The sequence below is a fragment of the Martes martes genome (genome assembly GCF_963455335.1).
Source record: "Martes martes genome assembly, chromosome: 8".
Lineage (NCBI taxonomy): Eukaryota > Metazoa > Chordata > Mammalia > Carnivora > Mustelidae > Martes > Martes martes.
Genome location: NC_137895.1, coordinates 107,583,958 through 107,860,953, shown reverse-complemented (window position 1 = coordinate 107,860,953; position 276,996 = coordinate 107,583,958). Strand labels below are relative to the sequence as shown.

The 276,996-nt window shown below is 41.2% G+C and overlaps 3 protein-coding genes and 1 pseudogene across 9 annotated transcripts; 1 reads left to right on the top strand and 3 right to left on the bottom strand.

The window, feature by feature from the left end:
- The first annotated feature begins 3,503 nt into the window (after nucleotides 1-3,503).
- On the top strand, nucleotides 3,504-42,067 carry ATP6V1E1 (ATPase H+ transporting V1 subunit E1). Its single transcript, XM_080812091.1, has 9 exons — nucleotides 3,504-3,675; nucleotides 10,536-10,601; nucleotides 16,712-16,821; nucleotides 17,249-17,315; nucleotides 33,583-33,672; nucleotides 34,721-34,789; nucleotides 36,938-37,032; nucleotides 40,072-40,159; nucleotides 41,472-42,067. Exons 1-9 carry the CDS (start codon nucleotides 3,643-3,645, stop codon nucleotides 41,532-41,534), a joined length of 681 nt encoding a protein of 226 aa, XP_080668217.1. The 5' UTR covers nucleotides 3,504-3,642; the 3' UTR covers nucleotides 41,535-42,067.
- A 937-nt stretch (nucleotides 42,068-43,004) lies between these two features.
- SLC25A18 (solute carrier family 25 member 18) lies at nucleotides 43,005-64,982 on the bottom strand. 4 transcript variants are annotated; one of them, XM_080812087.1, is made up of 11 exons: nucleotides 64,891-64,982; nucleotides 64,608-64,671; nucleotides 54,867-54,997; nucleotides 53,472-53,627; nucleotides 53,194-53,249; nucleotides 51,929-52,019; nucleotides 48,286-48,404; nucleotides 45,871-46,033; nucleotides 44,919-45,073; nucleotides 44,247-44,322; nucleotides 43,005-43,832 (listed from the first exon to the last, which is right to left on the bottom strand). In XM_080812087.1, the coding sequence occupies exons 3-11, from the start codon at nucleotides 54,884-54,886 to the stop codon at nucleotides 43,691-43,693; spliced, it is 978 nt and encodes a 325-aa protein (XP_080668213.1). In that variant the 5' UTR covers nucleotides 54,887-54,997; nucleotides 64,608-64,671; nucleotides 64,891-64,982; the 3' UTR covers nucleotides 43,005-43,690. The 4 variants fall into 4 exon arrangements, with proteins under 4 accessions (XP_080668213.1, XP_080668211.1, XP_080668210.1 ...); XM_080812085.1 differs by having other exon boundaries at nucleotides 45,871-46,036; nucleotides 64,891-64,981; XM_080812084.1 differs by having other exon boundaries at nucleotides 45,871-46,036; nucleotides 64,608-64,683; nucleotides 64,891-64,965.
- Nucleotides 64,983-77,404: 12,422 nt separating this feature from the next.
- Nucleotides 77,405-252,684, bottom strand: CECR2 (CECR2 histone acetyl-lysine reader). Of its 3 annotated transcripts, XM_080812081.1 has the most exons (19): nucleotides 252,187-252,684; nucleotides 142,367-142,461; nucleotides 118,510-118,693; nucleotides 117,130-117,269; nucleotides 116,285-116,389; nucleotides 114,003-114,052; nucleotides 113,116-113,285; nucleotides 107,781-107,864; nucleotides 99,120-99,273; nucleotides 95,073-95,202; nucleotides 94,483-94,520; nucleotides 94,304-94,395; nucleotides 93,954-94,080; nucleotides 92,389-92,777; nucleotides 91,704-91,832; nucleotides 90,671-91,517; nucleotides 80,421-81,843; nucleotides 78,715-78,826; nucleotides 77,405-77,951 (listed from the first exon to the last, which is right to left on the bottom strand). In XM_080812081.1, exons 1-19 carry the CDS (start codon nucleotides 252,310-252,312, stop codon nucleotides 77,946-77,948), a joined length of 4,401 nt encoding a protein of 1,466 aa, XP_080668207.1. In that variant the 5' UTR covers nucleotides 252,313-252,684; the 3' UTR covers nucleotides 77,405-77,945. The 3 variants fall into 3 exon arrangements, with proteins under 3 accessions (XP_080668207.1, XP_080668208.1, XP_080668209.1); XM_080812082.1 differs by lacking the exon at nucleotides 107,781-107,864; XM_080812083.1 differs by lacking the exon at nucleotides 107,781-107,864 and having other exon boundaries at nucleotides 90,836-91,517.
- LOC308348288 (small ribosomal subunit protein uS8-like) lies at nucleotides 135,826-136,207 on the bottom strand (annotated as a pseudogene). Its single transcript has one exon. The product of its transcript is annotated as a small ribosomal subunit protein uS8-like (transcript).
- Nucleotides 252,685-276,996: the final 24,312 nt, after the last annotated feature.

The following is a 276,996-nucleotide window of genomic DNA, read 5'->3' as shown; positions in this document are numbered from 1 at the left end:
CTGGTCTCATTTGTTTTTCTTCTTGAGATTAATTCTTCAAGGGGCGCCTGGTTGGCTCAGTCAGTAGAGCCTGCGACTCTTGGACTCAGCACTGTGAGTTGGAGCCCCACATTTGGTATAGAAATTACTTAAAATCTTAAACAAAAACAAAAACAACCCACCCAACTCTTCAGCATTCAAAGACACAGATGATTTACATTTTTTAAAATTTATTTTTAGTAAAGTAAAGCCCGAGGGCCTTGAACCTCCTGCCCTAAGATTGTTTAACTGACTGAGTCACCCAAGGAACCCCCACCCCCAGCTGCAACATCCCACCCCCAACCACAACCCACCCCCCACCTCACCCCACCTTACCCTCTTCAGGCAAAGAAGTTCAAGCCTTAGTTTATTCTGCTGATTCAATTTCTGAAGCCACAGACTGAAGTGTCAGCTTGGGAGCAGGTGAAGCAATCTACACAGAAAACATCTCTTTGTGACTAACCTGACAGGAATCTAGGACAGTGATTTTGTGAAGCCATAAGTAAATAGGCGTATCTAGGAGTGGGATTTTTGTAACTTATCTGGAAAACTGTTTTAATAAAGCTTCTTCACAAGACCTAAAATAATATAGGAGGAAGTTGGATTTGGAAAACTACTAACTAGTTAATCTTTTATTGTACTTGTAAGTCTTTCTCTCCAGAGACTGTCTCTATGAAATTTATCATATTCTTATCAGACAGGACCTGGCCCATTCCTTGGTGAATCAGCAAAATAACTGCAGAAACCAGTTGTAAAGAGCATTAACATAGGGGAGGGGACAGCTGCACAAAAGGCAATGTTAATTATATCTGTAACACCATTTACTTTGCTTTAGAAATGAAGTTTTAAGGGGTGCCTGGGTGGCTCAGTGGGTTAAAGCCTCTGCTTTTGGCTCGGGTCATGATCTCAGGGTCCTGGGATCGAGCCCTGCACTGGGCTCTCTGTTCAGCAGGGAGCCTGCTTCCCCCTCTCTGTCTGCCTGTCTCTCTGCCTGCTTGTGATCTCTGCCTGTCAAAATAAGTAAATAAAATATTTTTTAAAAAAATGAAGTCTTAAAGCAAATGTTGCAAATGTTAATTGTTAATTCTGGGTGTTGGTACATGGTACATGAATATTTAAATTATTCTTTGTACTTTTCTATATTTTTTATTCTCTCAAATTAATAATAAATAAATCATAAAAATCAGCACACTGTTTTCCAGAAACCAAAAGCGCATTGATCTGGACAGTGCTATGTCTCTTCCAGACATTAATTTCACAATGATTAGACATGTGGCATTAGATTGCTGCTCCTACTCCCCCAGTTATCTGCAGAACACTGTAAAAATAAATGGGAGGAAGAATTATAATCCAAATGAGTGACCTAGGGATGCTAGAAGGAGGCATCCTGGAACTCTGTCTTCTGGAACGGCAAAAAATGAAGTTATCAATGCAGAAACTAACAAGATGAGAGAAATAAGCCTATCAACTTGTTTAGCTCAGTCGATAAGAATATTGATCAAGGGGCACCTGGGTGGCTCAGTTGGTTGGGCATCTGTCTTCAGCTCTGGTCATGATCCCAGAGTTCTGGGATTGAGCTCCAAATTGGGCTTACTGGTCATTGGAGGGCCTGCTTCTACTTCTCCCTCTGCCCTTTTCCCTGCTTGTGCTTGTGCTCTCTCTCTCTCTCAAATAAATAAAATCTTTTTAAAATACTGATCAAGTTAAGGTCAACTGTGTGGATTTCCGTTGCTCTGTTATTTTATTGTCCTGTGACTGAATCCTTCCGTTATGCAACATGACCAGTTTTCTCAAATGTGTGCACCAATCTGTCACACACTACAAAGACCACTGTACACTAGTACAGCTGGAAAAAAAATTTGGCAGTCAGTATTAAGAGCCTTAAAAATGTATGGACAATTCTCATTAATGGACACACTGAAATGTACTTTTCTGATATGACGCACTGAGGATATAATATCACAGATGTAGTACTCCTTACAAAATGCATAACCAGAATCTAATTATGAGGAAACTATCAGACAAAACCAAATTGAGGAACTTCCAGAACTGTCCTCTTCAAATGTGTGGAACTCTTCAAAAATGTCACTGTCAGGAAAGACAAAGTCTGAGGAACCATCCTGTATTAAAGGAGACTAAAGGGGGCATCTGGATGGCACAGCTGATTAAGCATCAGACTTTTGGTGTTGGCTCAGGTCATTATCTCCTGGTTGTGGGATCAAGCGCCCGAGCTTTGCACTCAGCGAGGAGTCTGTTTAAGACTCTCTCTCCCTCCGCTTCTACCCCTGGCTCAAGCTCTCTCTCTCAAACAAATAAATCTTGGGGGAAAAAAAAGAGACTATAGAAAAGACATGACAATTATTACAACAGGTGACCTTGTACTGGGTTCAGGATGAGAAAAAAATTTCTACAAAGGTTATCAGTAGGGCATACGGCAAAATCTGATTATAAACTTGTTAAATTTCCTCAATTTGATTAATGAAAAGTGATACAGCCAAATAGCAAAATGTTAACAATTGGTGAATCTAGGTGAATGTAGTTTATTGCACTATTCTTACAGCTTATTATATTTGAAATTTCTTCAAAATAAAAAGTCGGTAATAAAAATATATGTACCCTGACGCCTGGGTTGCTCAGTCCATTAAGCGTCTGCCTTCAGCTCAGGTCATGATCCCAGAGTCCTGGGATCCAGTCTGGCTTGGGGCTCCTTGCTCAGCGCGGAGCCTGCTTCTCCCTGTGCCTGCTGCCTGCTCTGCTCTGCTGCTCCCCCTGCTTGTGGGCGCTCTGACAAATTAATTAACTAATTAATTTAAAAAAAAGGAAAGGTTGAGTAACTGTCACACCCAGGAAATTTAGGGGACATGACAATTAAATAAAACGCAGTATCCTAGATGGGATCCTGGAAAAGAAAATGAGCATTAGGTTAAAACTAAGGAAATTTGACTAATTATGGACTTGAGTCAATATTGTTTATTTAATTATCAATATTATTTAATTTTAACAACTGTGCCATATGAATATATTAATGATACGGGAATCTGTGTGTGCCAGGGAGAAAGATACATGAAAACTCTCTGCTCTATCTGCTTAATTTTTCTGTAAATCTGTAACTGTTCTAAAAATAAAATCTATTAATAAAATATTGGTGAATTTGTTTTCATTAAGGCCAGGAAAGCAAAAAAATAAATTCTGATTTGGGAGTAAATAAAGGGTTTACAGCAAGGGCTCTAAGGCTAGAAAAATACACAGAATTCGGCTAATTTCAGACGCTTGAATTCCCGAAATTCACTCCTACTGAGGAATACGGCGCTGTGGAAAACAACTCAGAAGTCACGAGCCAGCTGTGAAATGGATTGAGACTGCGCGGAGAAGAGGCTGCCAGGGCCGGGGCCCGGACACGGGGCGGGTCCAGGGCGGGACTTCCCCGGACTCGTTCTCTTCCCACTGGCTGAGAAAGCTCACATGGCTGGGCTGCGCGGTCACCTGACAGGAACCGGAAGCCGGAGTTATAAAGCGAAGGAAGCCGACAGCCCCACTGCATTTTTTTTCTTCCTCTTCGTTCCCCTGCCCTGTTCCAGTGTAAGCTAGAGGCAGTGGGGCCTCCGGCCTAGCCCAGCTTTCGTTATGGCCCTCAGCGATGCTGACGTGCAAAAGCAGGTGAGGACTTGCGGTTGGGTCTGGCGAACTCGTAGCGCGGGTCCCGGGGTGGCGAAGTGGAACCCGGCGGCTCAGGGAGGACGCAGGCCTAGCGCGGCCCAGATACCCGAGGAGGGTCCCCCAAGTCTCGGGGGCTTAGTGGGCTCTCTGCAGGAGAGGTGTTTGACCCACAGCTCCTCTGTCTTCACTGGGGTTTTGTGCGCCGCCGTCTTGAACGTGCTGGCTTTTTGGTTCGCACCTCGGCGTTCCCTATTTTCTCAGAGTACTAGCTGTGGTTGTTAGAGCTGAGAATTGAAAATAGGGTTGAAATGCGAAACGAGTGCAAGGATTGGGGACCTTGTTTTCACCTGTTTTTTTAACCTTGAGGGAAGGGTTTACAGTACGATAGAGAATGCTGACGGGAGAGAGTTGCTTTCAGTGTTGTTTTGAGGTCATTCATTGAATTGTTAATCTTCATTTTGGATTGAATTATAATGGTTGGTCTCGCACTAGTGTGTACGTTAATGTTTATTAATAATCAGAATATCTTTCTTACATTTATGAACCGCAGCGCGAGTGTTTGGCAAAAAGTCAAGGCTAATGGGAAAAATTACGGAAAGCGTAGACCTACATCATTTTTGCAAGTGTATCAGTCCTGGGAAGCTTTGGGGTTTTTGTTTGTTTGTTTTGTTTTGTTTAATGTGCCATACCTTCAAGCTGTTAATTAATAAAGTTAGAATTCAGAAGACTCCCAGGATAATATATTGGCATTGATAGGCCTGTAACAAACATGGGAAAAAGTGGTTTCCCTTTGCCCTGCCACAGATAACTCTGAAACTAGGGTCCTTGAATTTAGTAGTCATATTGCCAGTAGATTTTTCAGAGAAGGAATCTTTACGTAGTTTAGAGAACTAAGTCTATTTCTTTTTGAAGTACTAGGAAAATTCTCTGACTAAAGCTCTCTCACTGGCTTATGAATCTTAAATGAGCAATGAAATGTTTTTTTCCTTGGATATTTCTATTTCCTAGAAAATGAGTTGGCGGGGTGCCTGGGTGGCTCAGAGAGTTAAACCTCTGCCTTCGGCTCAGGTCATGATCTCAGGGTCCTGGGATTGAGCCCCACAGCGGGTTCTCTGTTCAGCAGGGAGCCTGCTTTCCCCTCTCTCTCTGCCTGCCTCTCTGCCTACTTGTGATCTCTCTCTCTGTCAAATAAATAAATTAAATATTTTAAAAAAATAAAATTTAAAAAAGAAAATGAGTTGGCATTTTATTCTTAATCTGATGTGCATAAGAAAAGTGGAGTCTTTGTTCATCCGTGGTCTTGTGCTAATAATCACAGAGGGGAAATCGTGTGACAAAAATAGCATCTATGGAGAAGATTAAGAAATCTTACAGTAGTCTTACAAAACAATGGGGCTTTTATGTTTATCACCGCTGCTTCTGATTTTTACCGTAGGAAAACTTGGTGCAGTGGAAAAAGTACAGTGTCCTCCACATCTTCTAGTAGTCACAGTTAAAATGCTGATTCTCTTTTTCGGCTTGTTCCTTCATCATCCTTCTTACCCCTTTGTTACAATATATTGAAGAATAAGGCTTCCCCAGGAAAAATATAAAGTGGTGTATTTCCTTGGAATGTAAACCAAAACCATTTTTTCTTTCTATAAAATTGAAAGATGAAGGAATCTGTGGTCTCTGCCAATGTGTAGTGTAGTCTCTACACTACACATAAGCTCTGTAAGGGCAGTGTGTTTTTGTTCTCTGTATACTCAGCAGTGAATGGACAAGGTACCAAGCACATAATAAGTGCTTATAAATTGTGGATTCCTTGACTTCTTCCCCATTGTATTAAAATATTTATGTATATTTCCCTTTTTGTCTGGGGAGTATGGTTATTTATTTTATCCAGTATTTGAAGGAATCTGACTTCAAAAAACTTAAAATCCAGTAGGGTTAGCAGGAAGATGAAAAGTATCTTTTAAAGGCCAGATTTTTCTGCCTTAGGGGTGGAGTTAAATGTCCTGAAGAGTTGACTATTTTTCTTGTTGGAACTCTTGAAGACGGAATATGATCATGTTGGCTGTAAACAGGCTACTCTGACCTGGGTTAAAATGACTGTTTTGCTCTAGGCTGTGCTGATCTAGTCAAATCCGGTAGTAGAGGGTCCAGCATGAGTGATAAAGGCAGATAATGCAGGTTTGAATCAGTGTTCACCTGTACAGGCCCAGTGTGCCTTGTAGCATTTTTAAACACCTGTTTTCATTACTGTATTTACTTTTAAAATTCCAAACTGAGTTCAGTAAGGCTTCACACTGAACTTGTGGAGATACCATTCCTTTTTTTTTTTTTAAGTTCCGAAGATATTTTTTTTAAAAAAATTTATTTATTAGAGAGAGAGAGAGAGAGAGAGAAAGAGCGCGTGCACGCATGAGAGAGGAGGTCAGAGGGAGAAGCAGACTCCCCATGGAGCTGGGAGGCTGATGGGGGACTTGATCTCCGGACTCCAGGATCATGACCTGAGCCGAAGGCGGTTGCTGCCAGGTGCTTCTGGAGATACCATTCTTTACCATGAACACACACACACAAATGGAGGGGGAGGGGCTAATCCTTTTAGCAAGGTCACAGTGATTTTCTATACAAGATGCCTCTGGATTAGGTACCCCAAATATTTCAAGGCCTGAGATTTAATAAGTATTGTATTACCTATGAAATAGATTTTGATTATCATAATTATTTTGGTTCCTCAAGCATAGGGTAGTTGCTAAGAATTTTGACAAAAAAGAAATCTTCTCTTTCAAACCATACTGTTTTTTTCTTTAAGACTTTGATGCCACGAGGTTTTATTATTAATGTTTTTTTTATTTTTAAAAATTATTTATTAGAGAGTGTATGCATGCGAGAGAGCACAAGTTGGGGTGGGGGCAGAGGGAGAAGTAGGCTCCCTGCTGAGCAGACACAAGGCTCCTCCCAAGGCCTTGGGATTATGACCTGAGTGGAAGCAGAACCAACTGAACCACCGAGGTGCCCCATCAATGCCCTTTTTATTTTATTTAAGATTTTATTTATTCATTTGACAGCACAAGCAAGGGGAGTGGAAGAGGGAGAAGCAGACTCCCTGCTGAGCAGGAAACCGCCCCCCCCCCCATGCAGGGTTGATCCCACCTGACCCAAAGGCTGACACTGAACTGACTGAGCCACCCAGGCACCCCTATCAATGCCCTTTTATTTTATTTATTTATTTAATATTTTATTTATTTATTTGACAGAGATCACAAGTAGGCAGAGAGGCAGGCAGAGACAGAGAGGAAGGGAAGCAGGCTCCCTGCTGAGCAGAGAGCCCGATGTGGGGCTCCATCCCAGAACCCTGGGGTTATGACCTGAGCCGAAGGCAGAGGCCTTAACCCACTGAGCCACCCAGGTGCCCCTTGAAATGCCCTTTTAAAGAAAAATGTGTAAAACACATAAAACTTACTCATCTTAACCATTTTTAACTGTACAGTTCAGTAGTGTTAAGTATTTTCACATTATTTTATTTATTTTTAAAAGATTTTATTTATTTATTTGACAGAGAGAGATCACAAGTAGGCAGAGAGGCAGGCAGAGAGAGAGAGAGAGAGAGAGGAAGAGGAGGACGCAGGCTCTCTGCTGAGCAGAGAGCCGGATGCGGGACTCGATCCCAGGACCCTGAGATCATGGCCTGAGCCAAAGGCAGAGGCTTAACCCACTGAGCAACCCAGGCACCCTGTTCACATTATTTTAAAACATCCTAACTCACTTTTGTACACCTATGTGTACATTAGATTTATGATATCTTTGTGGTGTGTGGAGAAGTGGGAATTGTTTCCAGATTGTTAAACTCTAGAAAGTACTTGGACTATCTCAGGAGGCTTAAAATACCAACAGGTTGTCATTCATTCACAAACGTTTATTGAACACCCCCTTTAGGGGCAGTCGTTCCATGTTCTGGTGTTATGGTGATGTAAAAAATAAGATGTCAGGGGCGCCTGGGTGGCTCAGTGAGTTAAGCCTCTCTGCCTTCGGCTCAGGTCATGATCTCAGGGTTCTGGGATTGAGTCCCGCATCGGGCTCTCTGCTCAGCAGGGAGCCTGTTTCCCCCTCTCTCTCTGCCTGCCTCTCTGCCTACTTGTGATCTCTCTGTCAAATAAATAAAATCTTAAAAAAAAAATAAGATCTCAGTACTCATGAAGCTTACCTTAAGTGGGAGAATTAATAAACACAGTGAATTAGGGACTCCTGGGTGGTTCAGTCAGTTAAGCATCTGACTCTTGATTTTGGCTCAAGTCATCATCTCAGGGTCGCGAGATAGAGCCCTGCTTAGGGCTCCAAGCTTAGCTCAGAGTCTGCTTGAGATTCTCTCTTTCCCTCTGCCCCCTACCCCTGCGTGTGCACTCTTCTCTCTCAAAGTCTTTTTTTTAAAAAATAAAATAAAAACAATGATGGTTTTTGGTTATTGGTATTTTTAAAAATCATCTTCCCTTTTTTTTATTCGTCATTTCTTTCAGATAGAGCCCTTATGAAATGAAAACAACCAGAGAGTTTGATTAGCTCTGGTATTTGTATATTCACATGGGTGTATTTTACATCTTCCACTAAAGGTCGTACTTCATTTGCGGGTCTAAAAACAAAAACAGAAAAAACCCACTTCATTTATGAGTCCAAATTGGATCAGTGTCCCTAGGCCCCAGAAGACTTCAGTGGACTTGATTCTCCGATTGTAGCCAGAGAAGCCTTTTAACAACCACCTTGCCTTATAGTCAAATAAAATAAATAAAATCTTAAAAAAAAAAAAAGTTTAGGAAGAGGAAGTGCAGGGTACCCTAGGTGCACATTGGTGAGAAGTTCAGAAGAGATTTTCCAAAGGAGGTGACGGTTAAGCAAGCTGAATCCCAAGAAGTTAGCCAGGTGAAGGGAGGGAGAAGAGTATTCCAAGTGAAAGGAGCAGCATATTTGAAATCTTGGAAGTGAGGAAGAGAGTGTTGAACTCAAGGAACAGAAAAACTGAAATAAGTTTACTAGGACAGGAACCAAGAGTCTGAAGAGTGGCAAATGGTGAAGGTGATGTTTCATATGATGTTGGCAAGGTGAGCATTGACCAGATCACGTACCTTCTAAAATCTTTGTGCTCTGTCATAAAGGGGGGGGGGAGTGTGATACATGATGAAACAAGCATTTTTATTTTTATTTTTTTGAATATTTTATTTATATGAGAGAGAGAGAATGCATGAGCAGCAGATAGGGGCAGACCCTGCTGAGAAGGAAGCCCAATGCAGGACTCCATGCGGGACTTTGGGATCATGACCTGGGCCAAAGGCAGATGCTTAACGGACTGAGGCCTCCCCCCTGCCCCAGACTCCTGAAACAGGCTTTTTTTTTTTTTTTTTAAAGATTTTATTTATTTTATTTACTTGACAGAGAGAGAGAGAAGGATCACAAGTAGAGAGGCAGGCAGAGAGAGAGGAGGAAGCAGGCTTCCTACCGAGCAGAGAGCCCCATGCGGCTCAATCCCAGGACCCAGGGATCATGACCTGAGCCGAAGGCAGAGGCTTTAACCCACTGAGCCACCCAGGCGCCCCTGAAACAGGCATTTTTAAAGAATCTTTCTGGTTGTAGTGTAGAGTTGATTAGAAAGGAAACAAGGCTGAGGGCAGGGAGACACAATTGGAAGCTGTTGTAATAATTTAGTTGAGAGATAGTGGTAGCAAAGACTAGGAGACTAGGATAATGGCTATGAAGGTGGGGAAATGTGGACAAATTAAAGAACTATCAGGAGAGAGAATTGATAGCACTTGGTGGTTGATTGGGTGGGAGGACTGAGGTACAAGGAAGGGTCAAAGTCAGATGTTGGTACTAATCCTCAAGCTAGAAATCAAAGTGGGCAGAAGGGAAGTGATTAGCAGTTCATTATTTATTTTTTTATAAAGATGTTATTTATTTGACAGAATGTGAGAAAGGGAACGCAAGCAGGGGGAGTTGGAGAGGGAGACACAGGCTTCCCGGGAGCTCGGTGTGGTGCTCTATCCCAGGACCCTAGGATCTTGACCTGAGCCCAAGGCAGACGCTTAACAACGGAGCCGCTAGCGGTTCATTACTGAGTGTGTTGGATTTAGGTTGCTGTGAGTAGGCTGTCTAAAAAAGAGCAGTCTAGGAGGCAGAGGAAGAAGAGGGTGGTCTAGAAGGAGGACAAGGAAGTCCTGGAAGCAAAGGGAAGAGATTGTTCTTGTTCAAGAAGGGAGGGTTGACCAGCATGTCAAGAGATGCTGAAAGATTGATTAAGGCCAAGATTTAAGGGCTAGGAGATTATTGCCATTTTATGAGAGTAATTCCAGTGGAGTGGAGGGGGTAGAAGTCAGATTGAAGTATGTTGAGAGTAGGAGGTAAGAAAGTTGAAAAGTGTGGAGCACCTGGCTGACTCAGTAGAGCGTGTGACTCTTGATCTTGGACTTGTGAGTTTGAGCTCCGTGTTGTGTGTAGAGATTACTTAAAAATAAAAACTTAAAAATCTTTAAATTTAAAAGGTAAATATAGATTCGTTTAATTATAGATGGAGAAGAGGAAAAGAAGATGCAGGCTGAAAGGAGTATGAGGTAAAGGAGGATATATATTCAGTCCTCCCTCCCCCATAGACTCCACATTCCTCGAGAGTAGGATAATGTTCTGTAATACTGAATATTGTGTCTGGTCCATTTGCTAGAGCGAATTAGTACTGTAAGATATTATCTTATATATCTCATTTGTCTTTGTACAGAATGCCTGGCACATAACATGCATTTAGTAAGCAACTGATTGTTAAATGAATCAGAAGAGATATATGTATATTTTTGTTATAGTTAGAAATAAAAATAACCTTTCTTTCTTCCTTCTAGATTAAGCATATGATGGCTTTTATTGAACAAGAAGCCAATGAGAAAGCAGAGGAAATTGATGCGAAGGTGAGATTCCATTTTCTAGGTTTAGGAAGTTCTCAAAATTTCATAGTGTGGCTTTGCTAAGCAGTAATTAGTAAAATTGCTTAACAACACATAGCATAGGACTGCTAAGAATGTGTCGTGTCTTTAATGTCAAAAATAAATTTTCCTGGGTAACCTTCTTGGGTCCCCTCCTTCTTTGGGAACTTTGTACTATTGCTCAATAAACTTAGAAAATAAATATATAAATTTTCTTTTCTAAACATTCTGATTGCCAATAAGTGTCCTGAAATTTTATGGTAAGGAGTAGAAAGTAATGGATAAATTTTCTCATGGAATGTGGAATCCAGACATTAGCATCTATGACTAATTATCGTAGTTGATTAGGGGAGGTTATAGTATTTTTATGTTGTTATTTTTCTTTTTAAGTAATTTGTGCTTGTTGCAAAAAAAAAAAAAGTTCGGAAGTGTATAAGGTATAAAATGAAAGCCCCTGTCCATTACAAAGGTGATACTTGGTCTGCATTTTGAAATTTTATAAATATTTCCAGTTGTACTTTGTTTATACACAGTATATCAAGTTGCTCTTTTCCATAGGTATAATCATAATGGGCCAGAATATATTGTGTAATGCATTGTTTTCATTATCTTTCTTTTTTAACTCAACTTTGTTTCTTTCTCCCTTTCTTCCTTCCTTCCTCTCTTTCTTTCTTTCTTTGTTTCTTTCGACATTTCTTTATTTGAGAGAGTGAGAGCAAGTGTGAGAAAGGGGAGAGGCAGATGGGGAGGGAGAAGCAGACTGCCTGCTGAGCAGGGAGCCTGCTGCAGGGCTCTATCGCAGGACCCTGAGATCATGACTTCAGCTGAATGCAGACTGACTAAGCCACCCAGGTGCCCCTTTGTTTTTTTATTTTAATTTTTTTTAAGATTTCATTTATTTGACCGAGACCGTGAGAGAGGGACCATAAGCAGGGGGAGTGGGAGAGGAAAAGCAGGCCTCCCGTGGAGCATGGAACCTGATGTGGGGCTTGATCCCAGGATCCTGGCATCATGACCTGAGCCGAAGGCAGACGCTTAATGACTGAGCTACCCAGGTGCCCCTAGGCGCCCCTTTATTATCTTTTTTATTCATTCTACTGTAGTTATATTTGTTATTTATCAGTACAGCCTTAAAATTGTGTGTGCTTTGTATTCTAGGACTAAAATTCTGTGAAATTTTGAACTGTTTAAGTAATTTATCATTTAAGGAGGTGCCTGGCTGGCTCAGTCGGTAAAAGTATGCAACTTTTGATCTCAGGGTTGGGAGTTTGAGCCCCATGTTGGGTGTAGAGATTTCCTCCCTCCCTAACCTCCCTCTCCTTCCTTCCTTTCTTCCTCTCTTTCTTTCAATAGACAAATACTTTTATTTTTAAAACAAACTACCTAAAGAACTGTGAAGCTAAATGACTGGCCTGGGATCACACAGCTGGTACTTGCAGAGATCCCTAGCCCAGCACTTCCTAGTTAGGCTGATACCTGAGTTATAATCTGTTAATGGCATCCAAAAGCCTTTGTAACTTAACTTTTTTTTTTTTTTTAGTAAAAATAAAGGCCATCAGGTGAGAGTATGGAAGCAAGAACTTCATAGTTCCCTCAGTGACCCCAGAAGACAAGGAGATGAGAAAAGTCATTTTTAAAAACCTACACTGAGAGAGGCACCTGGGTGGCTAAGTGTCTGCTTTTGGCTCGGGTTGTGGTCTCGGGGTCCTGGAATCGAGGCCCACATCAGCAGGTTCCCTGCTCAGAGGGGAGCCTGCTTCTTCCTCTCCCCCTGCTTGTGTGTGCTCACTCTCTCAAGTGAATAAAATCTTAAAAATATATATGTAAATTAAAAAAAAAAAAAACCAAACCTGTGCTGACAAGCCACGGTTGTCTTGAAGATGGTGCCCTGGGAAGCAAGTGGTGCTGCTGGTGCCAAGTGGGACAGAACGAGGTTGGCGTCTCATGAGGTGTGGGAGTAGGGTCCTGTGTCCTGGCAGGTGCTGCAGGAGGGACGTAGCTTTCAAGCTCCTCTCTTTGTGTTGTATCCAGAGGAGCCGTCGGACATACGGTGGTCCCCCAGGAGCAGGTCCCAGGCATTTTGGCAGCTCAGACAGAGGCTGCCGGGGTTGTGGAAATGAGCGCCATCGTCAGTACTATGAACATTTGCCCCCAAGAACTCTGAGAGCTCTGGCACGGCATCCCCCCATTCACAGTGCTCCTGAGCTCCAGCATAAAGATTATTTAAAAAGAAAATCTAAAAAAAAAAGTGTCATTTAAGGAAGAAAAGACTGTTTTGTCTACCACTACTATATAACAGCTGATAGAGTATTGTTTTATTTTGTTTGGTGGTCGTAGGAGCACTTCAGTTTCTTGTATGACCAGATCCCTCTTTCCCTCTGGGGCAAATGTAGAAATTCTATTTCAGTTGATAAATGCATTCCTGTTTGAAATATGTTATCTTGGGATACTTGAGTGGCTTAGTCAATTAAGCATCTGCTTTGGGCTCAGGTCATGATCCCAGCGTCCTGGAATTGAGCCCTGCATCAGGCTCCCTACTCAGGGGAGAGTCTTCTCCCTCTGTCTGCCACTCCCCCTGCTTGTGCTCTCTCTCATTCTCTCTCTCTCTTTCTGGTCACTAAGTAAATTAAAAAAAAAAAAAAAGTCTTATCTAGTATAACACAGTCATCTTTATTTCCCATGATAGGTATAGAAAAAGCTGTTAGGGGACGCCTGGGTGGCTCAGTTGGTTAAGCGGCTGCCTTCGGCTCAGTTCATGATCCCAGCATCCTGGGATCAAGTACCGCACCCGGCTCCTTGCTCGGCGGGGAGCCTGCTTCACCCTCTGCCTCTGCTTGCCACTCTGTCTGCCTGTGCGCTCGCTCGCTCTCTCTCTCTGACTAATAAATAAATAAAATCTTTAAAAAGAGAAAAGAAAAAGCTGTTAGGCATTTATTTTCATTTATTTATTTGAGAGAGAGAGCACCACAGGGGGAGATACAGAGGGAGAGGGAGAAGCAGACTCCCTGCCGAGCAGAGAGCCCAATGTGGGGCTTGATGCCAGGACCCTAAGATCATGACCTGAGCCGAAGTCAGTCAGACGTTTAACTGACTGAGCCACCCAGGCACCCCAGGCATTTCTTTTAGAACGTGAAATCTTGAGTACCAGTGCCAGCCATTAAACATTCAAGTGGACCACTCTAGCTAACTTTCCAAAATCATTTCATACTACTTAAAAACCATATACATCTCATACTGGTAAGATCACCTTTTTAAAAATATAACCACTCTTCCAGCAGTAGTCAACTGTCCAGATAGACCATTCCTGTGATGGTGTTACACTGCTGGCAGAGGGCTGTCCTGTTGTCTTCCTCCAGTGGCCTTTGGTCACTCTTCTGGTGGTGCCTGCTGCTGGTGCAAGGCAGAACTGTGCTTCCTTGAGAATGTGCTGAGTGTTCACTCTGGCTGTTTAGTTCTAGTCTGGGAGCAGACACAGTATGCTTTTCTCTGTGTCTTCTAGTTAAATGGCTTTTTCCTTCTCTTTGAGTATTTCCCTTTAATTCTACAATATTTCACACTTTGCTATCCTAAGTATATTTGCTATCCTAAGTATATTCTCCCTCCAAAAAACTTAGGGCACCTGGTGGCCCAGCTGGCTAAGTGACTGCCTTAGGTTCAGGTCATGATCCTGGAGTTCCGGGATCGAGTCCCACATCAGGCTCCCAGCTCCATGAGTCTGCTTCTCCCTCTGACCTTCTCCCTTCTCATGTTCTCTCTCTCTCACTCTCTCCCTCAGATAAATAAATAAAATCTTAAAAAAAAAAAAATCAGTTGTAGGGGTGCCTGGGTGGCTCAGTCGTTAAGTGTCTGCCTTCAGCTCGGGTCATGATCCCAGGGTCCTGGGGTCAAGCCCCACATTGAGCTCCTTGCTCTGTGGAAAGCCTGCTTCTCCCTCTCCCACTCCCCCTGCTTGTGTTCCCTCTCTGGCTGTCTCTCTCTCTCTATCAAATAAATAAAATCTTAAAAAAACAAAAAACAAACTTCGTTGTAAGCTAGTTTGTCTATTAAAATGGTGTTTTATTTAATGTAAACTTCTTTGTAAAGTATATTCTAGGTTGTCAAAGTCTATGTTTAGTATATTTATATTTAATAATATTTAATAAGAATTTAATAATATTTAATAAGAAGAATTTAATAATAAGAATTTTTCTCACTGAGTGCCCAAAAAATGTTGGATGTTTAACCTTCATTTATATTTATATAAAGTAAAAGCCATCCTTACTGAATTCTGGCAGAGTATTAAGGATTTTGAACATGGTGATTCGTCAGGGGGCACTTTGGGCTAATACTCTAGGTTTTCTGGCTTTTTTCTGTAGCACATTTGGTGCCATCATCGAGAAAACAAGAGTTGCAGAAGATGACTTTTTAACACAGTAACAGCTGGCACCGTGACAGGCATGTTGTATGTATGTGCAGGTGGTGTTCGAGGGGTAGCGTGAGGGGCTCTAGCAGGACTAATGCTTACTCGCTTCTGTGCACTGTATAACTGGGAGCACATGAAAGGCTCTTGCTCCAGCAGTCACTCTGAAGATTTTGACAACTTATGAATGGAGGACACTTTAGTAGCCATCCAGATCAATTTATAAGTCAGCCTGAGTTATTCTCTCTTCCTAGAATTAGTTTGAAAAATTGGAGATTCCAGTTTGCTGTGATGAAGATTCATGGATGGGGGTGCCTGGCTGGCTGGCTCAGTCAGTAGAGCGTGTGACTGTTGATCTCAGGGTCATGAGTTCCTGCCTCATGTTGAACATAGAGCTACTTTAAAAAAAAAGATTCATGGATGGTTGACCAGGACTGGCACTCCTTCCAGCCATTGAGTTAAAGCCCAAACCCCCTGGTAGCTGAGTAATGTGGTTCTCCCCTACCCTACCCTCAGAACTGGAAAACCGCTTACTCTCAGTATTCAGGTCAGTATTGTTGTCTTACTCTATCACCACATTTGTTTATTTAATGCACTGAAACTGTAATGTTGCTTTGTATTCCCAGTAAAATAGAAAAAAATTAAAAAATTAAAACAATTAAAGAGTAACCGTTCAATAATTTACACATAAAACAAACAACTTACATTTATATAACTTAAGTTTTTAAAAGGATTGTTAGATTTATCTTACTTATTTGTCCTATGAGGAAAGAATACTAATTTATGTATATATTTTTAAAGGGAGGTGGGGTGGGAGAGGCAGAAGGAGAGACAGAATCCCAAGCCAACTATACACCTAGCCTAGAGCCCAACATGGAACTCAGTCTTACAACCCTGAGATCATGACCTGAGCTGAAAGCAAGAGCGAGACACTAAGCCAGCCCAGGCACCTGAAGAATACTGTTGTAATTCTTTTACTTCATAAGGGCGCACTAAGACAGATTACTTGACCATATTTTTTAAGGCAGTAACCCAGATCTTCTAAACTCTAAATTCTGTAGTCAGATGGATTAAATTTAGAATACATAATGATTTTTTTCTTTTTTTTTAAAGATTTTATTTATTTGACAGAGACATGGCAAGAGAGGGAACACAAGCAGGGGGAGTGGGAGAGGGGGAAGCAGGCTCCCCACAGAGCAGGGAGCCCCACTGGGGCTCTATCCCAGGACCCTGGGATCATAACCTGAGCAGAAGGCAGAGGCTTAATGACTGAGCCACTCAGGCACCCCTAGGATTTGTAATGATTTTTTTCACATACAGAATCTTCTATTTGAATACATCCTTTGTAAGTCTGTGACTGGGGACTATTAGCTTTTTTATTTTTATTTTTTTTAAGTAAGCTCCACACCCAACTTGGGGCTTAAACTTATGACCCTGAGATCGAAAGTGGTATGTTCTACCAATTAAGCCAGCCAGGCGCCCCTGGGTACTATTATCCTAGGTCAGATTTTTGGTTTTCTTGTTCATCATTTATGATGAAAATCACTGGTTACCTCTTTGAGTAAATTAGAAATTTTGAAGGCAAGTCAAATAAGCTTACTATTTTTGATATGGAATACAGTGCTGCTGGTTACCAGCTGCTTAAAATAAAACTCAGAAATCTGGTGTAATGAATTAACAGTTGTGTCCTTGATAGGCCGAGGAAGAGTTCAACATTGAGAAAGGTCGTCTTGTGCAAACCCAAAGACTGAAGATTATGGAATACTACGAGAAGAAAGAAAAGCAGATTGAGCAGCAGAAGAAAATGTAAGTAGATCCTGGTCACAGTGTTAGGTAAGGAAGCTTTAAAAAGTCAGTGGGACAAGAGGATAGAGCAGGTGCTTTGGAGTTAGGCAGATATGGGCTCAAGTCTTAATTGGACCACTTAACATACTTGTATGACCTTGAGCAAGTTGAATAATTTCTTTTTCTTAATTTATGAAAATGGAAGCATCGCAGGATTATTGAAAGAAAGTTGCAATAACTGATACGAAAGTGCTTGCCACTTGGTAAGCTCTCAATAAATACTTCGAAAATAAGTTGGTAGAATCCACTACATGTATATCAGTGGGGTTCTCTAGGGTATATACGAAGAGAAGTATTTGTACATACAAAGGAAGCTGTATATTTCTTTCTCTGCAGTTTTTTTTTTTCTTATGCTCTACTGATAACTATTTTTCCATACCTTTTGCAGTCAGATGTCTAATTTGATGAATCAAGCAAGACTCAAAGTCCTCAGAGCAAGAGATGACCTTATTACAGTGAGTAATTTGCCTCTATTATAAGATTATAAAATGTTTATTCACTTACCTATTACAGAGAATTCACTAGTTAGCATGAGCTAATTAAGGAGTTGAATGATTTTTAGAGAGAAAACATTTGGTCGGCAAATCATTATACTAGGTATTGTAATAAATACAAAGTGAAGGGCACCTGGGTGGCTCAGTCGTTTGAGCGTCCAACTCTTGATTTTGGCTCACTCCATGATTTTCAGGGTCATGAGCTTGAGTCCTAAGTTGGGCTTTGCCCTTAGCAAGAAGTCTTGGAATTCTCTGTCTCTCCCTCTCCCCTACCACCATGCACATGCGCACGAGTGCTCTCTTGCTCTCTCTTTCTCTCTAATAAGTAATCTTTTTTAAGAAGGTTAAAAAAAAAAAAAAAAAAGAAGGCTCTTGGGTGCTCAGTCATTTAGCGTCTGCCTTCGGCTCAGGTCCTGATCCCGGGGTCCTGGGATCGAGCCCCACATAGGGCTCCTTGCTTGGCAAGAAGCCTACTTCTTCCTCTCCCACTCCCCTTGCCTGTGTTCCCTCTCTTGCTGTGTCTGCCTCTGTCAAATAAATAAATAAAATCTTAAAAAAAAAAAAAAAACAAAGTGAATAAGATATTGCCATGTCTTCAAGGACCCTCTGATCTAACAGAGCATATAAACTCTTCTAAGTCAAACAGCAAATGGTGGGTGGACAATGTAGTATGTGAGTGTTATAGGGACTAATAAAATTAGAAAGGTAGGATGGAATTAAGATAGGGCCATGAGTGCAAGGCTAAACAGCTTCACCTGTTTCCAGTAAAAACTATTGAAGTTTTTATTTTATAAGAATTACCATAAATAAGGTTCATGGTATGAGTATGTAGGCTGAATTTAAAAGGGAAGAGGTTAGACACAGAAGAACCATTTGGGAAGTGTTGTCTTCTAAGGAAGAAGACAGAAACCTACAGAAACGTACCATTTAGTTGAGAAAGTTTAAAGGTATTCACATTAGCCTGGCTGGCTTAGTGGATAGAACATGCAACTCTTGGTCTCAGGGTTGTGAGCTTGAGCCCCAATTGGGTGTGGAGCTTAGTTAAAAAAAGTTGTGTTCACATAAAGGCGTTTAAATTATATTTTAGGAACCGACCAGGATGCCTGCTGTTTTCACTGTTCTTCATTGTTAGAGTGGAGGCCCTAGATTCCTTTAAGATGGAGAAATAAGAATTATATACAAATTGTGAAGGAATAAAGAATTATTTTTTGATTTTTTGCATATATGATTTCCCACACATAAGATACAACATCTGAAAAACAGAACTAGTAATTAGTTCAAAATGGTGACTGGTGGGGTGCTTGCGTGGCTCAGTTAGTTAAATATCTGCCTTTGGTTCAGATCATGATCCCAGGATCCTGGGATTGAGCTCCACATTGGACTCCTTGCTCAGTGGGAAGCCTGCTTCTCCCTTTCCCTTGGCCTGCTGCTCCCCCTGCTTGTGCTCTCTCTCTGTCAAATACATAAATAAAATCTTTGAAAAAAAAACCAAAAAAACCCAAAATGGTGGACTGGCAACAAAGAGACTATACAGAAATTAAGTTTTTCTGGATACCAATAATAACCAATTAGCATGTAGAGTTAAAAATAGATTATTTTATAATGGTTACAAAACTGATTAAATTATTATGAATAAATGTTCGTAAATAAGACCTATATGAAAAAGCTATAAAATTAGAAGTATAAAACTAATAAATGGGAAGCATACCATTTCCTTAGAAGATTAAAGAAACACTAATATTATAAGCGGTCAATTCTTAAGAGATGAATCTGGCGTGGCAGCAGTGAGAATGGACTTGGTGTGTCAGTGTTGACACATTTTGCGGGGAAACTTTCCACACATTGACTAATGATTGACTTCTCCTCTTCCAAGTCCAGTGCTAAATACTGAATTTCGGACCTGACTAACTAGGAGAATGGTGGTTCTGTTAACGAAACGGGAAGTTAGGAGGACAGACTCCTAACTTGGACATCCTTTAAGAGGCCAAGAAGCCTCCAGTTGTAAATGTCTGTCAGGATGGAAAGTAAAGGCCTGAAATTCGGGACAACAGAGATCACTTATCATAATTCATAATACTTCATATTGGAACGCTTTGATCTCAGGATCCTGGAATCCAGCCCTGTTAGGTTCCTTGCTCAGTGGGGAGTCTGCTTCTCTCTCTACCCCTCCCCCGGTTTATGCATGCAGAGTCTCTCAAAAATCTTTTTTTTTTTTTTTAAGATATTTATTTATTTGTCAGAGAGAGAGAGTGCACACAAGCAGGGGGAGCGGCAGGCAGAGGGAAAAGCAGACTCCCTGCTTAACAGGGAGCCTGGTACGGGATCCCAGGACCCAGAGATCATGACCTGAGCAGAAGGCAGACGCTCAACCTACTGAGCCATCCAGGCGTCCTATAAATAAAAATCTTTAAAAAAAAAAAAAACGTTAAAAATATAAATTCTAGGAATGTGGGAAAATAGGAAATCTGTTGCTAAGTTATCTTCCCACATGGGAAGTTCATGAGTAAGTTCATCCTTTATGAAATACAAAAGGAGGACTGGACAGCTTTTTGTGGAAATGCTGACTACAAAATATCTCAGGACTGTTACCTAGGTCTTCCCTAAAATGTTGAGTTTTAGTAATCAGTGGTTGATTTCCTTCCACGGGATTCAGATTTCTTTAGCAACCTGATTGATTGACATAGTTTATAAGTTGCACTTAGAATAATAACCACCTTTCTGTAGAAGAACTTGGGCTTAAGAGTGTTTCAGCTTTGGAGTGCCTGGGTGGCTCAGTCAGTTAAGCATCTGACTCTTAATTTCAAGTCAGGTCATGATCTCAGGATTATGAAATCAAGCCCCATGTGGGGCTCTGCACTGGGCATGAAACCTGCTTGGGTTCCATGGGTTCCCCTTCCCCCTCCCTTTCTTGGGGGGGGGGAAAGTCTTTCAGCTTTGCCATGTTGGTTTGAGTAAATTATTGTTTCTGACCCTCAGTTTCCTCTTTGGTGTGTATTAATTATGATACTTGGTTCAGAGGGCTGGGTTTTTTGTTTCTTTTGTTTTTATAGTGTTATAATTATTTAAAAATCAAATTTATTTTTGGGCTCCATGCTGGGCATGGAGCCTACTTAAAAAAAATTATTTTTACACAAGTATTATATGCACAGTTTTAAGAATCAGATCCTTAAAGGTTCATGCCAACAAATGTCAGTTTCTTGGCCTAATTGAAACACAGCTCTTATGAGGATTGAATGCGAGAATGCATTTAATTCCTCTAGCTCAACACTGGCATATGGTGTTTATTTAAGAAGTGTTACTTCCCTTTCCCCACCTCATCTCCTCCAGGTGGTAACCCTTCTTTTAATAGGTCTCGATAGTTGAAATACTCTCCTGGCCTCTTGGTGCCTTTGCTCAGAAAGTCCCTGGATCGTAAGTTGCTACTGCTGTTTTGATAAATGCCCAGAGTCAAAAGTGACAACTTTGACAATTACTGGGTAGATGTTGTTGTTTGTACAATTCAAGAGTTTAGAGACCTATAACTTAAACATCTCAGCAGCATTTCTCAAGATAAACCTCACCGGTTATAGTACATATTGTTTAATGTTATCATTTGACCAGTTAATAGTTAATAGGTTTTGCATTTGCTTTATCTATTTTTATGCTGCCTTTTTTGAAGATTAGTGATTATTAAAAGTGGAAAAGATCCTGAGAAATGTCATCTCTAATATACTATAGAAATGCTTTTGATATTATATTTTCTAATGGTATACTTGTCTCAGATGGCAAAAGGTTTTTTTTTAAGATTTTCTTTATTTGAGAGAGAGAGTGAGAGAGAGCATGAGAGGGGAGAAGGTCAGAGGGAGAAGCAGACTCCCCATGGAGCTGGGAGGAGGATGTGGGACTTGATCCCGCAACTCTGGGATCATGACCTGAGCTGGAGGCAGTTGCTTAACCAACTGAGCCACCCAGGTGCCCGCAAACAGGTTTTATAACCCAAGGTAAGCAGCCCAATGTTTTAGTAGATCTGACTTCACTTCAAATTAAAATTATTATTTTTTTCTTGTCCTTATTATTTGTTTGACCTGATTTTTTCTTTTTCTTTTCTTTTTTTTTTTAAGATTAAAAAAATTTTTTTGTCAGAGCACAGGCAGAGGAGAGGGGCAGGGGGAGAGGGAGAAGCAGACTCCACACTGAGCAGGGAGACTATTGCAGGGCTCGATCCCAGGACCCCAAGATCATGACCTGAGCCGAAGGCAGGCAGACAACTGACTGAGCCAGCCACCCAAGCACCCCTGATTTTTTCTTTTAAAAAATTTTTTTTTAGATTTTATTTTTAGGGGCACCTGGGTGGCTCAGTTGCTTAAGCATCTGCCTTTGGCTTAAGTCATGATCCCAGGGTCCTGGATTGGGCTCCTTCCTCAGCAGTGACCCTGCTTCTCCCTCTCCCTCTTCTGCTTCCCCTGCTTGTGCTCTCTTGCTTTCTGTCAAATAAATAAATAAAATCTTTAAAAATGTTTTTTTGCTTTTGTTTTTGAATAATATCTATATCCAGTCTGGATGGGACTCAGACTTACAGCCCTGAGATCAAGTTGCATGCTCTACCAGCTGAGCCATTCAGGTGCCCTTGACCTGATTTTCACCTACATAGTTATATTTCATTTTATTATATTTTATGATTATTATTTTTAAAGATTTTATTTAAGAAAGAGAGCACGCACAAGCAGAGGAGAGGGGCAGAGAGAGAAGCAGGCTCCCCATGGAGCAGGGAGCCAGATGTGGGACTTGATCCCAAGCCCTTGGGATCATGACCTGAGCTGAAAGCAGATGCTTAACCAACTGACCCATCCAGGCGCCCCTATATTTTATTATTTTTCTAACATTTTTTTTAAGTAAGATTTATGCCCAATGTGGGACTTGAACTTTAGACACCAAGGTTTTAGTATATGTGCTGCCGAAGCGAGCACTAGACACCAAGATTAAGAGTCGCATACTCTACTGGCTGAGCCAGCCAGGCGCCCTATTTTTTTTTAGCTCTTAAAAAATTTAATTTAGGGGTGCCTGGGTGGCTCAGTGGGTTAAAGCCTCTCGTTCAGCTCAGGTCATGATCTCGGGGTCCTGGGATCGAGCCCTGCATCAGGCTCTCTGCTCTGCTCGGCGGGGAGCCTGCTTCCTCCTCTCTCTCTGCCTGCCTCTCTGCCTACTTGAGATTTCTGTCTGTCAAATAAATAAAATCTTTTTAAAAAATTTTAATTTAAAATTTTTATTGGGGGGATCTGTTTGGCTAGTCAGTTAAGCATCTGCCTTCAGTTCAGGTCATAATCCCGGGATCTGGGATCTAGCCCTGCCGTGGGACTCCCTGCTTAGCAGGGAATCTGCTTCTCCCTCTCCTTCTGCCCGTCCCCCAGCTTGTGCACACCCACACATGCACTCTCTCTCAAATAAATAAATAAAATCTTTTTTAAAAAACCCAAATTTTTATTAAATAAACTCTTGTAAGCTGCGTTATGTCCTTTTTTAAAAAACATTTTATTTATTTATTTGACAGCGATCACAAGTAGGCTGAGAGACAGGCAGAGAGAGAGGATGGGAAGCAGGCTGCCCGCTGAGCAGAGAGCCCGTCCCTGGGATCATGATCTGAGCTGAAGGCATAGGCTTTAACCCACTGAGCCACCCAGGCACCCCTGCTTTATATCCTTTTAAAAATCCTTTTTTTGGGATGGCTGGGTGGCTCAGTTGGTTAAGCATCTGCCTTCCGCTCAGGTCATGATCCCAGGGCCCTGGGATAGAGTCCTACATCGGGCTCCCTGCTTAGCAGGGAGCCTGCTTTTCCCTCTGCCTGCAGCTCTCCCTGCTTGTGGGCACGTACACTCTCTCTCTCTCTGAAAAATAAATAAAAATCTTTTTTAAATACATAAAGAATAAAATTTATTTTCTAAAAATTTTTCTTTTTAAAGACTTTATTTATATAATTTTGCAAGGGAGATAGAGGGAGGGAGAAAAGACAAGGGCAAGGATGGGGGAGACAGGCAGAGGGAGAAGCCGACTCCCTACAGACCAGGGAGCCACATAAGGAGCTCGATCCCAGAACTTTGGGATCATGACCTGAGCTGAAGGCAGATGCTTAACTGGCTGAGCCACGCAGGTGCCCTAAATCCTTTTAAATATAAAGAACTACAAATTTGGCTTTTAGAAGGGAATTTTAGGTGTCATGAATAGGAAACTTAATATCTAAAATTTAGATCAGTTATTTACTTAATGGCAAGTGTGATTCTAATTACTAGAGATATATTAAATGGAGTCCTTGCCTTTGTGGAACTTAATATCCTAGTAGGCTAAGTATGAGTTCTGGTTTAAAAAAAAAAACCCAAAATTTGGGTGTTTATTTTTTTTTTTCTACTTCTCTGTATTTTCCACTCTTCAGTACTAGTGCTTCCTAACTTTTTTTTGCCCTCTAGAATATTCACTTGATTATTTTATACTTGAATAACCTTATCATACACAGTGATTTTCAAATTTTGAGTGAGAGGATATAGAGAGAAAGCACAGTTGTATGGAATGAACACATTTTGTAATTGGAAAAGATCCAACTTCAAATCATTTTTCAAAATACAGTTGTAATACCAGGGGTTACCTGGATGGCTCAGTCAGTTAAGTGTCTCACTCTTCATTTCAGCTCAGGTCATGATCTCGGGATTGTGAGGTTGAGCCCCACGTTGGGCTCCCTCTCCTTCTCTCCCTCCCCACCCCCTCTCTCTCTCCCTCCCCCTCTCACAAAAAAAACCCCAAAACCCAAAACACAGTTATCCACTGTTTTCTTTAAGAGATGGGTTAGGGGAAGAGGTTTTACATTTTATAACTTTGAAACACAAAGCAGCAGTTTCAGGTCATATCACGCATATCTTCCCCCAATTTTGTAGACCCTTCAGTAGCCAGAGAGTTTGTCTGCTTATTTCTGAAATTGTCACAAAATTCTCTTTCAGCACTAGCATAATCTTTTAGTTTTCACTGTTCTATTTTCATTTTATAATTTTATAATTTATAATTTTATGATTTTATAATTTAGCTGGGTTGCCTTCGTAAGTTTTTGAACTTCAAATACACTTACACTTGGCTTATATCCTGCTGGGCTCCATAGCGTTCTGCGTCTAACTGGATGGAGACAAGAGGGTGTATCTGTGCTATAGCTTCTTGAGCGTGAACCTTAAAAAGAATATGGAACTTACCCTTTGGCTGGCTCTGTAATTTTAATGAGCATAAAAATTACCTGGAAGACCTTGTTAAAATGGAGATTCCCAACCCTATTTCCAGAGAATTTTACATTCCAGTCAGGAAATCAGCTTATATATGCAGCCCAGAGTAACTTTGATTTGGTGGTCTGAGAGCCACACTGTAAAATACTGCTTTAGGCTTAGATTTGTGTTGCAGAAGATGAACTGGTGACATCAGGCTTTTTGCTTAGCAGGGAACCTGCTTCTCCCTCTATCTGCTGTTCCCCCGCTTGTGCTTGCTCTCTCTCATACACACACAAATAAAGAAATAATCTTAAAAAAATTTATTTTTAAGTAATCTCTACATCCAGTGTGGCATTCAAATGCATAACCTTGAGATCAGGAGTCACATGCTCTACCAGCTGAGCCAGCCAAGTGCCCCAGAAAGGTTGGAACTTCTTATATGGACAGCACACAGGTCCCAGGTAGAGCTATGGGTATGGATGAGATCACCAAGGTTGTGGATGTCAGATTACAGGGCCAAGTAAACAAACTGAGAAGCATGTATGTCTGTATGTGTACACACACATACATAGGTATTATTTTTAAATTAAGTTTGCTGTACCCCCAGCATGGGGCTTGAACTCCCAACCCCACGATCAAGAGTTGCATGCTCTACCAGTGGAGCCAGCCAGGTGTCCCAAGAATGCAGTATATTTAATAGACAGGAAATAAGAAATTGCTAAGAAACATGAGGGAAAAGTAGTCATGTCAGAGGAGAAGCAGCAGCTAAGGGAACAAGGGAACAGAAAACTTGAACAAAATGATAATCTAAAATAGCATCTAAAGCTTCTAAGAATCAGTGTAGGAAGAGCAAAGAGATTCGGCAATCAGGTTGTCATTTCTGACTTTGCCAGAGCAATTTCATTGGATTAATGAAGGCAGAAACCCAGATTGTAAGGGCCTGAAAGATGAGAAATGTGGTGTGAGGAGCTGAAGGCAGGGTGCACGGCCTCTTAAGCAGTGGAGCCGTTGGCGTTCTGATCTCTTTCTGGAACACATGTGAAGTCCCAAGTCTTCTGGAGCATGCAGCTTGAGTTCAGTGTACAGCTGAGCTTTTATTTTTTTAATTTATAATGAGAATTGTGTGAAAATAAGTATTTGTGTGATCTCAGCATCCTAAAGATGCTTATTTCCTTAGGCCTTTGCCAAGTCTAACTCCTTGCTGTCAAGTACTTTACAGCGGAGCAGATACAGTAAGAGGTCTGGAGGGGTGGGGAAGCAGACTGACACAGCAGACAGGGTTATGTATACATCAGGGCCACACACATACTTTAAAGGGTTTTGCTTTTTTTTTTTAAAGATATTTTTTATTTATTTGACAGAGAGAGAGAGAGATCACAAGTAGGCAGAGAGGCAGGCAGGGAGAGAGGGGGAAGCAGGCTCCCTGCCGAGCAGAGAGCCCGATGAGGGGCTCGATCCCAGAACCCTGGGATCATGACCTGAGCCGAAGGCAGAGGCTTTAACCCACTGAGCCACCCAGGTGCCCCAAGGGTTTTGCTTTTTTAAAACATTTTATTTCTAGCTTTATCCACAGAGTAGGAAATTATGTTAGGGAAGTTGTCAAGCAGTTAGATAGAAAGGGATATTGACAAATGATGGAAGGGGAAAAAAGAAAACCGGGGTAAAAATGAAATTGGCAGGCTATTTTACTACCAAATTTAGTTCCTTTTTTCTGCTATTTATCTTTTTGCCTTGCCTTCCCTGATGTTTTCTAGGTTTAAGAGCACAAGCTTTGGAATCCCTGTGAAATTTGAATTTCTGTTTCCTGGTATCAGCTTTTGATGGGCAGATTTGTTTTTTAGCCCCTTCTAACCTTCTGTTTCCTATAAAATGGAAAAAACATATACCTGAATCTTATACAGAATGAGATAATCTAGGTAAAGTGACTAGTATAATGCCTAACACAGAACAGATCTTTATTAACACTTCCCTAAACTTCACAACTTATTTAAAAGTTACTAGAAGAAATAATACACTAACATTTAAATTCTGGTCCATCGATCCTGAAGTAGAGTTCTGGTGTTGTGGCTAAAGAGAGATGAAATATTTCTTGTCTTCGAGGGAGGCCAGCTGGCTCTTCAAATTAGGCAGGACTAGGGAGACAGGATTTTGATGTTGACATCTTTTTTTTTTTTTTTAATTTAATGCATTTCTGTTTGTTTGTTTTATTTATTTCTTTATTTGACAGAGAGAGACACAGTGAGAGAGGGAACACAAGCAGGGGGAGTCGGAGAAGGACAAGCAGGTTTCCCATGGAGCAGGGAGTTGATCCCAGGACTCTGGGATCATGACCTGAGCCGAAGGCAGACACTTAACGACTGAGCCACCCACGGGCCTGATGTTGACATCTTAATCAGGTTTCAGTTTACTACTTTCCAGGACCAGAATCCTAATATTTTCAGAATCCTTAGAGGCAGTTAGGTTGAAGTGGGCAGATAGGCCTTTCCAAAACCTGATACTGATAGGTGAGCTGACCCGAGAACTGCAGTAATACACACATCTCTCCCTGGGAAAGCGGCACGGGGAGCTGGATGGTAATCAGAGAGGTCGAATTTAGAATCTAAGATATTAGTGGTTTGTAACATTGTTGATTGTAATTTACCTTTTTTGCCTATCATGACTTACTAAGGGGATGGGAATACTTAAGGGACAGTACAATTTCTATCAGTTTTCAGCCTTCTTAGCTGGAGTTTGTTTTATTTCGACTTCCCTACATCCTTGATTGGAGTTGTAGGTGGTAGTAAAACTCCTCCTTTACCAGTTTCCACATTTTGACAGTGGGTTACCTTTACAGATGGCTAGTAATGCTCTTTACAAGTTGACTTTCTTTAGTTTCATTCTCTAAGAGCAGACCAGCCCCCATAGTCCACTCCTCTTTGCTTGACCATTGTTTTGATTAGTCCATTCCCCCATGAAGAGAAAAATGCTGGAGGGATTCCTTGGTGGGGAGGGGCTGAGATTTCTTTCAGCCAAATGTCTCATGCAGTATATGTCTTAAATCTTTGTGCCCATAAACTTCCCAGATTGTAAAGCCTTAAATGACTTCTTAACCAGGCTGTTAGGATTTAATTAATAACACTTCTAGGGGTTAGGTTGTTCTGATAGACACCTAAAATTAGAGGTTGATTTTTGAGCATCTTTTTTTTTTTTTTAAGATTTATTCATTTTTAGAGAGAGTGTGTGTGTGCAAGTGGGGGGTTGGCAGAAGGCAAGGGAGAGAGAATTTGCAGCAGACTTCCTGTCGAGTGGGGAGCCCAAGGGCTCAATCCCACGACCCTGGGCTCTCCACCCCAGCCGAAATCAAGAGTTGGGTGCTGAATCAGCGGAACCACCCAAACAACCCTAATTGGCTTTTAATAGTTCGCTATGTCCATACAGAAATTTTATTTTTTTTATTTTTTATTTTTTTAAAGATTTTTTTATTTGAGAGAGAGAGAAAGCATGAGTGAGGAGGGGGCAGAGGGAGAAACAGACTCCCTGCTGAGCAGGGAGCCAGATTCAGGACTCCTATCCCAGGACTCTGGGATCATGACCTGAACTGAAGGCAGACGCTTAACCAGTTGAGCCACCCAGGCGCCCCCATAAATTTTCTCCTTTCCTTCCATTCTTCTCTCCTTCCTCCCTCCCTCCCTCCCTCTCTCCTCTTCTTTTCTTTTCTTTCTTCTTTTCTTAACCCACTCTTTCTTTCTTTCAAATTTTATTAATTTATTTAACAGAGAGAGATACAGTGAGAGCAGGGGAATGGGAGAGGTAGAAGCAGGCTCCCCACTGAGCAGGGAGCTCCATGTGGGGCTTGATCCCAGGACCTGAACTGAAGGCAGTCGCTTAACAACTGAGCCACCCAGGCACCCCCCAGAAATTTTATTTCTAAAAATGCTCTGTTGGGGCCCCATTGTGGCTCAGTCTTTTAAGCATCGGACTCTTGGTTTCAGGTCAGGTCATGATCTCACAGTCCTGAGATCTAGCCCCCCCACCTTGGGCTCCATGCAGAGCGTGGAGCCTGTTTGAGATTCTCTCTCTTCCCTCCCTCTTCTATCCCTACCCCCTTGCCCACGTGCATGTGTGTGCACTCTCTGTCTCAATAAATAAATAAATCTCTCAGGGCATCATGTTCTTTTCTTTTCTTTTTTTTTTAAGACTCTATTTATTTGACAGAGAGCACAAGTAGGCAAAGCAGCAGGCAGAGGGAGAGGCAGAAGCGGGCTCTCAGCTGAGCAGGGAGCCCAACGAGGGGCTCCATGCCAGGACCCTGGAATCATGACCTGAGCCGAAGGCAGACACTTAACTGACTGAGTCACTCAGGGCATCATGTTCTACCCAGTTTCTTTTTAACACCCCAAAATAAATTTTCCCACTCTCCCCCCCGCTTTTTTTTTTAAGATTTCTTATTTAAAGTAACCTCTACACCAAATGTGGGGCTCAAACTCAATTGCAAAATAAAGAGTCCCATGCTATGCCGACTGAGCCAGCCACATGCCTCCCCATTTTTAAAAAATATATACTCTTGGGACGCCTGGGTGGCTCAGTTGGTTAAGCCACTGACTTTGGCTCAGGTCATGGTCCGGGAGTCCCGGGATCGGGTCCCGCATAGGGCTCCCAGCTCTGCAGGGAGTCTGTTTCTTCCTCTGACCTTCTCCCCTCTCATGCTCTCTCTCTCTCTCTCTCTCTCAAATAAATAAATAAAATCTTAAAACAAAAAATATATATATACTCTTCCTGGGGTGCCTTGGTGGGCCCACTCAGTTGGGTGCCTGACTCTTGGTTTCTGCTACGGCCTTGATTGCCAGGGTCTTGAGATTAAGCTCCACATGGAGCCCCCGAGTTGGGCTCTGCACTCAGCATGGAGTCTGCTTAAGACTGTCTCTCCCTCTGCCATTCCTCCCTATGCATACTCTCTCCCTCTGTTTCTCCCTGTGTCTCCTAAATAAATCTTAAAAATATGTGTGTGTGTGTGTACACACCTTTAAAGAATGGTTTTCACATTACTGTTAACATTTCTTTCATTGGGCTAACTCAGAATTATAACCCTGTCTCAGACTCTAGATCTTTGTGAGGAGATGAATTACTGTTTAAATATTTCTTGCTGTGGAACACCTGGGTGGCTCAGTCAGTTGACTGCCTTTGGCTCAGGTCATGATTCTTGGGTACTGCGATCGAGACCCAAATTGGGCTCCTTGCTCGTCAGGGAGTCTGCTTCTCCCTCTGCCTGCTACTCCCCCTGCTTGTGCTCTCTTTCTGTCTCTGACAAATAAATAGATAAAATCTTTGAAAAAAATGTATTTCTTACTTTGATGCTTTATGCTGCTTTGTGAAGAATATATTTGATTATGTCTGTTGCTGTCGGGGAGATTTTGAGGCCGCTACTTTCTCTTGAGCCCTCAGGGACTAGAAACATCTTAAAGCTAATCAAACTCAATTTAGTGGAAACAGTAATGGCCCTACAGTTTCTTTAGCAGATTCCTTTTTTAGGGGTTATCATAGGAATGCCTCTGTCAGCTAAGGGCTTTAAAGCAAAAGCTGACTGAGGATCAGTAAATGGAAATAAAGCCAACCTGAGATGACCCCACAATGGGAAAAATGTAAAAAAAAAAAAAAAGTGACCATCATCTAATAGTTACACATTTAGAAGAATAAAAATTATGTCTTTTTGGACATTGTGTTAACTTTTTTTTTTTTAAAGATTTTATTTTTAAGTAATCTCAACACCCAGTGTGGGGCTTAACTCATAACCCCAAGATCAAAAGTCGGAAGCTCTACCAACTGAGCCAGCCAGGTGTCTTTGTTGTTAAGTTTAAATGTATTTGGTTTTCGGGGCGCCTGGGTGGCTCAGTGGGTTAAAGCCTCTGCCTTCGGCTTGGGTCGTGGTCTCAGGGTCCTGGGATCGAGCCTCACATGGGGCTCTCTGCTCGGCGGGGAGCCTGCTTCCTCCTCTCTCTCTCTCTGCCTGCCTCTCTGCTTACTTGTGATCTCTGTCAAATAGATAAATAAATAAATATCTTTTTAAAAAAATGTATTTGGTTTTCATCGGTAAAACAAAATGGAAACCTGCTGAGTGTGAAGCCTGAGGGGGGGTGGGGCTCGACCTGAGCAGAAACTGAGAGCCCGGCACTGGGTGCTTAACCGACGGAGCCACGCAGGCTCCCCGTAAGGATTTTTTTTTTTGGACAGATGTTGAGTTCAGTGAAGATAATCTTAAGGTATATAACAATACATGAAGTAGAATATTTTTTAAGCCATTTGTTTGCTTTTAAAAAGCGTTTTAACTAGTTTCATTACAGTCTCTAATGACGTGGATTCTCAGAACACCTTCCTAAAATTCTTGGGGGTGGCCAGCTACAGATTAGAAATATATTACAGTAGAACATGATCATACTATTTAAAATTTTTCTTACCTTATTTGTTAGTATGTTAGAAACAGTTTTCGTGTGAAAGTATGTATGTGTTTGGACTTTTATTCGTTGTCTAATGTCAGAATTGACAGAAAGTCAGTCTGTAGGGGTGGAGGGCCAGCATTCTTACATACCTGCTGTTGTAGCCTTGGAATCTATTTCACTTTTTATTAAAATTTTTTTTGGGGGGGGGCACCTGGGTGGCTCAGTGGGTTAAGCCTCTGCCTTCGGCTCAGGTCATGATCTCAGGGTCCTGGGATCGAGCCCCATATCAGGCTCTCTGCTCGGCAGGAAGCCTCCTTTACCCCACCCCCCCACCCCCTGCTTGCCTCTATGTCTACTTGTGATTTCTCTTTCTCTCTTTCTCTCTCTCAAATAAATAAATAAATAAATAAATCTTTTTTTTTTTTTTTAATTGGTCCTAAAGTGAGTAATTCTGATTTTTTTAAAAAAAATCTTGGTCTAGGGCGCCTGGGTGGGTCAGTGGGTTAAAGCCTCTGCCTTCGGCTCAGGTCATGATCCCGGAGTCCTGGGATTGAGCCCCGCATCAGGCTCTCTGCTCTGCTCGGCAGGGAGCCTGCTTCCCTTCCTCTCTCTGCCTGCCTCTCTGCCTGCTTGTGATCTCTGTCTGTCAAATAAATAAAATCTTAAAAAAAAAAAAATCTTGGTCTGATTGCACTTAGTAGACATCAAATGGAATAAATGTTTGCTTGACATTAGATGCATGAGTGGGAGTCAGGGTGCCCTCCACCTCTGCACAGATTGTGAAATGAGAGCTCACTTCAGGTGTCTTGCAGGGCAGTGGGTTTCAGAGGGGCTAGGGATCAAGGGTAATTCTCAGAACCAAATAAAGGGCTTTTCAGCATAGAGGGCTACTTCTTCCTCTGCACCTTCTCTCCCCAAACTCTGACTGACCTCCAGGTGAGCATGTCTCTCTCCTTCCTCCTTAAAGTATCAAGAAACAGCTTTCAGAGATCATAATAAGCAGAATAGACCATGTAGAACAATTTGATTGAGGCATTTTCTTGCCTTTTTAAAGACTTGACTTCTCTTTTCACTGGTAAGCCAATAAATGCTTATTACTTAGTGAGTAATTTCCACTGTGTTCTCTCAACCATAAGTGATTTGTTTCCTGGTAATCCCTTTAAATTTTTGTTTTAGTTTTTTTTTTTTTCTTTTAAAGATTTTATTTATTTATTTGGCAGACAGAGATCACAAGTAGGCAAAGAGGCAGGCAGAAAGAGAGAGGGAAACAGGCTCCCTGCTGAGCAGAGAGCCCGATGTGGGGCTCGATCCAAGGACAGTGGGATCATGACCTGAGCCAAAGGCAGAGGTTTTAACCCACTGAGCCACCCAGGCGCCGCTAGTTATTTTTATTATAGAAGGTCAATATTTATTATAGACAAATTAGAAACTACAAACTAGCATAAAGAAAATTGAAATCAGGGGCACCTGGGTGGCTCAGTCAGTTAAGCATCTGCCTTCCTCTCTCTCTGCCTGCCTCTCTGCCTACTTGTGATCTCTGTATGTCAAATAAATAAAAAAAAATAAGAAAGAAAGTTGAAATCATTGATGGGTGGGGGGATGGGGTAAATAGGTTATGGAGATTAAGGGGTGCGCTTGTGATGAGCACCGGCTGATGTATGGAAGCATTGAGTCACCACATTGTGTGCCCAAAACTAATATACTACATGTTAACTAACTGGAATTTAAATAAAAATTTTAGGGGTACTTGGGTAGCTCAGTCAGTTAGGCATCTGATTCTTGTTTTCAGCTCAGGTCATGACTCAGGGATGTGGGCTTGAGCCCCATGTCGAGTTCCAAGCTCAGCAAGGAGGCTGCTGATCCGTCTCCCTCTTCTACTCCCCCTGCTCTCTCTCTCTCGAATAGTAAATAAATAGAATCTTTTAAAAAACTTAAAAGGAACGTTGAAATCATTGATAATCTAGCTGTGTATCTAGAAGATACAACCAGGTACCAAGTGCTGCTGGATTTTTTACATATTTTGCTCTCTATCCAGATATTGTTTTTTTCCTAATAAAAAAATGGAATCAACTTGCACAAGTCTTTGTTTTTAAATATTTTATTTATTTGAAAGAGAAATAATGAGTGAGGGGAAGGGCAGAGGGAGAAGCAGACTCTCCACTGAGCATGGAGCTGGACGTGGGGCTTGATCCCAGGACACTGAGATCATGACGTGAGCTAAGGCAGACGCTTAACCAGCTGAGCCATCCAGGTGTCTCGGCACAACAGTCTTAATATTTATAGCTTGCTTTTTAAATCTGTATCATGTTGCTTTTTCCATGTTAGTCCGTTTTGTAGTTTTCTGAACTGATTGATAATCTGGGCTACTCTGCTTGAGCATGAACTTCCTGGGAGCTGTGATGTTGCTTCCTGCTTCCTTGTATGAGGGTATAGTGATTAACACAGCATCTGGTTTATCATGTATCTTGGAATGTGTGTTGAATGAAAACAGTAATATAATGTGAAGCAAATGGGCATGGGCCAGGACCATCCTCACGGTGAGTTCTGAGCTGACTGCCCTGACTACCCGTGGATAACTTTTTTCTTTTCTGCTCTTTGTAGGACCTACTAAATGAAGCAAAACAGAGACTCAGCAAAGTGGTAAAAGATACAACCAGGTACCAAGTACTGCTGGATGGACTGGTCCTCCAGGTAATTTATAGGTTCGACCTACCACTAGTAGCCAGAGTTCTTACAAAATTGACAAGATGTATTAGAGACCAGCTCTGTTTTTTTGTTGTTGTTGTTTGTTTTGTTTTGTTTTCCTGTTTTGTCATCTTAACTTTCTTCCTTGCTCTCTTCCTTCTCATGCATGAGGGGACAGTAATACTGGCTGGATCAGACTTTCCCAACTTTCCTATCCTTTTATATAGTCTTATAAGTCCTTTAGAACTCAATGGTCAAATTTGCTTGCAACCTCCAGCTTTAAATTTCCCTAATTTGGGGTGCCTAGGCGGTTAGTCATTAAGCATCTGCCTTTGGCTCGGGTCATGATCCCAGGATCCTGGGATCAAGCCCTGCATCGGGCTCCCTGCTCAGAGGGAAGCCTGCTTCTCTCTCTCCTACTCTGCCTGCTTGTATTCCCTCTCTCACTGTATCTCTCTCTCTGTCAAATAAATAAATAAAATCTTAAAAAAAATAATAAATAAACTTCCCTAATTTGAGGGGTGCCTGGGTGGCTCAGTTGGTTAAGTGTCCGACTTTTCATTTTTGGCTCAGGTCATGATCTCAGGGTAGTGAGATCAAGCCCCGCATCAGTTTCTACACTGGGCATGGGACCTACTTAAGATTCTCTCTCTCCCTCCCTTCTCTGTCTCACTGTGTCCCTCTGTAAGAACAAAACTTCCCTAATTTGATTTCACCGTGAAAATACTTGCTTTAGATTTTGGGTTCAGACCAAAGACGATATACATTTTAAATGTTTGCAGCTTGCTTGTGAGTTCTTATTTTACTTAGGGTAATTACAATAACATTTGGCTTCCACTTAGTTGATGTGAGAGAAGATTCCCATATCAATTTTGTTTCTACCACTGGAGCCTTGGGTGTGTTTATCTGGTTTGTGATATTGAAAGCTTCTTTCCATGTTCTCATACTGTGTATTCTGTCTTTCTACAAACTACATGAAAGAATTATAAAAATATTTTATTTTGCTTCGGATTTTATAAATTGCATTTGACAATTGCATCTGATTGTCTTACAGGGTTTGTACCAATTGTTGGAGCCCCGAATGATTGTTCGTTGCAGGAAGCAGGATTTCCCTCTGGTAAAGGTAAAGAGCTTAAAGAAGAAACCCATTTTTTTTAAAAAATCAGAATATTAGGGATGAAATGTATGCTTTAATAGAGGATAGCTCAGCCATAGAAATTAGAGGTCTCTTAACACATTATAGATAGTAACTTAAGTGTACCTAAGCCCTCTAATTTCTTTTCGTAAAGAAGATCAAGTTGCCCCTTCTGAGTTAGTACCCTCCTGCCTTTCTGGGAGCTCTGTAACACCATAATCTTCTGAAGATTCAGCAATAAAAACAGCACACAGTATTGGAGCAAAGTTAAGCCATGCCATTTGAAAGTGATAGACTACTCCCAGAGTATGTATTCCTGTAGTTGGGAAAAGAATGGGGGTACAAGACAAAAGGGTTGCAGCAGTGAAAACAGAGCTGCAGTCCCAGAGGCAAATGCCGAGGTGTTCCTTCATGTCCTGGCTAAGGGAGAAGCTGTCCCCCTTCTGGGGGACGGCCTTGGCTCCCTGGAGAGTCCAGACAGGCTGTGGCATTAGACAGGTGCTCTAGAATGAAGGACCCAGGAATCTGAAAGAACTCCCCGGCTGATTCTGTGTCATCCAGTTGCTCTTCAGGTTAAAATTCTTCCTTGCAGGGCACCTGGCTGGCTCAGTCAGGAGAGCATGCAACTCTTGATCGTGGGGTTGTGAGTTTAAGCTTCATGTTGGCTGTAGAGAGTACTTAAATAAAAAAACTTTAAAAAAATATGGGCACCTGGGTGGCTCAGCGGGTTAAGCCTCTTCCTTTGGCTCAAGTCATGATCTCAGGGTCCTGGGATCAAGTCCCGCATTGGGCTCTCTGCTCAGCGGGGAGCCTGCTTCCCCCTCTCTCTCTGCCCGCCTCTCTGCCTACTTGTGATCTCTCTCTCTCTGTAAAACAAACAAAAAAAAAACTTAAAAAAAATAATAATGAAATAAAATTCTTCCTTGCATCTTGCTTTCGGAGAAGGATTGGGTGCTTAGTCCCTTAGCAATTACATTTCTTACTGTAAATTAATATGTTTAGAATACATAATGTATTTGTACTCTTACTATAATTTGTCTCCCAAGTAACTTGTCACGTAGGAAAGAAAACATGTCAGCTGGGAAATACAGATGCTCATTCCCTTCACCTTGCACTGGAAATTAATAAATTGTGATACTCGTTTATGAACCATTTCAGTAACCTGGATCCATGTGTGTGCTGACTGCCTCATTTATGAACCTATGAAACAGAGAGCTAGACATACTGGAGAGTTCCCCAAGGTGATCAGCATTCTATGGAGGCGGGTCTGAGTTGCCAACTAAAGTTCCTTCAAGAAAATGTTATTTACATGTGTACTCATGCATAGTATTATTTAGATAGGACTTTCCACTAATTATATTTTATCACATTAAGTATAGCATTTTTTTTCTAGTGTGCTCATTTGTTTTTAAAATTGTAAACTGAATATAGTAGAGTACAAACTTGACCATTTTAGGTGTAGAGTGGCATTAAGTAAATGCACATCGTGCAGTCATGACCCCATCCCTCTCCAGAACATGTTCACTTTCCTGGACTGAAATTCTGTCCCCATTAAATACTAACTCCCCATTCCCTCGACCCCTGGCAGCCACCACCCTACCTCCTCTCCCTCTGAATTTGCCTGCACTGGGTACTGCTAGAATCCTGCAACATCTGTCCTTCTGTGACTGGCTTATTTCACCTCGCTTGATGTCTTCAAGGTTCCTCATGTGGTAGCAGTGGTCCGAATTTCCTCCTTTTTAAGGCTGAATTGTATGCATATGAATTGAGTGCACATTTTTGCTGATCTGTTAGACACTTGGGTTGTTTCTACCTGCTTTTTGGCTGTTGTGAATGATGCTGCCGTGAACATGGTTGTCCTATTAGCCATTCAAGTCTCTGGTTTCACTTTTGGGCATATACCCAGAGGTTGAGTTGCTGGATCATAAAGTAATTCAGTGTTTAATTTTTTTTGAGGAACTGCCATACCACTTCCACAGTAGCTGCACCGTTTTACATTTCCATCAACAATGCATCTGTTCTTTTACTTGATAAATAGATAGGAATATGCCTTGCTTGTATAGTTGGCCGATTTTTTGTATACTTGCTCCACAGTTTTCTGCTAAAACCTTGCACTGTTTTCTGTTTTTTTTCCAGGCTGCAGTGCAGAAAGCGATTCCAATGTATAAAATTGCCACCAAAAAAGATGTTGATGTCCAAATTGATCAGGAGGCCTACCTGCCTGAGGAAATGTAAGGAGTGTCCCTGCCCTTAACGTCTAAGCTGCTTTCACTGTGAAAATGGCCTTTGTGCTGGGTCTTGTTCAAAGTGTTCTCTGAGGCACCCTTTACCCCAAGAGTAAAGGTGTGGCCGTGTGCCACTTGTGAGTCTTGCTGTTTTTTCTTTCAGTACTTTGTTGTTCTCTCTTATTAACCAATTAGACTTGCTCTAAAAGTCTAAAAGAAGCTAACTTCCTGTGGTCACTTAATTTATTCTGCAGAGAGGAAGCACTAATTCTCTGCCCAGGACTCAAAGCTGGGTCCAGATCTCTGTGTTAGATGCTGAGGGTGATAATTGCTACCTCTAAGTTTCTGAGAAATAAGACGGGGAGTCATGTAGGATAATGATTGCTATATAGACAGAACCCAATAGTTAGGTTCCTCAGGTACAGAATTGCAAATACCAGTGGTACTTGTGCTGTGCGGAAATGACAGGACATTTCTTCAGCATTCCTGATAAGCTTGGTGCAGCTGGGCCAGGCAATAGGAGCTCCTGATGAGGTCAGAGCCAATGTCCTTTTCTCAATTGTGCTTGTGGGTCTAATGCCACATAGGCACAAATTGACTAACATTGCAGAAAGTCCTTGGGATGTGCAAACCTAGAAGCACCAGACCTGGGTTTGAGTTCCGAGTTGGCCTTTTGTGAGCTATGGGATCTGGAGACTGAATTCCATCATTTGTTAAATGAAAATGGTACTTTTTTGTTTCATGAAGTGAGGAAAAGAGAGGAGATTGTACATGTTAAAATGTTTTATAGGGGGCCGGGGTGGGTCAGTCTTTAAGCAGCTGCCTTCGGCTCAGGTCATGGTCCCAGGGTCCTGGGATTGAGCCAGGCATCTTGCTCCCTGCTCAGTGGGAAGCCTGCTTCTCTCTCTCCCACTCCCCTTGCTTGTGTTCCCTCTCTCACTGTGTCTCTCTCTGTCAAATAAATAAAATCTTAAAAAAAAAATGCTTTATAAACTGAGACGTTATATAAGCTAGTGTAGAAAGCTTCAATATTAAATCTCATGGAACCTTGATTTCCAGGCCTCTAAATTGGGGTAATAGCACCTGCCTCACAGAATTCTTGGAAGCTTAAATGAGGTCCTGTCTATACAGCATTTAACACGGTGCCTCGTACCCGCAGTATACGGCTTTATTGAGCTGTCAGATAATCATTGTTGTGATGATCAGGCAGATGGGACAGAAAGCACTTAGTTCAGGGTCTGTCTGGTAACGAATGCGTTTCAGTCCTGAAATCTTTGGGGCCAGATGTTTTGAATCCCATTGTTTAGAAAAGCAATAAAGAACATACGCCACATGTGACATCATATCCCCAGCAAGGTCTGAGGCATCATCCCCCACACACCCTGTGATCAAATATACTAATATTTCTAAATGGGAACACTCACACTGCAAGGGATAAATACCTAAAGATTTGCTAGTCATTTGCTGCCAGATGACTAGAGGTCATCTAGCTTTTGGAGACACACGAATTAGACTTTAGTTCTGCTAGCTTATTGAATTTCAGAATTGTAGAGAAGGAATGGTGGGCTGATTCCAGTGCTCATTTAAAGTAGAATTTTAAATATTGTTTTATTCAATCAACTCGTTTTATTCAGTCTATTTAAATGTGTTTTCTTATTTGTCAAATAGCAAGGATACCGACCAAGACTTGTAGGGTTACTGAGAAGATAGAAGTCATGGGCAGCCCTGGGCTTTACACTCAGTGAGTGCCTGGCCCTCAGGCGACCTTCTCCCACAGTGGTGGTCTTTTCTGCCCTCGCTCCCTCCATGAGAACAAAGAATTGTGGCAAAAACAGTGGGGTCAGGATTCAGCAGAGCCAACAAAGTCCTTATGAAGGATATAGTCGTTTAGAGAAACGGAAGACAGATGAAACAAAGAAATGCCGGGGGAGGGAGTAGAGAGTAAGAAGCTAGTATTAACTTCATTGTCCTTTAAAGTTTTCCAAAGACAATTTGCCAAACCTTTTCCCAGTCTTTGTCACATAACCTGCTTATTTCAAGAAATATCTGGGGACACCTGGGTGGCACAGTCATTTGAACATCTGCCTTCCGCTCAGGAAGGAACCTGTTTCTCCCTCTCCCCTGCTTGTGCTCTCTCTGTCAAATAAACAAAATCTTAAAAAAAAAAAAAAAGATTTTATTTACTTAGTTGCTAGAGAGAGAGTACAAACAGGGGGAGTGGCAGGCAGAGGGAGAAGCGGGCTCCCTGTTCAGTGGGGCTCGATCCCAGGACTCTGGGATCATGACCTGAGCCAAAGACAGTGGGTTAGCTGACTGAGCCACCCAGGTACCCTAAATAAAATCTTTATTAAAAAAACAATGCCAAAGACAAAAAAACAACAAAAAAACCCCATGTCTTTTCTTTAAAAAAAAAAAAAAAAAGGAAGAAGAAGAAAAATATTTGACAAAATTCTAATGTACGAAAGAATTTCATTCCCTGGAGACTCCTTGTAATAGAATTTGACTTACCTGCCTTAAGCCTCGAAGTGCTAGAAACTTTGGAGAAAGGAACAACAGAAGTGAGGTGTGGCTAGAGGCAGGACTTCCCAAGGGCCAGTTTGGCGCAAGATTACAGTGGTACCTTTCATCTGATACACAGTACAGTTAGAATATGGCCTTATCAGTACCCCTGGTAATTAGCAGGATTGGGTCTTAGGAAATACTCAGATGAGGATGCGATTGATTTGCAAGCTGAGACAAAATCCTTCCCCATTTCATTTTGTTGGGGAGGGCTGTTAGAATTAACTTAGGTGGCCAGAACACAGAATCAGATTGGCACATAGCAGTCACTTGGTAAGTGACCGTTACTATCAACCTCCATACCTTAAATCCTCAGAAGCTTTCTGAATTAATTTTAAGCTCTTTGCATGTGTTTATTGGCCCCTTACAGTATTTAGACACACTCCATGCAACAAAACACCTTTCTTCTCAGGAAAGAAAGTAAATGTACCATGTGTCTGTTTTCCTCAAATCTATAAAAATTGTTACTTCCTGTGTTCTTTGTAGAGCTGGTGGAGTTGAGATCTATAATGGGGATCGTAAAATAAAAGTTTCCAATACCCTAGAAAGCCGGCTGGATCTCATAGCCCAGCAGGTGAGTGTGGGAATACATCTTATTAGTTGGTCTGTTGTTACTTTGAAGTGATGCAGAGAACATATGTGCGTTCAGTGGTATTTGGGGTTTGTCATTCTTTCTACATTTTGTGGCATTTTGTTGAATGGGCAGTAGGCAGGCGACATTTACTGAGGTGACACCATTTACGTGAGAGTGGATTTGGGGTTGAATGAGGGTTTTGTTTATTTAGGATTCTGATGTACACATTTGACTGCATGTAGAGATGCTGCCCGGGGTCCTTTCTCCAGTAAGAATGGCAGGAACTAAAGTAAATGTTGTTTAAAGGACTTGCCAGAGGGCTGCTAGCTCTTCAGGCATTTCCAGGTTGGTACAGATAACCTCTAGGGAGCAAGAATTCAGGTGTCTCAGAACGCTGGGCCTCTTTTCAGCGGTAGTCTGCTGCTGTGGCTGCTAGCTCGTCTTAGAGGAGAGCACTTTGACATTGAGTATCATCTTTTGATAACTTAAACCCTAAAGCTGTATTCACCACATTCATCCACCCATGAATGAAGTAAAATTAAGTAAAATTAAAAACTGAATCCCATGGTTGCACTAGGGACAATTCAGATGCACAGTAACCACATGTGGCTAGTGGTCTCTCTTTGGACCAGCACAGCCTGTGAAGTTTGAGATTAAATCCTAAGGATTTTTCAGTTGCTGTAATGAATGAGTGCCTCAGCACAAACTTGCATTATGTGTTTTCTGCCTGACACATACTAGGCAGTCAGTGACTGTTTGCTGAAAGAAAGAAAGTAGATGATCCAGAATGTTATGAGGTAATACTATTAAGGGATCATCTCTTCCCCCTGCAGCACAGCTAACAGAAGCCTTAAACAATAATGCCTTTAGTTTTTTTTCTTTGTCCCCTTTAAGCAGTCAGTTAGTCATAACCACAAATTTGTGACCGGGTAAGTTTCCCGCCAAGGGTTCTGAAGGAAAAGTACAGACTTGCTGCTTAGCTTTGTGGTCTCCTTCCCAGCCACGTAGGGGTTGCCGACTTGCCACTTGCAGTTAAGGTGTGCCTCTCTGGGGCACCTGGGTGGCTCAGTGGGTTAAGTGTCCGACTCGTGACTTCGGCTCAGGTCATGATCTCAGGGTGGTGGGATTCAGCTGCTCAGTGGGGAGTCTGCTTGAGATTCTCTCTCTCTCCTCTCTCTGCCCCTCCCCCCGCCCACATGCACACACTCTCTCTAAATAAGTAAAATCTTAAAAAAAAAAAAGGGGGGGTGCTGTGCTTTCCAAATTTTCCAGTTGACAGCACTTACTTACTAAAGATCTTCTTTCTTCACAGATGATGCCAGAAGTACGGGGCGCCTTATTTGGTGCAAATGCCAACAGGAAGTTTTTGGACTAAACCTTCAGGCAAGGTGGAGTTCATCCACTGCTTTCCTGTCATGTGGAAGTTTCTGATATTTGAAGAAACAAGATATCTGTGTGGCTTCCTCTTCACTGTTCTAATATTCTGTATTTATCAGTGGATCCTCTCTGTAGCTAATGCCCTTGGCCTAATTGTTAACATGAGAGAAAGTTCACTTACTATGATCAGGAAACCTCCTCCTTAGCTTATCTAAAAGCATGACTTTCATTTGCTTTCGTAGCATGAAGGTGAGGGTATCAGATGGTGGTTACTGGAGCTTCACCGAGTCTCTGCTCTTCTCTCGCCTTCTGCTGTCAGTTCTCGAGCCTAGAGGGTGAGGTGTGCGGTGTTCTCTGACATTCGGTCTCTGCTCTTTAGGCTGCAGATGCGTGGGGGGCATGCATTCCTGCCCGCAATAGTAGCTTCACTGTTAACCTGTTTGGGCCTAGAAGTGCTCCTCATCTGTAAATGTGATTTAAAATCTAAGCCATGGGTAGGTCTTATTTATTAAAACAAAATGTTTACATGGATTTCATTGTGACTCATTATGCAAGGTGCTACAAGTTTTATGATTTGCGAGGGAAAAGTTCCTCCGAAGTATCTGGAAAGGAAGCATTCTCCTAATCCCTATAGTCGCTGGTTGACAGCTGTCACTACTTGAAACCATTAACCCTCTCTGTCCTCTGGCACTTCCTGCTCATTTTTACCAGACTCTTATCCAGAAGCGTTCCTTCCAGCCATTTAAAATCTTTCAGACATACCACACACACAGGTGTTCACTATTACCTGTCCTCTGGAGGGTTTGACAGCTTTATTGAGGAAATCGTTTTATTAGCTTTGGCAAAGTCGGAAAAGCATCTGTGGGCTTACTGGGGGAGAAGGGTTACTGTGTGTCAGTCCTAAACTCTTTCACAAAGGTCCTTTTCTTTTTCTCCTCCTCCAGTTTCCCCCCATGACCACTAAGAACTGCCCGGGGCCTTGCAGTGGGGTAGAGGTGGGGGTCTAACTGGGGTCTGTCTCTACAGTCCGCACTCACACACGGTCCTCCCAGTAGAGAACTCGGCTACTGAGCCTGATCATTTTTCATTAATGTCAGTGATATTTGAGACGAGGTGGGGACTAACGTAAGTGCCAACTCCTGGCACAGGCATTGTTTACTGAGGACCTGAAGCCCCCGTGTTGCCAGCATCTCCCCGCAGCAGCCCTCTGGGGAAAGAATTCAGGCACATGGGGATTGTCACAGCGAACCCGTTCCGCAAGGCGATGCAGTTATGCAGTGTTGGAATCAAGACTGAAAACCCAGTGTGACCCAGCTGCTGTCCCCCAGCCTCCGAAGCAGTCATCTGAAGAGCCCATGGAGGGACTGCTGTGGTACTCATTGGGATGTAGCTCGCTTCTGAAGTGGACAGGGACAATAGAGGGCAAGCCATTCACTGCAGCCTGTCTGCTTCGCCCACTATCGACAAGTTGAGATCTGAATCCATTTTATTTAAAACCATGTTCCATGGACAGGGTGGGAAAGCTGTGCCCTGGAGGGAGGACCTGCCAGGATGGGGGTGAGGGTGGGGCAGCTGCCCTGCCTTGGCCCCTGTGGCTTGGTTAGTCAGCCTAATCCTGCAGCCATCACGATTTGAAAAGATCTGCTCGGTTTCCAACTCTGTGCTGACTTTAAGGGCTTTCATGGTCCCCTTGAACTTCTGATCCTTCCCTTTCCCAAAATCAGTGCTAGAACTAACCATAAGTTATTTAATTCAGAATTAACACTAAATCCTCAAACTGACTCAAGTGTATGGAGTTTGAGTGTGAAGTAGAAAAGTAAAATGTAGAAAGGACCCTCCTATCTTTATTATGTGTTAAGGGTCTGCAGTTAATCCAACCCACACATGCCCTGTTTTCTCTTGTTGAAAAGTAGGTGGTTAGGGGCTGCTGGAGCTCGCTGGTAGTTGTAGCCCCAAAGAAAAGGAGGCAGATGTGAAGGGAGAAGGGGACTGTACCCAGCTTGCTTATTAGAATAAGAGTGTTTCTTCGGAGATTGAGGTAGCACTACAAGTTAGAGGACAAAATACAATCTGGATGGGCCATCTTGCTCATCCCCTTCTAGCTGAAGTTAAATGGGCTAGAGAGATGGCAGGGGACTTGGGCTCCAGCTATCTCTACTCGAAACACTTTAAGATCCTCTCCCCAATACCAATGAAGTAGACCCCTTGGGCAATCCCAAAGAGAGGGGCTATGACAAGGGCCCGGCAGCCTGCTCCCTTCATGAGGGCAGATGGTCCCTCCTGAATCCAGAGTTTCCTGCAGAGAGAGAAGAGCCCCGTGAGCTGATTGGCAGGTGCGCACTGCGAATGGCCCCCCTCTGACGTTTGTACATCTTCCCCTGGAGAGTAGGTGTCATTTTCCATAGCGGGCTCCCCTGGGTGTAGCAGCCTGGTCCCAGCCACCATGTGAGCACGGTTGGGTTACTAAGCAGCTGGGTCTGGGCCATGGGAAATCGGCTGACTAGACTCTGGGAGAAATGTAGTGCGAAAGAGGAGAAAGCTCCCAGTATGTTCTATTTTGTTGAGAGGTGAAGGGAAGGAACACGTATCAAAGAAAGCCAGAGCTCAGCCTAGTACAGTGATGAAATTGTCCTCTAGGTGGGGTGTAGGTAGACCGCAAGGCAGGGGGACCATCCCAGCCCCAGCCTCTGCAGGGCTGCAGGCTTCTCACCTGGCGCAGTCAGTGATCCCGCTGTAGCTGTCCTCGCCCAGGCCTTTCTTGAGGGTTTGGATTCGCGTTTTCAAAACTAAAACAAAAGTGAAAATAAGTAGTGAATGTTTGGCTTTTGGCCCCCTCCCGCCAACATGAAGCGGTTTCCCATTTAGAGCCAGCATACACAAAACTGAATCCTAAGGCCAGTGCTGCCATTGTGTGATCTGTAGTAGAAGATCCTCCGCTCTTTGGGCCTCATTTATGAAATAAAAAGTAAAATGACACGATCCTTCAGGTTACTCATACTATAGAAAGGTCCACCTGTGTGTTAGAGCAGCCGGGAGTAGCCCTGAAGATAGGAGAAGCATGGTCTGACACTGTTAAACTCCTGTCTTTAGCCTCTGCTTTGAAAACTCGACTGGGGGATGAAAAGCTAATGAAATCGGCACCTAGAAGATGAGTGCGTTTGTCAGGGATAAGAAGGGAGTGAAGGTCTCCTTGGCTCCGCTTTATCTGGGGAGACCCTTGCTGAGTTTCTGCCGGCGGCCATAGGTTGTGATTCAAGAGTTCTCAGGTTGGAGCTGTTTCTATATGAAAAGTAGCTGACTACTTATCCTCTAGATGAATGTGCGGCTGTCTAACTTGTAAAGTGGGGCAGCCCTTGAAGACCCCCATCTCCAACACACTTACCGTCCAAAGGTGTTACTGTGACGGCGGCTACAGAACCTGCAACACAGCCTGACACGAAGGAATGCGCGAAGGAAGCCTTCCCCATGCTCTCGTTGAACCCGAGGTTGTTAAGGTTGGCGAACAGTGGAAAGTAGATGATGGAGAAGGGGATGTCTCTGCGGAAGAGCAAGAGCGGTGAGCTGCTTGCTGCTCAGGCAGGAAGCCTTTCCCTAAGCCCACGGCCCAGCTGACGGTCAGAGACAAGCCCGAAGTTACTTCTTTCTTCCCTGGCCCCCGTGATAATGTGGAGCGATAGAGGGTGGAAGGGGAACGATGGGTCAGCCTGCCTGCCCCATCCTCCCGGCACATCACTCTGCCCTCCCAGCACCTGCAGGGCTCCGCGAGAACCAGGCCATAGATGCAGGGACCGGGAGCGTGCTCTGGGAGAATGCGTGGACAGGCTGAGGTAAGCGTGAGCTCAGAGAGTGGTTGGTGAGGAGCTCTATAAGCTACGTGTTAAGGGGGTGGGGTGGGCAGGAAGGTGAAGTTCATTTATCTGTTGCCCAGTGGTAGGAGAAAACTAACCCTTTTTCCTGGCACACTTCTGATCAACTCCAAGGATTTTGGTCAACTAGCAAGGTAAAATGAGGGGTCTCTGCCCATTTACTTATTAACGATTCGAAGTCCTTTGTCCATAGGACATTCTTAGGTGCCTGTTGGCCACAGAACATCTCATACTCCTGTGGTCTGGTTACTGGAGAAGGGGCCTCAAACTAGTCTTCCAGGAGCCCATCCTGTGCAATTTTGCTCAGTTCTGCACCAAATAGGAAGCCTGGAGGTGGTTTGCTCTCTGGCTTTGAATTTCCAGGAAGAATGCAGCGACAGATTGGGGCCGCGGTCCCGCTGGCCTTCCTTGCCCTCTCCCTCCTCCCCGGGTCCCTTCTGGGTCCCAAGTTCAGGAAGAAAGCTTCACCTGAGGAGAGTGGCACCCAGACCCTTGTAGAGACCAGCCAGGCCCTGCGTGCGGAGTAGCTCCCAGGCGATAAGGGTAGCAGACGGGCGCTTGTGGGTGGAAGCCGAACCCGTACTGTAGGACCTGGAGGAGGAAGGTGCTGAGGCCGAGCCCTGACGATGAGCTGCTGAAAGGGAGAGGACAGACCCCATCACAAGCCAAGCCCCAGCAGGGAGCGTACCTCCTGCCTCCTCACCCTGGGACAGCTCAGAGGTGAGGCTCACATCCCTACTGGAGTTCTGAGGATAGTCCAAATTCTATTTTAAGATTTTATTTTTAATGAAAATATCTACATCTAACATGAGGCTCGAGCTCATGACCCCGAGGTCGAGAGTCGCACACTCCACCACCAAGACAGTCATGTGCCCTGGATTACCTTCATTTTAGAACATTCATTTTTTGGCTCCAAGGAAGTCCTTCTAAGATCAGTGTCATCTCATGTGTCATCCCTGCTGCACGGGGCACTTCCCAAGAGCCACGGCCCGCCCAGCCTCCTCCGTAGGGAGTCAGAGCAGCACCTGCTCCAGCCCCAATTCCTTATCCTCCTGCTAAAGCTGCTTTAGATCTGGCTTCCATTTCTAAACCATCTCTGAGCCTATTTACATAGTATCATCCTGCTGGCACTTTGGGACCTCAGAGTCCCACTTCCTTCTGCCTCATGTGTAAAGCAGCAAATTCTTTTTGTCCAAAATCTATCTCCCTCTGGCCTCCAGAGGTGCCTCCCCCCTCGAGTAGTCCAAGATTAGGTGAACATGGCCTTTACACCCTTCACCATTTTATAGAATTTGATTCTTCATTTTAGTTGAATAATTCAGAGCCCATAACTGGATGAGTTCAACATCTAAGAAATAGAAGGGAAATGGTTTTCTCCTGAGCATTGCAAGTACAGCATTTCAACCGTGGGTGAGTCCCACCTGTGACCACAGGATTCAATGCGCTGAAATTGTGTGACTGTTCGTTTTCTTAATTCTCCCGTTGGGGCAGCTTTGTCTAGACTCTGCGTCCTTGCTCCAAGGAAGCGGTTTCCGGCCCCAGTTTCGTCTGACAGACAGCAGGTGACACCTCACACTGAGGCACCACTGACTGCATATCTACTCCCGGGGCAGCGAGCCGGGCGCAGGCTCAGACAAGGAGCCTGAAGGAGGAAGTTCAGCGGTGAGCCTGATGTTCCCTGTTGTCCGTTCACTCCTAGCCTGTCCTTCCCTTCTCTTGAAGTGGTTTGGAAAACTGACACTCTCATCCAAGTTGAAAACTGAGAGTTTCAGAGCTTTTACTCTTTGTAGATCAAAACACGGGCTTTCCAGCGCCCAAACTTTATTCTTGCTGCAGTTTCATGAGCTTCAGACTAGTCTGCTCCAACCTAGAAAGCTGGTTGGATCTAGCACAGCATGTGCGCACAGTGGGTTTGAGGAGGGAACGGGCACCCACATTTATTGAGGACCTTACCAGGTGCTAGGCTGGGCAGCTCACGTGCCCCCTTCTTTAATGCAGGCACAGCGGTTCACCCTGAGGAGAAGCCCTCCATCCCGCCCCACTGTGGGTGGCCTTTCCTCCGCTGGACAGTGAACCCTGGTTCTTAATCTATGCTTTGGTACTTACTTACACCACTTGGTATTTTTGAGAGGACCAGGATCTTGGAAAGGGACAAAATTCACTTCCAAGAAAACCAAAGAATAGGAATGGTTCTCTTGTTCCTTATGATGCCTTCCCACTAAAGGCCAGCTTCTATAGCATAATATAATAGAGCAGAACATGAGGTCTACTGACTGAAGTGTTTGTGATCAGGCTGTTGTCCTTCTAAAAATCTTTAGGAAGTCAAGCCTAAAAGTCATGGTGATCTGATAAGAGGTATTAGGTTACCTTCTGAACCAAGTTTCTCAGTTCTGCTGTTTGTTTTAGAATTAGAAGTGTTGAGGGGCGCCTGGGTGGCTCAGTGGGTTGAGCCTCTGCCTTCGGCTCAGGTCATGATCTCAGGGTCCTGGGATCGAGTCCCGCATTGGGCTCTCTGCTCAGCAGGGAGCCTGCTTCCTCCTCTCTCTCTGCCTCTCTGCCTACTTGTGGTCTCTGTCAGATAAATAAATAAAATCTTTAGAATTAGAAGTGTTGAAATCTAGAATGGTAGCCATTAACTAAAGACTTCTAGAGGCACCTGGGCCGGTCAGTCAGTAGAGCACGCGACTCTTGATCTCAGTGTTATGAGTTTGAGCCCCACATTACTTAAAAAAATTTAAAAACCTTAAAAAAAAAAAAAAAGACCTCTACTGACCTGGAAAGCTGATTGAATCACACAGTCTAGCCAATGAGTGCAGAATGTAGGGAAATCTATTCTGATCACAGCCCTTTGCTAATCCCACGTGGAATTGGGATAAGCCTCACCCAAGCGCCCAGCATCCTGCAGCTGAATCTTGAGCATTTCCATGGGACAGGTAACCACCACCTGGCATATTCCAGCTCCGCATCCAGCTAGCATCTCCATCTTCAGATTCCGCTGCATCCTGTGGGACCGTGAGTCAGGCTCCTTCAGTGACAGGCCAGCCCGGCCACCCATCCTGGCCCGTCTGCCCAAGACCCTCAGTTGATGAGACTTTCCATGCGTGGTGCTCAGCCTTGTTCTGATCAGCTGCCACTCACCCAGCTGGGTAAATCATCACCTGGCCCTCGAACACAGTCTCCTTAAAACATGAAACTAAATTTAAAATGGGCTGCCAGGGAGGTAGCACCTGCACAGAGGTTGAAATGAGTGCACTGAAACTACCCATTGCACGGATATGATTGTCCCTAGTCCCTGAAGCAATATCACCAGGGCAGTGGGAGGCACAGATAGTACTAGAAAGTGTTTGGGGGTTCATTTTTAAAGATTTAAAAAAAATTTTTTTTAATTAATTCATTTGACGGACAGAGATCACAAGCAGGCTGAGAGGCAGGCAGAGAGAGAGAGGAGGAAGCAGGCTCCCCGCCGAGCAGAGAGCCCGACGCAGGGCTCGATCCCAGGACCGCGGGACCATGACCTGAGCTGAGGGCAGAGGCTTCAACCCACTGAGCCACCCAGGCCCCGGGGGTTCATTTTTAAAAATTCATCAGCATAACAACAGACACATAGATCAGTGGAACAGAACTGAAGACCCAGAAATACAGTCCTGCATATCCAGTGGCGAAGGGAGCCAAGAGTACTCCGCGGAGAAACAACATTCTTAATAGATTGTGCTGGCAAAAATCAGATATTCGCACGTGAAAGAATGAAACTGGACCTCTCTCTTACACCACTCACCAAAATTAACTCAAAATGAATTAAAGACTTAATGTAAGACCTGAAATCATAAAAATCCTAGAAGAAAACACAGGGGAAAGCTCATTAATGTGGGTCACCTAAAGCACAAGAACACGAACAAAAACAGACAAGCACAGCCACTTCAACCCTTGAAAGCTTGTGCAGAGTGAAGGAAACCATCAACAAAATGAAAAGGCAGCCTATGGAATGGGAAAAAAATACTTGTACATCACATATCCGACTGGGGGATAATATCCAAATATATAAAGAACTCATGCAACTCGATAATAAAAAAAATAATAAATAATCCAATTAAAAAATAGAAAAAGGTCTAGAAAAGCCATTTTCCAAAGAGGATATTCAAATGTCCAACAGGTATATAAAAAGATGCTCAACATCACCAATCGTCAGGGAAATGCACATCAAAACCACAATGAGGTATCACCTCACACCTCTTAGAATAGCTAACATCAAAAAGACAGATGATAAGGAGCACCTGGGTGGCGCAGTCAGTGAAGTACCTGATTCTTGATTTCGGCTCAGGTCATGATCTCAAGGTCACTTGGGAGTCTGCTGAAGAGTATCTCTTTCTCTCTGTCTCTCCCCTACACACTGCTGTGTCTCTCTCTCAAATAAATAAACACATCTTAAAAAAAAAAGTCAGGGGCGCCTGGGTGCCTCTGTGATCTTTTGCTTTCACTCTCTCAAATAAATAAAATCTAAAAAAAAATAAATGTCTGGTAGCATTCCCCTGGGAAGCCATCTGGCCCAGGAATTTTTTTTTTAAGGTTTTTATTCACTTGAGAGAGAGAGAGAGCGAGCGCACAAGCCAGGGGAAGGGGCAGAGGGAGAAGCAGATTCCCTGCCCAGCAGGAAGCCTGATGACTTGGGGCTCAATCCCAGAACCTGGGAATCATGACCTGAGCTGGAGGCAGACACTTAACTGAACCACCCAGGTACCCTGGGAGGGCCAGGACTGACTGACTGACCGACTGACTGACTTAACTAATTAGTTATTTTTAAGATTTTATTTATTCATTTGAGAGAGAGACAGAGACAGAAAGCACAAGCAGTGGAAGAGGCAGAGGGAGAGGGAGAAGCAGACTCTCTGCTGAGCAGGGAGGAAGCCCGATGAGGGGCTCGATCCCAGGATCTGGAGATCATGACCCGAGCCAAAGGCACACGTTTAACCATCTGAGCCACCCAGGCGCCCCGCTGCCTTTTTAAAAAAATACTGGACCAGGACTTGAAAGAAAAAAAAAAAAAGATGATAACTGCTGGCAAGGATATGGCATAGGGGGAAGCCTGTGCACTGTCAGTGGGAATGCAAGCTGGTAGAGCCACTATGGGAAACAGTATGGTGGTTCCTCAAAAAATTACAAACAGAATCGCTCAGTGATTCCATTTCTGGGTATATACCCGGCGGGTAGATGCATCGCTATGAATCACTGCGTTGGCGAGCTAGCTGCACTCCCACGTCCACTGCACTACCGTTCACAACAGCCAAGATTTGGAAAAAACCTGTGTGTTTGTGGACAGATGGATACAGAAAATGCAGTGTATATACAATACAGTATTATTCGGCCATAAAAAAGAAGGCAAAGCTGCCATTTGAGACATGGATGGACTTCAAGGGCATTATGCTAAATGAAATAAGTCAGACACAGAAAAACAAATACTGAGGGGTCTCACTGACGTACGGAATCTAAAAAAAAAGTTGGTTGAGCCTCTGACTTTGGCTCAGGTCATGTCCTCAGGGTCCTGGGATCAAGCCCCACATTGGGCTCCGCGCTCAGCAGGGAGGCTGCTTGTCCTCCCTCTGTCCCTCTCCCCACTTGTTCTCTCTCTCTCTTTCAAATAAATAAATACATTTTTAAAAATTCAAACTCAGAAAAAGAGATCCGATTTGTGGCTATCAGAGGACAGGAAGGTGAAGGCGCTCCATAGGCATAAACTTGCAGTTACGAGCTAAGAAGTACAGGGATTTGATGCAGCAAGACGACTATGGTTAACCCGCCCTACGGTGTGCTTGACAGTGGCTAAGGGACAGGTCCTAAAAATTCTCATCTTGAGGGAAAAAAACAACTTTTTTGGGTAACTATAGGAAGTAATGGATGTTAACCAAACTTACTGTAGTCAACATTTCACAGTATATGTCTATCAAATCATTATACAGTGTGTTTAATGTATATACATTATAATGTAGTGTATAATTATACAGTGTACAGAGTGCAAACTTACAGAGTTGTACTGCAGTTATAGCTCAATAAAAATGGAAAAAATGATCATCAACTATCTGATGAATATATGTATAGTCTATAATGGTCTGTCTATCATCTAGAACTTTCTAATTACACCAGCTGATTTTCTCCTTTCACTTTCCTTTTTTTTTTTTTTCCAAAGATTTTATTTATTTACTTGACAGAGAGAGAGAGAACACACACAGGGGGAACAGCAGGCAGAAGCAGAGGGATGGAGCAGGGAGTCCAATGTGGGGCTTGATCCCAGGACCCCGGGATCATGACCTGAGCTGAAGGCAGACGCTTCAGCTAACTGAACTGACTGAACCACCCAGGCAAGCCCTCCTTTGATTTTCCCACTTGCCAAAACATACACTAAACTTCCACCATTTGTGTGCACGTACTCGCATCATGCAGACAAATAACCGATATGTTCCTTTCCGATATGCCCCCCCAAACTATAAACATGCAGTGAAGGATTTCCAACCCACAGCCTCCCACCCGGCCATACCCATCCTCCATTAGCAGCTGCCGGAAGAAGTCATTGGCAGCCAGCTTGATGGCCTTCTCTGGAGTGACCAAGGTTAAGTTCACTGCAGCTCCTGGAAGTAAAAACAAGGACAAGTTACGGCCATCTCCAAGGGAAGACTTCTTGGGGCGCCCGGCTGGCGCAGTCAGTGGAGCATGCAGTGTTTGATCTCAGGGTTGTGAGTTCGAGACCCATGTTGGGTGTAGAGATTACTTAAAAATAAATTATTTAAAAAAAAAAAAGCCACAATCCTCTGAGTCTGTCACTCATATAGACAACCTACTATCATAGCTAGCCAGGCAGGTTTCTGGGAACAATTGGGGTTTTGTTGGGGAGGATGTTGAAGAGGGTTCCTCTGTCTATTTTATAGAAACATGAAAGTGTTTTTCATCTCCTGACTTTGACCCTCCTCCCTCCACATTTCCCTTTTGGATACATGTGTTTCCTTTATGGGCTCATTGGTGCAGTTATTAGAAAGTCGTTTTCATCCTTGAGAGTGCTGCCCATCTGGATGATAAATGAACAGCTCCCCAAATCAAGCCCCAGTAATAAAGTCCTAGGGGACAGGGGTCACTCTCCATAAAGTGTGCTTTACTAGCCCAGTCCCACTGGTAGTTTTGTTGAGTCACATCAGTTTTTATTTTATTTCTCAGGGGTACCACAATATCAGCTCTTTCTTAACACCAAATTTGTATCCATTTTCCAAGCCCTAATCATGGCGATGCGGCCCTGGGTAGGATCACTGCAGGGGACAGGGAAGCAAGGGCTTGTATCAGGGAAAAGGTACCCAGTAACACCCTATCAGGAGCTCAAAATCCTTTCCATCAGCCTTTTCCCCTTCTGCTTTCAGTAGCTGATGCCCTGACAGCCCTGAACGGGGGCGGAGGGGTCGGGGAGACCACTTGCTTCCAGCATCACACAGTGAGACGGCAGTGGTGCCTGGATGGAAACCGGGGCTCCTGGGCTCCTCAGTGTGCTCACTGGTACCCCCCCCACCCCCGCCCCAAACCTTACCATAACTGCCTCTGTCTCCACCAAGGAACATTTTTGAAAAGCAAATGTGGCTTAGGATCACCTGGCAGCCCAGGCCACGCCCACCCTACCACCCCCCCCCCCCCCCCCCCCCCGCCCGGAGCTCGCTGGGCAGAAATGTTCTCTAAAGCCACAGGGTCTGGTGCCTTGGGCTGCGTACTCTGTTCTCATTTGGCCCAAGCCAGGCCTCCCCCAGGGGTGCATGATAAGCCCACCTCGGTACATGCCCAAGAAGCCGTCTGCCCTGGCAGTTTTCATCAGGCAGTCTATCCTAGAAGCAGAAGCCAGAAAAGGAAGTCAGTGGCTGCTCCATCAGTCCCCCTTCCCCTAATAAGTTCCCCTAATCCTGCTGGGCACACCCCCCACTCCACTCCACTCCACCCCACAATGCACGCGACTCCCTAAATAAAGAGACTGGAAGGAATGAGTCCCCATATCCCTCCCCAGGGGTCCCCCTCTCCCTACTCACTCCATTCCCCTCACCAATACCTACATTCCTTTGTAGATGTCTTTTCCATGCTGGTTCTGTAGCCGAGTCTTGGCCAAGTCGATGGGGAACACACAGGTGACCCCAACAAGCCCTGCCACACCTCCATTGATGAGTTTTGCTGTGACACTAGGCCGTGAGGAGGAGGGAGGCACAGAATGACTGAAGGAGGCAGAGAGACACAGGAGCTCAGAGGGAGGCAAACAACCAGGACAGATTGGAGGGGGGGACAGGAAGGGGAGGACGGGAGAGCAGGAACAGAAGGGGAAAAGGGTAGAACAGCAGCTCCTCTGGGAGCCTCAGCTCCACACCAGAGACCCTTCTCCTCAGCCTCCCACCCAACAGCAGCACCTCCCACAGCCAACCTGGGGCTCCCTCCCCCAGGTCCAGTTACAGAGACAGGTGAGGGCCCAGGGGCCAGGAGTGTCTGGCGGCTCCCTCCAGGGGCACTCACCAGGGCTGAGGCATCTTGTCCTAACTCTCCCCCAGGGAAATGCTCCTCAAGCTGGGATGCTGCAAAGGCTTTTGGGAAGGAGGCCCAGAGTGCCAACTCTGCCCCCTAGGGCCCCACCAGGGTGCAGGAAGTCCTCAGCTCCTCTCAGAGCCAGCTCTCAGAGCTTCCACAAGAACCTGTTCTCCGGCTGGTCCCCCACCTTTAGAGCCACATGTGGAGAAGTTTTCCAACAGACTGCAATTTTATTTCAGGCTTCACTTCAGTTAGGACAGCATTTGAATCCCTGCTATGCTGTTTACTTAAACAAGTTACCTCGCTTCTCTGATCCTTTGTTTTTCCCTCTATAAAACTGGCCTCAAGGGATTTTGTGAGGATTAAGTAAGTTAATGCACCTGGTAAATGACAGCTATTATTTATAATAAGAGAAAACACGTTTTTGACAATGAGGACTTCTAGATAGCACAAAATCACCAGGGCTGAAGTATTGAGACTATCTGATTCTAGCCAAAAGTCAAGTCACACTTTACATAACGTGAGCCCCTCATCCTGGAATTTTGGAAGACAGAAGATAGAAAAGAAAGCTTCCTCGGTCTCCTTGAAACATAGTAATATTTTCTTATCTTTCAGGCCAGGGGTGGACTGTGAGCAAAATATTTGCAGGTAGATTATCTGGAAGCAGTAAGAAAAGATAATAGATTCTCTCACACCTGAACCCTGAGAAGCAAACAAACAACTTTGTGAAAACAAACAGAATCGTGACTGAAATTTTACAATCTGAGAAGATGCAGTTCAAACAATTACAAATTTTACATACTTATTTTGTATACTGTGGGAAAATGAGTCTCACTTGCTCCTCCCCTGGACTCAGGAACCAGGAAGAGAAGCTGAATGATGTCTTGTTACCACAGAAACCCAGCCCAGAGAGTCGGCTGGCTTGTCCAGTTTACCTCAAATCCTTTGTGGACATTCTGCTGGGGGCCAAGGACTGCGGGTGGGTCCCGGGACACAGGCAGTCGGCTCCTCTCGGGAGATGGCTGGCTGAAGCAGATGTGGGGTCTGTACCCTTGACTCTGGCCCACTGCAGCAGAATGGATAGAACACAGGTGTCAGTGGAGATGGGCCTTCACCACCTTCCTGGTAAGCCTCGGTACCGAGGCTGGCTTCCTCCTCTACAAGGTGGTCAGAACAACATTTGCCTCATGAATAAATGTCCCACATAAGTGCTGGGACTAAACATTATTGATATAATGATGCTGCCAACTTGCTCTGTTCCTTTTCCTTCCCAGACCTTTTGGACTTTGGGGATCCAGATCAGAAGAAAGGCGATGAGAGAGAAGGGCAGCCAGCCCAAACTAAGGCTCAGGGAGAGGAGTTCTGGGGCGTCCAAAAGAAGCCTGTGGGAGTGGTGGTGAGGGAAGCTGATGGGTACCAAAGAGGATTTTTTTTTAATTTAATTTTTTTTTTTTAGATTTTACTTATTTACTTGACAGAGATCACAAGTAGGCAGAGAGGCAGGCAGAGAGAGAGGTGGGGGAAGCAGGCTCCCCGCTGAGCAGAGAGCCCAATGCGGGGCTCCATCCCAGGACCCTGAGGCTTTAGGTAGAGGCTTTAACCCACTGAGCCACCCAGGCACCCCCCAAAGAGGATTTTAAGAAGAGTTGCTGTGGACTAGGAATCTCTCTCATGGTGTCCACGAACTATAATAAAACACTTGAAATGTTCTGAAGTTACATTTGGCTCTTAAAATGTGTTTTCTAAACTTAATATGATCCTGTTGAAAGACTAAGTAAGCTGCTTTAAGTCTCTGGACTTATTTGTAATTGATACACATGGAAAGCACCAGGGAGGATGTCATAAAGTCGAAGCTATAATCATAATAATAATGACAGCTTCTGGGGAGGGGTCCTGCTTGACCCCAAGGGGACAGGGTCAGGAAGAGTACTCCTGAGGCTCCAATGGAGCCAGGCTTGAGCTCTGAGATGCCTCTTTCTTCCAGGCTCCCTTCAAGCTGCTGTAGGGTTCCCTTCCTCTTCCAGGCTCCTCATAAATCCCTTAGGCTGCCAGCAATTTTCTGTTGTCTCCAAGTATTTTGTTTTAAGGAAGAGAGAGATCAGTCTTTCTCTTGGTGTATATTGATCCAATCAGAAAAAAATTATTGAGTGCCAGGCACTGACTGTTCTAGGTCTGAGGATGTAGTAGTGAACTAAAGGTCACAATCCTAGTTCTCAGGGGCTCTCTCTCTCTCTCTTTTTTTTTTTTAATTTTTTATTTATTCATTTGAGAGAGAGATTGAGAGAGAGAGAGAGAGTGAATAAGCAGAGGGGAGGGTCAGAGGGAGAGGGAGGAGCAGATTCCCCATTGAGCAAGAGGGGAGCGGAACTTGATCCCAGGACTCTGAGATCATGACCAGAGTGGAAGGCAGATGCTTAACTGACTGAGCCACTCAGGTGTCCCTCAGGGGCTTAAATTCTAAAGGAGGAAAGAGACAATAAATGAAATAAGAATAAGTAAATCCTAAGAAAACCAGATGTTTTTTTTTTTCTGGAGGAAAAAAAATTTAGAAGGGAAGGAAGATAGGAAATGTCAGTGGGGTGGGAGTTTGATGGCTTGACCAAAAAAGGATTCAGTGACTTGAAGATTCAAAGGAGGTGAGAGAATGAGCCACGCAGGTATCTGGGAAAGAACACTCAGGGCAGAGCAAGTGCAAAGGCCCTGAAATCCAGAGGGAGGCTGGTGACCGGAAGGAACAGCAGGGTGGCCAGTGAAGTGTGAATAAGGCGTGGGTAATGAAAACAAAGTAGTAGAGATAACGGGTGGAAGCATGACCCTGGAAGGCCTCAGAAGGCCTTTGGCTTTATTCTGAATGAAAAGAGAAACAACTGGAGTTTCTTTCTTTTTTTTTTTTTTTAAGATTTTATTTATTTATTTGACAGAGATCACAAGAAGGCAAAGAGGCAGGCGGGGGCGGTGGGGGGGAGTAGGCTCCCTGCCCAATGCTGGCTGCGGGGCTTGATCCCAGGACCCTGGGATCATGACCTGAGCCGAAGGCAGAGGCTTAACCCACTGAGCCACCCAGGCGCCCGCAACTGGGGAGTTTGGTTTTTTTTTTTTTTTTTTAAGATTTTATTTATTTATTTGACAGACAAGATCACAAGTAGGCAGAGAGAGGCAGGCAGAGAGAGGCAGGCAGAGAGAGAAGGGACGAAGCAGGCTCCCCGCTGAGCAGAGAGCCTGATGCGGGGCTCGATCCCAGGACGCTGGGATCATGACCTGAGCCGAAGGCAGAGGCTTTTAACCCACTGAGCCACCCAGGCGCCCCAACTGGGGAGTTTTGAGCAGAGAAATTACATGCTCTTGACAGGCCCATTTGGCGGGTGTGTTGAGAGTAGAGAGCAGAAGGTCCAAGATAAAAGCGGAAAGACCAATTAAATTACTGCAGGAATCTAGGCAAGAGGTCACGGCTGCTGGTCGGGGGTGGAGTGGGTGGGAGAGTGGTTTAATTATCATTGTATTTTGGGGCACCTGGGTGGCTCAGTCGGTTAAGTGGCTGCCTTAGGCTTAGGTCATGTCTCGGGGTTCTGGAATCGAGTCCTGCTTTGACTTCCCTGCTTGGCAGGGGTTGGGAGGTGTGGGGGCCTGCTTCTCCCTCTCCCTCTGCCCCTGCTCATTCTCGCTATCTTTCCTCAAACAAATAATGGATGTGTGCTGAAGGCCAGGCCCCCAGGATTGCCTGATGAACCAGCTGTGAGACACAAAAGTAGTTAAGTTGTTGGTCTGAGAAACTGGAAGAATGGGTTTATGACACAGTGTATGGACCTAGAATAGGTAAAACTTGGATCTGTTTGAGAAATAGGAAGCTGGTCTGCAGAGAAAGAAACAGAAAAGTGAAGCAAGCACATCTGGAAGAGAAAGAGAAGACGGAGATCATCCTAATGTTGTTTCAAGTCCCAGTTTCCAGTTCACCCCTGAAATATCGGTCACATGCCCATCTTTGGATTCTGTGACACACTCAACTGTCCTGTCAATCAATTAGGTCATTATTGCTTAACTTGCTAGAATGTGTATCTGATACACCCACCCAAAAGAGGTTTAATTATCCCCAAAACTAGCAAAGAGAGGGAAGATTTGCAAATTACAGTCTCTAAAGCATGGGCTCAGCTGAGAGAAAGCAGGGCCCAGGACTGAGGGGGCTGGCGGGTCTGGGGAGGAGCCCCCTCTTCATCTCTGGAGGCTCCAACCATGTCCTCCGAAAGCTGGAGCTTTGGGGTAATTAGGGGAAAATGTCAGGAAATTCGCATGTACTCACTGGTCTTTGAGACACTTAGTAAGTTGTTAGGAGAGAAAGAGATGTTATAATTCTAGGTAGCCACCTTAAAAATGAACAGGAAACAACAGGACAAGTATGAAACCCCGTCAGTCTGAAACCAGAAACTCAAATAATTGAGAATCTTACAGCCATATTCCCTGCGTTTTCTAGAACTAAATTACTAGTTTATAAATTGTGGTTTGCTGGCTTTTGGAGCAGGGGTATTTAAGAGAAGCCAGAGAAATTAGGGACACCCCAACCCCAGGGCCACTTGCCTTTCCATGTGGCAGGCGGGATAATGGGATGTGATAATGTCTCCAACCTCCCAACGTCTCCAACCTTCACGCCTATTGGTACGTGATGAGCGTGCGAGTAGTGGGGACCAGCCTCACCCCTCAGCATGACACTGGGCCAGGCCACTGGAAATCCCAGGCCCACAGTTCCTTAGAACAGACTTAGTATTCAAAGGCTAGGCCTTGACAAGATTTCTGGCACCAGTGAAAGCATTAGCAAACCAAGTCAACAAAGAGGAAACTGACAGTCAGCCAGCAAAGGTTTTAAAGGGGTCCTCACCACAAAAACCCCACACTTGGCAATAGGGTCCATGTTTGCTCAATCCCTAATGCAATCCATAGGCCCAAATATTAGTCATTTTACAAATACTTGTGGAGGGCCCACTGTGTGCCAGTCACAGTTCTAGGCAGCCGGGATATAGTTGAGAACAGTAACAAGGTTCCTGCTTCCTCGGAGTTTAGGGTTCTCCTGGTTCCAGCCCTGATGGGAATAGACTTGTGGAGTGATACAGTGCACCCTCCCACCAGTGCCCTCCTTGGCACTGTTCTTTTCATATGGGACCTGAAGGATCCTTGGGTTGTCAAGAGAAATTCTTCCAACAAGACAGACCCTGAGGCAGCCATGCGCCTGATCAAGGAGCTCCCTACATTGCCAAAGAATTTAGCAAACAAGTGGATATTCATTAAATTATCTAGCCTTTTTAAAAAATTGTATTTATTTTTTAGTAATCTCTCACCCAATGTGGGGCTCGAACTTGGGACCCCAAGGTCAAGAGTCACAGGCTCCTCTGAGCCAGCCAGGTGTCCCTAAATTAGTCTTATCACTTAAGGAGTGCTTTATGTATTAGACTATTGAACAATAGGTAGTATTTCTCCTCTTTTTTTTTTTTTTTTAAAGATTCTATTCATTTATTTGTCAGAGAGTGAGTAAGCAGGGGGACCAGCAGGCAGAGGGAGAAGCAGGCTCCCCCTGAGCAGGGAGCCCAAGGTGGCACTCGACCTCAGGACCCTGGGATTATGACCTGAGCCGAAGGCGGCCACTTAACTGACTGAGCCACTCAGGTGTCCCTCCTTTCTTTTAAAAATAGAATTTAGAAAAGTAGAGTATTTGGGGAGTGTTGGGGAAGTAATACTAATTATTTAAGCACTGGGACACAAAATTATAAGGATCTACATCTGTAACTCTCTGCGACCAAGGTGGGAAAGGACTGTAAAAAAAAGGAGGGGGCGCCTGGGTGGCTCAGTGGGTTGGGCCTCTGCCTTTGGCTCAGGTTGTGATCCCAGGGTCCTGGGATTGAGCCCCACGTGGGGCTCTCTGCTTGGCGGGGAGCCTGTTTTCCCCTCTATCTCTGCCTGCCTCTCTGTCTACTTGTGATCTCTCTTTCCGTGTCAAATAAATAAATAAATTAAAAAAAAAAAAAGTCTTTAACTGGGTAACAGAGGCTCCCTGTGGTTGCTTCTGGACGCAGTACCTGGTCATGACTTTGAGTTATCACATTGGGAAGATAAGTGCATTTATAATTTGACACATGATTATTGAACCCTATTAGAAGTACGAAATTTAGGGGTGCCTGGCTGACTCAGTTGGTAGAGCATGTGACTCTTGATCTTGGAGTTACGCGTTCAAGCCCCAAGTTGGGGATAGAGATTACATAAAAAAATAAAATCTTAAAAAAAAAGGCAGGAAATCTGGATAGATGGGAAATGATATGTGTTTGCATGTCCTTAGGCATCAGAGGATAGAATGTAGTGATACACATGTTGGATGTCTCCATTACCCCATTTCCAGGAACCCCCCCTTCTCCCTCACCAGTCACCTGGTGGGGACTGCCATAATTCTAAAATGTGACAATATCCTCCGGGAATTGTTGATTATCTGAGGATGGGCCCCTAAATAAAGCTAGGTTATTCAGTCTCCTCCACAGGTATTTTAGGAAAGAGAGAGATTGTATAGCCTCTTTCAAGTTTTTGTCTGTAACATACAACCCTTGGGACCTATTGGCAGTCATGTTTACTACTGTCATGTGGTTTGGGAAACAGGGAGATAATTTTGTAGCTAGAGGTGAATAAAGCAGAACCACAGGAGAGAGAGCAAGGGGTTCTGGTGGGTCTGAAACCCTGATGATTAGTGACCCACTTCCTTCCTGACCTTAGGAACCGAAGGGGTATTCTACTATACCTCTAATGAATTGTTGAACTTGTCTTTCTGTTGTTGTTTCGGGGATTTTTTATTTGTTTGTTATGAATTGACTTGTTGTCTCAAGCAAATTAGAATTTGTTTTTGTAATTTGGTAGCCAAAGAGTTCTCAGTAAATGAAACTTTTAAAGAACTCTCAAATTCCATTCCACTGCAATTGAGCTGCTTAGTCAGTGAATACTGTAAGCATTCAGAGATGCACAAGGTCATTTTGGGCTGGCTTGGAGAAGGATCTAGAAGTGGACTTAAAAAAAATAGGGCAAGTTTATAAGGAGAAGAGGAAGAGGAGGTGGCCTGGATGGGAACACTGTGTGAGCACAGGGGGCCAAGCAAAGGGCTGAGGGACAGTGACTGCCCTGGCTCATTCACCAGAACCGCAGAAAAGGGCTGCAAAAGTAGGTTAGGCCAGTTGTGGAGAGCCCTGGGCTTCCCGGATAGTTTGTGTCTCCCAAGTTAAGTATCTTTTTCACATATCTGATCCTATAGGCAGTTAGAAAACACTGAATGCTTTTAAGGGGGAAACTACCATGTCGGATGTTGTATGAGGAGAGTAATTCAGGAAGAGGGGCTTGAGAAAAGGAACCTTCTGTGAGAGACCAGTTAGGTGGCATCATGGCAAAGCAATGAAGTAGAGAGAAAAGGATTAGGGTGGTGGAGGGTGCAGAGGACAAGGGAGAGCTGGGAGAAGAATTTTTTTTTTAAGATTTTATTTATTTATTTGACATAGAGCGAGGGAGAGAGCAGGAGGAGGGGAGCAGAGAGAGAGGGAGAAGCAGACTCCCTGCTGAGCAGGGAGCCCGATTCTGGGCTCGATTCTGGACTCGATCCTAGGACCCCAGGATCATGACCTCAGCAGAAGGCAGAGGCTTGACTGAGCCACCCAGGCGTCCCTGGGAGAAAACTTTTTAAAGAAAAAGGGCCTAGATGGGGCAACTGTCCAGGGCTGAAGAACCATGGAGCTGGGGGAAGTCTGAGACCTGAGGTACTGAGGAACTGAAAGACAGGCTAGGAGAGGAAGCTGCCCAGAGGGAGGGAGAGGCACTTGGAGAGAAGCCAAGACTCTGGGAACTGTGTCCTCCTGCTCTGTGGGAAGTCGGTGAGAAGGCGCCCCTCACTTGGCAGGCAGACACCATTCTGCTAGTGAGTGGCACCAGATAGTCTTTGACCCCTTACATGCCCAATTCTGGGAGCATCTCTGCTCTGTGTGTGTGTGTGTGGGTGGGTGTGTGTACACAATGAGATGGTTGTCCCTTCCCCACTCCACTGCAGGCTCTGTTTTGCAAACAAGAAGCTGGCTAAGGATGGTCCTAGGCAACAGGTCCTATTGGGGCTGGGAGGGAGTCCTCGTGGCAGAGCCCAGCCCGCCTATCTTACCCTGTCTCATTTAGGGATCCTGCGCCTAACAGCATAACTGGGACCCATCCTGCGTGCTTCCCTAGGAGATAGCTAATTAACAGATGCTTAGGTGGTGATCAGTTCTTTTTTTTGTTTGTTAATAATGAACCATTATTCTATTTCTTAAAGAATTTATAGTACTAGAAAAGAATTAGAAAATTTGGAAAGCACAGAAAACTGTAAGGTAATTCTTTTTTTTTTTTTTTTTAAAGTAAGCTCTACTCCCTGAGCTTGAACTCAAGACCCTGAGATCAAGAATTGCATGCTCTACCGACTGAGCCAGCCAAGCGCCCCTAAAGTAATTATTACATTGTTTCCCAGGATCATGTTTTGAATGAGGCTGTCCAGAGACACAACTACTCAGAGGGATGATTCTAGATGGTGAGCTGCAGGGACCAGAGCAGGCCAGGGTTCTCTGAGCTCCTGATTACACCGCTTTTCATTCTTTCCACGTTAAAACATTCTATTACCTTGACTTCTGTGGACTCCTTGGTTCTCTCCAGTGGGTCCCCAGCCTCCCATGACCAGTGTCCTTGCTCACTGATGCCCACAGAGTCCTGCCAAGGTTCTCAACTCCTTCCGTTCCACACAGCTGTCCTGAAAGTCCATCTCCTCCTGGGCTTCGGTCATTGTCTACTTGCTCATGACTAACGGACTTTCAGCTCCGGGTCTCTGCCCCTCGCCCCTCGCCCCTCGCCATCATCATAATCAGCTCCTGGGCCATCCCCGTCTCATGCAGAATGGTAATACCTCTTTTGACTCATGTCCACCCATCTAAGCCTGCTGTTCCTCCTCCTGGTTCCCTAGCTCTGAACGCTGCACTGTCAGCCATTCAATTATTCAGGCCAAGAACATGCGCCATCTTTGATTCATCCCTTTCCTCTTATTCCCCTACCACTAATCAGTCACCGTGTTCTGGCAGTTTTTCTTCCTAAATTCGGTGCTACTCAAGGTGTTGATTCAGTGCTGGTCTGTGGCAAGTACAGAAATTGAGAGTAAAGGCTTGGAAATTTTTATGGTATCTTAAGGAATTCCATATTTTAGAATTTACTAAGAAATATGTGAGCTTATATTTTATCATTTTTAAAAATTCTATTTTTCTAGCAATTCATTTTTATTGCATTTTACAAAATTTTTTGTCCATAATGGACGGGGTAAACAGGCCCTTCATCGTGGGTAGAAAAAAGCTGTCGTAGGTCTCTTGTGGGCCCACCAGCCACTGCTTGATTACACGGGTGTCACCCACTTCCTGGAGCACCTCTCCATTCTGCCCCAGGCCTTTAGCCTTGCTACCCTCAAATCCAAGCTCTACAGATACAGCCAAGTAAGTGATGCCTGGGGGCTCAGTCCGTTGGGCGTCTGCCTTCAGCTCGGGTCATGGTCCCAAGGTCCTGGGATAGAGCCACACATGGGGCTCCCTGCTCAGTGGGGAGCCTGCTTTTCCCTCTCCCTCTGCCTGACACTCCCCCTGGTTGTGCTCTCTCTCTCTCCCTCTGTCAAATAAATAAAATGTTAAAAACAATGACAACAACAAAACACGGCCAAGTAAGCAAGCAAAGGTTCAAGTCTGGTCCCAATTGCCAGTCTGCCTTTTAAGCACTTCCCCGCCTAAAGGGCACTGCTAACTTCCCACCGCTCTTAGGACAGTTTCCCTACCCCTTTCCTTGACCTGGTCCCTACTTTCCTACTTGGCTGTGTCTTCCAACCCCCCACCCCCACCCCAATCAACTCTCCCTGCCAGCCATTGGGAACTCTCGCTTCTCAGAACATGTCACGGTCTCTTGCGTCTAAGCTTTGCACATATTGTCCTGGGGACTAGGACACTCTTTCCCCATCTCTACCTGGTGAATTACAAATTGTTTTTGGGCTTCAGCTTCTCCCACAAGCCCCTTTTAAGTCCCTCAAGTCTTGGCTAGGAGTCCTCTGCTATGATCCCATTTAATACCCAGTTACCGCATGTACCGCACTGCAGTATAGTGGTTTGTCTGCTGAACTCCACTTCTCATCAGAGTGGTAAGTTACTGGGAGAGGCAAGGTAGGTTTAGGGTTTTACCTAAGCGGAGAGGCATTCAACAGAGATGCTGGAATCAATGAACCACGAGGGGGACTGCCGCCTTTAACTTTGCAGTCAGTCTTGTCACAAGACAGTCAGTTCTGCTCTTCAGCTGCCCTCATTTCGTCACGCTGAGGAGACACTCAAGCAAGTGGACCATTCTCTATCTCCTCTCATTAGCAGGGCAAGTAAGAGCCCTTCAGGGCTGAGTTCCTTACACTAGCGGTGCCAAGGAAATGACTTGCCTCCAAACTTAGATGTTGCCTGGGCTGACCTATTGCCAGGGGGTGGCCACTTCCTTTTGCCCACCTCCTTCCTACTCTGTACAGCAAATGAAACAAGACCCTTTCCCACTGGCTGCTCTGACCTGTTTCCCAACTATTTGCTTGAAGTGGATCTTTCCCTACCAACTCTAAGCTTGATACAGATAAGACAAACACTTACCTCTTTCAGTGAGGAAACTTCTCCTTTTTCTGGATGCCAAGAAACAGGCACGATCACAGGTAAGCTGCAGGAAGGACTGGTTTACAATCCTCTTTTGTTAGTGGCTTGTCCTCCTCATGCCCACACAGTCCTTTCACCCGGGCAGGAGGGGAAGGCAGGTGGTCATGAAGCCATCCTCCTCTACTCCAGTCCCCAGCCCCTCTCCCTCCTCCCACACCTGCAGATTGGGTTTGAATGGAGCCCCAAAGAGGCCACCATGCAGCCGAGCCAAGCCCAGTCCTACCTTCCCAGGTGGCGAGCAGGTGGCTGTTTACTTGGTTGTAGAATGACTGGGACAAAACTTCAGGCTGGAAAGGGTGTAGTCAGGCAGTCTGGGACTGGGGGTGAGGGGACATTCCACCCACTCAGAGACCTGGACGTCCGGGAGGAGCACAAACAATGGAAAATCGATGCAATGCAAACAGTTCTGCCAGACTTTTGGGGCCAGAAGCTAACCTCTGCGTCTCAGACTCCCCCACTTTTGCAGTTGCAGGTGATGGCCTGCTCCAGTGCTTCTGTGTTTTCGGTGGTCTACCGTGCGCTCGGCTGGGGGCGCTGCAGTGTGGATGGGGCACACTCTCCGCCCTCACGTCTGTCACAGCTGAGCCGGGAACTCAGGCTGTAGCTGAGGAGTGCTTCTAGCTTAGAGAGCTGGAAAGGCTTCCAGAAGTAGGCACTGGTTAAAACTGAAACCCAGCTGCTCTTTAATGGCAAATTGTCTAATTTGGGGCAAGGGAGAATGAGACAGTTGCAGGGAAAATAAAGCTGGTAACATGTTGGGTCCCAAAGGTAGAGGACCTTGTTGTCTGGCCAAGGATTTGGGAGAGATGAAGAATCAGCATGGGACAGACTTTGATGTCACAGACCCAGGTTCAAATTCCAGCTTCCAAGTTAATAACTACCTCACTTTAGGCAAATTATTTAACTTAGTGCCTTTCTTCATCAAAGGGGAATTGAGACAGCCACTTCATAGGACTGCTACGAGGCAGTAAAGCATCGTGGTTAAGAATTGGCTTTGGAATAAGGTAGTCCAGACTACCTTTGGACTGGTTTGAATTCCAGTCTACCACTTACTTGCTGTGTGACCTTTAACAAATTACTTCTCTGTGCCTGCATCCTCATCTGTGAAATGAGACTCAGACTTAGATGTAGAGCAGTTAGTACATTTAGCACTTAACATTTGACACATAAAAGGTGTTCACTAGTGGGGGCTGGGTGGCTCAGTGGGTTAAATCTTTGTCTTTGGCTCAGGTCATGACTCCAGGGTTCTGGGATTGAGCCCCACATCGGGCTCTCTGCTCAGCAGGGAGCCTGCTTCTCCCTCTCTCTCTGCCTGCCTCTCTGCCTACTTGTGATCTCTGTCAAATAAATACATAAAATCTATTAAGAAAAAAAAGGTGTTCACTAAATGATAACTTTTTTCCCTCCTTTTTCCTGGTGGGCAATGGAAAGCTGATCTAGGACATGGAGGAGGGGCCCATTGGGCACGGTTCAGGTTTATGGCAGTGCCAAGGGGTTTGGACAGGCCAGATTACAATAATCCAGGCAAGAAATAAAATGAGAATCTGCCTGCAGGAAGGAAGAGATGTGAGTAATTCTTATGAGGAATTGAAAGGGCCTGGCAGTGGATTAAACATGCCAGGGACAAATAGTGTTTGAAACATGGATCAGCAGGAAAAGATATATATTGCCCCCACTAGGAACATCTGGAGTGGGTAGGTAAGAAGAGAGTGTAGAAGAAAAGGTTGGCTGGCTGTTGAGTTTAAAGTGGCAGCCACAAAGCAGGGGATGGCGACGTGTACAAAAAAGAGTGCTACCACCTTACACCTGCTAGGATGGGACTATCAAAACAAAGAAAACGTGGGGGCAAGGATGTGGAGAAATTCGAACTCTTGAGTGCTGCTGATGGGAATGTAAAATGGAACAGCAACTGCAGAAATTGGTAAGGCAGTTTCTCGGAGTTAAAAATAGAATTACTGTATGATCTAGCAATTCCATTTCTGGGCACCCACCCAGAATTGAAAGCAGTGCCTCCAACTCTTATCTGCACACTCAACAGCAACATTGTTCGCAATAGCCCAAAAGGGAAACAACGCAAATGTCCTTTGATGGACAAATGGATAAACAAAATGTGGTCTATACACACACACACACACACACACTAGAATGCTCTTTAGCTCAAAAAGGAATAAAATTCTGCTACATGCTACAACATGGATGAACCCTGAAAACATGCTAAGTGAAATAAGCCAGACAAAGAAGGACAATACCGTGTGATTCCACTTATCTCAGGTGCCTAAAATAGTTAAAATTCATAGACACAGAAAGAAAAGTGGTTCCTAGGGGTTTGGGGAGAAGGGAGATGGGAGTTAGTTTAATGGGAAAAAAATCTTCACTATGGGATAAAAAGGTTCTGGAGATGGACGGAAGTAATGGCTGCATAACAAGTGATGTACTTAATGCAATTGAAGTGTACCCTAAAAAATGGTTAAAATAGTGTATGTGTATTTTGTCATGATTAAAAGGAAAGAGAGAGATGAACCATGAAGCCAGGATATTATACTTAAACATAAATGGATGACTCTGGAGGGACAGGGAAAGATGTTAGTTTTAATGTTATTATAATAAAATGGTTAAGAAAGGATGTTAAAAATAAGCAGAGCATAGGAAATGAAACTGCCAGTCATTTGGGTAAAAAAATTTATAACAGTGGCAAATAAAAATCCCGGAACAATGGCGTCCATGTCCAATAGGAACTTGGAAAGGGCAGCCAGAGCATGGCAAAAAGTCTGACTTGAAGTTGGAAGTCGACTGCAGAGAGGGACAACTGAAGTTGCAGGTGATGATAGTAACCATCCAGACGAAGGCGCATGAAGAGGAGGAGAAAGGAGGCAAGTCTTAGGAAGAAGACACCTACACGAAGGGAGAAAAGGTAACTGGGAGGGCAGGCTGTGGAGACATGGGTGAACGTGGGTCATGGCCCCTGTAAGAACCATTTTCAGAGGGGCCGAAGCCATGCAGAGGATGTAAGGGCGGCAAAAGGGAGCTGGTGGAGGCTCCATGGCTAAGTCAGTAGTTCTAGAAAGGTGGGGAGGAAGCCACATTGCCATAGAGACAAAAATGTCAGGTTCTATTGGTAAAGAGTTTGGATGAAGGTATGGGGTGCCTGGCTGGCTCAGTCAGACCAGCATGCAACTCTTGATCTTGGGGTCCTGAGTTTGAGCCCCATGTTGGGTGTAGATGTTACTGAAAAAATAAACAAAGAAAAGTCTGTATGAAGGTAAAGAGAAATAATTAGGTGATATTTAAATAGAGAAAACTGGAACATTTATAGGGAGGGAAGAGAGGAGGAGAGACTGATGGCATGCGGATGTAGGCAGGAGGTTGGAATGCAAAGCACAAGGGAAAAGTCAGCTTTGGTGAGGGGACATGACTGGCAGGAAAGAAAAAAAGTGAAGATCTGGAAAAGCACAAAGTTAGAGGACCATGTGAGGTGGTCTAAGTAACAAGGTTAGTCAGGAGTGTTGGAAGGCAAGGATGGGTTTGAGGCCTTACTGCTCTCAAACAGCGGTGGGCTTGTTAAACATGCAGAATTGCAGGACCTAGTCCAGGGCCGGAAGCCAGAATCTGATCTTAACAAGATTCTCCATGTGTTAAAGTCTGCAAGCCACTGCTTTTATAGACTGCTTTGCAATGGTGGGTTTAAAATATATATTTTTTATTTTTTAAAAAAGATTTTATGTATTTATTTGAGGTAGAGAGCAAGCGAACGAGCGAGCATGTGCAGGGGTAGGAGCTGGACAGAGGAAGAAGCAGGTTCCCCAGTGAGAGGAAGCCCAATGTGGGATTTGATCATAGGACCCTGGGATCAAGACCTGAGCGGAAGGTAGATGCTTAACAGACTGAGCCACCCAGGAGCCCTGAGAATGACTTACAATGTTGACTATACCACAGAATTACCAGGAAAGCTTTGAAAAATTCTGATGCCCAGGCCGCACCCCAGACCAATGAAAAACTCTGAGGTAGTGTTTAAGCACCTGATTTCCCCCCCCTCCAGGTGTTTTATTTTGTCTCATTTTTTGAAAGATTTTAAGTAATCTCTATACTGAACATAGGGCTTGAACTCACAACTTGGAGATCAAGAGTTGCACGCTCCGCCGACTGAGCCAGCAGGGACCCCAAAGGCCCAGGATTTTAAATCCCTAAATGGGCAGCCTAGATTGGCGACCATTGGTTAAGAGCATTGCAAAGCCAAACATAAACTCACTAAAATTTGTTAAGGAAGTCAAAACAGCAGCTGAGGGAGAGGTGGCAGAGTACACAGGAGACTGTTTAACAGCAGGGAGGGTCTTGACATGAGTGCAGTGGTTGGATAGGTTTGGAGCCCCCCAACCACCCAACGCTGCAGATGAGCCAGAGGATGCAGACACTGGGAGTGAGGTCTGATGGGGAACAGAAGCCAGGGGTCATGGAGGGCAGGGCCAGGGTGAGCAAAGTGGGGGCAATGAGGGAATTTCTCCAGTTTGCAGCCATTCTTGTTCTGCAGTCCTTCCCCAGGGTCGGATTAGAGGAACATCCATAACCTTTATCTGAGTTCACCAGCAGGGTGTGGGATGAATGCGACAGCCTGCTGGGATGAGGTGTGGCTAAGGATGGAAGTGTAAACCCCAGGGCTGTTCCCATAGGTCAGTGTTATTAAACTTCAGTTTGCATCACACCCTCCAGAGGGCTGATTACAACAGACAGCCCAGACCCACCCTCAGTCAGCATAAGCCAGAACTTGCATTTCTAACAAATTCCCAGGTGAGGCTGGTGGTCCAGAGTCTAGCCTCAGAACCAGCACAATAGATTACATGCCCACAGGAAGATAGCGGAGACTCACTAAGGAAGGCTGAGGTAGTGGGGCCAGCCCCAAGCACGCTCATTTCCGCAGACCTATGCAGTCTGTAGGGAAGGTTCTCTTAGAACTACACCAGAGAGCAGGACTGGGGGTAGTCTGCCCTGTCTTCATCAGTGCAGTGTAGTCTAGTGGGAGCAGAACCAAGGCGAGAGGAAAGAGGGGAATTCTAGCTGCAGCAAGGATTCAGAGAAGACCATGGAGAGACTGCTGAATGGAAGGCCCCAGCCGACAAAATGCCGGCTCTGTGGGCCTGGCCTGTGCCACCAGGCCTGCCCAAATTATGGCTGACAGCACCCAGCCCTCCTGCAGTGACTGACTACCTTGCAAAAAGGGAAGAAAAATATCTTTCTACTACTTTAAGCAGTGTGTTCTTTTTAACCCTCTACTGTAGTCCAATTCTTCTGAATGGTTTTTCTCCTTTTACTATGAACTCTGAGCAGCAGCAGCAGCTATTTTTCCTCTTTTCCACTATTAGTAATTAGGCAAGGTAACTAGACACACAGCTGGTATTTAATACTTACTGAGAACTTGCGAACGAGTCAGTCAATCTTCATCTTAGTTCTTGGGGCACACACAGACCAGGCTTCACTTCAATGTCTCTGCCTTCCTACTGCAGACTCAATTCCTCCCCAAAGCGAAAACCTTGAATCCAATCCAAGGAACTGACTCCACCGCTATAAAAAATTCTATCTAGTGTTTAACTGGTAGAATAGAGCTACTCCTTCCTTGTCATTCGCTGTCCAGAATGAGGTTCAAATCCAAGATTCTAGGAGCAGGTAGTGCTTTTCCAAACCTGAGGACTTCTCAAAGGGATCTGAATTTATATGCAGGTCATGGAAGAAGAAAGGGGTTGGGATTTCAGCGCACAATTGCCAAATCTGGGGATTTTCCAGCTGCCTTGTTGGTGGGTAGTTCACACTGAAGGTTTTTGCTATAACTGCCCAAAGAACTAGAGGAGTGATGGGGCGCCTGGGTGGCTCAGTGGGTTAAAGCCACTGCCTTCGGCTCAGGTCATGATCTCAGCGTCCTGGGATAGAGCCCCACATCGGGCTCTCTGCTCAGCAGGGAGCCTGCTTCCTCCCTTCTCTCTGCCTGCCTCTCTGCCTACTTGTGATCTGTCAAATAAATAAATAAAATCTTAAAAAAAAAAAAAAAAAGAACTAGAGGAGTGAGCATTGGTAGCAGAAAGGGGACTAAAATAGATGTGCAGACGTTCTCCTTTAAAAAACCCAAGGGAAAACCATGAGGCCAGGGAAACAGCAGACCCATCTACAGAGTACCCAAACCTCATTCCCAGTTGGCCTAGAATCCAGCCCCCCAGGAGAAAAGGTCCAATGGCATTTCTTCCAAAGGCAAGCCTTGCATAACATCTAATGACACAGGCCATTCACCTCGCCAGGAAGATTACAGGGTGAAGGTCGACCTCCAGGAGTCCAACCCTGGGTTATTCACTCAGTTCTTTTAATACCACTCTCACAGGATGTAGATAATGGCAAAACTGAACCCCTAGAGGGGCTACTTGTTTATAAAATCAAGATCCCTTTCCTTCCTCAATGACAGGAATTGGTTGAGAGACAGAAGACATTAACGTTTAAGAAGAGAAGCACTACAGATGTTTCCAAATGTCAAAAAGGAAAGTTCCACAGTTTTGAAACTAATCCTCATTGACAATTTGTGACTTCCTTCCTTTTCCCTAAATCTTGCCCTACCAGCTTTCTTTTCATGTAGCAATTTGAAGCAAGTGGCTCACTTAGTAGGGGGATTGTTGTGTGAGCTGTTACCTGTGAGGTCTAACAAATGTTCCCGTCAAATGGTTCCAAAAAAGGAGCTGGGTTAACAGTGCCCGCTGTACCAAGTTTTGGAACAGAATTGACCTGTGAAAGATACTTTGTCCCAAGGAGATAAATCTGGGAATACCCTAAAGGGTGCTCAGCTAAGACCGAAGTTCCTACTACAAAATAAATCAAACCCTATCATTAGCTGAAACAGTCCCAAAATGCCGACCTTTGTTTAGTAAGGAATTCATGTCACAGCAGCTGTGGTTGCAGCTGGGAATCCAGAAGTCAGGAATCAATCTCTTCATGCATTTTAAGGATGTGATCCTAATACGCACAGTGGGCAGAGCTGATGCTGAACAGGCCGGTGTCACAACTGGCATGACAATGAAGGGAGCCAGGCCAGAACAGGTGCCCCGCGGCCCAGGGCCCACCAGTGCAGAAGGAGGCACTGAAACACCATCTCACCAGCAGCTGATCAAATCTGGGGTTTACTAATGATTTTCACTTGGAGTTGACTTTTTAATAAATATATTAGTCAATAATAATATATCAACAGGGACCTAGGCGCCTAGGTGGCTCAGTCACTGAAGCATCTGACTCTGATTTCGGCTCAGGTCATGATCTCATGGGTTGTGAGAGCGAGCTCCATGCTCAGTGGGGAGTCTGCTTGAGATTCTTTCTCTCCCTTTCCCTCTGCCCCGTTCCCTACTAGCCAGCTCTCCCTCTCAAATCAATAAATCTTAAAAAAAAAAAAAAAAAAATAGGGACAATCTAAAACCACACAACTGGAGGTCAAGAGGGATCTGTCACATTCCCACAAAGTGATAAACCTGCGTGAACAGAGATTTGGAAATTGGTACTATTTGTGGTAGAATTTTTACAGAAGGGGATTATTTTCATAAGGCCAATTAAGCATAAAAAGGCCTGAAATTTTGGTGTCTTAGAACTACAACCAACTGATAATAAGATAGCTATTTTCTTCTTTTTTTCAAGTAAGCCCTACCACCTGAAGTGGGGCTCAAACCCACCACCCCAAGATCAAGAGAGTCACATGTTCCATGACTGAGCCAGTCAGGTGCCCAAAGATGGCCACTTTATCCATTCTCTTTCTCCCCTGTAACAAAAACCTTCCTAGGAACTGGAAATAAAAACTAAATAAATGGGGCAGACAGAAAGCAGCTGCTTACGTAGCCTTGTAGCTCCCACTTCTGGCCACGTGTAATTCAAACAAGGCCCCAGGCTCCAGTTGCCTGGTGTCCCCTTATTATGAGCTGAATTTTTTACCTCCTGGACCCTAGTCCATCCGAGTTTTTGGAAGGAGAGCAAAAGTAGTGTACACAGTGTGTAAAGGTGTGTAACCAAGTGCTAGGGGTGTGTGGGTGGTACTGGGACGGGGCCAGCTGGGGAGTACTTCATCCTTGACATTTGTGGAGCTGCCAGCCAGTTTTAGTACTGCTCTGAGGTTCCCTGCAGAGCACAGCCCAGCCTCACCTGCACAGGGCCCACCCGCCTTGAGGGGAAAAGGGCTGGCATGTTTTAGGTGGTGGTGCTGGGGCCTAGTTCAAACCTTTGTCCCAAAGATAAAAGTGACACATGGACACACACAACTCACACATATCAGAGCCTTGCTATTTTAAGAATGTACTTTATACAAAATAACCAGTTCATATGGAAATAAATCTACAGACCTCTGAGGATCAAAAAGCTTTTTAAAAAGTTCTTTTAAAAAATTATCCAAACACACAATATTGAACTAACTATTGAGGTAAGTGTCGCTCTCAGTGAAACAGGGAATCAGCAGACCACGACAAAATATACACAATATAAAAATAAATAGCATTCCCCTTTCCAGTACTGGCCAGGAAAGTTCACACGGCTTTTGCAGCAGGAGCAAAGAATCCCTGACACTGTGTGCCACAGGCTGGTGGAGACTGGCCTGGGCTCCCAGGAGCTGTGTGCAAGGCAGGAGAGTGAGGTACCTGAGTCCCAGCTAGGGAAAAGGGGTCACACGAAGGATACCGAATGGGGTTCAGCATTTCAATAACTTACTCAACATCCACACCCCCTGTTCCCAACCCCATCCCACCCTTTCCAAAAACACATGCAGGACAATTAGTTGGGGTTATCAGGCGTTTCTACTTAAAAGTTCAGTCAGTCCCCTGGTACGCAGTGAGAGACAAAGACGAGCTGGGGAGACAGCCCCTCTAAATTTCTGGTTAGCAAAGACCTACAAAGCAGAGACAGGTAAACATCCAACCTGGAGACAAAGCTTGTGTCACAGCTTCATATAAGAGATGACATGCAGAAATGTTCACTCAAGTTCTGTTTTCCCAAATGAAAAGCAGGGCAAGGCTCGGTGTCCTAAGGCTCCATATTACAGAGAGTCCAACCCACCAAAAACGGAAAAAGGATTTCTTATCACGCAGCAAATCTCAATCACATTCTTAGTTCCTAGACAGTTATGTGAGCCCAGAAATAAAAGCCTCTGCCTGCTCAACCCAAATTCCCAGTACTCTCACTGGAGTGTTGAACAGAAAGCTATTAGCCGGGACTGCATTCCAGAAACCCCCGAGGTGGAACAATCATTAAACTCACACACACATGGAGCTGACTTCCTCACTGGAGGTCCATGCAGAAGCTGGCAGGGGACTGACAGACAGTCACAAGGAGGGGGCGGTAGCAATAATGCTCGAAAACTCTTAAGTCTTCATTTCTTTGAAAGCATGTCAGCATTATGACACTATGTAACTGTCCTTGTCTTGGGACTGCTCAGGTAAGATTTGCTGTGAAATTTCAGATTAGGTAGGTCTTAAGAGCAGTATATTATTTATAGGTTTGAATTTTCATTAAAGGAAAAAAGGGGAAGGAAAATTCAACCAAGTGGTATGGATCAAGAGCTTGTTTCTGACATCGGTGATGACTGCAACACTGGGATTTCGCATGTTTTGGACAGCACTTTGCATCCTCTTTGACTCCAGGAGTTACCATAAATGATAATACAGCAGACACATGCCATGGGGTAATGATACCTATTAGTAATGAGAAGCATTTCCAAGGTCTGAGCGCTAGGCTCCGGTGAATCGACACTGAAAGCTGCGGTCTGAGTGAACAAAGGTGCACACACCCCCTACAGATCTTCAGGTTTTCAATGAACATAAACATGAAGAGGAGCATGACAGAGTTTTGTCTTCTGAGAGCTTGGGCTCAGCAGGAATAAAAGAATCATGACTAAGAAGTTCATGTGCACTGCCTGAACCAAACCAGTGTGATTAAGGAGAGGAAGAGTGGCTTTAATTTTATTTTTAGAAGGTGGGACGGAAGAAGTTATATGGACAAGAATCTGCACATTTTGCCCTTACTCTTCACATGCATCTACTGTAATAAATTTCAGCCAACAACTACTTTTTAAAAGAACAGACTCTGAGGGAAAAATAAACAACCCTAAACCAGAAACCTTTCAAAAAGCTTTACTTTTCTTTCTGGGTTGTTTATTCCTCCTGGGTCTTAGGGAAAAAGATCCTAACTTATTAACAACGCTAATAAAGGCTAGCCAGGACTGTTCAATCAGACAGGTGGGCGAGTTTCCTCATTCCCCGTGGAGCCCAGCTCCCCGCTCCTGGGGACTCCCGAGAGCTGATCTGAGGACACCACGTGATAGTCCTCCTAGCCCGAGAGTGGGCCATTTTTGGGACCTCCTCACACACTATTTTCTAGTTATAACATATCACACACCACCACCCCCTCATGGAGAAGAGGGCAAATGGATCTGCATCTGTTTAAGACACTTGGGAAGAGAAGTGCCAGAGGAGAAAGATAGGAGAGAAGAAAAGGTCCTGCTTGGGGGGAGGAGTGCTCAGCAGGTCCCAGCAGCTCCATGGTCACATGTGCTCCTGCAGTCTTGCAGCTCCTGACTGCCTGAGGCAGATCTGCACCTCGAAGACCAGTCAAAGCTCAGGAGACAGCAGACAAGGGCTGAAGTGCTGGTACCTGTAATGCACGACCCAGCTCCCACATGGGGCACAACCAGGTTGGCAAGTCTGTTGTTGCCCTTGCTCCCAGTGTTATGATACAGTAGTTCAATTCTTGATATTTTTCTTCCTTAACATTTTCTCACCTCTCTATATATACTAAGAAGGAAGGCTCAGGATAAAAGAATTGACTGATTTCTTCCTATATTGTTCACAGCTTTTCTCTAGCAACAGGTAACAGGGTAAGGGGCTGGGAGAGGAGAAAAGGTTACCTCGAAGGGGGGGGGGGAGGAAAATGGGCACAGATCAGCCCAACTATTGTTATGGCCCACTCCTCCCCACACCCCAGGGTCCTTTAGCACAAAGCAACGCCTCCAACCTCAGCACCAGGGGAAGAGGCCCTGTGGCTACTGTGCTCCCCATCAGGCAGCAGCCAAAGGCCTCTCTCTCACACCAATGTTCATGTGAGAAGATGAAGGCTGTCGGCGGCAGAACGCTCCGGGTCTAGACCGACTCTAACTAGACCTGAGCCAGCTATCGAGACCAGTTGGTTTTTCTCTCCTCCCTGCTTCTACACAGACACAAAAACAGGAGGAGTAATGCATCGGCCATGTGAACTTATCCTAGGCTCAAGAGCTGAACCATGTTCTTCCTACAGGGACAACGCTGACCTCTTCATGCTTCCAAACCAGATCATGCCAGTGACAGCTTTCTAACCAGAATTAGGACCAAATGAGAACACAGCCTCAAAACTCATTCCACTTAAAAGCACACCAAATTTAAAACTGGAGTCTATTACAGAAAAAAAATCTGTATTTTTGCACATCACATCTTAAAGGCTCCTCCTGTGTTCCCTACGCAACTCTCAATCCTGCCTGAGCCATAAGCCACAGTGCCAGCTCAATAATCATTCCCTTATTTGTATGAGTTTCCTTTACACCGGAGCTGGTGTCTTGGGTTCCATCTGTATAACATGGATGTTTGCAATTTGTTTCTTTTCCTAAATAGCATAGCATAGCAAACTTTAAACGTGATAGTTCCATGTTTCATCAAGGATGCTAGAATTGGAGGGAAAGATTCTAATGGCCCCTCACAAGGCTGAATTTGTAAGAAACTAGGGCAGATTAATATTATATGGAAGCTTTTCTACTATCCCAAAGGCATGCTTAAAAATATGCTATTCTTTACAAAAACCTGTTAATTTCAGGGCATTTTTCCTTTTTTTTTTTTTTTTTCCTTTGTGGGATATTCGAAGTTTAAAACATAGGAGTCCTAACTTTGGTGGCATCTCAGCTAAAATCAAATACAGAATGCTAAACAAGAACAATCCAGTGTAATTCACTTCTAAAACCATAACAAAGTAATTTAATACTGTAGAATTGTTTCCTATCATAGATATGACAAATGATTTCCAAGAACTTGTTCCTGAAAGCTATTTTAAATCACCATGACTTATTTTACTATGATTCACTTAACATGAATTAAAACTATATATACTGAGATATTCCTAAATTCAAACTGTAAATCTATAGAATACATTTTTCCTATTCAAAACTGTGCAATTTCTTTATTGATACTAACATATACAAACCTGAGTAGTCACTTCCACAAAATGTGATTTGTGCCAGAAAGCTTTGTGTGATGTCTACCAGATCACAGGCCCAGCAGGTCTGTGAAGAGGATGATTCATTTTATATTCTAATAAGCAAAACACTCTAGTGATCCCAATTCCTGATACTGGTTTACAGCTATCCGGTAGGGCTGGTGGCAAATCAGGAAGGACACTGCTCTCTGAAATCCAGGCTCTGGGCCACTGGATGAGAGGCAGACTGTCTTCTAGGCTGACGCTTCTGGGAGGCCATGCGTGAGCACTCCACCTCCAAACAGAGACACTCAACAGTCAGGGGGCAGTGCAACGGTACCCTCTTGGGCTGATTGGAAAGAAGGCCTTTAACGAACAAAGGACGGCTAGCCACTGAAAAAACAGTGACGATTTACAAGAGTAAACTTTTCCTACCCTCTTCTCTAGCTCCCGAAAGTATTCAGTGTGACATGATTGTAAACAGATAAGGATCACTCTAGTGCTGCGTGCCCACCACAGTTAGGACTTCCATTTCTTCCACATCCCCACCCACCCTTCCCACTTATGTACAATACATTCACCACCAACAACAAAAATTATTTTTAAAAGGCAACATGAAAATTCTGTAAACTGGACCCAGCTCCAAACACATTAATACTACAAGTAGTCCCTTCCCCAAATATATACCTGAGTTTAGCTGCTCATGAAAGTTTAGAAGCACCACTCCATTCTTAAGTGTGACCCCATCCCCCAAGTTTAAGATGATTTTCCCTGAACCAGAGTCTCAGGACTTAGAACAGCCATCACTAATTTCAGTTCATTTGTTCTTGACCATCAGCCATACGAGAGATCCCCAACCAAGGACCTTTACAAGCTGGTGTTAGTCTAAGGAGTATGCTTCTAAGGCTCCAGGAAAGGCTCCAGCTCTTGGACGACGTGATGGGATGCACTGTGAAGGAGTGTGGCAGGGTAACAGGAATAGAGATGGGCAGGGATCGTTTCCCTAAATTCTCCATGTTCCAGTCTTCATATGCAGCTTTCTGTTTTCTTGGGGTTTATTTCCTCCGTGGACTAGCTCTGAGAGACAATTAAAGACAATTAAGCAAAATTAACAACTGTGTTGTTTAAAGTAATTCAATAAGCCAAAGAGCTGTACATGTTCCTCTCCATCAGGGAAAGTGGCTTGGTCTTGTTTTAGCCGTCACAGTTTACTTCCAGAGCGTGGGCTCTCAAGCTCCAGACCTCTGCAGGCAGACCCCCAACCTCAGCTCTCAGGAGCAGTAGGACTCCCCGCACACTAGGGGATGAAACTGATGTTGCTGATGACAATTACTTCACAGTGGTCAAGGAAGAGGGGGAAGTGAGACAGTGCGTGGAGAGAGCCGGAACGCAGTGATTGGTACACAAGAAGCACTTGAAGGGAGCTACTTTTAAAAACCTGAGTGCGTCATCTCTCTCAGATGAAATAGGTGGAAAGAGATAAAAAATACAAAGCTATCATATCAAAATAAATGCTAGTGGCCAATTTGGAAAAATGAGGCTTGAACAATCCCCAAACAGCTAGTTACCACAAGAAGAGAAACACATGGAAACAATACAGAAGCTACTTCCGAGGTCATCTTCTCTTGTTTTTTCCCCACTATGGAATCCACTGGGAGCACAGGGCCCGAGTGGCCCTTTCTCCTTGGCTGGCAGTAGGATATGATGCACTTTCCAGTTCAAGGTCCTCTATTAACAGGACACCTTAAAAGATTTTCTCAGAGTCACGATAAACTCACAATGAACATTTCCTGCTCCCTGGAACCACAACACAAGTTCTCTAAGTTTTGATAATTTTTACCTGATCGAGAGGAAGTGTGGGGGGCTTATGTGGTGGTAGCTCTTCCTGGGACACTGCTGGTGCTGGGGTCTTTGGGAACGAGGACTGTGACTGGCCTGGATGCATTTGCATTCTATAGCCACAAGAAAAGAGTAGTTAAGAATTAATGAAGACATACTAATTAGAAAGGAAAGAGATACTTCAATTATGAAAATCTCAGGCAGATACTGCCTTAATTATCTAGGAATCAATCATGGAATTGATATGAGAAGAAAGCGACATTTTGTGCCTCCAGGTGTGATGCAGTCAGTACACGATACCACCTAGGAGGGCTCTTGACATGGGTTTAACTGGACTCCAAAAAGGAGGGAACAATGAGAAGAATCCAAAATCTGGGACATCACACATGAGAACTAGCCTCGAATCTTTGAAAAACAAAATGGAACAAAACAAAGATAGAATCCACATTGTAAATTAAGAGACTAAACAGAGCAACCAAATATAAATACGTTAACCTTACATGGATCTTGGCGGAGGGGAGATAAAACAAACACAGCTATAAAAGACATTTTGGGGACAACTGGAGAAATTAAATAAGGACTCTACATTAAACCGCTATCAGTGCTATTTTCTACGAGTGGAATAACAGTTTGATATTGTGCTCTAGGAGAATGTCATTATCCCTAGCAAATGCATGCAGCCATGAAGTCTTCAACTTACTTCCCGATAGTTTAAAAGAAAAGACAAAGAAACAAAACAAACATATTTAGTGAGGTATAAAATTAATATGGCAGGGCGCCTGGGTAGCTCAATTGGTTAAGCCTCTGCCGTCGGCTCAGGTCATGATCTCAGGGTCCTGGGATCAAGCCCTGCCTTGGGCTCTCTGCTCGGCAGGGAGCCTGCTTCCCCCCCTCTCTCTGCTTGCTTCTCTGCCTACTCGTGATCTCCCTCTGTGTCAAATAAATAAATAAAATCTTAAAAAAAAATTAATATGGCAAAATGTTAAATGCAGAAGAGGTCTTGGAGGTAAGCTTAGGCTGGCACTGAAGAGGGGCACATTAGTGTTTAAGTTGGATGGTACTGGTTTTGAGATTAGGCTTCATAACCTTAATGTAAACAACTTCATTTAAACATCTTTTATGTATTACTAATTTGAAAATCTCCTGGATCACAGATCACCTCACTGAGTCTTAAACATCATTATTTGGAAAATTCTCAAGGAGACTGTATTTGACTTGTTTTAATTCTGGATAAACCTGTTTCTTTATTCAGTGTTAGGGGGAAAAGTGAGAGGTAAGGGATAAAACCCGAACATTACAGATGACCTCCCTCAACCTCAAGGTTTGAGAGAGACCTATTTTACATTGACCAGAGTATCTGAACTTAGCAGCAATGCTGACACCTCTGCCTATGGCTCTCCAACTGTGGCTACGACATTTCCAGTCTCAAAACTAACTGAATAGTCATTTACATGCCAGTTCACTTTCATGAGGGAAAAAAATGCCAAAGATAAAATCGGACTCTAAGGCAGCAACATTTCTATTAAGTTTCCAGTTATCAAGGATTCCCACACTTTCCTTGGACCCAGACCACTAAAGGTTATTACATTCATTTCTAAGGCCATTTTTCTTTCTAAAACTAACATCTATTCTTTTCTCAGGAAAAAACCAAAACAAAACAACCCAACAAAAAACAAAAACCAAGGAAACCATTTAATGTAATCTTACCCTGATGGTCTGTACATTTCCTGGAAAGGTCCCCTTATTCCACTTCCAGTGCTGATTTGTTCCATCATTACAGCTTGAAAGTGACCCAGGCCCTCTTCTTGGCAGCGATAGATGGGGCCTTCCTGAGAGAGGCCGTTGGGCTGGGCAGCCACTGGATGGTGAGACGGGTGAGCAGTCACGGGGGAAGAGTAAGCCCTGGGCTGGAAATGACTGGCGGGCCTCTGAGGTGTGTAAGGAGGCCCCGTCTGTAGCATCACGCCATGAGGCTGGAAAGTTGATGAACCAAATCCCATCCCTGAACTCAGAGGTGGAGGAGGAGTTCCATAAAGATACTCGCTTGCTGACAATGAGCTCTGCCGCTTGGTAGCTGCATTATGGTTGTCCAGGTCTAAAAACTCTTTGGGACTCTCTGGCCTCTCCATAGATTCATCCAGCTTGTCTTCCTCTGGACCAGGATTCTGCCCATCAGTTGAGACTACTTTAGCAGCCACCGCATCCATTTGGGCTGGAGAAGTTAAGGCAGCATTCAGTGTCTCACAGCCTTGCAGATTAGCCAAGGTGCTCTTATCTGAGAAGAGGGGCCTTGCCGGGGGTGCTGGATTAGGTGGGAGCCCACTTGGACTTCCCGGGGGATGAAGATGTCTCTGCCAGTCAGAAAAGCCCTGTGGACACGGATAATAAGGAGTTCGCTGATAGTGATGGTAGGAAGGCTGAGGTGGTGACTGGTAGGAATACCTCATTCCTTGGTGGGGGCGATACCGGGGAAAGACTCCAGAATGAGGGTTGTTAGACTGAAAGCCCCTAGGGGGGAAATGCTGAGGATGGGACACTGAGGGTTTACTTCCCATCACAGGGCCCAAACCTTGCAGGCCTGGACTGATGTGGTAATGTGTAGCTGAATTTGGGTATTCCAGGCCAGGCATGTACAAGGGGGAAAACTGGCTTACGGTGCCTCCCATCAGATTGGGGTCTGTGTTGGGAGGTGTGGCTGGGTTCTGCCTTGTACATGGCATGGTTTCCGGTAGCGTTTTGCCTCTGGGGCAGAGTGGCTTTTCTGAACCACTACCACCAAGGCCTTTCCCTTCTGAGCCACAAGGGGATGCTTCAACAATCAGTCCATTTTCAGGGAGAGCCCCTCTCTCTGCCAGAGTGGAGAGGTCTCGCATACACCCCTGGGCGGCTGGGCTAGTAGAGCCACTCTCCGTGGGCCATGTGTTCTTGCTCTTTGTTGCCTTCCAGTTGTCGCCAGATTCTGAGGAGTCGCTTTTGAGCTCTGGGCCCTCAGTTTCCCTTTCTTGTGGTGAGCTCTGCCTGGTACAGTCGGTCTGCAAGGGAGGTGTAGGGTGAGGTAGCTGTTTGAGGTACACCCCCTCTGAAGCACCCATGTTTGGTGGTTTCTCCTCAAGCCCAGGCAAGGGATCTGCTGTAAGAAAAATGTAGAAAAAAATAGTAATTCAGTAGCTGATGGTAGTGAAAAGAACATGAAGGCAGTCAGACAGGGACAGGTGGCGCTGAGGTGGATATATGGCAATTCAAGCATCAGCTAAAAATTTTGAGAGTCCCTGAAAGGATTCATGATGTTGAGGCCTTTGTAAACTCCCCCTTATAGACCAAGAAGTAAGACCTAGCACCTCTATCGCTACTCATAAAGTCTGCCAAAGAATGGAGATGTCCCTGCCTCTCTCTTGCTGAGCTGTGTGAGCGTGAGGTAATTCAGGTACATGCATGTCCTTTATGGAGATACAATAAGAACCAGAACACGATGGATCTATATCAAGAGGGCTGCATCCTGACGTCTGCCCCATCAGAACGTATGTTACACAGCAGCATGGACTGTTTCCTTCCCCACGACTCTTAGTACTTGTACACAACAGAAATTTACTATGCACAAATAAATTAATTTACTAGACTCAAATGCTTAATTACAAATTCAGGATTTGTTACATTGCTATTGTGTCAGACCAGAAATATGGTCTTATTTTAAAATTTTTCAAGTAGAACAGAGTTGTTGCTCAGGTGTGATCTAAATACAATTCTAAAAACGGATGTAAAAACAGATCGTAAAGACAAGACTGAAGATTCATACATTACAACTTTTAAAGACCCACTAAAATCTCAGTCAACTAACGAACTAGTGCCGGTTAAAAAATCAAAGGTAAAAGTTATACAACGAAATTTAAATCTATACTTCTCATTATTTTGTCAACATAAAACATGGAAATTAACAAATAGACTCACAGTTTCATCAGAGGGTGAATTCCAGACCCCATTTGAAATCAGTATTAGACTGATTAGCTAGAGCTGGTGGTCACGAAAAGAGGCCTTCCCTCAAAATGAACACTTTTAAAAAGTAAGTCTGAGGGGTGCTAGGTGGCTCAGCTGGTGAAGCATCTGCCCTTGGCTCAGGTTCTGATCCCAGGGTCCTGGGATTGAGTCCCAAATCGGGTTCCCTGCTCTGTGGGGAGCCTGCTTCTCATTCTCTCTCTCAAATGAATAAATTAAAAAAAAAGAAAAAGAAAAAAAAAGGAAGTCTAGGTTGGGGAAGATGGCAGGGTAGGAGGATCCTAAGTTCACCTCCTCTCACGGATACAACCAGATAACTAGGTAACACCCATATCAGTATAAATAACCCAGAAAAAGACTTGAAAACTGTCAAAATGGACTCTCCATCGCTAAATGTAGAGCAGAGGCCACATCACAGAGGGTGTGAAGGACAGAGATGTTGTCAGGAGCCAAGTGGATCCTTCGGATCTTCTCTGTGCACTAGCACAAAGAGGGCAGAGGAGATCTCAAGCCAGGAACCCTAGGCATGGGGGACCTGAATGGGTAAAATCAATCCCTGTAACATTCGGCTTTGAAAACCAGAGGGGCCCAAGAATCTGGGGGCTTATTAACACCTCATTAAAACTCAGTGGGGAGGGCGCGTGGGTGGCTCAGTGGGTTAAAGCCTCTGCCTTCGGCTCGGGTCATGATCTCAGGGTCCTGGGATCAAATCCCGCATTGGGCTCTCTGCCCGGCAGGGAGCCTGCTTCCTCCTCTCTCTCTGCCTGCCTCTCTGCTTACTTGTGATCTTTGTCTGTCAAATAAATAAATAAAATCTTAAAAAAAAAACCCCACAAAACCAAAAAACTCAGGGGGCTCAGCTCTGCGAGAGACAGGATGGTAAAGTCCCTGCCCTTAAAGAGACAGTACAACAGTGCCACTGAGATTGAGCATAGAAGCAGCAGTGTGAAAAATACCTGACATATGTGGAAAGATTTATTTACTAATGAGTGTATATTGGAGGGGCAGGGACCTTTGGGAGACCTAAGAACAAAAGAGCTGGCCAACACCATTTTCCTCCTCTGCTCCCAGCCTACCTAGATAGATGGACACCTGCAGGAACCAGTGCAGGGCCAACACTGGTTACATAGTGAACAGTTTGCCCCTCCCCAACGTTCTCCTACAGAAATACCCCCTCCATCCAAGCCTGGGCAGCTGCAGTGCTCTTCTGCAGTGGACTGATGCAGAGCTTCCGGGCACTCCATGGGCTTGTTCCCACATATTCCTGTTGACCTGGCACCTCCAAAATGCCCTTGGCTGGAGCCCACCCAAAGCGGTGCAGCAAGCCTGGAGAGGTGCAAGCAGCCAGGACAAGGACCAGCACCCCTCCAGAGAGATTCCTTCCCTGGAGAGAGGGGAAGATAACCACACATAACAGTGCCACTGAGGCTCCCCGCACTGGGTAGGGGGCAGACAGCTATTTTGACTGAAAGCCATGCCCACCAATGAAAGCTTCTTGGAGGACAACACAGGGAAAGCACCCAGCAGTTTGGTGCTACCTCACCTCTTGCAAATGCTTGGTCTGACTCAACTCAAGCCCAGGGTGGCGCCAGGCTGGCCCCACTAACAACACAGGGATCAAACCCTGCCCACAAAAGGCAAACAGAGCCACTGCACATGACTGGACTGAAGGCAAATGTGGCTCAGTCACAACAGCAAGGGTGCACACCACACACACAGGAGAAACCCCTTAAGTGCCAGGTTCTGAACAGGGGATTGCACTGCAGTACACTATAGGACCTCTTCTGCACAAGGCCATTACTTCCAAGAGCAGAGGACACAGCTGATTTTCCTAACACACAGAAAGAGAGAGAGTCAGATAAAATGAAGAGATGAGGAGTATGTCCCAAATCATAAGATCAGGACAAAAATCACAGCAAGAGAATGAAATGAAATGGAAGTAAGTAATAAGCCTGATAGAGAATTTAAAGTAATGGCCACAGAGATCTTCACTGGACCTGAGAAAGGAGTGGAGGACCTCAATGAGACCCTCAGGAAAGATAGAAAACAAAAAAGAACAAATCAGAGATAAAGAACATAATAATTAAAATTAAAAATACACTACAGTGGATTAATAATACACTAGAGGAAGAAGAAAGAATCAGAAACTTGCAAGACAGAATAAGATTATATTGAATAGGTGAAAAAGAAAAAGAAAACAGACTTAGAGAACAAAGTGACAACCATCACATGTAATAATAATTACATTATATGAATCCCAGGAGAGAAGAGGGGGAGGAAAATTATTTTGAAGAAATAATAGCTGAAAACTTCCCGAATCTGGGAAGGAAACAGAAACCCAGGTCCAGGAGGCACAGAGATGTCCCAACAAAATCAACTCAAGGAGGTCAATATGAAAACACACAGGAATTAAAAAGACAAAAATGTAGTGAGAAAGAATTTTTAAAGTAAGAAAGACAAAAAGAAAATAGTTACATAAAAGAGAAAGACCATAAGCTGTAAGACCATAAGACCTGCAAGACCATAAGCTCATTTTTCAGCAGAAACTTTACAGGCTAGAAGGGAATGAGAGGTGAAAAGTGCTGAAAGAAAAAAACACCAGCAGCTAAGAATTCTTTATCCAGCAAGGGTATCATTCAGACTAGGAGAGTTTCCCTGACAAACAAAAGTTAAAAGAATTCAACACCATTACACCAAACCTATCAGAAATGTTAAAGGGAACTCTGAGTGGAAAGGAAAGACCATAAGCAGGAATAAGAAAAGCAGGAAGCACAAAAGCAGTAAAATTATCTACAAAAATCAGTCAAGTGATTCATAAAATAAAAGGATATGAAGTATGACTCCATATGCCTAAAACCTGGGGGAGTTGCAGAGGCATGGTGGCAATAAAGAACAGCTTCAAACTTAAGTGACCATCAGCTTAATACAGACTGCTATATGCAGAAGATGGTATATATACACCTAATAGTAACCACAGATCAAAAACCAGTAATTGATATGCAAAAAATACAGAGAAAGGAATCCAAGTATATCACTACAGAACACCAGCAAACCATGACAGAAGATAGCAAGAGAAGAAAGGAACAGAGAACTACAAATATATCCACAGAACAAGTAATAATATCAGTATGTACACACCTATCAATAACTACTCTGAATGTAAATGGATTAAATGTTCCAATCAAAAGATAAAGGGTGATGGAATGGATTAAAAAAAAAAGACCCTTCTATATGCTGTCTATGAGAGACTCATTTCAGAGTTAAAAATATATGCAGACTGAAAGAAAAGGAATGGAGAATTTATCATGCAAATGGATGTCAAAAGAAACCTGAGATAGCAATATTTAAATCAGACAAGATATATTTTATTGTTTTTTAAGATTTTTATTTATTTATCTGACAGAGAGACAGCAAGAGAGGGAATACAAGCAGGGGGAGGGGGAGAGGGAGAAGCAGGCTTCCCGCTGAGCAGAGAGCCTAATGTGGGGCTTGATCCCAGGACCCTGGGATCATGACCTGAGCCTAAGGCAGCTGCTTAATGACTGAGCCACCCAGGCACCCTGACAAAAAAAACTTTAAACAAAGACTGTAAAAAGAAAAAAAGAAGGACACTACAAAATCATAAAAGGAAGAGTCAACAAAAAGATGTAGCAATTGTAAATATTTATGTACCAAACATGGGAGCACCCAAATACATAAAGTAGCTAACAGCAAACATACAGGAAGTAATTGATAAGAATATAGTAATAGCAGGGGAATTTCACACCCCACTTATATCAATGGACAGATCATCCAAACAGAAAATCACCAAGGAAGGAGTAGCTTTTTTATTTTGTTTTTTAGAGTTGGGGAGAGGCAGAGGGACAAAGAATCTTGGGTGGGTTTTTTTTTTTTTTTAAAGATTTTATTTATTTGAGAGAAAAAAAACAGAAACGAGTGGGGACAGAGGCTGAAGGACAGGGAGAAGCAGACTCCTTGATGAGCACAGAGCCTGATGCTGGGCTTGATCCCAGGAACCTGCAATCATGACATGAGTCAAGAGGCTTAACTGACTGACCTACCAGGTGCTCCTTGACAGAGAGAATCTTAAGAAGGCTCCATACCCAGCAATGAGCCTGACACCAGGCTCAATCTCACTACCTGAGCTGAAATCAAGAATCAGATGCTTAATTGACTTAGTCACCCAGGTGTCCGGCCAGTGGCTTTTTGAATGACATACCATCCAGATCTAACAGATACATTCTAAACATTCCATCCTAAAACATCAAAATACATACTCCTTTCAAGTGCATATGGAACATTCTCCAGAAGAGATCAAATGGTAGGTCACAAAACAAATCTCAACAAATTTGAAAAGACTAAAGTCATACCATACATCTTTTCTGATCATAACGTTATCAAACTAGAAATCTACCACAAGAAGAAATCTGGAAAGAACAAAAGTACACGGAGGTTGGGACACCTGGGTGGCTCAGTTGGTTAAGGGTCTGCCTTCAGCTCAGGTCATGATCCCAGGGTTCTGGGATCAAGTCCCACACTGGGCTCCCTGCTCAGCTGGGAGCCTGCCTCTCCCCCTGTCCCTCCCCCCACTCATCCTCTCTCTCTCTCTCTCAAATAAACAAATAAAATCTTGAAAAAAAAAAAAAAGAACAGATATTAAGATGTCCATGTCACCCAAAGCAATCTATAAATTCAATACAATCTCTATTAAAACACCAACAGCATTTTTCACAGAACTAGAACAAATGATCCTAAAATTTGTATGGAACCACAAAGACCCCAAATAGGCAAAGCAGTCAGGACAAAGAAAAACAAAGGTGGAGCTGTCCCAATCCCAGATATCAAGCTATACTACAAAGTGGTCATAACCAAAACAGAATCATAGTGGCACAAAAAAAGACACATAGATCAAGGGAACAAAACAGCCCAGAAATGAACCCACAATTATACAGTCAATTAATCCTTCACAAAGGAGGCAAGGATATGCAATGTGAAAAAGACAGTCTCTTCAATAAATGGTGCTCAGAGAACTGAACAACCACTTGCAAAAGAGGATAGACAGGTCTCCAGAGGCAATGGAAACAAAAGCAAAAATTAAGTACTGGGGGGCACCTGGGTGGCTCAGTGGGTTAAAGCATCTGCCTTTGGCTCGGGTCATGATCCCAGGGTCCTGGGATCAAGCCCCACATCGGGCTCTCTGCTCACCAGGGAGCCTGCTTCCTCCTCTCTCTCTGCCTGCCTCTCTGCCTACTTGTGATCTCTGTCTGTCAAATAAATAAATAAAATCTTAAAAAAAAATTAAGTACTGGGACTACCTGAAAATAAAAAAATTCTGCAGAGCAAAGAAAATAATCAATAAAAATAAAAGGAAATAGGAGAAGACATTTGCAAATGACATATCTGATAAAGGGTTAGTATCCAAAATATATAAAGGACTGGTAGAACTCAACACCCAAAACCCAAATAATCCAATTAAAAATGGGCAGAAGACATGAACATGCATTTCTTCAAATAAGACATTTAGATAGCCAAAGGACACATGAAAAGATGCTCAACATCACTTATCATAAAGGAAATGCAAATCGAAACCACAATGAGATATCACTTCATACCCATCAGAATGGCTAAAATAAAAAAACCGTAAGAAACTAAAAATGTTGGTGAGGATGTAGAGAAAAATGAACCCTTGGACACTGTTGGTGGGAATGCAAACTGGTGCAGCCACTCTAGAAAACAGTATGGATGTAACTCAAAAAAATAAAAATAGAATTACCATACGATCCATTAATTCCACTACTGGGTATTTATCCAAAGAATATGAAACACTAATTTGAAAAGGTTTATATGCATCCCCTATGTTTACTGTAGCACTATCTACAATAGTCAAGATATGGAAGCCTGTGTCTACTGAAAAATGGATGGATAAAGAGGTAGTATGTATACACAATGGAATATTACTCAGCCACAAAAATAATCAATATTGCTATTTGCATCAATGTGGATGAAGGGTATAGGCTAAGTGAAATAAATCAGTCAGAGAAAGACAAATACCATGATTTCACTCATATATGAAATTTAAAAAACAAAACAAATGAACAAAGAAAAAGAGAGACAAACCAAAAAACAGACTCTTAACTACAGAGAACTGATGGTTACCAGAGGGGAGGCAGTGGGAAGATGGGTGAAATAGGTGATGGAGATTAAGAGCACTCACGAGGAGTACTGAGTAATGTACTGAAGTACTGAACCATAGTAACTCTGTATGTTAACAACAGTGGAATTATAGTTTTAAAAAAAAGTATTAGGACACAGCTAAATAAATAAAAACAAAAACTAATTCTGAGTTCTAGGCCTACCATCTATTTTAGGTGGACTATTCATATCTGATAAAAGATCAGTCTTCATTTTTCTAAATGATTTTATTTACTGAGAGAGAGTATGAGTGCAAATGGGGGGAGGGGCAGGTGGAGAGATTCTAAAGCAGAGTCCATGCTGGGCACACAGCCTGACGCAGGGCTTGACCTCATAACCCTGAGATCATGACCCAACCCTAAATCACGAGTCAGATGCTTAAGTGACTGAGCCACCCACATGCCCCTCTCCAGTCATATATTGAAAAAAATAATATACATGGTGGACATCTATCCTAGAAACAAGCACTAATTACAAATAGTATTCTTTTCATCTTCTCAATTTTCAGGTTAATCTCTCACCCTTTTTAAAGATTTTATTTACTTATTTGAGAGACAGCAAGTGAGTGAGTGAGAGAGAGAGCACGAGCAGCGGGGAGGGTCAAAGGGAGAAGCAGACTCCCAATGAGCAGGAAGTACGACATGGGGCTCGATCCCAGGACCTGGGGATCATGACCTGAGCCTAAGATATTTCTAAGAAATCCCTTCAAGCTTTGCTTCTTAGTAGCTATAAACATGTTTCCCAGGAATAGAAGAATGGAAATAATTAGACTTTAAGTACTGAAAATGTATCCTATAATGGTAATGTTTAAGACGGTCATTTTTTAAATTAATTTTTTATAAACATATAATGTACTTTTATCCCCAGGGGTACAGGTCTGTGAACTGCCAGGTTTACACATTTCACAGCACTCACCATAGCACATACGCTCCCCAATGTCCATAACCCCACCACCCTCTCCCGACCCTCCTCCAAGAGGGTCATTTTTAAAGGCACTTTGATGATGTAGTGGTTGAGAGCATGGATGCTGGATTGAGTGGGTCTGGATACAAATCTCAGCTCCATCACTTACTAGCGAGTTGAAGGCAAATAGCTTTGTGCCTCGGATTTTTCATCTGTGTAAACAAGTGTAATATAACAGCAGCAAGGGGTGCCTGGGTGGCTCAGTGGGTTAAGCCTCTGCCTTTGGCTCGGGTCATGGTCTCAGAGTCCTCAGATCGAGCCCCGCACTGGGCTCTGCTCAGCGGGGAGCCTGCCTCCCCCCACCCCGTCTGCCTTTCTGCCTACTTGCAATCTCTCTCTGTTAAAGAAAAAATGCAGTTGGGACGCCCGGGTGGCTCAGTTGGTTAAGCAGCTGCCTTTGGCTCAGGTCATGATCCTAGCGTCCTGGGATCGAGTCTCACATCGGGCTCCTTGCTCGGCAGGCAGCCTGCTTCTCTCTCTGTCTCTGCCTGCCACTCTGTCTGCCCGTGCTCACTCTCACTCTTTCTCTGACAAATAAATAAAGTCTTTAAAAAAAAATGCAGCAAACTCAAAGCACGTTCTGAGAACTGATTTACTCTATCTACAAGTCTCAAGAAGACTGCACAGTACAGTAAAGACTACATCACCACCAGAAATCCTTTCAGATCTCTGGACCAATACTATGATTCGCTCAACCCTGAATGAGTAGTTCAAGAAGCTAGAAAGAAGTCTGACAGTCTTGGTAAAAAAGATTCCTCATGAATTAATGGTTTAAATGTTAGACATCAGACAAAAATGATGGTGTAAATTACCTCGGTCATTCTCAGGCTCTTGTGTTTCACAGCTATCCTGTGTCCTCCCAGGGTTCCCTAAGGTAGGCTTGGGGGCTGACACACTTACTGATGTCGAGTGAGATACCTGTGTAAAAGGGCCAGGTAAATGGGGGGGTGTAGGCTGTCGGGGGTGGTAAGGCACACCTGGTGGGCAAACTCGGGAAGAGAGCTGCTGCATGGCAATCATCTCTGGGCTGTCCATCATGGAGTCCCCTCCTTGCACCCCCCGCAGAGCATGGGAGGGTGCTCCAAAAAGAGAACTTGGTGTTGGGGCCGGAGGTGGCTGTAACCGATGTCCACCAGATTTACAGGGTGGTCGCATATACCCTGAAGAAGCAACTCCATGAGGTAGAAAACTTGATTGTTCAGTCCACTGGTTTGGGGGAAGAGCAGGTCTCATTACTCGGGAATCCATCATATGACCAAGAGCTCGAGGCTGGTGAGAGGGTCCTGGCCCCATGGGGGGCTTCTCATCTGTGCCCAAGGGTCCTGTGTTTGTAGCACCATGGTTTCCATTCCAGACAGCGGTGTGTACTCGATTCAGGTACTTGTACGATCGGTACATGTGGCTGGGAGGAATTTCTGAGCTTTCAGGAAAGTCTGGGGGTCGGACTGGAGCCCCACCATGCCTGGGAGGAATAAATCCTGACTGGAACTGAGTCGGGGGATAAATATTTCCATCCTGACTAGTGCCACCCATCTGTCTAAGCTGCAAGGATCCAGAATGTGATCCCACATTACTAAGGTGTGTCAGCCCCCCACACACTTGCTTCTCTTCTGGAGTGCCTAGCCTGGGTCCTCGGTGGTTGTTAATTCCAACTGGAGGCTGGCAACAAGAAAACAGAAGGAAGCAGAGATTAGTAGTAGATCCACAGAATAAAGTGCTTAATCTACAATAACAGACTGTAAATAACGGAAGATAATGAATTAAATTTAATCTGGTAAGAGACTGTATTTCTGAAGTGTATCTGTGAAGCCCTCTGCATTTGTGTATTCTGAGTAGGCTGCTTACCTGCACGGCAAAAGGCTGATGCTGCTGCATAGGTTCTCCAGGGTGTGGTTCTGGGACCCTAGAGGAGACATATAAATTGGCAGGATCTGATCCTCGAAGAGGGCCAAATGTTCCTGGTACTGCTGGCCTCTGGAGAGCGTTGAGTAAAGGCAGGAGGAGAGGGAAAAAAAGAGAAAGCACAGGAGACATTAGGTAGAAAACAAGGCCGTTCCTGCAGAATGCTAGCATATAGGCTCACCCAGATCAGGGCTAGTTCTGGGGTCCAAAGCTCTCTCTCACGGCAGGACAGAAAAAAACCCTGGTGTTTCTTAATCTCTTTTTCCTCAGTGCCTCTTCCCCAAGAGTCTTGTAAGCCAATTTTCCCCAACTGCCCCCTCCACATGAAATTTTAATTGCACAGATATGCTGTATATTTTATGTACTATGTGTATTTCTGTGCTTTGTACAGAAAAAGAGTTCTTTAAAATCCCCACTTCTGCCTACCTTGAGAGTGCATCAGACTGACTAAAAGAAAGAAGATTTAAAATAAGAGGAAGAATGAATAAAGAAAGGACAGGTGAGGAGAGACAAAATCATCCATATATGGAAAAATTACTCTGGAAAAGAAACTAATTAACAAGGCTTCACTTCTGCTTGAATTCATGAACTAGGGGAAACTACTGTTGAATTTTAAGCTATTCCTTACCATCTGGTTTAAAAGGGGTGCCTGGTTAGGCATCCCACCATAATGTAGGGGACGAGAAAAGCCTCGGCCATTTGAGGTGCCCACCTCCCGAGGGAGTTGTGTGGAACTGCTGCTTTGATTATCCCCAGAAGAGGAAGTTCTGCGGGCAGGTGGCAAGGACTTTCCTCCATTCTCCACGGGCTGCTGTTTCTTGCTGGGCCCTTCAGAGTCCCTGGAGCGGGTCCAAACATGGCTTCCACTGCTTCGCCCAGCCCGGCTCCGCCTCTTCTCTCGCTTTTCATCCTCTCTGATCCAAAACTCTTCATCTGTGTCTCCATCTTCACCAGGAAAATGCTTCATCATTGCCCGATGGAAACACCTCTCTAAATTATCAGACATCTTGGTATATTCTATGGGAAGATACAAGGATTGACTTCCAGATAGAGCTTTTATAGGACATAAAAGACAATTCTCTTACCAACAAACAATAAAAGATGCCTTTTGGGTAAACTCTGGAGCTTAATTCAACTCAAGTGATATTAGGTTGTGCAGTTACGGACACAAGATGAAGATACTGTTTTTGCCCTAATAGGCTCTAGGCTGTATGGCTGGAATCAGATTCTTAACTTAAACCAAGACAGATTTAATTCTTCAAGGCTAAATCACAGCATTATTAAACACAGTCACTGAAGCTACTAAGTTTTGTCTTTTTTTTTTTAAAGACTTATTTATTTGAGAGGCAGAGTGAAACTAGGGGAGGGAGCCTGAGAGAGAGAATCTTAAGCCGACTCTGCTGCATGCGGGGCTTGATCTCATGACCCTTTAGATGATAACACTAACCCTGACCCAGAATCAAGACTCAGGTCCTTAACTGACAGGGACACCCATGTGTCCCAAAGCTGCTTAATTTTTTTAAAAAAATATTTTGTTTATTTATTTGACAGACAGATCACAAGTAGGCAGAGAGGCAGGCAGAGAGAGAGAGAGGAGGAAGCAGGCTCCCTGCCCAGCAGAGAGCCCGACGCGGGGCTCGATCCCAGGTCCCTGGGATCATGACCCGAGCCGAAGGCAGAGGCTTTAACCCACTGAGCCACCCAGGCGCCCCCAAAGCTGCTTAATTTTTAAGCTAAAGCATTTGAGCTACTGTATAAATGAATACACATTTCTACACTTGGAGCCGTACATTCTTTGTAATTGGAGATCTACTCTGTGGACTTCTCAAGATGATTTAAGAATCTAGGGTCAGTCTGGTCAGTAGTTAGCGGTCTCTGTTTAAGGAAGCGTAGTACAATCTAAATCCAGCCTGGTCTCTACGATAATGAAAAATAACCTGAGCCCAGTTAGCCACTAGATACATTCTTTTGTCACATAGGACAGACATGGTTCTGGCACATGTTGTGTAAGTAGTGAGAGTGGCCAATCCCATGGCTTTAAATGTACATTTTGTTTACAGTCTCAGTGAAAGGTCTGAATCATTTCTAGAAGAGATGCACTTCTGTTTTTGTGTATTTCTAAAAAAGAAGGTATTCTGTTCTTGGTTGAAATGGTATATAAGTGTATCCACTGCAGACTCCTTCCCCACTTACCACTACTTTCCCCATTATATTTTCGACAATTCCTGAACATAGTCTTCATGTCATTTACAAATTCCTCCTTGGTACAGTATAAACCTCCATTCAGTTTCTTCTCCATGCTTGAGATATCCATGGGGACCTAAGATAAGACACATTAAATTACAACATGTTGGAGAAAAAAACACCTCCCAGTCCTTATGAGGCAAGGGAATCACACCACTATGAGATGCTTAGGAGCCCAGCATATACCCAGCAACCCTGATTCTCAAGGAACAACAGGTGAACTTTAAACAAAACCAGCAACAAAAATCAAGAAAGAAACAAACACCATGGTAAAGTATAACTGCAAAGGCAGCCTCTACCTTAATAATCTGGTAATAGTTTGGGGCATACGATTCATCCACAGGTTCTAAAAAAGGCCAGGAATCCTTGTGAGCCTTTACCACATCTAGAACTGAAAGCCAAAGAAGAGAACTTAATTAACACACTCACACAGGAGTACTTCTATCAGAGATAATAATAGTTGAGAATGGGAACTGACCTTTATACATGGCAGTGAAATCATCATCCAACTCAAAGCTGTGAATCACAAAATAAGAAATAATAACTTTGACCACCTTCTCCTTAGCTCTCTTAATTCAATCACAGACACATAGGTGATTATACCAAGGTTTGGAACAGTTTCAATAAACTGTCTTTAATGTAAGTCGGTAACACTGATAATCTCTAGAAAATAATTATGATGATGAAGGTTAGCAAGCCTAATGGGAGAAGCATTTTCATCATCTGTAAAATGATGGAACTGACTTAGATGATCCACAACTTAATTTATGATTCTATAATGTTGGTTATTTAGGAGCACATTATTTCCAGGGTTTTATTTTACCCTAATGAATATTTTTGTAATCTAAAGAATAATAATAATTATATATATATATATTTTTAAGAATAATAATATAGGCATAGAGAATAATAATATAGGCATAGAGAAGAACAAGAAGCTCATGAACACTGAATATTACCTGCCACACAGGGTTGTTTTAAGAATTAAATGAGAGAAGTGCTTAGCACGATGCCACAGTGCTTCACCAATGCTCCTGGTTACTACTGTTAGTATCATTAAATACTCACAGGTCTTTAGTCTTTTTTTCTTCTCTCATGGGGGAACTAGGGTCCAGATGGGAAAGTTCTGGGGGGAGCTCCTTCCCTTGGGCCAGCAGCCATGCCCTTTCTTCCCTGAGCTTTCTCCTCTTTGCTCGATCTACAATGAACACAGTGCATTATGGTACAAGTGAGGTTAAGCACTCTTTAGATGATTACATGTTTGTTAACCATTTTGAGAGAAGAAATAAAGATCACCTGTATCATAAGATTATTTTTGCTTCTTTTGCCACCCTCTTGGTAATAAGGATGATTCTATAGATGGAATATATTATGAAAAAATATAAATTTGTGGGGAGCCTGGGTGGCTCAGTCATTAAGAATCTGCCTTCAGCTCAGGTCATGATCCCAGGGTCCTGGGATCGAGCCCCACGTCATGCTCCCTGCTCAGTGGGAAGCCTGTGTCTCCCTCTCTCACTCCCCCTGCTTATGTTCACTTTCTCACTGTCTCTCTCTCTGTTAAATAAATAAATTAAATCTTTAAAAAAAAAAAATATATATATATACACACATACTTGTGGAACCCATTTCCTTTATGCATAAAGGGATGAGGGTGGTAGGGGAGGCACTGGGATGGAGAGGGAGGAAAGAGCAAGTCTGAAGAAAAATAGAATTAGAAGAAAAAGGAAAAAAAAATACAAGACTGAATGAAGATATCCTTCTCTGAATACCTGAGGCCCTTCCAATCTTTCTCTCAGAAAAACAACATCTGCTTTTTTTAAGGACCAGACTCTCAATCCTAACATACACAGGATTTTATATGCATATCTAAGCTCACAAGGTTTGGTATTTACAAAGGCATCCTTGCACACCAATTGTCTTTGCTCTTCAATCCACCCCTACCACTGGCAGCTGGCCCTTACCAAGCAAGGGGCAGTCATAAATTTGGCTGGGAACAAGGGAAAGATGCCAGCTGGAATTGGCAAGGAGCTGGAAGACAGGGATGATTTTTTTCTGGCTCACAGCCATAGCCATGAGAAACACACTTGGCATTCCACTACTAGCCTGATGGGACACTCAGTGCCAGCAGGGAACCGGAAGGTCAGGAGTAAAGAAAAGAGGCTGGGAGATAAAGAGCACTGTCAGACAGAAAGACATAAAAATGGAAGGGAGAAGCCAGGACACCTCTTCTATTTTCTTCCCTGAGGGACAGGCTCCACATATGTCCCCTGCTAGGAGCATGACATGACCCTGCTAACTATTCTCTGTCTAGTTCTGTTTGACTTGTGTTTTTGTTTTTACATTATTCACTTATAAACTTAAATCTATATCTACTTTAATTAGTCAAATGCTATCAATGACTTACAATATTGTTTTTTTAAAAAATGATTTCAGGATTAAAGAAAAGTGTAACTAAATTAATGAATATCCATGAACCTAACAAACTGGCAGATTTTAACATTTTTGCTTTAGTAACTTTAGTATAGTAGTTCTGTCCAGTTGGTTGCAATTTTTTGCATCTTGTAAATAGTATTATAGTACAATTCTTTTGACATGCCTTCTCGTGCACATGTGTGAGTTCTCTGGGATGCACACCCAGCAGTGGAACTGCCACAGTGCTTTCCAAAGGGGTACAGCTATTCTTTCACTAGTGGTGTGAGTTACACTCGCTTGGTATGATAAAACTAGCAATTCTGCCAAACTGGGAAGTACTGATAAAGAATTTTGATGCTTTCATTTGCATTTTCCTGACTGGAGTGATACTGAACATATTTCCATGTTTACTGACCATTTAGCATCCTCTTGTGTGAATTTCTTGCTTATATACTTTGCCCTTTTCCTTTGGATTGTTCCATTTCTAATGGATTTAGAGAAGTGCTTTAAAGAATCTGGAGAATATGTCTTTGTTAGTTATGTGTTAAAATTATCTTCTACTTTGACTCGTCTTTCCACTTTGATAACGGTGTTTATGTTATATGTAAGTTTTAAACAATTCATGTACTCAAACATATCAAACTCCCTCCCTTTGTAGCTTGTGCCTTTTGTACTTAATACATTCTCAGCGCAGAGTATGCTCAAATTTCTATCTTCCTCTCCCTCTGCTCCTCCCACCCAATAAATACAAATCCTAGGGGAAAAAAAATCCATTATTGCTTCCACCTTTTTTACTTAGCTTCCAAGAATTCAGAAAAAATTTATTGTTGTAACTATTTTACAGTCTGTAAAAACTCTCTCTACGTTTTCCCCATGATAACTATCATTTGTGAGCTTGCTGTGTGCTAGGGACTACCTGTTTTTATTTAATCTTTCTAACAAGGTCTGCATAGCCCTAAGTGATCTGACCCCTGGTTACCTCTATGAACTCATTTCCTGCCCGTTTTCCCCTTACTTTGCTTACTTTGGTCCATACTGGCCTCCTCCTGCATAATCCTTCCTCAGGGCCTGTGCACCATCTATTTCCTCTCCACTCCCCCATCAGATGTTCATATGGCACCTTCATTCACTTCATTATGAAACGTCACATATTCAGAAAGGGCTTTCTTGACAAGCTTATCTAAACGCCACCTACATCAAGTCACTCTTTATCTCTAAACCTGTTTTATTTTTCTTTACATCTTTCACCACCAGCTACCATTCTACAGTATTTGTTTCTTCTGTCTTCCCACCACTGGAATTTAAGCCCCATGAAAGGATTAGTTTCTTTTGTTTAATATCTATATTCCTAGAACAAAGCCTGGCACAGAATGGGTGCTCAAAAAGTATTTGTTGACTTAAAGAACAATCTATAACACAGGTATTATTAATCTCCAAGGTAGGGAAACTAAACCATAAAAATAAGTTTTGAATCTGTGTAAAAGTCAAATGAGAACAGTGTAGCAAATAAAAACCAGACTGAGAATACAGAATCTCCTTAAAAACTACAAAAATTAGGGGCGCCTGGGTGGCTCAGTGGGTTAAGCCTCTGCCTTCGGCTCAGGTCATGATCTCAGGGTCCTGGGATCGAGCCCCACATTGGGTTCTCTGCTCAGCAGGGAACCTGTTTCCTCCTCTCTGTCTCTGCCTGCCTCTCTGCATACTTGTGATCTCTGTCTGTCAAATAAATAAATAAAATATTAAAAAAAAAAAAACTACAAAAATTAAAGCCATTGTTACTGTCCTGAGGATTTAAATCTAGCATTGGAAATGAAAGCCATGAAACCTTTTACAAGTAGGATATACTACATATTGTCACACAGGCTAATTTGTAGATTAAATGCACTAAGGGTTTTATAATGAAGAAGTGATCACAGTAGGAATGGGTTACCCTACAGAAAGCATCACTTAGGAATGGGAGGCAAAAAAGCACTTAATAAGGCAGAATCCTTTAAGTTTTACAGTCAAAATTTATTTAAATTTTGCACTGAGACACTGCATTAAAAAGTCAAACCCAAGTTATGTGGTTTTATTCAAAAATTTAAAACTTCAGTAAATTTACTTAAATACTGGTCTGTATTCAACTAAGCCGATGATCTGTTACCATATGATTTATCAGGTTTAGCTTCTAAACACAACTGCTATCTGATACATCTAAGGACAGTTATTATCCTTTGTATTAACTGCAAAGGAAAGAAAAATCTCATTACACCAAGACCAAAACCTAGACCCAAGTCTGAGAAAAATGATTTGCCCTAATAAAATTAATGGTAGTACTCTAGATATGGATAGTGCCATACTGAAAAAATTTTTTAAGATTTTTCTTTAGCACATTTCAATTGTGGTTAACATTATTTCTATGAAACATGTCATTAATACCTCAATATTTTTTTCCATTTCACATGCAGGATGTACACAGATGAGGGCAATAAGTAGTAAGACTGAAAGGAACACCAAGAATAACAAATACAGGTGCTGTAGAAGGACTGCATATACAATGAGATTGGATCCAGCAAAATACACAAGAAAGAGTGCAATTAACAAGTTATTTAAATAGAAATTGCCAATAGCAGCTTAGATGTCGGAGAGAACCTAGTCTGATTTGGCTTTGGCCAGAGGAGGGCTATTCTTGTACCACATGTACTACGCAGAGAGCCCACATACCTTCTACGGCCTTGACCTTTTCCTCCAGCTCTCGTTTTCTCTCTTCCTTTAACATCTGCTCCTGCTCCTTCTTCTGCACTGCGAGAAGAATTTGACGTTCTTCTTCCTCCTCTTTGCGCTTCTGTTTTTCTATTCTGGTAAGCACAGGGGTATCCTGTAAAGAGCCAATTAAGTGTATAGAGTCAATACACAATAATGTAAGACCAGTTTTTTGCTCTAAGATCCAATCTTTACTGAATTCAACCTATTCAACAAATAGTATTGGATAGGTAGGGAGTTTATATCATAACCTCAAGTCGATTTTACCATCTACAGAATAAACATGGGGATATATAATTAACATTAAAACACAATCGTGATTTGAAATAAGCTAAGAAGTTTTGGTCCCTACGATTTACATAATTTGTAGTCTTTGGGAGGTGATCCTATGAATATGTTGGACCAGAGAAGAGAAACTGAGGAAGTTGAGACACCACTATTACAGATTTAATATTTAATAAAAGTGACATCTTAAAAAGTACTCTCATCTCAACAAACTTTAAAGATGATACAAGAACACAGGGTCATGATTTCAATGTGCAAGACTTTGAAACCTTAACATCTATACTTTACAAATAAAACAATGAAGAAAACTGGGAGTTTAGTGGGAGGGGCTGCCGTTTTGCCTTAAGATACAGAAAAGAAAAAGGCAACTGCATAGAAATTTGTAAAATTACTCAAGACTGGCTAGCATTTTCCCTTGTTTTTCCACACAAATGACATTAACATAAAGATTTCAGTTGGTCACTGGGAAAGTGATTGCCTAAGAAATCTAACCAAAGATAAAGGACAATAGGACCATTACTATCATAACCTATTATTTTACTCTGCATACTTTCCAATATAACTGGTTCTGAGCCATTCTGTAAACCAGAATAGTGAAGCTAGGGCTGAAATGACTTATTTTCATTTCTTCCCTTGACTTTTGTGCTGATGTGAAAGCCACCTGACCTTTCAAATTCTATGAGCCCGAGTTTAAGAGTTTGTTACAAGGTAAAAACCTGAAATGAGTAAGAAATGAGATGAAAATGAAAAACAAACAAAAAACACAAACGCAAAACACCCAAATAAACCAAAAGACAACCATTATCACACACTTAACACTGTAAAACTAAAGAAAATTCCCTAAAATCTTTATCCTATAAGCAGGGCAAGCAGTTTAGATATGCTAGATACTGTTTCTAAAATGGGGAGGCTATTGACATTAAGGAAAATTCTTCTAAAGAATGTATCTCTAGATTTGCCTCCTAAATACTAGTCAAGTATCTTCTCTCCATCACACAAGTAACCCCAACCCACAAATCCTTCATTATTCCAACTTTTTGGCAGCACCTTTACTCAGGTCACAAGTTATGATAGAACTATGTAATAAACCAAAACAAATTGCCTTAGCCCCTTTCAGTTGTATAGTGACTCCAAGCAGGGTACGGGGAAGAGACAGAGGAAAGGTAGGCCTGGTCAAAGGAATTATTTCATCTGAATAAAATCGGAGTGCTTTCTATATATACGTCAGATGCAATAAAAAAAGAGAAAAACAAAACAGGTGTATAGGCCATAAGTCATTTACATATACATAAGATAATGTATGTATATTTTGCCCCTCCCTCCAAAGGATAGCAGGTAAGAACATGTGAAATATTCTTCTTTCAACCAGTATAAGGGGATATTAAATATTGAGTCAACATTTTAATAAGGACTAAAGAAATTCAAGCTAATAACTTATAAATGGAAGTATTAAGTCACCAGAGTCATCTGTAAAAATAAACATGGGAGGTGTTTCATGTTTGAAGTCAATGGAAGGGGGGAAAGGAAAAAAAAAGATAAATAAATCTTAAGAATATCTATATATTATTACTGCAACAAATATGACAATTATTCTTTTTTTTTAAAAGATTTATTAAAAAAAGGGGCGCCTGGGTGGCTCAGTGGGTTAAGCCGCTGCCTTCGGCTCAGGTCATGATCTCAGGGTCCTGGGATCGAGTCCCATATCGGGCTCTCTGCTCAGCAGGAAGCCTGCTTCCCTCCCTCTCTCTCTTTGCCTGCCTCTCTGCTTACTTGTGATCTCTCTCTGTCAAATAAATAAAATAAATCTTTAAAAAAAAAAAAAAAAGATTTATTAAAAAAAAAGATTTTATTTATTTATTTGACACACAGAGAGAGATCACAAGTAGGTAGAGAGGCAGGCAGAGGCAGACGGGGAAGCAGGCTCCCTGCTGAGCAGAGAGCCCCATGCAGGGCTTGATCCCAGGACCCTGAGACCATGACTCGAGCCGAAGGCAGAGGCTTAACCTCAGGTTAAGCCACTCAGGTGCAGGGACAATTTATTCTTCTTCTTTTTTTTTTTTTTTAAAGATTTTATTTATTTATTTGACAGCCAGAAATCACAAGCAGGCAGAGAGGCAGGCAGATAGAGAGAGGAAGGGAAGCAGACTCCCTGCTGAGCAGAGAGCCCGATGCGGGGCTCAATCCCAGGACCCTGGGATCATGACCTGAGCCGAAGGCAGAGGCTTTAACCCACTGAGCCACCCAGGCGCCTCACAATTTATTATTCTTAATATATAAAGATATCTTACAAATCAATTAACAATAGGAGCTCCTGGGTGGCTCAGTTAAGTGTCAGCTTAGGTCTTGATCTCAAGGTTGTGCTTCTGTGTTGGGCTCCCTGCTGAGCGTGAAGCCTGCATATGATTCTCCCTTACCTTCTGTTCCCACCCTGCCATTTACACATGCTCACTCTCTCAAAACAAACAAACAAACAAACAAAACCAAAAAACAAAACCAACACAAATCAGTTAACAGCAGCCACCCACAAAAGATTGAACGTGAATACAAAATTCACAGAAGATAAAAACCACTGTTAATGAAACAGATGGGATCGGGAGGGAGACAAACCGTAACAGACTCTTAATCTTATAAAACAAACTGAAGGTTGCTGGGGGTGGGTGGGGGTGGGTGGGCGTGGGGGGGGGGTAGGGGTGGGTGGGGGGGTAGGGAGAGGGTGGAGGGGTTATGGACACTGGGGAAGGTATGTGCTACGGTGAGTGCTGTGAAGTGTGTAAACCTGGCGATTCACAGACTCGTACCTATGGGGCTAATAATACATTATATGTTTACAAAAAAATTAAAAAATATTAAAACAAAAACAAAACCACTGTTAATGATCAAAAAGAAAAGTAAAATACCCTTTTCACTTACAAACTAGAGAAAGATACGAAGTGATACATTTGTAAAGATGTGGTAAAATGAATGCTATCAATGAATGCTATCAATTTGTTGCAGCACAGGTCCCCTGGAGGACAGAGAGAGAGAGAAAAAGAGTGAGAGTGAGAGCGAGAGGCATCAAGCAAGTGAGTGAGTATAATATATATATAACCCTAAACAGAGTAATTACACTTTTATGATTTTATTGTAAAAATGAAATAGAAAGGAAAAGATACTTCTCTAAGTAGGTTCAAGTAAACATTATTTAAAATGGTGAAAATTTACAAATATACTAAATGTTTAATAGGTAAAATTATATAGTCATCATTATAAAACCAATAGAAGTCATTATTTTTTTAAAAGATTTATTTATTTTAGAAATACGGTGGTGGGGGACAGAGCGTGAGTGTGCACGCAAGTAGGAGGCGTAGGAGGCGCAGATGGAGAGGGAGACAGAATCTCAGACCCCTGCTGAGCAGGGAGCCTGACCACAAAGAGATGGCGACCTGAGCCAAAACCAAGACCTGGATGCTCAACCAAATGATCCACCCAGGGGTCCCAACAGAAGCTGTAGTTCTGAGGAATTTTAATGAAATATGAAAATGCTCACAATGTTAAATGAAAAACACAGGTGAAAAAATAATATTCAATAAGATGCCAGTTTAATGTAGGAGTAATGATTTGTGAGTTGGGAGATTACTATGTCTTCCACTGTATTCTAATATAGTCCCCCAAGTTTTCTATAAGAGCACATAAATTCTTTGGGACTTAGAACAATTTCTTCCCAAGTTAAACTGGAGAAATGAACTAATATGGCATATTCTAAAATGATCTAGTTGTTTCTTTTTTTTTAAAGATTTTATTTATTTACTTGACAGAGATCACAAGTAGGCAGAGAGGCAGGCAGAGAGAGAGAGGGAGGAAGCAGGCTTTCTGCTGAGCAGAGAGGCCTATGCGGGGCTCAATCCCAGGACTCTGAGATCATGACCTGAGCCGAATGCAGAGGCCTTAATCCACTGAGCCACCCAGGCGCCCCTAAAGTGATCTAGTTTTTATTAACTTTTTACATCCTCTGCTGTATGTTCCCTGTTAAAAGTCTAAAATTAAAATATGATGTGTGAGCCTGGTGGTGGGTATTAAGGAGGGCACAAGCTGCATGGAGCACTGGGTGTAGTACATACACAATGAATCTTGGAAAACTGAAAAATAAAATAAAATAAAATAAAATAAAACAAAAAAAGAAATGTTAAAGTACCCAAAGGTTAGAATTTGTTGATTTTTAGGATGAAGTACTAAAAATTGATTACGAATAGTTTATCTTAGTAACAATGAAGCAGGAATCTTAAAGTTTAAGATAACTATAGATGTAAAAATTGCTGTAAAATCAGAGGCCCTACATCATTTAAAAATATGTAAAACTTACTCTCATATAGTTTTTTGTTAAAACTTCACGTGAGATTCAAATAAAACTAACGACTTTGAAGTGTGTAACTTAGTGGCATTTAATACATTCACGGTGTTGTGTAACCACCACCTACACTAGGTTGCAAAACATTTTTAGCACTCCAAAAGAAATCGCTGAACCCATTAACCAGCCAGTCCTTACTCCCCACTCCTCTAGTTCCTGGCAACCACTAATCTCCTCTCTGTGTGGACTTACTTGCTCTGGATACTTCACATAAATGGAGTCATATAATGTCTATTCAGTTGCTTTTTTCTCCCCCCAATACATTAATATTAACACTAAGATACAGTAATTGACTAACTTAAATTTATAGCATCTTAAAAAACCTAATCAATAGCAAAAAACCAATCAAGTTTAAAAAAAAATAGGCAGAGGACCAGAATAGACATTTTTCCAAAGACACAGAGACGGTCAACAGGTACATGAAATGGCGCTCCACATTTCTAATCATCAGGGAAATGTAAACCAAAACTACAGTGAGATGATATTGCTTCACACCAGTTAGATTGGGTATCATTAAAAAGACAAGAAATAACAAGTGTTGGCAAGGATGTGGACAAAAGGAAAACTTCATGCACTGTTGGTGGGAATGTAAATTGGTGTGTGGTTCTCTTTCATCATGTGTTATAATTTCAGCTGATTTTATCTGATGTGAATTCTCTAAATTGCATCAGATACATCTGAAAAGAAAAAGTCCATGTAGTGCATCAAGAGAGTGTCTTAAGTTACTATTCTCATTTCCAGCAAGACAACACCTTAGGTAAAGCCAGTGTCAAAGAACATATCACTAAAAGACAGGATTCACTGCCTAAGACACTTTTGGTAGCGTGTTAAACTTTAATAGTTTAAAGAACAAGTACAACCAAATGAACAAAAACAAAACAAAAAACTGAACAGATAAAAAAAATTCTTACACTGTTTGGCACTGCAATTTTTTTTTCTTGCTGTAAAACGGGTGATATCTAAATCTTTTAGATTAAGAAAGAGACCTTCTAGAATCAAGGAGGGATTTTAATGAGAAGCTAATTAGAAACACTACTTTAGAAATCCTCTGAACTATTATAAATAGAATCTGGTTCAAGCGGTGCCCAGGACTCCCCTTCCATGCTCCTTCCTCACCCAGGGCAGGTCACCAGACACCCTGGCACTCCTGCCAATGTTAGTAGCACACTTGAGACTATACAACCACAAAGAGCTCCCTAGCAACAGTAATGTCCAGAGTCTCCTGACAAAAATAGCCAATGCAGCCCTAATCCCGAAGTTCAAAAAAATACCCCCCTTCCCTTGTATTTTCTCCAGGAGTCACAATTAAAAGACTTTTTGAGGCAAAAAGGCTGGACCCCTGGGTGACCAATATAGGTCAGGCACCCTGCCTATAAGGCTTTAACAGCCTGAAGATTTTCTGCTGCTTAAACAAATGCACAAAGCTCGTGCTGCATCTAAATTTTCTCTGGGATAACTGGGTATTGGGAGTAGATACTCAGGATCTCTGCAATACCATGGTTAGTTCTATCTAAAACTAAAGACAACAGAAAAAAAAAAAAAAGAGAAACGCTGTTAAGAATAATGAAAAGGAGAAATTCTGGTGTCTGCAGCTAAGCTCTGCTTAAAACCATGAAGAACCTTTTGGTCTGTATTCAGATTACTACGCAGTTGAAATGTACACTAGGACATTAACGACTCAGTCCAGGGGAATGAACAGAAAACAGGAAAGAGAACTTTAAAGGAGGTGTTAACTGTCAAGGTACTGAAGAAAAGTGGAGAGGACACAACCAAACAAAAGGAACTAGAAAACCATTTGAGAACTATGGCTGGATACCAATTACCAATGACTGTTACAGGAAACAAGAGACTGGGGAGATTGAAGTCAGTCATTACAGAACTGTCAATCCAAAGGTAATTAAAATTACCTGGGCAAATTTATCTACTGGTAAGAACACACCTATAGGCTGAAAAAGAGAAATAAAGGATAAATGCAAATGTATTGAAGTAAATAAGAACCTATAAACTAATTTTTTCTTTTCTTCAGGCTCAAGGTAGAATACACTGAACAGTAAGATCCCTGTAATAAAGGGCCATGCTGTCACTTCAATTTTAGAGTCATGAAAACATCACTCCAAGGCACTAAGAAGGCACCATACTTCCTAAGATCACTAAACTATGTAATAGTCAATGAAACATGAGGCTAAAAGGATTAAAAGGTTGAAAAGTATAGAGAATATGAGAGCTGACCAGCACGGAGTCTGGACGTGAGAGGGAGAAAAGCAGCAACAAAGAAAACCTCTGGCAAAGGAGGAGTCAGGAAATGGAGGTCTTTGACGACAGAGGGCCCTGAGCACAAGGTGTCTTCTAGAATCTTCACAGAATGGGAAGAGGGATCTGGAGAGATCGCTAGTGAGGCACTTCCACTGTCATCACCTCTCGCTTCTTCCTGGCTCCTTCCTTCAGTTTCCTCTCCTACCTGACTTCCAGCATCCAATATGGTACCACCTGCAATCCAGTTCCATAGGCCTCATTCCATTACAATCTTGCCAATTTTTCCAATCTCAGTAAATATAAGTATCAATTCTGCCCCTTCCTCCAAGTGTGTTGCTAAAGTCATTTAACTACTCTAAACTAGTTACAAAATGAAAACACCCAAAATGAAAATATAAAATGAGAATGCCGGAAAACCCATTTTATAATACATTAGTTGTTGACCCAAATATGGTGTCTTCATTAGATCTCCACTCCCACCTGATGCCCTATTTACCTTAAGAGGACAGAGGAGCATCCCAGGTGAACACCTAATATTTTCCTGTCCCATCAAAAGTTTGTGTCTTTAACTTTGGAGGAATGGGAGCAACTCCACTCCCTAGCAAGGCCCTGCCTCTTAGGCACATCATCTTACCAGACTCAGCTACATGCATTCCCTTTCTCATTCATGGACAATGCTCATGTCTATGTTACACTTCCAACTATAAAAAAAAGAAACTGCCACAAGCTCTCCTTGATCCTGCTTCCTCTTTACTTTTTCATAATTTGCTTTCTTTCATTGTCATATTTCTCAAAACCACAACAGGATAATCTATGAGAACTTTTATTCACTACTCATCCTCCTGCAACCTGACCCTCACACCAACCATTCTCTAATGACCTCTCCTGCCATATCCCTGCCCTATCCTCTCTTCCATTATAGACCCACATTTCCAACAGCAGGGACTCTACTACTCTTTCTTGCTGCAAGTATACTGCTCACTAACTGATTTCTTACTTTCCAGTTTTCCCTTAAAAATCATTTATCATCGTATAACCAGAGAGATACCTTCCTAAAACAAAGATCTAATGACATAAACTCACCCCCTACTGCCTGTTTATTGAAGATAAGCTTGATAGTCAGGGGAACTCCAAAATCTGATTATTTCAGCATCTTCTTCCACTATATATTGCAACGTATCTTATATACCAGACACAAATCCAAATATACACTGTTCTTTGACCATATGATATATTAACCTGCCTCTGTGCTTTGTTTATATTACTCTTGTATATTACTCTTCCACCACCAAAATCTTAGCTATCCTGCAAGGTTCAGGAGAAATATAGCTCTGCTTGTACCAACTCCCCTTTCTTTGCAAACCACTAATATCTTCCATCTTTGCACTCATGAAGGCCTACTACATATACATCTTATTATAGTGTTTATCCTTTTCATTTATACTAGATTTAACATGGATATGCTTATCGTCCCAGGAGATTAACGGTAAGATCCAAAAGAGCAAAACCTCATGTCATACTTTTTAATCCTTTCCCTTTCTAAAAATGCATCTTACATATAAGAATGCTCCATAAAGGTCTGGGATTTAAAAATTGAGGCAGAGTTAAATTAAAAAGTAGGAATAGAAGGAATAACTGAAATAAAATGGAGCAATCCTTTTGAACAATGAAAACTCCTCTCTACACTCACACACACTCACCTCTCTCTTGATGGATTTGACGGACAGGTGGTCAGACATCCACCTAGGTTGCAACTCTGCCTTTGTGCGCTGTGGACGCTTTCCCTATAGTTAGAAGTGAGGAAAAGAAAGGAAAAGACAGATTAGGGTGTTCTCAGCTACTGCTGCTGCTGCCGCCAGGAGAAAAGTGGCCTTTAAGGCACACAGGTGATGGCTTTACCTAAGATGAGAGCCAAAGGCATCCTCTGGTCAGTCAGTAAAAATGACTATTTCACTCCACAAGGTAACAAGCCAGTTTATTCTCTTAAAAAAAAACAAAACAAAAAACCCCTGATAGACACGAAGGGTCTCCTCTGTCAATCTTAAACACTGGCAGGAAACTCCCTTAACTGTTTAAACATTTAAAAAAAAATGTTTTGTTTCAAATTATTAAGGGAAAGCCATGTTTTACCACCTTCTGCTGAAGGGAAGGGTTCTGAGAGCATTATGAGCAGCTGGAGGTAGAACTCCCTTTAAAAGGCAGTTCAGTGGCAGTAGTGAGAAGTAAGAGGAGCTGCCCAGGCTGAGAACCAAATAGCAAGACAGAAGTGGGGAGAAAGACTCAGTGACTAGAAATCAGAGAGTTTGCCTGAGAAAATGAGAGCCTTGAGAAAATTTAAGAGCTTGAAGGCAATCACTAGAGTACACTTCAAGAAAGGGTTTTTTCTGTTTTTGTTTTTTCCCCCAAGAAAGTAGTTTTGCAAATTATCCAAGAGCAATTATCTAAGGTCAGTGTAAGTTCTGGAATTTTTGTGGAATAAGCCCCACAGCTTCACCACTGTGACCTGTATGGAGGTGGTCAGCAAAGGCTTTGCAGTTGAGTAATTCTGTGCCTTCAGTACCAGTATCAGCAATACCCAGGCTTGGTTTTGGCACCACTCAATCCAAAGTCTTGAGACTTGAAGAATCAGTGAGGTAAAGGCACAAAGCACAGAACAAAAAAAATAAAATTTAAAATAAAAAAGGTAACAACAAAATGGTGTGGCTTATACAACATAAAAACACTGCAAATCAACTGTGGTAGATTTAAAGAGAAGCTTTAGAAAGCACTCATGTTAGATTGACTAGGCCTCCGTACAAATGCAAGCAATCCAACTGTCACAGTCTTTTTCACAAAAGCTACCACAGGAATTTCCTCAAATACGTCTATAAGCAACTCCTTTATGAGCTTCAAGACCCCAAGAGGAAGAGCTCTTCAATTTTAAACAAATGTGAAAATTTACCATGGAACTCTCCAAAGTATTGTGGTAATTTACCGTATGAGCAGTGACAAAGGCCACTACCAACTTGACCCCAAACTTTGCCAAATCAGACAAAAGTTACTAATGTGCAAAGTGGTATTCTTGCTATAAAGGGTGAATTTGTTTCCCTACAACTTTATTAAATACTCTTGTGCGAATTATCTGTACTCTTAGTCAATTCATTTGTTAAAGATCTAGTATTTGTAAGCCATCTAAATATTACAGCTTATAACATTAGCAACAAATACTTTTACTAGGTTACATCCTCGTTTGAACCTTACCATAAAAGCTTAACTTTTATATAGTCAGAGCAGGCTTTCTGATTCTTTTATTATTTCAATGTTTAGGGGACTATTGCTACCTCTCAAGACTTACTTTATCTGTTTTAACTTTCTTTGGACTTGCATTTACTTTGGTGAGAAATATGGATGTAGTTTTCTACTGAAGTTATCAATTATCTACAGCCATAAACAGTGTGAAGGACCAAGTACCTATTGGTAACTAAGTACTATGCCAGGTACACTGACATGGTTTCTTTCGTTTAATTCCCATAAAAACTTCTGTGAAGTTAGAGCTTTCATTTTACTAATAAAAAGAAATTCAGAAAGGCACCTGGGTGACTCAGCCGGTTGAGTGTCCGATTCCTGATTTCAGCTCAGGTCATGATCTCAGAGTTGGGAGATTGAGTCCCCAGTCGGGCTCCCCCTGCTTAGCGAGAGTCTGCTTGTGTCTCTCCTTCTGCCCCTCCCCCAACACACTCTCTTGCTCTAAACAAGTAAATCTTTCTCTTTTTAAAGAAGTATTTATGCTCGTATTTTATTGGTTTCATAATATTTAATTCTGTAATTACTGTAACAAGTAAAACAGACACAAACAGGTTTGTAAAAACATTACAACTTACTATTGATGAACATGTACCTGAAATGTTCTATGCCAAGTTCAGCAAAGACTGTGAAGAGCTAATAAGTTTGTACTGCCTTAAGCACATCATTTATGATAAGCTGGTCTATTAAAATGAAGGTCCTGTCAAAATGCTTCCAATATACTGACTTAAGAAATAATACACAGGGCTAGTCCTCCAACTGCTCCTACCACTTCTACCTTATAATACTTGTAATTATACCTGTAATTTTGGAGGGAAAATTTTATTATCTTGGGATTTGGCTAAGGTTTCAATAAATCTCAATTTATCCTGATGAGTACTGATGTCTAAACTTACTCTTTCCTTGCAGGAACAGAGAGATCTTAACATATTTACATGACAAATAAAAATATGTATCTACTAACAGTTTTTTGCTTTTTCTTTCTTATCTACTCTGCACAACTCGAGTTAGTTTTACAGAATGGAAAATTTGTTTTGTTACTACTGTAAATGGGATTATTTTCAGTGATCTTTAAATGTCAGTATGCAGAAGAATCACCTGAAGAGTTTCTGCAGCCACATATTAACAGGTAAGACTTCTAACAATTCTGACAGAGTTTGGGAGTGGTACACTGGCAAGAATCTGAGCTTTTACAGTAAGTGTGCAAAGTGATTCTGATGTAGGCAGTCTAGTTACACAGCACTATTACTGACTTCTAACTGTTAGACTTCTAAGCAGATTCATCATATTCTTCCAGGTAAAATATCAGAGTATTTGAAGTATTAGAAAATATTCTAGTATCTTGCCTCTTACTCTTTTTGGCTGCATCTTTACATTGGATAAAACTTCCAAGACAATGTTATCAGTAGTATGAGCTTAGGTTTAACTGTGATGGGTTATGAATTATTCTTTTGGCTTTTACTTGTTAGGATTAAGGACTTGACATTTACTTTACCAAATGAAGACAGTATGTTTGTTTATGTGAGAACAGGAAGCTAAGATACCTGTATCTGAATGAGAAAGGGGAGCTACCTGTTTCTTTCTTCATTTTGGATACGTTTGGAAGTTATCTCTTCTTAAAGAATCAGAAAATTTACCTACGAATAAATCCAAATGATTCTGAAGCTCTTGATGGGATCCTTTTGTGACAACTCTTTCCCCCTAATTACTGGTCTGTTAAGATTTCTACTGCACAATTTAGATTATCTTATTTTTGTAATCAATACCTCATTTCAATGAGGTCTGCAAATTTAGAGCACTATACACCTTTGAAAATACCAAATCTGGGGCATCTGGGTGGCTCAGGTGGTTAAGTGACTGCCTTTGGCTCAGGTCATGGTCCTAGGGTCTTAGGGATCAAGCCCCATGTTGGGCTCCCTACTCATGAGGGGAGTCTGCTTCTCCCACTCCCTCTGCCCCTGCTCCTGTGCGTACTTTCTCTGTCTCTCTCACTTTCAAATAAATAAGTAACATTTAAAAAACAACAAAACAAAATACCAAATCTTCTATAATTATTATTATTTGGCTTGTAATTTCATTTTCTTCAGAATTATGCTTAAGGTGTACCTTATTTTTAAATTTATTCTTGTGCAAAGAATCAACCCTTGAATTTTTTTTGCATCAAAACCATCAGTTTTATGCTAATAAGCGCCCCCCCACCCCAGTTCACCTATTCAAAAAAACCTTAGGTTGCATACCACAGTAAAAAAGTAGGGGCACCTGGGTGGCTCAGTTGGTTAAGCATTGAACTCTTGATTTCAGCTCAGGTCATGATCTCAGGGTCCTGGGATGGAGCCTACATCAGGCTCCACACTCAGTGGGGAGCCTGCTTGGGATTTTTTCTCCCTGTCCCTTTGCCCTCTCCCCACACTTGGGCACAGTCTCTCTCTAAAATAAATAAATCAATCTTTAGGTTTAAGCGGATTGCGCATATGTCTTATAGATGATTTAATGTACCATATTAGTTTTATCAATAAAGTCATATACCATGTTATGCAAGTTAATTATAAAAACCGTCTCTATAAAATAGTTCCTTTAAGAAAATCAGACTATGTGTTTTGTTTCCTAGAAAAACTGGCATGGTGGGTTGCAGATCACAAAAACTTAAGTATAATTATAGTATATGGATTACATCTGCTAATGGGGAAATGCAGATTTTTTTTTTTTTTTGCTCACCCATGAAAATGTAATTCTTGAAGCACTATTTATGAGTCTACTATTAGAGTATTAGAGCATGGTGACTTTCTACAATTTGTCCATTCAAAGCATCAACCTACTTAAAAGTTGTAAGTATCACTGGATTCACAACAAATCAATAAAGCTCTTATTTTGTTTTTCCCTGGAACTGCAGCAATTAATTGATACTTTCTCTATAGATCTCATTGACAGGTGGTCAAATTTTTCTGTTTCTACTAACATGTGCATCAGAAGTATTAGAATTATTGAAATGAAATAAGTAAGTGAATGAAAATTGAGCATCCATCATAGAAAAGGCATTATATCAGGTGTTGTGGGGTTTCAAATGGTAAGACATGGTGCCTAATCCAAAAAGGCTTAAGCAACTCAAAATGGAATTAAGTAATGAGAAAACATGTTAAGGAAGAAAATCTTAAAATTGGGAGAAACAGGGGATAGCTTCTGGAGAGCAGTATTCAAATGGGTAAGGAAGTAGAGGGGGAAAGATGCTCAAAGAAGGCATGCACAAGTGTGTATACAGGTAAATATAGAACATGTAGTTTATGAAACTATCACGAGCTGAAGCTGGAGAAAGCAGCACACAGAGCTCACATGTGGAGCTGGCACTGGGACTAGAGAGACAAACAGTCTTCAGAGCTTGCTGTTTAGCGTGAGAGAGGACCTCCCCCCCCCGCCCCGCCCCACTCCCAAAGGCTGCATATATAGAGAAGTATGCACAGGCTGATAGAAGACATACCTGGGGGGTCCCGGACCATTTCCTGGGGAATGCTATGGGAGAAGGAAGGCTGGTTCCAGACTATGAAAAGCCTAAGTGCTAGAGAGTGGGGGAGACAGAGGATTTCATGGGTAAGGAGAATATCCACAGTGAAGGAGAGTGCGTAGCGTGAGGTCCCATTTTAACACTCTAGATGAGAGTGAAGGCTTGTACCACTTCCAGGAGACAGCAGAAATACACTCAAAAACTCTAATGAATCATCCTTAAATAATGCAGAGGAGAGGGATCAACCGTTTGCATACCTTCTGGGCAATCATATTGCAGATCTCAGGCAGGAAGTCCTCACTGAGGAGCTTATAGAGCTGCCGTTCTCGAAGGGAGGTCCTCTCCCGAAAACTCTCAGTGACCTGTCTCCATTCTTCTTCTGTTTGGCACAGGAGCCACCAAGTGCCTTGACCTGGCCCTTGGGACCCTAGTAATGAAAAGGATGGGTTCGTTAGATAAATCTCACTAGAACCTTTTTTCTTACTTACTCTCAATTTCAATTCTACCCTGGTTCATGATGAAAACGAAGGAATCCAAAAAAAGGATTTTAAGGTTCATAATATATAATTTTTGTTTTCCTGTTACTAACATCATTTATACCTAAAAATTAAGAATGCCTAATAGCAATACAACTATAACTACTGTGACCTTTGTAATTACAGATTTTAATATCCTAGAAATGCTTAAATACACTTACTTTTCAAATGGTTTTGATTTGTACTTCTGTGGAGTCTTCCTTGTCTCATTTCTGTTGACATACTGTAATGTGATACTACCTCCCTCCCAGTTTTATGCAATTTGGATTACAGAACTGAAATCTAGGTTAAGAAACCAATACACTCCCTTGTACAGCACTTTACATTAGAAAGATAACTCTTTGAGAAGCTGCTCATTCATCCAAGAGTTTGGTGCCCATTCCACTGTGCCAAGGTCAGAGGGCACAAGGGAAGATCTCCAGTTATCAATGAGACGGAGAGAGGGGTACAGGTGAAGTGTGACCAAGAAAGAACTGAACAAGGCTAACAAGAAGGCAATACTGCATTCATCGTAACTGCTTTGCAGGATTCTGGAAAGTGAACTGCCATCATGATATAAATTGATCATGTTTACTTAATCTTTTCTGAACTCTAACGGAAGTCATTACCATTTCTTGTCTGTGGTTCAGATGCCAAGGAGTTTTCTTCCTGCTTTTCACTGAAACACAGGAAAAGGAGACACCAATTAAAACAAAGACATGTTCAAAATAGTTCCGTGCTCTCCCGGCCAACCAAGTTAGACCCAATTAATGTAATACATGGAGGGTGTTTGTTTCAAGGGGATGATGTTTGGAGGAGGAATGACTCTACTGAGTAAAGCAAAATCAGGAGGTAGGTGTGTTGGTATAGAGAAGGAACCTAATTAAATGCTAACATCCTATGTAACAGGAAAATACTAGGTTTCATAACAGCTTTTTGGAAATCAAATAGAGGAGTTAAGTATTAACAGTTAAATAACCCCACTTCCCCCCAACTATGGGATTCTAATGTCCTCCTCCCTGATAAGGGCTATAATGAATTTAAGCCATACTTAATTTAACCTCCTATAAGGTAGCAGCTAAGAACACAGACTCTAATGTCAGACTGCCCCTACTGACACCTGCCTCTTACCATGTGACCTTGGAAAGTTAATTAACTTCCCTGTAAATGGGCTATAAATAATGCCTACCTACAGGGATGTTGAAGATTAAATTATTAAGTACAAAAGTGTTCAGCACACTAGTGTTAAGCATCATTGCTGTTTGTATCCCTGAATCATGTAGGTGATCTGGACTTCTGTTTGTTTTCAATGATCTATAGCAGTACTGTTCCACAGAATGTTCTGTGAGAATGAAAATGTCCTGACTGTCACTGTCCAACATGGCAGCTATGAACCACAGGTGGCTACTAAGTACTTGAAATGTGGTTGGTATGGCTGAGGAACTGAATGTTAAGTTTTATTTAATTAAAAAATATATAAATACTATACTGGATACAGAGCTCTACAGAATAAAATCACCAGTAGAGGGTAGTACAAGTCCACATATGCTGAAAATGATTCTATATTCCAATGCTAAGGCACCTTAATTGTTAGTACTTAACAGGGAAGTGGAGATGGGTCTAATAAAACAGCTTTCTAAACCTGTAAGAAAATGGAGATTGCTAACAAAATCCTGCAACAGATGTCAAGTGCACAGAACATGATTATAGGACACTTCTCACAAAATGGATAAGGAGGAAAGCCATACTCTGTCGTCAAATTTCTGGAAAGTTAAGTGAACACTGATTCTTAGATTTAAAAGGAAAAAAAAAAAATCAAATCCTGACTCATGTATTTATAATCTGATTCCTAGAAACCAATACTTCTTAGTAGTTAATAAGCAACAATAAGAAATCTGGCCTGCTTCTAGCATTTAGATTTAGTAGTTCTACAATTTAGAGGGAAGAAGTGGTTTGTGCTCTGTTACTAGAAATTTTAATATGACCTAACTTCCAGAAAGTATATTTACACACTATAGGCCATATCTTCAAAATTCCTTTTTTTTTTTTTTAAAAGATTTTATTTATTTGACAGAGACACACAGTGAGAGAGGGAAAACAAGTAGGGGGAGTGGGAGAGGGAGAAGCAGGCTTCCCACTGAGCAGGAAGCCCAATGCGGGGCTCCATCCCAGGACCCTGGGACCATGACCTGAGACAAAGGCAGATGCTTAACAACCCAGGCGCCCCTCAAAATTCTTGTATTAAGATTCATGTAGTGGAATTTCCTAAAAGATCATGCATAATGTATAAAATAAAATTTCCCAAATGTAACAGAATCTTTTTCATTGCTAAAGTTAAATATAAAATAGAGTATAAAATGTTTAAGATATTACCTATTCTTTACCATAGGAAATTTTACACTAAATTCTAAATACAATAAAGCAAATGTGCTACTAAATTCTGCTCATAGGGAAAGAATTAACTCTTAAACTTATATGTGATATATAATCCGATTAAAATGGTGATTATTAGTGAGGGTTAATCAGAATTAACTTGCTCTGTACTCCTATGAAAAAAATGTGTGATGCAACCAATTTTGGAAGTTAAAACATACTGAGCACTTTCTGTGGGTCATCACAGTTTTCAGTCTGTTACACTGACATATTCATTATCCTGTTCAATCTAATCCTTATTATTAGTAGTATCCCTATTGTCCCATAAAAGAATAGGCTTAGAGTAGGTCATGCAGATAGGGATTCCTGAGTGCACATTTAGTAATTTCATGAGGATTCAGACTCCAGTCTCTATCATCTAAGTCCCATATCCTTCCCATGGCACAAGGGAAAACCAGGGATGAAAGAACAAGTGAAATTAAGGTGCCCTGTAAGCATGCAGGTTTATGAGTGGCACAGACCAACATGAATGTCTTACTTCACTATAATTTCCTCCTGTAGTTTCTTCCGTTTTGGGGGTCTTCCTCTTCTTTTTCCTGTTTTCCCAGGAACAGCAGAGACATTTTTTTGTCCTTCACTTTCCCTAAGAAATAGTGTATTAAATCAAAATGTTTTGTAATAGAATTTATGCATTACATATGCTTTTTAAATTAGTAACTACAGTTTTTCTGGCCATGAGTTCATTATAAAGGATTAAATGCAGTGGTTACAGGGAAAGAGCAGAATGATTTCCTGTCTTCTCTTATTAGCATAAGAAAAACCGACATTTTACAATATTAAAATCTGAGTATAAACTAACACACTTCCCTAATAGTTAACGGCGCTCCCAGCAATAATGAAGCCAAAATAAAATAAGACAGCAGCATCATCCTGGGACACTGTGGAAACAAGGTCTCCTCAGTTAGGAAGGCTCACATTTCAGGCATTCTTTAAGGGCCTTCTAGTCCTATACTGATGCAGCAGATCATTAATTCCAGTAGAAAAAAAGGAGTCTTCAAGAACTTACTACAAAAGGACAACTGCCACCGTGAGTGACTACACAGCTGGTGACTTACTGTAGACAGTGGTCCGTGCTAAGGGCAAAAAGAACTCCTCAGGTACCTCAAATCAAGCACCTAATTTCCAAACAACAGGATCTTTCACCACTCTGATAGCAGAGCCTGCGTTATGAATTTTTTTATTTTTGTATGAAATAACTCCTTGCCAACTCTTGACAGGCATGCTGTTGTATCTAATTCCTTCGTAAGAAAAAAAATTTGTGCTGCAAAATTCTGGTATATTTTTGTACAGTAACTATCACAACCCTGACCTCAAAGATTGTACCTGCTCAACGAGAGTTCTCCATTGGATTTTCCTTGCACCGGGTCCTCCTTATACATTCGTGTTCCATAGAAATACCAATAGAGTGCCCCTGAATTGTCTTCGCCCAATGGTTCCACACGGAGACTGTCTGCATCCAAACCCTTGGTAGAAGAATAGGGAAAAAAGGTTTGGGGAAACAGGAAACAAAACAAAACAGGAGAAAACTAAAATGAGGATCCAAAATTTATAGTCATATGTACCTCATATTTTAAAATGCCTAAGCATCTTAGGCAGCGTTCAATCAGGGCACATGAAACAGAGAAAATGGGAAGATGGTACCTTCCTTGAAGAGCAGGATATGGAAATATTTCAAATACTTCCCATCCCCATCATTGCCCGCATTTCACCAACAAAACAAAACAAGAAACAAAAAGGAATTTTGAGGAACATATTATATATTTGGTTTGGACTTATGTGTGCATCAACAAAAGGAAAGACAATTACAATGGAGTAGAATCCAATGTTGTAAAAGCTTTGCCCCACGAGAATCTCTATTATAGCACCACTGTAACCTACAGTAACCTCTTATTCTAGCTGAGATCCAGCAATATAGCTCCCAAATTTACTGCAGGGTCTGACCTATTTTGGCCTTTCCACTGCTATTCAAGAACTTGAATTCTCAGCAAAGACTGTGCTTAAATTGCACAATGATTTTATACCTTGTCCATGAGAGGGCTGAACTGAGAAATCATCAACACGTTTCATCATTTCTGACTGAACAGGATTAGACACTGACCTCCTTATGAGTAAAAAGCAACAGTCCACACCCTCCCTCTGAGACAGACTTCTAAAAGACACAACAGTAGAATCAGAGGGAAGATATCTACATTTTCCTTCTCCAACACATATTTTGTAATGCATGAGTATGTACGTATGTATATACAGGGATGTATATATACATGTCGGATGAAGTCATTATAGTTTTCAATATATGTATATATATACATATATATGTGTGTATATATAATATATATATACACACACACACACATATATGTATAAATCACATGTTGGATGAATTCATAGACCTTAGGAAATAAAATTCGGTGGCTAATTTAGTTGCAATTTTGGCCCATGACAGGGAGAATAAATAGGTGCCTCTGACTGTTCCTTTGTCAGCTGGAACTCAGCCATGTAAAGAAAGAAAACCAAACTAGAAATTAAACCAAGATAACACACAATCATCTATCTAAATGTATGGCTTGGAATCCTCTGGCTACAGTGGTCATTGTATACATTTTTATTGTCAATGAATTCTGGCTTTTCTTGTTATCTTCAGATTTTATATCCTGATTGCTGGCCTTCTTTTTGCTCTAGGAAAAGGGCTTATTAGTTAAGCACCTTGAGAAGATCGAAGACATCATCTGCATCTAGCCGATAATCACAGAGGCGGTGCAGGATTTCCACACGAGTACGAAGGGGCAGGTCTTGGAAACTGGCTTCTCTCAAAGGGTTAGGCTTCCCTTCTTCAAGCTCCCAGCGGTAGTTAATGATGTCCTCTAGGTAGCTGTGGAATGTCTGAGGCCTAAACAAATGGCCCCAAACACAAAAATACATTAATATAAAATACAGAGGATGAGTGGGAAAAGTGGAAAGAACTGGTAGTTTAACAGCTGACAAATCTTAAACACAAAGCAGGAAATAAAAAAGCAATAATAGAAAGGGTCTGAAAGCCCCTACTGAAGTTCAATGCTACTGTACTATCTACTTGGATGAAATGCTGTCAAATTCCAAAGATGATAAATATGTTAAGAGAGTTTCTTACAGAATAGATTGCTTTACTTTAAACCACAAACAGCATATTCTGGTCATATATAAAAGTTTTAATAACCAATGGTATAGATTGTGAAACTAAGGCAAGTCTTACCTTTGCCTATGCAATTAGAGACTATACGGTTTGAATGGATAGCAGTTCAAAACTAGGTCCACAATGTTTGCTCAGCCTAATTAATTATATTTCAGGTTAAGAATTAAAGGTCAAAAAAAGTTGTCTAGATTACAAGCAGCTACTTCAATATGAAACTATAATCTAAATTCTGTTACATAATCTTTAAGATTTGTTAAAAAAAATACTGTATTCTTGGGGCGCCTGGGTGGCTCAGTGGGTTAAGCCTCTGCCTTTGGCTAAGGTCATGGTCTCAGGGTCTTGGGATCGAGCCCCGAGTCGGGCTCTTTGCTCAGCGGGGAGCCTGCTTCCCCCCTCTCTCTGCCTGCCTCTCTGCCTATTTGTGCTCTCTCTGTCAAAAACAAACAAAAAAAAAACTGTATTCTAAATTTTGAAGATTTTTTTCTACAGGGAACATTTTTTTTTTAAAAGATTTTATCTATTTACCTGACAGAGATCACAAGTAGGCAGAGAGGCAGGCAGAGAGAGAGGAGGAAGCGTGCTTCCCGCTGAGCAGAGAGCCCGATGTGGGGCTCGATTCCAGGACCCTGGGACCACGACCTGAGCCGAAGGCAGAGGCCCAACCCACTGCCACCCAGGCGCCCCACTACAGGGAACATTTAAGACAGTATGACTGTAACCTAAATTTTTCTTAATTAGTTTGACAGGCAATTTTATAACTTCATTTTGAATAGTACCCAAATGTGCCTTGTATACAATATAATAAAAAGCTGTTTAGTTGTTAGATACTCTCTCAACTTTTTTTTTTTTTGAAGTTTTTATTTGTTTATTTGAGAGAGTGAGCAATTAATTGAGAGAGAGAGCACGAGCAGGGGAGGAGCAGAGGGAGAGGGAGAAGCAGACTCCCCACTGAGCAGGAAGCCCAATGTGGGGGCTTGATCCCGGGACTCCAGAAACATGACCTGAGCCAAAGGCAGACAGTTAACTGACTGAGCCACTCAGGTGCCCCCCCCCCAATTAATGAATCTGGGTATAATCTCACCTATTTGTGACTTAAAATTTTTTTTCCTCACTAAGCAAGGAGCTCTAAAGAAGCTACATGTTAATGTAATTTTAAAAAGAGGCATGTACCATGCTGAATGACAATCTGTGGTAGTTATATTTGCAGAAGTCAGAAGAAATATTCATGGAAAAAAATCAAAGAGCCTTATGCAAACAATAAATTAAACATTTTGATTTTCAAAGAGAGAAGAAACTACTTCCTTCCTACTGATCCTTCAACTGGGGGAAATGTGAACATGCTCGCTTACCAAGACGCAGCATAATGTCTCTAACATCAAGGCTCTCAGGAACCTGATTTGACTGCAGCATCTACATTCAAAGTCTGAACACCGGCATGTTAATACTTGGCTTGAACCTTACTGGGTATGCACCGGCTTCCTCTCTCTACTGCCTATGAAGCTGGGAAGCTGGTGCTGCCCCTTCAGGAGGGAGGAGCTGGGCAAAGAACATGTCAAACTGGGAGTCAAAAGCAGTGTGACAATGGTGAATTTGAAAATAAAATGGGGTGTATTTTTTAAATTGCTTTTTAGTAGCAAGGAGTATGAAGACAATCCCTCTTTGGTAAAATATCCCTTTACCAAATGCTTGCTACACTTTGCTACACTTTCTAAAGCACACCAAATACCCCAAGTAACAATGCATGTTTTTCCTGCAGTAAAATAAAATACGGAATCTATGATATTGAGACAATTTTCAGAATGGCAGCTTCACTGGGGGATGTGGCAGGAGGCAGGCTAGGTCAGGCTAGGAATAGGGAAAGTTCTAATTCCAGTGTGAGGCAAAGGAAGCACCAGCATACCAGTCCTGCAAACACTGAATGTGTATAAACAGTGTTGTTCTTTGTGCCTACAATCTGTCTGAAAGCCTCTACTTGTCTCAGAGAAGTGCATGTTTGAGATTCCTTTCCAATAGCCCTATTATCCTACTCAGTTTCAATTACACGGCTTTTGCTAAAGGTTTTCTTAAGACATCTCCATACTACCTTACCAAGAGATACTTGAGGGCTTAGAATTCAAGATAATTCATTTTCCTTGTATAAAGATAAACCTCCTCATATAAATCTACATCCCTTTCTTTAAACATCAGAAATTCAAAGAGGCGAAAAAACTTCTAAGAGCATTTGAAACAAAAAGGCTGCAGGAAGCCAAAAATCAGGCTAACACTTTCTACTTGGTGGTTCTTAATCTTCTACATGACATAAAACTCTTGGAATATTATGCCTCCATCGGAAAGGATGAATACCCAACTTTTCTATCAATATGAAGGAAACTGGAGGAGATTATGCTGAATGAAATAAGTCAAGCAGGGAGAGTCAATTATCATATGGTTTCACTTACTTGTGGAACATAAGGAATAACACGCAGGACATTAGGAGAAGGAAAGGAAAGTGAATGGGGCAAACTGGAGGGGGGGACGAACCATGAGAGACTGGACTCTGAGAAACAAACTTAGGGTTTTGGAGGGGAGGGGTGTGGGGGGGTTAGCTGAGACCGGTGGAGGGTATTAAGGAGGGCACGTACTACATGGGGCACTGGGTATGGTACACAAACAGTGAATCTTAGAACACTGGAAAAAAAAAAAAAAAAGAATCTGATGGGGACCATAAACTCTCTCACCCTGAAAAATGAGCACACACACAATTCTGTATGCACTTTCAGATTCTGCTACTCAAAGGAAGCAAAGGGCACCATGCGGCTGAAGACTGCTGGAACATTCCTGACTTACTCATCTATACAGCTCAGTGCAATTCTCTCTTAATGACTAAAATACCTCTCATCTTTCTGAAATTATTCTGAATTATAATAAAATGTCTCAATAGAATATAATTAACAGAAAGATCAAACTAACCAAAGGTTCTGAACACATCCAGTTTCACTTTGTTTCTTGTCTGAAAAAGTTCCAAATGCTTTAAAATTTAAAATTAAATGATATTTTCCTTATCGTAACTTGTGCGGGAGAGAGAGAGAATATGTGATTATTACCTTTCAAACTCCCAAAGTTAGCTATTTCTTAGAACCCAAGCACTATGCTTCTGAGAGTACATGCTTCTGCAGGTGGGACAAATGTTGACAAGGGTGGCAGGACCTCAGTAAAGTACGTAACACAAGTCTCAGCTGGCTGGAGCTGGCAGAACTCTTGACGATGTAACTTGTATTAACTGATGTGCAACCTATACTAAATGATCACAGATGAAAGGAGGACTCTTGGGGCACCTGGGTGGCTCAGTCATTAATGGTCTGCCTTGGGCTCAAGTCATGATCCCAGAATCCTGGGATCGAGTCCCACGTTGGGCTCCCTGCTTGGCAGGAAGCCTGCTTCCCCCTCTCCCACTCTTCCTGCTTGTGTTTCTTCTCTGTCTCTCTCTGTCAAATAAATAAATAAAATCTCTTTTAAAAATTCTTTTTAAAAATTTTTTTAAAAAAAATTCTTTTTAAAAAGAATTTTTAAAAGAGATTTTATTTATTTGACAGAGAGAGCACAAGTAGGCAGAGCTGCAGGCAGAGGGAGAGGGAGAAGCAGGCTCCCCGCTGAGCAGAGAGCCCGATGTGGGGCTCGATCCCAGGACCCTGGGATCATGACCTGAGCCAAAGGCAGCCCCTTAACCAACTGAGCCACCCAGGCAAACAAGAAATAAAATCTTAGAAAGGAGGGGGGAAAAAAAAAGAAAGAAAGAAAAGAAAAAGAAGAAAGAAAAGAGGACTCGAGTTCTTTGAGGCATGTGTTGGTTCTTTGAGACATGAAAGGCTATCTGTAGTCTACATGCAGGGGAACAATTTAGACAGTCATCATGGGTAGCACAATGGAGACCTAAATGAAAAAAAAAAAAAAACAACAACATTCCTTCCACTGGCTACAACTCTCTGTGAAGTAGATAAAATATGTGTGAACAGTTAAGCTACATGAGTACATGAGCACTGAAGTGAGAGAAAGATTTTGGTTCCAAGTGAAGCAAGAACTAAAAGGCTTTATAAGAGTATTTGATAAAGTCTTTATTCTTAAAGATCATAAAAAGACCCAGAGCAAAAAAATTTAAATAACAACTCTTCTCTAGGGCCATGTAATGGCTGCTGTACTCAATACATCCTAAAATCATATTGAAAGCTGCGATCAGTTAAAAATCAGGGTGATATTAAATTAAAGGAAAATAGGACTAAAATACAAAATGTATTTTTAGAAGAGAAACATACATATAATATAGATTTTATAAGATGTTTATGAATGCTTATTTTGGGTAACAGAAAAGCACTAAAAGTCAACCTGAAATCAAAATGTAACCATCCTTAAAAAAGATGAAATACTTTTTTGAATGGAAGCCACATGGGAACCTAAATACTATTGGTATTAATTGGGAAAACTGAAGTGTCACGTTTAAGTTGTGAAAAGGTACAAGAAGAATTCTGCATAGCTAGGGCACCTGAATGGCTTTACTGGTTGAGCAGCCAACTCTTGATTTCAGCTCAGGGAATGAGCTCAGGGTTGTGAGATCGAGACCTGTGTGGGGCTCAGTGCTCAGCAGGGATCTGTTGGGAGATTCTCTCCCTTTCCCTCTGACCCTACCCGGCTAGTGCACACATGTTTTCTCTCTCTCAAATAAATATATCTTTAAAAAAATCTGAACAGCTTCTGATAATTTAAGGATTAAAATCTGCTAGTTCTAGAGCCACTAAAATATACACAAACACAAAACCAACAAAGGAAATGAAAAGTACTAACAAAAATAATCAAAAAAGGAAGCACTTTAAGGGCCAAAAGAGGAACAAAAATCAGAACAAGATGCTCAACATCATCAAGTCACTTGAAAATACAAACGAAACCCACAATGAGATATCACCTCACACCCACAAGGACAGCAAAAATTAAAAGACAGATAATAATAAGCCTATGATGTGGAGAAATTGGAACCCCCATACACTGTTGGTGGGAAAGGGAAATGCTGTAGCTACCTTGGAAAAGTACGGCGAGCTACTCAAATTAACAGAACTACTATATGACTCAACCATTCCACTTCTAGGTATACACTTAAGAGAAATGAAAACAGATATCCATGCAAAAATATGTATACAAATGTGCATATATAGCAGCATAATTTACATGAGCCAAAAAGCTGAAACAATGCAAATGTCTATAAACTGATGGATAAAATATTTTTCAGCCATAAAAAGGAATGAAGTACTTGATTCATGCTACAACATAGACAGCCCTGAAAACATTATGCTAAGTCAAAGCCAGACACAAAAAAGCAAATAGTGTATGACTACCCTTATAACAGATACCTAAAACAGGAAAAAAATCTGCCTAGTATTAGAGGTTGGAGGAGATGGGGAGTGACAACCAACAGGTATTAGGCATCATTTGGGAGTGTTAAAAATGCTCTGGAATTAGTGGTGATGATTACAGAGTTTTGTGAATATACTAAAAACCAATAAATTGTACACTTAAAAAAAAAAAAAAGCCCAGAAGAAGTTAGAAACCAATTGTACCAACTGCATTGACTGGATGGATGGATGGATGAAATGGATGAAATGGATGGATGAAATGGATGAAATGTCCCAACTAAAAGTCATAAATTCTCAGACTGAGTGAAAAAAAGCAAGACCAACTATAGGATATCATCTGTAAGATACTATTTAACCATGAAAATACAAACAATAGAAGGAGAGAAAATTAGGCAGAATGATAGGTATTAGGGAGAATGAACATTAGTAACTACTTTGTTATTAATGGAGACAATTAATGAAGACAAAAGGCCAATTCACCACGAATACATAACAAGGCTACATGTATGTATCTTACAACAGTACCTCAAAATTCACGGAACAAAAAATGACAGAAGTAAAGGGAGAACAGACAAATCCACAAGTATAGGCAGACAAAAGAACAATTGAGGACACAGATCTCAAAAATACTACAACATGGCCTAACTGACATTTACAGAATACTATACATAAAACTGCAATATATTCTTCTAAAGTGCTTATGAAATGCTCACTATGATAAACCAGATGCTGGGACATACAATAAGTTTCAATAATCTTAAACGACTGAAATCTCATAGAGTAGATTATCAGAACATATGTAAATTAGGAATAAAAACACTAAGATACCCAGAAATTAAATAACACTCACTTTTATAACCCAAGGATCATGGAAGAAATATAAAAATAAAGTAGAACATGTTTCAAATGATAATGAAACTACAGTATATCAAAGCAGCCAAATACTGCTTAGAAGGAAAGTTACAGTTTTAAATACCTGAACTGAAAAGGTAAAAAGTCTCAAAAATAGTACTGTGACTAAAGAAAAGAAGAGCAAACTATAAAGTAAACAGAACAAAATAATAAAAACAAGAAATCAATAAAGTAGAAAACAAGTGAACAGTAGGTCAAGTAAAAAGTTGATTCCTTAACAAATGTTTGAAAAGTTGATAGATGGGCAGAAAGAATAAAGAGGGAGAAACAACAAATTACATATCAGGAATGAGTAGTGGAGCTATTGCTGCAAATCACACACATTAAAAGGAGAAGAAGAACATTATGAACAGCATTATGGGAAACATTTTACAACTTAGATAGAGTAGACAAATTCCTTGAAAAATGCCAAATAACTTACAAAAAAGGACTTAAGAAATAGAATACTTGGACAGACTTCATCTATTCAAGAAAGTGAATCAATAATAATCAAAAGCTGGCACAAAGAAAACTACAAACTCAAAGGTTTTCAGTGGCCAATTCTTCCAAATATTCGAAGAAACGCTTTTATTTTAATTTTACTTGTCAGAGAGAGAGTGAGACAGAGAGAGTGAGCACAAACAGGGGGCATGGCAGGTAGAGAGAGAAGCAGGCAGGGAGTCTGATGCAGGACTGGATCCCAGAACCCTGAGAACATGACATGAGCTGAAGGCAGATGTTTAACTGACTGAGCCACCCAGGCGTCCCTCAAGGAAGTATTTGAAAGAAATCACACAAACTGTTTCAGAAAACAGGAGAGAACACATCTCAATCCCTGCACCAAAATCTGACAGATATAGAACATAAAACTAGACCATTATTCCTCATGAACATACATGCAAAAATCCTCAACAAATTATCAAGCAAATCACATTCAGCAATATACAAAGGAAACAACACTTCTTATTTAATGGTGAAAGACTGAACACTTTCCCTCTATGATTAAAAGAATATATATTGAGGTGGTGGCTCAGTCAGTTAGGCATCTGCCTTTGGCTCAATGTCATGATCCCATGGCCTTGGACTGAGCCCCATCTCTGGCTCCCTGCTCAGCATGGGGGGGGGGGGAGTTGCTTCTTTCTCTCCCTCTGCTTCTCCCTCAGCTTGTGTTCTCTCTCTCACTCACTGTTTCAAGTAACTAAATAAAATCTTTTTTTTTTTTTTAAATTTTTTTTTTTTTAGTTATTTATTGGACAGACAGAGATCACAAGAGGCAGAGAGACAGGCAGAGAGAGAGAGAGGAGGAAACAGGCTCCCCGCTGAGCAGAGAGCCCGATGCGGGGCTCGATCCCAGGACCCTGGGATCATGACCTGAGCTGAAGGCAGAGGCTTTAACCCACTGAGCCACCCAGGCGCCCCAACTAAATAAAATCTTAAAAAAAAATTTTTTTTACTTATTTATTTGAGAGAGAGTGCACAAGAGTGGGGTGAGGGCCAGAGGGAGAAGGAGACTCCCTGCTCAGCAGGGAGCCCGAAGCTGAGCTTGATCCTGACATTCCAGGATCATGACCTGAGCCAAAGGCAGACACTTAACCAACTGAGCCATTCAGGTGCCCCAATAAAGAAAATATTGGGCGGGGAAAAAATAATATATACTGAGTCTTTGCCAGTAGAGTAAGACAAATACAAGGGACACAGAATGGAGTGGAGGAAGCAAAGTTGTTTTTAACTGTAGACTACATAAAAATCATCAGGAAGCTACAACAAAACCAGTAAAACTAAACAGTGAATTCAGGAAGATTGTAAAAACATGGTTGGGGCACCTGGGTGGTGAGCCAGTTAGGTGTCCAACCCTTGGTTTCGGCTCAGGTCATTATCTCATGGGTGGTGATGGGCACCTGAGTGGCTCCATAGGTTAACCATCTACCTCTGGCTCAGTTTGTGATGCTAGGGTCCTGGGATCAAGCCCCACGTCAGGCTCTCTGCTCAGCAGGAGTCTGCCTCTCCCTCTCCCGCTCCTCCCTACTCATGTTCTCTCTCTGTTTCAAATAAACAAATAAAATATTCTTTAAAAGATTTTATTTATTTATTTGACAGACAGAGATCACAAGTAGGTAGAGAGGCAAGCAGAGAGAGAGGTGGGGAAGCAGGCTCTCCGCTGAACAGAGAGCCCAATGTGGAGCTTGATCCCAGGACCCTAAGACCATGACCTGAGCCAAAGGCAGAGGCTTTAACCCACTGAGCCACCCAGGCACCTCATCAAATAAATAAATAAAATCTTAAAAAAAAAAAAAAAATCTCATGGGTGGTGAGATCAAGCCCTGCAGCGGACTCCATGTTTAGCAGAAAGTCTGCCGGAGATTCTCTCTCTGCCTCTCTCCCCAGACTCTTTCTAAAATAAGTAAATCTTATAAAAACATGGTCAATATACAAAAATCAACAGCATTTCATGCATACTAGAAAAAATAAATAGAAAATAAAAATTTGGGGGGCACTGGATGGCTTAGTTGGTTAAGCGACCAATTATTTGTTTTGGCTCAGGTCATGATCTCTTGGGTGGAGACATGAGCGCCACGTTGGGCTCTGCACTGAATGCAAAGTATGCTTTAAGTTTCTCCTCCTCTGCCCCTTCCAACTCAAATACCATGCACATGTGTGCCCAGGCACACTTGCTCTCAATAAATAAATGCACACAAAAGATAAAAATTTTAATGTAATTCCACTTACAGTATCATCAAAAATATCAACTACTTAGAAGCAAATGGAAAGCTGCTTCAAAGTTTTCACTGTGAAAACTAAAAAAATATTATTGAAATTAAAGAAAATAAACAAATGATGAAACGCATATATCATGTTTAAGGACAGGGAAATTCAATGTTGCTCAAAATGTCTACTGTCCTAGCAGGATGCTTCCTCCCCTCCCCGCCACCAAAATGTTGTTTTAAAAATTTATATGGAAATGCACACAAACTTAGAATAGTAAAAACAATGGAAAAAAAAAAAAACATTTCTGCCCAAAGTTGGAAAACTTACTAATATCAGACAATATGGTATTTGTGTAAATATAAGACATACAGATCAATGGAATAGGGGAGAGTCCAGAAAAGTACCGAATATATACGATATCCATATGGAAAAAATAAAGAACACTGACCTTCTACTTCACACCCAGTATAAACATTAATTCAAAATGCATCATAAGGCCAACTGCTAAAAGGCTAAAACTGAAACAACACCTAGAAGAAAACTTTCTTGACATTATGGTAGGTCCTGATGTTGTTAGTAGGATTATCAATGATTCACAACCACTCAGAAAATAGTCTGGCAGTTTCTTTACTCTTAAAATTCCCAAGAAAAGTGAAAACACATGCCCGCAAAAACATTTGTATGCAAATGTTCACAGCTGCTTTACTCATGATAGAAGCAAACTGGAAGCAACATGTAAGTACATCAACTAGTGGACAGATGAATTGTGACATATTTCTCCAGTGGAATACAATTCAGATTTCCTCTCCCCATAATGGAACAAACTACTGATACAAACAGCAGTATCAATGACTATCACACATTATGCTGACTGAAAGAAACAGGACACCAGAGTACATACTGTATGATCCCACCCATATAAAATTCCCAAATAAGGCAAAACTTACAGTGATAAAAATCAGATCACTGACTGCCTGGGGTGCAATGTGGAGGGGTGGGGGTATGTTTAATGGCAAAGTGCACCTTCTGCAGAGATGGAAATGTCCTATTATCTTGAATAGGATGGTGACAACATGGTGTACTCTCTGTCCAAAAAAAAAGCCTGTACCCTTGAATTGTGCAAGTTTTATTGTATCTATATCTAAATTGCATCTTAATAAAGATGAGTTTACATGGACTCATTTCACAGAAGTATTGTAATTTTCAAAAAGATAAATAATATTTCTATAGAGGGCAGATGGGACCCCCAAGCACTAAATGGTTAAGAGTCTTCAGACAATCTATTATAGAATCTTAGGTATATAATTAATCCTGAGAAGTAAAGTTTATGATTGTTATGGGTTTCTATTTTGAATATTTTATTTATTTATTTGACAGAGATCACAAGTAGGCAGAGAGGCAGGCAGAGAGAGAGGAGGAAGCAGGCTCCCTGCTGAGCAGAGAGCCCAATGTGGGGCTCGATCCAAGGATGCTGGGATCATGACCTGAGCCGAGGGCAGAGGCTTTAACCCACTGAGCCACCAGGCACCCCATGAGTTTCTATTTTGAGTGGGAGCCACAAGACAGCGAAACAAAGACCACACTGAAGCACAGATCAGGTAATCAAAAGAGCACTCTAGTAAAAGCGGTAATAGGGAAAAAAGATCTTTTGGTGTCAACTATCATTTTAATGAGCATTTAATGGAGGATGTTTTTATAAGGCTTAAACCATTGCTCAAGACATTATTTGATGCAATCCTATCTTCTACTTTGACAGCTAAGAGCAAACCAGAAGTTCCTGATTTCCAATCCCAGACTCAATTAGGTTAGGGTACTTCTCAATGAAGAAAAAGAAGTGCTACAGAGAGCAACCAGCTGATGAATTCCATTTGAGTGCCTACAGGATTTTTATTGATATAGGTCCATAAAACCAACTTCTAGAATTGTAATTCCAGGGAGAATAACAGGAGGAAAAGTACGGAGTGTTTCAACAGCAATAAAAAGTATGTTGCCAACACAAAGTCTGTTACTCTCCTTTTTTTTTTTTTTAAGATTTCATTTATTTATTTGACATACAGAGATCACAAGCAGGCAGAGAGACAGAGAGAGAGGAGGAAGCAGGCTCCCTGCTGAGCAGAGAGGCCGATGTGGGGCTTGATCCCAGAACCCTGGGATCATGACCTGAGTCGAAGGCAGAGGCTTAACCCACTGAGCCACCCAGGCGTCCCTGTTACTCTCCTTTTAAGTTTATATACTGAGGGGGGTAAATCAGCAAAGAAACTGCAAAGACAAAACAAAATAAACAAGAACCCACGTGTCTGCCATCAAGCTTAAAAAACAGAAAATTAGTTATTCCCTAGGTTAGTGGAACTTTAAGGATGGTACTGGACCAGTACATCAGCATCATCTAGAACCTATAATGAATGCAAATTCTCAGCCCCATCTCAACCTATGGAATTAGATAGAATTAGACAGCAGTAAGACCAGCAATCTGTCTTTAAACAAGCCGACTGGTTGATTCTGATATTCCCTAAGGTTTGAGAATCACTACCTTAGATGTTATCATTTAAACACTTAGCCCTAACTACAGTAGTCTCCCTTCCTAACAGGTAGAATCACTTTCTTGAACTGTGTTAATTATTGCTTTGATTTTCTTTCTTTCTTTCTTTTTTTAAATGAGAGAGAACACGCTAGCACAAGTTGGGGGGAGAGAGGGTCAGAGAGAGAGGGAGAAGCAGACTCCCTTTTGAGCAAAGAGCCTGACACAGGGCTGGATCTCAGGACCCTGAGACCATGAGCTGAGCCAAAACCAAGAGTTGGCTCCTTAACCCACTGAGCCACCCGGGCACCATTCCCTTGATTTTCTTTATAAATTTCCCACATATATTTATCCTCATTTAATTTCCTTGTTTTACGTTTACAGAAACATATCACTGGTCCATATGCTTCTGTGAATTGCTTTATCTGCTCAACAATTTTTTCTGGCCTGATTTATCCATGTTTATGTAGATAGCTGTGATACGGCTGACCCTTAGCTCCTAGAGGCCACTGCAGTCCCCAGCCAAGGGAGCTTTCACAACATGGCTGCTTACTTCATGAAAGCAATTCTACAGCATCTGAAAACGAGACGGAGTCCTATACAGTATAAAAGAATCAGGGGAGTGATACCCCATCAGTGTTCCCAAATTCTACTGGTTAGGAGCAGATCCTACCCACACTTAAGGGGAAGGGATTACACAAAGGCACAGAGGATCCCACAGAATTCCGGGGACCCTCCCCAGAGCCCAACTGCTGCACCTACCCCCCACTCAGATGCAGCAGTCCTGTCCTTATTTGTGGTTTCACATCCCACAGTTTCAGTTAGCACAGGTCCGAGCAGAAGGCCCCCTTCTGACTTAACAACAGTAGCCCAATGCTACATCACTCACCTCATTTCATCATGTAGGCATCTCATCACCTCACATCATCCTAAGAAAGGTGCATACGGTACAGTGAGACATTCTGCATCGTGTTGTGTGTGCATATTCATGTAACTTTCATCACAGCAGACTGTTAAAATTGTTCTATTTTATTGTTACTAGGATCAGTCTTTTACTGTGCTTATTTAAGTATTTATTTAAATTTCAGTTTTTTCTGTGCCTAATTTATAAATTAAACTTTGTCATATACATGGTTCAATAGGTTCAATACTATCAACAGTTTCAGGCATCCACTGGGGGTCTTGGAACATATCCCCTGCAGATGAGGAAGGATGACATGACCACTCTTCCTTGGTAATAAAACAAACAAATTCCTGAAAAACTTGAACTGCTATTTTATTCTAAACATATCCCAGGCACAACAAATTCCTAAACAATATAAATAATACCAAGCCAAACCAAAGATTTGCACTGAATCCCACCTTGCTACCCAGAGACTGTTTAGACATATATGAGAGCAAATATCACAACAGCATACAATGGGACATGTGTGGAAAAGAGGCTCCCGTGACTTCGATACAGTTTTGCTGCTTAAGTTTCCTCGCAAGTTAAAAAAAACAAATTGTACAAATGATAAAGTTCCTTTTACTTCAAAGACATTGATTCTGCATTGCAGATTAGTTTGAGATTTGAGCCCACAGATGTAAGTCAGGTGGTTGTGGACCTGGCTGAGAAAATATTAACTTTTAACTAACCTCTACCTGAAATTTTACATTCTGTTCAATTATGAAGGTAGGGGGAAAACAGTAGCATATGTATTTTTGTGTGTGTGTGAAAAGAAAATATTTTCACATCACATGATAGGTACCATAAATATCTCAAGATAACCATTTAGAATCACGAATACTTAAAAGATTAAGATACTAATCTTTTTTTTTGGATTTTGTTTATTTATTTGACAGAGAGAGAGAGATCACAAGTAGGTAGACAGGCAGGCAGAGAGAGGAGGGGAAGCAGGATGCAGGGCTCGATCCCAGGACCCTGAGACCATGACCTGATCCGAAGGCAGAGGCTTAACTCACTGAGCCTCCCAGGCACCCCAAGATTAAGATACTAATGTTAAGAAACAAAGTCTGTTGCTAGACCATGTTAATGAATTAATAAAAAACACATTACTGTATCAAAAATTTGTTTTATTAAAACTTTACTAACCATATTTCAATATAATTGGTCAAGCTGTAATCCTATGTATTTTGCAGGTTTCAAATCATATTCTTAGATGAGGTCAGGTCCACAGACTTTATTAGAATGCCAAAGAAGCATACAGCTCAAAAATAGTTAAAACTCCTTATTTTAGATGAAAACCTCTTTCTTTAACATTTTTCTTTTAAATCATTTATAGCATGGGGCTGTGGGTAAGAGCTGGAGGTCTAGGATTACACTGCTAAGGACAAATCTGTGCTATATCAATTACCACCTGTGTAACCTTAGACAAGTTATTTAACCTCTCTGTGCCTCAAATTCCTCATCCTTATTAGATGAATGAGAAAGGAATTTATATTAGACATTATAAGGATTAAATAAGAGTTACTGGAAAACATTTACAGCAGTGCCTAGGATAGTAAGGTTAAGCAGACAAGTATTCTTTCCTATATATAAGGGGACAAAAACCTCAGTTTGGAGAGCACAATTAAGAACAAGTTGGCGGGGGTGTGGGAGGTTGCGCTGCGGTGTGCCTGGTTGGCTCAGTCGGTTAAGTGGCTGCCTTTGGCTCCGGTCTTCATCTCAGGATCCTGGGATCCAGCCCCACATTGGGCTCCCTGTTCAGCAGGGAGCTTGCTTCCCTCCCTCTCCCTCTGCCTGCCACTCCCTCTGCTAGTACACTCTCTGTCAAATAAATAACTAAAATCTTTTTAAAAAGAACAAATGGGGTTTTATGTGCCATTTAAAGGTTAGACTGAGTGAGCGCAAACTAGAATAGTAACTCTTTTTTAAAAAGTGTTCTAAAAACAGGGGCTGGCAAACTACGAATTGTGGCCCTGAATGTCTTTTTTGTTGTTGTTTTTTAAACAGCCTGTAAACTAAAAATGTAAAAAAAAAATTCTTTTTTCTTTAAATGACTGGGGGGTGGGGAGAAAGTCCAAACAACACTATTTTATGACACGTGAAAATGTTATTAAATACAAATTTCAATGTACATAAAGTTCTAAAATATAATCCACAGGCATGATCAGCCACTGAAGTATTTATTGCTTTTGCACTAAGATGATAGAGTAGTTCTAACAGATCATATCATTTACACAAAGCCTAAAATACTTATTCTCTAGGCTTTTATAAAAAAAGTTTGCTGACCCCAGTTTCAAAATGTGCAGACCAAAGTAGGTAAGAGATGGAAAGCTGCTTGAATCAAAGTCTACCTTCTACTCAGCATATTTAGAAACTATGAGAATGTTTTTACATACACTGATATAATAAATTGATATTTATTAGTGGCTCCAGACTATTCTAAGGCTTCTCATAGATTATTTCATTTACTCTTCATAACTTTAGTGGGTACTTTTATCATCCTGAGATGTGGCAAGTTATGCACAAATAAATTAAATAGCTGTCTTAGCTCTCTACAATAGGTAAATCTCAGAACCAGAAAAGGCAAGCATTCACTGGTCCAAATTTCTCTCTTTTTATAGGATGAGATGATTCAGAAAGCATGCATCCACTTTAGCTCCAAGTGGATACCACTTGTGGGACAAAAGGACTACCACCTTGGACAATTCCTTTCAATGGAAAAAGTAAAATCCATTATAGTGGTCTTTCCTGTCTGGGTGCTCATCATACAGATATGTTCAGAATGGGATTATTCAGTGAGCTGTCTAACTAGAGAACATAAAATTTTCTGTGTGTCTATTGTATACCAATAATAACAAGCTTTCTTAAAATTTTTTTAAATTTAATAGAGACAGAAAGAGAGAGCCTGAACAGGTGGGAAGAGCAGAGGGAGGGGAAGAGGTAGACTCCTCATTGAGCAGCGAGCCTGATGCGGAGCTCCATTCCAGACACTGGGATCATGTCCTGAGCAGAAAGCAGACACCCAACTGACTGAGCCACCCACGGACCTCAATAACAACAAGTTTTTAAAAGTCTGAAGTGAGAGCGACACTCCAGAACAATTAATTCTGAATCTCGGGGCTGCCAGTTCCCAAATTTATTTGGCCATCCAGAAATATTTTTATTTCACCTGTATTTTAAAAATAAACAAACAAAAAATTACTGATTATGGTTTCCACAATACTCCACCATCTTAAGGTAAGTTTAGCAGAATGTGGTTTGAAAAATGCTGGAAAACTGCTTGCCTCGCTGCCCCAGTGCACAATATAGCAGGTTCTGCTTTTTAAGGAATAACTCTTCATCACTACTGGTAGGACCTGTACTGCCACACCCTGTACCAAAGTGAGAACACTAAGCTCCCTGGGCTCTTTTTCCTTCTATCCACCTGAGACTCTCTTTCATATTTTCCTTCAATAGCAGAAAAGTCAAAGAAGTAGTTGCTGGCAATAGGGAAGGGGAAAAACTGCTTTCTTGCTCATTACAACAAGTATTTGAAATTTTATGATATTCAAAAGGGGTCTATTTTTTTTTAAAGAAATTAATCCCTCACTTCAAAATAAATCAGGTAGGAGTAACCGACACAATGTTGTGATGAGGAGGAAATTTATTTATAAAAGCTGCTGTAATTCAGCACTGTGGAAGGGAAGCATGCAATGCTGTACTTGTCCCAAATACTGGCCTCTGTGCAGTCTATAAAGGTTGAAATTGTGGACAGGACGCAGAAGGAATAGATGACAGAAAGAAACTGTACATTTGCATGTGACTGCTGAGCCAACACAACTTTGATGAGAAAAATACGTCTGAAATACATAAATGCTACTTTTGCCTCTAGGTATACTTATGTGGAAAATAAGACCTAGTCTGTACAGCTCAGCCTGTATGCCATCTTTCAGAAGGGGGTGGGGATGACCAATCAATACTGTATTTTATCATTTAAAAAAAAAACAACTTGTATTTTTGAAACTTTATTGTTTTTAATTTTAATTCCAGTATAGTTAACATATAGTATAATAGTTTCACGTGTACAATATAGAGATTCAACAATTCTATACATGACTGAGGATTCACCAATATAAATGTACTCCCAATACCCTTTACCTATTTCACCCACTCCTAACCTACCTCCCAGCTCTAGAAACCATCAGTTTGTTCTCTATAGTTAAGTGTGCTTCTTGGTTTGTTTCTAAATTTTCTGTTTGTTTATTTTGTTTCTTAAATTCCACAGATAAGTGAGATCAAATGGTATCTGTCCTTCTCTGACGGACTTACTTAACATTATACTCTGGATTCATCCATGTCATTGCAAATGGCAAGACTTCATTCTTTTCTCCCCCCACTGAGGCATTTTACTTGCACGTTTGTTATTATATCCCTAGAAAAAGAAAACCAGGATTTTCCCTCTTGTGTGTTTTCATCTTGCTTCTGCATGGTCCATGATGGCAGCTGAGGTTGTCAGTACAGTGAAACCAAACTGGGGTGGAGGGGTGAGAGGGGTGGGAGCAGGTTATTCTGCCGTTTTTCTAGGGCTTGCAGTTGTACGTTAAATCTGGGGCTGATCACTCCACACGTGTTTAATGTGCCTGTGACGTTCACAACAATTTCCCCAGCTCTGTGATCATTAATGATTTCAAATTCGCCAACATAACATGCTTCATCATCATCATGAGAAACTGGATGATGACTTTGGAGCATGGACTCTTTCCAGCATTGTTAAGGCTCTTGAAAGCATCTGCCAGGACATTCATGCGCACCATTATGGTGGCATAGGAAGATGGCAGAAAGAAGGGTTTCATTCCTTTTTTATGGCTGAGTAATATTCCATTGCAGGTATATACACATCTCCTCTATCCATTCACCTATCGAGGAACACTTGGGCTGCTTCCGACATTTGGCTATTGTAGTGTATATATCCTTTCCCATTAGTGTTTTTGTATTCTTTGGGTAAATACCCACTAGTGTGATTATTACATCATAGGATAGTTCTAATCTAATTTTTTGAGGAACCTCCATACTGTTTTCCAGAGTGGCTGCATCAGTCTTCATTCCCACCAACAGTGCATGAAGGTTCCTTTTTCGCTACATCCTCACTAACACTGGATTACTGAAAAAATCCTTTTTATACTGCAAAAATTCCATAATTTCATATTAAGAAGAAAAACACAAAAGGGTCTGGGTTACAGGCCTAAAATTCAGATTCTAATACTCAATCTCCTGTTCCTTCGATTCTTTGTACTTAATCTTGCTCATGTGGGAATTTTTCACCTTCTAACTAGCTACATGACCTAGTAAGTAAATTGGTATGTTTCCTTCCCTATAAAACGGCACCTTATTAATCTAGATGACCTCATACCATCTCTTCTTTACCTCACAAGGAAAAAAAATGAAATGAACACAAGTGAAAATATAATGAATGATGGGAAAAGTTGGCATCTATTTTAAAAATATTCTGCAGAATATGCATTATTTTCATACTAATTACTTTTATAGGAAAGGTTATCAAAGTACATACTTTTTCTGTAATTTATGGTTGAAATGAATGGTAAATATGAGAGGAGTAAAATTAAATGAGGAACAAGGTGGTTATAGCCATTTACCCCCATTTACAATGGGGAAAATCAAAACGTCTCATTGATAATATGACTCATATTTTTATATAATTCATATATATATCATTCAAATACACACATATATTTATAGGATCCATTAAAACCAAATTATGATTATCCAAAAATGAATTAATTGTTCTGGTCCACAAGAAAAAAATCTATCAAAACACCTGCACAATTTATGAAATATTAATAAATAAATGTTATTAAATGCAAGCATAAATCTTACCATTATTATTTAGTTCTGTTCTGGGAGACACAGTCAATACAATGAAAGCATGTATAGCAGGCAGTCTTTAAGAAGCCCAACATGATTTCTGGGGGCATCTGGGTGGCTCAGTGGGTTAAAGCCTCTGCCTTTGGCTCAGGTCATGATCCCAGGGTCCTGGGATCGAGCCCCGCGTCAGGCTCTCTGCTTAGCGGGAAGCCTGCTTCTCTTTCTCTCTCTCTCTGCCTGCTTGTGATCTCTGTCAAATAAATTAAAAAAAAAAAAAAAAAAAAAAAGAAGAAGCCCAACATGATTTCTGCCTCCTGGTATTCATACCCTTGTACAATCCCCTCCTTTAAGTATGACAGATGGTCTATACCTTGCTTTTAATCAAAAGAATATGGCAAAGGATCTCATTCCCATGATTATATCATATAAGATCCTCTCCCGGCAGACAAGAGCTATTTTCCTGCCGGCCTTGAAGACACAAACAGCTAAGCAGTAAGAGGCCATGTGGCTAGAAAAGGAACTGTGGGTGACCTGGGGGAGCAGACAGCAGCTCCCAGTCAACAGCCAGAAAGAAAATTAGGACCTCAGTCCTACAACCACAGAGAGATGACTCTGCCATCAACCTGAATGAACTTGGGCTGCTCCCCAGTTAAGTCTCCAGATTAGAACACAGCTTGGATGACAGCCTGATTACAGACCTGCAAGAAACTGAGCAAAGGATCCAGATGAGCCACATGTACACTCCTGACCTATAAAACTGTGAGATAATAAATGGATTTTTTTTAGCTACTAAGTTTGGAGAAATTTGTTATGCATCAACAGAAAACAAATGAATGGATACTTGCCCCAGTCAAGCCTTGAGAGGACTATAGTCCTTAGTCGAGGTCCTGGGTACCCTGATTGCAGTCTCTAAGTAAAACTGTTAGACAGACGCAGCTAAGCTGTAGCCAGATTCTTTTTTTTTTTTTTTAAGGTTTTACTTATTATTTGTCGGGGTGGGGGGGTGTGTGTGCACAAGCAGAGGGCAGCAGCAAGCAGAGGGAGAAGCAGGCTTCCCGCTGAGCAAGGAGTCTGATGCAGAACTTGATCCCAGGACCCCAGGATCATGACCTGAGCTGAAGGCCCATACTTAACCAACTGAGCCACCCAGGCGCCCCGCTGAAGCCAGATTCTTTAAAAAGAAAAAAAAAAAAAAAAAAAAGATTTTTTTTTTTTTTTTAAATTTACAGACAGAGATGACAAGTAGGCAGAGAGGCAGGCGGTGGGTGGGGAGCAGGCTCCCCGCTGAGCAGAGAGCCCGATAGGGGGCTCGATCCCAAGACCCTGAGATCATGACCTGAGCCGAAGGCAGAGGCTTTAACCCACTGAGCCACCCAGGCGCCCCTGAAGCCAGATTCTTAACAGAAATTATAATATAATAATTTTTTGTTGTTTTAAGTTGTTAAGTTTTAGAGTATTGTTACATAGCCGTGGATAACTAGTACAGCATGAAACAGACAAGAATACAAATACCAAAAGGAAAGAGGGATGATAATCCCAGAAAATGAGAAGAATATCAAATTAAAAAATAATCAAGATCAATAAACTGTGTAGACTCAAGATCTATACAATCTACACAGAAGAATATATTTCCAAAGTACTTATTAGTGGGATTCAACTCCTAATAGTGACAAAAATTAAAATAGCCAAGAATGTATCTGACCTAAATGAATCAAACTATACATTTTTATTGAGTAATAAAAAGAGCTTGAATAAAAAAACAATCTCAATATTGTGAAGAGGTCAACTCTGCCTAAATTTATCCACAGGTTCATTTGACTCTAATCAGAATAAGGGAATATCTTAACAATGTGATGCAATAACACAATTATTTTCTGGAAGAGTGAGGAAGGAAGATTAAGACAAATTTTAAATAGAAGGATTAATGAGCAGGACTATCCTTAAAACCTTAAAATACAATATAAAGGAATAATCACTCAAATATTATTAGTTGTTGTATTCCAGGCAATATCCCTACTGTTTCGTATACACAATGTTACTTCAACCTTATGATAATCCAACAAGTAGAGATACTAACAATAAACATATTTTATAGGTGAAAAACCTCAGGCACAGTGTCACAAAGCTAATGAATGTATTAGGGAGACACAGTGTGGTATCAGAGCCAAAAGTGACTGACAGGTACAATCCAAACCAAGTAGTTTCCAGCATAAATAAAAAATTAGGAAAAGAGCAAAAAGATGTATCACATGCCAACAGGAATGGGAAGATTTATTCCATAAATGATACAACTTTAGCTATTTAAATCTTCGACCACAGACTGTCCCCTCTATATCCACTGTCACACACTAAAGACTGTAGATCCACAAGAGACAGGAGACTGTTTCATCCTACCAACACCCAGGGAGGGGAAGGCAGGTTATGGGCAATGTTCAAGGCTGACAAAGGTAAAGGAGCACTCTTGTACAAGAGTGAAAGAGAAGAACCTGGAGGAAGTCAGCCTTAAAATTTTAAATGGACATTTCTTTTCCCTGATCTTCAACATACCAGTAAAATGATCCAAGTATATTAACAAGAAGGTCACATATACAAAGATTACCAATGTGCCCAATAAACCGAAGATATTGAACATGTGAAGAACGATCAATGAAACTGCAAGTTAAAACAGCTTTATACCTTCAGACTGGTCAAGATTAGAGACACCAAGTCCCGTTACTTGAACCATCATAACAGCCCTTCACTCTGTCTATACCTCTCCTTTCTGATTAATTTATTAGCCCCTAGTTTGTCTTCCTACTTTCCCTCTTGCCCAGGATGCTTACTTAAATATACAATCTGAGGACTCCCCTCCTCTCCTGGCTTTTATGTTGATATCCCCCAATTCTTACAGCCTACAAACCTTATTAGGCTCCCAAGTCCTATTGTGTTTACTGAATTCCTTGAACTGAAATGTGTGCTGGAGACAGGTTAAAAAAAAAAAAAAAAGACAGGTAAGGTAGGCTATGTGAACATGACTGATGATGAGTGACAATCAGTCTCTGCAAGGGAGAGTAATCAGGAATGCTAAGTACTGAGGGAGACCAGACCCTACATGCCCTCCAGCCGATGGTTGTCTTCATGGGTAGTAGCACACCAGTAGATATTTTCTAAAAGCTATAAATTGGGATTTGAAGTGTGAAATCTCATTTTAGGTGCTGGCAACAAATTAAAATCTAACCTTCAGGGAACAAGACTGTGCCACTCAGACAAATCATTTTTCTGAACAACATGGGACCTTCTACTCTATAATCTCTAGGCTCAGCTCTAAGGTTATCACTCCTTATACATGCAAATCTTTGGTGGTTTCCCTTATTCATTCACTCATTCACTTATTTATTGTGCTTTATAAAATATAAGCACTGGCCCAAGGAAGGCCAAAAACGAATGCTCAGTTCACATTTTCTCATCTAAGGTTATATGCTCTGTTGACACTCTATATTTTTACTTTAGAACACTTATCACAGTAAGCGGTAAGTAATATCATATTAAAGTGATAAGATATGTAATTCTTAGTGGGCCTTCCTCACCCCCACCTAGTACCTGTAAATGCCATGAAGGTCTTGAGAGTGTCTGACTGTTCCACCAGTACCTGCTACCCAGCAGATAGTGGGCAATGTCCAGATAGAAGTTCAGGCAGATACCCTCAGGCTGTGAAGACTCAGGGCTCAAATGAAGCAACCTCTGTGGTGGGCAGCCTGGCAAATTTATTTAAAAAATCTTAAATGGACATTTCTTCTAAGTGATCACCATTCCAGAAATTTAAACTAAGGAGATTATTCACTAGGTGTACAAATTTTTATGTCTAAGGCAATGCATTATAGCCTGTTTACAACAGTTAAAAGCTAGACACAAATGTCCAGCTACCAAATTGGATTCTTTGACAATTACGTTTAAAGGAAAGACGGTTTAAGAAAAATAATGCAAGATATGAAAATATAAGTTTGTATCACAGTGTGACTACAACTGTGCTTAAAAACCATATCCCAGTAAACGAATGGAAGAACTTAATTATCATGTTCAAGCAGTAAAACAATAGATGGATTTTCCACCTTTCGTCTATTCTTTGTCTAGTATAACCATCTGGATATTCTCGGAGAAAAAGTCATTATATTAACACAGTGAGTCCAGGAGCAATAACTCTCCCCTAAGGGATTCAAACTTCTACCCCGAAGAAAATGGTGTCTCATCAATCTCTTACTCATCTTCTAACGGCAAGTTTATTGCACATTACTATTGGGCCTAGCTTCCCAGCCCTAACAGATACTAAGAGTAGATTTAACAGAGCAGAAGTATTTGGGATAGCATCTTTAACTGTATGAAAAATACAAACCTTCACACCCCAAACCCCTGCCCTGCCTGGCACTGGAGGGCTGAAAACTGGAAAACCATTTGTCTCAGCTTTTTAAGAGCTGGCTCTATACAGTTCCGCCCTGTATAGAAATGTAGTAGCAAAGAAAATGTATTATCAAGTTAGGGTCTAAACAAGGAATGAGGCCCTATCAGGAAGATCCTTTATTTGTCTACACAGATAAAATTCTGCTCCAAACGTCTATACATGTCAAATGTACCAGAGAGCTGTTTACTTGGCAGTTATGGTGTGAGTGAGCCTAGAAGCTGCATATTAAAAATTATGTTACTGGTTATGTGAATAGAAGGTACTCAACTGGTAGAAATGTAGTAAAATCTAGCTATAATTTGTTAGGCAACATTTTACCAATACTGCAAGAGGCTGTAATTTCTGTAAAAATCAGCAAGAAAGGTGATTTTCTTCTCATTCCTAATTTTCTGAGAAGAAATTCTACACTTGATTATGTTAACTGGAGGATCCAGGAGTAAGGGATATAGATTTGTCAGAGTGAAATAAACTCAGGGATTATAATAAAATTAAAACTGAACTGCAGAACGAGCCAAACACAGAGCTGGGGAATCCATATGTAAATACCACTGGCAAATGATCAGTGCTGGTTTGTTACAGAAGACAGGAAAACTCAGTGCACCTGTTTAATTAGTTCTTTCTACATGAAATGCGTAGTAAAATCAGGATTACTCACGTGATATCCCTTCGTTGATAGCAGCCCTGAAGAAGGCAGGCGATCAGGTCACTGATAAACTCTACATCATCTCTGTGAAGAGCTGCTTCTAACTCCTACAGAGCAGGAAGAGGAGAGAGAGACTGAGATCAAACACAGATTTCTTAAAATCCACCTTTCCCAGCTTCCTATCACCCACACCACCAACATTACTCTCCGAGCCACCACATGGTCAGTGTAGCCAAACTGCTTGCAATGGATAAACTCTGCCTTCCCAATCCCAGTTACTGCTAGAAGAGCAACCGGTTCGACTTCTTGTTTTTCCAAGAAAAACTTTTGTTTTCCCCACTGCTCTATTCCATTTTTCTGCACACAAGAAGAAACACACATGTATCTCTTTTTATAAGTCACTGCTAGCTACATAATTATCAAAGAGCTTAACTTATATAAATATGTTATAATGCCTTCTACTTTAATGGCAGGAGAATAAAGTAGCAAATAACATGATTGATTAGAAAGCATTCTTCATTCCTCTACAGTTTTAACAGGTAAACCACCCGCAACTGCTTTAAAGAACCACTCTATTTATTGAAAAAAGCCTGGTAGTGAGCAATATAGCTAGCAATTCTTATTTTGAGGATGCTAGTGACTAATGATAGGAGATTGCTAGAACTGAGATTAGTCTTACATCATCTAGAGAGAAGTGAGGTAATGGCTATGTTAATGGTTTAATCCTAGGTGAGATGTATTTGCTCTCCTTGGGATTCAAGCAGACAATGCCAAAGATTTAGCTCGAATTTAGCTCAGTATTCTGTAAAAAGCCAAGTTGAGAAGGAGCTACTGGGACAAAAAGTGACAGTGGGAAATTTTAGGAGATCCTATTTCTCTTTTCAATCTCCCATTCTAAACCAGTATTTTCTAAGATGATGGAATCTGTTACAAGTCATCAACTCTTGAGATACAAAGTCTGCCCACACTGTTTCAACCAGGATGCTATCCTTCTGCATGTAAGCCATTTTCCAAGGGTCTGCTCTGCTTATCGTCTGAGTGGCTCATAACTGGATCTATAAACACAGAAAAACCAAACTTTGAAAGCTCATATTAATGGTTCTGAAAGCATAAGGTGTGCATAAGAAACTATTTCTGACCTAAACACCAATGACATAGCAGTGCATCCTTAACAGAGGAACCTGCTGCTACTATAAAAATATTAAAGTTTTTCTAATGATAGTAAAAAACTAATTCTGTAAAATAATTTTGTAAGTTACTTTATTTTTTTTAAAGATTTTATTTATTTATTTGACAGACAGAGATTACAAGTAGGCAGAGAGGCAGGCAGAGAGAGAGGAGGAAGCAGGCTCCCTGCCGAACAGAGAGCCCGATGTGGGGCTTGATCCCAGGACCCCGGGATCATGACCTGAGCATGAGAAGGCAGAGAGGCTTTAACCCACTGAGCCACCCAGGTGCCCCTGTAAGTTATTTTAATGGTTCCATTTGTTATTTTATTTTTTAAAACTCCAGAGTTGGTAAGCACTCACTCTAAAACCTGTTCAAAGATAGAGGCGCCTTGGCGGCGTGATCGGTGAGGTGTCAGATTCTTGGTTTGGACTCCCGATAGGGATCTCAGGGTCCTGAGATGGTGGTGTGGCAGTGGGCTCCGTGCTCAGCAGGCAGTCTGCTTGTATTTCTCTCCCTCTGTCCGCTCCCCACCCCCCGCCCGCCCAACCTTGCACACTCTCTCTCTAAAATAAATAAATCTTAGGGGCGCCTGGGTGGCTCAGTCATTAAGCGTCTTGCCTTCGGCTCAGAGCCCTGCACTGGGCTGCCGACTCAGCAGGAAGCCTGCTTCTCCCTCTCCCACTCCCCCTTGCCTGTGTTCCCTCTCTCACTGTGTCTGTCCAATAAATAAATGAAATCTTAAAATCAATCAATCTTAAAAGAATAACAATAAAACCTTCATAGGACAAAATACTGCTAAGCATACTAACTGACACAAATGAGCAAAATACAAACTACCCTCAGGTAGTTCACCTGAAAAGGTTCATACTGCCTTAAAAGCCCAGGTGAATGAAGCTCAAAATCCAAAGGGTAGGCTGAGGCTTGCAAACATTCTGCCTACCTTAACTACAAACTTGGGAATTAGAACACATCTTAGCAATGGTTCTTATTCTTCTATTAGTTTATTAATTCCTTTTGGCAGACTTCTTTTCTACATTTTAGTTAGTGATTATCCAGAAAAAACAAGAAACTCTACCAACCAGAGAAAACAAGGACCTGAACTATAATTAGCCAGAATTCATTCATTCAACCAATATTTACTGGGTACCCACCCTACCTAAGATAATATAGTAGTTCCTAAGGGCTGAGAAGCTTAGTTTAGTTTGGAGAGATAAGAGTACAAAAAAAGATAGCCAAACCAACTAATTAGCACTATTAGGTACAGAAAAGGTGCTATGGGGCAACGGGGATTGAGAAGAAAAGGACTCCTCCTGGCTGTGGGAAGTCTAAGAGACTGCGTGAAGACGGTGGCACCCGAGATGGGAAAATTGTGGCAATGGGGGGAAGAACCAGGGCATAACAAGGTGCAGGGAACAATGGGAGCAAGTGCACGGAGAGGATAGGAGCTTCAGTTTAACTCTTCCGTGGATACTATGAGGGGAGTAATGTGAGCTAAGATCGATAGCTGATATGAATACTGACCTCATGAGTTTGTCTCTGGAAGACAATGGAGATTCATTATAATTATTTTTATTGAGGAGAGGCAAAGGTACCAACCTAGCTGCTGTGGAGGAATTCTGGTGGTAGAGGGTGTGAGGTGGGGTTAAACACAAGCAAGACCGGGGGAGAAAGATTCTGAAGAAGGACTCACCAGAGGAGAGAAATAGCGGCAATGGGGAAACATAAATTCCAGATGGGACGGAAGTAAATGTGATGCAAAGTAAGGGAAGATTTGAATGGTTCATATTTTAAGCTTGGTCAGTGGCAAGACTCCAAAGCAAACTCCAATTATAACAGAAGCCGAACCCCGAGCACAAAGTCCCAGACCATCCTGTTTGATAGAGGAGCCACACTTAGTGAATGGTGGAACTGGAAGGTATATTACAGATTGCAGTATTTCAGCGCTCTCAATTTAAGGATAAATAAACTAGGCCCAGGAAGGTTAACTGACTTCTGTTATACTCAGCAAAACAATGCCAGGACCAAGTGAAACTTAGACCATCCTGTCCAGGGTCCTTCCCACAGAGTAAGCTGCTTCCTACTGGCCCTTCCCACATACTGGCCCATGTGTTCTAGGCTAGAAAGACTGATGGCTTTAACAGCTATAAAAACCCACCTCCATCACTCCCAACCAAGCCCTCCAATGTACCATTCTCCCAAACAGAAAGAAATTCCTTCCCTTCTCCCAAGCCGTATTTATTGTAGGTCCTTTACATGAAAAACTTTCATCTATAACATCTTCCTAGCTGATGGCTAGGAAGCTGATGCCCCCCCCCCCGCCCCCCGGTGGCTCAGCCAGGTTAAGCATCTGCCTTTGGCTCAGGTCATGATCCCAGGGTTCTGGGATGGAGTCCCACATTAGGTTCCCTGCTCAGCAGGGAGCCTGCTTCTCCCTGCTTCTGCTCTTTCTCTGACAAATAAATAATAAAATCTTCAAAAAAATAAAATAAAATTTTCCTCACTTCTATTTTGCTCGTTCCTCCAGCAACTCCTTCAACACTGTGTATGTCCACATTCTGTTACACACTCCTACTGGGGTTCTGTCCTCCTCACAAGTGTAAATTAAAGAGCACCATGTGACTCTTGATTAAAGGTACTAGAGCCAGATGCTTCCTAGTGTTTTTAGAGGACAGAAGTGCCAAATTAAACTACAAAAAGGCCACAAGTGAAGAGATAAGAACTGGGAAGGCTTTACCAAGGACAAAGAGGAGTTTACCACAGATCTCTGTGGAGGTATGCCAGGATTCCTAGAAGCCCCACGATACATGTGGATCACTTTTATTCCGTAGTAATTAATTTAAAACATTAATTTTATAAAGCAGTCATATTACAAAGTGTAAAATCTGCATTAATTTTTACGCTGAGACTCCCCCCGCCCCGCCAAAAAAAAGAAAAGTAAAAGAAAAAAAAATGGCACTCACACAGGAACAGTTAAAGCTCTACTATGAATACCCTTTCTTTTGCATCTCCTGATTCCCACCCACAGACATTCCCTTGTGGCTTAGGTGGAAATGCTTGAAAACGAATGTCTCCCTTTCTATCAGGGTAACTTTCACTAAAGTAAGGTTCTAGTTGTCCAGTTTAAACCTATGATCTTATCTTCTGAAGAGGCAACAATAAAACAGCAGTATTTAGCTGGCAGATGCACAGGCAGGCACAGCATATGAAAGTTCATGGCATGTGTAGAGTACGAAGGCCTCTCCCCAAAACGGAGAGGATGGTTAGAGAATTGAAGACTGGACAGGTCTGTTCCTTAAGGATCTTCACACAAAAGACCGTGGATTTTACTTCCATATGCAATCAAGTCTGGAGAAGGAGAGTGGAATGATCAGATCTCCATCTCAGAAAAACAGTTCTGAGAGCGGAATGCAGAATGACTGGGAGGGGTAGCAGAGGTGGGGACCAGGGAGGCAGTGTCAGCATCACCTGGAAGCTTGCACCTCAGGAACCAGGACAGATTTACAGACACCAGAATCTGCATTTTAACAAGAGCCCCATGATTCATATGCTTATACAGTCCTACAGACCGGGAGGTGCTCTGGAAGATAAAAGGTCAGAGTCTGAGGTAAATAAAACAGCAGCTGTGGGAATAGAGAAAGGGAGGATTTGTGAACATGTGAAAAATGAATAAATGCTGGTTTAATGAACGAAAGACAGAAATGTAACTACCAAATGAAATAATGCCATATACCTAAAATGCTCTAAAACATAAAAGAAACATCAAAAATGAATTTCTGACATAAGGATGGAATTAAATCCTTATACTATAACCCCAAACACACTCAAATGATTTATCTCAAGAACAGCTAAAGCCCCTTATTTACCTAAAAACCCTAGCATTAATGAATCATCATAATCAAATCATGCAGATAAAGTGTAGTTATCAGTATCTATGGAATTTACAGTTCCTTCCTCAAGCTCTGAAACCCAAAACTCTGAAGAATTAAATGTAGTCCAGATATCCAGGTAAACCACTAAACAAACTACTCTAAATACAAGATTAGTCTTCACTGGTGGGAAGAGTGGGTTATTTGGTCCTTAGAGAAGAATGTCATTTCTGTCAATAAATCTATTTAGAATGTGAGGACATAACATGAAATTTCTAGTTAAAGTGTTCTCCAAACAATATCAACTGCCGACATCTTTTTATTACTGCTCCCAGAGAGTCATGGAGTAGAATTACAAATTAGAGTAAAGCAAGACGTTCAAGGACAAAATAAAAACAGACCTACAAAAGTTAAGACTGATGTGGCCAAAAGATTAAGATGTCCTTCAACCTACATTCCACTTACATTAGATTATGAGTTTCCAAATTTGAAGTTACTAACATCTTGCTAACCAGTTGGCAGTTAGCAGAAATCAAAATTAGGAAGTCAACCTACAACTAGTAAGTTTAAGAACTGTTTACCTTAAAATACATGCCCAATAGTTGAATTATTAACTTGTACAACAAATATATATATTCTTTAGTAAGTCTAAGGTAAGTTTTTATTCCCTAACTGCATTTTAAAAATTCCCATAGGTGTTGGGAGGCAGAAGACTGGATGGGAGAGCGATATCAATAATGATGTTCTATTTCTGACAGATGCTATTTTCAGAGGTGGTATCATTTTTAAATGAATAAAGTGAAACATTCAGAGACCAATGATAAGAATGTCATGAACTAAAAACAATTATTAATAAAATCTGTGACTCTGAAATTTAAAAAAGAAAAAGAAGGATAAAACTGTTTCACTGTATTTTCTGCCTGCCTCAGTAACCAGGCTTCATTGGTGATTCAACCATAGTTTTCTTACCATTATCAGCAGAAACCAGGGAATTATTTTAATTTGAAAAAAAATATTAAATGCTCTTGTTCAATACTCAACTGTGACAGACAGGCTAAAGAGGACTGGTAAAAAACTTCTCCCCAGTGAACCTAAGTTGCTTTTCCTCGCACAACCATGATCTAATGAGTTAGCAACTGGGGAAGTGGTTACATAGAAAGGTACAATATCAGGGATATTGGATCAGCTCTTTCAAAGAGAACTGAGCAGGCCTGAATTGCTCCTCAAATGACACAAGTATTGAAAGGAACTCTATTATTTCCAAATAAAATTCAACACCTTACGCTTGCCTACCATTGTACCCCTGGCATATAGTAAATTTGTACATCAGTAAGAAAATGGGCCTCAAAATATAAAATTGCTTTTCAAATGTATTTCTATGACATCATGCTTCATAAATCAGCGGCTATCTAGATAACCCATCAAAAAATAGGGCCATGGTAACTTGTAAATTGATAAAATTATCAGTTAACTTTTCCCCTCTAGCTCAGAACTTAAAAATTCAGAATCAGTAAAGATTAGGATGAAGAATAGGTGATAATCCCCCTGGAGAGCAAAGCTCTCCCGCCCCCATTCCTTTAGTTACTGCTGACCCCAGCAGTGGGTACCAGCTACAAACCAAGGCACACGAATACAGCCCTCAGTTTTCACCCCATGGTGAAATAAAGATTAAGAATGTTGTAGAAAGATAGCAAAGAGGAAAGGTAACAGGAAAGCAGTTTTAACCCTGCTGAAGAGAAGAACTGGCTTATCAGTTAAAGAATTTTCACTTTAATGGGTATAGTTTCACATTTGCAGGAAGAAAAAGTTCTGGAGCTCTGTTTCACAACAATGTGAACATACTTAACACTACTGAACTGTGCACTTAAAAATGGTTAAGATGGGCACCTGGGTGGCTCAGTGGGTTAAAGCCTCTGCCTTCGGCTCAGGTCATGATCCCAGCCAGGATTCTGGGATGGAGCCCCGCATGGGGAATCTCTGCTCAGCAGGGAGCCTGCTTCCTCCTCTCTCTCTCTGCCTGCCTCTCTGCCTACTTGTGATCTCTGTCTGTCAAATAAATAAATAAGTAAATAAATCTTTTTTTAAAAAAAGGTTAAGATGATGAATTTTATGTTACATACCACAGTTTAGGAAAAAATTGTCCTATTAAAAGTATCTACCATCAAGGATTTTGTAATGATTACACGAGGCAATACTTAAAAAAGCCAGTGGAGCCTGGTGCACGGTCAATATTCTACAATATGCTAATTACAATGGTTTCATCTTCCTTACAATGAAAGTATATGGAAAAAAGCAAAGACTGAAGAGATAGAAAGTGGCCTTTTCAAAATTCAGAGGTTTCTGAACAATAGAAATTAAAATCCTTTTAATACATGGCCTACCGTATTCATAAGCCAATAAAAGCTAATAGTTCTCCAGGGAACTATTTGGAAACCCAGGTTATTCAAAGCTTTACTACTTCAAACCCAGAGCTTAGAGTAAGTCTTAGAAGTAAGGCAATAAGTAATACCCTTCTAAAATCCCCCCTCCCCACCCCACCCCTGCATTTTCTCTCCTCCCCTTTTGTATTTCCTTTTCACTGTGGGCACTGAGCTGTGAGCATAGAAATCTGAACTTTGCCAAGATGCTCTGGGACAGAAGAGGAAGGGGTGGGTGGGGTGGGGGTGGGGGAGGAGAAAACTCGGCAAATCAGCATAGAGAAGGGAGACCCAGTCCTACTGGTCCTCTGTAGCTTCAGAGAGTAGCTGGAGGGAGTAACGGGATTTGTCCTCTTTGCAGCTGGCGTCACAGCTCATTAGGGACAAGTCTGTTTAACATCTTTCCACCTCCTCCACTCTCAACAACAGGCAGTGGCTGTTCGGAAAAGAACTCAGGACCTAGCAAGGGGAACAGTTCCAAATTCTGACTGGCAATGAGAGAGACACGGGGCCTTTAGCATACATCATGGGAAAACATTTATTTACAATTCTTTAGTTTACAAAGTCCCACCTGCCTGGTAAACAAAGATAATTTCCAGACTGGAGACAGTCAAATGACACAGAAAGAATATTACTAATTCCTCTGTTGTGCAACACCACCTTTTCTTAAATAACACTGGAGGTAGCTTTTTATTGTTTGACATGCTTCTAATCTCCAGGAATTTTCTTTAATCTTTTGCTAAAAAAGGTGGTATAGAGAGACAAACTTTCTTTTCTTCAACTTCCAAGTAAGGATCAAGACCACAGATTTGTACTACTGCCGTTCAGGCATAATAATTCCTTTGAGTTTACGTTAAGCAGGGGAAAAAAGGCCTCAAGATAAAAGAATCATATATGCTGTATTTAATTTTGGAAGGTTACAAATCTTCCTGATTTGCACAAGGACTAAACTAACTGCAATGTAGTGTCTCAGTAAAAGATCGGGGCTTCTGTATAGGACCCAGAACCTCGCTAGCACAAAGGAGATACAAAGCAGGCCTTCCTGAAGGACTATCCCAGCTGCTTTCCAAGAGAGAATGCCTGGAGTATGAGCTTAGAATACATGAAGAAATAAGCACACCAGCCTCCAGAAGGCACCCCTGACTTTGGCAGCTGATGCTTTCTAACTTGGTATAAATTAATTTAATCCCAAAGGCCTGCCCCCATGCCAATTTAGACGGTAAAGTATAAATCAGCTCGAGTGGGTATAATGGTGAGGGACCTGAAACTGGCTATTATAACACTTTCAGTTGGCCAAGCGATTTATCCCAGGAGTCCCCAAAGGCCAGCAGGTCTGTATTGCTGCTTTGCTGCAACCACACCATTCCTCTCAACCATCCGAGAAACAGCTGTGTCGCTGGCAATGCCGCTGGGCAAGAGAAAGGAAATCAAAACAGCTTCTCCCCTCAAATGACTGCTACCTAAAATATTAGGCTAACTAGAAAATACTAATTATACCAATAAATGTGTACCTCTAGAAGAACATGATTTTCTGAAAACACATAAATTATCAAAACTGGCTCCAGCAGCTTAAAGAAAAGGCTCAGAAGTTTCACGGATATTCACCCCCAACAAAACGCCCATTATTATATAAACAATTCCTGAGCACTGAAAAAGTTGGAAAGCTTCTCGGTATGGTCTGGAATACTGGAATACTGGACAAGCATAGCCAAGCAGACAAGAAATCTGGAAAAGCAGGTTCCTGACAGACCACAGACAACCTAAGATATCAGGTCAAGTAGTCTAGACTTCATCACTTAGAACAAGGCTTTCCAACTAGGGTATGTGTGTTCCTGAGGCTCCACAGCATGTGGCCAGAATAAAGGAAACTATCAGTTTAAAAATGGCACAGCTTCTAGAAAGTCAGTTTTACTCTTATTTCTTTGTTTGTTTTCATTGTTGTTGAGAAGATATTTTTAACATAAACATTTGCATGAACTTAAGATGGGACTTCATCGGAGAATTTATGCTTAGAGTAACTTACGACTACAGCTCTATGTCTGTGAAATTAAACAGTCCTCCTTCTCTGTCATTAGAAGCTCACTACTGGATTAGTTCAGAGTTATTTTAGGGGAGCCATTAAAGAACAGGGAATGCTTTTGACGGGGGATGGAGTGTGGGGATCAAACTTGGAAGGTTATCTAGATGTGGTTTGTTAGTAAGAGAGATTAGCGGGTGAAAAGCTTCCTGATCTAGTCCAGGGAAGAAGTGATGGGGTCAACACTAGAAAGATGTACAGGAGGTGACAGGAGAGGATTTCAGAAGCAGAGTGAGTAAGATTTTGCAACCAAATGTATGCGGCTAAAAAAAAAGACAGAAATTTCAGGTAACAAGTTCTAATACTCCCCCACCCCTGAAAAAACATTATGGTATTTTAAATTGGTAAACAGAATTAAGGGCAATAAAGACTGAAGAGTGCCTGAAGAATGGGGGCAGTGGGGAGAAACAGTGAAGACTTAATATTCAAAATAAGGTCCTAAAAGCTTTAAAGTGGGCAATAACTTTGTAATATCCTAAATCTTGTTATTCATATCTGATTGTATCCTAGTCTCCTATGTGAGAGTGGCAAAAAAGTACATACACAGAAAAATTTATAACTTTAATGTGTGCAGGGAAGTAGGGGTCCCTCTGAATTCAATCAGTTCAACATATTATGGACATATGACAGTGGGATGTCACATACTGGAAAGGCATCCCTAGCATCTGAAGACATACTACGTGCCAGGCTCTATGTTAAGTGCTGGGGATGCAAAGAGGAAAGTAAGAACCCCACCTTCAAGTAGCATAAAATCTAGAAGCAACTTTGGGGGAGTGGGGTGTGATGACTGGCAGAGCAGAGTGCTGTGGAGATAAGCAAGCAAAATGCTGCTGCAGAGATTAATTAGCGAAGACTGAAAGATGAGCAGGACGCAGCCAGTTCACACGAGGGTAGGAGGAACAGTGAAGTTCTCTGTAAAATGCAGGTTACCTCTAAGAATGAAATGCTAAAAATGAAAACTTAATAAAGACCTGTGCCCAAACCACTGATACTGCCTAGTGCCTCCACAGAGTGAGCAGTCACAGAATGGTCACAGAGATAACGGAAAGAAATTAGTTACTGGGAGCAACTAGTCTAGAACACGAATATGTGTGGGATGCCTGGGTGGCTCAGTTGGTTAAGTATCTGCCTTCGGCTAAGGTCATGATCCCGGGGTCTCCTGCCTGGGGCTCCTTGCTCAGCGGGAAGCCTGCTTCTGCCTCTGCTTGCTGCACTCTCTCTCTGACAAATATAGAAATAAAATCTAAAAAAAAAAAAAATGAACATGTGACCTGAAGAGTTTCAGAAACACCTGAAAACCAATCAAGAAATCTGGAAAGGCAGGACAAAACTAGGAAGGACCAGGGTGTGATTAAAACTAAGAAAATACAAATAATATATTATATGTTAATAAAAACAAAAACAAAAAAACCCTAAGAAAACAGTGTTGAAATCCCGTAGGGAAAAAAAAAAGGGATGTTACAACCAAAAGGCGATATGTTATCTATAATGGAAAAGATGTCCCAAGGTAAAGAATTTGGCGGTGTTTATCCAGCTCAATCCTGAGGGACAGACACTGATGATACTTGTTTGTGGGGCAGGTCTATTTCATCAGGTGTCTAAGAAATTATTCCCTCAAGACTAACTCATTCTCAGGGGGACCTGGATGGCTCAGTCATAAAGCATCTGCCTTCGGCTCAGGTCATGGTCCCAGGGTCCTGGGCTGGAGCTCTGCACAGGCTCCCTGCTCAGGGGGAGCCTGCTTCTCCCACTACCCCTTCTTGCATTGCCTCTCTTGCTGTGTCTCTCTCTGTTAAATAAATAAATAAAGTCTTATTAAAAAAAAAAAGACTAGGGGCGCCTGGGTGGCTCAGTGGGTTAAAGCCTCTGCCTTTAGCTCAAGTCATGATCCCAGGGTCCTGGGATGGAGCCCTGCACAGCATAGGGCTCTGCTCAGCAGGGAGCCTGCTTCCTCCTCTCTACCTGCTTCTCTGCCTACTTCTGGTCTCTGCTGTCAAATAAATAAATAAAATCTTTAAAAAAAAAAAAAGACTAATTCATTCTCTTTTGATTCTCAGCTCCTTGATTAGCAACAGCAAGTGGGTTTTGGTATTAGGAAGGCGGTGTATGTCTGATGGAAGGTGTAAATGTAATGACCATGGTAAGATACCTACAGAATTTTAAATAAACAAAATGCCATTCTGCAACTGGGGGCCTACGGAAATTGTTAAATTTTTGAACCTACAAAACTGAGGATCAGAACTGGTCATGTGAAAGCACTTACAATAGATCAAGATATAGATTACACAGGAATGAGTGCACAGATTATGTTTAGAAAGGGAATACCTTAGAAGTCAAGTTGGCTAACAGTATGATTTTGCTGGGATGAGGCAAAGACTTTTCAGCAAAATTATCTCCAAAAAAAAAAAATTATCTTGAATGTAAATACTAACCAAGTTTCTTCTATAAAAGACACTCATGGGGCGCCTGGGTGGCTCAGTGGGTTAAGCCGCTGCCTTCGGCTCAGGTCATGATCTCAGGGTCCTGGGATCGAGTTCCACATCGGGCTCTCTGCTCAGCAGGGAGCCTGCTTCCCTCTCTCTCTCTCTGCCTGCCTCTGTCTACTGTGATCTCTCTGTGTCAAATAAATAAATAAATCTTTAAAAAAAATATTTAAAAAAAAGACACTCATTTTACTTTTGGGTAATAGAAATTAGGGAAGAGACAGGAGCCTGAAACAACCTCAATCAATGGCAGTTTCGATACTTACAGAGGTCATTTGATTGAATGTATTTTATAGAGGCAGAAAACCTTTACAATAATTCAGTAATGCTCTGGGGGCATGCTCTCAATTGCAAGTGTTAAGTGTAATTATAAAAATCACTTTAAATAGAAATACATGTGTTTATGTTATAATCATCATGAGCAACTACAGAGCAACTGAAAAACCAAACTTTCTTACTATTAAGTGAATACCTAGTGTGACTTGGGATAAAATTTTCAGAAAACATATCAAAAGCCGATTCAGAAACATTAAGATAGAAGCAAGGCTAAATATTGTACTTTTGAGTTCTTCAAAAGTGGTTCTTATTATCCCAATGAGCAGGGAGCCGGCCTTGGGGATTGATCCCAGAACCCTGAGATCATGATCTGAGCAGACACTTAACCAACTGAGCCACTCAGGTGCCCCTCAAAAGTGTTTCAAATGATGATGAAGTAATTATTTCTGGAAATAACAATGGAAAAGGCCATTATTTCTAAATTTAAAGATTCACATGTTTATGTAAAATCCGTAAGACAGATTTTCCAAATAGAATTTTGACTGTTTCACTGCTGTTATTAAAAGTTTTATACAATATGATTATGGTAAGTCAATACCCAAAGTTTCACTGAATCATCACTGGGAAATGGGGTACTGCTTAGGTTGAAACACCTATGGCAAGTTATACATGTTAATACTACTATGAAAGTGACTGAACCAGAATCATTACTCATGCTCTTTCCATCCATCTGTACCAAAGGGAATCACATCTCTTATAAAGGAAGAGACCGTGAAAGTCTAGAAAGGGGAACAGGCATGGAAAATAATATTTTACAATGACCTATTTTTTCTAAAACATTGCCTAACTGGTTCATTATATTACTTATTCAACTTCTAAACAGATAAGAATCACTACCTACACCCCACCCTATTAGCCACCTCCTAACCAATATCCCATTACAACCAAATATGTATACATATCCTTCTAGTTCATTGGGCCCCAATCTAAAAGGCATCTTTATAACTTCCAGATCTATCCTCCTCATCCTCCACAGAAGAACTATTGTCTTGTAAGTGATCAAGCTGCATAATAAAACAAACAATCCAATGTTTTCCAATTAGGTTTTATCAACGTCTATAGTAGGAAATGTGAACTTTATGGCAGGAAGGAGTTGAAAGGTAACAAGAAAAAACTGCTAAGTGTCCTTGAGTATTAGGTAGAAGAGTCTGGATTTCATTAAAGAATTTGATACAAACAATTTGGAGGATAGAGGAATAATACAGGTAGATTACAGATATAAAAAGGAAAGGACAAAACAAAAAAACAGGATTACCAAGTGGTTCTAACAAGAATATTAAATACACTGCGGAATATTACAAATGCTGATGGCATTTATATGGACAAGAGACTGGTAGGTCCAGGACAGACCAGGACATTAAAAAACAGAGTAAGACAAAAAACTATTGGGAAGCACTGGTTCACACATTGACATAACACTTTTATTCCTCAAAAGTGTAATGAGCCTAAAATACATGTGATTACTGCCAAAATTAACTAAAATTGGACTATGGTAAAAAGGAGTCACAGAGTGAAGATACTCTCCATCAAAACTCTACTTTTCAAGTACACTGCAGCAGAGAGTTAACCAACTGCAGTACATTCACTTCTCTGACAACTTAAGACTTGGGAATTTTAAGGGACACCTGGGTGGCTCAGTTGGATAAGCATCCAACTCTTGATTTCAGCTCAGGTTGTGATCTCAGGGTGGTGAAACTGAGCCCCAAAAATCTCTATGTAAAATATTATCGCCAACATTTGTGGTGCAAACAAATCTTCATTCCCAACGTTCTACTGTAACCAAATCAAATCTAATGAATGGATTCTCAGCCCTCATTATACTGGATCTAAAAGCAGCATTTAAATTCACTGATTATTTCCTCCATCTTATTAAAACTTTTTTCTTGTCTTCAAAACACTCACTTCACTAGTATTCTTCCTTTTCACATCTTCTTTGCTGATTTCCCCCTTTCTTGTCATACTCTAAATGTTGGCGAATCCATTTGGGGCTCTCGGCCTGTGAACCTCTTCTCTTCACGGTCATTTTGGCCTACATCCACTGCCTTCAAGAGTTCATCCAGCCATGACTTTAAGTACCACCTATTATGTTAATCACTGTCATTTGTACTTCCATTCCTCTCTCCTCAGAATCCCCAAATTGGCTTATCCAACTGGGTACCTGTACCTAACCTCACCACTGAGAAGCAAACAGCCATAAGGAGCTTAACATAAAAACGGAATCTTTGTTTCACCTCCTTAAATCTGCTTCTACTGACATTCCCAACCTCAGTAAATGGAGTAGTCTTCTAGTTGTTCCAGTTTTGGAAACTTTGTCATCCTTGACTCTTCTCTTTTCTCCCATTTCACATCCAATCCATTAACAAAATTTGTTGACTCTGCCTTCAATTCAGATTTAGAAACTGCCCTCTCTTCTCACTACCTTCTCCAGCTACCCTCTAAGCATCAACTATTTAACAGCCTACAGGCTCAACTACCAGCTTCTTTCCTTATGTGTTCATACTAATAGCCAGTGAGTTCACTAAACTTGAGTTGGAACATGTCACTTCTGTGCAAAAGCCTTTTTCAGAATAAAATCCAAAGTTCATACTAAGGCCTTCACGACTTTCCCTAGTAATACCTTCCTCCTGACCCTCTATCATTTCTTCCTGCTCTCATTCTTGCTCCCTCCCCTCAGAACACCAGCCTCTTATCAGCTCCTCATAGATCCTCAGAATGCTTCTGCCTCAGGCCTTTGCACTTGGCTCCCCCTCTGACTGTACGACTGCTACTGCTAGTATCTACATGGTTTACCCTCTTCCTTCCTGCACATTCTCAGCATTCTCTAGACCATTTATTATGCTGTATTTTTCTAATTCACTTACCACCTATTATATGCATTTATTATCTTTCTTCCACTGCTACTACGTAAGTCCCTTGAGGAACTTTGTGCCCATTTCCCCAAAACCGTTACCAGCCCGTAATACTCAGAAATATTTTTTGGAAGATGTTACCAGTATCCACAAGCTGAGATTCTAAACTTAAGGCTATAACCCAGTAAAAGAAGCCCTAAATTCTAGCTTTTATAAGGGATAATAACTAAAGATATGAATATTGAGAAGCATGTTATGAAAATAAGGCATCTGAACATTTTACAATTACTCTGAAGTTTGATCTGAAGTCATTTAACAATTACCTAGCTCTGTCAAAACTATTACTCCAAAAATCAAATCTGTAAGTATTCACTAGTCTCCCTCTTCCAACACAGACTGATCTACCATGCTGCTATGTATTAAATTTGCTCCAACTCAATTACTGTCATATCACTTGTTTAGAAGCCTCCTGACAATTCACCAAATTGAGCATGCACTCAAAGTCCCAAGCTTATCATTCAAAAAGATTCTGAAAGGATCTCAATAATACACATTTTAAAAAAAAAGATTTTATTTATTTATTTATTTATTTATTTGAGAGGAAGCAGGCGCACGTAATGGGAGAGGGAGTGGGAGAAGCAGACTCACTGCCAAACAGAGAGCTTGACACAGGGCTTGATGCTAGGACCCTGAGATCACGACCCGAGCCGAAAGCAGACGCTTACCTGACTTGGCCACCCAGGCGCCCCAATATACCTTTCAATATTCTCCCATTAAGCTAGATAAGTTTTGGAGAACTAGTTAAGTGTTTCAGAACACTTCTTACTTACCAGATGTATCCAGAAGTTACTTGGATGGTGCATTAAGTACAGTCCTGTTTCAGGCAGTTAAGCACAAGGCCATTTATTTCTTTGTGCTAAATAAATACCTGTTATATTTCAGAAATGACAGGCACTTCCCCATCTTTACTTCTGTCGTTTTTTGTATGTTAGAGTAAATGTCCTTCCTTTGGGGCTACCCAATCCAGTCACAGGGGACAAACATAGCAAACATCTGGAAGGAAGGTTGCTTTTCTGCAGATTCTGGTGCACAGAGGCTTGCCTGTGAGAAAGTCTGGCCTGAGTTATAAGTCTGCCCGAGTCCCTAACAGATTTCTGCTGATTGGAGATTGCTAATTGCTTTCACCTGGACAAACTGGTCTACTGATAAGGAAAGGCCCCAAACTCCTGTACAAAGGAGTTTCAAGATAGAGAGGCTATCTCTCTCAAAAATATGGTAAGTTAAAATGAGACCTCTGACCCAAAACAGAAAGTATGGAAGTATGGGAGAGGTGGAGAGTACAGGAAGTATGCTATATTTATTTTTCTGCTATGAGTGCTTAAAAAGGAAAGGGGATTAAAAAATACTATCTCAACACAGAATATTTAAAAGACGAGCAAGGAAATCATGTTTTTTAAAAAACTCAACATTGTTTTAGATTGGTGAGAATCAAAAGTAATGTCAGGAAGTTACCTGGCAAAATAAGTTGCTTTGGAAAAAAAGAATAAACTCTGAATCAACATAGAAAAGCTTTCCTCACTCATGCAGGATTAACTAAGACCTGCACGAACACAATTTTCTGCTTCTGCAGATAAGCTACAAAGGGTATAGTGCAGCAGCTCCATTACTGAAACCACTGGGGAAAGTCCATCATTGTTAATAGGTGTTTCTCTGATGTCGGGAATTAGGGAAGCAACAAACAGGTCTCCAGAATGTGGCAAAAATATTTAGAATGTGAAAAAATATTTAGCTAAGACTAAACCTAACCTGTTAACCAGATCCTGCTAGTTTTTGTAGAGATCAAAGAATGCTAACACCAGAAAAGACTTAGAAATGATGACATACTAGACAGGAATATTTGGTGCAAATGTGAGAGGCTTTTTCCCCAAAATGAAGTTACGGTTTCGGGGAGAGAAACAAGGGATGTGAAATATAGGTGTAGCAATGCAGACAGTGTTTAAGACAGTGATTCAACTATCAGGCCATAGATTAAGATACTAGAAGTGGTGGGCATATGACTAGAGACCAAGAGACGCTCCATAAAATCTTAGACTATCTCTGTCCAGACTTGTCAACCTAAAGCTTTAAAGTTAAATGAAAGGGGGCAAAAACTCACTGGGCAAGAAACCGAAGCCCCAAAATCAAAACACCTGATTGGGGAATACATGAATCATGCATGAACAACCTTCACTCCCTCTCAAGGGTCCAAAATGAGGGAAGAAGAAACATCAGAGGAGACTCTATGTTACAAGTATAAACAGGTCAGTGTTATAAATGAGGGGCTACTGAGGACACTAGATTGCTTTCTGTGCTGGGGAAGCGGGAGTGTCTAAAACATAAATGAGTCTATAAAATAAATGCATGCTGACCTAAGTGACTTTGGAAATGAGTGGGATCTGTAAGATTAAAAGGCAAAAGACACTGCATGGAAGCACTGTATTCTAGCTGATAAAGCTGTTTCCCATGAGGCTATGGGTTAACAATTCTTACGGTGCTACATATGTATACTGGGCTCGATCCCAGAACCCTGAGATCATGACCTGAGCCAAAGGCAGAGAGGCTTAACTCACTGAACCACCCAGGCGCCCCTCAAATCTTGATTTCTAATACCATTTTCTAAGAAAAGAAATCACAGTTCCCTGGATAAATGACAGGTTTTAGAACTGGGGTAGGAAATATACACAATGAGCCTAAACCAAACCAAACCAAACCAAACCAAAACCACCTCTAGCCAACGGAAAGAGCTTCCAGTGGCTACTGCCACAATTTGAACAGCAAATTAATGAATCATAATAGTATAAAAATACATAAAATATATAAAAGTATAAAACAAAATATTTGGGGGTTCACACTGATATAAATTTTAAAAATAATAAATGAACCAAATAAAAACCTGTATTGCTAGGGTATAATCTGTGGTTTAATGGAGTATAACATAGAGGAGTAAAAGTTATTCCCTTCTTTCCCCACTTGAGTGTATGAGAAGGCTGAATTAGAAAAGAGAAGTGAGCAAGCAGAGTAATAGGGGTGGGGTGAGAACACAGCTTATAGAAAGAACATCTAAGGAGCAGTTCTTAGCAAGGCATGGGATACTGGGTATATAGCATGCAGACTATCCCAATAGGCAAGAACAATCTGGGGCGAAAGAGGGAGTAATTTACCTGTGAACTGGTCCATGCACCTTCCTTTTATTAAATACGGAAATTATAAAGATACTGGGTCCTAGTGGCACAGGGTTTTCTTTCTTTGGGGGAAATCTCTTTCCTCATTCGTTTGTATTTGTGCCCCCAGATAAATACAGCCTGAGAAACAACTGAATAGCACACACTAAGTTGTTATTAGTGTAAATACAGATGATCCTTCATAAAGGCAACTTCAACAAATTCACATGCTCCGCTTAATGAAAGTGCGAGATGCTTCTCAAGAATTCACTTCAAGAAGAGTTCATTAGGTTGCATGTTTGGAAAACCCATATGAGAAGTTAGGTTTCCTACACTGAAGACTAAAAAGTGTGGAGGGTGCACATAGGACTTTAGTCCTGAAGATTATTAAGAGACTGAATAGTCACTCTCAAGGGGCAGCTAGCTACAGAACTCCCCTCTACTGCCACACTGGATGCTGCTTGATTAAGGAGTAGTTTAATTAAGCCAATTAGATGTTAATAAAAAAGGGGGTGGGGGAGAGGCAGCTATCTTTTTTTTTTTTTTTTAAGTAGGCTCCATACCCACTGTGGAGCCCAACACAGGGCTCAAACTCATGACCCTGAGATCAAGACTTGGGCCTAGATCAAGGGTCGGACATGTGAACCACCCAGGCACTCCAGCAACTATAATTATTGTGACTTTATGCGGTTTCCTTTTTTCTTTTCCCTAACTCCTCCATTTTTCCCTGAATTTTTGGTAAGAAACTGCACTCTTGCTCTGAATCATTTTTCTAAAATATAAGCTCTAGATTGACGATGACCCTGGGGATTTTTAGGGGTCTAAAATCCACTCTTAAGATCCACTCTGCTGGATCTTACCAATATTGGCAATATCCAACAGAGAAGTAAAATGAAAACTATACTTTTTAGAATCTGTGCTTAATTACTGTAAATTCTACCCTGTCATGAGACAAGGTTTAATGTAAAAACATCATCAGACCACACTCCTTAGTGTAGGGAAACATGTTTTTTTTTTTTTTTAAGCAATAAGCAATTATATTTTTAATAAAGATTATACATTTATTTGAGATAGAGAGTGAGCATGCACAAGCGTGAGCCCTCCCACATGAGCAGGGGGAGGGGCCGAGGGAGAAGCACATTCCCTGCTGAGCAGGGAGCTGTAGTGGGCTTTGATCCAGCACCCTGGGTTCCTGAACTGAACTGGAGGCAGATGCTTAACTGAGCCACCCAGGGGCCCCAGGGAAACTTGTTTCTAAGACAGATAAAATGGTTAAGTCTAGTTAGCAACCCTGGTCAGATGATTCACCTTGTATACTAGATAACTAGATATATCTTGTATACTAGATAACAGAGAAGTAATCATGCCGTATGGTGAGAGAGGCTTGTTCTCTTTCTACTTTTTTCATGTTTACATTGGTTTCTTTAAAGATTGATGGATGGTAATACATAATTTATGACATTTTCACAAAGCTCCAGGTCACTATTATTCAAATATACTAGCTTTATCCAAAATTAAGAGCTTCTGAGAAGTGAGATGTTTTGTTCCTTAGAAAGGTGTTTTAAAACTAAGTACCAAAACTGGATTAGTCAGATAAAGAACAATATACCATAAACATAAGAAATCTGCTCCTTAATAAAAGAACATATGCAAACTACTGTATCTTTTAAACGGTGCTTTCAATGAGTATCTGGGGTAATAATAACCCTGTAGCTTTAATTCTGTGCATGATCAGAATGTGCCTAAGCACTAAGTAGGCTTTTCCGTTTTTCATAAGCTTCTTACTCTGAAATAATTATAGATCTATAGAAAGTTGCAAACAAACTATAAAGGGAGATCCTGTGTATTCCTTCCTCACCTAGTTTCTTCCAATGGTAACATCTTGCATAACTATGTAAGATCAATCCAAACCAGGAAATAGACATTGGTACTTCAGGCACTACATTCAGTTCTTCAGTTTTATATGCATTCATTTGTATATACAAATGTCCACACATAGTTCATGCCTTTTTCTCACTGCACAGTATTCCACAGTATTAGCTGACTTAACCACTTGACTGCTGAAGGACACTGGGATTACTTCCAGATAGAAGACTATAATAAAACTGATCCATATGTTCATGTATGAATTTTCTCTGGAATAAATGTCCAAGAGTGCAATAACTGCATCACATGGCAAATACATGTTTATATTCATTTTAAGGAAGTGTTTACTGAGCACTCATGTGCAAACCACTTTTCTAGCTGATGAGGACAGAGGGAACAAAATCCCTGCCCTCATGGAACTTATGCTTCAGTGACTATGTCCTGGCCAAAAACAGGCTGCAGATTAAACACAAAAAAATTACAAAACTACAGAATTTTACAAATGAAATGGGATTACAAATGAATTACCCAAATATCACATGTAAGGAAAGAAAACTGGGGTAGATTCCAAGACCCAACAAGTATAGAAAGGGCTGGACAAAGCAAACAAGATCAAACTAAAAAAAAAATTTTTTTTAAAGACTTTATTTTTGAGAGAGAGCGAGTGCGAGCAAGCGAGCACCTGAGCACAAGTAAGCAGGAGGGGCAGAGGGAGAAGCAGACTCCCCACTGAGCAGGGAGCCCAATGCAGGGCTTGATCCCAACCAAACCAAAAGCAGACACAAAACCGACTGTGCCACCTAGGTGGCCCAAGATCAAACCAAAAATCAGTAATTATAAATTCTAATTAAATAACTCAATCAGATAGGGAGCAAATGGTATTACAATAAACACATAAACTTATATGAACTGTTATATTACTCTCATCCCAACATTACGTTAGAAAAATTCTTGCTTATTTGTTTTTTACGTGGAAAAGTACCATTTAAAATCTGCTTTCCATATTGTGGTAACAGCATGGGTCTCAGATGTAGAAGAGTAAAATGTTATCTGTATTACAGCGGTATTTTTCTTAGTATTTATTCTAAGAGAAGAATTTCATTCAGCTCATATCCATATTGCTGTTATTAATAAATGGACTTCTACCCCACAGTTAAGACAGAACAAGTTAGTTATCATTAGCTGAAGATAGTACTTTGGAAAGTTGTTATTTTGGTTTTAACATGGGACATTTCAAAAACTTTGCTAAGGAAAACAGGAATTTCTCTATACTTTTTGATGCACAAGTGCCGTATTTTCTGGAACTATAAAAGAGAAATTTGTAGTTTTCACTGGGAACAACCAATTATGAACACAACTGACTTGAAGGGCTCCTTGCGGATCAAAACTCAATCTGCACTACTTTACCTTAAGTTTTAAATATCAAAATATTAGGATATTGAAAAAATAAAACACTTTAAAAAAAGCAAATTGATTCCAATGAATTTAATGTTCTATATTGCCATGGCTCACCACTAAGGAGAATTTGAAAAAGAGAAGAGTAACTAGAATGGTCAGATAATACAGCATATTATAAAACCGTAATAAAAGTGTGATTTTAAAAAGTATCCCATTGGCATTAGATAAAATGGAAGAGAGTGGAAAATCTAAAAGCAAATTCAGCTATACGTATGAATTTAGAGTTAAAGTGGTATTTTTAGGGATGCTAAATGGTAGACAACTCAATGCAGTGTCATAACTGGTTAAAAATTTAGGGGGGAGGGTTTTGATTTCTACCATATATCATGGGGATTAAAGAGTTAAATACTTAAAATACCAACCATGAAAACTAGAAGAAAATATGGGTAATCACATGCATCATAAGGTAATGTGGGGAAATGCAATAAGATCGCTGAGTGATACTAACATCTCACCCAAATTAGTGGTGGCAAATTAAAGCAAGACCAGTTAAGTATGGTTAAATATAAATGTATATATATTTTTGTTGTTCAGTCACATTCAGTTTTGCAGCAAATCGAGACATATACGGAGTAAGAAGAGTTGGTTTTAACCAAGACTGGACAGAAGTGTCAGAGAAAGAAACAAACAAAAAAAAACCTGTGGCATGCTGATTTTTTTTTAAATTTTATTTATTTATTTGACAGACAGAGATCACAGATAGGCAGAGAGGCAGGTGATAGAGAGAGAGGTGGAAGCAGGCTCCCTGCTGAGCAGAGAGCCCGATGCAGAGCTCAATCCCAGGACCCTGGGATCATGACCTGAGCCAAAGGCAGAGGCTTTAACAACTGAGCCACCCAGGCGCCCCTGGCATGCTCATTCTAACATGCACCCATTCCTCCCAAATTACCCCTGCCTCCTGGTACTTCAAGCCCTGTATCATACTCTACTTGAATGTGAACAGCACTTGTGACTTGCTCCTAATCAACAAAGCAATGGTCACAAAATGACACTTCTGTGACTACATTCACATTGTTCTGTCTGTCTTGTTGAGTGACTCTCTCTAGACAACCTGGATAAAGCAAGCAGCCATGCTGGAAGGCTCATGAGGTGAGGAACTGAGGGGCAGCTTCCAGCTAGCAAAAAACCAAGGCCTTCAGGGAGCTTGGCTGGCTCAGGTGGTGGAACGTCCAACTCTTGCTCTTGGGGTTGTAAGTTCGAGCCCCATGTTGGGCACAGAGTTAACCTAAAAAGGTGAAAAATCAGTGCACGTAAATCCTGGGGAGATGAAGATTGACAGGGTAAGCTGGTAATGGTCAGAGCTGGAGATTTTACCATTGCTGGCAAATGACCAGGTCAAGGCTTTTTCTCATTGTGTCCTACTTAGAAGTACTAATACATACTTGTACAGCCTTCTCAGGGACTACAGACATTTTTTCCTGCTGACTCAGGCCTACCCAGGTGTGTGGTGCTGGAGGGTCCATTTCTAAGTCCAACTGTTCATTCACGAGATCCCATATGATAAGCTCTGGCCTGGGGGATGAACATGTAAATGAATGGCTAAAGCAAAAAAAAGTTCAATGGAAGAGGGGAGGGCTAGGAACGGAGAGTCTAGAGTATTACAGGTAGTATGACATAACCAAGATTTAGATCAGGAGTATTAGAGCATGACCATGAACTAAAACTTTAAGTAACAAGCAGGTTTATAACAAGGAAGGTATATAGAGGACTGTGACAAGAAAAATAAGCAGTGATCATGAGGGGCACCTGGGTGGCTCAGTCGGTTAAGTGGCTGACTCATGTTTTTGGCTCAGGTCAACAATCTCGGGGTTGTGAGATTGAGCCCTGTGTCAGGCTCTGCACTGGGCATGGAGCCTGCTTGGGACTCTCTCCCCCCACCTCCTTCTGCCCTCCCCCCAACTCTTTCCCTCTCTTTAAAAAAAAACAAAAAACCTTTGTTTAAAAAAAAAAAAAAGCAGTGATCATGGAATTAAAAACTTGGGGGGGGGTTTAAGGAGAAAGAAGGTAGAAAGGTCTGGAAGTGGCAACTGAGGAACATTCAAGTAGGATACCAACCCTAGTTCTAGGCCTAGGGGTAAGAGGGCTAGAGTAGTGAAAACAGCCACCACTGTGACCTACAAGGAAGCAGTGTCCTCCTGAGAGAACTAGTTTCAGAACAGAAAGTGTTGGAAACATTCAAAAGAAACTAATAATACAAGAAATTTTGTTTATGACTGATTATGAATTATGGAGGGCACTATGGATGTTTCAGCACTTAGGAAGGATGTAAATCCTATTTCTTCACTGAAAAAGTTACTATGGAAAATTGCTGAACTAAAGCATATACTTAGTGACATAGCTGGTTTATATTCCAGTACGAGCTCCTTATCTTGCTCTAGACAGGGACCATGCTTTGAGCAGTATTAGCCTAGGAGATGAGGGATGGCCTAGGAGTCTTACAGTGCCTGACACAAACATGAATAAAGGGTCAAACAGACCAGTTCAAATAAGCCAAGTGAACAGAGAACAAGAGAGTTTTAATGAAAAGTGTGGAAGTAGGTCTTGCCCAGAACATGGTAGAGTTCTGGGAACTTGCTCCTTTCTCCTCCCAGTGTAGTAGAGAAGACAGGAAAAAAGAGAGGACTATTCAGCATCCTCGGCTCTCTAAATGTTAGTAGCACTCACCAGTTAAAACCAAATCATGTTCCCCAAGGGATAGCAGTACCACATGCTTTTGAGAACCACTACCCTAGACGCCAAGGGTGTGGGGATCATCTTTCCTCTGCATTTAAGGATATACAGGTGAGTATAAAAATTTAAACATCAGTAGAAAAGATCACCTTTAGCATGGAGATATTATAGAACTATAAACAACGAGGGGAATGGATAATATAATTAATTTTATTAAAGATAAATCATTAACATAGAGCTACAGGTTACAACGTATTTTTTTATTTTTTCAAAGATTTTATTAATGTATATGAGAGAGGAAGAGAGAGAAAGAGATGAACAGGCAGAGGGGGAGGGAGAAGCAGGCTCCCCACTGAGCAGGGAACTGATGTGGGGCTCAATCTCAGGACATCTTGACCTGATATGACCCAGGACATCATGACCCTGACACCATGACCTGAACCAAAGACAGACGTTTAACTGAATGAGCCACTCAGGCACCCCAGGTTACCACTTTTTAAAAATTTGATATTTTTGGGTCACCCGGGTGGCTCAGTTGGTTAAACATATGGTGTTGGCTCAGGTCATGATCCCAGGGTCCTGGGATCAAGCCCCATGTAGTTGGGTTACCTACTCAGTGGGGAACCTGCTTCTCTCTCTCCTGCTCTTTCAGCCACTCATGCACTCTCTCAAATAAATAAAATCTTTTTTTTTTTTTTTTTTAAGATTTCATTCATTCATTTGAGAGAGAGAGCGAGCATGAAAAGGGGAGAAAGGCAGAGGGGAAAGCAGACTCCCGCTGAGAAGGGAGCTGGATGCAGGGCTCAATCCCAGGACCCTGGGATCATGACCTGAGCTGAAGGCAGGCGCTTAACCATCTGAGCCACCCAGACACCCCTCAAATAAATAAAATCTTTAAAAATTTTTTTGATTATTTTCCAAAATTTAAAAACCAATCATAAATCATTCTGGACCAGCTATCTATTGCAGTTTAACACATTACCATAAAACTTAGTAGCTTAATGTAACAAGAAACATAAATTATCTCACACTGTTCTAAGGGATCAGGAATTTGGGGCAGTCTCGCATGGACTGTTCTAGCTTAGCGTCCTTCGTAAGCTTGTCATCAGCTGTTGGCTAGGGTTTCAGTCATCTGAAGGACTGACTGGGGCTAGGGAAACTGCATTTCCGAGGTGGCCGGTAGGTTGATGGCAGGTGCTGGCTACAGTCAGGAGTCTTCTCAGTCTTCACAGGAGTCTCTCCACAAAGCTGCTTGAGCATCCTCATACTACGTGATCATCACTCACACCACATGACACCAGAAACCAAGGAATAAGTCATAATGTCCTTTATGTCCTAGCCTCAGAAGTCCTTCCGCAGAATTTTATACGTTAGACAGATGGTCTTGATTTGGAATGGGCGGGGACAAGGACCACTGGGGAACATCTTGGAGCCTGGCTATTATGTATTTTTCTAAACAGAAGCTATTAAAAGTCACTAATAGTAATTTTGTCTCTCAAATCCAGCAGCAACAATGAATTTTCTGCCTCCCTGCTGAAATCACAGCTTAGCTCTGCTCAGATGGCTTGCAAACAAAGGGGAGGAAAGGGTCAATTTTTAGAAATTTCATAAGTTGCAGGTGTCAACACTTTTCTCGTAGTTGATAAAAGTAGCCCTAGCCCCCCAACAAAAACAAGTAAAAAAAAAAATTATGCAAGTATATTACCTGTTGACCATATTTTCAGCATTCTTATTCTTCAAACTAAAAAGAAGCTAGGAATTCACTGAAATTCTTATTAACCTAGCAATAAGAAAACACAACAGAATTTGGCCTTTTCTTAGAGTATAAATTTAAGTATAAACGTCCTATTTTTTCCATTTAAAAAGTGCTTCACATATTGGTACAAAATACCAAAAGTATAGTGTTTCAATTGATGACAGTATTAGCAAACTCATATTGTGCTCTTACTATAGAGCAAACACTGTGCTCCACTCTACATGCATTATCTCAACTTGTCCACTTCAGAAATAAGATAAAAGAGAGATATCCTCCTGAGGTCACAGTGTTATTAAGTAGCAAAGTCAGAACTTAACAAGCCTGATACCTGGTACCTACATGGGTGTACGTAATGCCAACCCCTTATTAGTCAGATTAGAGAACACCAGATAGATTTCTTAGATAGGCTCAGCTTCCACAATTCTGAGGATATAAAATTTCATGTAGACCAAAAAAGTTACCAAAATTGAGATTCATATCAAGCAAATGTTTCTAAAACCAAAATACAGTTCTTAAGCCAGCCATATTGTTATCCTTTCTAGGAAGGAGAATGTAGAGTTGATATATCTGGGTTTTTTATAATTTTTTAAAAAGATTTTATTTATTTCTTTGACAGAGACAGATCACAAGTAGGCAGAGAGGCAAGCAAAGAGAGGAGGAAGCAGGCTCCCTGCTGAGCAGAGAGCCTGATGCGGGACTCAATCCCAGGACCCTGAGATCATGACCTGAGCTGAAGGCAGAGGCTTTAACCCACTGAGCCACCCAGGCACCCACTGTATCTTTTTTTTTTATACAATAAACTATTCTAAATGAAAATCTGGATAAGAGTACTTTTATGTAACAAGCATTCTCCCAAATAGTTACAACTCTTTTTAAGATAAACTGGCAACATTTATTAAATTTTCATATGTACGTATCACTTTCATAAATATGTTCATACATATTTTTAGAATTTGCATGAAAAGACCTAAATATGCACCAAGAGCAAAATAATGGTATATCCATACAATGTATATATAATGTATTGTATGGAAATATTGGGAAGATTTCTGTATTTAGTCTTTCTTTTTTTTTTTTTTTATTTTTTTTTTTTAAAGATTTTATTTATTTATTTGACAGGCAGAGATCACAAGTAGGCAGAGAGGTGGGCAGAGAGAGAGAGAGAGAGGAAGGGAAGCAGGCTCCCTGCTGAGCAGAGAGCCCGATGTGGGGCTCGATCCCAGGACCCTGGGATCATGACCCGAGCCGAAGGCAGAGGCTTTAACCCACTGAGCCACCCAGGCGCCCCGTGTATTTAGTCTTTCGATAAACACTTGTGTCTACTCCATTTCATATATAGGAAACTGACATGGTGGCAAATGGGAGAGACTCCTCTGCTTTCATAAAACTAATGAACAACTGGAGTTTAAGACCAAAGATATAATTTTAGGAACCTTCAGAGAATAAGGGGTTTTTTAAGCTCTGAGAAAGGATGATCACTTAGGGAGGGAGTGAAACACAAAAGAGATCCCTCACCACACCCTTGTAAATTCTTTTAAAAACTTAAGACTTTATATTCAACTTCCTATACAACAACCAATGTCTAATAAACATCTCAAATTTTATGTTACCCAAAACAATACAGATAGCATCCGTCCCACAAGTATTCCTCCTCGAGTCTTGCTCATCTCAGTAAAGGCTACTTTAATCTCCATTCTCTCAGATGCTCAGGACAAAATCTTCTTAAGTATCATCCTCAACCCTTCTCTCTCACATCCCACATCCAAACCACCAGGAATTTGTTGTCTTTACCTTTGAAAGATCAAACACCTCATCGATTCTCACTACCTCTATCTACACCACCTAGTTTTCTTCTTCCCCTCCCTCTTAGGCCTGAGATTTATACAAAGATCCTTGTACCAGAGAGATATCCTGGTACAGGCCAACCTGTATCCTTAAACTGAGCATGTCTCTCTGGTGTAAGGGATCCATTTAAATGACGGCCATCATGGTCAGAATAAAATTCAAACTTACGTCCAAAAGAACCTCAGAAGATTGGGGTCCTCCCACAATTTCAGGTCTTAACTCCAACTATTACTATTACACCCCTTGGCTTACATCAGGCCCACCGGACTCACTTTCTGTTCACTAACATTCCAAGCTTGCACCTGGCCTTACGGCCTTCGCGCTTGTTTCCTCATCCCCAAACCCTCCATTTTCTCCAGGTGTTTGCATTAACAACTCTCCTTCTTCCAGAACTATTCAAAAGAGAGGAATGGACTGCCACACTGTTATATACATGAAGGTTAGAACTCAACTTCATTGCTGTATCCCTACTACATATTTTTATGGAAATAAACAGGGCAACATGAGAATAACTGAAAAAGTAAGTCTCGATGAGATGACATTTAGTCTGAAACCTAAGGCATATGAAGCAGCCGGCATTAAAAAAAAGTATTACAAAGAGCTTTCCAGGCAAATGAAACCATAGCTGAAAAGCTCTTTTTTTTTTTAACAGTCTGAGGGAGTCCTGTGAGGAAGGAGTGAAGTCCAATGAAATGCAGTTTTGATGAAACAGGCAGGCGAGAGATCATGTAGGGCCTTATAAACTGAGACAGGAAGTCTCTGTCTTCTCTGACAAGAAATGGTAAAGCTTTTAAGCCGAAAAATGACAGGTTCTGAATGTGTTTTAAAACCACCAAGGCTGCTGGGGGTACATGGATTAGATGGCACAAAGAAAAGCAAGGAGATCTGTTAGAAGAATTACCATAACCCAGCTATGGTATGACAGTTTGGACTAAAGTCATAGCAGGGGAAGGGATGAACAGAAGTGGACAGATTCCAGGTTTTTTTTTTTTTTTTAAAGATGTATTTATCTGAGAAAGAGAGCGCAAGCAAGGGTTGCGGAGGGGCAAAGGGAGAGGGAAAGAGAGAGTCCCAAGCAGCCTGCATGATGAGCACGGAGCGTGATGCAGGGCTCGATCTCATGACCCTGAAATCATGACCTGAGCCGATACAATGAATCAGATGCTTAACTGATTGTGCCACCCAGGTGACCTCAGACTCCCGATTTACACTGACAGCAAAATCAGAAGAACTACTGTTAGGTAGAAAGGTCTGAAGCAAAGGAAAAGCAAGAAGTGAAAAAGACTCAGGATTGTGGTGTGAGCAATCCAGTGAATAATGGTGCAATTTATTACAATAGATCAAATTGAATTAGAGGTTGGGGAAATCAAGCTGACATCGGTAATTTACTAGAGAGAAGGAAATACATGCACACAGATGATAGTTATATACGCACAAAGTATTTTTGGAAAGATACATACGACCATGGGGCGCCTGGGTGGCTCAGTTGGTTAAGCGGCTGCCTTCAGCTCGGGCCATGATCCCAGCGCCCTGGGATCGAGTCCCACATCGGGCTCCTTGCTCAGCAGGGAGCCTGCTTCTCCCTCTGCCTCTGCCTGCCACTCTGTCTGCCTGAGCTCGCTCTCTCGCTCTCGCTCTCTCTCTCTGACAAATAAATAAATAAAATCTTAAAAAAAAAAAAGATACATATGACCAGTGGTTTAATGAGGAAATTTCTCACTGTATAGGCTTTTGTACTGTTTCAATGTTTTAAGATAGTCATTACTGTAATGCTTTTTATTAAAAACTCACTTTTTCAGCTTTGAGGTATAACTGACAGAACTCTAAGATATTTAAAGTAGACGATGTAATGATTTAATACACATATACACTGCAAAAGGATTTCCCCCACTGAGTCAATGAACACACCCATTCCTGCATTTGGGGGTGAGAACATTTAAGTTCTACTCTTGACAAATTTCAATTATACAACATAGTGTTATCAACTATAGTCACTATGTTACACATCATATCCTCAGAACTTACTTATCTTATAACTAAACATGTATGCCCTTTTAACCCTCCTTATTCTCCCCATCTCTCAGCAGCTGCTTTTTTACTGTGTTTTGGTGAGTTCAAGTTTTTTTTTTTTTTTTTTTAAGATTCCACATATAAGTGATACCATGCAGTATTTGTCTTTTTCTGTCTGGCTTATTTCATAATGCCCTCCAGGTTCATTCACTTGGTTCCAAATGACAGGATTTTCTTTTTCTTAAAGGCTGAACTGTATTACAGTGTGTGTGTGTGTGTGTGTGTGTGTGTGAGAGAGAGAGAGAGAGAGAGAGAGAGAGAAATCCATTTTCTTGATCCATTCATCCACTGACAGATACTTGGGTTGTTTTCTACCTTGGCTATTGTAATAACGCAAGAAACATGGGAACACAGGCATTCCTTTGAGATAATGCTTTTGTTTCCTCTAGATATATCTAGACACTCAGGAGTGGGACTCCTGGATCACATGGTAGCTCTATTTTTAATTTCTTAAGGAATTTCTACAGTTTCCCATAGAGGCTGAATCAGTTTACATTCCCATCAATAGTGCACGGCGGGGGGTGGGTGGGGGGTGGGCGCCGCCTGGGTGGCTCAGTGGGTTAAAGCCTCTGCCTTCAGCTCAGGTCATGATCCTATGGTCCTGGGATTGAACCCCACATCTTCCCCCCCACCTCTCTGTCTGTCTCTCTGCCCACTTATGATCTCTGTCAAATAAATAAATAAAATAAAAAAAAAATAGTGCACCAGGGTTCTCTTTCCACTACAACCTCCCCGGCACCTGTTATTCCTTGTCTCTTTGATAACAGCCATCCTAACAGGGGTGAGGTCATTCCTCACCGTGTTTTACATTTACCTGATGATTAGTGACACTGAGCATGTTTTCATGTATCATGAAAATGGCCATTTTTAAATGTTTTTTAAAAAAGATTTTATTTATTTGAGAGAGAGTGAGAGCAAGAAAGAGGGAGCATAGAGGCGGAAGCAGACTCCTCAGTGAGCAGAGTGCTTGACCAGGGACTTAACCCCAGGACCCTGAGATCCTGACCTGAGCCGAAGGCAAACATTTAACTGACTAAGCCACCCAGGTGCCACCCACCTATTTTTAAAGATTTATTTATGTGAGAGAAAGAGTGTGCATGCCGGGGGTGGGGGGGGGGCAGACTCCTGGCTCAACACAGAGCCCATGCTCATGGGACCTTGATCCCATGTCCCATGATCACGACCTGAGCCAAAACCAAGAGTCAGACACCTAACCAACTGAGCCACCTAGGCACCCCATCCATTTTTATGTGTTTGGAAAAATGTCTATTCAGGTCTGTTGCCCATTTTTTAAAATTACTTAGGATTTTTTACTATTGAGTTGTACTAGTCCTTTATATATTCTATACATTAACCCCTCACCAAATAATGAAGTTTATATTTTCTCCCATTCAATAGGCTACCTTCTCATTTTGTTAATCATTTCCTTTGCTGAGCAGAGCTTTTTAGTGTGATATAGTCCCACATATATATTTTTGCTTTTGCTGTCTTTCCAAATCCAAAAGAGCACTGCCAAGGCTGACATCAAGGAACCTGCCTCTTCCATTTTCTTTTTAGGAGTTTTATAGCCTTAGGTCTTATGTTTATGAAAGATTGTTATGAAAGATTGGTGTCCAGTTTCATTCTTTTCTTCCTTATGCCAATACAGTTTTCCCAAAATAATTTACTGAAGAAACTGTCCTATCTCCTATGGTACATGCTAAGCTCCTTTTGTGAAAATAAATTAACCATATATGTGTGGACTTATTTTGGGGCTCTATAGTCTGTTCCATTGATCTATGTGTCTATTTTTATGCCAATTCCATACTATTTTGACTACCATAGCTTTATAATATAGTTCGAATTCAGTCAGTATGATGCCTTCAGCTTTGTTCTTTCTCAAAATTGCTTTGGCTATTTTGTGGTTCCATACAACTTTAAGGACTATTTGTTCAATTCCTGTGAAAAATGCCATTCCATTGGAATTTTGACAGGGATTGTACTGAATTTGTATTTCCCTTTGGCTGGTATGGACATTTTAACAAAATTAAATCCATGGGCATGGACTATCTTCCCATTTATGTGTCTTCTTTAGTTTCTTCTATCAGTGGCTTGTATTTTTAGTGTATACATCTTTCACTTCCTTGGTTAAATTTATTCTGATGTATCTTTTTTTTTTTTTTAATGCTACTCTAAGTGGGATTGTTTTCCTAATTCTTCTTCCCGATAATTCACTGTTAATGTACAGAAATGCAGGGGCACCTGAGTGGCTCAGTTGGTTAAGTGTTTGTCTTCAGCTCAAGCCATTATCTCAGGATCCTGGGATCAAGCCCCTTGTCAGGCTCTCTGCTTCTTCCTCTCCCGCTTACTCCCTCTGGCGAGCCCCGCCACCCACCCCTCATGCTGTCTCTCCCTCTCTCTCTTAGATAAATGAATAAAATCTTAAAAAAAAAAAAAAAAAGAAAAGAAAGAAATGCAACTGATTTTTGTATATGGATTTTGTATCCTGAACATTACTCAATTCATTTATTAGTTCTAACAGTTTTTTGGAGGAGGCCTTGGGGTTTTCTATTATTTGGTATCATGTTGTCTAAATACAGAGATAATTACTTCTTCCTTTCCGATTTGGATAGCTTTTCTTTTTCTTGCCTAACTGCTCTGGCTAGGACTTCTATTACTATGTTGAATTTTTTTTTCAAAACTGAATTTAAATATATATACATATTTTAAGATTTTATTTACTTGAGAGAGAGCATGCACAAGTAAGGGTGGGGAGCAGACTCCTAGTGAGTCGGGAACCCCAGGTGGGGCTCCATCCCAGGGTCCCTGAGATCTGGACCTCAGCCAAAGGAAGCCTCTTAACTAAGGATCGTGCTTAGACACGATCCTTGTCTTCAAGGAACTTTGTCTAATAGCAATGTGGCTGTGTACATGAAATGAAGTACCACTGAGAGCACCGTGGTGACTGCTGTCACCGTTCAGTCACTAGAGTGACTGATCCTGCAGGGAAGGAAAACCTACCATGACTACTGCAATTGTCCAGGCAAAAGATGCTTACGTCCTGAACAAGGAAAAGATCAAATGTTAGAAAGTAAGAACGGGTTACTAACTAAATGTGGGAGACTGTGAAAAATGGAAAACTAAGGGAAATTCCTAACATTCTGTCTTAACTAGATAGATGGTGGTGCCAGTTCATTGCAGGGGAACAGATAGAACAGTAGGTTTCAGAGTTTTAGGGAAAATGAATTCACTGGTTCAAGTCTGAAGTATCTGAAGAACCAACAGGTAAGGGCAGCTGTAAGGAGTGTAGAGCACAGGAGAGGAGTTTGTCTTCAAACAGTAGTCTTTTGTTACAGTTTCAGAGATTTTACCTCCGAGGACAGGAAAGAGAATGTATTAACATTTAAATGCTGAGTGAAAGAAAAGAATTTGAAAGGGAGAAAAGGCAGGCTGAAGTGATGTTAGCAGAAGAAGCCAGCCAGGATGGATGGACTGAAAGTTTTACAGAGTTCAAAACCAGGAAGAAGAACTGATTTGGCATGAGGAGTCAAGGGTCTGAGGAAAGAGTTGCCTCATACTGCAGAAAGGAAGATAGCAATGGATGTGGGCAAATCATCAACATTAGAATTACTCAGTTCCAAAGTATAAATATAGTATTAATAACGTCAAGTGTCCCTTATTGAAAACCTACTATGTACAAGGCACTTGTTTGGACCTTTACACTATCTCATTTAATCCTCAGCAAGACTATGAGATAGGTAACCTTATTAACTATATTTTAGAGTTGCAAAATAGACATTCATCAGGACAAACCAAAGGTCACACAGCTAGCAAACGGAGAAACTGACCACTGTTTGACAACAAAGTTACCTTCCATTATACCACTTACTTAAATGCATCATACACAATTATACTAATTACATTTATAAAAATTTAATAAGAATTAAAACAAAGTTGGATATTGCATTAACTAGTTATATAATCTAACTTGATTTTTGATACTAGTACACCTCAAGTGTTTACTCACCAAAAGTAGTCATGTCTAACAAGTTTTCGTAGTCATGAATATGTACTATCTCGTCTTTTGACCAGATTACATAAAGCAAAAGTGTAATAATGAACTTTTTTAATATGAAAAGAATGTTTCAACCAAAATATAAATGTTTTCGCACAACCTACTCATTGCCTCGTCTTTGAATGCCAGGAAATAATTTATAAGAATAGTATAAATCAACTCCCTAAAATTAAAACTCTCAGAAAATAAGTGATCCAGAATGCCCTTAAAGTGTTAAGATATAATTTTTCTGATAATGGATCTGTATCTGTTCTCTTTTTGCACACGTGACTAATCACTTGAAATGTGGCTACTGTAATGGAGGCACTAATTTTAAAATTGTATTTGATTTTAAGTAATGTAAATTTACATAGCCACATGTGGCTAGTGGCTACTATACTGAACAGTATAGCTCTGGAACAATGGTTCTCACTCTTGCCTGTGCAATAAAACCACACAGGAGAATATTCTAAAATCGAATGCTTATCATTAGCCCATTTTTTCCTTAAGGTCTCCAGAAATGAGATCCAAATAAAAAAAATTTTTTTTAACTTGGGTAATTTTTATTTTTTACTTATTTTTTTTAAAAGATTTTATTTATTTATTTGACAGACAGAGATCACAAGCAGGCAGAGAGGCAGGCAGAGAGAGAGGACGGAAGCAAGTTCCCTGCTGAGCAGAGAGCCTGATGCAGGGCTCTATCCCAGGACCCTGGGATCATGACCTGAGCCAAAGGCAGAGGCTTTAACCCACTGAGCCACCCAGGTGCACCATATTTTTTTATTTATAATATTATGTATTATTTGTCCCAGGCGTACAGGTCTGTGAATCATCAGAATTACACATTTCATAGCACTCACCATAGTACATACCCACCCCAATGTCCATAACCCAGCCACCCTATCCCTAACCCCCCACTGCCCAGCAACCCTCAGTTTGTTTTGTGAGATTAAGAGTCTCTTATAGTTTGTCTCCCTCCCAATCCCATCTTGTTTCATTTTTTCCCTCCCTACTCCCTATAACCCCCTGTCCTGCCTCTCAAATTCCTCATATCAGAGAGATCATACGATTATTGTCTTTCTCTGACTGACTTATTTTGCTCAGGGTAATACCCTCTAGTTCCATCCACGTTGTTGCAAATGGCAAGTTTTTTGATGGCTGCATAGTATTCCATTGTATATATACACCACATCTTTATCCATTCATCTGTTGATGGACATCTAGGTTCTTTCCACAGTTTGGCTATTGTGGACATTGCTGCTATAAATATTTGGGTGCATGAGCCCCTTCAGATCACTACATTTGTACCTTTAGGGTAAATATAAACTTGGGCAATTTTTAAATGTAGCCAAAGTAGGGAACCTGGGTAGCTTAGTTGTTAAGCCTCTGCCTTTGGCTCAGGTCATGATACCAGGGTCCTGAGACTGAGTTCAACATCGGGCTTCCTGCTCTGTGGGAAGCCTGCTTTTCCCTCTCCCACTCCCCCTGCTTATGTTCCCTCTCTCACTGTGTCTCTGTCAAATAAATAAATAAAATCTTAAAAAAAAAAACAAAAACAGCTAAAGTAGAAACCCACTGCTCTAAAAGTTCTTATTGAGTCCACACAGAAATTACTGGCAAACTTCTTAAAATGCAGATTGTGCAGTATCTGGGTGGCTCAGTCGGTTAAGTGTGCCGTTTCTGATTTTGGCTCAGGTCGTGAGATCGAACCCTCCCCCCCACCCCCACCCACTCCCACCACCGAGTTGGCTCCCCTGCTTGGGATTCTCTCTGCCCCTCCTCTCTCACTCTCTCTAAAATAAATAAATTTAAAGAAATCACTTTTTCAACAAGAATCCTGACATAATCTTTTTCATTTTAGTAAGGATAATTAGGTATATTTACTGAATATTCTTTTAGTGTAGCTATCAGGTTACTATCTGTATCATCTTCCTAGGAAGTACTGCTACTGACATTATTAATACAGTAAATTCAAGTGCCTTCTTACTCGAAGTTTTCACTAACTCTCTAATTTTGTGTAGAAGGATAATTTCTCTTCCTAGTTAGACTACTTCAGAGAGTAGTTCTAAGCAGGGTTTAGAGGACATTATTACTATTTCTCATGTTATATAGCTTCTCTGGGAAATCTTACGGTAGTGATGATGGTAGTTCAAAGCTATTTTTAGGTACTCCTTACCAGCCTGACAACCTGAAAGACTTGCTTGTTCGTGTATCACCTGGTACTTTATTTTTTTTTTTTAAGATTTTATTTATTTATTTGACAGACAGAGATCACAAGTAGGCAGAGAGACAGGAGAAAGCAGGCTCTCCATGGAGTGGAGAGCCCGATGTGGGGCTTGATCCCAGGACCCTGAGATCATGACCTGAGCCGAAGGCAGAGGCTTAACCCACTGAGCCACTCAGGCGCCCCTATCACCTGGTACTTTAGATGCCAGCTAAGAAATTAACACTATTTGTATTAGCCAGCAACAATTTCACTGCCCACAACCAACTATGGAAGTCAACTGAGGAGAAACCACCACTAGGGCCTGAAGGAGAGAATGGTAACAGAGGAATGGACTGGACTAAGTTCTATGGGAGAGGATCTCTTCAAAGGCAGGGATGGTGCACTGTCGGTCCTTACAAGAACACCAGGAAAGTGTGTGTATGTGTGCTTATATGTGCAAGCCAATGTTTTAGTAGATCATAAGAGAAGCAGGTGAATTACCTAAACCACCTTACCTTTAGTCATCAAATCTTACTTCTTTACATTATGGTTTTTTGTTCTCTTTTATTCCACATTTCAAAATGCTTTTCTAGTCTGTATCTTTGTGCCTCAATGGACTTAAGCATTTACTTCTGAAGTCAGCTTGTCAGCGAAGAGCCTCTTATTTTAGGGGTTATGCACATAAATGGCACCAGGGGATGAGCAGGAACCCTAAAAAGGTGAAGCAGGCTAAACTAGGAAGACAATGGGATAAATGGGAAGTCAAGCAGAATCTCTGAAGAGAACAGAGGTGCAGAGATCTGCTAGGTAGAGCTGTGGCCCTGGGAGAAGACCTCCTTCACTGCTAAGCTAGGAAATGGAGTTGCTGAAAAGTCACTTCACCTATGATTTTTCCCCTTCTCTTCTTCTGGGGCATAATTAGAAATACAGAACACCTGGGTTTTAATATGATCTTTCCTTCCCACTGGTGCCTCTCCACCATCTGGACTAAGGCTCTCAGGGAATCTTTGTAAGATTCCTGTTGGTTGAAGGGACTTTTCCCTTTCTTTCTTTCTGAATCTTCCAAGATTAATTTCAGAAATAATAAACCATTTAAAATAGGATTACAGGAGCATCAGGATTGGTCAGTCAGTAAGCATTCAACTCTTGATCTCAGGGTTGTGAGTTTGAGCCCCACAGTGGGTGCAGAGACTACTTTAAAATAAAATCTTTTCAAATAAATAAATAAATAGGATAACAACTGTTAACAAGTTACAGCCAAGCAGAAATTTTTTAAAAGATTTTATTTATTTGAGGTAGAGAGAGAGCAAGAGAGAGTGCTGGAGCGGGATGAAAGGCAGAGGGAGAAGCAGGCTTCCTGCTGAGCAGGGAGGCAGATTGGGGCTCAATCCAGACAGCCTGGGATTCTGACCTGAGAGGAAGGCAGACACTTAAGGGACTGAGCCACCCAGTGCCCCAAGCAGAATTTTAAAAGGAAATTACCCAGTGAAACACTAACAAATGGTAAAACTAAGCGTGTAAAACTAACCTAAAAGCATACCAATTCTACCTTAATGTCCAACTTTCTACCTGTTCTTTTTTTCACGTATTACAGATACCAGGATTCATAGAATGGCTGATGGGAGGCTTTGTTTTTTAGAAAAGCAAGCTAGAGTAGAGCTCAGAGGCAGAGAGTAATAAAAAAAATACACAGCACTAAGCAAGATTGGACAGCAATTAAATGGAGCCCAATTAAGGAATGCAAAAGAGGTTCTTTAATGAGAAAAAAGGAATTTCTCAAGTTAAAACACACACACACACCCCCCTGAAGAAAATATCAGCAAAATCCTATAAGCAACTATGATACATTAAGTCATTAAGCAAAAATGTTAATGATTCTATGGAATCATGTAAATTGCTGTTATTATTAATATTTTAAACACACTGTTTCTAACTTCTATAAGCAAATTCATATATGAAGACATGACTATCTTATGGAAAGACTAATATCAGGTAATTACCACATGATATTAAAATCTCTTATCTAAAGTTTTACAATCAATATAGTACCAGCCCAAGAACAGACATAGATCAATGGAATTAATAGATATGTATGTACATCATGGTAGTATTTCAAATCAGTAGAAAAAGATTAATAAATGATCTGGCACAACTGGTTAACTGTCTGGAAAATGTTACGTTCCTATTTTATTTTTAAAATATTTTATTTATTTATTTGACAGAGATCACAAGTAGGCAGAGAGGCAGGCAGAGAGAGAGGAGGAAGCAGGCTCCCCATGGAGCAGAGAGCCCGATGTGGGGCTCGATCCCAGAACCCCAGGATCACGACCTGAGCCGAAGGCAGAGGCTTTAACCCACTGAGCCACCAGGTGCCCCTAGGTTCCTATTTGATACCACATATCAGAGCAAAATTCTTATGGATTAAAGAAATTAAATAAAATAAAAACTAGTAACATTGAAATGAAAAAGGTCTTTTTCTAAGCCTTCCATCCAAAGAAATCTTGAAATGCCTGCTGCTAAACTGTAAGTCAAAAAACCACTAAATAAAACATTACATGAGAGGACAAACGGTTATCTGATATATATAAAGGAGCTCTTTAAACCCAATATGAAAAAAATCTCATACCCAAAAGAAAAATACCTAGGACAGTCATAAAAAAGGTGCTATGGGGGGCACTTGGGTGGCTCAGATGGTTATGTGTCTGCCTGCGGCTTAGGTCAGGATCCCAGGGTCCTGGGATCAAGCCCTGGATTGGGCTCCCTGCTCTGAGGAGAGCCTGCTTCCTTCTCTCCCTCTTCTGCTACCCCTACTTGTGCTCTCACTCTATCAAATAAATAAATAAAATATCTAAGAAAAAAAGATGCTATGATAAACATTGTTGCTACTCATCATTACAAGTATTAATTTCAGACAAAAAGTAGTTGTTTTTCTTTATTAAATGGCAAGATAGCAGCTATTATTTAGTTTCCCCTACATTTCTGAAATAAGAAAATGTTACTTTTATGAACAAAAATTATTAACATGAATACTGAGGTAGATTGCCTTAATATACTGAAAAGAAGCCTGGAAGTATTATCAAAAAGTTTGGGTTTATCACCAAGTACTGTAGCGACAAGTGCTGTGACTTTATTAAGTCACTTTTTCCTTTCTCATATATGTTATCATCCAAAGTCATGTCATTTAATTATCACTCTTCTTTTTAGAATGCTCATGAAACCCATAAAGACATCAATTAAACAACGTTTTAGAGAAATGTATGTCAATTTGTGGCCTACGGACCTGATTCACCTTACATGCGGTGCTTATTAAAATTGCAAATTGAAAAAAATGCAATAAAGATAAAAAAGAAGAAATGCAAACTGAAAGTGTCCTACTGGATAGCTCATGTGAGGCCCAGTGACAAGTACTTTTAACAAACTTCCCTCACCAGTATTCACAAGAACAAAGTAGACAGCACTAAAGAGGGACCAAGTTCTGAAATTTTACATAGAACTCATTCAACTATAACATACTCTGGGGGGTTCTTTTTCCAACAGTCTTCCCTCCTGTGTACAGTTTTAAAGAGATCAGAGGAGTTTGATTCTAGGAGAAGATGCTCACTGAAAGTAAGGCCAAAAGACCCGTCATCCTCTGTCTGCAGAAAAATAGGTTTAGAGCATCTAAAGTTTTCCTTTCCTTTTACTAGACAAAGCATAACATGTTTAATCACAACAGATGGCCTAGTGTGATATCCTTTTAGAACTTTTATTTTATACTCAAATATATTCTATAAAGTTCTTACCTCAAGGTGAAATGCCAGTCACACCTCTGTAGTTTTGTTTCCTAAACCACTGTAATCAAACAATTATCCATCATCTATCCTCATCTTTTTTCCATGTACAATTAATTCTTCAACCTAGAAACAGATCATCTATTATGACTGAAAAATAACCCATTCACAGAGCAGGGATTGAGCAATCTATCTAGCTTATCCTTTGGCAACATCCTCAAAAACAAGAACATTCACTCATTCAGAAAAGAGGGGGCGGTCACAGACTAAGACATAGGGACACCTTTAACCCTGGATGAATCTCCCCAGGCAAATCTTCAAAAGAAAGATTTCATCAGGTTTCAAGAAATGATGTATTTTCTACTACAAATAGTGGTAATTGGTTTAAAATAACCATACCACAGCACAATCATTATTTAATGAATTAAAATAAAATTCAGTGGCTTTGTGTATCAGGATTATATCTAAGTACACTATCATACTTGTGCTTACCACCATATTCCCCATTTTTTGCCAGCAGGAAATACCTAACTCATTGAGACTCCCAACAACAGCCAATACTTGCTCTCTCAATGCACACAACTTTCATGTTTTGACCTGATAACCTTCTGAATAACAATGGAAATAGAAACAGAATTATCAACAGATATGAGATATTAATTTCTTGGACACAGACTTGATGAATAAATATGTCAGAAAACCAAGGGAATGCCTACAATAATCATGTAATTGTCATGTTGGGTGGGGTTATTTTTTCAAGGCTTATAGCAGAGCGTGGCCAAAGAAGACAAGAAATGCATGAAAACCTACCCACTAAATCTTCTAACCGCCGAAATTAATGTTTGAGGAATAAGAGAGGCTACAGCCACCCCTGGCTTCTTAATCCCAGACTCAGAGGGGAGTGGTAAAGATGATAAAGAGATGTTATTATTCCACTCCTTTAAATCTGTTGAGAGAGACAGCTGAAATAAAACTTTTCTTATTTTTCTTACAAATCTGCTATATAACGTTTCCTTTCACTGATCTTAAGTTACATTCTGTATAGGATCAGGTACCAAGTGAATAATCAACAAAGAAGGTCAAAGGAATCAGGAGACAAAGATTATCAGCATAGTATATAATGCAAAGTATAAGGACAGATCTGGATTGAATTCAAATGTCAGCTCCATCAATTGCTAGCTGTATAACCTAGAGTCTTCATTTCTCTAAAGCACTTTCAGTCTTTTACTTGAAGTTTTTGTACAATAAAAACGGTGGGGGGGCGGGGGGGGAGACTTCAATTTTTTAGCCAAGAGAGAAAATAGGACAAGAAATCAAAGATGCACAATAAAGGTGAGAATACCTTAGGACATCAAGTTTGGGAGCTAGCAAGCCCATTGACAAACTGCTAGAGTTGTAAAGCCTGAATAACAGTGTCTGTTTTTCCTTAAAAAGCAAATGTTGTAGAGACGCCTGGGTGGCTCAGTTGGTTAAGTGTCTGACTTTGGCCATGAACTCGGGGTCCTGCAATGAAGCCCCTTGGGGGGACTCTATGCTGCTTCTCCCTCTCTTAAATAAAATCTTTAAAAAACTAAATTTAGGGGCGTCTGGGTGGCTTAGTGGGTTAAAGCCGCTGCCTTCGGCTCAGGTCATGATCCCAGTGTCCTGGGATCGAGCCCCGCATCGGGCTCTCTGCTCAGCAGGGAGCCTGCTTCCTCCCTTCTCTCTCTGCCTACTTGTGATCTGTCTGTCAAATAAATAAATAAAATCTTTAAAAAAAAAAAAACAAAAACCTAAATTTAAAGATGTTGTAAATAAATATACCCATTTATAGACATAAAAACACAGTTTACATAAATTCAAAAAGCAATCATACTACTCATTCTGGGAACTTTTCCCTTTTTTCTCTATCTTCTACATCAATAACTGATGTGTCCATGTTAACTATCAAGTACATATTCCTTTTTGTTTTTCTCAATGCACATATAATCACATACATGATTTATACATATGCATGGAGATATACACATAAATATGAGGATTAGTTTTATTTTAATAGATTGACATTACCCATATTTCTCTGCATATTGCTTTTTTCATTATCTTGTGAAAATCCTCCCCCAAGTCAAGCGATATTGCTACAATTCATTCTTTCCCCCCCCCCCAATTTATTCTTTTAAAGGCTACCTAATAGTCCATGGTGTGGAGATAACATATTCTATTCATCTACTCCCTGAGGGGCTCTTGTTTTGTTTTCCATTTTTTGCCACTTAAAACCATGCAAACTGAGCTTCCATGTGCACAGGCCCTTGGTGTTGTTTGCATTTATGACCTAAAATTCCAGGAGTGGAAAAGACGAAGTTTCCCTTTAAGATTAAGAACAAGGCAAGGATGTCTACTTTCCCCACTTCTATTCAACACAGTACAGGAAGGTCTAGCCATAGCGATTAGACAAAAACAAACAAACAAACAAAAGGCATTCATTCAGATTGTAAAGGAAGAAAGAAATTATTTGTTTACAGATACATGAACTTCTAGGTAGAAAACTCTAAACACTGGGGTGCCTGGGTGGCTCAGTTGATTAGGCATCTGCCTTGGGCTCAGGTCATGATCCCAGGGTCCTGGGAAAGAGCCCCATGTTGGGCTCATCGCTTAGCAAGATGTATGCTTGTCCCTCTCCCTCCTCCCAACTAGGGTATGGTTTCTCTCTCTCTCTCAAACAAATACATAACTAAAAATAAATGTTTTTTTAAAAATCCCCATTATGTTTTTCTGCTGAAAGAGGAAACCCCTAAATTAATCCTAAAAATCTTAAAGTTCATATGGAATCTCAGGGGATCCCAAAGAGACAAAACAATCTTGAAAAAGAACAAACCTGGAGGACTCGAACTTCCTTATATCAAAATTTACTACAAAGCTACAGGAATCAAAAACACTGTAGTACTAGTCTAAAGAAAGACATTGTATGATTATCTGAATAGATGCAGAAAAAGCATCTGACAAACTACAACATCCATTTATGACTTAAAAACTCTCAAAATGTAGGTATTAGAAGAACTATACCTCAAAAACATAATAAAAGCCGTACCTCAAAAACATAATAAAAGCCATATATGAAAAACCCACAGCTAACATCAGACCTTCATGAAAAACAGAACTTTTCCTCTAAGATCAGGAACAGGACAAGGATATCCACCACTCTCACCGCTTTTATTCATCCTAGTACTAGAAATCCTAGTCCCAGCAGTCCCAGCAGTCAGATGAGAAAGGCATCAGAATTGGTAAGAAGAAGTAACATTTTCACTATTTGCAGAGTTCACGATACTACATACAGAAAACATGAGACTCCACCCCAAAACTGCCAAAACTAATTTACAGCTTCAGTAAAGTCTCAAAATACATAATTAATATACAGAAATCTGTTAATTTCTATACACTAATAATGAAGCAGCAGAAAAAGAAATTAAGAAAAAAAATCCCATCTACAATTACACAAAAATAATAAAGTACCTTGGAATAAATTTAACCAAGGAGGTGAAAGACCTATACCCTGAAAACTATTAAACATGTGATAAAAGAAAATGAGGATGATACAAACAAATAAAAAGATATCCCATGTTCACTAACTGGAGAACCAATAATGTTAACATTTTCATACCACCCAAAGCAATCTATAGATTTAATACAATTCCTATCAAAACACTAATATTTTTCACAGAACCAGAACAAATAATAACAACATTTGTATGGAAACACAAAAGATCCTGAACAGTCAATCATCTTGACAACGAAGAACAAAACTGGAAGTATCACAATCTCGGATTTCGAGATAGACTGCAAAGCTGTAGTAACCAAAACAGTATGGTACTGGCACAAAAGCAGACACATAGATCAATGGGACAAAAGAGAGAGCCCACAAATAAACCCACGTTGACATGGTCAATTAATCTATGACAAAAGGGCAAGAATATACAATGGGAAAAAGGCAGTCTCTGCTGGGAAAACTAGATAGCTACATGCAAAAAAGAATGAACCTAGACCACTTCTGATACCCTACACAAAAATAAACTCAAAACAGACTGAAGATCTAAATGTGAGCTCTGCAACCATAAAAATCCTGGAAGAAAACACAGGCAGTGTTTTCTTTAACATCTGTCATAGAAATATTTTTCTAGCTAGGTCTCCTCAGACAAGGAAAACAAAAGAACAATTAAACTACTGGGACTGCACCAAAATTAAAAGCTTTTGCAGCGCAAAGGAAACCATTAACAAAACCAAAAAGTCAACCTACCGGATGGGAGAAGATATTAGCAAATGACAACATCCAATAAGAGGTTAATATCCAAAATATATAAAAAGAGCTTATACAAATCAACACCAAAAAAACCAAATAAATCCATTTGAAAAATGGGTAGGGGATCTGAGCAAACATTTTTCCAAAGAAGACATCCAGAGAGCCAACAGACACATGACAAGATGCTCAACATCACTTATCATCAGGGAAATGCAAATCAAAACCACAGTGAGATATCACCTCACACCTGTCAGAATGGCTAAAATCAAAAACACAAGAAATAACAAGTGTTGGTAGAGATGCAAATTGGTACAGCAACCGTGGACAGCAGTAAGAAGGTTCCTCAAAAAATTATGAATAGAATTACTCATATAATCCAGTAATTCCATTACAGGATATCTACCCAAAGAAAATAAAGATATGTTTATTATGTTTATTGCAACATTATCCTCAATAGCCAAGATATGGAAGTAACCTAAGTGTCCATCCATAGATGAATGTTTAAAGCTGTAGTATGTATATACATGGAATGCTACTTAACCATAAAAAACAATGGACCTAGAAGATACAATGTTGCTAAGTGAAGTGAGACAAATACCTTATGATGTCACTCTTATGTAGAATTTAAGAAGAAAAAAAAAGATAAACAACAACAAAAAGAGTCTTCAATACAGAGAACTAGTGGTTGCCAAAGGAGAGGTGGGGGGGGAATGGTGGAATAAAGGGGATTAAGACTACACTTAATGTGATGATGTATGAGTAACGTATAGAACTGATTAATTATTTGTACACCTGAATCCAATATAACACTGTATGTTAATTACACTTAAAAAAAAAAAAAGGATGGATATATAGACCAAAGGGATAGAACCAAGAATCCAGAAATAAATCTTTGCATTCAGTCAAGGGGGCCAAGACCACTCAATAAGAAAAGGGCAGTCAGGGGCACCTGGGTGGCTCAGTGGGTTAAGCCTCTGCCTTCAACTCAGGTCATGATCTCAGGGTCCTGGGATTGAGGATCCCCCCACCCCGCCCTTTCTGCCTGCCTCTCGGCCTACTTGTGATCTCTGTGTCAAATGAATAAAATCTTTAAAAAATAATAATAAAAATAAAAGAAAAGGACAGTCTTTTCAATCAATGGTGCTGGGAAAACCGGATAACCACATGTAAAACAATGAACTTGAACCCTTACTTCACACCATTTAAAAATTAACTAAAAATGGATCAAAGATCTAAATGTAAAACCTAAAAGTATAAAACTCTTAAAGGTAAATAGGGCAAAAATCTTCATAACAATGGTTTCTTGCATATAACATAAGGTACGGGTAACAAAAGAAAAAATAGACAACATGGACTTCATGAAAACTTAAAACTTTTATGGATCAAAGACACTGATCAACAGAGTAAAAAAAGTCAACCCACAAATGGGAGAAATTATCTGTAAATCATATATCTGACAAGGGGTTAGTATCCAGAATATATATAGAACTCCTACAACTCAACCAACAAAAACCCAAGAATCTATTTTCAAAATGGGCAAAAATAAGAGTGCCTGGCAGAGTCCAGAGCATGTGACTCTGGATCTTGGGGTTGTGAGTCTGAGCCCGCTTTGGGTGTAGAGATTCCCTAAAAATAAAATCTTTATAAATAAATAAATAAACAGGCAAAAGGCTTGAATAGACATTTCTTCAAAAAAGATATACAAATAGTCAATAAGCACATGAAAAACTGCCTAAAAGCACTAATCATTAGAAAAATGCAAATCAAAACTACAATGAGATATCACCTCACAACCATTAAGATAACTCCTGCTAAAAAGAAAAAGAAAAAGAAAAAAGAAAAGAACGAACACATCGGTAAAGATATGAAGAAAACAGAACCCTTGTACATCCTTGATCGGAATATCATATGAAAGAGACACCGAGAAATACAATGCGGCACGTCCTCAAAAAGTTAGAAACAGAATCACCATATGATCCAACAATTCCACTTCTGGGTATATACTGCAAAGAACTGAAAGCAGGGTCTTGATAAGATAGTTGTACACCCACATTCGTAGCAGCATTATTCACAATAGCTAAAATGAGGAAGTAACCCAAGTTGCCATTAATGGATGAGTGGATAAGCAAAATGTGAAATATACATACAACAGAATGTTATTGAGCCTTAAAAGGGAAGGAAATAATGACATATGCTACAACATGGATGAAACATGAGATCACTGTGCTAAGTGAAATAAGCCAGTCACAGAAAGACAAAGACTGTATGATTCCACTTATAGGAGGTACTTACCAGAGTCAAAATCTTAAAAGCAGAATGATAGTTCTCAGGGGCTGGGGGCTGGGGGCGAGGGGAGGATGGAAAGTTACTGTTTAAAAGGTAAAGAGTTTCAAAATTACAAGATAAAAAGTGTTCTTGAGATGGATATGGTAGTGATGACTGCACACTATTATGAATGTATCTAATACCAATGCTATATAGTATATATCCTATAGTACATACCAGGTAGTCAATACTTTTAATACCAATGAACTGTATTGGTAATACCAATGAACTATATAGTATATATACTAAAAAATGGTTAAGATGATACACTTTATGGGTGCTCAGTTGGTTAAGGCATCTGCTTTCAGTTCAGGTCATGGTCCCAGGGTCCTGGGCTCCCTGCTCAGCGGAGGTCTGCTTCCACCTCTCCCTCTGCCCCTCACCCTGCTCATTCTCTCTCTCTCTCTCACTTGTGCTTCAACAATAAAATTTTTTGGATAAATTTTATGTTGTATCTTTCCACAATAATAAAAGTAAAAAAAATAAAATAAAACCACATTGAAAAAGCACCACACACACATACACACCATCCTAAGAGCTGCGTTTCTGGAACAAAGAAAGTATCATATTTATGTAGTTTTAATATTAGTAGATGTCAGTATATTTTTCAAAAAGGCAGCATCAATCTCATTTTCCATTGGCAATGTATAAGATTCAATGCTAATCTTCCAATACAGTACTTTCCCCTTACTTAAGGGGTATACATTTCAAGCTCCCCAGTGGATACCTAAAACCAGAGTACTGAACCCTATATATACTATATTTTCCCTATACAAACAGGCCTATAATGTTTAATTTAGAAATGAGGCACAGTAAACAACTGATAAAAAATAAAATGGAGGGGCGCCTAGGTGGCTCAGTGGGTTAAGCCTTTGCCTTCCGCTCAGGTCATGATCTCAGGGTCCTGGGATCGAGCCCCACATCGGGCTTTCTGCTCAGCAGGAAGCCTGCTTCCCCCTCCCCCTCTGCCTGCCTCTCTGCCTACTTGTGATCTCTCTCTCTCTCTCTGTGTCAAATAAATAAAATAAAATAAAGCTGCTTGGATTAAATAAATGAATGAATGAATGAATGAATGAATGAATGAATATGGAAAAAAATGGAAAGATTTTAACAATATACTGTAGTTAAGTTACCTGAATGTGGTCTCTTGTTCTCTCTTAAAATATTGTACTCTGCTGTACTCACCCTTCTTGTGATGATGTGAAATGATAAAATGCCTACGTGATGACATGGAGAGAAGTGAATTATGTAGGCATTGAGACACAGCATTAGGCTACAACCACACTCCTTTAAAAAAAAAAACAAAAACTATTTATTTACTTAAGTAATCCCTACACCCAACATGGGGCTTGAACTCATGACCCCAAGATCAAGAGTTGCATGCTCTTCTGACTGAGCCAGTGGGGCACCAACCTTCTGAAGGAGGATCATCCACTTCCAGACATCTGATTTGACTGTGTGTAACTGAAACCACAGAAGGTTAAAGTACAGATAAGGGAAGGCTACTTTAATAGATATTACCATCCTTCTAAGTTTTGCCAGTCAGATGAGCATCTTTTTAAGATATCTCTTGCCCATTTAAATTTGTTCTTCTATGACTTGTCTCTTCATATCCTTTGCTCCTTATTCCCTTGGGATGTATGTGTATTAAAAGTATTGACTCCCTGGGGTGCCTAGGTGGCTCAGTTGGTTAAGCCACCTGCCTTCGGCTCAGGTCATGATCCCAGGGTCTTGGGGTTGAGCCCCATATCAGGCTCCCTGCTCAGCAGGCAGCTCTGCCTGCTGCTCTGCCTGCTTGTGCACTCTCTCTTTCTGTCAAAAAAATGAATAAAATCCTTTAAAAATTGTTTAAAAAAAAAAGTATTGATTCCTTGTCATCTACTTTGTCCATTTTTTCCCCTTAAATCTCATGAAATATATTTAAAAATTTTTTTATGATGGGGGCACCTGTGTGGCTCAGTCAGTTGAGCATCCTGCTCTTGGTCTTGGCTCAGGTCATGACCGCATGGGTCCTGGGATCACCTTGCTGCAGGCTCGCTTACTGAGGAGAGTCTGCTCAGAGATTCTCTCCCTCTGCCCCTGCCACACACACCTGCATGTGTGTGTGTGCTCTCTCAAGTAAATGGATTAATCTTTTTATTAAGAAGTCTTTCTTGGGGCGCCTGGGTGGCTCAGTGGGTTAAAGCCTCTGCCTTCAGCTCAGGTCATGGAGTCCCGCATCGGGCTCTCTGCTCAGCAGGGAACCTGCTTCCTCCTCTGCCTGCTTGTGATCTCTGTCAAATAAATAAATAAAATCTTTAAAAAAAAAAAAGTCTTTCTTAACAATCTACTCTTTGTCCTTTTATAGCTTGGAATGGAGGATGGCAAACTATGGTCTGCTCCTTGTTACTGTAAATAAAAACTTACTGAAACACAGCCTTACACAACCACACAAAGTCAAGTAATTGTAACAAAAAGTGGCCCTTTACAGACCAAAACTCACTAACGCTTGCCATTGAATGAAGAGAAGAAAATGAAGTGCCTATATCTCCCTCCATAGAATATAAGCTCCAAGAGGATCTTTTGTGTTTTATTTACTGCTATACTATACTGTCTAGAACAGTATTTGGCAAATAGTACATATTAAATTTTCAGAATATAAGGTCTCTATGCTTTCATATTCTTAACTTGAAATATAGCTAAATATTACTGATATTTGAATAGTACTATTACATATAAAAACTTTTTATCAGTAATGTATAATTTTATAGTTTTATTGTGGAAATCAATGAGAAATAATACACTACAGTTTTATAGCTGAAAATATTCTAATAAGAATAACTCTTAGGGGAAATCATTTGGACTCACTTTGATGTTAAAAGTCATAGTACTCAAGACAATTTACTGTTCGTTATAAACTATTTTTCAGATGACAAGTCTAACCAAAGTGACTACATTTTCAACATAAAATACCTAAAGAGAAGAGGCAACATTTCTCCTACTAAACTCGATGATTATAGTGTATAGTGACACTATACAACTTTGGGTTCTAGCCTCGGCTTGTCTACAGCAAACAGGCTCATTGCAGAATTCACGCTTTTTAAAGCATGTCATCTGGGGTATTTTTTCTCATTATTCTGTTCCAGAAGTAACTTTACAATGCATTGTGAGACTATTACATGTTTTATTCAGCTTGGTAAAGAAGAGAAAAAAATTTAAATCCAAAATATAACATATAATCCTTTCAACATTTCTGTTCATGTATAAGTTTATAGTAAAGTGCTGAGAGGAAATATTCCAGAATCACTAAAAAAAATTCTTATAAGCCTCATAACATTACAGTCTGACTACTATTACCCACAAATTAAACACTGTTCTTTTAAACTCTTAAGTTACAGTAAGCAACATCCATCTTTCAAATTCATGGTAACTGGTTAACATTCACACTACATCCATACGTCTATTATTTTTCCTTTTACTTTTTTAGATACTTTTGATAACCTGCATAACTCCTAGTAACAAGCATCACCTTGCATTAAAGTTTGACAAACTTTAAAATCTTATTCCTACACTTTTTAGACATTTCTAATGATAGTGAAGTGTGATGTCAGAAAAAAGGACACCTTGATAAGTTACAGCATTTCCATAAAGGTGTCTTATAAAAACAGGAACTCCACTTACTAAATCTATCTCTAGTAATCTACCACTTGGAAAGAAGCAGTGTAGTAATGAAGGAAGAACAGAAAATGGACAAGGAACAACAAAGAAAAGAAGAGAAACTAAAAATCTATTTCCATAGCTTCAATGACTGGGATAAAAAAATAAAAAAAGTGGGAGAAAAAAAGCCTCTCAGGATTACATACATGTCCAGAAAGTGTATGTGTGCGATTACAGTTGCAATAAGCTGGACTTTAAAATAAAAGATTGAAGTGGCTGCAAGTAGATGAAAGGGGGCCCCTTTAACATTTGCTCCTGGAGTCCAGCAACTCTCAGCAGTTGGCTGGAGACTAAGCTGGACGATCCTGTGGAGCTCCAACAAAGGGACGAAACAAACTCGAGTCCCCAGGGCCCCCCTCCCGACAACGCGTGAAACAACTTGATAAATGATTGCTGTGTCAGGGGACGAAGAGATGGAGACGTCTGGGAGCAGAAGGGGGAATGTATCTAATTTAGAAGGCCAAGGGAGACAGAATGGCAAGACGGGAACAAGACCACCTTATAACACAAACATCCAACCAGAGAACCTAGAAGCAAATATCACAAAACCCAACAGAATCTCTAAGAACTGAAGTCACAAGCGTCTAAGAGACTGTTCACAATCTAAACCCTCCCAAGTCACTAGGATTGTAAGGGGACAGTTTTCACCTTCATATAGCCCATTTTCTACCCTCAAGTCCAAGCTTAAAAAAGCACTGCTCTCATGTTACTTCATTCATTCTGGGATGACACGAAATACAAACTCCACTTCCCCCACCCCCAGTCTATGCCTAAAGGATACAGACTCCGACGTGAAAGCCAGAAGCCGAAGTGCCCAAAGTTTAGCTCAATCTAAGGAAACATTAATTACCCTAAAACAAAAACAGGAGGAGTTCACATCTGGGGCCCAACACTTAAATTCTCCTCCTTCCCCTCCTCTGGAGTGTGCGCACAGCTATTTACACAACCTCTTCCTGACCGAGGACTGATATTGGTCCCACAGGACATCCCTGTTTGGGGAAAACTCAGTGGTGACAAACTCAGTCAACAATGAGTAGGCATAGAAGGCATCTCAATTTGAAAAAAGGATTGTCAGAATCAGTAGCAATACAAATATAGGTTTTTCAAAATCAGTTACCCAAAGAGTAATTAATTAACTCAAAAGGGACATTAATTATTCAAAAGGCACATAGCTTACACATTTGATGAAAGACCATTAAACACGTTTACTAAAACACATGTCAAAGGTAGGAACAAACAAGCAGCATGTAATGAATTCTTAATTGACTCAAGTCTTAAGCCACTCCAACTTTTTATGTGATAAAGTAGAAATAGGTTACGTTGGTATAATCAAAGTACTGCACATTACATCACTGTATATAAAGCCTTACCTAAAGCCTGAAATCAGCTCTGATTGTAATTAAGCATAATTAAAATTAACAGCAAACTGTATTCCAAGAAAGTGAAGAAGTTGGGGAATTCAACTTTTCTAATGCCCTTGGAGGATTCATATTCTATGGCCCAAAACAGAGTATTTTAGAACATCCGACATAATAATTAATGGCCAGAGAGACACTGTATAATCTACGGGGATAGGACAACCATGAGAAAATAATCATTGAAGTGGGTTAAGCCGGAGGGTCTTGCTCCTATTAGTTTAATTTTTCTTGGGGGGTAGGGCAGGTAAAAGGAGCTCCAGTGAGCCTATTCTAGGCTAAATGTATTTACTGCCTGTTCAGAATTTTCACTGGATTAAACAAAAATGGATGTTCTGTGATCAATCCCACTTGTTAATTCCTCCAAAACCTGCCTGTGTCAGGATGCCTAACTCTAATTGGGGTCCTTGGGCTTCCTAAATTTAGAGGAGAAGAGAAGGTACTGCACCATGAATCTCACTCTGTGATAAACCAATTTTAACGAACAACTTACAGAACTATGCTCTTGAAGTTACACAGCCCTCTCCAAATTCTACCTTGCTTTACAATCTTACTGCCAAGATCTGGGTCTGGGTCTTATAAACAAGTAAATCCCCATTTGGGGCTATCTTAATCTTTATCACAGAATTTGAAAAGATTTATGGGTCAAAATTCATCTGATATATGAGACTGCAAACTCATAGCATGCAGAAATGTTTGTTCTGGCCTGTAGTTTTGTTTTTATTCATTTGACTGTGTAATGTTAAAAAAAAAAAATTCAGGAGAGTTTACCTAAAAGTCTGGATACCTCACTTCTGTTGAAAAATGAGATGTGGTTCTGATAAATAGCCCTTCATGACAAGATTCAGCTGGAGCTAATAATACCCTCAGTTCATCAACTGTAACGTCAAGCTGACCCCCTCACTGAATACCTGTCTGGCCCTGTAGGTATCTGTGTTTTGACGTCCAGTTCTACAATTTCAATAAATGACAATTTAGTCTATACGTGGACAACGCCTTGTATGTGTTCTTTTCCAGGCTAAACATTCATAGTTCTTTTATTCCCATCAGTTCCAGATAATGCTCATCTCCTCTCCTCTTTAAGTCCCCCGTGACTTGACACTATCCTTTCACCTACAGCACCCAGGACTTAAGAAATATTCTTCTAGGGGTGCCTGGGTGGCTCAGTAGGTTAAAGCCTCTGCCTTCGGCTCAGGTCATGATCCCAGGGTCCTGGGATCGAGCCCCGCATCGGGCTCTCTGCTCAGCGGGGAGCCTGCTTCCCTCTCTCTGCCTGCCTCTCTGCCTCCTTGTGATCTCTGTCAAGTAAATAAATAAAATCTTTAAAAAAAAAATATTCTTCTAGTTAAGAAAAGAGGACTAACATTGTCTTTATTCTGAAGAGCGGTAGGTAAAGGATCCCATCACCCTAAATGGCTACAAAAGATACTGATAATATATAAACAAGTAAAACATGAACAAGCCAGGAAAACAAGAAACAGTGACAGCTTAGCCAGGGGAAAAAAACGTTCTAATCTATGGTTAGGAAATATTTATTTTCATGCTGTTGGAATAGGTGATTGTTCATAAAACAAAGTTAGACCAGTATTTGCCCCTGAAAATCTTCTACCACCACCATTTAATGCAGTGTCCTATGCTACCAGCCCAACCCCGGGGGTGGGGGGTGGGGGAGGCAGGGGTGCCTTAGGCTACTTGGATCACAATCTCTAGGACCCAACCCCAAATCATATTATCAGGGGTGGGGCTTCAGAAGCTCCTTTTGTTTTCTTTTTTTTTTTTTAAGATTTTATTCATTCAAGAGAGGAGAGACAGAACACAAGCAGGGGGAGAGGGAGAAGGAGAAGCAGGCTCCTTGCTGAGCAGGGAAGCCCAACGTAGGGCTATATCCCAGGACCCTGGGATCATGAACTGAGCCCGAGGCAGACAAACTGACTGAGCCACCCAGGCACCCCAGAAGCTGCATTTTAAACAAGCAATCTAGTAGTTGCTAAACACACTCAAGTTTAAAAAATAAATTCTAGGGGCGCCTGGGTGGCTCAGTGGATTAAAGCCTCTGCCTTCGGCTCAGGTCATGATCTCAGGGTCCTGGAATCGAGCCCCACCTAGGGCTCTTTGCTCCGCGGGGAGCCTGCTTCCTCCTCTCTCTCTGCCTGCCTCTCTGCCTACTTGTGATCTCTGTCTGTCAAATAAATAAATAAAATCTTAAAAAAATAAAAAAATAAAAAAAATAAATTCTACTATAGCAGCCTAGAAAGGGGCGTCAGGCTGAGTTTACATACCATTATCATTCTGGACCCTTCCCTATCTCTGACTTACATGGCTCTTCCTCTGTGCTCTCCCACTCACCTTGAATATACCTCCTTGAACTAAAACAATAATCACTCCATGTGTATTAATATATAAGACTTCCTCCAAGAAAAGCAAAAAGTCTTTTCACTTTTGTCCTCCTGGAGAGCAGAATGCCTAGCACATAGTAGGCACTCATTTTATTCAAGGAAGAAAGTTGTTCCACTTCAGTGCCTTATTCAAACACTGTACAGTGTGGTCCAACTAAATGATCTCTAATGATCAAATAGTCTAGCATATATTTTAAGCAGTAGGAAAGTGTTTCTCAACCTGTTCTTCATTACCACCCCCTTACATAAGAAACACTTAGGTAGTATTTTCCTAGTCATCCAAATCATAAAATTTTAGTTTCATAGATCTACTATGTATCAGTTTTTGTACTGTGGTCCATTGGAGGGTCACACTATAACCACTGTAATAGCTAAGTTCTTTTTTTCACTCCATACCCAAAAGAAACAATTTTCAAAGCCTTGGGGAAAATATCACCCCCTTGATAATGATTTAATAGTGTCTGGATATTAACAGTGACAAAGCAGGGCGCCTGGGTGGCTCAGTGGGAGGAACATGTGACTCTCAATCTCAGGGTCGATCTTAGGGTCGTGAGTTCAAGTCCCACATTTAGAGATTGCTTAAACAAACAAACAAACTTTTAAAAATTACAGTGCAATTGCAAGGGGAGAGTATCAGTCTAATGCTTAAAACAGCTAATTTTAACTTCTCTGACCAAATCACTGCATGATTCGAATTGATAGGGGTTACTGACAAAGTTTAAAATACCTTCATGAATTCCAAATATAAACTTCCCTCAAATATAAATATAAAATATAAATTTTTCTGAGGAAAATACTAATAGCATTCCTATTAGAATCCATTGACTGTTACTGAAATAAACTACTTAGGAAAAGTGTCTCTAAAGATTTTTAAGATACAGCAATACTGGGCCTTTGCACACATACTTACTTTAACCGGTAGTGATATCATTCGTATGAGGTCAAAAAATTAACCCGCCAGTTTGCCAATGACCTAAGTGTTCCACTCCAAAGTCAGCGCAGCACTCTGGCAATCAGAAGTACCAGAAAAACACTATGCAGTGTGTGTCACATTTACAGACATCACTAAGGGATCTATCATTGAGGCCAATTTGAAAAGGTCTATGAAAGATGTAACAAAAATATTTTTAAAAAAATCAAGTGTTGGTGAGGATATGGACAGCCTGGAACCCTCATACACTGTTGGTAGGAATATTAAATGTGCAGCCACTTCGGAAAAGTCTGGCAGTTCTTCAAAATGAAATGAAATGAAAACCAATGTTTATACAAAACATAGGTTTATATGTTATATATACCTTATATATGAATTATAAGGTAAGCAGCATTACTCCGAACAGCCAAAAGTGGTAACAACCTAAATGTCTATCAACTGATGAATGGACATACAAAATGTCATTAAGTCCACACAACGGAATATACCTGGAAATCAAGGAATGAAGTACGAATACCTGTACAACATGGACAAATCTTAAAAACATTATACTACGTGAAAGAAGTCAGTTATAGAAGGTTGTATTTTGAATGATTCCACTTATAGAAAATGTCCAGACCAGGCAAACTCTGAGACAGAAGGTAGATTCCTGGTTTCCAGATAATGGGGTGGGGAGGAGAGAAAAGTAGTAACTACCAAAGGTCTGGGCTTTTTTTAAGGAGTGACGAAAAATGTTCTAAAATTAATTGTGGTGATTAATGGTTGCAAATCTCTGAGAATATACTAAAACCACTGAATCGTATACCTTCAATGGGTAATTGCACAGGGTGTGAATATCTCAGTGAACTGTTACAGAGCAGGAGGAGTAGTGAGGAGGGCTGTCTTTGAAAAAATATCAGGAAATGGGTTGTGGTTGTGTCTGTGGTTGTTTTTCACTTTGAAGTAACGCTCCAATGATACCATTCAAATGGATATGTGGTTTTTAATGCTCATATTTCAATTTATTGAGTTCAAGTTGAACAGTAGTATATAAAAGCAAAGCACTGATGGCAGTTATTCAAAATCTATATACAAATAATTTCATGAACTACCTTTAGAGATGAACAAATTCAAACAAAGGCTAGGATGTTTTAAAAGGTGTTCTTGACTGTAAATTTACCTGAGAACAGGAAACATGTCTGTATTAGGCACTACGTTTGATACTTTAAATATACACTATTTGCAATCTTCCCAACAAACCTTGCAAGTTAGGTATTAGTCTTCATTTAAAGTAGCTTAAGAAACCAAATATCCTCAAGATCAGAACAGTTCAATTAATTAACAAACTAAGCTTTAGTTTCCTGATCTGTGAAAGAAATAACAATGCTATCTACATCAGAGTTGCTATAAAAACTGAAATAAGGTATATTAAGAGCCTGACATTAAACAGTCACTCAAATTTCTGTTTCTTTTACCCCAACTTCACACAAAAAAAAGAGATCTAGCATTCAGAAAGCTAGCAACATGTGTAATAATGATCAGGGTTATGATCAATACTTGAACATCATCAATACTGTCATGTTTAGCAGGGTTCTTTTTAAGTTGCTATAAGCACTTAACTGTGCAACATTAGCAACAAACCATGCAAGCAAAGCATTTACAAATAAAGGTCACTGTATTAGTCAAATAAATTAAGAGGCAATATGGCATATATTTAATGACATTTGTGATCATAATTCTGCTAAATAATAATTACACAGTGGGTAGTAATGGTGTATTAACTATTACAACTTATACAGGCCAAGTAATTGTTTCCAGGGTCATTTGAGAGTCAAGCAGTGAGCTGTTTTTAAAACCTGCAAAAGACCCTGTAGCCACAAGCCATAGGAATGATGCAAGCTTGCTCTTCTCCCCACTGGATGTTTTCAAAGAAGCCTTGGCTGGATGTTGAGAAACAAGTCAGGCTGCACAAAGTACAATTTAGGCTTAGGGCGGAACACTTCTTTCTCTAGCATCAAAATCTGACAGGCAGCCTAGACTAGAGAGGAAGCTGGCAGGAGAGGAAATCCATCACAGCCTGAGAGACAGAAGAATTGGGTGGGGGGAACAGGGGGAGCAGGTTAGAGATAACGGAGTGTGATGAACTACAAAAGCTGATGGAAGATAAACTGGCTGAGAGAACATTGTAGAGAATCAGGGGGCAAAATAAGAGGGACACACAGAATGATGGCCAAAGGACACGGGGAAAGCAGGGATAAGGGTCCAGGAAGGTTAGTCCACTCCTGCAGACGCACAACTGCAATGTTTATCAGGAACCCGTGTTCACCATTTTGCTAAACAAATAGAAGCACAGATTATGTAGTTTATCATGTACCACCAAACTGGGAAGTTTCAGAAGTTTAATAGAGCAGAACTATGAAAGTTAAAAATGCAGATAAAATGTCAAGAACCATAGCAGTATCTAGTCTGACATGAAGTGAAGAGCCAGAAGCAATCTTTTAAAAAGCTAACACAGAACCCCCAACACCCTAACCTAAGTGTGGAGCTACATAAGGAAGCAAAGACACACACAGCTCAACAGAAATGAGATTAATCATGGTACTACACTGCAGCCCAGGCATTAGGATGCACAATTACTGGGACTGGATAAAATATATCCCCATACACTATATGAGGCTGGAAGTACATAGAAGAATACATACTGTATGATTCTATTTATTCTAAGACAGACAAATCTCATCTGTAGTGACAGAAATCAGATCAGTGATTGCATAGGGCAGGGTATGAGCATGAGTGTATAGGGGCAAATATGACTCAAAGGAGCATGAATGGGGACAAATATGACTCAAAGGAGCATGAATGATTCTGGAGGAATGAAAATGATCTCTATTTTCTTTGAGGTGGTGGTTACACAGGTATATACTGTTGCTGAAACTCAACTGTATACTTAAAATCTGTGTAATATATGTAAATTATACTTCACTAAAGTTTTTTTTTTAGGGCTGGGAAGTATAACACTATCAAAATTTCTTCTCAAAATGCATAAACTAAAACTTAAGGCCATAACGTGATAAACTGGAGTGAACTCTGCAACATACAGAAATCTCAGCTACCCCAAAGCTCTGCTTCCATGGAAATACCAGAGAGCCACAATTTTACCTTTCACTCCAAGCAAAGAGTATAACAAACACACTCTGAATCTTTACTTTTTGCAAGACTTGACCAGCGAATTCATCAATAATACTACTTTCACTAATTACAACTTACTAAGTTACTATAAAAATTTTCCTTCCATAGAAATAAAAAAGGTTACTGCCTCTCTAAGAAGCAAGTAAATTACAGAAAACGTCCCATTTTATTTATTTTTTTTGAGATTTTTTAAAAAGACTTTATTTATTTTGGGGTGCCTGGGTGGCTCAGTAGGTTAAAGCCTCTGCCTTCGGCTCAGGTCATGATCTCAGGGTCCTGCGATCGAGCCCCACATCGGGCTCTCTGCTCAGTGGGGAGCCTGCTTCCCTTCCTCTCTCTCTGCCTGCCTCTCTGCCTACTTGTGATCTCTCTGTCAAATAAATAAAATATTTAAAAAAAAAGACTTTATTTATTTATTTGACACACAGAGATCACAAGTAAGCAGAGAGGCAGGCAGAGAGAGAGGGGGAAGCAGGCTCCCTGCTGAGCAGAGAGCCCGATGTGGGTCTCAACCCCAGGACCCTGGGATCATGACCTGAGCTGAAGGCAAAGGCTTAACCCACAGAGCTACCCAGGCACCCAGAAAATGTCCCATTTTATAAAATAAAACTGAATTATCAAGAGATGACCTCTGGGCACCTGGCTGGCTCAGTCAGTAGAACATGCGGATCTTGACCTCTGGGTTGTGAGTTCAAGCCTCATGTTGGGTGTAGAGATCACTTAAAAAAATAAAATTTTAAGGGCACCTGGGTGGCTCAGTCAGGTAAGCATGTGCCTTCAGCTCAAGTCATGATCCTGGGATCCTGGGATGGAGCCCTACATCGGGCTCCCTGCTTGGCAGGGAGCCTGCTTATCCTTCTCCCACTCCCCCTGCTTGTGTTCCTTCTCTCGCTGTCTCTCTCTCTCTCAAATAAATAAATAAAATCTTAAAAAAAAAAAAAGGAGGTGACCCTCAAAGAAAATACAACGCCAGTCAGTGGCTGTTGTTAGGTCTATATTTAATTTTACCTAAATACTATTTCTACTAAAACTCATGCAACACAAACTTGTTGAATGCATTTAATAAAGCACATCAAAAATTAAGTCTCTTCTCAATAATTAGCAAGAGGAAAACACTCACCGAACTGCTAGCTCTGTGATAAAGTTATTTTAAATTCTTAAAGAATGTTATTCTGTCGTGAGAGAACACATCTGACAGCTATGCAAATGTGACATATGTATTTTAAAACTTTAAAAAGATTCATACCTTTCATACTTTTAGGAAATTTATTAATATGGAAATCATAAATGTGCACATAATATACATTGGTACTTTAGTTTTCAGAGAAAGGCATTGAAACAACCTAATGATGCAAACTGTAGAGCAGTAACTGGATAAGTCACAGTCCATTCACAGGATGACCAAAATTGGAATCCAAGCAGCACATGCTCTTAACTAACATACTATAGTGGCTTTACTCATTTTATCATTCAGAGCATTAATAGAGAGGGGAATTTATCAATATTTAAAAGCCAAAGAACAAAAAATGGCAAGGGACAATAAAGGTCTAGAAGAGAAAACAATTAAAAGGATACGTAGGTATTATACTTCCTGATTCAAAATTTTTAAAAATCCTAAATTCAGTATCAGTAATCATTTTGAAGCAGCACTAAAATAAAAATCACTACTCCTTTTTCTGTATCTCTTTTATTTGACTCCACACATATACTTAGGTGCCTAGATGCAAGTGGGTTTTGTTTTGGTTTGGGGCTTTTTTTTTTTTTTTTTTTTAAGATTTTATTTACTTGAGAGAGAGAGAGAGAGAACACAAGAGAGCACAAGTGGAGGTTCGGACAGAAAAGGGGAGAAGCAGACTCCTTGCCGAGCAGGGAGCCCCATCTGGGGCTCCATCCCATGATGCTGGGATCATGACCTGAGCCAAAGATAGACGCTTAACTGACTGAGCCACCCAGATGCCCCTGCAAGTGTTTTCCTATGAAATTAATTACTATTAAGGGAGCCATATTCCAAGCTATTTCAGTAAATATGGGAGCCAACTCCCTAGCACTAACTGTTGGCTTTATAACATCACCATTTCAACTTCTCCAACACAGAATGGGAAGCATCCAGAACATTAAAGGCAAACGTAAAAACAGCCCCCCCCCCACCAAATCATCAATATATTGGAAAACTTGGACCTCTGGAAGTAAGTGATGAGGCCTCAAATCTCCAGTGAGTCCTACACATGAGATGGATGGTAGATGGTGAATGATTCTGGTTGAAAGATTAAAAGCTTCACATTAATTGCAGAATAAAGCAAAGAACAATTAGATAAACTGAAATAGCGAAGACTAACATTCTCAAATTCCAAGTTCTGACTCACTTAGAAACACAGCCTTCCATCTCCTAAAAATATGCTGCCAGGTATATTTACTTCCCAAGAATAACGAAGGCCTAAAGCAAAAAGTCAGAGTAAGTGCTAATCCACTACAGCCTAGCCTCAGATTTTTCAGACTGCTGGAAGCTATTCCACATTACCTTAAGAAAATGTGGTGTGTATTATTTAGAAAGAGAAAAAGAAAGAAAGAAAGAGTGGTATGTACACAAACACACAAAGCAGTATTATCCAGTCATGAAAAAAAAAATGAAACCTTGTCATTTGCAATGACATGGATGGAGCTAGTAAAAATGCTAAGCAAAATAAGTCAGACAGAAAAATACCATATGATTTCAGTTATATGTGGAATTTAAGTATCAGAACAAGGGCGCCTGGGTGGCTCAGTTGGTTAAGCATCTACCTTCAGCTCAGGTCACGATCTCAGTGTGCTGGGATCAACCATGCATCAGCAAAGTCTGCTTCTCTCTCTCCCTCGTGATCTCTCTCACTTTTGCTCTCTCAAATAAAATAAAAATCTTAAAAAAAAAAACAAAAACAAAGAAAAAGAGGAACAAACTAAAAAACAGACCCTTAACTTTAGAGAACAAACTGATGGTGACCAAAGGAGAGGTGGGCAGGGGAATGGGCTAGAGAGATGATGGTAGTATGGAGGGCACTCACTGTGATGAGCACCAGGTGACATATGAAGTATGGAATGACTACACTGTACACCTGAAACTAATGTAACACTGCACGGTAACTAACTCAAAAACTGAACAGAACGGAAGGAAGGAAGGAAGGAAGGAAGGATGGCAGGCCCACAGATAGGCAGAAGTAGGAATTCTTCAATGCTGCAGGAATGATTGGTAGAAAAGAATTTACTAAGCAAATTATGGAAGTCGTGCTGCATTCTAACAGCGACTGAAGACACTGAAAGGGATCTAGCAAATCTGAAATGTTTCTTTTCCTGTTTAAAGTAAATAAACTTTAGCTTTTCGTATAAAAATTAGTATTAGGCAATGCAGATGACCTATCCTGAAATTCTGAGTGGTCATATTTCTGTTTTCATCTTGTTCAAGTCACTTTATTTGCACTATTTTCTGGTGGTATCACTAAAATTAACCCATACCACCATTATTACATCTTTGCTATTGTTTTGAGACCATCATAAATTATATACAAAATAAAAAGTGAAACTACTTTAAGATAATCACAACCAAATATAGTATTTGACTTTCAAACTGCATTGGGTAAAATGGTAAATGTATCAAGAATGGTAAGAAATACTCTCTCATTCAGTTAAGATGTACTATAACTTGGGGCACCTGGCTGGCTCAGTGGTACAGTATGCAACTCTTGATCTCAGGGGTGTGAGTTCAAGCTCCACAATGCGCACAGAGCTTACTTTGGGGGGAAAAAAAGAAATAAATAAATAAATAAAGATGTACCACAGCTGGTTAGCATGATCAGCAAGCCAAACACCTCTAATAAATGCACTCTACCAATCCACAAATGTAGTATAATAAAATCTCTTTGTATGGCCTGTTAGCACATAGATGTCATACCACCAGGAGTTTCTGGAATACAAAATGTTCAATTTCCAGATTTTTTTACATTTGGATATATTATAAATCACATTGTTACCAAGAGTTCAGATACATTTGGCCACTAAATTATCTCATTTCAACTACAGCCCCAGATATTTCACACATGGTACTAAATGGTAATACTCCTGTATACCACCACATTTTAAGGAGAAGACAAGACAATCTGACCCATCTTCTCTAATGTACAAACACTTCACCTTCTCTTCTCTCTAGAACTGACTACAGATATTGTATAGGACTTTACATCTTTTTATATGGACTTATTTCCTAGGGTGAATTAAAATCTTATGTTGAGTGCCTTGAGTTTCACAGCAGTGAACAAGAGAAACTAGGATTTTATAAAACTGGGAACTATAAATTACTACACTGGAGTCATCCAGAAAACGTTGTTGGTCTATCAGCATTTCTCTGGAGGAACATATAAAATATATTTCTTAAAACTTTTATTTATTTGAAAGAGAAACCACATGCACACAAGCGGGGGGGGGGGGTACAGAGGGAGGGAGAAGTAGATTCCTGCTCAGTGGGGAGCCAGAGTGGGGAAGGCTCAATCCCAGGACCTCAAGACTATGATAAGCCAAAGTCAGACCCTTAACCAACTCAGCCACCCAGGTGCCCCAACACATAAAATATTAAAGAAACTGCTCTAATGAATTATATCCAAAATAAAAGTTATGTACCAATTTACATCTGAGTAACTGTTAATTATAAAAATCTTTTTTTTTTAAAGACTTTATTTGACAGAGAGAGAGCACAAGCAGGGGGAAACGGCAGAGGGAAAAGGAAAAGCAGACACCCCCTGCTAAGCAGGGAGCTAGCCCAATGCAGGGCTCGATCCCAGCACCCTGGGATCATGACCTGAGCCAAAGGCAGATAGATGCGTAACCAACTGAGCCACCCAAGCACCACAGTTATAAAAGTCCTTATTTAAAATATGTAGCAGGGCGCCTGGCTGGCTCAGTGGGTTAAAGCCTCTGCCTTCAGCTCAGGTCATGATCCCAGGGTTCTGGGATCGAGCCCTGCATCAGGCTCTCTGCTCAGCAGGGAGTCTGCTTCTCTGTCTCTCTCTGCCTGCCTCTCTGCCTACTTGTGATCTCTGTCTGTCAAATAAATAAATAAAATCTTAAAAAAAAAAAATATGTAGCAGAAAGCAATTCACCCAATGTTCCTAAATTTAGTAGCATACTGAATGAAAAAAAAATGGGCCAAAAGGGCAGGGCAGGGCAGAATGCTGAATAAAGAAGGGAAGAAAACAATACTAAAGCCAGAAACTTGGACTAAAAGCCAAATAAATGTCTGTTAATAAGATTCCATAGTAAAAAGAAAATAATTCTCACTTATTCAAATACTTAGGGTGCCCACTGCTAGGCACTGTAGACACCAACACAAATGGCTTCTAAGTCAACTAAGTCATTGTCTTAAACACATTTCCAACCTCCAAATAAGACAATTAAAAAAAAAAATTTAACACTGCGTAGAGGCAATGCTTACTTTGTAAACCACAGCTCAGGAATTAACTGTTGGTTAGAAATAGATGCCTTAAACATGGAAGCACTTCCCGCTAGGTATGTTAACTAAGAAAGGTGAAAGGTACATTATATTCAGACTCTGGTCCACACTAGCTATAATCCATGCCAACAATTTTTCTCCCATCCTAGAAAGCTTGTGAAAGTAGCCCAAGAATAACCTTTCTTCTACTCAAATTAATTTTTTAGATGTATCATTTGTCAATTATGGTAATTCACAATCAGTACAAATTACTTTTAGTACACTTCAAAATTCTGTCATCACTGAGAACCTCTGTCTCCCTAGAGATCTAGAATGATTCTAGAATCCATCTTCCAAATCCACATGAAATCTGGACTAGGTTTAAACCATACATCTAGCTTACAGAACTACTTGGATGTCCAAAATGGCAGACTGACAACCAAATGAAAAGCTGGACTTAAGGTCCTGCAACAAAGAAGATCCTCTGACACCAAATATTTTGCTTTTCTTGATGCTCAGAGCCATGGATGTGAAAAATGCTAAAGGAGTAAACATGCTTAGCAAGTACAGGAGTAGCAAGCTTGACTAAATGGGGCAATCACAACCAAGATAGGCCAATATATTAAGAACAATAATAAGCAAAAATAGATACCATGGCCTTGAAAGTGTGACTAGATCTTAAAGGGTATTTGCCTGGAAACAAAGAAATCTTGCAAAAGAATAACTCATCTCCTCTGCTGCTATGTGTATACAACTTATCACCATTTTCCTTCACACTCTAGCTCCCAAGGTCAAAACTATAAATTTGCTTCTTTGTTTTTCCCACAAGAATAATTTTCTGATTCTGATCCCTTTACAGGAGTTCCACAATCATCACAGATATCCCTCATCTTAAACCAGCCTTAAAACTAACTAGGAAGTCTGCAAAAGATCTAAGGCTCAGCAAAAGGTGTATTTTCAACAAGGTCAAAGGAAGGTCTGTGTGCCCCAAGAGAAGGTGTGGAGGCTGAGACAGACATCTCCACCTCAGAGCAGTTGTTAAGGGCTATCCAGCACTTCCCAAAGAAACTCTAACAGTGGTAATCGCAAGTCAAACTGGAGCCTATCTGCAAAAAGAAAATATTCTCCTCAAAATAAAGACTGTAAATGCACACATAAATAGTTTGGCAATCCATAATGCTACGAGAAAGGGAGGCAGCTCTCGATGGGGTCTCCTGAGAGGGTGGATATGGCTCTACCATCTCTGGTACCAAGGAAGCCCACTGACTGTCTCCTCATAAAGACACAACATACCAGAAATGGAGATTCAAATCATGTTTGATCTTCATGAGTCACTTCAAAGAGCTTTAATAGTGAGGGACTCTCCAACACAATTTTCCAGTCTCATAAGTCCTAATTTACCTTAAGCAGAACCTCCAGAAAAAAGGATTTCCCACCTTTTCTCTGACTCCACAACTCTATCAGTTACTTTTGCTGGAAAGAATTGAAATACCCTCATATCCCTCCACCGATGTGAAAATTAGTAAATGCTACAGGATTTTGAACTGGACGCCAAAGATTTCTTCAGTGCTAAGAATGGGAGTTAAGCCAAACCCAACCCTGCTTTAGGCACATGTGTGCATATGCACACACAAAAAAACAGAAGTAGCTGAAGAGTGTGAAGGGTGGAGTGGAAATGGAAAGGAAAGCTAGAAAGAGAGAATGAAGTATAGCTCTGAGAAATACTGGAATGACTTTATTAATTGCACTTAATCACATTACTAAGACTCAATCAATGGAGGGGTGCCTGGGTTGCTCAGTTAGTTAAGCATCTGCCTTTGGCTCAGTTCATGATCCCAGGGTCCTGGAATGGAGCCCCGCACTAGGCTCCCTGCTCAACAGAGGGGTCTCTGCTTTTCCCTCTACCTCTGCCCCTCCTCCTGCTCATGCACTTGCACGCTCTCTAATAAATAAACAAAATCTTAAAAAAAAAAATTCAGGGGCGCCTGGGTGGCTCAGTGGGTTAAAGCCTCTGCCTTCGGCTCAGGTCATGATCTCAGGGTCCTGGGATCGAGCCACGCATCGGGCTCTCTGCTCAATGGGGAGCCTGCTTTCCCCCTCTCTCTCTCTGCCTGCCTCTCTGCCTACTTGTGATCTCTGTCTCTGTCAAATAAATAAATAAAATTAAAAAAAAAATTCAATGGTAACAAATGCCTATTACCTAATTTGGGGAAGCAAACTGAATAAAAAGATTATACTTCTCCAATCATAGCTAGTTATAATAAACAGATAAGAATATCAGAAATGGGGGGGCGCCTAGGTGGCTCAGAGGGTTGAGCCTCTGCCTTTGGCTCAGGTCATGATCTTGGGGTCCTAGGATCAAGCCCCACATTGGGCTCTCTGCTCAGCAGGGAGCCTGCTTCCTCCTCTCTTTCTGCCTACTTGTGATCTCTGTCAAATAAATAAATAAAATCTTTAAAAAAAAAAAATACCAGAAATGGGGTACCTGGGTAGCTCAGTCGGTTAAGTGTCTGACTCTTGGTTTCCGCTACGGTGATGATCTCATGGTCATGACACTGAACCCCATTCAGGCTCCTTGCTCAGCACTGAATCTACTGGAGATTCTCTCTCCCTCTAGCTCTCCCAGCTTATGCAGGCATGTGTATTCGCACACACTCTCTCTCTAAAATAAATTTAAAAATTTAAAAAAGTGGCAGAACTACAACCACAGTTATAGATCATTTATCTGACATGCAGGTCAAGTTATCAGAATATTAGCCATGACAACCAAAAACATCACTTTAAGGGTGGGGGGGATAACACAACTGTACATAACCTTGAGCACAGAAATTCCACTATAAATTTTATCCTAAGGAAAAGTCATATACACACATATACAAAGATGTCATCGTAGCACTGCTTAAAACTGGGAAAAACCTAGACACCCAACATTAGGGGGGTGATTAAATAAATGATGGCATAACCACATCTGATTATGACAGTATTACAAATCTACATGTAACATAAAGAATGGTCTTATATATCACTTTTATTTACTCATTTTTAAATTGAAGTACAGATGACACACAATGTTATGTTAGTTTCGGGTGCACAATACACTGATTCAACAACTCTATTGTTATGCTGTGCTCACAAGTATAGCTATGACCTGTCACCATACAAAGCTACTACAATACCAGTTACATCATCATCATCATACATTACTTTTAAAAGGACATAGAACAGGGCGCCTGGGTGGCTCAGTCAGTTAAGCAGCTGCCTTCCGCTCAGGTCACACAATCCCAGTGTCCTGGGATCGAGTCCCACATCGGGCTCCTTGTTTGCAGGGGGCCTGCTTCTCCCTCTGCCTCTGCCTGCCTGTACTCTCTCTGACAAATAAATAAATAAAATCTTTAAAAAAAAAAGGGACATAGAACATTATCTCATATATAATGTTATATTTAAAAACTTATGTGTCTACATATATAGAAACCTACATAGGCCCAAAAGAACTATAATTTTTCTTCTTCTTTTTGCTAATCTCAATTTTCTAAAATTCTAAAATTTTTACAATAAACTTTTTGGCTAAAAAAGGTACTATTTTAAAGTCTGACATTTACTTAAGTTTTCTTTTTGATAAAAATTTAAAATAGGAACCAAGGTGCCAATGGTCTGGCTTTTACTAGATGAATGGAAAGAGAACACCTCTATCAGGACCTGTGTAATCCAAGTCTTCAATTCTTCGTATCTTGTCTCTGTAGCTAACATTTCCAAGTCTATTCAACCTGACAATTACTTTCAACAAAACCCAGATTTTACATCGTAAGTCCATTACATCACATTCTTGTACTCAAGGGAGGCCCAGATGGATCTTTCACACTGGATTGGGCAGCAGGGACTGATGGCCTCGTTCCAAAGTGCGAAGCCACCATCTGTAGCCTTCTGTTAATCCTCTCCATCTCATCTGTCCCATCCCCTATTCTTGTTATATACCCATTGCACAAGTAATCAAGATCTGCCCTCCAGGTGTCTCTTTACGTAAGTCTGGTAGAAATATAATATTAAATTAACTCTCAAAGCAATACCTTCACATTATTCCCTTAATCCAAAGATATTTTTCTCTGCCTAGTCCTAAAAACTATGGAAGATACTAAGAATATAATACAAATAACCTGAGAGTTCAACTGATAAAACAGAACTCATAAATACAAAACAATGTGAAAGTGTTTAAGTTTTGCCCTATTATTAAGTGCTAGGCTTGGCTATCTTGGTTCTAACCCCAACTCAACCCACTACCTCATTGTATGACCTCTGAAAATGTCCTCATCTGTAAAACTATGAGTTTAAATGATCTCTCACATTCTTTCTAGCTCTTATCTTCTGTAGCTGTAGAAACAATAGATCGAGAAAAAGAAAGATAAATGTGGGCTTCCAGAATGTGTTACAAATTACCTATAAGCAGACAAGGAAGATTAAAAACCAAGTGATTCTGGCACGGAAAAAAAAATCTCCAATCAATAAGAAACCTGTTCTCATTACATAAGCAGGGTGATCAGAAAGTAAACAAAGTATACTCTTCCCCTTCCATCCCAGAAATCCTGAAGGCTATTGTTAGAAAAGGGGGAACAACAGCTTAGAAAAACATTAAAATATTTACTCAACGTCTACTATGTGTTAAGAAGCTCTTTACCAGGCCCAGTTAAAAATACAAAGATGCATAAAACAGTCCCTACTTTTAGGGAGTTTATTTCATTAATTCATTCAGTAAACATTTACTGTGCACCTACTATATACACAGACAATTCCAGGTACCAGGGATTCAAGGGTAAAGAGGAAAGATAAGATCCTTGTCCAAATGAACTCACAATTTTAGGAGAGAAACAGTCAATAAAGTACACAAAAAAACATTAACTGCATGCAGAAAAAGAAAACTGAAAAAAGCAGTATGACAGAAAGTGACAGGAGGAGATACAGGGGTACTACTTTAAATCAGTGATCACAAACAACAGAATGTTACAGTTACTGAAGCTCGGTGATGAGAATTATTCTCTCTACAATATTTACTTTCAATTTCTAAAACGAGCCATAGATAGGCATGGTGACCATGAAAGGTCTCACTGAGATGACACCTGAGCTAAGATTTGGAAATGCCTTCTGGAGAGAGAAAACAGCTGGTGCAAAGGGCCTAAGAATCTCAAAGCCCTATGAGGAAAAAAAAGCTGATGTGACTAGAGCATGCACTAGAGGGAGAATGGCTCAAGGCAAGGCTGTGAAAGCAGAAAGACGTGGGGAACCTCCTAAGCAATGGTAAGGAAGCTACCGGAGGATTCTACACAGGAATGAGAATACAGGATATACCTGACTTTGGTTCTAAGTTCGGTGCTAAATCAGGTAACCCAAAACATATTTGTTCAATAATTGAATCAACTTAAATTTGAGGCCTCTTTACCTCTCTAATCACCTTATTTAAAGCTGAAACTGAAATTAGTTTCTAATTTCAAGCACGTCAATCCAGGGACACTTAATTCAGTACCTGGAAAAGGTGGCTCAGAAGCATCCTGGATGAGAAAGAAATTAGTGGAGGACTGAAAATTCTGTTACTGATGTCCAACAAAAATTCTGATCAAACAAAATGTGGGCTAGAATTTCAGACTTTAAAGATCTCATTTAGGGATGCCTGGGTGGCTATTGGTTAAGTGGCTGCCTTTGGCTCGGATCATGATTCTGGGGTCCAGGGATCGAGCCCCACATCAGGCTCCCTGCACAGCAGAGGCCTGTTTCTTTCTCGCCCTCTGCCTGCTGCTCTGCTTACTTGTGCGTTCTGTCAAATAAATATATAAACTCTTTAAAAATATATATTTAAATACCTCATTTAAAGAAGAATGGCATTCTGGCTACTTTGACAGCTGTCACATAAAGAGGAAACTGAGGCTTACAACAGATGAACGACTTGCCCAAATCACACACATAAAAGGAAAAACAGGGAAGATGGAATATGAAGTCCACTTCTTGATTTCTTGTCCAATGTTCTTTCCAAAGCACCATAAAAAAGCAAACATAAAAGTAACTTAGAACCTATAAAGACAAAATAAAGTAGTGGTGGCTACCAGAGGCTGGGGGCAGAAAGAAACAAAGAGTGACTTTTTAATGGGTATAAGATTTCCTTTCAGAGTGACAAAAATGCCTTGGAACTAGACAGAGGTAATAGATGCACAACATATTAAATTTACTAAATGCCATTTACTTGTACACTTTAAAACGATTAATGGTTAATTTTATGTTAATTTTACCTTGCAATGTAATTATTTATAAGCAATACGTATTTGGCTACTCAAATAACCAAAATATATTTTCCAGATGTAATTGTTCTTCATCCACAGTTCCTGAAAAGCTTCAGAACCATTAAGGTGGCATGGGTGTCTTGTTACTAATTAAGGTGACTTTTAGACCTCACCCAAGGTCAGGAACTCCTTGCCAGGAGGCCAACCATGTGATTAAGGGCTTGGAACTTTCAGAACCACCACCCCCACCTCCAGGGAGGGGAGAGGGGCTCAGACTGAATCAAACAATGGCCCATGACTTAGTCAATCAGGACCATGCAATGAAGCTGCCATTTAAAATACCAAAGGAGAGGCACCTGGGCAGCTCAGCCAGTCAAGCGCCTGCCTTAGGCTCAGGTCATAGTCCCAGGGTTTGGGGATGGATCCTCAGCATGGTGCTTCTCCCTTTCCCTCTGCTGCTTCCCCCGCTTGTGCACTCTCTCTCGCTCTCTCAGATAAATAAAAAAAAATATTTAAAAAAATAATACAATAATAAAATCCAAAAGAACTGGATAGAGGGATACCTGGGTGGCTTAGTAGGTTAAGTGTCTAACTCTTGATTTCAGCTCAGGTCATGATCTCAGGGTCGTGAGATCTAGCCTCATGTCTAGTCTATTTGGGATTCTCTCTCTCCCTTCCACCCCTGACTCACTTGCTTGTGGTCTCTAAAAAATAAAATAAACAAAACAAACAAAAAACTCCAAAATGACTGGGTTCAGAGAGGTTCCAGGTTGGTGAACACCTGGAGATGTGGGGAGCATAGCCTGACTGGAGAAAGCTTGGAAGATCCGTGTCCTTTTCCTTATACCCTACCCTATGTATCTCTTCAACTGTAATTGATCTGTACCCTTTATCATATGCTTTAATAGACTGGTAAATGTGTTTCCCTGAATTCTATGAGCTGCTCTAACAAATGAAAAGAACCTAAGGAAAAGGTCCTGGGAACCTTCAATGTACAGCCAGTAGGTCAGAAGTACATGTAACGGGGTGCCTGGGTGGCTCAGTGGGTTAAAGCCTCTGCCTTTGGCTCGGGTCGTGATCCCAGGGTCCTAGGATCTAGCTGGGCGTCGGGCTCTCTGCTCGGCAGGGAGCCTGCTTCCTCCTCCCTCTCTCTGCCTGCCTCTCTGCCTACTTGTGATCTCTGTCAGATAAATGAGTAAAATCCTTAAAAAAAAAAAAAAAAGAAGTGCATGTAACAACATGGACTTGCAACTAGCATCTGAAGTCCAGGGTGAAAGTTGCTGGAAACTCCAACCTGTAGCCAGTGGGTCAGAAGCACATGTAAACAGCCTCAAGCTCACAAATGGCACCTGAAGTAGAGGATGGGGAGCAGTTATTGTAGGACTGAGCTCTTGACCTGTGATCTGATGCTATCTCCAGGTAGACAGTGTCAGAATTGGGTTGAATTCTCAGACAACCCCATCCCCACATTGGAATTGGATCTGGGAACTCAAAAAATTGAGCTGGTGACAGGAGGGGATACCTCATTTTAAAAAATGAACTTGAAGGGGCACCTGGGTGGCTCAGCTGGTTAAGCATCTGCCTTCAGCTCAGGTCTTGATCCCAGGGTCCTGGGATTGAGCCCCACACTGGGCTTCCTCCTCATCGGGGAGCTTGCATCTCCCCCTTCTCCCCCTTCTCCCCACTTGTGCTGTCACTATCTCCGTCTCTCTCTCAAATAAGTAAGTAAAATAAAAATGAACTTGGAAAGAACAAACATGACTTGTTAACAAAAAGAGGTGATTACCAACAGCTGGTGCCAAGACTGTGTAGTCATTAGAGTTTTGGAGACCCATGTTCTAATCAAAACTCAAAATAAGGTGGATTAAACCAGGGTTTCTTAAGCTTGGCAGTACTGACACTTTGAGCCACATGATTGTTTTGTTCTGGGGCGCTGTCCTGTGCATTGTAGGGTATCTGGCAATATCCCTGGGCTCTACCACTGGACACCAGTGGCCACCCTGCCCCAAGTTGTGACACCCAAAAATGTCTCCAGATACTGCCCTAGTCCTCTAAGGGGTACAAGACCCTCTGCTGAGAGCACTGTTAGACAAGTGCTTAGCTTTTCTGTATCTTAACCTCCCCAAATATCAGTTTGCCCATCTGCAAAGACAGAAGTAGTCAATATCTTATTCAAGGTTTCTCCCAATTCTGAAATTCTAGTCCACATTTTAAAAAATTTTTTTGAAAAGATTCTTATTTATTTGACACAGAGACACAGCAAGGGAGGGAACAGAAGCAGGGAAAGTGAGAGAGGGAGAGGCAGGCTTCCTGCTGAGCAGGGAGCCTGATGTGGGGGCTGGTTCCAGGACCCTGGGATCACGATCCGAGCTGAAGGCAGACGCTTATGACTCAGCCACCCAGGCACCCCTCTAGTCCACATTTTGTTCATCATCTATGATTTATAATCCAGTGTAGCCTTCTCTTTTACCAACCTTATTCTGTTTTACCAGACTGTTGCAAAGATATGAAATGACCAAGGAAATGCCTTTACACTGAAATTTCCTCAAAGACAGTAAACCTGGCTTTGAAGAGGGTTCATCCCAAATTTCTACCCCAAAGAAGTACTGGTATAAAAGCTTTTCCATTAAGACCCAAGAACACTGTTAATAAATGAATACTCGAGTTTTCAGAGGACTATAGTTTCTGAACCTATATTTTTGTTCATTTGTACTTGATATGCCTCTTAAATAAGTTACTCCCCTCCCCTTTTTAAAAAAGATTTAGGGGCGCCTGGGTGGCTCAGTGGGTTAAGCCTCTGCGTTCGGCTCAGGTCATGGGATCGAGGGTCCTGGGATTGAGCCCCGCATAGGGCTCTCTGCTCAACAGGGAACCTGCTTCCTCCTCTCTCTCTCTGCCTGCCTCTCTGCCTACCTGTGATCTCTGTCTGTCAAATAAATAAAATCTTCAAAAAAAAAAAAAAGATTTATTTACTTGAAAGAGAGGTAAGAGAGAGTGAGAATGTAGGAACAGGGGAGGGACAGAGAGAGATGGAGGAGACTCCCGGCTGAGCAGGGAGCCCAGTGTGGGGCTCGATCCCGGGACTCCAGTATCATGACCTGAGCTGTAGGACAATATCTAACGGACCAAGCCACACAGGTGCCCCTAAGTTACTTCTCTTGAACTTGACTGAAACATCTACTTCTTCTTCCTACCAGAGTTTTCAAGGATTTTAGGTTTCTTCATTTTCATAGACTACTCCAGACTTACTGGGCAATAAAGGGTTAATTTAATTGGTTCTGTATATGCTCAAAGAATTACAAACAACATCATTTAATTATTGAGCAGCCAATTGGGTAATCTCTGTGGCTGATTAGTGCACTAACAAAATAATGTCTTCCAGTTCAAAGCTGTCATTCCAATGAGGAAAGGGCTCTGCAGCTAGACGGGGCTGACAGAATTTCCAAGGGCTTATGCTATGAACTTGGGGAAAGGGAAATGAGCCCACTTCATATTTCACTCCTTTTGTATTAAAAGATTTTAAAAGTTCCTGTACTGACATTATAGAACACTCCAATCAACAGCAGAATACACATTCTTCTTAAGTGCACATAGAACATTTAGTAAGAGAAACCACATTCTGGGTCATAAAACAAGTCTCCATAAATATAAAGGATGCTAGTCATAGAAACCCAAACTGGAGTTAAACCAGACATCAATAGAAAGCACTGAAAAAAATCTCAAATATCTGAAACTAAATAACATACTTCTAAATAAACCATTCAGGAAGAAATCAAAATGGAAACAATGAAAGCCAGAATGTCTTTCCCTAAAATGAGGAACAAGACCAAGGTGTCTGCTCTGGCCACTTCTATTACATTTTATAGGAGGTTCCAGACAGTGCAATAAGGCAAGAAAAAGAAATGGGAGGTATTCAGATCAGAAAAAAGAAGAAGACTTATCTTATTCACAGGTAAAATGATTAGCTATATAAAAAATCCCAAGTGGGATCTACAAAAAAGCTGCTAAAAGAGGTGAGTTTAGAAAGGCTATAGGATGTTAGGAGTGCCTGACTGGCCCAGTTGCTGGAGTGTGCATCTAATCACCTTGGGGCTTGGGATACAGAGATTAGTTACAACACTGGGTATGGAGATTACTTAAAAATTACTTAAAGATAAAAATTTTTAAAGAGGGGCGCCTGGGTGGCTTAGTCGTTAAGCGTCTGCCTTAGGCTCAGGTGATTCCAGGGTCCTGGGACCCAGCCCCCATCAGGCTCCCTGCTCCGCAGGAATTCTCCCTCTCCCACTGTCTCTGCTTGTGTTCCTCTCTCCCTCTCTCCATGTCAAATAAATAAATAATCTTTTTAAAAAATTTTTTTAAAAGAAAGTTTACAGAATATAAAACCAATATACAAAACTCAGTAGTATTTTTATATACTAGCAAAGAACAATATAAAAATATACAAAAGCATAAAAAGGTATGACATGTTTCAAGACAAATTGACCAAAGATGAAATCTACCAAAAGATGAAAGAGACCTAATAATGAAAAATACTGTTTTTCTTTGAGAAATTAAAGAAAACCTAAACAAATGGAGATACATTTCATGAGCCAGAAGACTAAATAAATACTATTACTGCTTCCACTTTCCACAAACTGATGCATACATTCAACACAATTCCAGTCAAAACTGAGGCAGGCTTTTTTAACAGAAACTGATTAACTAATTCTCAAATTCATATGTAAATGAAAAGGATATAAAATAGCCAAAACAACTGAAAATGAATAGCAGAGTCAAAGCTACTAATGTTACTTAACACTACAACTTATTACAAAGCTACAGTTACTACACCTTATTACAAAGCTATAGACAATGTTATACTGGTCTACAAACTGAATGATAACATAGAGAGTCCAAAAATGAGCTCACATGTATACATGCAACTGCTTTTTGAGAAAAGTACAAAGAAAATTCAGTGGGTAAAGCATAGCCTTTTCAACAGTGCTAGAATACATGGAAAAAACAAAAACAAAAAAACAAAAAAATTTTTAAAACTCCCTCCAAAAACAAAAATCTCACACCATATGTAAAAAATCAATTCAAAATCGGTCACAGACCTAAATATAAAATTTAAAACAATAAAACTTCTAAAAGGAAACAAGAGAAAACCTTCTGACCCCGAATAAGGATGATTTCTTGCAGGGGCACCTGGGTGGCTCATATGGTTAAGCATCTGCCTGTGGCTCAGGTCACCATCTCCAGATCCTGGGATCGAGCCCCCACGTAGGGCTCTCAGCTCAATGGGGAGTCACTTCTCCCTTTCCCTCTGCCTCTGCCTCTCCCTTGCTTGTGCTCCCTCTCCTTCTCAAATGAATAAATAAAATCTTTTAAAAGATAAATAAAAATGAAAGCACAACTATAAAAGAATAAGTTGATCAATCAGAATTCATCAAAATTTTAAATTCTGAAAAGAAAACCTACAGATGGAGAAAATGTATATAAAAATCATATTTCTGATGGACTTATATCCACAATATATAAATAACTTAAAAAACTACTGAGTTTTTTAAATGGGCAAGAGATCTTAAAAGTTTCATAAAAATATGTGAAGCTATTTTAATGTAAAAAGTTGCTGGACATCATTAGCATTAGAGAGATATAAATCAAAGCCACAATGAAATACAACTTCACACCTACTAGTTTGTGTAAAATCAAAATGACAGACAATAACAAGTATTGATGATAACATGGAGAAACTGGAACTCATACATTGTTGAGAATATAAATTGGTGCAGCCACTTCAGTAAACAAGTTTGGCAGTTTATTAAAAAGTTACACATAACCCTAAAGAAAAGAAAATATATGACCACACAAACACCTATTAGCAAATATGCACAGCTATTATTCATAACAGCCAAAAAGTGGAAATAACCAAATGCCCACCATCAGATAAACGGATCCATACAATGGAATCCTACCCAGCCAGAAAGTAAGTATTCAAAAATGAAAAAATGAGGACTTATTTAAAGGACACAGGAATCAACCTAAAAAAACTTCCAATGGCCAAAGGAAGAACAATTTGATCAAGAAAAAGAAATAGTATTAGATTAAAATCCACAGAATAAAACAAATACCCATGAGTCTATACTGATGACAAGAACGGACTAAGCAGACATAATAACTAAATGTAATGTGGTATGCAGGACCTAAACGTGAAACAAAAAGACACTTGGGGAAAACCACTGGTGTCATAATAAGTAGTTAATAATATTGTAACAAGTTAGTATCTTAGTTTTGACAAATATGTACCATGGCTGTATAGGATTAAACACCAGGGAAATTGGGTAAAGAGGGTCAGGGGTCAGCAAGCTACAGCCTATAGGCCAACTTCAATCTGCCAACTGTTTTTATAAATAACGTTTTATTGGAACACAGCCATGCTCATTTACTTACTGTCTATGGCTATCCTGGAGAAGTGGAATACTTCCAAGAAAGATTGCCTGATCCACAAAGCCTAAACTATTTATAATCTGGTTCTTTACAGGAAAAGTTTGCTGACCCCTAATTCATATGAACTCTCTGAACTGTCATGACAACTTTTCTGTAAATCTAAAACAATTCTAAAGTTAAGGTTTTTTTTTTTTTAAGATTATTTATTTGTTTATTTCAGAAAGAGAGACACAGCAAGAGAAGGAACACAAGTGGGGGGAGTGGGAGAGGGAAAAGCAGGCTTCCCACTAAGCAGGGAGCCCAACACAGGACCCTAGGATCATGACCTAAGCCGAAGGCAGTCGCTTAACGACTGAGCAGGTACCCCAAGTTTTGTTTTGTTTTGTTTTGCCTTTTTAGGTTAAAAGTTCACCTACCACATTATCTAGCCATTCTACTTCTAGGCATTTATCCAAGAAAAATGAAAGCACTTATCCAAAAAATGGCACACAAATGTTAGTCAATAGGTGAACTGGATAAACAAATCATGGTACATCCACAAAGTCTACAATACTCAGCAATAAAAATAAGCTGTTGACACGTTCTACAGCATGGATGACTCTAACGAGTCACGCTGAGTGGATGAAGACCAACCCTAAACATACTGTATGATTCCAAGTATATCAAACACTGGGAAATTCAAACTAATGTCCAGTGACAGGAAACAGATCTAGTGCTACCTGGGAAGAGGGCAGTAGAGAGGCACTGTAAGTAAGGATTACAAAGGATCACAAGGAAACTCTTGGAGATCATGGGTATGTTCACTACTTTCATTGTGATGATGACATACAAGTGTCTACATGTCAAAACTTATCAAACTATACATATGTATATACATGCAACTTACTAGATGTCAATTATATATCGATAAAGTGGTATTGTTCATAAATTTAATAAATTAAACTAATAAAATATTCTTTTGGTCTTCCGATCTCAAGCAGTGGTTAAGGAGAAACAGACTAATCCATCAACAAAATCTCTTTAGCTGCCAAATTCTATAATATTTAATATCTAATAAATAGCATATATAAAGAAAAGGGGGGTTTTGTTTTTATTTTTTCTTAAAGATTCGTTTATTTATTTGAGAGACACAGAGAGAGCACACAAGCAGGCTCTATGACAAGTATGAAGCACGACAGGGGACTCGTTCCTGGGAGCCTGACGTCATGACCTCAGCCAAAACCAAGAGTTGGAATACTTAACCAACTGAGCCACCCAGGCACCCCTGGTGAAGAGGAGGGTTTTTAATCACAGTCACACTTGTTCTAGAAGACTAAAGATAATCTTGCAAGGACAAGACATTCCTGGGGTTTTGCCAACAAATGCTGCATAGGCAAATGAGATTATAATTACACAGATAAGCATGTCACCAAGAGAACAAACATCCTCCCCCATCATGTGCCTTTAGAACACAACTGTTTTGTTTTTTTAAGATTTTATTTATTTGACAGAGAGAGACACAGCAAGAGTGGGAAAGCAAGCCAGGGGAACACAGGCAGGGGGAATGGGAGAGGGAGCAGCAGGCTTCCCGCTGAGCGGGGAGCCTGATGAGGGGCTCTACCCCAGGACCCTGGGATCATGATATGATCTAAGTTGAAGGCAGACGCTTAACAACTGAGCCACCCAGGCGCCCCAACGACCACTTTTCTATCTCTGGCCTTCTCAGACTCGCTGTCTAAACCCAGGAGAAAAGAAAATGGCAGCCAGCATAGTGTCAGAATGCAACTAGTTTTTGTTTATTGTTTTTTAAGATTTTATTTATTTATATGACAGAGATGGAGAAAGAGAGGACAAGCAGGGGGAGTAGGAGAGGGAGAAGCAGACTCCCCGCTGAGCAGGGAGCTCAGATGCAGGGTTCCATGCCAGGACTCTGGGATGATGACCTGAGCCAAAGTGGCTTAACCAACTGAGCCACTCAGGTGCTCCCACAACTAGCTTTTATCCCAGAGAATAAAAAGAAAGAAGAGTTGGGAGTTGGTACAGGCATACCTCAGAGACAGCAGGTTCAATCCCAGGCCCTCACAATTAAAGCATATACCGCAATTAGGTGAGTCAGATGAATTTTTTGACTTCCGGTATATAAAAAAGTTATGTTTACACCATATCTGAGTCTATTAAGTATACAATAACATTATGTCCTTAAAAAACAACGTACACACTGTAATTTTAAAATATTTTATTGCTAAAAGATGTTAACTATCATCTGAGATTTCAGCAAGTTGTCACCTTTTCACTGGTGGAGGGTCTTGTCTTCATGATGGCTGCTGACTGATCAGGGTGGTAGATGAAGGCTGGGACAGCTGTGGCAATTTCTTAAAATAAGACAATAGTGAGGTCTGCCATATCGACGGACTCTCCCTTTCACAAGCTTGTTTCTCTGTAGCTTAAGATGCTGTATGATAGCATTTTACCCACAGAACTTCTTTCGAATTAGATCCTGCTGCTTTATCAAATAAGTTTATGAAATATTCTAAATCCTTGGTTGTCATTTCAACAATCTTCATGGCATCTTCACCAGTAGATTCCATCTTAAGAAATCACTTTCTTGGGGCGCCTGGGTGGCTCAGTCATTAGCGTCTGCCTTCAGCTCAGGTCATGATCCAGGATCCTGGGACTGAGCCCCGCATCGGGCTCCCTGCTCAGCGGAAAGCCTGCTTCTCCCTCTCCCACTCCCACTGCTTGTGTTCCCTTTCTCACTGTCTTTCTCTGTCAAATAAATAAAAACTTAAAAAAGAAAGAAAGAAACCATTTTCTTTATTCAACTATAAGAAGCAACTTCTTATCGATTCCAGTTTATCATGCAGCAATTCAGTCCCATCTTCAGGCTCCACCTCTAATTCTAGTTCTCCTGCTATTCCTACCACACCTGCAGCTCTTCCTCCACTTAAGTCTTGAAACCCTCAAAGTCATCCATCCATGAGAGTTGGGGTCAACTTTTTCCAAACTCCTGTTCATGTTGATATTCTGACCTCTTCCCATGAATCACAGATGTTCTTAATGGCATCTAGAACGGTGAATCCTTTCCAGAAGGTTTTTAAATTATTTTGGCTAGGCACGTGAGAGGAACCCCTGTGTAGGGCAGCTACAGCCTTATGAAATATATTTCTTGGGGCACGTGGGTGGCTCAGTTGGTTAAGCGACTGCCTTCGGCTCAGGTCATGATCCCAGAGCCCTGAGATCAAGTCCCACATCCGGCTGCCCTGGCTCTGCGAGGAGCCCACTTTCCCCTCTCCCTCTGCCTGCCACTCCCCATGCTTGTACTCTGTCAAATAAAATCTTAAAAAAAGAAAAGAAAATAAACATATTTCTTGAATAAGAAGACTTAAAAGCTGAATTACTCCTTCATCCTCAGGCTGCAGAATGGATGTTGTATTAGCAGGCAAGAAAACAACACACCATCAGAGCTCTTAGATCAGTGAGCAGCCCTATTTTGAAAGGACTCTTTTTCCTGAGCAATGTATCTCAATAGTGGTTTTCAAATACTTAGTAGACCACGTTGTACACAGGTGTGCTCTCATCCAGGGTTTGTTGTTCCATTTATAGAGCACAGGTAGAAAAGATATAGCATAATCTTAAGGGCCCTGGAACCTTGGGGATGGTAAATGAGCACTGGCTTCAAAACTTAAAGTCACCAGCTTCATTAGCCCCTAACAAGAGTCAACCTGTCCTTTGAAGCTTTGAGGCCAGGCACTGACTCCTCCTCTCCAGCTCTCAAAGTCCTCCATGGCATCTTCCCAGAGAAGGCAATTTTGTCTGCACTGAGAAGCCACGCTTGTTAATGATCTCAGCTAGATAAGATTCTGCTGCTTTATCCTGCTGCTCTACGTTACCCTTTCTCCTTTACCTTGCATTTTTATATAATGGAGATGGCTTCTTTCCATAAACCTTATAAACTAACCTCTGCAGCCTTCAAACTCTTCTCCAGCTTCCTCAACTCAGCCTTCACACGGAACTGAAAGGTTAGGGCCGTGACCAGGATGAGGCCTTGGCTTGAGGGAATGTTGTGGCTGGTCTGATCCTCCAGCCAGACACGAAAATGTTCTCCCCATCACCAACAGGACTATTCTGCTTTCTTATCATTCATGTGTTCCCTGGAGTAAGCACTTTAAATTTCTCTCAAGAACATTTCCTTTGCATTCAGAAACTGACTGGTACAAGAAGAGGCCTCGTTTTCACCCTATCTTGGCTTCAATTTCAATAGCCTTTCCTCACTAAGCTTTACCATTTCTAGCTTTTAATTTTAATTTTATTTTTTTAAAAGATTTATTTATTTATTTATTTGACAGAGAGAGAGAGAGAGAGATCACAGTAGACAGAGGCAGGCAGAGAGAGAGAGGGAAGCAGGCTCCCTGCTGAGCAGAGAGCCCGATGCGGGACTCGATCCCAGGACCCCGAGATCATGACCTGAGCCGAAGGCAGCGGCTTAACCCACTGAGCCACCCAGGCGCCCCTGATTTTATTTTTTTAAATATTTTATTTATCTGAGAGAACAAGAATGCATACAAGAGAGCACAAGCAGGGGGGTGGGGCAGAGGGAGAAGCAGTTTGCCACCAAGCAGGGAGGGAGCCCAATGCTGAGCTCCGTCCCAGGACCCTAGGATCATGACCTGAGCAGAAGCAGACCATAACCCACTGAGCCACCAAGGTGTTCTAGCTTTTGATTTTAAGTGAGAGACATAAGATTCTTCCTTTTGCTTGAAACCTTAGAGTCCACGGTAGGGTTAGTAATTGGCCTAACTTCAATATTGTGTCTCAGGAACAGGGAGGCCTGAGGAGAGGTAGAGATGAGGCAACAACCAGTCAGTGGAGCAGTCAGAACACACAACAATATTTATCCATTAAGTTTGCCGTCTTACATGGGCACAGTTCACAGAACCTCAAAACAATTACAAAAGAAACATCTAAGATCACTGACTACAGATCACCCTAACAAATAAAGTAATGAAAAAGTTTGAGGGGCACCTGGGTGGCTCAGTGGGTTAAGGCCTCTGCCTTCAGCTCAGGTCATGATCCCAGGGTCCTGGGATCGAGCCCCGCATCGGGCTCTCTGCTCAGCGGGGAGCCTGCTTCCTTCTCTCTCTGCCTGCCTCTCTGCCTACTTGTGATCTCTGTCTGTCAAATAAATAAATAGAATATTTTAAAAAAAACAATGAAAAAGTGTGAAATATTGCAAAAATTACCAAAATATGACAGAGACACAAAGTGAGCGAACAGTTTTGGGAAAATGGAGCTGCCCTGCTTAACCCATGACTACCATAAACCTTAAATTTTATAAAACACAGGATCTGCAAAGTGCAATAAAACAAGGTATGCCTGAAAAAAAACCCAAAACAAGGTATGCCTGTAGTCTCTAGCTTCTTTAACCTCAATCAGCTCCTCACAAGCACCTATGCCACTAAGTCACTCTCCATGTTACTGTCCATCAGACACCACTCCTTACCCACTCCACCACACCTCAATAATGGTTACCTGTCATGAAGTTCTCTACTTCCCACATAACTTTCTTTACTTTTTTTTATATACAAACCCACCCTTTCTCAGTCACTCAATCTGAGTTTGACAGAAAAATTAAGGATAATCCTAAAGATTACTTTGAAATTATGTTCAAGGGGGAAAGATCTGGATTTTTCCATCTCCAAAGAGAGTAACACTTTTATGAAAAACTATATAAATCAAACATTATCTGATACCCAAGTCATACTATAACATATTTATTTATTTTAGACATCATCCCTGCATGTACTATGAAATCGCAAATATTGTTAATGCCTTCAGGAAGTTTAAAGGAAAATGAGGAAGTTCAGACAAATGTGCAAACCAAATCTGAATTTTATATTTTAAAAAAAATAGTATGTTACAACTTAATATAAAATGTATCCAACTATGACCTGTTAACTTGAGAATTACAATAAACCTAATAATGAAAAATTACCACATGAACATTTGCATGCCAGCATTAAATGTGAGGCCCCAAATTTGAAGACATGCTGGAAGAATGTATTTCTTAAATTTTAAATTCAGAGAGGATGAAATTATACGAAAAGTCATTTATTTCAGTAAAATCCATTAATTTTCCACTCATCGTATACTCATTCTTAAGTGTACTTAGGCTGATCCTCCTACCCCAAATCACCACTTACCTCCTCCACCATGCAAACTTAAGCATCCTTCAGCAACCCCTTCCTAATAGAAGACCTGGGCCTTAGAACCACAGAATGTTAGAGCTAAGTGACAACTTGCCTCACCTGAAGATGAGAAAACTGAGTTCCATATCAAAAAAGAGAGCTGCCAAGGTCACAAAGCTAAAACTGAGAGGCCCAGGATCCAAATCTGGTTTTCTACCTCCTGAGCCTCTTTAAGGCCTCCATGTTTTCTGAACTTGACCAGCTCAGATCTCTGGGCCCTGCGGTCATACTTTAATGTGCACAGAAATCACCTGGAAACTTCATTAAATGCAGAGTTTGATTCAGCACATGACAGGTGAGGTCCGAGATTGTGCATTTCTAACAAGTTCCCAGATGATGTGGAAGCTGCTGGTCTGGGGATCACAGATGGGGAATGGTCTGATAGCATTTGATTCAATCCTATCCGATTGAGGCTTATTATTTACTATGTAATTTATGACTCCCAAATCTCTTTAAATCTCCCTAAGCCCCACTTTTCTCATTAAAATATTGCTTGATGAGGACCAAATGAGATAAATCACATATTAATCCGTAAGTCTTGACACTTACTCAATGTTTGGGTAAATAATGGCTAATTTGAGTACAACTTTTAAGTCAGCACTATATGGGTATTTTACATGTTTTACATTTAATTCTCACATTAACTCAATGGTAGCTACTCTCATCCCCAGTTTTAAAGATAAGGAAACTGGGTGTGAGAGCATTTAAGTAGCTTGTAAAATATACAAGTACTGAGTTTGGTTACAGGAAACAAACCCAGTCAGCTTCCACACTGTGTATTCTTCACATCATTTACTGAAAAATTTATTTATTGAAAATAAATGTTAAGCATCCTCAATGTTAACCATCACTTTTCCCCCACCAAGAACTCTCTCCTTAACTCCAAATTCCCACTCATAATGTGTCCTGTCCCACATAAACCTCAAACCAGTATGTCCCACCCTTACTACGTTCACCCCAGACTCAATCCTCTTTCCATTCCCCCCATCTCAATGAAGAGTTAACAACACATAGCCAGTCACCAAGCCAGAACCCTGGGACTCACACCAGAGAAAGGATTCATTAATTTTGACAGACCAAATGTTCCCTTCTTTATAATATAAATTCTGTAACACCCCCCTCTTGTTATCCTGATGTGAAATTCATAGGTAATAAAACCTTCCAACATCCATACATATAAACAATATATTACCCAACTGTAATCAAAGGGAGACATAAGATGAAATACATAATAAAACATATTTCAAAATGTAAATGTTTGACATGACCTCACTAGAAGCAATAACAGATGTTCCTTCTCTTTTTCTTTTTTTTTAAAGTAAGCTCTATGCTCAATTGGGGCTCAAAATCATGACCCCAAGATCAAGAACCTCATGCTCTACCAACAGAACCAGCCAGGTGCCCCAGATGTCTGTTCTTTAACAGAAACCTAAAAGTACAAATGCAGACCCAGACCAACAGGGTGTTCTAGTATAAGCAACTCAAAGATGGCCAGTGATCAACAAAATGATGCGGATATATAATCTTCCAAAATGGCAAAAAAAATCTAAGCAGTGTTTCAAACCAAACAGTAGAATCTCTTGATTCACACAACAGTCACATTCTTAAAACTTTCAGTATATGTTAAAATACTGCAAAAACTACTTTGTGTTTATACATAAAACAGGAATTTGGATTTAGATTCAAATGCAACATCTTTCCCCACTTACATGATAGTTCTTAAGATGGGATGAATTCTTCATTATTGGCAATGTCTTGTGTTAACATCCAGCATGCCTGCCCCCATCCACTAAATGCCAGCACCGTCTTCCAATCTCTGTGACCAAAAATGGCTCCATAAATTCTCTCAAAACACTCCTGAGGGATGATACGGCCCTGTGGATGGTACAACTGAGCTAGACTATTCCTCCCTTATAAGCCACTGCCAACCACGTCTAGTGAATTGTCTCCTATTCTTACATTCGGACTCTCTTCAATCTGTTATCCTTTCTCTAGTTCAGGTCCTGTCATTTCTCACCCAGGCTATTATAACAGCCTTCGAACTTGTCTTTCTGGTTCTGGTCCGCTCTACTAACAGTGAACTGAACTTCCTACTCTCTGAAGATTATTTATCCATTCAATCAACAAATATTTATTGCACACTGACCCGTACTAAATACTCAATCACATCACTCTCCCCTGCCCATACCTTTACAGCCCATCACCTACACAGATTTTCAAATATTGCTTCACTTTTATCTGTTTCATATATTGAGTTTCTGCATAAAGGAAATCTTATGCAGAATCTTTGTTAAATCTTTGTTAAAAGGAAATCTGATTCAGAGCTTTGACAAAGCGATTCATAGCTTTAAAAGAAGTCTGAAGCCTCCAACCTTCAGGATAAAATCTAATCAAATACTCTTCATAGCTAATCATCACCTCATTACTGACATAGTCTCATCTCTAGCTACGCCTTACAAATACACTCCTGCAACACCTGATATTCCCTAGTCTTTCTGGTACACTCACTCCCTTCCATGTTCCCACAGATGCTATTATCTCTGCCAAGTGACCTTTTCTTTCCACCTATCCAACTGCTGATTCATATTTAGCCCTCCAGCCTATGTTCAAGCCATGAAACCTTCCCCATTCCCCTAGACAGGCCTCACTGTATCTCCCACTGTAGTTTGCACACGTCCTTTAAAAAAAAAATCTTTTGTACTACTACCACCACCATTTAAACATCTATCTCTATAATTTTTTTTCATCGATCTCCTAAAGTTTACAGGCAGTGACCATGTCTTTTCACCACATTTCTAGCGCTGGTTAGTACATAAAACTATCCTTTCGGGGATAACCTTACTGAGGAGAAGAGAAACCTATTAATGTCATTCACCCAAAAAGATAAATTTCCTGGGGCACCTGGGTGGCTCAATGAGTTAAGTATCTGCCTTCGGCTTGGGTCATGATCCTAGGGTCCTAGGATCGAGCCCTGCATCGGGTTCCCCTCTCTCTCTCACTCCCCCTGCTCATGCTCTGTCAAATTAATAAATATTTTAAGGATGAATATGCTTAAACAAGTAGTCAAAATAAGCATCACTCACAGTAAACCACTTGAAATTATAGAGCTTCCCATGCAAAAAGTAAGTAACAACCACCACCTACAAAGTAGTTTTACCAAAAATGTTTAACTTGAATCTATTTAATCTTGAGGACACAGAAAAATCCAAAATGTGTAATATTCTATAAGACAACTGACCCAGACTCTTCAAGGAATTATAAAAAGCCAAGACTATTCTAGATGAAAAAAAATTAAGTAACATCAAAGTGCAAAACATAAAACCTCGATCAGATCCTTGACCAAAAACCAACATAACGATGAAGATTATTTTTGTGATGTGGTATTAGATAATACTACAAAAGTCATATGAAAGGGGCACCTGGGTGCCTCAGTCGTTAAGCAGCTGCCTTCAGTTCAGATCATGATCCCAGTATCCTGGGACAGAGCCTCCGCGTCAGTGTTAGTGAAACGTCATGATGCGTGAAGGACAAAAAATGAGTATCTGTGTTTATATACAAATGTATATATACACACGCGCACACACACATATACAAAGAAAGAGAAGATAAACAGGGGGCACCTGGCTGGCTCGGTGGGTTAAAGCCTCTACCTTCAGCTCAGGTCACAATCCCAGAGTCCTAGGATTGAGCCCCTGCTTCCCTTCTTCTCTCTGTGCCTGCCTCTCTGCCTATCTGTGATCTCTGTCTGTCAAATGAATAAATAAAATCTTTAAAATAAAAAAAAAGAAGATAAACAGATGTGGTAAAATGACAACTACTAAATCTAAATGAAGAGTATGTGGTGGTTGTACCATGCTTTCAAATTTTCTGTAGGTTTGAAATCTGTAAGTAAAATAAAAACTAAGTGAAAAAAAATTCATATAATCAAATGATCTGTCTATGAAGTATCAAAGTAACTGATCTATTAGTTCCTCTTCTCCACTTAACAGATTTTTTAATATCATTCAGGCACACTGTAAACAGTTTTAGATCAAGTGGTCAATCCATATACTGCAAAAAACCAGTCACCCAATGAATAAAGGCTGTAAAGGCTGTAAAGCCAGGGAAAGTCTGCAGCTTACTACTCTCCATATCCAGAGCTCTCTAGGGCTGCAAGGCCTCTGCCTGCTAATTACTATTTGTCTGCTTCAAGCTTCTGCTTCTCTTCTATATTATGTTCATGTGGTTACAAGAAGGCAGAACATAAACAACCTGGACAGTCAGAAAGACTAGTCCTTTCATCTAGTTCTGCCATTAACTAGCCAAGTAATCTTGGGCAAGTTATTTAGAATAAATTTGCTTGGCCTGCATAATTTAGATGAGGAATGATCACCAAAGTGCCTTCTAGCTCTGAAATTTTCTTTTTTTAAAGATTTTATTTATTCTTTTATCTCAGAGAGAGTACAAACAAGGGAAGAGGGAAAAACAGGTCCCCACTGAGCAGAGAGGCTGAAGTGCGACTCAATCCTAGGACCCCTAGATCATGGCCTGAGCCAAAGGCAGATGCTTCACTGACTTAACCACCCAGGCGCCCCTAAAATCTTTTGAGTTTATGAATCCAGTCTTATTTTCTTAATTGAATTTTTCATTAATTATAGTTTCATATGCAGGTCTAAGAAATAAGAGAGGTATTTGTGGGGTTTTTTAAAGATTTTTTTAAAGTAATCTCTACACCTCATGTGGGGGTTCAAACCTACAACTCCAATATCAAAAGTCCTATTCTTGGGGTACCTGGGTGGCTCAGTGGGTTAAAGCCTCTGCCTTCAGCTCAGGTCATGATCCCGGGATCCTGGGATCGAGCCCCACATCGGGCTCTCTCTGCTCAGCAGGGAGCCTGCTTCCCCCTCTCTCTATCTCTGCCTGCCTCTCTATTTGTGGTCTCTGTCTGTCAAATAAATAAATAAAATCTTAAAAAAAAAAAAAAAAGTCCTATTCTCCATTGACTGAAGCAACCAGGTGCTCCCAGAAAGATATGTGTATAATTTGCTCAGTGGGTTAAAGCCTCTGCCTTCGGCTCTGGTCATGATCCCAGGGTCCTGGGATCGGGCCCCTCATCGGGCTCTCTGCTCAGCAGGGAGCCTGCTTCCTCCTCTCTCTCTGCCTGCCTCTCTGCCTACTTGTGATCTCTGTCTGTCCAATCAATCAATCAATCAATCAATCAATAAATAACATCTTTTTTTAAAAAAAGCATCTGCCTTCAGCTCAGGTCATGATCGCTGGGTCTTCGGATAGAGTCCCATTTCTGCTCCCTGCTCAGCAGGAAGCCTGCTTCTCCCTCTCCCTCTCTCCCACTCCTCCTGCTTGTGTTCCCTCTCTCTCGCTGGGTCTCTGTCAAACAAGTAAATAAGATATTTTTTAAATAAATAAATAAATGAATGAATAAAATAAAATTTCCTGTTCTTCAAAAGACACTGTTAAGGGAATGAAAAGAAAAGCCACAAACTGGGAGAAAATATTTGCTCAGTATATCCATCTGATAAAGAACTTAATACTGCTAGAGGGGTTGGGAGATGAGCAAAATAGGTGAAAGGGATAAGGATGAAAAGTACAGCACAGTGGATATAGTTAAAATACTGTAATAACGTTTTATGGTGACCACACTTAGAGTGGAGAGCACTGACTAATGTACAGAACTGTCAAATCAGTATGTTGTACACCTGAAGTTATTATAACATTGCAGGCCAACTATATTCCAACAATAAAAATAATTTTTAAAAAGAACATACTGAAAATAAATGAAAAACTCGCAAAACTCACTATTAAGAGAACCCAATTTTTTTTTTTTTTTTTTTTTTTATATTTTATTTATTTTTTCGACAGAGAGAGATCACAAGCAGGCAGAGAGGCAGGCAGAGAGAGAGAAAGAGAAGAGGAAGCAGGCTTCCCGCCAAGGAGAGAGCCCGATGTGGGGGCTCGATCCCAGGACCATGGGATCATGACCTGAGCCGAAGGCAGAGGCTTTAACCCTCTGAGCCACCCAGGGGCCCCAACCCAATTTTTTAATTGGGCGTAAGATTTTAAGATATTTCTCTAAGTCTATGCATGGCAAATAAGCATATGAAAAGATACGCAGTATAATTAGTCATTAGGTAAATGTAAAATCAAACCACAATGAAACACCATCACACCTATTAGGACAGATTAAAAAACAATACTGACAGTAACAAACACTGGATACAGAGGTACTGAAATAGTGCTGGTGGGAATACCAGAACTACAAAAGTGTTTTCAGAAGGTAAACATACACTTACCATATGACTCAATAATCCTATTTCTACCTATTCACACAAATATCTGTATGTGAATTCTTAAGCAACTTTATTCATGACCACCAAAACTAGAATCAATTCAAATATTCTTCCACTGGTGAGTGAATAAACAAATCAGATTATCTCCCCAAAATGGAACATTATTTGGCAACAAAAAATAATTAAGTGCTGGTAACATACAACAATGTGAATTAATCTTACACACATTATGCCAAGTAAAAGACACCAGACTCAAAAGACTCTATACTGTAGGATGCCACTCATGCCACACCCAAAATTATAGGGACAGAAAACAATATGTGATCACCAATGGCTAGAGGAAAGTGAGCTTAAGGAAAATTTCCTGGGTGATGTAGCTATTCCATACCTTGATTGTGGCAGTGGTTATACAACTATGAAAAGTCATAGAAATGCATGCAAAGGGGAAAGGGGGAGGATTTTAATATACCTAAATTATACATCAATTAAAAAATTAAAAAAGTAATTTGTTCGGAAAATAATTTGGTTTTTGGGGGGGCGCCTGGGTGGCTCAGTGGGTTAAGCCTCTGCCTTCAGCTCAGGTCATGATCTTGGGGTCCTGGGATCAAACCCCACAACGGGCTCTCTGCTCAGCAGGGAGCTGGCTTCCCCCTCCCCCTCTGCCTGCCTCTGCCTACTTGTGATCTCTGTCAAATAAATAAAATCTTTAAAAAAAGAAAAGAAAAGAATTTGGTGTTTTGAATAAAGTTAAACATACACTTACGTATGCTCTATCAATTCTATTGCTAGGTATTTACTCAAGAGAATTAAAAACATGTCCACACAAAGACATGTATGTGAATATACTTAATGCTTTCACTCATGAATTGCCAAAACCTGCAAACAACCTAAACGTCCATCAGTAGGATCTGAATTGGATCTGAATTGATATTTCTCCAAGAAAGATATCTAAATGGCCAATAAGCAAATAAAAGGATGCTCAACAGCATCAGTCATCAGGAAATGCGAAACAAGACCACACTGAGATACTACATCACACCAACTAGATGGTAGACTAGAGTCCGATAACAAGATAATGAGTGTTGGCAAGGATGTGGAGCAACTGGAACCTTCACACACTGCTGGTAGGAACAGAAAATGATGCATCCTCTTTGATAGACAGTTTCTCAAATGATCAAATACATGTACCACATGACTCAGCAATTCCAGTCCTGGGTATATACCTCCTCCCCAAATGAAGACATATGATCACACAAAAACTTATATACCACTGTTCATAGCAGCATATTTATATCTGCCAAAATGTAGAAGTAACATAAATACCCATTAAGTAAATAGAATATAATATCTCCATACAATGGAATATTATTATTCAGCTATAAAAAGAAAAGAAGTACTGATACTTGCTACAGCACTGATGAGACTTGAAAAAATTTGCTAAATGGAAAAAACTGGTAACATTAGACCACATACCATATGATTCCATTCATCATGAAAACTACGAAAAAGGGTGTCTATAGAAATCTACTGATTAGTGGTTGCTCAAGGCTGAGGAAGGGGGTAGACAGGAAGGTAGAAGTGGGATAGCAAAGGGGGGTTCTTTTTGAGGTTAAGAAAATGTTCTAAAATTGACTGGGATGATAACAGCACCCATCTGTAAACATAGTGAAAACCACTATATTTTACACTTCAAATGGGTAAATTATGTGGTATTAATTATATCTTAATAAAGCTATTCAACTGTATGTTCAGTAATCACATAAGCACAATACATTGATTTTTTTTTATTAACAATTTTACTACCTTATAATTTGACTTCAAAATAAATACGGAAGGGGCACCTGGGTGGCTCAGTCACTTAAGCGCCTGACTCTTGATTTTGGCTCAGGTCATGATCTCAGGGTTATGAGATCCACCCAGCGTCTGACTCTGCACTGGGCATAGAGCCTGCTTAAGATTCTTTCTCCCTCTGTCCCTCCCCATCACCCCCCCACATTCATACTCTCTCTCTCTAAAAAAAAGGGAAATCACAAACACATCTTTATTTCATCCCTTTCTCCCAAATGATTCTCAGTTATATTATAATTCAAAAATCAAAATTGAGAAAATAATTTAATAATAATTTGTTGAAATCTACTTATGCCAGGCCCTCATATGCCTTAGATCATTCAAATCTCATAATAACCCTAAGGAATAAGTGAAGAACTTGCCAATAAAGAAACAGGCTCAAATAGGTTAAGTAGCTAGCTGTCCAGACCTTGAGCACAGCCTGGACTAGAGCCAGTGTTATTCCAATAAACTGCCTCTCTTTTTCTTAGGATTTCACCTAATATACTTTCAGCTTGAAATTTACATCATTTTACCAAATTTTCTTTTAAAAATTATTCCCCTGGGGCGCCTGTGGCTCAGTGGGTTAAAGCCTCTGCCTTTGGCTCAGGTCATGATCCCAGGGTCCTGGGATCGAGTCCCGCATCGGGCGCTCTGCTCAGCGGGGAGCCTGCTTCCCTTCCTCTCTCTGCCTGCCTCTCTGCCTACTGTGATCTCCCTCTGTCAAATAAATAAATAAAATCTTAAAAAAAAAATTAAAAATTATTCCCTTAACAGCCAAACACAATGTGTGAACCAGGATAAAGGTGGGGACAACATATGTAAAAGTCATTGTGGGGATAAATGAAGATATTTGAATGTGGACTGTTTACTAGATATGATTATAGAATTGTTAACTGTCTTAAATGTGAACACACAAGGGGCACCTGGGTGGCTCAGCAGGTTAAGTGTTTGCCTTTGGCTCAGGTCATGATCCTGGGATCCTGGGATCCTGGGATCCTGGGATCAAGGGGTGCTGGACTCCCTGCTCAGCAGGGAGTCTGCTTCTGCTTCTCCCTGAACCTGAATGGCACTTTCTCTTTCGGTCCTACTCTCTCAGATACATGGGTGAAATCTTTTTTAAAAATAAATAAAAATAAATAAATGTGAACACACTATTGTGAGCATGCAGAAGAAGGTCCCTATTCTTCAAAAGTATATACCAAAGTATTTTCTTGATAAAGTATCATCACCATGCCAACTTACTTTCTAATGGTTCAGCACAAAAAGAAAACATAAAGCTGATGTGGTAAAATGTTAACAGCCGGTGAATCTAGAGTAAACAGTGTGCAGGGGTTCACTTATACTTACTTCTCTGAACTTCCCTCGAGATTGAAACTTTTTGAAGTAAAAAGAAAAAGCGAGATCTGAAGCTTTAAAAGACTATTTCATTCTGAATACTGTTACATCATTGTACATTCACTTTAGAGAATTCCCAAGAGAAAAAACATTTTATAAAATTGTATTCTTACCAGACACTAAAAATGGTTTTGAATCAAACACTTAGAATCCATGAATGAAAACTGAATGCCAACTTAATGTAAAAGGAATGATGGAGGGGTGCCTGGCTGGCTCAGTTGATAGAACATGGGACTCTTCATATCAGGATCTTGGGTTCATACTCCACGCTGAGCGTACCACTTACTTCATTTTTATTTATTTGAGGGAGAGAGCTCTCATATGCATGAGAGAGAGCACAAGGGGTGAGGGAAGGGCAGAGAGTAGTAGACTCGCTGCTAAACAGGGAACCCTACAACACAGGATCCTGGGATCATGAGCTGAAGGCAGACACTTAACCGACTGAGCCACCAGGTACCCTGTACCACTTACTTAAAAAAAAAAAAGGAATGATGGAATTTGAAAACACCTATTTGGCAGCTATGATGTAATCAATGAACCAAAGAATCATGCATGGATTAAAATTACTAATGGGTGAAATTCTAATGAAAAACAGGATGTTTACATAGTATTCCCCACCAGATACATATTAATTACAAGGGAAAAACAGTAACTTCATAGTGGTGACACCTGGCAGATACCATCTTAAACCAAGTGATCAAAATAATAACAACCAGCAACAATAATGGGACCAACTGGCATCACCGTAACTCCTGATATGATGCACAAAGGACATCACACGCAGTTCCTCACCATTCCTGCCAAAACCACAGTACCTGAATCTAATCATGAGGGTACATTCAATGAACCCAACTTGAGCAGCAATCAATAAAATGTACTACTTCCAGAAGGCCAAGCTTAAAACCCATTTCAGATTAAAGGAGCCTAAGAAACCCTATAACTATGGGGCACCTGGGTGGCTCAGTGGGTTAAAGCCCGTGCGTTTGGCTCAGGTCATGATCGCAGGGTCCTGGGATCGAGCCCCGCATTGGGCTCTCTGCTTGGCAGGGAGCCTGCTTCCCTTCCTCTCTACCTACTTGTGATCTCTGTCAAATAAATAAATAAAATCTTAAAAAAAAAAAAAAAAGCCCAATAACTAAATGCAATGCATGATTCTAGATTAAAAACCTGAACCACAAAAATAATTTCTAAAATAATATTATATTGTGTAATAATAAATGAATTATGTATTAATATAATTGGGTAGGTTGGTAATAGCTGATATATTACCTATAGATCTTATTTAGTATTAATTTCCTGATTCTGATAACTATACTATGATGTATATGAGAGAATGTGAAAGGGTATCATGTCTGCACATTACTCTCAGAAAGTGAAGGGGGATAAATTATTATATAGGTAGAAATAGTGGATGAACAGGTGAATGGATAAAAGGATAATGGATAGAGGAAGAATGGTGGGGAGAAGAGGGAGATAATGATAGAGCAAATGGGGAACACAGGCCAATGGGCTCAGGAATTCTTTGTACTAGTCATATATACCTTTTCTCTAAGTTTGACATTATTTAAAAATTAAAGAATGTTTTAAAAGTGCCAGCCAGTTGTTAGAGGAGAATGAGAAAACAAAAGTAAATAATTCTTAGAAGATACTGACATACTCTGCATATAATTTAAGTAATAAGAGAAAAAACTGATTTCTCTCACTTCTAAAATGTCATCTTCCTGGGGTGCCTGGTGGGCTCAATATGTAGAGCATGTGACTCTTGGTCTCAGGGTTTTGAGTTTGAGGCCCATGCTGAGTTTAGGAATTACTTAAAAATAAATTTAGAAAATGTCTAATGTCATATTTCCTAACTCTTGCTCTCTACAGTTTTGCTTAAGACTCCTTTTTAATGCCATGATATTAACAAAAACATATTTTTCACCTACCTTCCAACAGGTCCCTAAAGAATGTGCACTGGCTATCAGTTTTCCTCTCTCATCAACACTACTGCTCAGTTCCTTTGCCAATTTAAAGGTCTTGACATTTTACTGAAGTCAAACTTTCCGGGTTCAGTTCTGGGTTCTGCCACCTGCTGACTATGTGACCTTGGGCAAATCAGTTCAGGTCTGTGTGCCTCTGTTTCTTCATCTATAGGGTGAGATAAAGGTGATGTCTACCTCATGGGGAATTCAAAATAGATAAATACAACTCAATAGCAAAAAAAAATGCACAATCTGATTTTAAAATGGGCAGGGGATATGAGTAGACATTTTTCTAAAGACACACAAAATGGCCAACAGGTACATGAAAAGATGCTCAACATCACTAATCATCAAGGAAATGCAAATCAAAACTCTAAGATGTTACCTGATACCTGTTAGAATGGCTTTCATCAAAAAGACAACAAATAACAAGTATTAGCAAGGATGTGGAAAAAGAAAACCTTTTTGCACTGTTGGTAATAATGTAAATTGGTCTAGCCACTACATAGTAAAACAGGATGGAGGTTCCTCAAATGGAACTACCGCATGATCCAGCAATTCTACTTCTGAGTCTATCCAAAGGAAATGAAAACACTATCTTGAAAAAAATATCTGCACCCCATATTTACTGCAGCATTATTCACAATAGCCAAGGCACAGAAGTGATCTAAGGGTCCATCAGTGAATGAATAAAGAAAATGTGGTATACACAGAAAATGAGAGTATTATTCTGTAATTTAAAAAAAAAAAGAAGGATCTTGCCATTTCCAAGAACATGAACAGAACTTGAGGGCATTATGCTCAATGAAATAAGTCAGACAGAGAAAGACAAATAGTGTATGATCTTATTTATGTGTGAAATCTTAAAAAAAGATTAAAAACACAGGTTAATAATGTATAATAATTATTAAATAATTTATAATTTAAATTTAATTTAATCATAAATTTAATTATTATTTAAATTTAAATATTAATTATTATTATTAATAATTAACAATAATCTATCCACCAAACTCACGGATACAGAGAATGCATTGGTGGCTGCTAGAGGCAGAGTAGGGGGTGGGCAATATGGTAGTCAAAAGGTACAAATTTCCAGTTATAAAATAAGTAAGTCCTGGGGAGGTTATGTATGGCGGTGACCACAATATACAATACTGTACTGTATATCTGAAGGTTGATAAGAGAGTAGGTCTTTTTTTTAAAATAGGCTCTATTCCCAATGTGGGGCTTGAACTCACAACCCTGAGATCGAGAGTTCCATGCTCTATTAACAAAGTCAGCCAGGCCCTCCTAAGAGAGTTGGTCTTTTTAAGTTCTCATCACGGGGTGCCTGGGTGGCTCAGCCGTTAAGCGGCTGCCTTAGGCTCAGGTCATGATCCTGGGGTCCAGGGATAGAGCCCTGCATCGGCTCCCTGCTCAGCGGGAAGTCTGCTTCTCCCTCTCCCACTCTCCCTGCTTGTGTTCCCTCTCTCACTGTGTCTCTCTCTGTGTCAATTAAATAAATAAAAATCTTGAAAAAAATAAAAAATAAAATTCTCATCACTAGAAAAAATATCTGTAACTATATGCGGTGATGGATATTAACGAGACTTACTGTGATAATCACATCACAGTATATACAGTATCAAATCATTGTTATATACCTGAAACTAATAATGTTTTATGTCCATCATATCTCAATTTTTAAAAAGATATAAGCTGATGCATAAGAAACACTTGAAGCCTGCCTAGAGCACCCACTGCCAGCACCAAATTCATGTTAGCTTTTACCATAAAATAGAAGATTTAAAAAATGAATGAAGAAAACTCAAAACTTACAACTTCGAATAGAAGGTAATAACAAAAGTCTAATCATTAAAAACACTAATCTGGGGCACATGGCTAGCTCAGTCAGAAGTGCTTATGACTCTCAGGTTCATGAATTTGAGCCCCAAGCTGGGTGTGGAGATTATTTAAAAATAAAAAACAGCATTATATGTTAATTTTAAAAAATAAATAAATAAAAAACAAAAATTAAAAAAATAAAAACACTAATCTTATCTTGGGGAAAAAATTTCTGTTCATGATTGTAATGACAGAAAACAACTAAAAATAACCTCAATGTCCCATAGAAAATTGGCTAAATGGATCAGAGTGCCAATATTTTGAAGCTATTAAAAGTCATAATGTAGAGATGAAAGGGCATTCTGTATCATGTTTAACTAAGTAAAACAGGATACTGTTGGGTATGTAAAAGTATGAGCCTACCTTTATAAATATTTAATGTATGCACATAAAGAGAAATAAGGAAGGTGTTAGGTTCTTTGGGGGGCAAGAAATGCAGACTCCCTCAGATGCTTGGAGGTTCCTATAGGATATATGCCAAGGGACTAGAGCTGGAACCTTCCCATTAATTCCTCTAATGCTGAGTGTCTGGCAGTTTCTGCTGCCTCATATGCACAATTTTTTTGGCTTTTACCATGGCTTCTCACAGTGACCTTTCAGCTTCTTTTCCACACCAACTCGATAATCCTTACATTTCCTAGGTTACACTCTCAAGAATGGGAATTTGATTGACCCAGTTCATCTTTTCTTGCAAGATGTGTTAGATTACTAGCCAGGATATAGATTTACTCGACCCAGGAGGAGGGAGAAGTGGTAAGGGGCTACTAGAACTAACAGATATCCTCCAAAATGTTCTGTAGAGCCGAACGGGGAGATAAGACAAATAAGCAAAAAATGCCTTCTGTTCTTCTGTAACTTCCATCGGACACGGGGAATGTGTTAGCAGAATACTTATCATTAATACCTGTCTTATTTGTAAGTAAATGCCCATTACAAAAGGATCACAGAGTTGCATTAAGTAGCAGTCTTACAGATCATTAAATACTTAACAGAAAAACTAAAAACTGAAGTATTCCAAACAATCAAGAGTTAATCAAGAGTCAATGTAGGGGTGCCTGGGTGGCTCAGTGGGTTAAAGCCTCTGCGTTCGGCTCAGGTCATGATCTCAGGGTCCTGGGATCGAGCCCCACATTGGGCTCTCTGCTCAGCAGGGAGCCTGCTTCCCTTCCTCTCTCTCTGCCTGCCTCTCTGCCTACTGTGGTCTCTGTCAAAAAAATTTAAAAAATTAAAAAAAAAAAAGAGTAAATCTAAAATTCTAAAGATTAAAAGCGTACATTTCTGTGTCTGGATTTTCATTTTACTAAACAGGAAGCTAAAGCACCGAGCAACTGACAATCTTAGGTGGGGTAACTACCAGCCCCCTCCCAGTAATTGGAGGGAGAAAGGAAGGATTGCTGGTATAAAACACAGAGTAGAATTTGGAAACAGGCTGGCGTTTCTTTAAATAAACAAACAAAAATTGTACTATTAATTGACTCCCTTCGTACAACATTAATGTTAACCATGTAAGAGCTAAGATTTCTTTTTGGATTATTCTTGGAAAATCTTTTTAAGTTCCTTCTTTTCCATCATTTTCTTAAGCTTCCTAGAGAACTCTCTTCCTCTCTCATTCCAGGAGAATGCAGCTTTAGCCTCTCTCTTTCTCTTTCAAAGAGGCTTCTCTGAAGACATCTCTGACCTCTTCAAATCACCAACTCAATGGCTTTTTTCAATTGTAATTTTCTTGTACTTCTCTGCATCACTCAGCAATGCAGACCTGGGAGCTGCAGAATCCATCCTGTGACCATGGGGAGCACCACTGCCAACTGCTGAACTGTACCCGTCAGAGCTGCCATATCTGCCAGAAACCACATTCCTCCAGACTATGTTTCAGGCTGGTCCAAAGTGTTTTAAGCTGCTATTAGTACGACATGCTTTACTTGCAGCCCAAAACATCCTTAATTGATTCAACCTTCTTTATGCATCCATCATTATTAATCATCTAGTCCTCCCCATTCTTCAATAACGCCAGTGATGAATGTCCTTTCCTATTACCACTACCTTCAGCATTTCACTCATTTCCACTCCAATACTTCAAGTCTTTCTTCCTTCACTCTGTTCTATCCCAGCTTCCAAGACCAGATTTAATCTAAAACCTTTAGTACACAGGACATTCTCAGTCTAAAATTTTGTTGTCATTCTTGTCTTAAACTTCAACGCCTGAATAAAAATGTTTAACACCAGTGAGCCTGGCATTCAAGGCTTGCTGCAATGTCTGGCTTACTATTTCTCAACCTCATTTTTTATTAGCCCTCTAAGTAGATTTTTCTGACTTACTCAGTATGAACCTCCAAAGCCTGCCTTCTCTAGAAAGCATTTTGTTCAGGATCATTGCCTGCCCCTAAATTCCTACAGAGTTCATACATTCTATAACTCGTCTGGCACATAACATATGTTTTCCACTATCACTGCTACCCACCCACCTTTTTTTTTTTTTTAAACATACTGTAATTCCGGAGGGCAGCAGGAGAATAGCAATCTTGTCACCTACCTCTGAAACCTGAATATTAATAACAAAAACAGAAGACAGACTGATTGGGATTTGAGATTTTCCTTTTCCTTTCAATTCCACTATTACTTGAAAGAGTTGCAAATTACAGAAATTCACGTACAGTTATGATGGGCTCCATCACTGAAAGTGATGAAAATCTAGTGTTAGGAGGACATAAGTATCCTCACCATCAATTAGAACATTCCACTCCCAATCCCCAAAGTCCTGTAAAGAGGCCTACTTTAACAACAATTTAACAATGGCAAATGAGGTGAGAGAAGTCTTTCAGAAACAATGTGGGGGAAAAATAATAAATCTGTGTAGGATACTAAACCAAATCAATACCAGTCTAAGAATGGGGAAGAAAAAGTTAGACCCTTTAATTATGCCAACAGGTGAAATTTTTCTTTAAATCACCTTTCCCCATATAAGTGTCTCCTGAACAAAGAACTTCAGGACACTGATTATAAAAATTATCTCCCACACCTAAAAGAATCTGCAAACACAACCTTTCAGGGAGACAGAGGAGACATAATAGGGAATGGGGGAGAGAAAAGATTTGCTAAAGAAGTAGATCTGTTAATTTAACACATTTTCTATCAAGCAAATCAACTGTCCTTAGGCCCATTGTTGCTGAAACAATGAACACTCAGGGAAGGGGTGTTCATTAAAAGGAACTGGTCAGGAGAAAAAACACTGTTACAGCCAACCAGACTGCTTAACAGCATTCACAATTGCACGAACTCATTCCATTCCTAGGAATTATTAATTGGAGGTGATTTAAAGGTTCAACACTAAAAACATGCAGTGGTTAGTGCAATTGTGACCCTAACACTTCCTCTATTTTCATTTATTTTTAGAGGTTATGGGGGGGAGGGGCACAGAAGGATGCACACAGTCTGCTATGACAACCATTCACACATTTAATTCAGGTGGCCACATGCCTCAGTGACATATTGCCAAGTCAGGCAGTTACTCTAGCAAACCCACCCTTGGGAAAAAGTAGAACACTGCTCCTAAAGAGTCTGGGCTATAGAATCAAAGCTAAAAGCTGACCATTATAGTATGAAACTTACAAGAACATGACATCACTTAAAGCCAATCCAATCATAAAGGTCACATGAGGTCAGGGACTTTAAACGGGAGAACAAAATACTGTATTTCATCTATTTTTACACAAGCCATATTCCATTTTAAAGGGGTGTGTGAGTAATGATGTGCAGAACAGAGCACCAAACTGAATTATTCTGAGGGGTCATTTGCCCTCCTGAAGGAGAAAACTGCCTTTAGCTGCAAAAGTGACTGACTTCACCTCAACTTATTTATACAGATTCTGGAATTTAATACCCCGATTCAGGCCAGAAATTCCACTTTCCTCCACCACAGCCCAAAATGAACCTAGGACAACAGTGGATTAGCATAACAATGGAGTAGGGGAGAAAAAACGTGTGGTCAGGCCTTAGTTCCCAGTCAAGAAAGATAAAGAACAAAAAATAAGGTGCTGGATCCCTGCGGGGACCAAACACCACAAGATGGCAAGCAGGGATGCTGAGATGGACACTTGACATAGAAGATACCTTTGGAGGCCACAGACAATGACACCATCTCCCTTGAAGTTCTACAGTATCTTTCTTCCTAGACTTTTACCTCTAAGTCACCATCCATCACAATACAATTTTTGTTCCAAACCAAAATGAAAAACTACTTGATCCATAAACTATTTCGCCATACTTGCCTACAAGGAAAATCCAGTGGGAGAAATCATGAAAAATACTTAGAGCAACCTCAAGAAAGGTTCTATGATGGGTGTGTTCTAAGGCAAAAATTCTGATGAAGTAATAAACTTTGTGTAACTATATACCCTTATGTCTCAGATATGTAAGCATATGCGTGTGCACACACCCACCCCCTCAACTTAGGTCTCACTGAACTTTCGACCTGGTCATAACTAACCACCCCCACTCCCCACAGTCCACCACTGTGCGAGGCTCAGGAGATATGTCAAGAAGACCCTGTGCCCTGACAGGCAATGGCAGCACAGAAGCCAGCCTGAGGCTAAAGAGCCCAACACCCCTCTTCCCCAACAGTGCCAGGAAGTCAGGCCTTGCCTAAGGGAGGCCTTTCTTTCAGGGATCCAGTTAACCCCACAACACCCTCTCTATTGCCCCCAAACCACTTCTCCCCTTAAATGACTCCCCAGGATAGAAAAATATTAAAACCTCTGCTTCCCAGTTTTCTGACATGTACAATTACTACTGACATGCACATCTGCAAGCAACTTTAACTTCCTTCAGTTTTTATAAACCTAAAGGTTTGCATTTAAGAAAAAAAATTACCATTAGAAGGAAAAACTTATCTTCTTCACAGTGTACCTTTTATACAATGAACAACTGAAAAGTCTTCCCCACTTACACCTTACAGCAGTAAATCTCAAATGCAGGTGATCTTTGGCCCCCCCAGGAGATATCTGGCAATGTCTGGAGATAATTTTATTTGTCATGACTGGGGATGCTACTAGCATGCAGAGGGTAGAGGCCAGAGATGCTTCTAGACAGCTTAAAATGTGTATGACAGCTTTTCCACAACAAAGACTTATCTGATCCAAAATACCAATAATGCTGAGGTTAAGAAACCCCACGCCTTAAAGAAACCCACAGAATTCTGAGCTCAATATTATTATCTAACAATTCTTAATTATAAGAATTACTCAAAGACTTTTCCCAAGTTTTTCAATATAAATTAATGTTAGAAGATAATGTAAAGAAGGTATAATAAAAGCACCTAAGGAACAGCATCTATTGAAATACGATAATACAGAAAGACAACATGGCTTTCTAAAAAGACTCTTATACCAAATAAGAAGAAAGCCACATGCCTGAAGCTATACCTGGATCATTCAAAGTTCAAAGTATGAATGATGTTAAATATAAGTGAAGAAACAGAAGTGAAGGGAATACAACATAACTCAAGACCTTCATCCTCCAGAATTCCTCACAGTCTCAAAATACAAAACCTTAAGAGCTCAGTTTGAGGAACTTGGAGGTAGTGAAAATCATCAATCATCAATCATCAAGTCCTACAATCTACTTTCAAAGCAGTGTGTCTGCAGACAAGATTTCCACAGAAAGACAAGTTCATATAATCCATAAACACATCAAATATGGATTCGTAGCTTTCAAAATTTGTAAAACATGGATCCCAACACAGGTCACAACCTTGACCCTATAAGTGAGGGCAATGATTTTCTGAATCAATTAATAGTGCTATGCATGCTGAGAACCATTCCTAGAACTTAAGACCTAGGAAAATCTAAGAATCATCTACTCTAAAATTCCCATTTTATGTATGGGGCATTTCAAACATATGGAGTAAACAAAAATCTGCTTAAGATTGTAACTCAAGTTAATGACAGAGGCGGGCCCACAATCCAGGTTTCTCACTTTCTGCTTGATTCCTTTTGAAAATATGTTCAATCACATCAATTAGATCTAAAACCATACAGTTAGAAGCTGCACAGTTCTGTCCCCTTGGCTCTGTCCATACCAAATTTTTACCTAAACCAGCTTTTGCACCTGCAGTGTTACACTCCTAACACTCAACAAGAACCCAGTGCAGAGCCTCTCCTGATCAAAGGGCAGACAGTCCGTTGCACCAAATGGTGCCAAGGTGTATTTTAGGCTATCCTAACTATGTTCCAGAAAATTAAGCAACACTGAACTGAACTTCTGTCATACAGCAAACCAGATGGTAACATGGGCTGTCCTTCAGAGATGAGAGGGTATTGCCCTTTCTAGGACTGTGGAAGCTCCCAACTACCCCACTGAAGGTTCACATGGTTGGCAAAGGAAGCGTTCCCTTTCAAAACGTTGGTATAAACGGGGGGGGGGGGGGGGGGGAGGGGCCTGGGTGGCTCAGTTGGTTAAGCTGACTGCCTTTGGCTTGGGTCATGATCCCGGAGCTCCGAGCTCCATGGGGAGTCTGCTTCTCCCTCTTACCTTCTCCCCTCTCATGCTCTCTCTCTCTCTCTCTCTCTCTCTCTCTCTCAAATAAATAAATAAATAAATAATCTTTAAAAAATTAAAAATAAACAGAAAGGGCATCCAGTATTCACTTTTGGGGAGAGAGAAATTTTTAAGTCATCTCCACGCCCAACGTGGGGCAGAACTCCCATCCCTGAGATCAAGAGTCACATGCTCTACTGATTGAGGCAGCCAAGTGCCCCTCACTTTTGAAGACATATATATGATAATGTTCTCTGAGAGAACATTTTCCCCTTTCAGAATTTCAAACTGCACCAAGATTTGCCCCTCTGTAATTCACATCTGTGCTTGGGCTTTACCCCTCAGAGAAGGAACAGATCTTGAATCGTTACAAAATATTTATTATCTGGTACCTTACATTAAATAGAATCGTGTCACAAACTACTAATTTTTAAATAATATTAAATCGCAAATCTTCAGTCCTGCTCAAAGGCCATCTTCTCACTGAGGTCATACCTAACCAGCCTTTTTTTTTTTTCTTTTCTAACCAGCCTACTTTTAATTACGACAACCTATCCTCTCAACTGGGCCTCCCTATGCCTCCACAGTTTTGTTTTTTAATGTCCTCTGACATATTACTCTTACCAACTCCTTTACTGTTTCCTTCCACTGAAATGAAGGAAGATATTTTTGTGTTATGTTCACATCTGTACCTCCATTATCTAATACATGATAGATGCTCAAAAATACTTGCTAAGGGGCGCATGGGTGGCTCAGATGGTTAAGCATCTGCCTTGGGCTCAGGTCATGATCTCAGGGTCCTTGGATGGAGTCCTGCATCAGGCTCCTGGCTCAGCAGGGAGTCTGCTCGTTCTACCTACCTCTCCCCCAGCATTCTCTCTCTGTGTGTCTTAAATGAATAAATAAAATCTTTAAAAAAATTAATTAAAATAAAATCTTAAAAAAAAAAAAACTTGCTAAAAGAATGAAATGGAAACAGGGCACTTGGGTTGCTAAGTCCTTAAGTGTCTGCCTTCAGCTAAGGTCATGATCCCAGGGTCCTAGGACCGAGGCCCACATGGGGTTCCCTGCTCAGCAGGGAGCTTGCTTATCTCTCTGCCACTCCCCCTGCTTGTGCTTCCTCTTTCTCTAATAAATAAAATCATCAAAAAAAAAAAAAAAAAAAAAAGACAGGGCGCCTGGGTGGCTCAGTCGCCTACTTCTCCTTCTCCCACTACCCCTGCTTGTGTTCCCTCTCTCACTCTGTCTCCCTCTCTGTCAAATAAATAAATAAAATCTTGGAAGAAAGAAAGAATGAGAGAAAGAAAGGAAGGAAGAAAGAAGGAGGGAGGGAGGGAGGGGGGAAAAAAAAGAGAGGGAGGGAGGGAGGGAGGGAATCATGAACTTGACACTGTACTTAGTTCAGCAGAAGTATTAAAAGGGAGATGCCTGGGTGGCTCAGTTAAGAATCTGCCTTCTCAGGTCATGATCCAGGGTCCAGGGATTGAGTCCCACATTGGGCTCCTTGCTCAGTCAGGAGCCTGCTTCCCCCTGCCTGCTGCTTCCCCTGCTTGTGCATATTTATTACTCTCTGAGTAATAAATAAATAAAATCTGTTTAAAAAAAAGTTTTAAAAGGATCTTCTGTACCCCACATTATTAAAAATCAAAGATCTCAAGATTTGTACTATGGAGGCTTGGCCATTACTTATAGGCCTAGTCCTTCATTTTAGATAATGAAATCAGAACAGTATGATACAGTAGTAATGGCAAAGAATTTGTTATCAAAGCACCTAAGATCCGGGTAAGAGTCTACCTGGAAGCAACTCAGTCTCTGTTTCCAATCTCCTTATCTGTAAAATGGGGATAATTCCTACCTCATAGTGGTAGTTAAGGATTAAATGAGATACCACTTGGGGACAGCTGGTTGGCTCAGTTGGTAGAGCATCCAACTCTTGATCTCAGGGTCATGAGTTCAAGCCCCAGGTTGGGTGTAGAGCTTACTTTAAATAAATAAAATCAATACAATCAATCAATCAGTAAAATAAATGAGATAACATTTGGAAAATGTACCAAGTACTGTGCAAGTGTCATTTATCATTAGGCTATTCCGACCTGTCAAGGCCACAGAGCTAGTGGAGCAATCAGAGTAAGAATTCAAGTTTCCTAACTCCTAGTCTAGCGCATTTTGTGTCAGAAACTAGGCTTCTGTTTCCCTTATTCAAGGTTAACTCGTTCTTTCATCTAGCTCTGGGCTTTTCAACCTTTGTGTGGTTGGGGACCTCTTTCAGAATTTGATGAAAGCAACAGACCCTCTCCTCCAAGCAAACTGCATATAAGCACACCAACATTAAATCTCCTATAGCCCATCCACAGGCCCAGGCTCAAAAACTGCTGGTATGAAAGATGTACTAATAAGTTACTCTCAGCAATTCTTGTTTCTTATTTTCATGCTGAATAATTTATGCCTTGGGGGTGCCGGAATGGCTCAGTCAGTAGGGCATGGGGCTCTTGATCTCAGGGATATGAGATCAAGCCCCATGTTGGGTATAGAAAGTACTTTTTTAAAAAAATGAAAATTTTTAAAAAATAAAAATTTATGGCTTGGTGACCTTGATTAAGGGATTGGGTCCATGGGGTGCCTCGGTGGCTCAGTGGGTTAAAGCCTCTGCTTTCAGCTCAGGTCACGATCCCAAGGTCCTGGGATCGAGCCCCACATGGGGCTCTCTGCTCGGCAGGGAGCCTGCTTCTTTCCTCCTCTCTCTCTGCCTGACTCTCTGCCTACTTGTGATCTCTGTCAAATAAATAAATAAATAAATAAATAATCTTTAAAAAAAGAGGGGGGGATTGGGTCCAAGGAAACACCAAGGGTGCAATTTGGGAATCTGAATTAAAGATACTGGCCCCAGGGACGCCTGGGTGGCTCAGTTGGTTAAGCAGCTGCCTTTGGCTCAGGTCATGATCCCAGCGTCCTGGGATCGAGTCCCACATTGGGCTCCTTGCTCGGCAGGGAGCCTGCTTCTCCCTCTGCCTCCGTCTGCCAGTGCTCACTCTCTCTCCGACAAATAAATAAATAAAATTAAAAAAAAAAAAAAGATACTGGCCCCAGATCATCATGTTCATTAGGTGAGAGACTTTACCTATGTACAACCACAACCAGGAAGGAGAGCCAAGTAAAAAGCAGGTAAAGGATTCAGTACTCAACAGCACAAAGCTCAGGGAAAAGAGTAGGCACTGACAATCGGATTATTTTTACCATGTTGCTAATACCCAAACCATCATGACCATTTTCAAAGGGCCACCTAGAGGCACCACAGTCTCTTCTCTAGAGGAAAATATTCCCAAAATGTTTGTGATGGGATTTCTGCCCACAACCCCATACTCATCATGAATAACTCCAGACCAGACTGTTCAAATGACTCCACACTCCCTTCCCTTACTTTGATCAAGACACTACATTTACTGTAAGGAGCACCTGGTAAGGAGGGGGAAAAAATCAGCATTAAATCTTTGCAGAGGTCAATTCACCATTCTTCACTTCTCACATTGGGAAAAAAACTTAACCAGCCTAACCCACTGGAATGTTAAACAATTATAAAATACTTTATTTAAATGAAATGTTTCTGAAATATTAACAGATAATCTTCTGACACAAAGGAATTAGGAGTTTCTTTGGTAATCTCCCAGTTCGAAGTTAAGCACCTAGTTGAGTAGGGGCTCTTAATAATACCAACCACTGAATTCAGTATCATTAACCTTCTGTTGTCCAGCTATACTTCAATCTCTTCCTCTGAAAAATAAAAACAGTACCTAACCTAAGCCACAAATACATTGTGAGCATATTTGGGAATTTCTAAATATGTTAACAGTTAATAGCTTTCATCCCTGAGTGGAGGGATACAATGTTAACAGTTAATAGCTTTTATCTCTTAGTGGTGGAATTATGGGTGCTTTTCTCTTACCTACATGGTGCTATAATTTTCAAGGTTTATATAACATCAGTATTATTTTTCAAACCAGAAATTCTAAACTTAAAGCATTATCTACACATGGACAGATTTTTCATCTGATGATTACAGAACCCCTAAAGAAATCCAGTACACTGAAGGTTGATCAACAGAGCAAAAAGTTTTTTTTACAAGGAAAAATAAAACTATCCATGTTTTAGGGACCAGTTCTATAAGTGGGAGATCCTGACCTTTTGCAGAATTGCAGCATGAATCCTCCCAGCCCTTCACCTATCTAAGAGATTACTTCACTCTAGATAAATAGAAGCCTAGTCCTTGAGAATTCCACTTCCTGAATTTTCTATAAATCCATGAGTTCAGGCTGGTGGTCAAGGATAAAACGAGATCTTTCCCCATAGCTGAAAACTGGTTTCCTAAAAAAGCTGATATACAACTTCTACCACTTGCTATTATTCATCATTTTTACCCTTTAAAGTAGCAGTAAATTAAGATGGTAGGGCCTTTCCAGTTGGCCTCACAAATACAATTCAGCATCAGAATTGGTTTTTTGTTTGTTCTCTTTAAGGAGGGTCTTCCATTGTATCATACACTCTAACCAAGGGATTGTTTCTCAAACTGTCAGGACAATAAACTGTTATTAAAAAATCACCTAAGCAATAAATAATTAATTAATTAAAAATTATTTATTTATACTTGAACTAAAACTGATGTTTTCAGGGCCCCTGGGACTCCACCTAGGGGTTGTGAGTTTGAGCCCCATGTTAGGTGTAGAGATTACATACATACATAAATCTGATGTTTTCAGTGAGTTTCTGCACTGTCATGTGTCAAATTCGTTAGAAGCCTAAAAAAGACTAATTTTAATTTCTGATAACTACTGAAAACTCTAAGTTACAATTTGCATTAACCATGTCAAAACAAACCTCACGTGAGACGATTACAAGGGAACTGCAGAAGTTAAAAAGTCACTATCATCTGTTACCTACCTACTGAACTTCTAGTAAAAACAGAATGGATAATTACAAAAATGTGCATATGGATTCCAAATATTCATTCGTGTTGCAAGTATTTCAAACAGCATGCAGTTTAAAAACAGTAGTGTCACTTCCAAGAATCGCTCCAATCAAAAGAGAGATCATCTCAAAGAGCCCAAATTATTCACCTGTAACAATGATTTTTCACTTCTTTTGTTCATACAAATTTGACCTCTTTGATCAGCTTACATTTCCTTTAGGAATTATACCAGCTAATAATTAGAAACCCCAAGTTTATTTTTTAGAATATAAGTTATTTAAATATTACTCTAGATACCTGTAACAATTTAAGGTAAAATTAGTTACCTCTATTTTTCCATCAACAAAATGGGAGGATACGGATTTTGGAAGATAAATTTTTCCACAGTATTTTTAGAATGGGTCCTTAAGCTCTCAACTTGTAATTCAACATCACCTCAATTTTATTATCTTGCAAGGAAGAAAATGGGTTAGGGGACAAGTTTACCATGACCCAAGATGGCATAGTCACAAGCAACACCTCCCACAACAGCCACCATTTTGAGCAGCAGGACAGAATTAAACTACTCACGATTTTATACCAACTAAAAGAAAACAGTATTACCAGAATAACTGTTAAACATCTCTTGAACTTAAGTATTCCCAAATAAAAACAGTTATCCTACTAACATTTTTAGTAAAGATCGTGCTTATTACAATTAGGTTCAAACTTTGAAAGCAAACGCAGTGGTGCTATCTAAAATGCCCAAATTATTACATCTTCCTAAAAACAGAAGCCTACGATTTAATCACATTGCTTTACTCAGCTTCAGGACTAAGAATTGCCAAAAGCCAGAAAGTGGTTCTAGTTTATCCGCCTACATTCTCCCACCGTACTTCTTTTGATCTTTTTATTTTCCCAATTTCATTAACTCTGCAACAAGAGTTAAGTTTCAACACTTCATTCATACAAGCAGCAAATGATATTTCCGCAAACAACACCGAATCTAAAAACAAAGGTGAGGCAAAAATCCTAGGAATAAACGAACTAAAATCAATCCGAAAATGGCAGAAAGTAGGATAGGTGGGGGTGGGGAGGCAACAACAACGATTTGCTCCTCGAAAAGAGTAATTCTTATTTTGATTACTCCACTGGCGAACTCATTGGCAGAACTGAAAAGAAAAATTGACCAACAGTTTCCCTTTACCTTTGTCCAAGGCAAAAGGTGGTAAGTCCACTACATATACATTGCCATAGGAGGGCAAGCAATTCAACCTGCCAACCAATCAAATATTTCACACCCCCTTCCAAAAATAAAAATAAAAGAAAGGAGGACGGATGCTTGTAGGGGCTGGGTACTCGTCCCGGCCGTCGTGTACATTCCATTCCTCACACTCCCGCCACCATCCCTGCTACTAGGACCCCCTGATTTTAGTCCGGTTATCACAAAGCCCCGGGTTTGAAAGCACCTTCGGCCTGGCCAGAAAAGCCATCCCTTTACTCCACGCCCGCCCGGAGGGATAATGGCGAAATCAACTCAAAGAGCTCCCGAGGTCCCCGCATAAAGAGGGCTGTATGTTCCGAGAAAAGGCGTTATTAAAGAATAACGGAGTCCTAAACTTTCCCTCCGCAGTCTCGGAGCCCCGAGCAAGGGCTGAGCGCCGGGCGGCTCCCCGGAGGAGAGCGCGCCCCCGAGCCCAGGCCCCCATCACCGCCGGCCCGAAGTTAACCCAAAGCGCCCCCGAGAGTCGCGGGCCTCCGGCAGTCTGCAAAGTCCGATTCCCCCTCCACGCGCCCGCGGAAATGGGGGCGAGCCTCCCCACTGCACGACAGACCCCTCCCCCAACCGGCCGCAGGCCGCCTCCCGGCCCGGTCCGAGTTAATCCAGCCCGCACCCCGTCCCCGCCCGGAGCAGCTGGCTCGCCGCTTCAATGGCACCGGGCAGGGAGCGCGCGCACGCACTCTCCCCACACACAGAGCCTCCTGCCCGAGAAGTCCCGGGAGAGCCGGCCCGGTCCCACTCGTACAAAAGCGCACTCTCCCCCCCTCCCTCCCGCCGCCCGCTTCGCCTCGCCCCGGAAGGCGCGGGTGGGCACGGCGGCCACGAGCGAACGTCCCGAGCCCGGACGCCGGCACTTGGCGTCCCCTGCGGAGCCAGGCGCGGCCCCCGCCCGCGCTCCGGCCCTTGAGCGCCTCGTGCCCCCACCTCCGAGCCCTTCCCCTGGCCGCGGACTACCGGCCAAAGTCTCCGCGTGCCCCCCCCGCTCCCTCCCGCACGGTGCTCCGGGACTTCCGAGGGGGGCTGGGGAGAAAGGGGCTCGGGGTGCGCCACCTCGCCCGCTCCTCGCGGCCACTCACCTCGATCTCAAAGTCGGGCAGGCGGAACGCGGTGCGAAAGAGGGAGCAGAAGTGCGCGATGGCCGGGACTTCCCACCAGGAGCGGAGCTCGCCTAGCCCGGCCGCGCCGCCCTCCTCCGGGCACATCTCCCAGGCGCGGCGGTGGCGGCGGCGGCCCCGAACCCCAAGCGCGCCTCGGCGGCCCCACGCTGCCCGCGCACCGCTCGCCCGCCCGCCTCGGACTCCCGCCGCGGCGCAGCGCCTCAGCGCCTCAGCTTCTCAGGCGGGGGTGGCGGCGGCGGCGGCGGAGGCTGTTACTCCCGCTGCTGCCGCCGCTCGGCGAGTGCATGAGCTGAGGGCGGGCGACCCGGGCGGGGGGCGGCGGCTCGGGGGCCCGAGTTACTGAGGCGTCTGCTGCTCGGGCTGCCGACGGGGTCCGCGCGCGCGCCCCATCCTGCGGCTGCGGCTACGGCCGCCCCCAGTACCATACAATATAATCATCTCACCGCTGGGGAAAACAGATGGGGCTGGGGGGGCGGGGGGAGGGGGCTGAACAGAGGGCCTGGGGGAGGGGCCGCCCACGAGGAGGGGGCGGGGCTGCCCTCACCACAACAACAACCCCCGCCCCCGCTCCCCACCCCCAGTCCGGACAGCTGCAATCGGAAGAGAGGGGGAGGGGAGAGGGAACTGAGCGCCCCGAGAAAGAAGAGGAGTGTGGCTTGAAGGGAGCGAAGTACCCCCCAATCAACTGCCATGGGACTCACTCCGCTTTCCAGGTGTTTGGGACTGAAGAGTTTACTGACTTGGACCAATGAGGACAATAAGGGTCTCTCCCACCCCCCACTTGGCCTTAGTGGTCGCGTCCTTTTAAAGGGCCCGCTGGGTGGTGCTTTCGGTAGGGGCTAGATCCCGAAACACGCACGTGTGAGAGTTCAGTTATTATTGGTGCTGAGAGTAGCCCCGGAGAACCAGTGGGTTGTGGCCCCCAGAAATGTGAGGCCTGGCGAGATAAAGTGATTTCCACCTGTTCTCAAGCATTTTTATTCCATCCAAGAACGGTGTTCCAAGGAGCTCTAAAGTGGCTCTTCTCTCCAAGGAAAGAAGGTGGTGGGGCTGGTTAAGCTGGAACCAAGTAGGATGGAGGCTGGAGCGCGGCGGGAAGGGTGGGGTAGGGGGAGGCACCAATCAGCAGCCTTGCGCGAAGAGCGACACCCCCATCCACCCACCCCAGGGAATGGACACGTGTGACCGCCCCAGAGAAGACGGGCTCGGAGCCCTGCAACTGCCCTGGCTGCAGAAAAGCTGCCTGGAAGAGTGCGCACAATGTAGTTAGAAAGCTGGGGGGATGGGAAACGAGAGATGGTCTGAGGAGTGTACTCTGGGAGGGGTGGAGATCTGCACGCCCAGGCTGAGGGAATGTGCTCTGGGAGAGGAGTGTTGAGGTGTGTGCTTTAGAAATACTAAATTCAGTAGTACGTTACAATTCTGCTAAGTCCGAAGGAAGAATAAAACACCTCAAAACCAGACCAGAAGTGTGGAAAAACGACAGTGAATGCCCAGAGACTTGTATTGGTCATTGCAGTCAACGTTTTTAGTCCTGGGTACTTCTCAATCTCTGAGGGCCTTAGCCGGGTTCTGTATCTGCCTCTGGTTAGGAAACACTACCCCTGACGCTTCCCCTAAAGTACTCAAGTACTTACTGAGTGACAGGCACAGTTATAAAGTGTCCAGTGGCTAAATCAAAGATCCTCTTGTACCCTGAGCAGTGCAAAATCTGGAGAAAAATGATGAGCGGATTTATGTGATAGATTTTGGAGTGGGCTGTCTGGAACCCCCCCCCCCACACACACACTTTATTCTGGTCATTTTAATAACCTGTTGTGTTTTCATAAAGCAGCATTTAAGGAAAAACAAAAACCAAATTCTTAAAGTATATTTAAATGTATCTTTCATGAGTCAAAATACTCCTAACACTGGCTCCCCCACTGCCCCCTCCTGGCTTGGAAACGGCCCCAAAGTTATGCAGTTTTATTCTTTATTACCTGGAACTATTTAGTGATTTGAAATTCATCCTCCAATTCTACCACATGCTTTCTTTCATCTTTGACAAAAATTAACATATATCTAAATGCTCCCAAAGAGCAAAGGCTCCAGTTTTGTGTGTTTATAAAACACAGCTCTTCCGTAGATATCCTATTAATAGATGAGATGTGAAAGGGGTGACAAGCCACTGTGGAATTAATCACATAAACTGAATTAGCTGTTTTCAGGACTTTCTCTTCCTGTGTTTCCTCATTTCCTCACAGGTCAGTTTGACTTTTCCCACTTTTCCTTCTCTCTTTTTTAAAACAGCTACCGTCTTCGTGTTCGTTTCTAATCCATTATATCCTGACTGTTCTTTCCCCAGTTTCTCTTTCCTAGTTCGCCCTCTTGTCTTCTCATTTTTGCCCGTATCTTTCATCATTATTTAACCTTTTTTTACCTTGCCTCTCAATTGTCCCTGCCAGCCAGCCAAGTAATAATAGTACCTAGAACGTGAACAGCACCAGGAAGCAGAAAGGTGAGAAGATGTGGTTACTCCAATATGTTTGAGTACTGGTTACAACACCCCCCCACCTTCCCCCACCCCCCGCCCCTTAGCTTGAAGGCTACTCTATTGTCCTCTTCCCTCCCCCACACCACTGGCCAGTCCTGTTAATCAACAAAACTGTCCTGGAACTGAAGGTGCCCCCTGGTGGTGGTTAGAGAGTCGTCTATCTCTCTGAGCACCTTTTCCTCCTTCTGCGTTATTTCCCCCTGCAACGCCTTTTTTCCTTCCGAGGATCGGGTCTCAGAGTTCATATGGATCGGCACACCGACTTCAGACCTCTCTCTTCCTCCCTCCCTCCCTCCATCCCTCCCTCCCTTTTCTTTAACACCTTTGGGCGCCTGGGTGGCTCAGTCCTTAAGTGTCTGCCTTCAGCTGTAGTAGTGATCCCAGGACCCTGGGATTGAGCCCCGTTTGGGATTCCCTGCTCAGCGGGAAGCCTGCTTCTCCCTATCCCACTCCACTGCTTGTGTTGTGTCTCTCTATGTAAAAAAAAATAAATCTTTAAAAATAATAAGACCTGTTTCTTTCTGTCTTTCTCTAACTCTAGCTGTGTGTCTGTAGTTTTTTGCTTCGTTCCTCCCCTCGCTGTGCTCTCCCCCTACCCCAGCTTTCACCAACAGTCTGAAACCAGTTCTGGCCCCAGAGCTAAGGAGTCATAGTATGTCTCTGGTCTGGCTCAAAGTGTGGCCTCAGAGTTCCCTGAATTTGGACTCCAGATAGAGCCTCACATTTGGAGTTGATAGTCTGAGTCTTTGACCCTGTCTTGAATATTTGTCCCACCTTTCCCTTGGGACTTCACTAGTTCAGATTTATTTCTTGGACCCACTTTTGGCCTAATCTCCTGGAGTCTGGATTATGACCTCTGTACCTGTATGTTCGTCACTGGCCCTCCTTCATTTCTCCCTTAGTTTCAGAATGGTATCTCTATCTCTCTCCGGCTTTTTCCAGCTTGGCCCATTCTTTCACCCCTGAAACACTGTTTGTATCGGCTTCCTTAAAAATACATACAGCTCAAACTCTTTTTACCTTTCTCTCTCCTGCCTGTTTTCCATTTGTGAGCCTTGCCCTTAGCCTCAGATTACCTTGAAAGTGCCAAGAAGTAATTCTCTTTCATATTCGCCATAGCCTTCAGTTCCATATCCTCTCCTAATTAAATGTTTTCCATTTTAAAAACCCCACAATAATTAGTTTGGCTAATCTGTTTTGCTAATTCATTCATGCTGCAAAAAATATTTGTTTTTCTCTTTGTAATTATGCATTAATTTCAGTTCTGGTGGAATTTTTATTGATTCCTGGAGGATCATCTGAGAAACTATCCTCTGTTTTATAACACTGCTTCTTTGGGAAATACATTGCAAGTTCCAAATGATCAGCTAAAAACATTTATTTGAACCTTGGAAGAGATGTGACAAATAAAAGTGTGTCTTCTCCCATAACCACAGATAACCAGGACTAGAATCCAGATCTTCTAATTAGTCATCTAGTTTTCTCTCTACTAGGTCACACTGCTGGAATTGCTCTTTCTTTTCTTTTTGCCTAACCAACTTGACCTGGATCCTTCTTGTTTCAGTCCCAGAGTCCCAGACCAAGTACCTCACAAATCCTCATACACCCTCACATACAACCTTCCTTTCCCATTAGCCGCCTTCCGTAAAGTACCGATTCCCAAAGAGGGCTGTGAGTCAGGCATATTTTAAAATTTTAGACATTGTAGAAGGTAAATTCCATTAGTAGTCAAGAAATAAGGGTTCTCTCTTAGAAAAGTCTTAATCTCAGGGCGCCTGGGTTTCTTGGTTGGTTAAGCGTCTGCCTTCAGCTCAGGTCATGATCTCAGGGCACATCTGGCTCCCTGTGCCTGGGATGGAGTCCTGCTCAGTAGGGAGCCTGCTTCTTCTCCCTCTCCCTCTGCTGTTCCCCCTGCTTTTGCTCTCTGGCATTCTCTGTTAAATAAATAAATAAAATCTTTTTAAAAAGAAAGGAAAAGTCTCTTAATCTCTCTGTATTTCATCTGTGAGACTAAGGGCTTGAGCTAAATGGTCTCTTAAGTTCTGTGGCTTTGCCTTTAAAATAGAATCAAATTAATTTTCTTAAAATTTAAATTCAATCATAGCACTTACTTGCTCAAAATTCAGTGAGTCTCCTTTGAGCATGAGCGTTCCAATTCTGATAGATTCTTATTCAAGACCTGCCACAGTTTGGCTTCAATCTGCCTTCCCAGTCTGCTATTCCCACCCTCACCCCATCCAACTAATGACTTCTCCTGCCAAACTGGTTCACTCACCCACCCGGACTTGCTTGCCTCCTCCTTTTTGGTCATGCCTTTTCAGTTGCCTGGAAAGACTTACAACTCAACCTCTCAGATCATGACCCACTCAAAACGTACTTCCTGGGGTACCTGGTGGCTCAGTTGTTTGAGCGGCTGGCTGCCTTTGGCTTGGGTCATGATCCCAGGGTCCTGGGATGGATCCTAGGATGGAATCCCACATTGGGCTCCCAGTTGGGTGCCAGCTTCTCCCTCGCCCATCGCCCCTCCCCCCTGCTCATGCACGCATGTGCTCGCTCTCTCTCAAATAAATAAAATCTTTTTAAAAAATAAAATAAAAATAGGGATGTCTGGGTGGCTCAGTCGATTGAGCATCTGTCTTCAGCTCAGGTCATGATCTCCAGGTTTTGGGATTGAGCCCTTGTATTGAGCCCCTGCATCGGGCTCCTTGCTCAGTGGGGAGACTGCTTCTCCCTCTGCCTGCTGCTCCCCCTCCTTGTGCTCTCTCTCTGACAAATAAATAAAATCTTAAAATAAAATAAAATAAAATAAAAGCCTGTTGTGAATTCGTTTTTTTCCCTTCATTTCTTCCTTTGCCTTTCTGCTTTCTCCTCCTGGAACTCATTGACTTAGCATTAAAGATTATGTTTTTCTCAATGCACATCTCAGTCCAGCCTCTCTCCTGAGTTCCAGTGTCATTTCCCCAAATGTCAATTGAATGCTTCCCATTACCTTAAACTCAACATGTTGAAAGAAAGGAAAATAACAACAGCTAGCTCAGCATTTTTCTATCCACCTCATACACCTTTACTGGTTTTCTAATTCTTTTAATGGAAGAACTGTATTCCCAGACTCCTGGGTTCACTTTTTTTTCCATGACACTTTTCTTCTCCCTTTTTTCTATCTAATAATCACTTTCTTATTGGTTCTTCTTTCATGATGTTTCTTGGATCCCTTTTCCTTTTGATAACCTCAGTTTCTATCCTAAGCCAGGTCCTATTCATCTCATTTTTTTAGAGGCTTCCTGGTTTTCTTTTGTCTAGTTCCCCCTGACTCACTTTATCTTGACCAGTATAGTCAGATTTATCTTCTTAAAACAGTGTTTCAAATAGCAACAGTGTGAAGAAAGTGAATTTAATTTTAGTAATGTAGTTTCTTAAACCCAGTATATCCAAAATATTATAATTTCAAGATGTAATCGGTACAAAATATATCAATGAAATATTTTACATTCATTTTTTTTCATACCAAGTCTTTGAAATCTGGTATGTACTTTACACTTAAATACGCATCTCAGTCAGGATTAGCCGTATTTCAGTTCTCAATCTGCCACATGTGGCTAGTGGCTATTGTATTGGGCCTTACGGATCTATAGTAACCAGAATGATCAGTACTCACTCCGACCCTCTAAATTGTTGGTTCTTGGCCTCTCCAAACTCCTCCTCTCTGTATAGACCCTGGCCTACTGCAGTGTAGTTTCTTCCAACTTACCTCTTTCATGAATGCTTCATTTCACTGAGTAAATCTCAGCTCTTCCACAGGGAACGGCCCACAGGGCATCTTTATTTCTGTCCTCCACCTGCTCCCTTAGAGCAGTCTACAGATAATTGATCATAAATGAAGGTTTGTGAAATTAATGTATTGTGTATTACTAATAAGTTTGTAGAAAACATTGCTCTCTCTACATGTATTTTTTTAATTTTTAAAAGATTTTATTTATTTATTTGACAGAGAGAGAAATCACAAGTAGGCAGAGAGGCAGGCAGAGAGAGAGGAGGAAGCAGGCTCCCTGCAGAGCAAAAAGCCCAATGAGGGGCTCAATCCCAGGACCCTGAGATCATGACCTGAGCTGAAGGCAGAGGCTTAACCCACCAAGCCACACAGGCACCCCTCTCTACATGTATTTTTTTCTTATCATAAAAGTCTGACAGAACAAAGATTATAATTTTTAAAGTGTCAGTATGCTTGCTATTACTATAGAGTCTAGTTAACCACCTAGTTTTAAGATTACTTTTAAGCCTTTCACATAAACCTAATTTTGTAGTTCCACTTCATTTCTCCACTTCTGGTGATTTCTTTAATATTTGAGATTGTTTTTCCCAGTCCTAATTTTTCCCTTTCACTGTATCAGGCTTTTGGTTTCTGACTATTTTCATAATATTATCAAGTTTATTTTATGTGGCAACAAGTTAAATACTATACAAATGAAACCGCACGGGAGTGTGTTCACATTTTCCACTCCAGGCTAGGAACATTGCCCTGGGATATAAGGCACACATGAGCAGTAAATGAACAAACGGCAAGTTATAAAGGGATTAAACAAAATTGCCCTTGATCATGTCAGTGATGCTACCATGACTTATCTTTATGTTTCCTTCCTCTCTTGACAGCCTTCCAGGTCTGTCCCAACTCTCCTTCCTAGCTGTCATGGAACCTGTGGTTCCAGCCCTCGATTACCTTTGTCCTCCTTGGGAAGCTTGTCAGTGTTGGATATCCTGTAAAGCAGGTTTCAGAAGTGAGGCATGGGGGGAGGGGGTCCAAAAGGATAGGCAACTGGTTGGGACAAAAGATGACAGAGACAACAAGAGATAATTTATTGAGAGAGAATGTTTGTATTTTTAAAAATGTGTTGAGGGGCACCTGGGTGGCTCAGTGGGTTAAAGCCTCTGCCTTCAGCTCAAGTCATGATCCCAGGGTCCTGGGATCGAGCCCCTCATCGGGCTCTCTGCTCAGCAGGGAGCCTGCTTCCCCCTCTCTCTCCGCCTGCCTCTGCCTACTTGTGATCTCTGTCTGTCAAATAAATAAATAAAATCTTAAAAAATAATAAAACCTTTCTTCTTAAAAAAAATGTGTTGAGATAGGAGGCAAAGTCATTGTAAAGATTCACTGTGGATAGAGAATCAGGGTGAGAAATTCTTGAACTAACCAGCGCTTGTCATGATGAGCTCCAGGTGATGTGTGGAAGTGTTGAATCACTGAATCGTACACCTGAAACTAGTATTACACTGTATGTTAACTAACTGGAATTTAAATAAAAACTGAAAAAAGAAAAAGAAATTCTTTGGCTAACCATAGTGGGCTCTGTATAAAGGTCTCCCTCCCACTCACCCACTTTTCCCAGCAATTTCTCTCAGCATTTCCCTGGTTAATTACCCTCCCTAAAGCCCAGACTGAAGTGGAAACACACTCAGAGTAACCTGGTCCTCCTTTGTACCTGTCCACACCTTTCTTCAAAGCTCCTTAGGATGGAGACTCTCTCGTTACTGTGAACTGTGAGGCCCGCAGCGTCCATGTCCTTCCACAGCACCTGTAATAAGAGCTACAAGGCTGGCTGCCTGGACCAGGGCTATGTGAAGACTGGTAATTTGTTATTGCCATGAAACTGAGGTGTCAGGCTTGAAACCCCCCCTGACCCTAGTTGAGAAAGGCTGCTGGCACTCTCAGAGGTGCAGCCCTGAGCATGGAGGCTGTGACTCCCAGGTGCATTGCTTCTGTCTGCTCCGGCTGAAACCAGCTTGAACCAGAGCTGGGGCTAGCAAATACTATTGTAATGCCACATGCAGCGTTAAAGGACATGATTACAAATGTTAGTCCTTTCTACCACCAACTCCCTCTTTGATTCAGGACTCAGAACATCATCAGATTTTATCACCTACTAAAGAACTCCTAATTCAATTCTAGAAACTGTATCTAAGAATCAGCTCTCTTGCTACCTCTGGTTGCTTAGTCCATGTTTATGCTGTTTGGTTCCAAAATTCCTCTCTGAATTCCTGGAGTGTCCATCCCTGGCCTATCTTATTGTGGCATCTCCCCTTGTTCTTGACACCAGGTCAAATAGCTTTGTAGCATCTCAATTCTCAGTGCCATTCAGAGGCTGGTGAATCTTAATGAGTTCTTCTCTTAATCTCTTTTCAAAGGGACTACAATCCTTAATTTCTTTAACTTTCTTTTTAATTATTTTAGCTCCTTGTATCATTCCTTTGGCCTCAAACCGTCCTTACTCAGTTTAAAGGTCACGTTATTTTGGTTGACAAAGTGCCCAGGGTTGTGTACAATCTGGCTTCAAACTCCTTAGCGGGGCCAGACTTGTCTCTCCAGTTTGATTCATTCAATATAGAAATATACATTTAGGTAGAAAACTCAGTTTCTGTCTTTAAGGGATCTCCAATGCAATTGACAGGATTATCCATGCTGTACAGACTGTAAGTATACTATATAATGTTAAAGTCATAAAGGGGTGTAAGAAAGAATACAATAAATACATTTGGCTCCTTTTAGAGGGGAGTTCAGAGAAGAAAATATTTAGTGTGAGGGTTTGGGGAGGCTTCAGGAGGAAGATGGATCTTGAACTAAAACACAGTTGGCCATCTTCATTCAGAACTTGAAATCTTGAGTGAAATTCTATTGAATTCAAAACCAATTTAAAAAGCAATTAAGTTAGAATAATTTTTTAACTTAAAGTGATATTTAGTAGAGAAAGTGGTATAGTGTAAAGGCAACAGCAGTGTTTTAGGATTCAAAAGACCTGGGATTCTGGTTATAACTTTAGTACCTGTCATCTATGTGAGCCTGGGTATCACATTGCATTTTCTCAAATAATAAATAATAATAGCACACAGCCCCACTCCATTTACCTCCATGATTGATATGTGGAGCAAAGGAGATAATTACATAAATTATAAACAGCCATATACATACAAAGAATTACTGATTTCATTATTTTTAAACCACTCAGTTCAAAAGTATTTTTATTTTATTTTATTTATTTATTTGACAGACAGAGATCACAAGTAAGCAAAGAGGCAGGCAGAGAGAGAGAGATGGAAGCAAGCTCCCTGCTGAGCAGAGAGCCTGATGTGGGGCTTGATCCCAGGACTCTGGGATCATGACCTGAGCGGAAGGCAGAGGCTTTAACCCACTGAGCCACCCAGGCGCCCCTCAGTTCAAAAGTATTATATTTCCGTAAAAACCTGAACTTTTTGCTTCTTCTGGACAGGTCCCAGGTGAGTTATTTTCTCTGTTGATTTATATTCCACACCCATATATTTAAGATGGAGGAGGGAAGGAGTATAAAATATGTATTTTACATTTGAACAAACATAATCTTTTTGAAGATGGGAGCTATGTCCTCACTGGGAACTGTCATTAGCACCAAGTATCTATTTTATTGTTTCATTGGTTTCATTGATTTGATTGTTAAATATCAATTAAAGCTGTAAAGTTGGGCTTGGAAAATAAAATAAGCTGAGAGGTCTTCCATAATAGCAGTGAAAGGTCCCTCTGGTAGAGTATGCCTTAACCTTTTAGCTTAATTCATACAGAATTTTTTGAGCACCAATCAACTTTAACAAAAAAATGCAAAGTAGAAGGGCAAATGTGCTTCAGGTGCCATCACTGTAGAAGCCATATATGTCCTTGATTTCTTGGTATCAATATATACATATATATATTTTAAATTTTATTTTTAACTAATCTCTACACCCAACGTGGGGCTCAAACCTACAACCCCGAGATCGAGTTGCATGCTCTACTGACTGACATGGCCGGGTGCCCCAATATGAGTTTTTTTAAAAGCAGAACATGAACGGGCAGCTGGCTGGCACAGTCAGAAGAGCATGTAATTCTTGGGGCACCAGAGAGGTTTAGTGGGTTAAGCATCTGCCTTCCGCTCAGGTCATGATCTCGGGGTCCTGGGATCCCTGCTCAGAGGGGAGTCTACTTCTCCCTTTCCCTCTGCCCCCCTGGCCCACTTGTGCTCATGTGTGCTCATTCTCTCTCACTCTCTCTGTCAAATAAGTAAATAAATAATAAAATATTTAAAATAAATACATCTTTAAAAAAGAAAAAAAAGAGGCTGTAACTCTTGATCTTGGGGTTGTAAGTTCAAGTCCCATGTTGGGTATAAGAGATTACTTAAATTAAAAAAAAAAAAGGACTCTAGAAAATAAATAATAAAAGCCGAACATGGAAATTAACTTTCCTTGCTTATTATCTTTATTTTTGAACTTAGAACAAAGAGCAAACATTTTTTATAGTCTAGAGTAACTTTCAATAACTACAGTAAACACTATTTTATTACAATATAAGATCAGATTACTACTTGTTTAAGCTAACCTCATTCTTTTATCAAGAAAAAACCCCAAAGTTTCTACATTTCATGAATAAAAATGTGAGATTAACATTGTTTTCTAATTTGATTGCTCCAGGCACTCATTCAATAAATATTTATTGAGCAGCTACTATGCTCTAAGCATTGTTATAAGAGTTGAGGATCTAGAAATTCTTGTGAACTTCACATCTATTATGTTTATGGAATCATTTTTAAAGTTAATCAAGCCTCCTTCATCACCTCCTACCTCATTCAACAACAACTGAAACAGCCTGTAAGGTTGTTGCCCGTGTATAGCTGAAAATGTCAAAGGGGTGGCACTGTGAGAAGCAGGGAAACCTGTTGGTGAACAAGGAAAACTATGGGAGCACCTTGTGATAACTGCAGGTGTTACTGCATGATTTGGTTATGATTAAGCTGTTAGGTTTAATCATACCGAAGAACAAGACATTCCTGGTAATAGTGCAGAAGCTGGCTCTAATTCTGTCCTATACCACTTGAATATTAGCTAATATGATGGCCTCAAAAAACATCATGGTATGTCCCTGCCAGACTAAACTACAGGAGTTAACAAGCTTCTTAATTAATATAGAAAAGACAAATCTCTAGACACAATACTTAATGCTAAGGCTAGGAACTCTGAAAAGTTCTCTAACAGTTCTATCTCCCAAATTAGTACTCTGGCCTTTAGAGCACATATCGTGTGCCCATTGGAAACCCAACTTCCAATCAAGCTTTTAACTAAAGGCTGGATGGTGAGCCATAAAAAATAAATTGATATCATCAATTCATTTGCAGGGGTACAAGTGCCTGTGCCTTAAAATCCATAACATGTGGCAACAAGTCCTATTTCTTTTTCTTTCTTTTTTTTTTAAATTTTTAAAAATTTATTTATCAGAGAGAGAGAGAGAGCAAGCAGAGGAAGAGGGAGAAACGGACTCCCTGCTGAGCAGGGAATCTGACGTGGGGCTTAAATCCAGGACCCCGAAATTGTGACCTGACCCAAAGGCAGATGCTTAACTGAGGCACCCCAGGGAGTCATATTTCTTGTTGGCAATCTTGACTGAGGCCAAAATCGAGGTGAAAGAACCATTGATGGCTAATGGGGGGGGGGTTGCTGGTGGGATGCTTAGTATTGGTCAGTAGTGGTAGATGAGTGAAAGATCATATAATAAATGAAAAAAACATTAATATCACTCTAGGTTAGGACCAAGCCCAGTGGCTGAGCAAGTGAAAAAGGCCTGCACACCGACTGAACATTTCTTGCCCTTTCATGGGGAAAGAAAAGACTTGGGCCCAGGATCTCCATGTCTGTCATTCTATTTCCTTCACACACAAGAGTTCTTTAATTCTAACAAATAGAAAGAAACCTGTACCAATTGCTCACTTGAAGCCTCTCCTGATATCTGGCATTGATGTAAATGAGCCTCAGGTTGCAAGTAACAGAAACTTAAGCACTGAATGAGCAGTTGCCCTCTGCTGTGCTCCCTGTAGGAGCTCCCTAACAATGGAAACTATATGGCTCCCTAACTATGGGAGCTATAAACATAATACTCTAGGATGCTAGCTTACTTTCTTCCCCATTGGCTGGCTTTCTTTCTTTCTCTTAAGATTTTTATTTATTTGACAGAGAGAATGCACAAGCAGGTGAAGTGGCAGGCAGAGGGAGAAGCAGGCTCCCCACTGATGCGGGGCTCATGGTGATCATGATCAGAGCAGAAGACAGATGCCACCCACCGAGCCACCCAGGCCCCACCCCCATTGGCTTTCCCATCCAGTTAACTCTATTTGAGATAAAAGGGTGATTCCCAGCTGCTAGTTACTCTACCAACCCAAGTGAGATATGAAATATCCAGCTGTGTCCTTTCAGGTCTTCCCAGCTCATCATCTGAATAAAGACTCTGCCGGGACCATTACTGAGGAGCCAAGGAGAACAGAATCAAATAAGCCTGATATGGGTATAAAGAGTACAAATGAGCTTCTAGATATGCTTATGCATAATAAGGACAGGATATGAAAAGAATAAAGTGGAAAGAAAAAATGGTATACATTTAATCATTGAACTTAAGGTATTGGTAAGATTATGACAAAATGGAGCCCTGGAGGGAACACAGGTTCGAAGTGCAATAGTGGTTTCATGGTCCAGACATGCCCTATAGGCTCTCCGGATTAGCCTACCCACCCCCCGCCCCAGGAGTGCTGTCAGACTTTGCCTGATCACTTCCTACTTACAGAGATGGGGGGGAGGCGGTCACTACATCATCTGCCAGACGATTCCAGTTTTTATCAATTCTAGTTACTCAAAAAAGTGAAATCTACCTCTCTGTAGATTTTACTCGATGATTCTTAATTCAGGAGCAAGATAAAAATATATTACTCTCTCTTCTACTTAAGAGAAGGCTCTAGTCATTGTCACTCTAGGACTTCTCTTTCCCCCAAATAAATACTCCCAGTTCATGTAGTCAGTATTTATTTGTTCATTTATTTAGAGCAGGACTCAGATCTGGATTGTTCATTATTGTATTCCTAGCACCTAGAGCAGTGCCCTAGTGTAGTAAAGCCAAACCAAAACAAAACCAAAAATCATTTACAGAGAGCCTTTCCTTGCCATGCATGGTGTTTGGCTCCAGATTTAGATTTATGAAGTTCAATAAACCAGGGTCTGTGCACTTTGGCAGTTAAAGTCTAGAGAGGAAGGCAAACAAATAAATCAAGTATTACAGGTTTAAGTGTAGGCCCAGTGTAGTATGGAGCACACACAAAGGATATCCAAACTAAAGTGGGGCACCAGAGAATTCTTCCTGGACAAGAAGATCCCTCAGTGAAGATTGAAGGATAGAGTGCCACTTGGATGGGTGAGGAGATGGGGAAGCAGAGAGACGCAGTGGCCAAGTAGCTCAGCTGGAGTGAAGTGAAGCATTTTGGTAGGTTGTGGTAGGAGGATAGAGATGGAACCTGGGCTTTCAGTGCTAAGTTCAGAGTTGAAGCCTTCTGCTAAAACATTTGGAGAAGCTATCGAAAGATCTTAAGCAAGAGAGTGACATAAGTTGATTTTTATATTTAGACCATTAACAAATCATGGCTTGAGGAAGCAAAGGGAGACTGAAGTCAAGAAGGGAGACTGAAGTCAAGAAGACAGACTGAAGTCACAAATGCTGAATTCAGCAATTCAGGCCAAGAGGAATGAGATCCTACGTAAAGCAGTAGAACAACTGGAGTACAGGGACAACAGGGATAATACTGCAGAGTTAGAATCTGTAGGCTTTGGTGACTGATGTGTGTGGTGCTTGAGAAACAGGTGTCCTAGAAGACTTCAGTAGCTGAGCAAGGGTGACATGACTGCTGAAAGGAGGAACGTCTGTTTTGAGAGAAATTGGCATGAGCAGGTTTATGTATAGTAACCTTGAGGCGCTGGGGGCATTCATGGGTGGACATCCAGCAGGAGGCTTCATGGACAAGACCAGCAGAGAGGTCTTGGTAGGGATATAGCTGAGGGGGCCATCAGCGTGAGGACAAGATTTTGGTGTGGTTTCCCTGAGGGGGCAAACGAAGGGAGAAGAGCAGAGGGCTTTTCTTACTCCTTACTCACGTGATGTGGATTGGAGACTTCTTAAAGTTCCCTGAAAGCTCTTTACCAAGGTTCTTCCTGGAATAGTACATAACAAACAAACAAATCCATAAGTGAGTTCCCTAATGCATGTATAAATTGTTGCTCTCCCTGATCTGTTAAGCGTGTTTATATGATGACAACCAAGCTGACATTAGCTTTTTGGTGGCTTGTCACATCATCAGTTCACACTGAGCTAATGGACAACTGAAACCTCCAGGTTTTTAAATACATTCTCAGGCCAAGGGCTCCTCCGACTGTTTTCCTGTAATTAATTTTTAGAACCTGATTACGCAATTTTACATTGACCTACTGGAAGATGACCTCCTCACCCTGCATTAAACAGGCCTCTTTCTGCTGTCAAAATAAAGGCACCTCATGTTAATATCATGTAGAGAATGTAAAGAAGTTTCAGAAAAATTTTAAAAATTTTTAATTGACATATAGTTGACATACAATATTATATTAGTTTCAGGTGTGTAACAAAGTGATTTGACATTTATATACATTACGAAATGCTCACCACAGTAAGTATAGTCACCATCTTTCACCATACAAAGTTATTACAGTATCATTGACTATATTCCCTGCACCGTACTTTTAGAAAAGCAATTTAAAACAGGACCTAGAGAAAAAAGTTAATGAGATTATGTTGCAGTGTTGTTGCTGGAGAAAAAAAAATTGTCATGTGTGCTAATTGGCTTTGCCAAAAAGAGTTATGATTTTCAGTCTCATCTGGGTCCTGATGATGCTTAGGATCCTTTCCTGAGTCCCCGGTTAACCTTTCCTGGTCCTCTAACAGCTGTTCTAACCTGTTCCCATTCGCCTGGTGATCCTAATCCAAGCCTGGTCTGGCTCTCTATGTCACTGTCAGCAGATGCCCTCATCCACCACTCAGAAAAGAGAGGCATCAATGACCACCTCCCTGACTTCTCCGCTGACCTTGAATCATCTTCTGTTCCTCCTTCCCCTTCTCCTCTGTGCTGAGTCCATCCTTCTCACAGTCTTCGTGGCATGGATCTGATCCTGTCCCTTACTCTGAGGCCTGGAAATGGGAGAGCTCAGTTACAGAAGGTAACATTCACAGAAGGGGGGAGTATATAAAAATGTCAATAGTGATTTTTTTTCCCCACTGGGAACTGGAGTGTTCTGTGATTTTTAAATACACAAATGTATTTTTTTCCACTTTAAAATTAATATATGATGGTATGTAAATTGTCTGAATAAAAGTTGTTTTTTTTTTTTAAAGTAATAATATGTGGTCCCAGATCCATTATTCACAATCTTTCTCTTTTTGGAGTAATTTTTTTTAAGATTTTATTTATTGGAAAAAAAAAAGATTTTATTTATTGGGGCACCTGAGTGGCTCAGTGGGTTAAGCTTCCACCTTCGGCTCAGGTCATCGTCTCAGGGTCCTGAGATCAAGCCCCACATCAGGCCCTCTGCTCAGCGGGAAGTCTGGTTCCCCCTCTCTCTCTGCCTGCTGCTCTGCCTACTTGTGATCTCTCTCTCTCTGTCAAATAAATAAATAAAATCTTTAAAAAAAAAAGATTTTATTTATTTATTTGAGAGAGCACGAGTGGGGTGAGGGTCAGAGGAAAAAGCACACTCCCCACTGAGTAGAAAGCCGGATGTGAGACTTGATTCTGGGACTCCAGGATGATGACCTGAGCTGAAGGCAGATGCTTAACCAACTGAGCCTGGGTGGTAAAAGTAACTTTTTAAAAAGTAACTGGGTGGCTCAGTCAGCTAAGCGTCTGCCTTTGGCTCATGTCATGATCTCAGGGTCCTGGGATCGAGTCCCGCCTCGGGCTCCTTGCTCAGCTTCTCCCTCTGCCTGCTGTTGCCCTGCTTGTGCGTGCATGTGCTCTCTCTCTCTCTCTCCCACTCTCTGACAAATAAATAGTCTTTAAAGAAAAAAAAGGGGGGGGTCCTGGGTGGCTCATTTGGTTGGGCGATTCCCTTCAGCTTGGGTCATTATCCCAGGGTCCTGGGATCAAGCCCCACATCAGGGTCTCTGCTCAGTGGGGTGTTTGCTTCTCCCTCTCCCTCTGCCTGCCACTCCCCTTGCTTGTGCTCTCTCTCTCTGTCAAATAAATAAATAAAATCTTTTTTTAAAAGGGGGGCACCTGGGTGCCTCTCCACTCCAACTGCCCCTTCCTTGTCCCACTCCCACCCTCCTGCCTGCTGCTCAGCTCTCCTCCATGGACACCTAGAATTGTATTTCAACTAGTTTCCTGGGGTCCCTGGCTGACTCAATCAGAAGCACATACAATGCTTGAATTTAGTGTTGTGAGTTCGAACCCCATGTTGTGCAGAGATTATTTAAATAAATAATCCTTTAAAAAAAGTTTCCTGACTCCCCACTGCCTGCAGGATAAAGTCCAAACTCTTTAGTACTGCATGCAAGGTTCTCTACAAGCTGATGCAACCTACCTGTCTGGACTCTGACCTTCTTCTCCAAGAGTCCTTCTCTTCTTTCTTGTCTCTTGACACTACACACTTGCCTGCCTCTGTATGTCGCTGACCCTGATTCCTGGAATTCCTCTTTTTTCCCTATAATTGGTGAGACTGTATCCCTCCAAGACTAATCTCCGAAGAGTCTTCCTCCAAGGCTCTTTGTGCTGTCCCCTGCCCCAACATTCCCACAGTACTTATCCCCTGTGCATGTCTCTCATTTTATTGTATGGTTGCCAAATGTTTGTATTCATCCTCACTGAAACCTAGTGTACCCCAAGTGCATGTCATAATCTGTGTACCTCCAGCACCTAGATGTTGCCTGATGCATAGTATCTTTGTAGCTGAAGGAATGAAGGAATGCCTGAGTGTGTGCTTGTCTTTCACTCAGCTAATCAACCAACTAATATTTTTGAAGAATCTGCTATGCACCCATTATGTGCATCATGTGCAAGGCACTGTGGAGCTGTCAAAAGACTTTAAAATTTTGAATTTTAATACCACGAAGATTTGTTTTGAGTGCTTATTATTTGCTATGGGAATTCAAAGAAGTATAAGACAATGTTTCCAATCTCAAGAGAAACTCAACCTTTGTAGGGAGATCCAACTTTGTTCTATGAAACACATGCAAATAATACAAGCAAATTCCTATTAGTTGTAGAGACAAGTGGAAGAGAAATGGGACTAAGCCAAGATTGAGGGTCTTGGTTGTTTTCCCCCATTTATCATTTACCAGCTGTATAACCCTAGATAGGTCACTTCATTATCTCCTTGAATCTGTTTGCTAAAATATATTTATTTATTTATTTTTTTATTATGAAGTTTCCTTCCAACTCTTTGATTCTGTAATTTAGTGCTATGGGATGACTGGAAAGGAAGCATTCATTGTGGTTTAGAGTTGTTGAAAGGAAAGCTCATGGTGAAGGTGAAATCGAAGCTGAACTTGAACTACAGGTGAGATTTTGGATAGCCAGAGAAGAGGCAGAAAGGCATTTAAGATATGGGGAACAACATAAACAAAGGGACAGGCAGAGACAGTATTGAGCAAGCATGCTCGTGAGGTAGACTAGACCCGGCTCTCTGGTGGAGAATGTTTGTTAGAGAAGATTGAAAAACCGCTTGGGTAGGTTGCCTAGGGCCAGGAAGGACTTAGGAGAGCGCACTGGAATCAGTGCAGCTATTTTGGGATACTTGCAAAAGGCAGGACAGAGGTAATAGGGACCAAGATTAGCTTTGCCCCAATGAGAAGGCAGAGCAGTGGTTGAAGAGAAATTTCAAAGATAAAATCAGAAAGCTCCCTCGGCTATCCAGTCTGAAGGAAAGGGATGAGTCAAAGGCACTTCTTACATTTTAAGCCAGAGAAAGTGAATAAACCAGGTTCTGACCCAAGCTCTAACACCTCTAGGTGGGGAGATAGCGTGTCCCAGCAGCCTGTTCTGTCTGCGTCCTCTGGTGATTTAACTCTTCTACACACCAAACTCCTGGGTATTTTTGCTAAGAACAACTCAGGTACAGTTTTTCTTTCTTAATAAAAAATTTTGTTGTACTTGGAAGTCCTTTGAACCTATAATATGTTTTGAAACTTCCAAATTTTATCGTAATCAGGAAACTAGGAGCATGTCTGGCAGGCTTAGTGGGTAGAGCATGCAACTCTGGATCTCCGGGTCATGAATGCAAGCTCTGCATTGGACATAGAGTCTACTTAAAAAAGAAAAAAGAGGGGTGCCTGGGCGGTTTGGTTGCTTAAGCAACTGATGTTGGCTCAGGTCATGATTTTTGGGTCCTGGGATCAAGCAAGCCCTGTGTCCAGCTCCTTCCTCAGCGAAGTCTTCCTCTCTCTCTCTCTCTGCCCCTCCCCCAACTTGTGTAGGGAGGGGTGTGTGTGTGTGTGCGCGCGCGCAGTCCCTTAAGAAATTAAAATAATATTAAATCAGTGGTATCCAAATTTAAGGATCTGGAAGAATATGAACATTAATTTTATAAAGAGAGATTTTATTGAAATGGTAGTCCAAACATAGTTTGCTTCAGGAACGGGATCTGGGTGGCTAATTGTGTAAAGAAAACATCTGATTTAGTCCAAATAAAATGCCTAAAATTAAAAGTCCAAATTAATGTACACTGAAGGAAGATATTTTGTTGTTTTTCAGTATTTATTAATCAACATGAATGAATACATGTTGATTAATAAATATTTAAAAGCAACAAAATTTTTTTTGTTAATAATGCTCATTTGTCAAAGGTCATATTAAGAGGCTGTAAGCTGTGAAAAAAAAGATAAAGTTCCCTATCTTCAGGAAACTTCCAGTCAGTCTGGGAGAGGTGAGGAGAGGAGAGGTGAGCAAACAATGACACTGTAATTTTATTAGTCCTGATTGCAGCAGGAGGCAGAGGCACGTTCAGATGGAATTCAGAAGAGCATGGTATGAAGAACTTTTTCAGAGGGGCAGACACGGTGAGGGGAATCAACAGAGGATGTAGAGGCATTCAGGAATGAGCAGTGGCGGACAGCCATCCCCATCCCCAGCCTGAAGGTGCAGGAGATAGTGACAGAGGCAATGAAGCCCCAGAGAGGTACCACATCAGGGAAGGAGCAGAATAAGAAACATTCCTGTCTCTCTCTGCTCCTACCTTCTGGTCCTTGGTAGTGCCTCTAAGGGATGGGAGCACAAGTGATGAGGTCTTCAGAGGTCAGCCTGTTGAGTCACTGAGCAGGATGGAGAAGAGTCAGGGGGAGGGGCAATAACCAGCCCAACAATGTCCTAGTCTGTAAGAGAATGGAAATCAGGAGAAGCAGGCCTCGGTGACCCACCAGCAAGAGACTGCATAGCCAAGATCTAGAACTTAAGCCCAGAGCAGGAAACAGGGTCTTTGTAAGCAGAGACACAAGAAGGTGTGATGGTGCGTCTGTGATGGCTAGGTTCAGGAGGGAAGTTGGCCACAGGTGAACAACAACAACCATAATTACTTAAACAATATGAAATATTTCTCAAAAAGAAAGCTAGTCCAGGGCGCGTGGGTGGCTCAGTCAGGTTAAGCATCTGCCTTCATCTCGGGTCATGATCTTAGGGTCCTGGGATCAAACCCAACATCGGGCTCTCTGCTCAGCAGGGAGCCTGCTTCCCCCAACCCCCTCTGCCTGCCTCTCTGCCTACTTGTGATCTGTCTCTCTTTCAAATAAATAAATAAAATCTTTAATAAATAAAATCTTAAAAAAAATGTATTTCTCAAAAAGAAAGTTAGTCCAGGGCATGTAGGTGGCTCAGTCGGTTAAGCGTCTGCCTTCAGTTCAGGTCATGATCCCAGGGCCCAGATATTGAGCCCCACATCGGGCTCCCTGCTCCCTGCTTATGTTCTCTCTCTCTCTCTCTTTCTCTTGCTCGCTCGCTCAAATAAAAAAGTAAAATCTTTAAAGAAAAAAAAAGGAAGTTAGTCCAAAGGAAGATAGGTACAGAGGTTTTACTATCATCAGGGACCCAGGTTCTTTCCGTGGACTCTGACCATTCTCAACACAGAATTTCTCTCTCAGGATTCCCACAGCCATCACCTCTGTGTTCCAGTCAGCAGGAAGAAGGGGTGAAAAATGCTTATGCTCCCTCCTTTTAAGTGCACTGTTGGGAAGCTGCACACACCACATTGGCTTACACCTTATTGGCCAGAAATTAATCACGTGATCACCCCTTGCAGGAAAGCTAGGGATGACATCTTTACTCTTTTTTTTTTTAATTTTAAGATTTTATTTATTTATTTGACAGAGAGAGATCACAAGTAGGCAGAGAGGCAAGGGGAAGCAGGCTCCCTGCTGAGCAGAGAGCTCAATGCGGGGCTCCAGCCCAGGATCCCGAGATCATGACCCAAGCTGAAGGCAGAGGCTTAACCCACTGAGCCACCCAGGTGCCCTGACCTCTTTATTCTGAGTATTCCTGTGTCCAGCTAAAAATCAGGGGGTTCATTTAAGGGAAGAAGGAGAGAATGAATATTGGAAGACAATTTGCAATCTCTGCCAAAGGAAGGGATAGAAGCATGGCGATTCCTAACAAGTGCCTTGCCTGAATGGTAAATGGTTTTACATAAACTGGAAGATGTATTTTTTCTATTATTTTATTTGTTTATTTGAAAGAGAGAGAACAAAGGTGGGAGGGAAGAGGGACAAGCAGACTCCCCACTGAGCAGGACCAAGGGCAGATGTTTAACCGACTGAGCCACCCAGGCACCCCCTGGAATACATATTTAATAAAAACAGATAATTAGTTTTCTGTTCACAAGGCAACGAAGTGTTGTAAGAAAGCTTTAGAATTGGGAATTAGAAATGCTGACTTCTACTTTTGCATTTGTTATTCACTAAGCAAGGGACCTTAAGCAAATCAACTCACTCTCTGAATCCTGGTTTCCCCATGTGCAGAATGAGAGGGTTGGATTATATTCCTTTTAAAGGTTTCCGTTTCTATAGATGTTAGGAAGTTGTTTTCTGTATGTTGGTCCAAAGATTAGCAGAGGCTGAAAAATAAAAGTGTAGTTAGGTTAGGGTTAAGGATCTTAATGGTTGCTCTCTTAATTTTAATAAATTTAGAGGATATACATGTTCAGGGATTTTTTCTTGGCTATTTGTTCTTCAAATATTCTACATACATTCCATTCATATTTGGGGAATGTATACATCCAAATGAAAATATGTTTGTATGTATTGTCAAGATACTACTCAAATGAACATTTTGAAAATCATACTGAATTTTTCAGATACTACATTGATAACTTAACAAAAGATCCCTCTTTAAAATGAATTGACAGGTCAGCTCGGTGGCTCATTTAGTTAAGCCACTGCTCAGGTCATGATCCCAGAGTCCCACATGGGGCTCCCTCCTCAGTGGGAAGTCTGCTTCTCCCTCTGACCTTCCCCCATCTCATGCTCTCTCTCTCTCAAATAAATAAAATACTTAAAAAATAATAATAAAATGAATTAACAAAAATGAAAGAATAGAGATTTGTAAGAGCATCTGTTGGATATTATTTTTAAACTGGATTCCTTCTTTACAACCAGAGCAGATCTGAGGCAAACTTTCAAAGTGGGTAAGTATATTTCTGACACATCTCACTGTTCTACTTTCTTTTAAACACTCTTCTCTATGCTCCAAGCCCTCAATATCCTCAAACTGTTCTATTTCCACCTTGGGTGAGAGAGACACCATATTAGGAGGCAATTCATACTACGATAGTAGCAACTTCTTGTATTATCCCTTCATTTCCATTTTAAAAGGGTAGCTCCTTGAAAGGATAATGCTTAACCCTCAAAATGAGTTTCTCTTCTATAGTGAATAGAATTGCAGGCTTCTTGACACCCAGAGGTATCTGAGGTTTTTTTGTCTGTCTGTCTGTCTGTCTGTCTGTTTGTAGAGGGAAGGGAGGTACTGGTATCCCTCAGATTCCACTATTCTGATCAACCCCTGTTGTCCAACAGAAACCCAGCATTTTCGAGACTTTGGGCCTAGATCTAGGAATACCTTGCTATTTTAGACTGAATGGTGTTTATTACAACATAGCAAGCTTTTGTACATACACTTTGCATATTACTATTTTTGTATCTCAATTATATCTGAAAGAATGAAATAGGTAATCAAAATGAAACAGTCCGTAAGGGATCAATCCTCTTTTCTTTCTTTTTTTTTTAAAAAGACTTTATTTATTAAAAAAAAATATATTTTATTTATTTATTTATTTATTTGACAGAGAGAGCGAGAGAGAGCACAAGCAGGGGGGACAGGAGAGGGAGAGGGAGAAGCAGGCTTCTCACCAAGCAGGGAGCCCGATATGGGGCTTGATCCCAGGACCCTGAGATCATGACCTGAGCTGAAGGCAGATGCTTAACCAACTGAGCTGCCTAGGTGCCCCTCAATCCTCTTTTCTGAAGGAGGAAAGCAAAAATACATGGTTTTAGACAAATTTAAGAATAGATAACTTTACATTAGTAAATTTCTAATATGTAGAGAAGGCGCACCCACCCACCCCCACACACAGAGAATTCATTAACTGAGAATAAGAAGTATGTCACCAAGGGCACCAGGGTGGCTCAGTTGGTTAAGCATCCATCTCGATTTCAGCTCAGGTCATGATCTCAGGGTCATGGGATTGAGCCCCATGCTCAGTTCAGAGTCTGCTTGAGATTCTCATTCTCTCTCACTCTCTCTCTCTACCCCTCCTTCTCTCTCTCGAATAAATAAAAAATAAATCTTTTTAAAAAAGAAGCATGGGGGCACCTGCGTGGGGGACCAGCTGCCCAGGACAACCAACCAGAGTTCACACACGACTCTGGCCAATAAACTTAGGAACTGGGCACAGACAAGAAAGAAGTACCCCTTCTATTCCCTCACAGTTTGCAGGAGACTCCCTTTTTCTTCCCACTCTATTCCATATTTCTTACTAAAACCAGATCCAAAGGGGAAGCCTAAGTTTTCATTTCAACTGATTTTCTGTTCCTAGGGCCCTCGACACCACAGGCTGAAACCTGACTTTCTGGTCCCTGGAGAGCAATCATCAAGCAGGAGAGAAGGGATGGTAGTAAACTTTAGGAATTTGCCTCTGCCAAAATTAGAGTAGAACTGAAATTATGTCAAGAATTCGGGAATATCCTCCAGGGTATAAACAGTTAAATCCATCGGACCTAAAGCAATTTGATTCAGTTTAGTTCAGTTCAATTAATTCTCCTCAAAAAACATGTAAGCACCCACGATGTGCAAAGAACTGTATTAATTTTAAGGAACACAGAGGTATATCAGTTATGGACACTGTCCTCAGATAGCTTGGAAAGTCAGTAGAAGACAGATATGTAATTCAAATGAACTACAACAGGGTCTCAGTACTAAGACAAGTAGAGGATATGATGTTTTTCCAATAAATGAATCTAGTAAGCAACAAGAAAGGCATTCCACTAAGGGTCAGAGGTTACTGCCAGTCAGCTTGGTTGCACGCTATTTGGAAATAACAGGATCTTCCCATCCCAGAGGGGTTTTGTGGTCGGTGATGTGATCTAGAAACACATACCTTCATGTGTCCTTGATTGGAATTCACAGACCACCATCAGCACTCCCGAAGTCACTCAGACTCCTGCACTGTGTAGTCTAGAAACAAGTGTTTTCCAGGGAATCTAGACCGTTGCTGTGGAATAGAAATTCCTATTAAAGAAAAGCTCTAGGGCTCCTGGGTGGCTCAATCATTAAGCAACTGCCTTCAGCTCAGATCATGATCCCACGGTCCTGGGATCAAGCCTCACTTCAGGTTCCCTGCTCAGTGGGAAGTGTGTTTCTCCCTCTCCCACTCCCCCTGCTTGTGTTCCCTGTCTCGCTGTCTCTCTGTCAAATAAATAAATAAAATATATTTTTTTAAGATTTTATTTATTTAGGGGCGCCTGGGTGGCTCAGTGGGTTAAGCCTCTGCCTTCGGCTCAGGTCATGATTTCAGGGTCCTGGGATCAAGCCCCGACAGGGCTCTCTGCTCAGCAGGGAGCCTGCTTCCCCCTCTCTCTCTCTGCCTGCCTCTCTGCCTGCTTGTGATCTCTGTCTGTCAAATAAATAAATAAAAATCTTTTTAAAAAAAGATTTTATTTATTTATTTATTTGACAGGGAGAGACACATCGAGAGAGGGAACACAAGCAGGGGGAGTGAGAGAGGGAGAAGGAGGCTTCCTGCTGAGTAGGGAGCCTGATGTGGGGCTCGATCCCAGCACCCTGGGATCATGACTTGAGCCGAAGGCAGGCACCCAATGACTGAGCCTAAATAAATAAAATCTTTAAAAAAAAAAAAAAAGAATAGTTTTG

Bases quoted from the DNA above. Each gene is read 5' to 3' on its own strand.
- ATP6V1E1 (XM_080812091.1), top strand. From the start codon at position 3,643: ATGGCCCTCAGCGATGCTGACGTGCAAAAGCAG. The intron at 16,822-17,248 runs GTAAGTAGATCC...TACCTTTTGCAG, and splicing joins ATTGAGCAGCAGAAGAAAAT to TCAGATGTCTAATTTGATGA. The intron at 34,790-36,937 runs GTAAAGAGCTTA...TTTTTTTTCCAG, and splicing joins AGGATTTCCCTCTGGTAAAG to GCTGCAGTGCAGAAAGCGAT.
- SLC25A18 (XM_080812085.1), bottom strand. From the start codon at position 54,886: ATGTCCACAAAGGATTTGAG. The intron at 52,020-53,193 runs GTGGGCTTATCA...TTTTACTTCCAG, and splicing joins CTTCTTGGGCATGTACCGAG to GAGCTGCAGTGAACTTAACC. The intron at 48,405-51,928 runs GTATGGCCGGGT...ACGGTCCCACAG, and splicing joins CAGCTGCTAATGGAGGATGG to GATGCAGCGGAATCTGAAGA.
- CECR2 (XM_080812081.1), bottom strand. From the start codon at position 252,312: ATGTGCCCGGAGGAGGGCGGCGCGGCCGGGCTAGGCGAGCTCCGCTCC. The intron at 116,390-117,129 runs GTACAATCTTTG...ACTATTTCTTAG, and splicing joins GGAGAACTCTCGTTGAGCAG to GGAAAGTGAAGGACAAAAAA. The intron at 113,286-114,002 runs GTAATGACTTCC...TTTCATTACTAG, and splicing joins TGAACCACAGACAAGAAATG to GGTCCCAAGGGCCAGGTCAA.